The following is a 262,130-nucleotide window of genomic DNA, read 5'->3' as shown; positions in this document are numbered from 1 at the left end:
GTCATGGGTGATTCTGAGACCACCAACAAAGAGCAAACATCCCACCACCAACATAGGCCCTTGCTACAAGGCAGATCCCACGACCTGGTGAGCCTTTTGCCACTCTGCTCCTCCCAGCACCTCTGATGTTACATCTGGGTTCCCCTCACCTTCACAGGAAGCAGGGGGTCAGGCTGTGACTCCAGGAAAACATGACGAGTGGTTGAGTTTGGAGGATCTGCTGGGAGGAGGTGCTTCAATAACCAAGAGCAATGGACACCAGCATCAGTCTATAGGACACTTGCTCAGTGGAGCTTCTTGCTTAATGCACAGGCACCTTCATCACTTGGATCTAGAGCTGTGATCTAGATTTGTGCAACCTCTAGTGTGCCCATTCCGCGATGACAGGGAATTTTACTCACACCCAGTAGCAAGTTGTGCTGTTGATGGTGCTTTTCTGCCTATTAGGACTCCCAACACCCCCAAGCACTCAGCTGACCCACAGAAACCACCTCCTTAGCTAAGCTAGAGTTTCCAGGCATTAAAGGTGCCACAAAGTACAGATATTTTGGCAAGGGCACTACCCGAAGTGCCACGTGTGATTCCTTCACTCCAAGAATCCTCCCCACAACAGGATGCCCTGTTCCCATCACATCCTCTCCCATACGCCAGTTCCGTGCGGCTGCATAACCAGCATCTCTCAGATGGAGCAAAACGTTGGTGGGACACCTGGTTTCCCATCATCTGTGCTCAGATCTGGCCCAGCCTGGAGCTCCCCTGACTCATTGCAGACTTTGGCACTGCTTGGTGTCAGCCTGGCCCCACTGGCTGGATGAGGCCTCTCATCGCAAGCTGGGTTTGCAGTGAGGCTCTGTGGTCTTGGCTTCGGAATAAGACAACCAAGGGGTGCCAGATTCGTGTTTTGATGACATATCCTAGAAATGGCCAAGGAGGGAAATCTCTCATTTCTCTGGGGCTCATGCAGAGCTGATAAAACATTTCTGTCCTGTAACACCAACCTTCAGAGTTTGGGTTTGACCATAACCCAGTCCTCCTCTCCACCTTTGCTCTGGAGCTGATGTGTGATGTACTCAGGGCAATTCTCTAAGCCCAGGTACTGCCCTCAAAGTCCTGCAGGTGACCAATGTCTTCACAGAAAAAAAAAACCAAAAACAAACAAACAAACAAACAAACAAAACCCAGATCATTTCTAACTTACCACTGGCCAATGGCAACAGCTGTGGTCGTGGGGAGCTCAGATGAGATGCCCACGCATCAGGTCCATGATGCCATGAGCAATGCTCCAGGGCAACCCACATGCAGCGCCAGCCAAGCCTTGCAGCCGGGCCAGCAGTGTGAGGCAGAGGTACCTGGAGCATCTCTAGGGCACATCCCTTGTGTGGGCAACCCGCTGCGCTCCAGGCAGGTGCCCGTACGGCACGTGTTTATCGGCTCCAGCACTTTCCATCCAGGAGGATTTGGGCTCAGCAGGTTATCCTGGGGTGCTGGGGAAGGCACAAGCAGCCCTTCTCACCACCTGTGTGAGAAGGGTCGCTTTGCTCTGCTGCCCGCGTTCTGAGCTCCTGTTGCTGTAAAATGCACCCCGAGCTGGGCTGGTTCCCCCTCAGGCAGCCAGGGTGTGAAGGGCACAACTGGTTCGCGTTGTTGTGCTTCGCAAAGTCCCACTCAGCTGCCGCCGCACTGAGATCACCCGTCAACCAAGACAGGAATCCAAGGGTTGCTCTTTTGCTGCCACGTTACACGGAGACAAGTGTACTTGGATGTAAATCACAGCCCGACTCTGTATATACAGCGATTAAATGGACAGACAAGAAAGCTCTGTGGCTCCTATATCGCTCCATGGCATCGGCAGCACCCGCAGGGGTGCTGCTTGGGCGCTGGGTGCTGTGGAGAGTGTGCTCAGCACCCTTGGACCGCTCGCTGCCCCACGGGAAGCGGAGTGGGCACAGCAGCTCCCAGCAGGGCTACCCGCGCTGCACTGAGTCCATCAGGGCCCTTCGTCTTGCTTGGACACTTGCCCTTGTCCTCATCCTCAGCCAGGCCTTCTCGTGACTGAAGATTGCTGGAGTGCAGGCCCGCAGCTGCCTCCCCACGTTTCCAAGGGAGGGAGGAGGCCGTGGATGGGAATGGGGATGGAGCCGGAAGGGGATAAAGAGAGAGTCTTGTGAAGCTGCTTCCCTGGCTCCAGCTGGGAATGTTTGCAGGGCCATGCAGGGCTTCTCTTGCGCTGGTAGGATGGGATAGAGAGCGGGTGGTTTCATCTGAGTTCCTGGGTGAGCCCAGTTGTCCCCGGTGATCCAGACGGGTTAATCACCTCATGCTTTCTGCCTGCGCCAACCAGCTGTGTCCTCCAGCTGTCACCAGGTGTCCAGGGAGAGTCGGGAGCAGCCACTGTTCCCTCGAAGCATCACAGACGCAATTCCCTTTTTTCTTTCTTGGAGAGAAGAGAGTTTATTTATCTGTTTGCATGCTGGGACAGTGTGAGTTGGGCATAAAAAAAAATGTTTATCCTGAAGGCCGGTGTCCTTTGCTAGCTGCCCACCACAGGGCCCTCTCCCCAGACCAGCACCCTCAGCACCCTCTTTCCCAAGGACCCACCTCCTGAGAATGGACACTGCTCCTTGGTCCGGGATGCCGAAGCAGCTCTGCCTGGCTCAGCTCCAAGAAGGCTACTCACAGTGGTCCAGCCTTTGGCACGGGCCCATGTGAGATCTGCCCCCAGGGAAGGGTGCTCGGCAGGTCTGGGACATGGACACACAACGTCCCTTTACGGAGTCTCTGCTCCATAGTGGTGCCAGGCCGTCATTCCACTCATTCCTGCCAAGGCTCCAAAAGCCCAGGGAGGTGCAGACAGCGAGAGCCATCACTTCTGTCCCAGGTGGCCTGGGTACAGGTCCAGCTTGCTCCTGACCTAACCCAACCCTTGGCCTAAGGCATAAAGACCACTCCATAGAGTTACTTCTCCCAAAAATCTTTGCTTTGCTAGAGATATTTGCTGGAGATATTGCTCGTCCTATTGCCCATGTCCTGCCTCTCCTCCACCCCAGTTCTCCAGACTCTCTGGACTCATCTAGATCATCAGTCCCCACTACCCAAGGAGCAGCTGGTGCCTCTCCGAGCTCTCCCAGATATTTCCATGAGGAAGAAGGAGACAAAGCCCAAAGCCCCTGACAGTAGCTTGTCCCAATCTGGCTTCCCAATAGAATGTTCCATGTTGGCAATGGGGCTGATAGCAAAACCAGAGCCGGGGGTCTCTGTCTGCAGGGCAAACCTCCTCCCTGGCTCTCCTGATGAAGGAATCAAGTGAAATCTGGAGATGGGACAAGCGCTGACGGGAAGGGTTATGTTTATTTAAGGCTGCTTTAATGGGACACCAGGCCAGGCCTGGCTCCAAACAACCCCTAGTGGCTTGAGCTTGGCTGTCTCCATTCACCCCAAGAGTCCTGAGCTGCCCATGTCCAGCAGGTGAACCAGGTCCCCAGGGCATGGGACCCTTGGGCACCCATCCCATGGCTGTTACAGGGTCCCTACAAGAGGTCTTCTCCTTTAGCTCCCCAGCACAGGAGGCACGGGGTCCCTAGGGGTATCTGAGCTCGCAGGTCCATGAGCAAGTACCAATGGGAGAGCAAGACTTGGGCACTGCCGTTGGGCCTGGATGCCCTCCCGGAGGAGAAGGTGCCTTTTCCCGCGGCGGTGGCATGCCAAAGGGAATGAGCGCGTGTGGGCAGAGCTCCACCAGCAGCGCAAACATGCTCAGCCAGTGTGTCTATGCAGTCCCTTTGCACGCAGTGGCGTCCTCGCAGAGCTAGGGCTCCTCCAAGGCCTCTTTGTTTGCACTCCCTCGGACCTGGAAAACGCTGTGAGCCGAGAGGCAGCCCACCCGCTGGCCTTCACCTTGCACTGGGCACTATAGTTGTGAGGGTTCTCCTCCTCCTGAACAAATGCACATTGCTTAGTCATCTGTTTCTGCGTCCCCTCTTCAACAAGCGCCCGAAACGCAGCTTCCCAGTGGAGATAATGTTGGGTTGGGGCAGCCGGCGCCCCTCACAAGGCTGTTGTCTGATTTCACCAGCAATAAAAACCCTGTGGAGAAGCAGCCAGGGCCTCGCACGGTTGTTCCAACACTGGGCCAGGCTCTGTGTGCTGGAGACTCCGTGTTAGGCCCTTTCATCCCATGTTTTGGATCTTCCCGCCTGTAAATTCACTCCCAGCCTCGTGCTTTCTCTCCTCTGTTTGTTTCTCGGAGCCGCGGTCTCTCCCTCTGCTCTTACTGTGAATTCAAACCAGAAGTGTTCTGAACTCGACTCTGTTACTGTTTGTTCTGCGTTGACTGTTGCTGGTTCTCCAAACTGCGTTTAAGGAGGTTTTGAAAAAAAAAATCCAAAAAAATATAAATATATATCTATATATATACTTTAAAAATAAAATATTTAAAAAGAAATTACTTCATGATGTTGGGTGTCTCTCCTGTCCACTGCTCACTTCCAGACATGATTGTCTTGACTTTGCTTCTGGTCGGTGTACTGAAAAAAGAGAGGTTGAGAAAAATAAAGGGAAAAAAAAGCAATATTGGGGGATTTTTGCACCACAAAGGTGCAGCCGCTGCGTGTTCTCACCAGGTCACTGTGGCACAAGGAGTTCCTGCCTGTGCAGTTTTCTACAGTGAATATAAATATATATATATATCTGTACAGAGGTATGTGTGTATATGTACATACACATATACATATGTATGCGGGTCTATATGTGTGTGTATCTCGTCTCAGAGCACGGCAGATGCTTATTCCATCTCAATAAAAGGCAGACAAGCCCCGCCAAACCGTGACCATGTGGCTGCCTCGTGGTGTCGCAGCGCGGAGCGGGGCGGGGGGCGGGACGCGGGACCGGCTCCCCGGTGACACCAAGATGGCGGCGCCAAGATGGCGGCGCCAAGATGGCGGCACCAAGATGGCGGCACCAAGATGGCGGCCGCCTTAGGCCGCCATGACGGGGCCGAGGGCCCCGCGTCACGTGACTCCCGCGCAGCACCCCCCCATTACGTCACGCGACGTCACGTGACGCCGGGGCGGATGGGGCGGGCGCGTGGTGCCCTCTGGTGGCGCCGCGCGCGTGCGCGCAGGGCCCCGCGCGGCTCCCGTAGGGCGGAAGCGCGTCGCGGTCAGGCGGGCGGAAGCGGCGGGGGCGGTTGGGCTGCGGCGGCGGCGGAGGGCGCCGGTGAGTGACGGCCCGATACGGGGGAGCCGTTGGGGGGCCCGGCGCATGCGCGGGGTCTCCTCTCCCCCTTCTACTCCCGGGGTTGCGCCCTGTAGCGGCTCTGGGTTGGGTTCATGCGGGGAGGTCCCTATATTTACACTGGGCCCTTTAGTGGCCGCCCGGTTTGAATTACTACTTAAAAGCAGCGCTTTCGCGCTCTGCCGGGGGTTAATCTGGGGTTCGGTGGGGGAAAAGGACGCAAAAAGCCCCTTTCTGTCCCGTTTTGTTCCCTTCTGGTCTGCCGCGGGGTCAGTGCAGGAGCACAGGCAGCCGCAGGGGCTTCATACGCAGCGTTTGGGCCCCTGGAGCCTCTGCTAAATCCACCTGGAGGGGACGCGGCCTCTGAGGGGGCATCCCCTGCAGGAACACGAGCTCTGCCTTCCACACCAGCCGTTCACAGGTCCTGGAGGTTCCCAGGGTGTCGCTGGGGACCCAGACCATGAGGGGCCTCTGCGAGCTGCACCCGCAAGGCCCCAGGTTGCTTCTCGATTGGCTTGGCAAGTGAATCTCCCGGAGAGGCTCACGCGGGGATGGGGAGTTGGGTGGTTGTGGTTAGACACTCAGGGAAGCGCTGGGGAAACATGGATCGTGCTGGTGATACGAGGAGCATTCAGCAGGAGGCAGGTTCTGCTGGGAAGGAAACATGGAAGCAACTTGGAAGATCATAAGGATTCAGGTTGGGGGGTTAAGATGGGATGAAGTGAGGGGCAAAAGGCCTCTTGGACCCCCCTGTTTCTTTCTAGATGCTTCAGGTGTCTTGCCCTGCGCCTGCCTCTGCGTTGCGTGGTCTCCTCTACGGCCATTTTGCTGGGTTTCGAGCAGTGTGGGAGAGAAATGCTCTCGTGGCTGGAGTATGTCCCCAAATGTGTCACCAGGCTCGTTGCTCAGCTGCGCGGAGGGCACAGGGAGCAGCGTGTCCTGGTCACCTTTGGGCCCTTCCCTGTGCAATCCCCTCACTTTGGCTCTCTGCCCGTGGGTGCTTCTGCTAACAGCAGATGGTTCCAAGTTTCATAAGCGGTTTCAGCTCTCAATGGCAAATGGAAGTTACTTTAAATATGTGACATGCATCTTGCTAACGCTTGTCTGCCTCTCAGCCATAGGAAAATGAATATAGGATGTGCCAGATAGGTAAAGCCCAGGTAGGATAAAGCTCCTCTTGCTGGAGATAATTCCTGCAGCTTGGACCACCTGTGAGCGTCCCTGGGTGAAGTTCATCGAGACACCCTCAGAGGGAAGGGTCTCCTTCCTGCGGCCCCGGCGCAGCCCTGACCCACGGACCCTGCAGATCCAGCCTCGAGGAGGTGGCATTGCATCGTTCAGGGCCCCTTCAAGCTGGATATCGTGGCCAGCAGAGGCAGAAATTATCTGTAGGTCAAGTCCTTGGCGTGCAGAAGCGCAGGGCTGTGACACCCAGCTCCTGCATGCTCCTCTGTGGTGTTCCTGTGTGCTGGGCCGGGACCCGAGTATCGTGCCAGGCTCCTAATGAGCTCCTCATAATGCTGACTTGTTCTGTACTAATTACTTTGGCATCTTTCTTGAATCTTCTTCCTTCTCCCAGGAATCTTTCTTTTGGCTTGACCTCCCTCCTCTTTGTCCCCAACCCCCCTGTTCTCCACCCTGGCTGTTTCTCTTGTCTCTCCTCCTGCTTGGGACCCCTGAGACTGTTGCTGCTCCGGCTGTTTCTGCTCACCAGGCAGTGGGTGGTTACTGTCCCCAAGCTGTGACTGTGGAACAGAGACCCTGAGGTGGCCTCAGCTGCCTCCATGCAGTCAAAACAGTTGATTCTTGAGGGGTGAATTAGTCTGATTGATTTGATTTTTCTCCCAGGCATTTCAACTCCATGTTGGGATCCCGGCCTCGGAGAGAAGGAGCTGGGGGTAGAGCAGCCTGCAGGGAGCAGCAGGCAGAGCGCAGAGATGTGTTCCCTGGCTGCCCATTCCCGTTCCAGCTTCCACTGCCAAGGAGGAGTCTGGGGAGCACGAGAAGCAGGATCGGCCCTCCCAGCGCCTCACATCTGGCAGAAACAGGGAGCAAAGATCATCACCCAGGCTCTTTCCTTGTCCTGTCTCCACTTCTTACCCTTCCTTGGTTGAAGCTCATGCTCTGCTGTTATGGTGGAGGAGCAGCTAACAGGGCATGGGGAAAAGTGGGAGTTTTGTACTCAGAAAGGAGGGAGTCCAGCCAGCCAGCCCTGTGTGTAATCCCCCCATCCCGCTGCACCTTTCCTACTCCGTGCTCCTTGCTGCTGCAAGTGGGATTTGCCTGCACTGGTGGGACATCTCAATGGATCCTGGTGAGGAAGCCACGTGCGGAGGCAGAGCTTGGAGCAGTGTCCCTCAAGGATTCATTTGCCCTGTGTTAGGAGCACAGAGGCCAGCACGTGTCGAGGCTGCAGCACCTCTCCCAGCCTCCCTGCTCGCTTCGTGTCCTGGGGCTCTCAGTGTAGCATGAGCGCAGGCGAGTTATAAGAAAGCAGCCGAAGGCCCCCATGGGGTTGGACCCACGTGATGGGAGAAGGACGCATTGCACAGAGTGCTGACCTGGGGCTTTCTTAATCACCACGTGAATTCCTCATCCTCTCTGTCCTTCCCGCCAGCTCCATTCTGGGGCCAGTTTTCTCTTTTCTGCTAGTTTCTTGCTGCAGGTTAAGGGCCGGCTTTCCCTCTGTGGGCTGGTTTGGGGGAGGCGTTTCTCACAGCCATTTCCAGCCACCCTCATGCGAGGAGCCCTGCAGCACCACGGATATTTCCTCAGCTCTTTGGGTGGTGGTTTGTATTTCAGAGCAATGTTGAAGCAGGATGCTCTGTTTGAACACATAAAAAGCTTTTGAAGATACAGCTCCATCAAAAAAATGTTTTCCATATGTTTAAAATGAATGAAAATAGTTTGGGTCTCTGGCAAAATGAAAAAGAAATGTTTTTTTTCCCTTAACTCCTCCAGTTTCTCTCAGATTACGTGTAACTGCCGAGTAGCTAGTAACACCTAAGCCCTCTCTTCGGGTTTGTCTGATCATCAGGGTGTTTTCTTGAGCTGCCGTTGCATGAGATGGTGGTCGATAGTGACTGCGTTACTGCCTCACAGGGAAACGTCTGCCTTCATGCGGGAAACGGTGACATCGTCTTAACTGTTGCTAGCATGAGGATAGATTAAAATATGCCTTTAGACAGATGGAAGCCACTCATTCTTCGTCTGCCCTTTTTTCAGTACCTGGAAGCAGTTCTGACCCCAGTAAGTTGTGACCCATGGCTACAGTGCTAATCCACCGGAGATTCCCAGGACTCGGCAGGGTGGTGGCGGTTGCCACTGCCGCCCGGCGCACGGGCACGAGCGGGAGTAGCCAGCGGAGGCAGAAGAAAGAAGAGACCCCAGAAGCGGCCAGCGCTGAAGCTGAGCGAGCGGCTGTGATCCAACTGCCTTTGGGCTGCAGCGTCTTGTACGATTCCTGTGCTGGGAGCAGAGCTGCCTCCCGGCAGGTGGAGGCTGGAAACCGTGGCCGGGCTCTGGGCAGCAGCGTCTCCAGCACTGGCGCCGTGTGGATTCAGAGGACGGTGAGCACCTCCTCCTCTCAGGCTTTGCCAACTCCCCAAAATGACCCAAAGTTCAAAGCGCTCCTTGAGCAGGATATCGTGGCACAAGCCAAGGAAGAGGCAGAGAAGGAGAGGGCAGAGATGCACGACTCTAAGGAGGACCCTCGCGTGTTCCAGAAGGGCAGGCCTGAATACTGCACTCTCAGTTACAATAAGTTTGAGCTAACGGAAGCCCTCCCTGGAGAGGAAGGGGATGCGATTTTATGCAGGCTATCTGTGCACAAGGACCACGAGAGCCCAGAAACCATCGTGGGGTATTTTCGCCAGCTGAGCTGTTTGCCGGCGGAGCGGCACGCGACGCTGCGGTGCGACCCGCGGTTCAGCAGCCTGTGTGGCGGCGCCGCGCGGAGCGTCGCGGCGTTCAGCACCCCGCAGCTCATCGAGATTCTGAAGGCTTTGGTCCGTGTGGCAGCTCCAGCCGCGCACCCTGCGCTGCGCGCGTTAGAGAGCGAGTTCTGCCGGCGCGCGTGGGACATGGACGTGGAGCAGCTGCTGCTGGTGGCCGATTGCTGGCGCTGCCTGGAGCGCAGCGTGCCCTCCTACCTGAGCATTCTGTTCAGCTTTGCCAACATGCACTGGAAGGACCTCACCTTGCCCCAGGTTGTTCAGCTGATTTATATCATAGGTGAAGGCCGCAGGTCGCCTGCAGACCTGATGCAGAAGCTAGAGAGCTTGGTTTTGAAGTACTTGGATTCCTTCACCTTGGAGGAGGTGGGTGCTGTTTGCTTAGGGCTCTTCAAGTCGGTCAGTGGTATCTCTGACCACCTCATGAAAAAAATTGCTGATAGGGTGGCCCTCCAGATGGAAGACATGAGCAGTTATGCGCTTGTGAATGTGCTCAAAATGCTCCGCTACAGTCGCATGGATCACTTGCCGCTCCTGAAGCAACTCGGAAAAGTTATTCCCCCTCGGATTCCTGCGATAAACATCCAGGGCATCATGCACGTGGCTCTTACCTGCTCCTCCCTACACTACTACAATGAGGACATTTTGACTGCCGTAGCTGTGGCGTTGCCTTCCAAGGTGACTTATTGCCGAAGCAAAGATGCTGCCAAGTTCTTGTGGTCGTTTGGATGCCTGGGCTATGAGCCTCCAAACGAAGAGCAGTTTTATTCCAGTCTCATAGAGCAAATGCACAGAAAGCTCCATGAATTTGAAAAGTTCCCAGAGCACCTTCTGACTGGTTTGCTTGGCCTGGCGTTTGTGCAGCGCTTCCCCGCCAAGCTCATAGACTTCGCTTTGAGCGCCGAGTTCATCCAGAAAACAAAAGCGAGCAAATACGAGCTCGGGAAGGACCTGCTCACCCTCGGCAAGAGCGTCGAAATCGAGTGCCCAGGTTACAGAGGCAGCCGCCTTTCCCCTCAGCTCTCCAAGGAGATTACTGAGATGGTTTTGAATTTTGCCAAGGAGGAAATCTATGTGAGGCCTGAAATCGTGGAGGCTGTTTCCCTGCTGGAGACCATGTTGGGTGGCCCCGAGTACGTGAAAAGCCACATGCTTTTGCCCCACACCAGATCGAGTGATCTGGAGGTCCGTTTGGCTCTGGATGGACATCCCATCCCCTTCAACTTCAAAGGTGCTGCTGCACATAAGCAACTCAGAGACATCGGGGTTGATCTAACAGATGATTTACTGACTCAGCTTATAAAGGGCAGACCTGGGAGCCAGGCTCCTGCAGAAGTGGGAGACAAAGGCAAGGCTGGCAGTCAGGAGAGGGTGGAAGCGGCTCGGGCTCAGAGCTCGATCAGAGCTTCCAACCTGGGTGCTGGGTTGAAAGTTTTGCCTAAATCACAGCGGTCTCTTGAACCCCCCTTTCCTCCTGCATCTGCTGGGCAGCCTCGAGAGGTGAGACTTGCTCTTCAGGTGTCCAACCGCAACCACTACTGCTACTGCTCCAAGCGGCTCCTGGGGCTGCACAGCCTGAAGCGGCGGCAGTTGCGGCAGCTGGGCTACGTGGTGGTCGAGCTGCCCTTCTGGGAGTGGTTTCCCCTGCTCAGGCGCACGCGCTCGGAGAAGCTGAGCTACCTCCACTACAAAGTGTTCAACCCGGCGCTGCTCGGGGCAGCAAATCCATGAGTGGCACCCAGCGTCGCGGCGTTCGGGACACCTCGGGATCTGACACTGGGTTTTAGCCATGTTTCGGGCAGGGTTGTGCGCGCTGAGGCTGCCCTGGCATGTGGGCTAGTTCTCTCCTGCTTTGCTCTTGAGCTCCTGTCTTGTGCTGCCCTTTGTTCCATAGATTCTCAAATGTTTCCATTACAAATAAAACCAACCGACGTGTGTGTTTTTCTCCATAGTTACTGTTTTTCCTTCCCCCTAAATGAAAGCGGGTGCGTTTGGTGGCTCGGTCCTTGGGAACAGAACAGTGTCAGAGCCGCAGTGATAGGTAGGGAGGAATTGGGATGGTTTTTGGCCATGATGAGTGTGCACATTTCTGTTTCCCTAGCGTTGCTGGTTTGGGGTGAGCAGGTGGGGGAACAGTCAAAGTTTCTCTGGATCTGGATATAAACAGGCATGAAAACTGAGCAGCGAGAGGGTTGGGATGCTCTGACCCCGACATGTTCGTTTCATTTTCGGTTCTCAGCAGTGGCTGGCAGTGAAAATTTACCTCCCGTAATGCTCCTGCTGCTGCATCTGTTGCTGGAAAAGATGAATTGGGCCTGCAGATCCAACTGGAGGCGATTCCTCTGCCGGGGTGACGATGCCTGTTGCATTCTCGCTGTGCGGAGCATCTGCTCTGGAGGCTGCGAGCTTCACCTTCTGCCACGTTGCTCATTGTGTTATTTTCTTGCTCAGGAGGTGGCCCGGTGTCTTATTTCTGCATCATGTTCTGAAGACAGAGTTGCTGGCTGCTTCCTGAGCCTCCAGACGGCATCTATCTCTGAGGTGAGGGCGATTCCCAGGGTGCACAGGGAAGTGCATCTGACCAAAGCTGCAAGAATTATTTCATCTGGAGCAGCAGGAGACGCTCCCGCTTCCTCTGCAAAGGCAGCCAGATCTTTCTGACCATTTTGCAGTACGACATTTTGAGGTAGAGGGTGGGAAAGACAAGTGGCTGTAGCCTTGCTGCTGTCCCACACCAGGTTGTGAGCTTATTTGGCTGCCTGATTTAAAATGACCAGAATGTTTTTATTTTATTCCGCTCCCTCAAATACTAGGTAACACCAAGCCTCATATTTCAATGACCGCTGTGCATGCGCTGCACTGCTGGAGCTCCTTGTTTGTCTGCAGGACACCAGGAAGAGGCGCTGAGTGGCTCATTACAGAAAATACTGTTTTAAATGAGATCACAGAGGAGCTTGGGGTGGCAAAAAGGATAGTCCCGCAGGTCTGAATTTGCCTCTCTTAGGTGACAGTCTAATGGTGCTTTGTAATCTTGGCATCCTCATTGTTCTGCTCTAAACTGATCCTTAGTCTGGGCTGGATTGTCATGCAGAGAGTTAGCAAGCCCAGCCCTGGTAAAGGCAGCCCGCACCAACCCAGGATCCCTGCTGGGAAGCAGGAGCGTAGCTGAGCTTCCTGAAAGAAGGGTCACCAGTGACGTGAACGTGCAGAGTAATGCATTTTCTTACTGAAATGCTCGCCCAAAATTGCTGTTAAGATTTATTAAGTTATTTAAATTATCAGGGGTACAAACAGGTCGGAAAGGGTCCTAAAATATATGCATATATGTAGCTGTACATACATAGCTCAATATACATTTGGATAGCTTTGAATATGCATTGAAAGACAACAAATTTAGTAAGGAAATAAGTTCCTGGGTTAACCAAAACTAGTTGCCAGAGGATACTAAGAGCTTGGTAAAACAAGATGGAAATTTAGGACATAAGCTCAGTAACAGCCTGGGGCTAGGAAGAAGCTTTCCTTCCTGACTGGGTCATACAAGGGAAGGGAAGAGCAGTGGTTCCCCATCTTTCACAAAACCAGAGCTCGGAGGACTAAATCCACCAGGCAGCAGGTCCAGAATGATCCAAAAGGAATGTTTTTTGTCATGCAACCTATTATTAATTTGGACATCTTTACCGCCATAAGAAGTGCGTGCCAAAAATTAGACTAGTTCAAGAATCTATTTGAAAAAATCTGCCCTGACAACGCTGCACCAGCAGTTTCTCCTCCTCTTCCTCAGTTGTTCCCCACTCAGGAGTGGGAATTGCTCTTGTTCTCTGTGTTACCAAAAATTGGGCTAGAAGGGGCTGTGCTTTTTGGTCAGGTAAAGCAGGTTTGGCCAAGAGGCCTCACTTCATTGCAGTCTCTGTTCGCACGGCCAAACTGAAGTGTCCCCAAAAGGCCCATTTCATTTCGACTGAACTAACACCCTCAGTAGAAAATCATTCAAAGGGTTACTTGTTCTTGAAAGAAGCAGCAGGTTCCTGATTTGTAAGGCTGCCCAAGGCGATGACGTATCTAAATTAAGGTTAACATAAGGTTAAAATTCTCACCTTGCAGATAATTTCCTTCTTAAAAGGCATCTGTTACAACCAATTTGAGCCACATTCTTTGAATGCAAAAGGCAGTGCGTTCACTTGAGTTTCAGTAATGAACTGTCAGAAGAACCAACTGGGTCCGTGTTCAGACACAGATAAGCTGTCTTAGAGCTATTAAATGCCCTTTGCTCCCTTGGAGCTATTAAATGCTAATCATTGATAATAGTATTTAATCTTAGCTTTCATCCGAGCCTCCCGGAGCCCTTGACTTGCTAAATCTGCGGAGTTAGTGCCGATTCCTCATCCCAGGAGGCCCTGTCCGAGCTCAGCACCCTCGCGCTTGGGTGACGTCCAAGGCCTCCAGCTGCTGAGGGAGCAGATAGACAAGTCTTAATAACTGGCGAATCCATAAGCAAGAAGTTTTTGGCAAAAAGAGTCATTTCCAGACTCTTCTTCTCTGATGTTTCTCCAGGGATTCCCTTGTGAATGCTGCTGTGGGGATTTCTCTTAATCCCATTTCCTCACCATAGGTTTGAGGTTTCTCACGCACTGATTTCACCTCCCAGACTCTGAGCTTAGCTGCATTTTCAGGCCCACCAAACTTGTAGTTCACCCTGGCTCTGTAACACGAGGCCCTTTCAGTGTGTGCTGCTGTTCACTTCTTTTTATTTTGCTCTTTCTTTACAGGCTGAATCCGATGCTCAGAAAGTGAGCTCTCTCCAGCTGCAAAGATGGTAATAAATGTCTGTCTCCCACAGTTCAAGCCACGAATTCACTGCAACAAGGTAAAATAATAACAGGGGATGTTTTGAGAGCTGGAGGGATGGCGGGGTTAGGTGGAGGTGTCGTGCAGGACTCGTCGGGGCTGAGGAGGGCTGGTTTGCTGGATGCAGAGATCCAGTATCTGGGATGTTCAGGATCTGCCTACCACTTGCGTGGAGATAAAATGGAGCTGAAAATATATTGCAAAATCAGTATTCAGTGTTAGAACATTGCAGGTGTTCTAATGTGGAAGGAAAACACCCTGATTTTTCAGGGTCTCATAGCAAGACAAAGCTATGTCCTCCCAGATGTGACTGATTTAGACACCTGCAGAAGTCAGTGCAGGTTTTACTCTCATCACTAAATTGGCCTTGGCTCCAATTGGCCAGGCCTCCCAGTGGCCTGGCTTCTCCCAGTCTCCCTCCTCTCAGTCTCTCTAGTGGTTTCCAAGCTAGTCCTTCCAAGAGGCAGGCTCCAACAGAAGCCCTAAAGGGAAGTTTCAGGTGCATCAGAACTTGCTGGGGAGCAGGGCAGAAAGGGCACAGGGTGGGTGAGCAGGATAAGGCCCTCGCTTCCACCATCCAACCGTGTTGGCATCAGTGTAGGTTCTGCCCCCTGAATTGTGGTGGCACCTGCTTGAGGTGTAAAACAACCAGCTCTTGCTCCTGAAGTCCCTCCAGGCCTTGGTTTAATTCCCTCACATGGTGAAAACCACAAACCATACGTGTTCTTCTGCTCTAGAGGCGGGTTAAATGAGCTCTGCAACTCGCCTGTCAGGTAACAGAGGGGCAGAGCAGAGTGGGTGTCACCACAGGCTGGGAGGAGGGTGGGAATGGATCTGCTCTCCTAAAAAGCTGGGCTCTCCTGTGGTTCTCAGCTGCATACAGAACTGCAGCCTTGGTTCCCGCTGTGTTTCCTCTTGTGGATCTATTTAAATGCTTGTGAAATCAGGTACTTTCTGTTTTCCTGATTCAAATTAAACCCAGTATTTCTTCCAAACCACAGATTTCTGCTGATGGATACGAAGTGGAGAATCTCATCTCTGAAGACCTTGCCAGGAGGAATCGTGGTTTCCGCAGCGAGTACTTTATCAAGCCTCCAGTCCACATCACCATCTCCTTCCCCTTCAACATCGAGATCTGCAGGATCAATATCGACATCTCCTCCGGAGGATACCAAACCTTCACGGGCCTCGAAGTTTGCACCTCTACCTCATGCAACAAAACAACTTGGCCGAGTCCCGAGGGCCAGTCCTCGGCTCTGGCCGGTCAGCCCGTGTTGGACAAAGACGCATTCACGCTGGTGGGCAAAGCTGTCCTAAAAAATCAAAGCAAAGTGACGTTCGGCCACAGAGGCTTCAAGCCAAGGCCTCCCTTCCACCAGATGGAAAACGTCCTCTCCTATCCCGGCTCCGCATCCCAAGACCTGTGGAACAAAGGGCCCGCCTCGCTCAGCAACGTGTCACACTTAAAGCTCTGCATCACGCACGTGGCGGGTGGCGGGCTGCCCTGCGTCAGGCGCCTGGAGGTGTGGGGGCAGCCGGCCAAGTCGTGCCCGCCAGAGGTGGTCGAGGGCGTCTTCCAGGTGGCCTCGCAGTGCTGGGCCCAGGAGGCGGGCGCCCTCAAGCCCGAGCTGTGGGCGCCCATGGAGAGCGACTGCGCGCCCCTCGGCACCAGCGAGAGCGAGCAGCAGGCGCTGCGCAAGCTCGTCGACGTCGTCCAGGACGTCCCCGAGGAATTCCTGGACCCCATCACTCTGGAGATCATGACCTTGCCCATGCTCCTGCCCTCGGGGAAGGTGATCGACCAGAGCACCCTGGAGAAGTGCAACCGCAGCGAGGCCTCCTGGGGCCGGGTCCCCAGCGATCCCTTCACGGGGGTGGCCTTCAGCCAGCACTCGCAGCCCCTACCTCACCCCACGCTCAAGGCCAGGATTGACCATTTCCTACTGCAGCACAGCATCCCAGGCACCAACCTGCTCGGCCGGGCCCGCGCCGCCGACACGCTCGCCCCCTCCTCCCTGACCATGTCTTCTCTGAAGAGGAAGGTGGACTCGATGGATCAAAGCTCTGCGCAGCCGCCCTGTTTTTCTGCTACAAACTTTCTTGTCATGTCTACCTCAGAGAACAGTGCAAAAAAAATGAAAACGGACACTGACTCGCACTTGACCCAAATGGACTGTTCAACAGGTACCTCGGCTCCCACCTTCACTTCTGGTTCTTAACTGTCCTGGTCCAGGTGTTCATGTCAGGAGGCCCCAGCCCAGATTCTCGTGCCACCTCCGAGAAGCTTTCAGGCTGTTGTGTTTGGCTTTAGATGGACATTATGGAAATCAGTTTTTTCTCTTATTCGTGCCCCCTCAGCACAGCCTGCCCTCCAGGGGTGGTATTTGCTTCCATCCGGTGCCGTTATTTTTCTCATCTCTAGGCTCTTTGTTCTCACCTTTTTGGTCCTGTGCAGTCTGTTTCACAGCTCTCTTGATGGGTCAGCTCTCCCTATTTTTTTTTTCATTCGTATTTCCTTTCTGCTTGTTGCTTTCCAGTCACTGGCATGTGGATACAACCTTTTTCTCATAATGTAGTGGGTTGGGGTTTTTTTAATCCGGGGTAATTTATTACTCTGGATACCCACTTAGTGCTAGAGGCTGTTGCAGGAGTGTGGGACACAGTAGGTTTAGCAGCTCCCTCATGACAGGATTTAAGTGCTGGGGCTGACTTCTTAGGAAGTGACAGTCTTTAGAAATCAGGGGTGATTTATGGTTCAAGCCCCAAGGAAATCCACACCTCTCTCCAAAAATCTCTTCCCCCTTGTGGTTTAGCCCCAAGCAACCAGTATTTTCATCACCAGTCTGTGGCGAAGAGCTTGGCTTGTGGGTAATTGCTCCTCCACGCTGGTTCTTTCGGCAGAATTGATATCTGTTTTGCTATGATGGATTTCTGCCTTGTTTACACAGATACCCCTAAAATGTATCAGCATTGCTCTCTTTGCAACTCGTTATTGGATATAGTTCCAATAGTCCTACAGCAAGTTCTCTATTTTTCCATTAAACTGAGCCTTAGGTAACAGTCCCATGGCAAGGAGGAGACTAAACTTCAGCGGGAGCAGCTTTAGCAATCCCATATTTAGCTGAGAGCAAGGAGAGTGTCCCTGTCTCCAAGGCCCTGCGTTGCAGGCAGGTAGGACGGTGTAAACCCCTGGTGTTCACGTGTCTTCTGGGCACAGAAGGGCTCTCTCGGGGCAGGTAAGTGGAGTTTTCTTGTGTGTCTCTAAACTGCTCATCTGAAACATGTCAAAAGGTCCTTGCAACTGCTGTTAGGGCCCACTGCTACCTGGTATCTTCTTCCTCCTCCCCAGAGTGCTAAGCGATATGTTGGAGGGAAAAGCTTTGATTTAAAACACATTCTTTGCTTTAAATCATATTCTTTAAAGACTTACTTAAAAATAACGGGTGTTTTGGCGGTACCAGAAACTGCAGGGAGGAGCTGGACTGGACATTGCTGCTCTGATTTCTCCTCTGGAGTTCATCCCGTATTTTAGGGAGAGTCACTTGTTATTTTTATTGCACGGGGGCCTGCTGGGGTCCTGGAGCTCTTGGCAGAACCGTGCCCAGATGCAAGTGCCTGGCCCAGGGAGCTGATTTCCACATCCTCAGTGGCTCATCAGCCCCAATTGCTGCAGTAAATGTGCGGCGCTCATTCCAAGCTCTTCCTCTGGGAGATTTATTTAACAGAATTAGTGGTGCAGACACCATTTTCTTAACACAGACTTAATCAAAGCCAGGCGCTCAGGAAAGAAACACTACTGTATCCACCAGGAAAAGCTCCGACTCGGTACCTTTGGCTTTATCCCTTGGCTTGGATTTAGGTCCCCTCTTGAAATATTCCAGAGGGAAACGGCACCTGTGTGGGGAGCTGCCATCTCGCTTGTCCCCAGTGGTCCTCAAGCTTGTGCTTCTCTTTGCAGATCTGGTCTCCCACGAGCAAAGACTCTCCGAAAGTTTGGACACAGCCTTGACCTCGGCGCTCAGCTCGATGCCGTCGTTCACGGCGAGGCTGATGCGGGGCCAGCAGCAGAGCGAGGGTGGCTGCAGCAGCTCGTGGGGCAGCGTCCCGGGTAAGCAGCAAGCCCCGCTGCTCGTGCTCGGGAGCCAAGGGCAGAGCCTGTCGCTGCCTCAGCAGGAAGGGATGTGCAGCTGCCCGCCCTCTTTCCATGCCTCTTTGGGCCAAAAAACATCACCAGAGTGTCTCTCTGAGTCTTACCTACTAGTGCTGACCTACTGGTTCTGTATCTTGGAAATTTTAATGGTTCATTCCCCTGGTGAGGCAGGTTAGGCCCTCGGAAATGGAGGTGCGTTGCCCACGTACAGCTGGCAGAGTTAGGGCAGGCATCAGCGCAGTCCCGGCTGCCCCAGAGCAATCCCAGCTGCCCTGGGACACGGAGCTTGGAGCACCTCAGCCCAGGGCTCCTTGGTGCTGGCTGGGGAGCTGCTGCTTGGACAGGGACTGAGTAAATCCAGCAAATGCCACGTAGCGTGGCAAAGCCACAGGCAACTTCTTGGGAAGCCGTGCTGGAGCGGGTTTGAGGGACCCAGGGAGGGTGCACAGCTCCCCGTGACCGTGCCTCTGAATAGCTTCTGCTGTTCCACGGTGACATTAAGCTATTAAGCTTTTTACTGTCCCCCTTTCGAATTGCTGCTGTTTCCGAGTTGTCTGAGTAGCCCTTTGTAGCGCGATGTGACAGGAATACAAAGCGCCACGTAAAGCTTCACAGGCAGGAGCTGGTGGTTAATTCAACTGCTGCGAGAGGACAGGGAGGCTGATTTAGTCTTGGTAAGCTCCAGAAGCCCTTTTATTTTCTGTCATCTGTCCTCAATTAAAACAACCTGATGGTGCAAATGCCACTTCGAGGCAGCCCCAGAGCATAAGAGCGTGGAAGCCGACGGGCTGCGGTGCAGCCCTGGCCCACGTCCAGGTCCCCAGCTTGCAGCGGGGTCGACGCCGCGGTTTGCAGGGCGCTCACCGAGCTCTTTTCTCCCCTCCGCTTTGCAGAGCACGGCAGGAGCGGCCAGGCGCCGGGATGCGCCTCCTGCGGCAAGACTTTCTCCTCGTACTTCAAAGAGGAGCCCGTCTACCAGCTGCCCTGCGGCCACCTCCTGTGCCGGCCCTGCCTGGCCGAGAAGCAGAAGTCCCTCTCCATACTGTGTGGGAATTGCAAGAGGTCAGTGGCCACCCACGACGTGCAGAGGGTTCACTTCTAAGCGAGCTCGGCCACCGGCAGGACGGGACCAGGAGCCGCTGCTGCCGCGCAGGGCCGTCCCGGGCGCGCGAGGACGGAGGCCGGCGCGGAGCCTGCCGGGCCGGCGGAGGAGCTCGGGCGCCTTGTGCTTATGGAGTAGTTGGGGGGTTAGAGCATCACGCCGGAGCAGAGCGGTCCAAGGATAATAAAAGCCATAGCTTCTCCAGTGAGGAATATGTATTTATATGACACCGATTTCTGCCCGTCGCCTCCCGCCCCGTGGTTAGTGTAGGTGCCTTGCGGACCGCGAGTTTAGCTTCCCCGTGAGTTAAAGCCCTTTAAATGTTCAACAAGCAGCCGCGGGGGCGCAGCAGGCACCAGCCTCGTGCTCCACGGCACACGGGGCTCCCCGACTTCTCCCGGTGCCCCCTGCTCCTCCTTGCGGCCACGGAGGGAGGCCGTGGGGCCGGCGTGGCAGCGCTCCCCTCTGCTCGTGCAAAGCTCTGTAGAAAAGCCATCGCCTCGCGCAGCGTGTCACTCCTGGTTTATGTCGTGTGACCGGACCGGCTCCCGTCTGCCTGATAGACATTTAAGCCTTAATAAAATTATGGTTCAAGTCCCCATTCCCTTTCTGCCTCATCAATGGGTCTCACTGTGCAACTTAATGGCTTCGTGGTGTGAGTCGCTGCGCGAGTGGGCTGGGAAAAGCCAAGGCAGGGCAGGACCCATGCGCTCCTGCGGGGTCCTGTGCTCCTGCTGTGGGTCTCCGGTACCCCGAGTCCCATATTTGCATCCCAGGAGATGAGAAGAAGCCCCACGCGAAAGGGCTTGGCCGCGTCCCATCTCTGACGCAGCCTGCTGTGCTGGGGGGAGGTGACAGCCGTGTTTTGTCATCTGCGTGACCCCCCGCTGCTCCCGCTTAATTGGCAATTTCTCTTGGCAGAGCTGACGTTTGGCGCTGGTCTCTCTGGGGTAACGGGTCTCTAAGTGAATCAGCTCCTCCTGCTTCCAATACCTTTTTTTGGAGCCTTTTATGAGGCACCGGCTTGCGGAATAACTCGCGCGGGTCAGCGCGTGAGAACTGCCCTGTGTGTCCGTGCCAGAGCACGGGGATGGCAGACCCCGTCTGGCAAAAAATAACGACCTGGGAAATGTGTTAAGTAATAAAGGGTCAGAAAAGAGGGAGAGCGATCCCGAAAACTCCTGGGGTTTGGAGCAACCCCATGATGTCCATGAGGATGTCGGGCATGATTCTGCACCCATCTTCTCCCATGCACTAGGGAGGCCTGGCAGGAGGCTGCTGAGCCTTCCTCCACCTCTTCCTGCTCCCTGTTCTCCACCTTTGCGCCCAGCCAGGAGTGACTCCAGCTCCCAGGTGAGCCCAGGATGTTCTGCCCAGCCCGGGAGCAGCGCTCGGGCTTTGCTGCCTGAGTCGGAGCACCTTGACCCGGACCGGGCAAGCACTGCGAGGAGAACGCCTCTTTCCCATCTGTTTCCCTCAAAAATGCCCAGTGCGGTTGCACTGGGGAAGAGGGACATCAGCTTGCTCGCTCCTGAGCCGCTGATTACTCGAGGGTTGGAAAAACCCCATCCATGTCCAGGCAACAGAGAGGCTTAAGCACAGCTGCAAAATCTTCCCATGCCCCGGCCTGGATGCTACTGGCACCGGCAAAATCCCGCAGTGGCCTCCAAACTGGCCAGCAGCCTCTTCCCCCCGGCATTTCCATCCCATGCCGGCCGGGAAGCGCCTCTCAGCGCGGCCGTGGCCCTTAGCATTCCCGGCACGCAGGCATTTGCATGGAGCGCCGCCCGCCTTAATGCGGGGCCGCGTCTCGCGTGCGCCCGGCGTCCCGGCCCGCATTAGCCGCGCGCGCTGGGGCGCTTCCCGCCGGGAAAGGCCGGCTGGGAATATTTGGCAAGGAATATTCATGGGCGCCGCCCGCCCCCTCCTTCCTCCGCGGCCACACATGCAACGAGGTCGTTTAGCAAAGCAGGGGGCTTTGCACCCTCCTCCTCCTCTGCCTGCTCCTCTGTTTCCTACCTCGTTTTGGCATCGCTTATGCCTAAGTCACCCTTGCAATGCCATAGGGAACCCCCCCACCACCACCCCCCAAAACCACCACCACCTGTAATGGCTTGGGCAGCCCAGCGGTGCTATGAACATGCCAGGTCTCAGCTCAGTTCATCCAGACAACGGGTCAACACCAGACCCCCCAAAGTGCTTGTTTTTGTTTAATTTTCCCCTCCTGCTGCTGTGTCTCTTCTCCATCCTTATGCTTTCCCTTGGGAGCTGCAACACCACAGCCAACCCTTGGGCCTCTCTTTGCCCACCATGGGCCACCCCACGGTCCCGATACCTGTGTGGGGCCGGGGGTCACTGGCATGGGATCAAACAGTTGCAAAAAATGGGTTGTTTGGCCCCAATTCCTGCACCCAATTCCAAGCCCCTCAGATCGGGCTCATGCTCAGCACGCTGCCCTGCCTCGGCATCCCCAAATCCCTTCCAAACTGCCATCTCTCCCCAAAAAGCAGCATCCTTGCCAAACAAACAAACAGCATCGTGGCAAGCAGCACCCTGCAAAGCAGCACCCCGCAAAGCAGCATCCCCAAGCCCCCAGAATTCAGACGCTGTCCCCATCCATCCCCCCCAGCGTCACCACCATCTCTGCCAGGCCAGTGCCCTGCAGCTCGGGGGACTCGCCAGCCCCGAGCGACTTGCGCGTCCGCACTGAATCACTGCAATTACAGAAGCAATTTGGGAAGGAAGATTATTTAAAAAAAAAAAGAAAAAAGAAAAAAAGAAAACCCATCTCCCTCCTCCTCCTCCTCCCCCGGGAAAGGGGCGCCAGCGGCATAAATAGCAGCGGGAGCAGCCCCGGCGGCAGATGCCAACAGCGGCTCCCAGCTCCGCTCGGCTCCTGGATCCCGCCACGATGGCAGAGCCTTCGCTGCCCCTCTCCTTCCTCTGCCTCCTGGCCCTGGCCTCCGCCTGCTACATCCAGAACTGCCCCCGCGGCGGCAAACGGGCCCTGGCCGACACAGCCATGAGACAGGTACCGGGGGGCAAGGACGGGACGCCCCACAGGCTCTGGTAGTCTGATGGGCTTAGAAAAGGAAGAAAGGGGGCAAAAGGGGCAAAAAAGGGAGAAAGGGGGCAAAAAAAAAGCAGGAAAGAGTGAAGAAAGAGGCGGGGAAGGGTGCAGAAAAGCAGGAGACAAACTGCATTTGGAGGGAGGAGGAGTGCAAAAAAAAAGTAAAAAGGGGTTTAGAAAGAAGGAGAAAGGGTGCAAAAAAGGGGGGGAAGGGTGCAAAAAAGCAGGAGACAAGCTGCGTTTAGTGAGAGAACAGGTGCAAAAAAAGGTCAAAAGGGTACAAAAAGAGAGATTAAAAAGTGGGAAAAGAGAGAGAAAGGCTGCAAAAAGATTGAGAAAGGTACAAAAAGGGGAAAAGGGTACTAAAAGACAGAGAAAGCTGTAAAAAAGGGGAGAAAAGGTGCAAAGAGTAGGAGAAAGGACGCAGAAGTGGGAGAAAAGGCATAAAAAGGGAGACAGGTGCATAAAGAGGGAGAAAGGCTGCAAAAAAAGGTAGAAAGGTTTCAAAAAGATGAGAACGGATGCAAAAAGAGGGGAAAGAGACGCAAAAAAAGTGGGGATTAAAGGGTGCAGCCGGAGCACCCCCTGGCCGGGGCACCCCAGGCAGGTGCAGGGCTTGGTGGGGCAACGTGCCCAAGGCTGCGGTGGCGGAGGATGGAGGTGGCTTTGGAGCCTCCATGCGTGGGTCCCTAACACACCTCCGCCTCCCGCAGTGCATGTCCTGCGGCCCCGGCAACAGGGGCAACTGCTTTGGGCCGAGCATCTGCTGCGGCGCCGAGCTGGGCTGCTTTGTGGGCACGGCGGAGACGCGGCGCTGCGCCGAGGAGACCTACGTGCCCTCGCCATGCCGGGCGGGCGGGCGTCCATGTGGCGCCAACGGCCGCTGCGCCGCCCCTGGCATCTGCTGCAGTGACGGTAAGAACCGGAACAGGCCCTGGAGGAGATGGGGGGCTCAGAAACATGGCACAAGCCGCAGGTTTGGGCCTCCCGGGCGGGAAACTGAGGCATGGCGGCGGGCGCGTCCCTCAAGAAAATGGCCGCCGCCTCACGAGCCCAACTAACCTGCTGCCTCTCTGCTCCTTCCTCCCCGCGCAGAGAGCTGCGGCCTGGAGCCCGCGTGCCTGCAGGAGGAGGCGGCGGGTGTCGAGCGGGATCCCGCGGCCCCCAACGGGACGGTGCTGGACGCCTCGGCCGGAGAGCTGCTCCTCAAGCTCATGCGCCTGGCGAGCCGGCGGCAGCCGGGCTCTGCGGCGCCGCTCTGAGGCGCCCGCCATCCTGTGCTGAGGAGCCCCTCGGCTGGCACCATGTTGCTCTCGTCTCCTGGCAATAGGGAATGGGGGAAATGTTACTTCAAATAAAAAAAAAATCATTAAAAAAGAAATTATCAAGGTTTGGCTTCCTGTCCCCGGCAAGTCGCCCCTTGCAGCATCACATTATCCACCCAGTGCTTCCCGCTCCCTCACCCCGAGTCCCGGAGGTGCTGTGTCCACCCGTGGCCCTTCCCGCTTACCCTCATGGGGTGCCCGTCACCGCCCCTTGGGGCTCGGTGCAGCGCGGGGCTTTATAATGTCCCCAGCGAGGGAGGTGGAGCGGGAGGCCGGTCTGCGGTAGCCACGTCAGCGCCGAAGCTACGAGCTGCCCTGACGCCCAAGCCACTCCATCCGCCCCCAAAATGTCCTTGGCATCTACAGCGCTGGGGCACGTGCACCGAGTGCGCCCGGCCTCGGAGCCGCTGCCGCCACCTCCCTGGGGACGCTTTGGGAAGCGGAGGAAAGGCAGGATGTGCTTGTGGGGGGAGAGCAGCAGGATTTGGTGCCTTGTGAGGGGGTCGCTGAGGAGCCGGGAATCCTGCAGGCAAAGGAGGGGACATAGGGATGGGTGAACAGGGGGCACTGGGATGCGGGCAGCGACACTCACCCAAGACCCCCAAGGGCAGCAAGGCCCCGTAAAACCTATGTGTGATGGGAAGAGCTGAAAATGGAGTGTTTTTTAATGGCTCTTTCGCAAAAAGTTTCCATCCAAACTCCAGAGCAGCCACTGGGCTCAGCTCAGCGTCTCCAGCATCACCACGTCCCCTTGACCCGTCCCAGAGCTGCTCCGTGCCCCGGAGTGCATCAGGATTCGACTCCAGCCAGCAGGGATGGACAGAGGTTACGGCCCCAGAGCCGCCAGGTTGCATATTCCCCAATTAAGCGAGCTGGGACTAATGGCCTCAATAGCTGCGAGGTTTGCGTGCCCTCGTCTGCCGTGCGGGAATTTATGCAAGGCGAGAAGCTCCTAATGACTGCAGGCGAGGGGTCGCGGAGAGCGTGAGGGCACACATCACCCTGCGTCCCACCTGGCATCCACTTCCTCACTGTCCATCACGCCGCTGAGGGACGTGGCCACATGGTTTCTCAGGTGAAAGCAGGCTGGGACACGCTCGGTGTCACCCGTGTACCTCTTCCCACCTGTCTCCAAGGAGGATGTAGATGAGCATCCCCCAACACCAGGCAGAGAAGGGCCCATCACCATCACACATCACCACAGGCTTCACCCTCCAGCGTGGAGCCCTCAAGCCATCGAGGAGAAGAAGATGAGGTCATTTCCCATGTGAAGGGGTTTCAACCCAAAGGAAGCACTTAGCCCCCTCAGAACACAGCCTACCAGGCCTCAGGAGGCATCTTCCAACTCAATCCGTGGTCAACGAGGAAGCACAGATGTTGACCGGCAAGGAGAGCGCAGAGGGACAAGCCATTCATGGCCTGAGAGCTTGGAGAAAGCAACCTGAACCACAAACCTTCCCCATCCCTCCCATCCTATGGGGCCCCCTTTCTCCCCATAGCATCCAGAGCCTCCATGCTTTTCCCCAGCTGCGGCCAGAGCAGGAGCAGGGAGAAAAGAAGCGTCTTGGTGCTGACCTCACGTCCTCGACCTCCGGCTATTAGCCGAGACCTCTGGTGTGGGAAGCAATGCCTTGTATTCTTTAAGGGAAATGAGTGACGACAGTGCTGGCATGTGTAAGCAGCCACAGGTGCTATATAAATGGCTCCCAGGCGCCAGGCCAAGCACCCGCAGGATTCCAGGAACCATGGCCATGCCCTGCAAGGCGCTCGCCCTCTGCCTCCTGGCGCTCCTGGCGCTCTCGTCCGCTTGCTACATCCAGAACTGCCCCATCGGGGGCAAGCGTGCTGCGCTGGACATGGACATCCGGAAGGTAGGTGCTGCTGCCACCCTGGCACGCTCCCCTCTCGTCCGGGATCTCCCTCCTTTCCTCCCAACACTACTGCCAGGTGTGAAATTATATATATATTTTTAAGAGAATAGCGGCAGTGCGGCCGGTTTTTATCTTTCCTTCCTCTCCGCCGTGTCTCTCCCACCCCGAACAGTGCATGCCCTGCGGTCCCAGGAACAAGGGCCACTGCTTTGGTCCCAACATCTGCTGCGGGGAGGAGCTGGGCTGCTACCTCGGCACCTCCGAAACGCTGCGCTGCCAGGAAGAGAATTTCCTGCCGACCCCCTGCGAGTCCGGCCGGAAGGCGTGCGGCAGCAGCGGAGGGAGCTGCGCAGCCCCGGGCATCTGCTGCAGCCACGGTGAGAGCCCCAAAGAGCAGAGCGGGACCAACCTCATCCCGCTCTCCTTCCGCCAAGTCCCAGCCCCTCACCTACTGCTCCCGTTTTCCCTACATGTGTGAGCGATCCAAGACTTCAGCTTGGAAGTGGGGAAGGGGATGTAGCCCAACAGACAGATACAGCCCTTCTTTGTCCTGTACCTACCCCGCTCAAAGACCATCCTGCTCAGAGCAGACTTGACTAGGAAACCCACCACTGTATGTGGGAGGGTGTAGGGCACAGATGGAGAGATCTGGGGGAAAAGCAGAGCGTAGCCCAGCACGGGGGGCCAGAGAGGCACCCCACAGCCCTCCTGCATTAGCTACGTCTTTCCAGAAGATGTCTGGAAAGCCAACGCTCCGGGAGCTCCAGGAGCTGCAAATTACGTTTCTGCTGCAGCGCTCGGGGTGCAGAATTAGCACAATCTCCCTGGATCTGTTATTAAAAACAGCCACGGGTGGTCCCTAATGGCTAACGGCTCGTGCCGTTTCATCCGCGCGGCACTCCCGCTCTCTCCCTGTGCAGAGGGCTGCGTGGTTGACTCATCTTGTGAGCAAGAAGTGATGTTTCCATAGACCAGCCCACCCGGGGGACAGCGGTGGCTTCACAGGATCCGCCAGCCGTCACATCGCCCGAGTCCGACATCAGTCCCACAGATGAAGCCGGTTCTGTGACTCAAATTTAAGTGATGTTCTTAACTAGAAATAAAAACTTGCACCAAAAAAAATAAGTCTGTGTTTTTCATGTGTTTGCCTGGTTCAGTGGCAGACTCCTACTGCTGTCTGCTCAGAAAGACTTGGTGGCTGGCTGGAGGGAAAAGGCCATTTCTGGAGAAAAATGATGGCACAGCTGAAGAGGCAAAAGGGGAAAAAGATGCATAGAAACTAGCTCGCTTCCTTTAGACCTGCACTTTATCATATTCTCACTTCAACCAACATTCAAAGGAGGGTTTAAGGAATAGGCAGGAATGACTAAGGAGGGCCCTTCCACCAGACACCAGAGGAACTAAATTATTCCACCCAACAAAACACAGCCAAGGGGCAGTGTTTATACAAACTACCCAGACCCCGTTTTCCTTCAAAAGCGCCAAGATGGGTTGAAATGCAAACGCCAGGCACACAGGGTCCAGAAAGAGGTGTTTTGGTAGAAGCTGAGATACTCAAGCACAAGGTTCCCAAGAGGAAAAGGTGCCAGATGAGTCAGATAACGTGTTTAACACTTACTGCTTTTCTGTGATGGGAGTAATGTTAAGTGCAGGCCCCATCTCACCTGGAAGTGTGTGTGATTTTGGTTACCCACACTTGAGTTCAGTACAAAGGAGTGAGGACAGGAGAGTGTGGAAGAAAGGGAGAGGCAAGTGGGGATTCCAGTTGCTTTAGCCCAGCAAAGCAGAGAAAGGGATTAGATTCCTCTGGAGGATGAACATCAGGGACCTACAATACAGGATCTCCTTGGGATCACTCTCACTCCACCCCGCAAGGTTAGTCTGAAAGGAGGAGGGAGCCAAAGGTGCGGGATGTGAAACTGCAGAGCAGCCCCTGCGGGCTACAGAACCGGGAGCACCGGGAGCTCCCCGCACAGCTTTCCCGCTGCCAGCCGCTCCGCAGGGATGGACACAGGCTGCTAACACCTCCAGTTCAGCACGCCTGGATTTTATTTCAAATCCATCTCTCTCCCCAACTTTGCAATCGCGGACGTTACTCCTGGAGCACCGGAACTGCAGCTAGACCTGCGGGCTGCCTGTGCAACGACTCCAGAGTTGATCCATGCATTCCAAGGAGCAAACCTCCTTCTGCCAGGCCATAAGCTCAGCCTCCGGACAGAAACCAGGGCCGGGCCAAGCCGCGTCTGCCGGCGGCGCCGCTAGGACAGAACGGTCCGTTTCACTATCCTGCCTTCTTTGTCGACAGCGAAGTTGTAGTTGCGCGGATTGTCCAGACACTCCTCAATCCGCGCGTCCAGGTTCTCGGGGGTGATGAACGTTTTGGCTTCCTCCTGATTGAAAGAGAAGCACTGGCTTTTAGTGCATGTTAACAGACAGATCCCTATGGATATATCAACCTCCAGAAAAGGGAGACCTTTATTCTACCACTCGGGATTAGTCCTCCGCTCCGTTTTCAGAGCTCCCTCACAACCTCTACCCCATCCACAAGCTGCCATGGCTCCTGAAGGAAACCGAGATCTGTGTTCCCAGCTTTTGACACACAGCTCCCTGGAAAAGAAGCCTCCTGCTTTCACGCCACCCCTGCAGGGTCCCCTCAAAGTGCTCACAGGGGCTGGTGACACCGTTTTCCCCAGCAGTCACCAGATGCTCTCACCTGCAGCTGCAGAACCTCTTTCTCCTTCTCCTTCAAGAAGGCCTCCATCAGCCTGGCCTTGTTCTTCTCAGCCTCCAGCTTCCGCTGCTTCTGCTCTTCCTCTTCTTTCCGAAGCCTTTCCTCCCTGCCACACAAAAGGAGAAACCCTGTAGGGTGGCACAAACAACCTTTTTACTATTTTCAGGATTCGGTGCATCAGAGAGGCTCCCGAGTGCCCTTTTATGCATTTATTTATTATTTTATCCACTTCTAGTGTCTGACCAGACGATGGCTCTCTGCGAGCAGCATCTGCCGAGAAACTTAGCTCCGAGCTGCGACTGTTTCTGATTACACCAACCTCTGCTCCAGAGTGAGAGGCTACCAAGTGCTCAGCACTTTACCTGTCAGCAGCAGGAGGAACCTGAAATGCCTCTACCTCTCAAGGGCAGCAAATCCTGAAGGGCCTTAAGGGAACAACCTGTTTCCTCTGAGCTCAGACACAAAGCTGACCCCAGTCACTGCTGAGAGAGGCCAGCAATTGTCAGCCTGTCACTGTTCCCTTCCCCAGTGTCACATCTGAAGGCTGCTCCCCTGGCCAGAGCGCAGCTATCCCTGTCGCATCAATTTTGCAGGTGGTTTGGCAGGTTCCAGCAGTCTACAGGGATTAATCTTTACAGGGGGAAAGCAGGTGCTTCCCATTTCTGGCACCTTAAAAAGCAGATTTAAAGCCAAAATTAAGGTTTGCAAAAAGAAACGTTTTTGCACCACAGCCCAGCTCTGACCTTGCAGGTATTTAGTTTAATTCTGCGCAAGCAGAATGAAACCCACCGAGCCACGCACCCCCAGCTGCTCGTAATGGTCCCATTTCTCACACTACCCATCTCCCCGCAACGAGAAGGGACCCGACGGTCTGCGGCCCCCCGCAGCGCAGCGCAGCCCAGCGCCTCCGCGGGGCCATCCCGGCGGCTCCCGCGGCCTCACCTGCGCGCCCGCTGCCGCGCGTTCTCGGCGTCGTTCCAGGCCATGAGGAGCCGGTGCTCTGCGGCGCGCTCCGCCGTGTCCTCGCCGCCCGCCAGCGCCTCCTGCTTCTTCCGCTTCACCTCGGCGCAGAACTCGGACCTGCCCGCGCAGCGGAGGGCTCCGAGCTCCCGCGGCAGCCCCAGGACACGGCCCAAACCCCCGCCTGCCCCCAGCGACTGCCCCACGTCCTCTCCTGCCCCACACGGGCCCTGGTCCCACCGCCTCTGCACCCCTGCTTGCCCCAGATCCTGGCCCCAGTGCCCCATATTCTCTCCTATCCCACAGGAGCCCCAGCCCCACGGCCTCCCAGGCTTCTGAAGCCCCAAATTCCAGTCCCACTGCCCCAGATCATCTCCTGTTGTACACCAGCCCCGGCCCCACTGTCTCCACAGCCCCTGTGTGCCCCACTCTGCCCCAGATCCTCTCCTATTGCACACAGGCCCCGGCACCTCTGCCTCCACAGCCCCCGCCTGCCCCACACGCCGGCCCCTGTCGCCCACGAGCCCCACGGCCCCCACCAGGGCCCAGCCCAGGGCAGCCCCCGCACGCGGCGCTACCGGAGGGCGCTGAGCACGAGGCGGTGCTGCCGGTAGCGCTCGGTGACCACCAGCAGCTCGGCCGGGTCGACGGGCGGCGGCACCTTGAGGCGCGACGCCTTGGACTTGGCGGGCGGGTCGTGGCGGCTCTTGCGGCCCCGCGCCGGGACGAGCCAGGCGGCGGCCGCGGGGCCGGGGCAGGGCCCGGGGCCGAGCGCGGGGCCCGGAGCGGGGCCGGGGCCGCCCCACGGGCAGCACCGCCGCAGCGCCCGCAACATGGCGCACCCCGCCCGCCCCACGGAACGGAAGTGACGCGCCGCGGCAGCCGCCAATGACAGCGCGGGGCGGGGCCGGGCATTGTGGGAAATGTAGTGCGGGCGGGGCGGGACCACGTGGCCGCGTCCACAACCTGGGGGCGGCGCCTGGGGCGGGGGGCGGAGCTTGGGGCTGGGGCAGGCCGGGTTGTTCCTAACCCTGCAGGGCTCAATACCAACATATGGGGCACAGCGCCCAGCCCTATGGGGCACCCCATCCCACCCTATGGGGCACAGCACCCACGCCTATAGCACGCAGCATCCACCACCTCATGGGACACCCCCATGGGACCCCCGTCCCCGTGGGACCCCGCACAGAGGCCGCGCTGTCCCCACATGGCCACACTCCGTGTTTATTGTGGGGGACCCGGCGCGGTGCCCCTGGCCTCACATCTTCCTCCAAGGGCGCCGCGGCGGCTCCTGCGGGCGACAGGGGCGGGTGAGGGGGGTGGCAGTGGGACCCCCCATGGGGACCCCCGTGTCCCCCCCACTGCCTCCTCTTACCAGCAGCTCCGGCCCTGGCGGTGGGGGCGGCTGGGGGGCGCAGCCGGGGGCCCTGTGTGGCCGTGGTGGGTCCGAGACCTGCGACAGGGGGACAGCGGTCACAGGGGGGCACCCACAAGGGGACCCAATTCAAGTGGGGGCGGGGAGGAACTCCGACCCAATGGAGCAGGACAGGACCCTGGGATGGGCACTGGAATCCTGCGACGGGGGCGTTGAACCCAAGGGCAGGACTATTTGCCCGGGATGGGGTAATTACCCAAAAAGGGGCTGCGATCCCGAGGTGGTGGCTCTTAACCCAGGGCAGGGGTTGTACAGGCCGGAATGGGAGTGTTGCCCAAGGACAGGGAGTACGGCACCCCCAAAAGGGGAGTGTAACCCTGGGATGGGGGCAAAAACCCAAGAATGGGGTGGTTTCACCTAAAGAAGGGGGGAAATGACCCCGGGACAGCTCTATAACCCAAAAAGGGGGAATGTGACCCAAAGAGGGTGGCTCTTACTGCAGGATGGGGCAAACACCCAAAGAAAGGGGGATGCAGCGAGAGATGGGACATATTACCCCAAGAAAGGGGCTACGGCCCCTCAGGAGGGCGGTACGACCCCCAAAAGGAGGGACGCGACCCCGGGACGGGGGCTAAAACCCGAGGAGAGGGGGGCTCCCACCTGCGGGCCGTGGGGACGCGGCAGGTCCCGCTTGCCCCCCGGGTACCAGCCGTGGGACCAGTGCTGGGCCGGGCAGCGCGGCACGGCGGCCGCGAGCAGCAGCAGCAGCGCCAGGAGCAGCGGGGCCCGCGCGGGAGCCATGGAGCGGGCACGGCACGGCACGGCACGGCACGGGCTGCGGGGACGAGCGGCCGGACGCCTGGGCCCCCTCCTGCAGCAGGAGCGGGCGGTGCGGACGCGATCGAGGGACCTTTACGGCACCTCGGTGCCCCTCGCCGGGGCCGGCCCGTTTTCCCCCCAGCCGCAGCCGCCGCCGGGGCGCCCCGGTCCCCCCACGCCGCCCCCGGCCCCGCTCTCACCTGCTGCCGCCGCCGGTGCCGGCGCCGCCGCCGCCGCCGCTATTTGTAGCCCGGGGCCGGGGCCGCGTTGGCGCCGCCCCCGCCGGGCGGGAAACTGAGGCGCGGGGTGGGGCGGGAGGCGCCCAGCGCCGAGGACGGGGGAAAACGCGTTTTTTGGGGGTAAAAACGCCCCCGGGAGGCGCTTTTTGGGTACCAGGGTGCGGACGGGGGCCGGGAGGAGGGCGCGTTTATCACTGGTTTATTGTTTATTACTCCTTCACGCTCAGGGCACTTTTAGAGGCGTCTCCCCTTAGCAAAGTGCCCCAAGTTGCCCAAAAATGCGCTTTATTGCCCCAAAGCGGGGCTGCTGCACGCCCCTGCGGTGCCCACGTTGTCCCGCAGCTTCTCCCGGGTTTTGGGCTGGTGCTGGAGGGGAAAACACCCCGGAGCAGCCAGCGGCACCGGGTCCCCATCCCTCCCGGAGCGTCGGAACCGGGAGAGGACGGGGCTGGACGTTGGCGGCGTCTGCGGTACCTCTTTTCCAGACCAAACTTTGAGGATTTCGAGGTCTTTGTCCCATCGGGCAAGGCCAGCCTGAAATGTGGCCCGCGAACATGGAGTTTCCTTCAGGGAGCAAAAACCCCTTTTATTTTTCCTTTTCTTTATTGACTTCGGGTTGAATTCCCAAGTGCTGCCGCTGTGCTCGGGACCGTCACGGTTTCCAGAGCAGCAGCGCGGGGTATTCTGACCCTGAAGGAGGAAACCTTCGCTTTGTCTTTTTATACAAAAATCAGGATTTATATATATATGTATATACACACACAGAGAATAAGCTTTTTTGGATGTGTTTTTCCCTCTTTTTTTTTTTTTTCCCCCCAAGAGCTTACCAGCAGAAAAATGTGAAACCATTTCCCTGCAGATGTGGAAAAGCTTGTGCTTGTGGGTCTTATATATATATATTTTTAGACGAGATCCAGAATGTCTTTTTCTTTTTTAAAAAAGGCTTTACTCCCTCAAGAAAAAAAAAAAGAGATTTACAAACAAAATAACAGCCTCCGTCAACTCTCCAGAAGAGAGATGGTATGACAATATTAATCCAAACATCACGCTATTTAATTCCCCAATAAAACATTGGAAAAAAAAAAAAGAGCCAACAGTATCTGCACTAACACTTTGCTACATATAAAATCTCCAGCTAATATGAAGCTTATGGTACCAACCTCTAAAACAGTTAGGATATATACACATATTTTCGGGGGGGTATATTAACAAACAGAATATTACAAAATATTAAAGAAGGCAACTCTTCTGACATTTGTTTCTTGGGTTTTCACTTGAAGTTGGCGTAGTCTGAGAAGGCGTCGATATATTCCTGCACCACCTTGTAGCAGAATTCGTACTGTTCCTGCGGGGTTGGAGGGGCACAGCGTTACGTGGAGCGAAAGCGGATGGTTCCCCCTTCCCGCAAAGCTGATTTTATAAAAATAACTTGGTTTTGGTGGCTTAAAAAGAGGCTTACCAGTGTCTGCACCATATGCGGCCTCTGCAACCTCAAGCTCTTCACTGTCTGAAAGACGTCGAGGATCCCTTCTGCCTTCACCCTCTCCAGGACGGTGCTCAGCGCGCAGAACGTGCCCGTCCTTCCCGCCCCAGCACTGGCAAAGGGAAAGCAGAAGGTGAAGGGAAGGGCCCAAACCACCGGGATGGCTGTGCTGGAGACACCAGCCAAGGCGCAAACGCTGAAGGACTGGGAGAGGCGACCGTCCTCCTCCAGCCGCTTGGGCTGTCACTTACGTGTGCTTGGACTTCTGCCCTAGGGTTCAGATATGGTGGTAGGAGGAGGAAAACCTCTTACTGCTTCCACCTACACTCTTGTCGCTCAGCTTGAGCCTTTCAAGGGATATTTTACTGTTTTCGAGGGATGTTTTACCGTTTTCGAGGGATGTTTTACTGTTTTCAAGGGATGTTTTGCCGTTTTCGAGGGATGTTTACTGTTTCGAGGGATATTTTACTGTTTTCGAGGGATATTTTGCTGTTGTGAGGGATGTTTTCCTGTTTCCGAGGGACGTTTTGCTGCCACCCAGGCTCCCTGCGGCGCCTGTGCCCCGCTGTGCCCGCTGTTACCTGCAGTGCACCGTGATGGGGTGGTTGCCAGACTGCTGCTGCTGCTTCTGCACGGCCGCGATGATGTTGATCATCCCTTTCCCATCACTGGGGATCCCAACTTCTGGCCAGCCGTGGAAGTGAAACTGCCGGATCTGCCGGCTCTTGTTTTCCTGGTGGAAGAACACAACAGCCCTCAGCAGCTAATTCATGCCTTGTGCAGCCTACATCATGATGGGGATGAGAACGGATACGTGGATGAAGGATGCACATCTAGGGTTTCCTTGAGGGAAGGTCCGGGAGTAACAGGAGTCTCAAAGCACCACTAGCATCAGCATGGATTAACGACAGCAAAAGCCGGGAGAGCCCTGAGCACCCCCAAGGGAGCAGGACAAACTCTTACCCTGGTGTTGGTCACCAGCAGGTCCCGCACCCTGTAGCTCTCGCACTCCTCCTCCTTCTTCAGCTCCACGGTGATGTCTCCGTAGGACACGGCGCCATCGGAGGGCCAGTACTGGGCACACTTCTCCTGAGAAAGCAGACAGGAGGGGACAGGGTGAAGAGCCTCTCATCGTCCTGCTGCCTTTACAGGAGGGATCTTCTCCTGGGGAAGCCACAGGGAATTACGCAGCCTCGAAGAGGAGCTCGAGGCCCCGTCTTGCTGCAGGAGACGCCTATGGCATCTCCTGTCAGGTGCCACTACCTAGTTCCAGAGCTGCTTTAAGAACTGAGGGTCCAGAGTTGTTTTTTTAATATTTTTTAACTCCTCTCCTCTGGATTTACAAACATCTGGGCTCTCTGTATTAGAATTAGAGGTTGAGAGTCCCTCCCCACGTGTATTTGCCAGGGAAATGCTGGAAGAGCAGCACGGCGTGTGCGGCCCCGGCAGCAGCGCTGGGGCCATCTGGACATTTGCAGGGTTTGCAGCCATCTGCGGCGGTGCCGAAAGGCCTCGCGGGCTGCAGAGACACCGACCTGGCCTCTCTCCTCCAGCTCCGTTAACATCACGATGGAGCAGGATTTCCACTCCCAGATCATCCTCCAGAAGTCCTCTATCGTGTGCTGCAGAGGGCCCTGGCTGGCGATGTAGGAGTCCTTCTGGCGATAGCCCTGCAATTGCAAACGGCCGTTACCGACGCGCACGGCGCAGCAAAGGGCAACCAAACCCCGGGCAGACCGGGGACGCGGCCACACACTCTTGGCCACGGCCACATCAGCGGAGCCGAGTTCGTCCCTGGAGCACAAACCCGCTCAGCCCGGGCACGGACACCCGCCCTGATGCCGTAAGGCGGCATTTTATGAATTTATTTTATATTTAAGAGCTTTACTTCTAAGGAAATGCAGCTCAAATGGGATCGCGTTGCCCCTGTGGCAGGGAAATAGCTGGGCTTCCAGTGCTCCTACTCCTAAGGGAAGTTGGAAGGTTGATTTCTGAAGTGCCAAAGCTTTGGAAACTACAGTTGCAACTTTAAGGAAGATGTGAGCAAAAACGTGCCCTGTAGTAAGAGAGGGTGACTCTGCTCTTCCACCACCCAGAGACATTCCTGTTTCAAGCAATGAAACCTCCAATATTCCCCTGTGCCCCCACAGCAAACGGCGGCTAAAGACACTTCGTCATTTGGAGCTTGTCACTTAAGCAAAGTTCAGCAGAGGCAGGAAATTGAATCTTCAACAGAATTGCTTACGTGACATTTAAGCTTTTGGAGCTAGATTTGGAATAACAAGGCTGCCAGGCTGGAGGGCTGCTCAGATTTGTGGTTTGTCCAAGGCTAAGGCAGCCAACGCGCCCACACGCCATCCCGAGGGGGCCCAGCTGACACGTTTTCAGGGAGCAGCTAATCTGGGATGCTGTGGCTGGGAATACATTGGTTTCACTGGTTCATCCTATGGCAGCGCTGGCCCTTTGGGAAAAATACCTGTCATTAGGAGGTGAAAACTTTACTGATGATATTGGGCTAGAGAAGAGCAGGGTTCGTTGTGACTTCCCCAGCGCTGGCCTCGCCGCACAAAGGTAAATACTGCTCCGAGATGTCCCCTGGAGTCAACAGGATTACTCACGAGCAGAGGATGTGCCACGCAGCGCGAGCCAGCAAAGCACTTAACCTGGCTGCCTCATTTCCTCCAGGCAGCAACACAGGTGTAATAGGATTGACCTGGTTTTTCTCCAGGGTTTTGGGATCCATGTATGGCTCTGTTACTTAATCTAGGGGATGTTTTCTGACCAAATGAACGGCGCTATTAAAGCAATCAGTACTCTGGCTACACGTGTCCTTTTTCTCCAAACCCGTCATTCAAACTCAGGAGCTGCAGCAGTGAGACCAGAGGGCCCTGCTCCAGGCTCCAACTCTCCTCGCCCAGCTCTCTGTGGCTCAGAAGACTGGAGGTTCTTGCTGAAGCTCCTGTCTGCAGGGTTTGTTTGGGACAAGCTGCCACTAGCCATTGGCACGAGCAAGGTGGAAGGAGGCTGATGAAACCCGGGGAGGAAGCGTTTCAGGATGACACAAATCCTTCCCATAGGAAAGAGTGTGAGGTGGAGTGTTTCCAGTGAGAGAGTGTGAGAAGAAGACAAAAAATACTCACATCAATGAAGGAAGCATTTACATAGTCCGTGTTCTCTTCACCTCTCTTCACTGGAATGATCACTCGGTTGAACTCATCTGAAACAGAAGCAAATAGGTGAGCGTTTTGGGTGACACTTTCCAAGCACAGCTCCTTGCAAACGTGGTTGTTAGATGGAAAGTGCCCAGAAGAGAGGCCAGGGTGACCCAGGATGGGGGAACCCTGCGTTTACAGCACTGGTCTGGGATGAGGAGACTCTGCTCCAGCTTGTGCCGAGGCCAGGGCAGGTGAGAGGGGGATGCTGAGGAGAGACTCAGGGAGCAAAAACCTGCTCAACAGAGACACCCCCTTTTCCCTTGAGGTTGAGGGCCTTAGGGAGCGTAAACCCCCAAAGAAGAAAGTCATGACAGGAACAAGGTAAAACAAAACCAAGAGCTGCAATGAAGCCCAAGGGCCGTTTTAAGTTTGTTCACGAAAATCTACCTATCTGGAAAAATCAAGAGGCAGAAAAAGAGAGGAAAAATCGAGGATAAAAGCCCTGTCTCCACACCTACCCTAAAGGTTCGCCCTCACCCATGGAGTTGCTTTTGCTCAGCAAGCAAGCAGCCCTTACATGGAATTATCTGAAGCACCCTGTTCTTCCTCATGTTCGCTGTCAAGTTGCCCGTTCTCATCTTGTCGTTCTGAATTTTGATTGAAGTTAGTTTCTGCAGGGGAAGGAACATAGAGGGAGGAGCCTTCAGGGTCACAGAAAGCAAACGGAGTGTGTGACAGCAGCCCAGCGTGGTCCCAGAAAATCCACCAAAATGTCCTTTATCGAGGGGAAAGGACCATGAGATCTGTTTAAAATCTGCTCTTGGGAGCAGGCTGTGGTGCCATGTGCACTAAGTCTGCTTTAGAAAGCTGCACAAAGCCAGCTTCCCTGCGGCACACGCACCTTGAACTCCTCTTCCAGCCCGTTGCTGCTGGTCCCTGGCACTTTGTTGTAGATTTTCTGGAGGTGGATTTCTAAGGAAGTCACTTCCAGCTCGGTATCACCGTAGAGATAGTGCTCCAGAAGCGCTTGGTATATAAACACATACTGCATCTGAAAGAGGAGCAGGGGGGAACCATGAGCTTCTGCTCCAATAGTTTCTCTGTCAATAATTTCAATAATTTCTCTGCCCCTCCAAATGGATCTTACTTGCCCCATGACCTGGGAGAGCTGGAGGAACTTAACGCAAAGGCGGAGGGGAAAACAATGATTAAAAGGGGCGCGTGAAGGTCTCCCGAGCGTGTGGGAGACTGATGTGCTAGGAAAAATGAAAGCACAGGGAGCAAAGCCCACAGGAACCCGCACTCACATCTGTCTGCACCATCTGGCAGCGCTGCGCGCGGATGCGGCTCACGAAGCCGTACACGTCCACCTTCCTCTCGGCGTGCATCATGTCCAGCATGGCGTCGATGACGATGAAGGTGCCCGTGCGGCCCACGCCGGCGCTGCAACGCCGCGGGGACAACGGTCAGCGCGAGCCCCGCCGGGAGCATCGCCCCGCGCGGGAACGCGGCGCTCCCAGCAGCAACAGCCACCGCGGGGAGCGGGGAGGCTTCTCCGACGCTTGGTTACCCCCAGGCTTTGCAGAGGGGTGCCCAGAACTCTGCGTTCCTGCAGGCACCTTGGTCTGCGGGCAGGAGGGCACAGGACAGGGGGAACTCAACCCAAAACCCTCGCCGGGGGTGGCTTTCGGGAGTCTTAGGGGGCTGCCTGTCTCTGCCTCCTTCCCAGGATGGGGAGCCCAGAGCGGAGCCTTCGCTTCTGTGCTGGCCACTCCACTACTGAGGAGAGAGGAAGAACTAAGGGAGGGGAGGCTGTGGATGCCACTGCAAGATGAGGCTCTGCTGCCGGCTTCGCTCTGAGAAGGAAAACTAAGAAGATGGGAGCTGGGAGGCTCCCGACACGGCTGACATCCCTGCCACGCGCTGGGATTTCCTTTGACTGAAGCTGGGACGGAGCGGGCGCAGCTGCCTCCGGGCGGATGGAGGGAGCAGCCTCCGCAGAGGCCTGGCCTCACCTGCAGTGCACCACGATGGCCCCCGCGTACTGGGGGTTGCAGGTCTTCACCTTCTTCAGGAACTTGAGCATGCCGATGGGGGTGAAGGGCACCCCGAAGTCCGGCCAGCTGGTGAAGTGGAACTGGGTCACCAGGCGCTGCGGCTTCTTGTTGGTGACGTCCCCCACCTGCAAGGCAGGCGCGTGTCCCCATTAATGACAGAAACACAAATTCATCTGCTTTAGCCCAAACCTAGAGACAGAAGGGTGTTATGGCCCAAAAACTGAACTCTTGGGTCCAAGCTGAAGCGTGCAGACCTGGACTCGGGGGCCACGTGAGGCTCCAAAAGCATCACTTTTTACTTGCTTAATAGCACACTCTCAGTGAGAGGTGCCAGACTTGGCCTTGGCTGCGAGGCCTCCAGCCAACTTTGAGCTCCGACCTCTCGGCCACCAAAGCACAGCACGAGGCTCAGCAGATCCCAGCTCAACATCCAGCCCCGTTTCCAACCAAGGCGCTCAGTTGCCTCCGCGTCTGCTCTCTGCTGCCCGCCTCACGGCGCGTTAGGAAAATAAACAGAGTGACTAAAACATCCAGTCTCTGAGGAAGAAAAATGCAGCGACAGATGGGGAAGTAATTAAACCCCAGGCAGACAGCACTCGATCTCGTCGCAGCTCGGGAGATGAGTCTGCCTTGCTGGAGCCAGGCACCGCGTGGCTGGGGCTGAGCAGGACCTGCTGCCCGCGTCCCACACGGGCAGGCACCTTCCTCGCCAGCACCAGCAGCGGCCTGGGGGCTACGGGACCGAATTGCAGAGCAGCTTCCATCAGCTGCGCAGCTTCCAGTGCCGAGGGGCCACTGTTTGATAAGGTAAGGCAAATTTTAAATAGTTCTGGTGAACACGGAGATGCGGGTGCTGGGGCCACTGATCCAAACACAGCAGGGGACAACAGCTCCCACTGCACTTCTTTATTCGTAAGGAACTCTGTTTCCTTCTTATTTCTTCTGCCCTCCACATATTTGAACAGCAAACGAGAGTGTGCTAAGGCAATGTGAGAGTTTGGAGATTCTGGCAGGGCCTCTGGGATGTGAGACGTGAGATCCAAGGGTTGGATCCCAAGAGTCGGGGAGCAGCGTACCTGCTGGATGCAGAACTTGCGCACCGTGTAATCCACCAAGACGGTCACGTCCTCCACGGAAACACGGATGTTCCCGTATGTCCAGCAGCCCTGATCCGGCCAGTACTGCGCACACTTGCACTGGGGAGAGCAAAAACAGGCAGGTGAGGCCTGGCACGCGGATAGTCCCGGATGAGGCTCGTCCCGGGCGCCGTCAGGCTGCACCTGCAGCTGGCAAACCCGGTCCTGCCGCAGCCCTGGTGCTGCCCGGCTGAATGCGCCGGGCAAGCAGCGCTGCGGGAGCGCCCGCTGCACGCTCCGGAATGCAGCACCTGGAGCCCTGGCTGCCTCCTGCCGCTGCTCAACCTGGGGGAAATCAGGCCAAAAGCGCCGCCGGGAGCACCCCGGGGCTGCCCTGTGCTCGGGATTTGTGCCTGCCACTTGCTCTGGGAAGTTTGCACAAATATACATATATATACATTACACACCGAGATATGTAAGATGCAGGTTTCCAGGGCCAAACCTAAAGGACTGGAAATCTCAACACCCCTTTAACCTATTTACGGGTCTTGTTTCTGCAAGCAGGAGCAGCGCTCGTTGCATCTGGGCACAGCCGCTACCCCCGTGCACCCGACGGCCGGGCAGAGAGCAGCCCCCACGCAGCCGTCAGTGTTCCAGAAACGTGGAGCCGGCCCTTCCTTAGGGACATGGTTTATCAGGCACGGCGCTGACTCGATGATCTTGAAGGTCTTTTCCAACTATAACAATTCTGTGATTGTATCGCTGCCTTTTACCGCCTACCTCCTTCCTCTCTTTCAGGTTGGTCACCATGACGATCGTGGCTGTGTTTTGCTCCCAAATCATTCTCCAGAAATCATTCACCGTTTCTTCTTTTGGTCCTACACAGCAGGCAAACAGAAGCGGGATGGGGAAGAAGAGGTCAAGCTGGTAGGATGTGGAGCAGGGGGACCGAAACCCATCCCGATGGCAGAGGTAACGTGTTGCAAGGATGCAAGGATTCCTTTGCCAATAGGTGTCAGCACAAGATGCGCTTTGGTATTTGGGAAGGTTTGGGATCCTGGAGACCAATCGGATCACACAACAGCATTTTTTTTTAAGAGCCTGGATATATTTTTATGATCCGGAAGTCCATTTTTAGCAGCAGAAGGGGAAATCAGACACAGGGAAAGGGGCTTGCCCAAGGTCAGAGGGGAAATTGTCACAAACAGCGCGCGCCAGGCCGGCCCCCAACCCCGTGCTTCAACCACAAGGTCCTATTTAAGTGCAGCACCAGAATAACACGTATTTACTGTGTGCCAGGCAAGGAGCTGACTCAAACTAACCATTCCCTGCCAGGCGTGAGGCTGAGGGTGAGTCAGAAGAAAAGGCAGCGGCAGCTTTAGCCAAGCTGGGATGGGCAGAGGATGAGTCCCAGGCTCCGTTCCGCAGGCAGGGAACGGGGAAGGCCATTTCCAGGCAGGGAGATGCCGGTGGCCTCACATTTGGAGCGCGTGTGGGCAGCAGGGCAAGCAAGTGACCACACTGCTGCACCGGCCATGAGGACCAACTAGTGCAACTAGGAAACTGGTGGGCTCACCTTGTGCAGCAATGAACTTGTTTTTCTCTTGGTACCCCTGCACAGAAAGGAGAGAAGGAGAACGAGGGGTGAGTATCTCTCCGTGACCAGGGCCACGCTGTGTTGCTACATCATTAATAACTTCTTCAGTGCACCCTTCTCAGTGTCATTTCCACTTGCAGCCCTGCCCGGGTAGGTGCTGTGGTACCTGCTGTTGATTATCTCTGTTTTACTCATGGGACACAGAGGCAGAGCGATGCTCAGCGAGCGGCCCCAGGCCCTACGTGAGCCCATGCAGAAGGGTCTCCCCAGCCACCCTCTCTGCCTTATGGGTGGAACCCCCTTCCTAAGGACCAGCACGTTTCATTACTAAAAAACAGGGGTTTGTACCAATACGAGGACTAGAAATTCAAGTTTAATTGAAACAAAGGGCAGAAGTCAAGTCAGAAATCAAATTATCTAGCAAAAATCGTGCTCGTAGGCAGGCAAAACTGCTGACTACTATGAGCAGAGGAGGGCTAGGCTGCTCCTAGGTTTATTTTAGCCGCGTTGCTTGATTTCCTTATTGTGCCCTTCGCACAGCCCTTGGTGGAAGCTGGGGACTTCCAGCGATTCATCGGCCGCACCGTGACTCAGCAGCCTATTTCTGCTCCTCCAGGAAGGGCTCCTGAATCCCTCCCCATCCTGCAGCATCCTGCAAGGAGCACAGGAGCCTTCTCGTTGCTTTAGGAGTGACGAAAAGGGAGGTGTGAAGAGACGTGACCGCAGCAAAGCAGCTGCGCACTGGCCTTGCCGCAATGAGGATTCATTAGCCCTGGCTCTTGGCCTCTTACTGTAATGGCCAGACCTCATTCATTGGGGTTCAGGAGGCTGAGTGGGAAACAGGGCTCTCTGTAGCGACACAAATGCTACAACCTCAAAAAAATATATATATAGCAGGAGCTTTTCCTGCAGAGAGGCTAGGGAGACGTTAACCAAGACAGCAGTTTCTACACGATCCTTTTCCCGGCGAGCTGCAGCTCCTAAAAGCCACAGGCAGAGTGAGCGGCTGAGGGGACCGGCCCTCGCCGGAGCCGAGCGCTTACGTTGATGAAGGAGGCGTTGATGTAGTCCGAGTCGGGGACCCCTTCCACGGGTGTCAGGTGGACCCTGGAATGATCGTCTGGAGCAGGAGGAGAAACGAGCGTCAGGAGTGAAAGCCCGATTTCCAGCTGAAATCCGGTGCCTGAGCAGGAGGGTTGGCTTCCCAAGGCTCCATAGGCCCCCCAAGGATGGGGCTTCACCACACACATGCAGGATTTATGTCCTCAAATTCGTCTGGGCGTGAGAAACCTCACTCGAGAATGAGTTTTGGCATCACCTGCCATAGACTGCCCTTTCCTACACTTTAAGTGGAGCAACTGGTTTTGCCACCCCCAGCTTGGACACAGCACCTGAGAAACCAGCCCAGATTCCCAAACTTTTTTCTCCCCCCGTTTTTTCCTTTCTCTTTTGTGCTCCTCGCACGGGAGAGCAGCAGCACCCGATGCACGGGGACCTACAGGGCAAGATGTTCACGTAGCGGTTCTTCTCCTTGTTCTCCTCCTTGGAAGCAGCTTCGCACGTGGCCTGGATGGGACACGCCGGGAGAGCCTGAAACGACAGAAAAACAGGATCTCCCAAGACGTTCTCATGTCACCGAGATAAAACACAGGTGCTCCGGCACTGAGGAGAAGGGCGGAATGGGAGCACCTGCTCCGAGCTCCCCTTCGCTCGCCTACGCTGCCCCTGGGCCCTGCAGAGCTCAAGGCAAAGGCTTACACTTAAGCATGAGCCCTGGCACGGAGCAAATCCCTCCAGGCAGGACACATGGACCAACAGGACCTACGGACACGAGGTGGCAGCAAAAGCTCCGACACCAAAGCCGTGAGCTCATTTCTAGCCTTGCAGGCTCCCGCTGAGCTTCCCCTCCACTAGGAGCGAAGCCGATGCTGCAGGGAGCCAATTTAATCCCCAGGAAACCCCGTCCTCTCTCCCCGAATACAGACTGTGAATGTGCAGGGCTTGGCAAGGGCAGGAAGAGCCTTTGGACTCCTCAGTGCGATCTGGCACTGTGGGACAAGCACTGAATTACTGCCAGAACCCATCAGTGCTATAGGCCAACTTTGGTCTTGCGGCTCATTCAGTTTCAGAGTTAACAGCTCCTGGAGATAAGTGGGGTCATTTATCTCCCTCCCAGAGCTCTCTTTGAGGCTGTCTGTGCACTTAAGACAACTGCCCGTTTCCACTGAACTCCGCATGGCGCCCGGCACCAGCGGGAGCCCCGCTTGGCATCTCCGGCCGAGCTCCGGAGGCCGAACACGGCGCCTGGTCCTCCTGCCCGCCCCGCGCGCGGCCCGCGGGCCCGGGCGCTCACGTTGAACTCCTCCCGGAAGAGCTTGTTGTCGTCCGCCATGCGCCGGTTGATCTCCTCCTCGAGCTTCTCGACGGGCAGCGGCGGGTACTTGCGGTTGGTGCTGGGCGACCTGGCGAGCAGCGGCATGCTCTGCGGCTCTGCAAGGGCACGCGCGTCAGCAGCGCCCGCGCGGCCCCGCGCGCCCCGCACGCCGCGCCAGGGGATTTGGGAAGGCTCCGGGAAGCGCCTCCGACCGCACGGAGGCCACCAGTTAAGGGCTCGCTCATAGAATCACCCTGGTAGCTCTGAAAATGGATCTGCAATAGGTAGAGCTTCCCTGCCAGTGCTCGCTTGGGCACCAAGGTGCCAACTTTGACTCCAAACATCAGACACAGGTCTGCAAGTGCAGGCTCCAAGTCCTAAAATGCAGCAATGATGGGGAGAGGAGCAGGAGCCAACTGACCTCATTTAATCACCTGTGTCAAAGCAGGCTCATGTAGGACTTCTTTGTTGCACCTCTCATCTTTGCACATCTTTATGAGGTGGATCTGTGTGTCCTTGTGTGTATTTAAGAGGTCCAGAAAGGGTTTTACAAGGGAAAACACAACACACACACTGATTTGTCTTGCAGATGCTAGTTTGGCGCCTACAGTAAGTGTGACGATCTCTGCAAAGATGCCAGAGTTCTATTCTGCTGTCACCTGAATCTGAAGGGCTATGAGGTATTTAACTACTTGCAAGGATGTGTTTTCTCAGGTTCCTCTTCACCGGAGTGACGGGGGTATTGGGTAAACTCCGGAGCAGTCCTCACCCAGTCGCTGGGTTTTGGAAGTGATCGTGCACGTTGGCATGAAACCCTCCGAAGGGAAATGTGTTGTCGCGTGAACACAAGGTGGGAAGAGAATTTCCTTTTGCCAAAATCAGGCAAAAAGGGAGGGAGCTCAGAGCAAGAAATGTATAAAAACATAGAGAAAAACATGTGTTTCTGCCAAAATCTCGTGCGGGAAGGAGAACCTGGCTGTTGTGCCTACCCACTGGCTGCACCGGGCTCAAGCGTGTCTTTTTGAAAGCAAAAACTTCCCAAAACAGGCAGGAAAAAACCCCTGCAACTGAAGCATGCTATTGTCATTTGGAAGAACCTCTTAACTGAGCCGTTATGCAAAGGCCAGGGCTGAACTCCTGCGCTGTGGGGAGGCGAGGGGGTCGTGCCGGCGCCACGAGCAGGGCTCTCACCTGCGTCGTCCGTGCGGCCGTTGGACAAGCGGAAGGAGTTGGAGTGGCTCCCGGCCTGCTTGTACTTCTTGAACCTAGCCAGGGAAAACATAGCAGGGAAATGGAAGAGTTACCCACCCATCGAGCCATGGCTGCATCTGGGTGACAAATCCAAGTGGTTTTTCTCCATTTCTTTGTGACTTTTATTTTTTAAAAAAAATTTTAAATGGCTCCACGCCATTTGCTTATTGCTGTTTACTCAATAATTAATTTCTGCCAAATAAGGGCAGACAGCGTTAAAAAAATACTCCTTACCTTAACATGTACAGCACAATAATAATAAATACTATGACGAGGAGGGAGGACAGGGCCACCATCACAGCAATGATTGGAGTCTCATCTGCAAGAGGAAGAGAGGGGATCTCAATAGCTCCGTTATTTGAGCTAGTAGAGCATTTTAGCATTCCCCACCGTGACCCTTCCCAAAAGCAAGGCTGGAACGGCAGAGTAAACACCGAGCTTTGTAGCCAAGCCGTAGCCCTTACCTTTCCTTGGACACACTTCATGTTTGGGCAGCCGAATGCAAGAAGAGAAAACGGTTATTTTGCAGGGAGAGGAACTGGGAGAGGGGAGAGCTCTTTGCAAGGCAGCGCAGCAGAAGTGCAAGGAGATAACGTGAGTTTTAACCAGCCAACGCTGCTAACAGCCCATTTCCAAGCGGGAACCTGAGGGGACAGTTTACTGAGCCTGCTTGCTCCGAAGTCCCGCTCGATGCCTATCGGACAGATGTGATTAACAGCCCAGGGCTTGGATGGGGGACATCTGGCAGCAGGATGCAGGCAGACAGGGGGTGGTGGGGCTTTTGCAGCACATCTGGTGCAGCAAGTTAGAGGTTTCTGCTGTGGCTCTTAAGTAACCGCCCGGCAAAGCCTGGGCAGGAACAAGCTCAAGAGGCCCCGGCAGGTCCTTCCTGCCCCAGCAGCTGTGGGGAGTCCTGCAAATGCACCTAGAGCAGCATGGCCAAGAGGCTGCTGGAAAAGCAGTTTATTTGGGCTGGAAAAATAAAGCTCTGAGTGCTTTCTACAAACCTAGCTTGGCTTCGTTTGAGAGACAGGTACCTGCATACCTCCATGCAAACTATATTGCATCTCCTTGTAGATGCAATGATTTGTTTCCTTCTCTGCCAAAGATCCTGCTTTGCTGATGGCTGATAGAAACCAGATAGAAAAGAGTCCCAAAGAATCAATAGTCAAAGCGTACTTGCTATTTAAGACATATCACGGTGGATGATTCCCTCCTGACAGTGCAGAGGTGGGAAATAGAATGCAGAACATTCTCATTAGCTCAGAGAAAAAGCAGTTTTCTGCTCCTCACCTTCACAATAACCCTCAACTGGCAATTTGTTGGGAGAGCTTTAATTCTGTAATATCATTAGCGAGGTTATCTATAAAGCTTCCTCGACAGGAAAGCCACCTATTTCTCCTCTGTCCGACAGGAGAGATTCAAAATGGTTTTGCAATTCCCTTTCCTGATGCCAGGGGACATTTATCCCAAGGGCTTTTGCTCCCTCATGAAGTAGCTTTGCTTTTGCTCTAAATACTCCAGCAGGAGCTCAGCGACATTCAGCTCACAGCGGAGCTGATCCCGCACTGATTAGTCCTGCAGAAGTCAACATACCTGGTCTTAATCTGCTGCAGTTTTCCAGGTCTGTTTAACTTACAGGGGCTTAGTGGCAAAGCTCCCTTAATCTAGCAGAGATTCCCCTTTTTAATGGAAAAGCCATATAAGCGATGGATGTTTGCTGCTGCTATAGCCTACATCAATTTTCCCAGGGGTGGTTATAATGGTAAGGATGAGGGGAAGATTTTTGGGAAAAAAAAAAAAAAAAAAAGATGTGCTTATGTCCAAAAACCCTACGTGGAACCTGCATTGAGAGGAAAGAATAAATCACAGCATCCACTTTTGCTCCCAGGGCTGCTTCTTGGTACCAGAGAACCAGGATTTGTGACTGATCCCCCGGAATAATCCTCTAAGCTGCAGGATATGGAAAATATTAACAGCACCAGTGCTAGGAAGTCAGATTTTTGCTTTTTTTTTTTCTTCTGTGCTCTTGGGATTAGGGATTAACAGCACCAGAGAGAGCACTACACAACCCATGAGCCGCGCCAGACCCGCGGGAACGGGCAGAGCCCTCTGTGAGGGGGTGACCACTTCCAAAGATGATTTCTTGGGCTCGGATCCCTTTTGTTTCCACTAGGAAAACTTCAGTCTAAGGCACATTGATAAGAAATATTGCAGAACATCAGGTTCTTTTGCTTAAACCATCCGTATCAGCAGGATAGCAGGACTTAAGCACTCCAAGGAGCGCCTAATGGGATTGTCATGTAGTTTATAAAGCTGAAATACTGATCAGAATAACGATGGAAAACACCCAGACAGCTTGTTTCTAGCTCTGCTTCTGGTCTAATAACTCCTGTATGGCCAAGCGAGGTGTAATTGCCAATATTCTTCTAGTGAGCTCAATTCCCTGAGCAAAGTCATCCAAACAGAGACAGAAAGAAAGGAGCGTAAAAGCTGTTAAATTAAAGAAATGGATTTTTACGATGCCTTGCCAAAAGAATTAAGGAGAATAATAATTGTTCACATCGTCCACAGAACAACTCTCCCAAACTAATATAAGAACGGAATCTTCCCGAAAATGTCTTTGCTTGGGGTCTAAATAAAGAGGAAAGAAAACGAAGACTCTTACCTCTTCTGTCAGAGTTACCTGCATAAAAAAAATAAAAAGAAACTGTCTTAGCAACAATCATGCATTTGAATAAGAAAGGAAAGAACACTGATTGAGACACTAACAAATTTAGTAATTCCCATAACCTTCTTGCAAGTCTTTCTTTTAAAATAAGAGTTACTGCAGGCATGAAGTTAAAATGACTTTCAACCTTTATTTATGAATAAGGAAAAAGGAGCAAAAGCACATTTCTAGCCATCCTGATCAGGGGGAAAAGCCTGAAAGCACCTTATTTTGTTTTTTTATTTGATAACCAGTGGGGAAAGCAAAAAATGCTTCATATTTTCTCTCTTTCCCTCCCCCAATTTAAAGATGCTCTTCCAAATCCACACACAGAGCACACGGAAGCGGCAGTGGCTACGTGGAGCCTTTCTCCAATGGAAAGATGAGCAGATGATTGGAGGCTTACTGCAAAAAATGCCAATTTTAGAAATAAAAATGACTGATACTGGGTTAAAGAGCCCAGGGAATGGCATACGCAGAAACACAAACATCCCGAAGAAATCCTTAAGGAAAACAAACCTCCGCGGCCAAAAGGGGAGCTGAAGCCGACGCATAAACATCTATAAACACACTGCTCTTAATGACATAATCCACTGAAGCCTATAATAAGCAAGCCACTGATGCAGCTCATTAGCACTTTAAGAGATAATGGGCGCGCATTAAAGAGCGACTGAGCCAGGAGGTCAATTAAAAGCGCTTGGGCGCGAGGGCAGGGACAGGAGTGTCCATGGGGAGCCTCCACCCGCCTTCCTGGACATTTTGTGGAGGGGAAAACAGACCAAATTCCTCTTCACCAGCCACCTTCTCTGTTTTAACTGCTCCTTGGTAGGGCAGCGTCTCCTTCCCGACTCCTTCCTACATGCAGGATATGGGAGCTGAAGGGACAGTGCCAAGGCCACCAGGAAGGTCCGTGGTGGAGATGGGAGCAGCCTGTGGCTCTCAGCACGCTTGGCTTCGGACTTCTGTGTCCCACACCCCACTGGACATGGAATGGCAGCCTCATCCTTCCACCCCTGCCTGGCTAATTTGGGGTAATTAGGCAGCTCATCAGCATCCCTTCATGGGCTGGATCCCATCCCTGGTTGGCCTTAAACTGTCAATCCTTTGAGACTGTAAATCCTTTGAGACAAACACTGTCTTCTTTGTGTGAGTGCCAAAATGTGTGGCTGTCACCCATGATTGCTACCAAAACACGTATGCACGGTCTGAAGAGTAACACTCTGGCAGATCAAAGCTCTGCAGCCAAGCACGGGCCCAGGGGGACTTGTTGCTGTTGCACTGACAGACCCACGGAGGCTCAACTTTTTAGCTGTTGTCTTGAAATTTGCCCTAAAGAGTCTTCCCGTTCTTTTTAATTCTCAGGGAAAAGAAACAAGAGGTCGGGAAGGGTCCAGCATAGAGTGACGAGGATGATTAAGGGCCTGGAGTACCTATTGTATGAGAGAAGACTAAGCGAGCTGGGCCTGTTGAGCCTGGAGAAGAGAAGATTGAGAGGAGATCTGATCAACATGTACAACTACCCAAGGGGAGAATGCAGGGAGGATGGGGCCAGGCTCTTCTCTGTGGTGGCCAGTGACAGGACAAGGGGTAACGGGTGCAAGTTGAAACACAGGCAGTTCCACCTCCATGTGAGGAAGAACTTCTTTCCTGTGAGGGTGCCAGAGCCCTGGCACAGGCTGCCCAGAGAGGCTGTGGAGTCTCCTCTGGAGATCTTCAAACCCGCTTGGTTGCTGCCCTGTGCCACGTGCTCTGGGTGTCCCTGCTAGAGCAGGGGGTTGGACTGGGCGATCTCTTAAGGTCCCTTCCAGCCTCAACTGCTCTGTGACTCTGTGACTCTGTGAAGTGCGGAGAGGCAGAGCAGAGGGAAAGCCACCTACCATTGTGAGGAGCAGAAGAGGTCTCTTGAGTTGTCACCGTGATGCTCAAGTTCCTCTCAGTCACCTCCTCCTCCGTGCTCGGCAGGGCGGCGTAGGGGACGGACGGTGACGCGCTGGGGAGAGCGGAGGTGGCCGGGGGTGTGGGCAGGGTGGTCCCGAGGGTGGAGGTGTTGAGGGCCACCGCGGCGGTGGTCGGCGGGGGCCACGTCGCTGCCGTGGGGGGCGGCTGCGACCCCGCAGCGGGGACAGTCGCTGCGGAGCTGGCGTTGGGGCTGGCGGTGCTGGCAGGGCTGCCGCTCTCCGGCCTCGCTGTCGTCGCTGTGACGGGGCTCTCGGGCGACGGGAGAGCGGTCGTGGGCGGCTCTGCAAACAAGGGCACTGCGTGAGACGCGGTTCTGCCACGCTGGAGGATGGGGCTGCTGCAGAAGCGCGTGACCACCAGCACACGGGGGAAAAGGAGGAAAACAACCCAGAAAACCCAAGGCCAAGACAGAGAATGAGTTGCACTGTACGGTGAGGTGAGTCCTATCAAAGAAGGTAGCTCAGCTACATCCATGAGATGGAGAAAGATGAGAGTCACTGCAAGAGGAGATCAATATCACTCCTGGTGAAATCAGCAGGTCCCATGAGAAGCATCCCCAGGCCACCAGGCAGTCTTGGCCCCTTGGGAGCTCCAGGGTGACGGGATAAGCCACGAGGCCATCACACATGTGAGCACTTGCTCCACTGAGCCAAAGGACGGATCAGGGGCAGGGAGAGGAGACCAGCAGCGCGTTTTACCTGTCGTGACATTGTTAGCACCTATGCTCATGAGGCCGCTTCCCAGCAGGAGGACAAGGACCCACAAATCCATGTTGACCTGAGGAAAAGAGCAAAGAAGAGTCACGGAGCAGGTCCCGCAGCAGGTGCCAGGGCGAGCGCCCTGCGGTGCCTCGCGGATTCGTACCCACATTCACACATCCCCAACGGGAGGGCGCGACGGACCGGCCTGCCTGAAGCTGGGAGCAGATTTTGGGAGAGAGCAGAATCCCACACAGAGGAACGAGCCGGGGGAGGCAGCGCCGAAGGTCAAGCACTTGGTTTTTGGGAAGTTTAATACTGTGTGTGCGAATAAGCATCCTGCAAGGAAATCTAGACGTAACGTGTGGGAAGAGCCCAGCACAGGGCTAGGGCCCCGCCGCGAAACCTGCAGCACCGCCTGTGCGCGGGCCGGAGCTGCTCCCCTGCACATTCGTTTTATTGCAAATCGGGTCGTTTTTGGACACCCTGCTCTTCCCGTCGGAGCGGCCTGCAGCTCCCTTCCCCCTCGCTGCCTCCCGGGCGGCTCGGAAGCGGGAGGAAATGCTTGTAATGTTATCAACACAAACACGGCTCCTGGCGGCGGCGACATCCTGCGCGCGCTGCCGCAGAGCAGCCCACGTCACCGCGCCAGGGCAGGCCGGAGCCCGGCGCGCTGCGTGCCCCTCCGCTCCCCTCTGTTTGCTTTTCGGGAGCAAATCCCCCTGGGCTGGGATGCCTGGGGCATCATGTGGGGATGAAACTGGGAGAAAGACGTGTTTTGGAGTGGATGGAGAAGTTCCTTGAGGATGCCAGGATTGGAGCAGGAAGATTCAGGTGGGAGAGTCACAAAGCTGAGAGAAAGGGTGAAATTCCGAGCAAACAATGACAGTGAACTGCTACACTCGCGTATTCAGAAATGATTTTTTTTTAAAAGTTATATTTTTAATACATTTTTAAAACTTCGTGTGTTCTGTTTTCCCTGTCTCTGTTCCTGGCAGAAAAAAAACATGAGTCTAGTCAATACATGAGCTCCAGTGTTCCAAAAGCACCGGTGGCTTTTGGTTTGGGAGCCGTAAGGACGCGTGGCTGTTCCTCATCCCAACAGCATCCCTTCTCAATAATAAAGAAGCATTTTGGAGAGCAAGGATTTCTTCTTTTTATTTAATTACTTTAATGTCATGATCCGTTTGTCAGTTACTCCCTTTTGGAGTAACTCCCTGCAAATCCTTTGCTTACCTGCCTTCTTGCTATATATTTTTCATTTTATTTTTATGTTATTTTAACATGTAGTGGAACAGCATTGCTTCTCATTGCATAAATTTACATTTTTAAAACAAAAATATGGGTGAAGGGTAACAGACAAGTGCAGACAGCCTCATGGAAAGGGTTGGCAACGGTGATCAGAGAACTACTTCCAGCTTGCCTGTCATCCCTCGAGTCGAATTATAGATAAATAGATATATCTCTACAGATATATAGAGATATATCTATAGATAAAGAAACGAAAAGCACAAGTTTTACCACTACTAACTTAAAAACTTTGGGTTATTAGTTGTCATTTTAACTCGCCCAAATGCTGGGTTGCAGATGAGCCCTGCACAGCTATTGGGAATTTCAGAGACACTGAATTTATTTCTCAACATACCATCACTTAACGCATCGACTCCCAAGCTGGGCCGGAGAACCAGGGTTGAAAGCATCTTCCTCTCTCTGTATTTTATTTAACTGCCAGGAGCATCTTGAGACGCAGCTTTCACCGGCGCCTTCAAGCTGAAAAATGTGACCCGGGGCTGCTGCGCTGCCAGATGCCAACGCTTGAACATGACCTACAAACCGGTCACCGGGACACGGCCCAAGGTCAAAGGCAAATGGATTCATGGATATTTCTACGACTGCAAAGCCACAAGGATGCTGCTTAAAAAGCCAGCTCAACAAAATACCCCAATTTTCCCATTTTCATTGGAGGGTAAATTTCTCAAGGGCTGTAGGAACCTCACTGGTACATCTCTGGTCTCAGTGGGAAACTCCAAGTAACCAGCTATGAGCAACCTCAAGATGTCAAGGAAGACTTTGATGTCCTTCCTCTGCTTCCTATAGACCTGTATGAAAAAAGCTTCTATCCATGAATTTTGGTTTTTGTACAATCTGGGCTTATCCCAATAGCTGAGCATAGCAGGGAGAAGGATCTTCAAACTCATCTTTGCTTCTTAGTTTCAGTTCCTGGGTAATCACATCAGACTGCTTCAGGATCCAATTTCAGGGAAAAAAAAAACACACAAGTATTGGACATCTATGAACATCTCATCCCCCTTTTGCCAACCTGAAGGCCACCATGAAAACAACTTACTTGAAGAGAAAGGAAGTCTGCTGAAGGTAGCAAAGAAAAATTGGAAATTCAGAGCAAAATGCAGCACTGTCAGCTGCAATGCATTGCCAGGGGTATTAAAAGCTGGAGCAGATGGATCCTATTTGACCCTCAGAACTGCTTACAGTGGCTTCCAAAATAACCCAGCCCAGGAAAACGCTGCCCACTGGAATCCCATGGAGAAGAGAAGCATCCTGTGCCACAAAGAGGATAAAAACTGATGCCTTCCTATGGTGTAAAGGCAGGCAAGAGCAGCAACTCAAGTTAACAGGGAAGGCCCAATCAATGGGGCTTTCATTGATTACCATCAACCAGCCTAATTAGCACTCATTAACTTCTGTGCCGCCCACAGAGGGTGAATGTTGGCAATTAAGGTGATTGCTCTGCTGCCTAACAGCTCTTCACCCTGCTTGGGAAGGATGCAGTGCTGCTGCTGAGGAACCTTTTACTGCAAAGGACAAAAACAAAGTGCTCTGTGTGGAGGAAAATCTGAGGAACCTTTTTGGGGGGCAGTGAAGCAGGAGGAAAATATGCGGAATTGGTCATTTTTTGTTTGGTTTGCACCCTTGACTCATTTACAGCAATCAGCCTTCTAATGTTGGGTATAAATGTTGGGCATCCATGGGTATAAGCTGTGTGCAGCTCCGGGGGGACTAGGACCAGCACATTTGGTTTTCTGTAACCAACAAATTTACAGAGAATTAAGGGGACTGCAGATAAAAGTGACACAAGCGAGTGGGGAGAAAGTGGGTCCTGAGAGGAAAGATGCCCCCAAATCACCTGCACCAGCTGTTCCGAAGAAGTTACCATGGACTTGCACTAATCACGGATACACTTCTGGAACCACAAGCCTCTCCCATATATTTCTTCCCATCGGCTGCTGAAAAAGGATTGAGCAAACAAACTGACTCTTAAATTTGCTTCCCGTAGCTCTATTTCCAGGTAAATACTTTTCTTTCCATGCTTTGCTCACAATTCTAGGGTGTCCTAGTCCAAGCGGAAGGGGTGCTTCCAGTATGGGCAGTTGAGCCACACCAAGGGGCTGGGAATGGTCTAGCGTTCCAGCATGAGGGAAAACAAATAATTTATGCCAACCTGCTTCCAGCTAGCACAAGGTTAAGCCCCTAAATGGAAGCTAAAACTATCTATATCTTATCCCATTTAAGAATAGGAATCCTTAAGGATAGGGATTAAACAGCAGCGTGACCGCGAAAGGTTGTGAATCTTGGAGCAGGGGGAGCAAAGCGAAGGGGCACAATGGAAACGAAATCCTCGGTGGATTTCCATGGTTACTGGCACGCAGCTCCTTGATCAGGGGAGACGTAATTAGATTCCTGCTCAAACAGAAGACGTTTAGCAAAAATATCTGCAGCTACAGGCATGAGCAAACAGCTTTCTGCAGCTTATTGCACCGGCCAGCCCACATGCAGCACTAAAAACCTCGGGGAGCAATAAATGAGAAGAAAATTCATTTTTTTTCACAAAATTTTTCAATCATGTCTGCTGCTTCCAATGTTTTGGCCGCCTCTACACCAAACCACTCAATGCCTCAAGTTACACACTCAGCACCCATCTGGGCCACGGTCTCTGGTGGGATGAGTACCCACAGGCCCTATGGATCCTACAGCAAAACCAGTGCTGAGAAGCTCTGACAAAAATCTGAAGCTCCGTGAGTCAACAGGACGATTAACTTGTCGCCCTCCCAGGTTACTCACAATCCATTCTCTATTTTAATCTCCCCAACAAAAGGCTCAACCAGAGCATTGTCAGCCAGGGTTTTCATAACCAACCTTCAAAATGTTCAAGGAATGGTAAAGAACAATGACTCCGTAACAGAATAAATACAATCTAAACACAAAAACGCCCGTTGCTAAGGTAAATAAGCAGTGGGTTTTTGGCACAGCTCAGCGCTGTGCATTCCAGTGCTACGGTATATTAAAAACGTGCTAGAACTCGGCTTCGGATGGGGGAGAAGAACCTGGCATTCAATTCTGACACATTTTCCCCTCAAGGATGTTATTTAAAACACCGATATTGTGTAACAGGCGCCGCTATTTAGGGGCCTGGGTGTTGCTTCAACCGTGAATGTTGGCACAGCCAGACTGGGGACCATGTCATGGTCATGGTCTCTCTCTGGAAACGGTCAGCCCTGCAGGAGATGGCAACGTCCTATGGCAAAAGGAACGCTGGAAAAACAACAGATCCAAGGCTATGATCACGGAGGAACTGGGCAGCCACCACCAGCAGCGACTGGGCAGGAGACAGCAGGAACTGGCAGTTCAGAGCCAAGGAAAGCCCCAACCCCTGCCACAACAGTTTGTCTTTTGAACCAGAACCACAAGAAGCCGCAGAGCACGGCGTGGTTTCGACATCCTGAGCTAAGGACACTGCACCTGAGTGCTTGTTTTTGATACAGGAACCCTCTTCTTCAGCTTTGGGATACCCCGGAGCTGGATTTGCTCTTAGTTTTCTCACCGGAGCTGCACCAAGAGGGTTCAGCAGTGGCCACAGGTCACACGTCACCGCTCGCAGCACTCGCAAGGGCTGCTGAGGAAGCGCGGTGTAATGGAAGGGTTATCATCATAGAATCAAGGAATGCTTAAGGCTGGAAGGGACCTCTAGAGGTCATCTAGTCCAATCCCCCTGCACACGCAGGGTCACCTAGAACACGTGGCACAGGACTGCATCCAAGTGGCTTTTGAAGATCTCCAGAGAAGGAGACTCCACAACCTCTCTGGGCAGCCTGTTCCAGTGCTCTGCCACCCTCACTGTGAAGAATTTTTTCCTTAAGTTCCTGTGGAACTTCTGGTGTTTCAGTTTGTGGCCATTACCCCTAGTTGTGTCGGTGGCCACCACTGAAAAGAGGCCAGCACCATCCTCCTCACTCCCTCCCTTGAGGTACTTATAGACACCGGTCAGATCCCCTCTCAGCCTTCTCTTCTCCAGGCTGAACAGGCCCAGCTCCCTCAGCCTCTCCTCATAGGGCAGATGTTCCAGGCCCCTGATCATCCTTGTAGCCCTGCGCTGGACTCTCTCCAGCAGCTCCACATCCCTCTTGTACTGTGGGGCCCAGAACTGGACAGAATACTCCAGATGTGGCCTCACCAGGGCTGAGTAGAGGGGCAGGATCACCTCCCTCGACCTGCTGGAGACGCTCTTCTTAATGCACCCCAGGACCCCATTGGCCTTCTTGGCCACGAGGGCACACTGCTGCCTCATGGTCAGCTTGTCGTCCACCATGACACCCAGATCTTTCTCTGCAGAGCTGCTCTCCAGAAGGTCAGTCCCCAGCCTGTACTGGTGTCTGGGGTTATTCCTCCCCAGGTGCAGGACCTTGCACTTGGCCTTGTTGAATTGCATGAGGTTTTTCACTGCCCAGTTGTCCAGTCTGTCCAGGTCCCTCTGGATGGCAGCGCAGCCCTCTGGGGTATCAGCTGCTCCTCCCAGCTTGGTATCATCAGCAAACTTGCTGAGGGAGCACTCTGCGCTTTCATCCAGGTCATTGATGGTCTCTTGGGTGTCCATCATGGACAGTCACAGCAAGTGATAATGGTGCTGAAGTCCCACCTGAGAGCATCAGGGAACAGAGCGTGTGGGAAACCTCCCGTCCCACTGGTGAGCAGTGAGGAGCTGCAGCAGCGTCCTGGCTAACTCTGATGCAACCAGGCTGATCCCAGATTTCCTGTGTTCCCACATCTTTGGGGGCCTGAGTGAAATATGCCCATGTAGGAGAAGCTGCTGCACCCACACTATCTTTGGCAAGCTCACAAGAGCTGCCCTGTCCATGATGGACACCCAAGAGAGGCCACCAACTCCTGCTGACTCCTGTCTTCAGTGCTTCCAACAAACCCAGCATCCTCCCCTCTAGAGGGAGCTCCAGGAGAAGTGTGAGGCCCTGTGCTAAAGGGAAGGCAGTTGCATCCTCTCATCACCAAAGAGCTCATGACCTCAGGCCTGAATGCCGCAGGCTGCACTAGAAAAAGAGACAGAAGCCCTAAACTCAGTCGAGAATTTAGGAAAAGCCCAGCAGACATCCAGCTGCACTTCCAGAAGTCAGCGAGTCCCAGTTCGTTGGCCTTGACTTGGAATTAAGTTGTCTCCAGCATGGGCCTCACACGCCAGCAAGGATGTTCCACCAGGATGTGGAAGGACTATCATTTTCTTGGTTTCACTCGGTTCGGATTCTTGCTTCATGGACATCCAAGGGATTGAGAGATTAACTGTTCCTGTCTGCAGTACCAGAGCAGGAAGGCTTGAATGCAGCTCCCACCAAAACCCTGAGGTAGAGCGCCCCACGGAATCAGCCTCCCCTCCTCTGCAGGGCTCTTCTCAGTAGGACACTGGGATGCCACCAGCTGCTGCTGTGTTTTGAAGAGGCAGGGCACAACAGCAGCAGCAGTGTGAGAAGGTTTATTTGACATTTTCAGAGATTCAATTTGCACAGGGATCATGACTTGTTTTTATTTTTATTTTTGCATGCACATAAGCGGTTGTTAAATACCCTATGTCAGCCTTTTTGCATGCAAATAAAAAGAACAAGCATTAAGAGGTTGCAACAGAGCTCAAACATGCTAGGCCTTTAGGAGGCAATTCTTGCATAAACGTTTATAAAATGTTACAATTGTAATAAAGCAAAAGTGAAGCAGGAAAGCGGATCCCCAGCGCATGCAGGTACCAACCCCCCAACCCCCTGCAGGGCCCTGGACCCGAGTGATCATGCCTGGTGGCCCTTCAGCCTCTGGAGGACATCACTCCACCAAGAACCACCCACAGATTCAACCTGGCATAGGTGGACACGTGCCCTACGACAGCTACCTCTGAAATGACCAGTGCAAACTGTGAGCGAGCAAAGCTGTTACGGAGAGCACTCGTTCCTCGGAGCTGTGCAGATTTTGCTGCTTTGGTCTGAGATCGGGGAGACGTCGCTCTGGAGAGGGGACAGAGCCTTGGCTTTGCCGTCACGGAGAAGCGCCGCCGCAGCCGGGTGGACACCCGAGACACGAGTTACAACGCACAAAGTTTGGCCACCTCCACCAAGGCCCAAGAGCCATCACAATCCTGCAAATTTAGCTCATTTCAACCCCGTTGGGCTCGACTGAGATCTCCACCCATGTTAAATATTTTAATTTCAACAGAATAGCGATTCACTGGCTGCAAGCAGAGATATCCCCATCTTGGTCTATTTGAAGCCTTGGCCGCCTCAGACTTTTTCAAAAGATGGATGCTTTAAAAGAAGCTTTCCAACAAAAACATCCATTCTTATCACGCCCTTGCTGGGAGTATAATACACAGAGGGCTCTTCAGTATTGCCATTAAATGAGAGACTCCCCTAACCAGGCATTAAATGGTACAGGAGCTTGTACACAGAACAACAGAGCGAGCTTTCTGTGCCTGCTTGTTGCTGCAGAAACACAAGACAAACTCTGTTGCTCAAGCCCAATATTGTATTTGTCGGCGCGGCGGCCAAGCCTAACAAACTAATCGCATTTTGTCGGCGTGAAATCCAGCCTGCCCAAGACCAGGGGCAAACTTGGCTCCTGTTCATCCCACACTTCAGTCCAAATCCAATCCGCCCAAATCAAGAGTCTTGAACGCGCTGCTTGGGTTTCTGCGCCGCAGAATGAGCCCAGGATGAGATGCTCTATTGCAAACACAGGGATGCACCGAAGCAGGATTTCCTTTTTTATTTATTTATTTTACTGCAGTAAGGGTGGAAAACAGTGCTACACAGAGAAAAAGAGGTGACATCCAAGATAAACACAAAGCGGGAAGGATGCTATCAGTAACCGGTGGGTGTCAGGTAATTTTTGCTTTAGTATCTTCTACATTTTTGAGCTTAGGGCACCATCCTCAAAAGCACTGATCTCCAAAAAATGAAAAAATCGGGAATCAAGGTGTCATTTCCAGAAGCAATTTAATGTAAGTGCAACCCCCACAACGGAGTATTTGCCCAGGGTCTCCAAACAAGCTCCACTCCTTCCTTCCTCACATCCTCTACATTCACATCTCCTGCTGCTTGGGCCATAACATTCCCATGAACAGTAAGAGATGTTTGTATGGACAGACTATGTCTGGCTTTGGGGTGATGTTTATTTGTAACCTTCTTCCCCTCTTTGACTCTGTAGTGTAGAGCATGAGCTACCGAGGAGGCAGACCTAGAGGCTTTGGAAATATGGTGCCATCTTAGTTCCCAATGGACTAATTATCCCATGGGCATAACAGAAAAGGGATCTAGCTCTACGTGCACACTTTTTGCTTTGTTGAAGGAACATCTCAGTATCACACATACCACTTTGCAGTAGTAAAACAGATCCGAACAAGCAGGAACTGGAGACCATCACCACGTCTACAGCACGTTGCACTGACCGAGCTCACAGGAGGCCTGAGGTCAAAGGGACCTCTGGAGATCACGGAGCCCCGTCCGCCTGCTCAAGCGGGGTCACCTGGAGCACCTATTGCCCCCAGGGAGATATTTATGAAGAGTCAAACGCCAACATCAGCAGCAGGGGTGACTGGTAATCCTTGCTGACATGGACTGGAATTAAAACCAATGAGTTAGGGAAAAAAAATTTAAAAAAGGCACAAAGAAAGTCAACCATGCTGTGAGCCACCCGCATCCTCACACTTCTGTAATTTCTGACTATGATATTTAGGTGAAGACAGACTTAATCCAGCCCGAGTTTTCCTCGACCTACTTAGGCATGGAGACAAGGCCCATAAAAGCCAGCTCCAATGATCCAACGCTCCGGCCACCCGACCTCCTTCCATCCCCACCCGTTTCTCACCCTGCCGCAGAAGAACCGTGGAGGGATGGTGAAACACACAGGTAGGGGCAGGAGGGGATTATTCCATACTTAAGAGCCTATGGGTCCATGAGAACGTGCCAGGAATGGGGATGGCCTGAGGGAATTGTTTATTCCTCGCCACGCTCTCGCTCTCCGCTAGGCTGCCGGTGGCGGGAATCATCAGCTCTTTAATACAAAGGGAAAGACCCGGCACGCAGAGGCAGGGGAAGGTTTCGGATGACCCAGTTTAGGGATGCAGCCATGGCCGCCTGGCTTTAACTCTTCTTATCCCAGATTAGGCTCTTGGAGGTCACTAAGGCGGCTCACTCCCTAGAAAGGTGCCGCGTTTCCGTGTCAGACTAAACATCTGGGCTTGGAAACGCACGCCGGGTTTAGCCCTGGATTTCCAGATCAGATTCTGCATGTTGGGGGAGGGAAAAGAAAGGGGAAAAAAAGAAAGTCACGAACCGCTTGTTGCAAAGAGCTTTCAGGGAACAGAAAGGTCATTATTCAGCCTTCCCCATCCCCCACGTCTCCTCTGCTCTTCGCTCTCTTCCAGCAAATTCAACAGATTTCAGGAAAAGAGGAAAACGCCGTGTTCAGGATCCGTGCGGTTTCTGCGAGCGGTGCTTGCCAGCTGAGACGGAGGCCCGAAGCACAGACACAGTGTCCAATTCCCAGCTCCCCTCTCGCCTCCCTTCCACGGGGAAGCGGCCCAGCCTGGGAAGAGGCCCTCGAAGGCCGCGCTGGCTTCAGCGAGGCACGGGAACGTCCCGCCGTTCTCGACACAGCCCCGTTGGAGGCCAGGAGCCGTGGCGGGGTGATACCGCCCCGCTGGCACGGCTGGATGTGGGGCAAAACACGGCGCAGCCAGCAGCAACCGCAATGTAAGGCTGTAACCTCCGGGTTCGTGGTGGGCCTGGTGGAGAGTCTCACCCCCACGGAGCTCGCCAGGGTCGTAGCTATGGCCAACCCTTACAATGAATCGGGCTGAGTGCCCAAAGTGCTCAAATTCACTATGCGAAGGGGGCCTTTGAGTGCCAACAAGGGACACGCTCGCTTCAGGAGAGCTGGATGCCTCGCGGGGAGCGTGCGTAGAGAGGCCGAGGAGAGAAAGGTCATTTCTAGCACAGAGCAATGATCCCACAGGCTCTAGTTGTGGCGTTAAGACGCAGCCGTTCGACACGCTGCTCTGTGGCCCAAGAGAATTCCATCTTACAAGCTACGGCTCACTACTTTATCAGCACAAAACTCAAAGTAGCAAATTAGTGCTCAAAATCTGCAAGCATCCTTGTGGGGCCACCACTCTGGTGGTACCGTACAGAGCTCACGCAAACGCTGCTGAAGAAATACAAATATGCAGCTAATTCGGCGTGAGAAAGTGTCCACTGCTCTCCCGAAAGGCTGAGAGGAGCCTCGAGGAGCACGGGAACCCAGGTGGGGAGGAAGGTAAAGATCACATGGATACGAGCTGGTATTTGGGAGAGGAAGAGCAGACAGAGCCTAACTATGATCAGAAACAAAACCCAATGCTGGTTCAGCATTTGTACTCGAGATGTTGCACTTTGTGACAGGGAACAGAAGCTCAAACCCTATAATAGAATAATTTTACATAAGATCTCCAAGGTGGATTCGGTCCGACCAGGGCAGCATTTTTGCATTTCATTTACTGCCCTGGATTAGAGGGTTGCACACTTGGTTCCTGATGCTGCTCCAGCTCATTCCAGCCACCTGGGCCATGAATGAGGAGGGAATTACAGGGAGCTCCCATGGCAGGTCCGGGGATAGGCAGGGTGTTCCCGACTGCCACGTCGCCACCAGGACACCTGCCAGCATCCCTTCTGGCCATGTCAAGCACATGCAACCGTGGCTCTCCTCCATTAGCCACTGGCTCCTGACCGCCCACACAGAATCATTATGGCTGGGAAAGACCTTCAAGATCATCAAGACCAACCATCAACCCATCCCCACCACGCCTGCTAAGCCATGTCCCCAAGTGCCTCGTCTACAAGTTTCTTGAACATGGCCAGGGACGGTGGCTCCACCGCTGCCCTGGGCAGCCTGCTCCGATGCTGGACTGCTCTTTCTGTCTCTTGCACCAGAGATGCTGCATCGAGGTGGAGAAATGGGCACAACGTCTTCTGAGCAAACTTCTGCGGGCTCCAGGGTCTCCAGCGTCCTTCTGCTGTCCTGCACAGATCACCTCATCACTGCTCTCCCACACTGGCAGTCCCTGCAGCTCCGCGTGGCATCCCGGAGATGAATCACGTTCGCTGAAGCCGAGGGCCGCAGCATCGCCACCTCCCGCAGAAGAGGCCATGTGCTGTGCAGGAAAACGAGCGCCTGCCTAACTGGAAAAAGGTGTTTGGGGATCTTGTGACAATCACACGGCCGTGCACTCCTGCATTTGCATCCGAGTGTTTTTACAGCTAGCATGAAGCGCCAGCAGGAGAACCCCCGTGAGGAAGAGCAGCTGGATGCCTCCTGCTTGGCTCTGGGCTCCCATCCGGCTGCACAGGCTCCACATCACCTCCAACACCTCCACTTCTCCATTAGCCTCAGGAGACCTTTGCCCACTACTGCTATTTGGCCCCACCCTCACTACAAACATCAAAGTTAAATATTTATTTCTTTTTTTTAAGAGCCAAATCTCCCATTGTCAGTACAACCACGGAGACCTCAGTGCTGACATCGGCTCGGATCCCCCATCGGGGAGGCTCGAACACGGGGCAGCCTCACGAGGCTCTTCCTGGCTCCGGCTCCAAGCAGCAGCAGCTATTTCGGGGGCCAAGTCAGCACCACCAGCCAGGCAAGGAAACGAAACAAAATCCCTATCCTCATTTCTGGGACAAAACCAGCAGCCAACTTGTCACGAGCTCATATTGGCTGTATCTTGCTGAGGAAGTCACCCACCCCAGGCAGCGCCTGCAGACTCCGTGGTGCTCAGCCTAAAGCTTGCACCGAGCTGCTCCCTTGGTGAATGGACAAGAATAATGTCAGTAGGGTTGTTATTTTTTTAATATTTACCCACTTTCCCTCTCCCATGCCAAGGGATTTGGCCACTCGGCCTCTTTCCACAAGTTGCATTGAGGAAACCTGTGCAAGGATCAGAGGAGGTTCCTGGCTGGAGCGATCAGGGAGCATCCTGTGTGCAAGGGCAGTACCTGGAGAAGCAGTAGGCAATGGATGCAGTTAAAGTGACAAGTATGAGGGCTAAAGAGAGGAACAAGTCAGCTCCAAAATACGCTCCAATAGTCCAACCCGGCAGGAAACTCCCTCCTGGGCCAAGTCTGGACGTGGCCATGGCCCTCTTGGGCCACAACCTCGCGTCAGCACAGTGCAAAGAGCCAAGAACATTGTGTTGAGACCCAAGCTCCAGCCTCCTCCCCTCTCCTTTTGGAGAAAGCATGGAAAAAATCCTCCAAAGTTTGGATTAATTAAAGAATGGAGTGTCCACATAAGAGGATGCTGTCTTCTTCTACGCCACCTAAGTACCATTGCACGGGGCCACCCCCGAGCAACCTTTCGTGTTTTACCGGAAAAGCAAAAGTTGATTTAAATTCTTGCAGTGGTTGCACTAGATGAAAGAAACTACTCTCAGAAAATTAAGCAACTATAACGAGGAGCTAAATCCCACAAGGCCCAAGCCAGCATATTCCTGCAAATCCGACCAAGAAAAGCAGCCGCTTTTCCCTCTAAGTCTGCAAAACACGAAGCACCTCTGGCATTTGGCCACCCCGATGCCCACGGGCAATATCTGTGGTTTGGGTGGAAGAAGAATGGAGGGTTTCCAGTGCATCTCCTGACCCTGCCCACCCATCCACCTCCCGGGTGGCTTTTGGAACGAAACCCAGGTTACGACAGACGGAGGTGGATTTTCCTTTTCACTAGATGACTCTTTTGTAATCCTGAGCCTAAATGGTCCTCAGCAGCCGAAGGAGGACAGGCCTGAGCCTGCTTGTTCAGCTAGAGAGACAAAAACGTTTTGGGGATTTTGCAGCACTAATTCGCGGGTGTTTGAAGCCTTCTGCTAACTCCAGGCCATATCGTTCTAGCTCTTTCTAAGCAGGACTCCCCATGGAATCACGACAGCCTTGAGCCTGCTAAGGGTGCAGCCTGGGCTATGTTTAACTTGGCATCTGATTGCCAGTGCTCTGCCTTCCGTGTCCTCGTGTTTCCTCTCCAACGGACGTAATTAGGATCCCGGCGAGAGGAGAGGAATGAGGAACTTTGTCTTGTGCCACTGGACCCAACCCCTTGCCCACGTGCAACAGCTGCAGTTGGCTGCAGTTATCTGAAAACACAGGAACTGTCAATGAAAACGTAAGTTCTTCAAAAGGCAAAAAAAAAAAAAAAAAAAAAAGGACAGGAAGAGCAGGAAGCTCTTGCAGGCAGTTCTGAGGATAGAGAAGCCGATTTTCCTATTTTTATCCCATTTTCCTCCACTCCATGGTAGTCCTTCCCATGCGCGAGCACTCTGAGCACCCTTACATGCCTTGTGAGGACCCAAACGCAGGATCTCAGCATAGAAAGAATAACTGCTTTAAAGAAAGCTCTTCTTGTTTGCTAAGGGGGCTCTCCTATGGGATGCAGGTCAAGGCAGGACCGCAGACCCCAGCAAACAACCTTGCACAGTTCCTACAATTATCGGTGGTAGATTCAGGAGCGCAAGATAGCCTGAGGATGAACCACTTGGACGATCCCTCCCATTGGATCATGTTTAAAAATAAGGTTAGACCCTTGCTCTGCGTGCTCATCTTTCAAGGCTGAATTTTATAAATATATTTTTGTTCTGATAGCAACATCATTGCAGGAATTAAGCAAATTCAAAAGGCCAAGCCATGGGCACGCAGAAGGACGGGAACCCCTGGACAATCTCACAGGTATTTCATAATCCAACGAGCACAATCTACACGCGCCCAATTAAGGCTCAGAAAGCTGCACTCTTGGCGTTGCTGTTAATCCACAAATGTTCTTATTTGGGGAAAAAAATGGGTCCCTTGTACGGACGAGGAAAGCGTTAACCCGAGGTCCCCGAAGCCTCCTGGCCGCCTGCGGAGCAGGGCACAACCGAGACCCAGCGCCAGCAGCCGCGCAGCACTGAGCCTGTTCAACTGACCCAGTTTTCACCAACTGGGTGAATAAGGGCAAAACCTTCTTTACTGCTTTCTTTGGAAAGAAAACAAGAGAAAAACACACAACAATTCGCACTGCCCAAGGTACATTTTTGCATCTTTTCTTGGCCCCACGGTTGCAGCACGCGCTCCGACGGGGGCAATGGCATTATCGGGTGCAAACCTACAATTACCCTGCCCTGCAAAAGAGCCAGGAGAAATCGGCCCCTCTAAGCAACCCGGCTGCCAAGCTTTTATCTTCTGGACATTGTTAATTTACACCGAAGCGGAATAATGAGACGATACAGGGCTCTACGAGGCACTATTGGAAAAAAGCCCTGCCTTAGCAACTCAATTGTATCTATACTGCCCACGTGGGCTTTTATGTATAGCTACTGATTTGGAATGCTTTTCCAGGACCCACTTCTGATTCCCCACTCCTATATACCTACATTTCCACCATTTTCATCCACTTATTGCTCATTTATGCTAGGACAACGGGAAGGGGAATTTTGGTGAAGGACTGGAAAAGTAGCAGGCGGATGGTCATTCCAGCTGTGATTTCTAGCCCTCTAGGCAGTCTAGACTCCAACGTCTCTGAGCACAGATGATTTCCGTTGTTCTGCAGAGGTTCTGCCAGGGAATCAAAAAAAAAGCGCACTAAAGGGAACAATAAACAGCAAGACAAACCTAAAATTAGCAGTTTACAAAATAATCTGCCTTTATGGCATCCTGAATACAATGAAAGCAAAGAGCAAGTGGGCCGGTTATTTAAAAGCAGAGGGATAAGAGGAAATGTTGTTTTTTTTTTTCTTTTCCAAAACTGTTATCGGGAAATCAACCCGCCTTTAACGCCTTTGAGTTTTGATACTTACTGAAATAACTTCCAGGGCTTTGCTAGTCTGCTGCTAAGGATTAGCTAAATAGAGGCAACGCCAATGCGAACACACCAAGACGTCACCGACTTGGGCAAGCCCTCAAAGGGAGGGCAGCTCACAACTGCTTCACTTCTGGGGCCAAGGTTGAAATTCCAACACATTTGCCAGTGCTTTCCTCTTATGCACCACTTGCACCTCCCAGGAGAACAGAAATCGGATGGGCATTTTCAGTTATTTACATGGGATTTTCAGTTATTTTCACTTTTTGGGTCTTAGTAGAGACACCAGGCTGTAGTGCCAGGACTATGCACAAATTGTTTAGTGAAAATACCATTTCCATTGATTCAGGATTTTTTTTTTAATGTCTTAAACAAGCAGTGAATATACAACAGCAAAATATAGCTCCTTCCACCAGCAAAGACTAACATTTTCTTTAAAATTTGGAGAGAAACAACAAGTAAAAATCACCACTGAGTGAGAATAGGACTGACGACATTGGCAATGGGTTGGAAATGAAGCAGCTTCCAAATTCATCAGCTCCCTGCAGCTGGCAGATCTCAGAAGAAATTACAAAGCTTTTCAGAGGGAGAAAATCACTGTAAAGGGCAACGGACTTTTTTTTTTCCTCGAAAAGCCATCTCTTTTTCCAAGGAGAACAAGCTGATCTGTCCAAAGCCTGCCCTTGTGCTTGTCCCTGCAGAAGGGAGACGGACGCCCCCAAATGCCTCCAGACACGCGCAGACCCCAGGGATCCTCCAGGACTGTTATTCAGGACAGGACACCAGAGCTGGGAGCACCCACTGCCTGTGTTTTGATTTCTTGAAATATGAACCCTACAGTACGGGATCAAAAATGTTTTTTTTAGAGCTTTTATTCTTAAAAATAGCCCTACGCAGGTCATACACTGCATATACTTAAATATATAAGCATATATATGTATCCTGATACTTCTTGTTCCAACAGGCACTTCCCAAGACCATTCTGCACATTTAGCACCAAACAGGACTTTAACCCAACTCTTCAGCCCACCTCCCGTCATCTTCATCCTCCCTGGTCCTGCAGCCATCAAGGACACACACCGCTCCACGTTTGCTCCATCATTAAATTATTTTTGCACAACTTCCTGAGCAAAAAAAGTTCCTCCTGCCTCTCTCCCTGCTTCTCTGGAAACTCCTACTCAGTCCTATCCACCTGCAGGAACAGCAGCAGCCTGTGCAGACAGATAAGCAGGTTTGATGGTCGATCGCTGGTGACCCTCAACCATGACTGTCAAGAGCCACTAACCACATACGCGCAAGTTGAATCTTCACAAAGAGTTTTTTGAAAACACTTGTGCCTCAATCTGTAACCTGTCCTCATAGTTTTACGCTGTGGAGCAAATACGATACAGGATTTCTTAGGTGAAAGATTCATATCTGGGTGGAAAACTGCTCAATCGCTGCCACTGGGCTCTGGAGTTGATGCCCCAGTGTCAACCAGGAGATGCCTGAACTGGCATGAGAGGAAATCTGAAGAGCATTAATTGCTAAAGCAGGAACACCCACTCTGACATCCAGAAATAGAATTTAGCAAGGGCTAAAAAAAAAAAAAAATCCTTTTGAACTTAAAAAGAAACAGAATCACAGCTCAGAAAACACAACGGTGCAGCAAATCACTGCGAGCTCTCCTGTGTTTTAACCCAAGAGTGAAGATCCCTGGTTTCAGCAGTGCACCCAGCAATAGCTCACCCCAACACCACACAGAGCGCGCGACGGGGCAGAGACTGAGCAGGGCAGCTTGTCCGACCCACCGAGCCCACAATATTCCTGCCTGCTTCCCGCTACCCCTTGCAGTCTTGCTTAAGAAATCCCAGCGCATCGGAGCTTCTTCCCTTGGGATATTATCTATCCCGCAGCCCAACGCTCTTCATGGCCAGGCAGCCCTTCCTCTCTGCGCCTGAAAGGGAGGCCTCCACAGCCCCCGGCTCCGGGCATTGCTGAACTACACTAATTAAACACGTTGGTACTAAAAAGGAATTATAATTTATGAATAAATTAATTTGCTGTATTTTCCTTTCATCCCTCTACGAAAGGAAAAAGCCCAACATGTCAGTCTTGAGTCCCACTGAAATTTTCCATTTTTAAATTGGTCCCACTGCTCATAATTACATCCCCCTTCTTCTGGCCATAGAAGTTAATCTGCTTTCCTTCTCCTCAAGCTTTTTTTTTTTTTTTTTTTTTGCAAGGGGGAAGGATGGAGGAAGGAAAGAGGGAAAAAAGGGAGAAAGAGGCTAAGAGGAGAAGGACGCATCCTATTGGAGCAGTCTAATTGGTTACAACACTCACATAGCACATGAGAACACCGGCACGCGGCCTGCTCTGCCTGATGAATATTCCTCATTCTGTTTCAGATGCAGGATCTGGGTTTATCAAATTATTGGCTCCCCTACAGCAGGTGATGGCCTCTTCTCTGCCCCTGCACAGAAATGCACTGAATCTGCAAGGAGGAAGGGACGGGCTGACGACTGGCCAAGCTGGAGGCAGCGCTTTGAAGATGAAGGACCGAGGAGGGAGATGCTGCTCCAATAAATACGTTTCTCTTTTGATAAAAACCTGGAAGAGCTGCACGAGACAGATGAACCCCAAAACACACAAGTTTCTACTGAAAACAACCCAAAAAAGAAAGCCTGGATCAAAAATGTCATCTCTGATCTGCCAATGCCTTTCCAGAACAAATTTAAATAGAGTCACACCATTTTATAGCCCTGTTCACCAGTTTGAGGGCCTACACAAAGCACTCTAGGTACTAGCCATCCTACAAGATAGAATATAGCTGTTTTTGCCTTAGTCATAATGGAAGTTCTCATGCTTTAACAAATAATTATCCATCAATCTAAACACCTTTTTGTTAGGGTCCTTGCTCAGAGTTGTCAACTAACAGAAATAGGAAAGCAAACAAAAAGTAATACAAATCTCAACCTTTTTCATCCTACACCTTTACATTTCCTCCTAATTATTAACATAAAGTCTCCATCCTTCCATAAAAATTCCAGATAAAGCTGGAAAGCATGAAAAAAAAGCAGCTCTGGGGGAAGGAAGACAACAAAACTGGTTGGAAACCCCACCTTAGGCAGTGGTTTGGATCCATCTGCATGGTTTGATTTGCCACTTTTAGAGGATACTGGGTAGAATCCTGTCCTAGAAGTCTGCATTCAGCCCAGCCAAATTATGAGCTATCAAAGGCTGTTCCTGCTGCCCGAGTGTCCCTGTTGCCCACAGGAGCACCGTGACCGGCTTCCACCTCAACTCCAAGTGGAAAAGCACCATGATCATGTTCAAATGCTTTGCTCGCTTGCTATGTCAATTTCTTCTTATTCAAAACCTTTAATGATATATGTAAATCCTTTCAATGTTCTGGCAAATAAAAGCACCTTGCAAGGGCGCTGAAAGCCACTGGAGATGTTTCTGCTTGATGTTTCTGCATGGAAGGTGCTCCGGGTAGGTGCTCCTGCGGAGGAGGAGGGCAGGGAATCTCACACCGTAGAGGGGACCATGTGCTTACGCGGTCAGCAAAGTTCATCTCTCACCCACGATCTCTAGTTTAAAAACTCTCTTCAGCCTAAAAACACCTTCCATGAACCTTATTTCTCTGCTGGCATCTCCTTGAAGGGAATGTTTGATGCGGACATCCAAATCGCAGCAAAGGAACCATGACAAACAGTTGTTGGCCAGGTTTCTCAAGACCAAAACATGCCTTATGGAAAGCTCTAAGAACACATCTGTGCCCTGAATGCCCTAATGCTTGTCAGAAGTCTCAACTATAGCAGGCTGGGAGAAAGGCAACGCCATATCCAGTGGGAAACCCAGACCGTCCCCACACGTGAGCCCTTCCTTCTCCGCACGCCTTGCGCTCACAGCAAGGAAGTGATTATCAAGGATTTATTTGCAAAATCGCAGCCAAGAGAGCCAAGAGCAACACGAGCCTCCCCTGCATCAGCTGGTCCTTGGTGGGGGTGCAGCGAGATGGGCTCTCCTTTCCGAAGCTTTTCATTAGTCTGTGATGGCCTTGCGGGCACCGCGCCGAGGTCGGCCCTTGGCTCCGCACGCTCCATTTCCTGCAAGGGGAAAATAAAAAGCCCTAGGAAGCCTATGAAAGCTGTAAGTGATATGAAAACCCCTGAGAAGGTTAAAAAAAAAAAAAAGAAGAAAGGACTGGACTGTTGGATATGAAAGTGAATAAGGGAGAGCATTAGAGAAAATAAAATGGCCCAGAAAGAGCCATCTAATTCTCCTTTCCTTTCCTTTATAGGGAAATCAATGGGCTATTAAATCACAAGAAAACCAAATTAAACAAAACCTATTACTCTGAAAATCACTGAAGCCAGAAGCATGACAGAAAAGCAAAAAGGATTAAGCATATGGATAACATCACCTACACCCAGCTATAATTCCAAATGTGAGCTCTGCATAGTCGATCCGCGGGGCTCGAGCCGCCGCTCGTGTCAGTGCAGTCAAGGTGCTGGTGGGAGCAGACACCATCCCCACGAGTGCGTCCATCCTTCCCTGGTCACTTTGCCATTTCCAGCCCCGTCCTTGGAAGTGCTGGAGCCAATAAGAAGCCACAGAAGTGAGGTACGGAGACGGGCCATGCAAGGACCTCTTCTCCAGGGGAGCCGAGACGGTCTGAGCACCAACCCGGCTCCTTCCGCAGGTCTGTCCCAACTCACGGGGCAGCCGGCATCATGTCTGGACTCACGGGGTGACAGCACTCACGGTAGGGAGGTAAAAGAGGCAGGGCCACCAGGATTCCCAGCTGGGGGAGATGCCACTTTCAGCATGGGCCACCCAGCCGCTGCCCTCCTTTGCTTCTCCTGTCCACCAGTCAAGCAGCTCCACTGATGTCTCCACACTGGTGCTCTCCTGCTGTTCCCGATAATATTTCCACCTTCTCTGCAAGCTACTTTCTTCCCAGGCAGGTGCAAAACCTCTGTGCACCCCTTTTGTGGAGCGTTTGGCCCATGCACAGCAAGGAGAGAGCCTGCTTCATGCACCGTTGGGATAACTCCTCATGGTGTCCCTCTGGGACCAGATCCGTACTGCAGGTCAAGCACAGCGAGCGTGGAAAACCATTCCTCTCTGAGCAAGCAAAGGCCTAGGACAGCAGCTGCACAGAAGGCAGCATCTAAATTTTGCATTAAACTAGGCTGCAATTAATAATTGCTTAAAAAAAATCAAGGCTACTTTAATATTCAACAGTTTTGAGAAAAGCATAATCAGACTCTGATTTAAAGAAGAAATTCTAATCACCAGCAATTAGGCATACATCTAGCAGAACAATTTAGTGAGTCCTTTGCAATTTAGCAAATCTGCAGTTTTAATTAGATGCCAAATCCTGGGGAAAAAGAAATCAGTTTGGACGTCAGTGGAAGTTTTATGGGTGTCCATCAGCAGGGAGCATCCCCACACAGCGAACGCCAGGTTTGCATTTTCCAGAAGAATCTTTGTTCGGTGTCACGTAGGAAACCCTGCGCCTTGGTGGTTTTTGCTCTAGTTTACACAGAACCTGTTTCTCACTTGGGATGAGCTCAGTGTTACGACAGTATCTGTGCTTAAGGAAAGTATTTTCTCTCTCAATCTGTCAATAACAACAGGTGTGAGGACAAAGTAATTCTAAAGACTGGAAAAAACACAGTAAAGATTTCAGTAAGTACTGAGGCACTTAAACAGACAATGCAGTCCTCATATTGCTATGATGCTTTTTCTGATAAAGTACCTCAATACTTTAGAAACACTTGGCTCGTGGCAAACAGAAGCAGCTCATCGCTTCGCTAACCGTATTCTCTGCGATCGGGCAGAGTAAAAATTCACTAAGATGATCACAGTTGCCTCATAAAGTCATTTCATTCCCATTCTGATCAGCCATGGTTGGAATTTGCACGCTGCTTAACATAAATCTCAAGGAACAACCCGGGAAGTGAGCGAGCAGCAAGCACTGCTTTCCACACAGGGGAAACACGCCGGGTGGACGGCGGATCCCCACTCACATCCCACCTTCCCCAAGTCTGGAGCGCTGCCTCCTGCCCTTGCCAAGGTCTCGGGGTGCAACACATCCTCCCAAAGCCCCATGCTAACTTGGCTGTGAGTTAAAATAGGAGACACTATGATTTAAAGCCAGGTTTTCTACTTAGAATTAGTTACCAACACGCTGCTTCGTAAGCTCTTATTCAAAGTGCTGGGGAAAAGCCTGAAATCTTTTGCTGAAGTGAATCCCTAAAGCACCAAGTTTCTCCTTCCACTAACTATTTTCCACTAACTTTTGCAATATTACAAAGCAGCGATGCACAAACCACCATCCACGGTCCAAAAGTGGTGCCAGATGTCACGGTGAGTGATCCACAACACCTCACTTTAACCGCGGTTTTTAATCGAATGCTTGAAAGAGATTAATCATTGATACCCAGCAAACTGACAACTGTTCAGAAAAACACTGAAACAACCACCTGAAAGAAAAAAAATACATCGAAAACTTAAAACATCTGCCTTGGGGATGAACAAGCTCATGTCTAGTAGATATTATATCGTTTCCTTAAAGGTCAAATCAGATTGAACTGGGGGATGTTTCAAAGCAGCTAACGCAAAAAGGAAAGTGGATTGTCCAGTCGACAGGGCACTAAAACCTCTGCCCAGATGATGCATTTCGGAATGCACATAAAAGTAAAGCACATACAAGTAAAAAAATTCCTTGTGCGTTTTGCATCATGTGGACCTGAGCTTCCATCCAGCGGAGATGAGCTCTGCCACAGCCGTGGTAGGAGACGAGGAGCATCAACACGGGCGCTAAGCTCCTCTCGCAGCTCCGGCACCTGCAGGGGATGCGGCAGAAACAGGGAATGCAGCAGGAGCGGGGGCTGCCGCGGGGCCAGGCCGCTGCCTTTCCCCCCAGCACCAGTGACAACAGCACCGGAGGAGTGTGAAGGGCTCCGTTAACACCCGCGCGAGAAGGCAGCGCCCCGGCACAGTTCTGGTTTCGGAGGGGTTCTCAGCTGTGAGCAAGGGACAGATTTAGCCAACTTCAGGCATGAGCCCGGTCTGTCCGGCGGGGAAAAGCCAGGAAGCAGGAGTGCTCCTGCCCCAAGCTCCAAGCCGGCAGATCCCAAGGCCAACATTCCCGCGCTCTGGAGCCGGCACCTCCACAGGGCTCCCAGGCACCAGGCTCGGCAGGAGCCATTCCCAGGCTTCCTGATTTTCACATCCTGGTTGTAGGAAGCATTTCAGGACAGAGCTCCAGCCCTTGCGTTTCGCTCAAATTTAGCTCTTTCCCTCCAGATCCTTCAAGCTCGCCCTGTTCTTGGTCCTGATGGACTTTTTTGCCTCATTCACATCACATTAGGTTCAACATCGGGTAAAGGAGAGGAGAATCCAAGTGTCCCAAAGAAATGACGCTTCTAGAGAAGGAGATCCCTCTAGCACGTGTCACTTATCTGAGCTTTTCTGAACACACCTTTTGGCTCTTCTGGCACCGACTCAAACACACCCAGAGACCATGGATCCAGACCAACTCCCTTCTTGACCAACTCAACCACATTCCTCTGTTTCAGTTACTAGCACCATCTTTCCTACTTTCGAATCATGACAGGGATTTCCCTTTTCAGCTACAGCGATCCCATGTTCCCTCTCCATTCTTTGTTTTTCCTTTTTTTCTCCCCTTTTTACACTGGAGAAATCAACTTTTTACTTCTCATCTGCTCCTAATTCCCTTAAGTCACCCCCACTTGCAGTAGCTTAGGGATGCCACCTTTCCCAACACCCCTGCAGGGTTTATGCCAGATTACAGCACAGCACAGATATGTAAAGAACTGTGACCACTGCTAAATAACGCCGGGTTCCGCCAGCCTCTCGTGTCTTCCTCACGCTGCACAGCGCCCTGAGCTGCAGGCTGCCATCCCTGAGGTCCACTATCTTTTCCATTTCTTCTCCATTGCTTCCATTTTCAGACCCCATGCTAAGAGCAAAATGTGAAGATGCTTATTGCCAGCTCTGGAAAGAACAGAGTAGTTATACGCGCTTATATAAGTGGTTATAACCTCTTATTTTTGTTTCTCATCCATGCTGAGACCCCATGCTGTGGACACTATTGTAATTCAAATTAGAAAATCTTCTAAGTTAGATGCAACCGAAGCAGTCAGCTGTACCAGTAAGGCACCTTGCGATGAAGACGGGAAAGAGCCAGGCAGGGAAAAGGTCAGGCAGCTTTATTATAGCATATCTATATTTTTAAGCATTTGAAAGAGATTTTTCCCTCTTTCCAGCTCCCCACACCAGCTCTGCAAAGAATTATTATATTTAGATTAAGCTCAGAGCCATTGCCTCAATTTGTAAGATCAAGACGTTTTGTTTGGCTCAGAACCGGAGGATTTCTGCATCAAAAGCCTTCTCTGCCTCTCCACTACAACAGCTCACCCAATACCAGATGTTGCTTCTCATAGAACGTGTTTATCTTGGAGCGTCACAGGTAAAATATCGCAGGGCCTGCAAACGCCCTGCTCTTCTGGAGCATAAACATCCCCAGTCCCACCGCGACGCCACGCACAACGCGCACGCGAAGCCAAGCTGCAGCGTGTCCTCCCAGGGACTCCTAATAATAAAGGAAGGTGCCCGTCACCAAACAGCATGAACCACGAGAGTGCCCAACCACAAGGGTATCACAGAGACAGAAAAATCTAAGAATAGCAAGGGAAAAGTCAACGGATATAGTGGATGGCGTCTTAAATGGGAGCAAAATACCAGCAAGGACGAGAGTCTGGGGCAGAGAGTGTCCAGCTCTGGGAAAGACCCAATAGGTTGATATACTTGTTCTGACTTTCAGGAGTGATCTTTAAGTATGTGGACCATTAAAAAATAAATAAAGGTCATTACAAGAATGTCGTGCTGGAAAACGTGCCTTCAGCCTACACGAGAGAGGAGGTGGTAACTGCAGTCGTTAATAACGATGAACTGGTCTAACCGTGCCGCTGACTTGCAGTGCGTTGACCGAATACTGCTGAAAAGGTTTACCTTCCTTCACGGGACAAATGTGCGGGGCAGGAGCCTCAGTGGGTGCAATGCCATAACTTCCTGGCCTGTGCTTTGCGTAAGATCAGACTAGGGGCTCCTATACAGCCCCACCAGCCTTCGAGTGTCGTCTACACTTGCTTGGGAGGAAAAAGCTGATTTCACAGAAAGGCACCGCGAAATCTGGTGCATAAAATAACTGTGATCTGGCTGCAGAAGCACCGAAACGTGGCCAATTCAACCTCCTCTCCTTGGGTTCCCCGAGTGGTTTGTGCCCTGCAGCCTGGCAGGGCTGTGAAACACGGTGGCGGGGGCTGCTGACGGGTGTCCCGCTGGTTAACGGGAGGCCACCCTGGTGGGAAGGTCAGGCTTCCTGCCCAAGACTGTTCACCTGCTCTGGGGGTGTTTTCTTGCGTGCAACGATCTTCCTTGTTGACCTGCTCTCCTGAAAGAGGAAGACTATGGGGAGCCGAGAAGCCACTGTCAGCATCACGGGGGCTCTGCAAGGAGCAGAAATGGGCACAGTGGAGTTAAAGCTAAGGAAATACGGCCACGCTCCATCCTTCACTGGCTTCCAGCTATGACTAAGGAGGCAAAACGTCTTCTCCTTTGTGTTTTCACTTCCTCAACTTGTCATCTCCTCTTATTGTTTCAGCTAGGATTAGATAAACTCTCTAGTGGCAAGGAATTTGCCTTGGCCTCTGTTATAATCCACTTTTGGGCAAACAGGGCAAGTCAGGCTTCGGTAAAGCTCAGTATTTCCCGTTCGGAAATAAAGATTCATTCTGAGCTGCGAAAACGATCATTTAAACCACCTAGTGGGGCACCAGCAGGATCCACACGTGCAGGAGGAAACCTGCTCTCGGAGCGAGGCGCGGGAGGAGGAGCGAGGCGGCGAGGCGGTGAGGTGGCGAGGCGGTGGTGAGGCGGAGGGCGGACGGGTGTTTGCGCCGCGCGGCTCCCGGCTGCAGCTTCCTGGTGTGGTTTGGGTGAACAGTCGTCCCATTCAAGCCCGCGGTGAACTCCAAAAGTAGAACCCTGGCCGCCTGCTCAGGACCGTTGTGAAACGGTCGATAGGAAACACAACACCCAACTGTTTCTGGTCTGCAAGAAACGGCTAAGGCAGACTGGGCTGGAAGGCCGATTTTGTTGGTGTCATTAAATTTGATTGAGGAACTTGAGGGTTTAAGTGGCGCATGAGCACGAGCAGCAGGAAGGTGAGACTCCCGCTCAAGGGCACCGCCAGGTCTCTGAAGAGCCTCCAGCAGCCAACCTGCACGTAATCAACAGCCAAAACGTCACTCGTTCAGGGCTTGACAAGGACTACAGCTGCCGTTGGCTTTGCCTGAGATTGCAGAAGAAAATCGCTGGGGTGGTGGTGCAGAGACATGACCTAACCTGGTCACCACCTGACACCAGCTGATCCGGGATAAACACCTTCCAGGAAAACGAAGCTGCTCCCAGCCATGGTTGGGCCCGGAGCGACCCGAACGTCCCCTCAAGGAGAGCCCCTGGGTTCCTCGACGACGCGTTTCCTGCTTGGAGAGACGTCCCCCTCGCCACCCCGAGCAGGCAAACAGCAAGTTAAAATCTGAGTTGTGAAGGTAATGCACGCCAGGAAAACAACCCGACCGCAATTAGCAACCCCCGCCTCTCAGGAAAGACCTCACCGTTATTGTGGGCACCAGAGAGCGGCTCCGCCACCGGCCGTGCTGAGAGGAAACCGCACGCGGGGCCGCTGCGCAACCCCCAGTGCCAGCGCCTGCCTCCCTCACAGAATCCCAGGATGGTTGAGGGTGGAAGGGACCGCTCAGGATCATCCGGTCCAACCCCCTGTTCCAGCAGGGACACTCAGAGCACGGGGTACAGGGTGGCATCCAGGCGGGTTTGGAAGATCCTCCCGGCAGAAGTTGGCAATGCGAGGCCCAGGAAAGGATGCGGAGCATCTGAAGGCCGGGAATAGCTTCCGAATGGGTTTCAGGCTCGCGAAACGCGATCCAGGCTCTGGGCACTTACCCTGTCAACAACACATCACACGAGGCGTTTAGCTCGGCACGGAGCTATCGGAGCTATCACTGTCACTTCCATGCCCAAGCAAACGGCCTTCTGCCCCTCCAGGAGCTCAGCCTAAGCTCATTTCTGAGCATGCACATTAATGCAGCCATAAATTCAACAAAACATAAGGCTGCTCCCCTGAAGTGCCTTGTCTAAGGTGTTTATCTAACATCTAGAGTGTTTACCTAAGCTATTTCTACTCCTTAGAAATAGATCGTAATTCTAAGCAAATCATTGAATACTACCAGATTTAGCCAAATTTTAGGCCAAGGACTAAAATGGATTTAATATTCAGGCAGGACCACAGAACTAAGGCCACCTTGCTGTGTGAAACATCGGTTTAAGTCAGCTCGACTTTGAGAGACTCTTTCGGAACCCTCCCCATTCCCACGAGACACCGTGATTTTGCGCGTTGGGTTTTGCATATCACCTCAGAGCGACAGCTTGCGGTAGACGGTCGGATGCCCCTAACTCGTTTGCTTAATTTGCAGTTGAGAGGAAGTTCCCTCTGCAAGAACGCGAGACCCTTCAGAGGAGACGCGACCCCGTGCAACGTGTCCCTGCTAGGGCAGCAGGGTTGGACCAGATGGTTTCTAGAGGCCTCTTCCAACCTCAACCATCCTGTGACTCCCTGAGATACTCTAAGTGCAAAATCAAGAGGCCATCCCTGAGGATGCCCTCATGTTTTCCGCCTTGACGCCAGCTGCCAGGTAGCTTTGTGTCTATGACTTTACCTGCCAGGCGTTCTCCTTCCTCCAACCACCCTTGCTGACCACTGCGCCCAGGTGCACGAGGCCCTCGAGCGGGTGCTCTGCACCACGGAGCGCGGGCTGAACGCTGACGCTCGCGCGCTTTGCCCAAAATAATAACTCATGCAAATCCCTGCTCCGAGCAAATTCCACAGTAGTACATCTTATCGTAAGCCAAACAGAAAGTACAAATACATGCGAGATCCATAAACCTGTATTAAAAGAATTTGCTCTTGTTACAGCTTGAATTTCCCTTTCTCCCTCCAACTGCTCGGCAAACTAACCACCAACTCTAAGTACTAACCAGGCACACATGAAGCATCAAGATCCGTTGCAGAATTTTAGTGGCGTGGGAACAAAAAACCCTGTCCCCAGTGACGCTTCCTTACATGTTCATAGACTGAATAAGCACAAGAATCAAATCCTGCCAGCGGCGCTGGTGCCACCAGGGACAGCTCCAAGTTTTGTTGGACTTTGGGTACAGTGATGGGAGCTCAGATGCTGATCAACCACCATATTAGTAATAATAATAATAAACCCTTAGGCTGTATATAAAGAAAAATGGTTAATGCCGAGAACACGTAGACCACGAACCAGTCAGTAAAGGGAAGAGGTGGAAGGGGTAAAACACGAGAGGCTACACTCTATTCAGCAGCCGGGAGCGGATCTTTTTGCTCCCAATCCTGTCCTAGCATTTGCAGCGTTGGCAACACCTACTGCTTCCCTCCGACAAATGAATGAAAAACACAGCCCTGCCTGCTAAGATTTCCAGCGTGCAATCCTTGCAGAGACTGTCAAGCCAAGGAAGCCCCTTGCTGGGACAAACTCCACCAAAAGGCAGAGGAGCAACGTGTACAGTCTGCAGGAGTGATAATTTCACTGCCCTGACGCTTAATTCTAAGCAAAAAAGTTAAGCTAGAAATAACGAAATCGTGGCAAGAAAAGTATCTAGACATTGTAGAGTAAATATCACAAAAAAAAATCCCAATTTACAGATACATTTAACTCTGCTTACATTATTTTATTTTCCAGTTTTGGCCATTATTTCAGTCTTTTTAAGACTAAGGATTTTTCTGTGTTTAATTAAAAAAACGAGTACTCTCTCTTACCACATTTGGAGACAGACCAGCTTTCCCCAGAAGCTCAAGATGATGAAAATAAACTAATAAAATGTATTTTTAGGGCTTAAAAAAAAAAAAAAGACAAGTCAGATCCTGAATTCCACCGCAACCGCTAAGTTTCAGCAGAACAAAATAATCCCTGTCCTGAGTTCTTTCAAACGAGAGTCAGGCCACCTCCGACTCCAGCCCAACAGAGAGCTCATTCTCCTTTGGGGGAGGAAGTCGGATTTTTTCCACTTAGTTATGTTCCCAGGTAATTCTTAAATAAGCCATCCCTTCCTCCTGCGTTTGGAGGGACGCTTTGCTCCAACAACTCGTTCCTGCCACATCCCGGCGCTGCTCCGTGTTGCCGGCACGGAGCACCAGAGCCTGAAATAGCTGCTGCTCCGCTATTTCGAGGAGAGGGCAAGCTCCGAGGTGCCAAAACGAACCACGCTTCTTCCTACCTTAATTACCGCAAGTAAATCATCCACCTGCAGGTCATTAGGATCCCATAAAGGTTCTTCTGGCAGGGCCCCCTGTGAATAAACCAAAAACAAGCCTTTTAAATCAGCTACGATGCAGCAGCACCACTGGAAAACTGAATGCTTTCCCAGCCCTCCAGCAAATCCATTCCTCTCCGTTTTACCCATGTGCAAAATGCAACTTTTTCTTACGGGTCAAGCCAGAGACTTGCTCCGAGGCAGGAAGAATATATGGAGTTATTCTAAATACCAGAGGAATTATCTTGGGTGTCTCCAGCTATAAAAGAGCTTTTAGGCACAGCCAATGCTCAGGGATTTCTGGGTCAGAAATTGAGGGGAGAGAGTGACATGCAGCATGGCTTGATACGGACGCTGGTACTTGGGGGGATACAAAAGGGCAGTAGTTTAGACAGTCCACAGAGATCATTTTTAATTCAGGGACATCTTAAAAATTCCCTTTGAAGAAGGAAAGATTGAGGCCAAGCCGCTGGAGACAACTCTCCGGCACAGGCAAGGAGCAGCAGCAGGCAGAGGAGCTCCCGGGAAGCCGGAGCCGCTTCCTGCTGTAGCCCTCGGATCATGGGATGAGGGCGGCACAAAGGCCCCGGCGGCGAGCGGGCACCTATGGTGGCCTTTGTGCCGGCATTCGGGGAGCAGCGACGTTGGCCAACACGTGCCGAGCCTCCCTGCTTCGCCTTCTGCAGGGCTCTGAACCCCAGCGTTTCCACCCAGGAATGTGTTTATCCCTCCTCCAGGTTCAAGGGAAGAAAGGTGCTCCACAACTACGCCAAGAAATACAGGCCAGTAAAACTCCTGTCTGCTTTATTTCCCCGGTACCCACCCAACTCGTCTTGAGTTAAGGTCAATACAAAAGACCAGGAGCACGAATTCAACACCAAGCCCCAGCCGCATTTTCCTTCTTGAGATTGCATGGTGAGTCCGTGCTTTGTTTTTCCAACTTCCTAGCTGCTCTAATATCAGAGAATTTGGGCTTAAAAACAGCTTTGATACAAGCTTTGTTGACCCACTGAACGGTGGCAGACGCAGCAATGACACAGACTTGTCCTGAGTCCCGCATGCAGCCGGGGCATGTGAGGCCACATGTCACGCTCTTGGCCTCCCGCTCCTTGCTCTGGCCCCAGCTTTCCAAGATTCCATCTTGGGAATCACAAGTGCTATATTTGCTCCTGGCTCTCAGGAGCGTGTATTTACTTAGAGCAAGCGGTTGAGGTGTTTGAAAAAGCTGTTCCACCTATGTTGATGTTTTCCCACCCAAACTAAAGAGACCAGGAAGACAAACGTGTCTGCCACGAAGGTTCCTGAGGGTCACATACCAGCGAGGCGGCCAGCAGCGCATTTCCCAACCTGTCCAGATAGAGCCTTTGGCTTGAGGGTTCGGTGCAGCCCCACAGGGAACTGGCTGCAGTTCGGCCCTGCGGCTCGGCTCATTGGCCAGGATGTTCTCACACACTTGGACAAAGCAATCTCCTTTCCAAGCAGCTCTGGGATTTTGAGCCCTCAGCTGCAGTGCAAGAGTTGGGTTGTTGGCTTGGGAAGCCAGGGCTGCTCCCAGCTGATTCCAACTACTGCGTGACAGGTCAAGCCGTTTCCACGCTCTGCGCTGCTCATCTCCCTCCTCAAATATCTTTTGCCCTCATCAGCCCTATCTCCTGGTTTGGCAACCACCTCTTTGCAGGAGGTTGCACAACCACCCCTCTTTTTATTAATGTCATGTTCCGATGCTATAAAGCAAGAGATAAGAAACCTGAGGCATCTGGAGATGTTGTACTGAACCCATTTAAATAAATGACTAGTTTCCTCTCTCAGCATCTTCTCTCCCAAGCCCCAGGGCAGGATGCGACCCAGCCACCCGCGCGGCTGGTGCCAAGCCACCGCGGCGCAGACACGACGCTTGGGCGATCTCCTTGCTGCTTTGCATATACTCGGCAGCTCGTTTGAGCCCCTGGTTCATTAGGCAAGTCTCAGCGCTTTGATGGGAGAGGCAGACAAGGCTGATTTGGCAAAGATCTCTGCGAAGAACAAAAAAAAAATGGGCTCAGGCAAGAGGGGGCTTTCAGAGCAATGAGATCTGGAGCTCAGGCCTGCCCTTAAGTCTGCGAGAACAAGGAGTGTGAGCGCACGAGTAGCTATAAGACAGCTCCGTCCTTGCCTCTGGGCTTCAGGTTTAGCCCTTTATATATACATATATATATATATATATATATATATATATATATATATATATGTAAAATCTGGGCAGGCAGGAAAAGAGTAGGGTTATTTTCCCAAGTATTTCCCCTTTAGAGCAACTGGAGAACAGCTAAGGCCTTGGCTTCTTCTTCAAGTGAGCCCCTCAGTGCTGTCCTCCATGTGCCGAGCTTATTGCCCTCCCCAAACTTCCTGCAATTTCCTCCTTACAATCCAGCTTTTCCCAAGTCGCGATGCCTCGTAGGAGTTCTGCTTCCAAGGGACAGAAGAATCTCCTCCCCTCCAGGCCACTATGGAAAGGTAGCCAAGGCTGCAGTCTGTCCTCTTGGCTCTGGAAAATGGGGATGAGGTCCTTCCATCCCCCTGATGAGCTAGTTAACTACATGGCTTTTAAAACAAAGTAGGGAATTTCCAGGCGCATTTTATAAGATGAGATGAGGAAGTTTCCATAAGGAACGATACCATCAATATTTCCCTGGTCTATTTATGTGTTCTCAAAGCTCCTAGTTCAAAATGCAACATCAGACTGCATTGAGAAGTGCAAGAAAATAAAAGTTTCCGGATTTAACATTCACAACCAGCTTGGGAAGGTCTTAAAGGAGCCAAAGATTCTCCTTGGTCCTCCTGCTTGGAGTTGCACTGCAGTCAGCAGCATCCCGATAGCTAAAAGGGAGGCAGGGATAGAGCTGAATTTTCACCAAACTTGGAGCAAGACACACAGTCTCTGCTCACATCTCCTTCCAGGATGAAGCAGACATCACGCTGGTGCAAAAACTTACTTTGGAAAGGTAACTCGGAAAGGAAATACAAAGGAAAGGAAAACAAAGGAGACTGAGGGCCCTGACCCAAAGCAGACACGAGTCAACACAACAGGTCTGAACAGTTGGGAGCAAGAGGTGTGTTTGAATAGTTGTAAAACGTCACCAGTAGGAGAAGAGCAGACTGTCTCCTGAAGCGTGACTCGCAGCGACGCATAAACCTGGTCCCTTCCGACAAGGGAAGCGTGGCTCGGACATGCACCCGAGCTGCTCAAGTGTGGAACAGCTGAAACAGCCCACGTTGAAAACCACTTTCGAGAAAATCTTACGGGCAGATCTGATTAGACCACCTCTGTTATTTACACGGGTTTGGATGAAGATGTATTTATCAGGTAGATCTGCCCGCTATTATACGTCGGGCCCACACGTGTGTCGGGTCCAACCACGCTTACACATCAACAGACAACAGTGGCGGCTTATCTCTCCCTAGAGGTCCCTTCCAACCTCAACCATTCTGTGATTCTGTGATTATCTCCGAGCTCGGTAACCCCGACGCTGCAAGCAGTTTCCATCAAGGGAAACGGCCCGGGCAGCGCTAAGCACATGGCAGCAAACAGCTCCTAATCGCTTCTCACAGAGCCGTGTCCACGTGGTGGCCGGGGACTACCACAAGATAAGGACGAGCAGCACGATGATCTCCCTGAAACAGCAACGACGCTGACGGACGAAGACAGGGATGAACCTGAGAAAGGCCCAGCTCCCCAGCCCTTCCTGAGGAGCAGGCTAAGGACCGTGCCCAACGCAGTGCAATGCAAAACCCTGCTTCACTCGCCGAAGCTGCTGAACCTCTGCAGGCCAGAAGTGCTCAGGGAGCTGTGGCGCTGGATGGGCCTTCAGACCATGACAGCTGCAGACTGGTTTGGTTTGTTAGGGTTAACGGTATAAAACTATACACAGAAACGCTCAAGATCTGCTCCACACGGGGTTCACAAAAGCAGCCTATGGTTAAAGGAATGCTCCCTCTCTTCTTAAAATAATTAAAGGAACGGTAAGCCCGGTATTAGTTGGCTAGACAGAACCAAATCCCACCGCCTGGGTAATCCAGCTGAAAGCCAAGGCTATCAAGGCAAATTAAAGCTGCCTTTAATCCAGACTAATCTCCATACACGAATCCTTTATTCTCCGTTGCCTCCCGCCACCAGCCAGTGCTGCTGCTACCAGAACATTGGGGCAAAGCAGCATGAGGGTTATTGTTGCAAAAACATAAAAAACCCACGATTTTGGAGCACGGTTTCTTGAGACACACACACCCAGTACCCTGTAAGGCTGCACGTAGCATTAATAGTTGCATTAAAGCAGGACTCGGCTCTACGCTTGGCTTAATCTTACATATCCACACACATAAATGAGGACAATTTGTGCATAAATTAGTATCATTATGCTAACTAGGACAGTATGATTGCACAGAGTGCTTGCAAGCCGCCGCGATCCGCCGGGCCCGCGTTGAGGGCGAGCTGCTACGGGCGACAACGGTGACGTTGTGCTGCCAGGTACCGGGCAAGGGGATCATCAGCCCCTGCCCCAGAGCAAAGCCCAGACTGCGGAGGAGAAGGGGTGAGAAGATCTCCTGGGATTATCGTTGTGCCACAGTGACTTCATCCGAAATCCTTTTCCCTTCCTGTTCTCTCCTCTAAACGATCCCACTTCCCAAATGACTCTTCTCTCTAAGCTTCTCACCCTAATGCCCAATGCGATGCACAGGATAGACCGTGGCAGGGAAAGGCTGCTAGAAAAATTGACTGCTGCAGTGCAAACGCACTTGCAAAAAGGAAAAAAAAAAAAAAAAAAAAAAGACCTCAAATTCCCTGCACTTTGGTTTATCCATCCTTAACACGAGGAAATGAAATAATCCTTGCAAAGAAATAAAAAAAATCAACCTTCCTCCTTCCAGTCACCACCAGGATTACAGCAGCGATGGGGATGCTGACCAAGCTGCCGTGTTGAGGATCCCTGACAGCCCTTGCCCTGAGAGAAAAAAACTCTGAATCTCAGCAGCTGAATGAACAAGGACGTAGGAGGAACGAATGAAGCATCAAGCGGCAGCTTATCCTCCTTGTGCTTCATTGACAGCAATGCCCATAAACTACAGGTCTGTGCTACTAATCCACCTTCCTGCTAACCATTTCTTCTCTCACATAGGCCCCTCTTCATGGTCCCTAATGGAATATGGCTCTGCAGAGACCCTAAGGAGCAGCTTCCTGAGCATGGAGGAGCCCTGCACGGCCACCATCCTTCTCCAAGTCCCCACCTGCCTTCGATTCGCCTACCAAAAGCAGGTGCGAATCGATGGGATCCCCATGCTGAAAAAGCCCAGACTCTCTCACTTCAAGGCGGATGCAAGCTCTGTCTGTTCTCCAGGATTCAGCCGGGGTCATCTCCCATGACAGATACTCTGGCGTTTGGCCCGGGAAAAGAACATGCTGCAAAAAAGGACCAAGAACGGACCCGGAGCTACAGGACTTACAATGAGGATGGGGCAGCCACATGGTCATCGTTACCGCGCCGCAGGGAGGCCAAATTCAACACGCCGCACAGCACACGGTGGAAGTGATAAATTTTCACATTAACAGTGGTTAAGTGCCGGGACGTACAAGGAATAGGAGCCCAAGCGAAAGGTCTGCAATGCTCTCTGCCTGAATGGGGCTTGGTTTCCTTGCAGTTTGGACCGTATAGCTACAAAAGGATCCTATTTACTGCAGCCCCGAGCAGCTTTGCCTCTCCAGACCATCACACCCCAGAGACCTCATGGGCTGGAAACGCTATAAGTCCTACCAGGGCGCCGAGGGGCTGGAGGATCTGAGCTGCTACAGGCAGACGCGGCAAACAAAGCGAAGCCACCCCTGGCAAAGTGAACAGAAAGGAAATATCGCCAAAAAAGAGCAAAAATGAGGGGTGAAAACATGAGAGGAGCGGCAGCCTTAGCACACTGAGATCAGGGGATGCTCCGCGAGCAGTAAGTGGAGGGAGGGGAGTTTCTTGCCCAGCAGAAAAGATTTTTTTTAATTTATGTTTTCTCCTGTGGACAGATTCCACCCTGAACTAAAACAACGCGGACACCAGCCCTGGCCAAACACGCTAGGGGAGCCCGGGTGCCCGTTCGGGCCCTGGCAAAAGGGTTTGTTTGAGCGGTTGGGCTCGCCAGGACACACCTGATAAGGGCCAGCAGCAAAGACACACCCGAGATAAACCAGCTGCCCTGGAGCCTCCACAGCTCGCTCCTGCACTCGCACAGGGGCGAAAAATATATAAATATATATGTATACGCGTGAATATATACATAAAGCCCTTCGGCACGCAGCAAGGGCGCTCCCCTCGCCCAGCGTGGCTCCTTCCCACCCCTCGGCTCGCGCAGGTCCTCGCCCCGTTGCAGTGTCCCGCGGCTCTGCCGCTGGAGCGGGAAGCGAGGCCGGGCGCCGCGGGGATGGCCGGGGCCTTCGCGCCACCCCGTGCACGGAGGTCTCCTCGCCCGCCGCTCCCTTCTTTAATGGAATAACTCGGTACCAGGCGGCTCGCGGCCTCGCGCTGCCACTTGGGCTGTGGGAGAGGAGCGAGCACCGAGAAACGAGCGCCGGCCAGATGCCTAAAAATGGTTATAGCTCCGGCCAGCAAGAGGATGTTCTTCATTCCTCCGACCAGATGGATTTTTGCGCTGGAGATATAAATACGACATTGTTGCAGGCTGGATATTGTGCTTTGTTTTTTTCCCTTTTCCTGCGGGTCGCAAGTTCAGATGGAGAGCGGGCACTGCACAGCCACGGTACCACTGTTATTCCGCAAGGCTAATGCTGCACGGAGGAGGAGGGAGCATCCCAGGAGCAATGCGGACAAGGATCCCCACCCCGGAGCCCTGGGACCCGCGCCGCCAGTTAAAACTCAACATTTTAAGCTCAACTTCACTCCCATCCTTCATCCAAGGGAAATAAACCTTCCACGGAGAGTGCCCCCCAAAGCTGCTGCACAGCTGTGGACAGCAGTGCTCGTGGGAGGAGGCTGCACGTTGGTTTAAACTGGTTTAAATTAGCAAGGACTTTTATTAGTATCTTCAAGATTAAGCCTGGGACAGACACGTCGCTATAAAACACTCTTGCTAGCACCTTGCCTGCCTGTTTCTTTCTATAAAGAGGGCACAGCTAACGCACCCTCTAACTTTTTGGCCAACACAGCTTTCCCAACCTCATTTCAAGGGACTGACATGAGAAATAGTCCCTCTATTTGCAAATCACATTGCTGACATGATGACTTTGGGTGACTTTGGGGTGACTTTTTTCCCAGAGCTGAATGAGAAAACCTTTATTTTTCTGGTGCACACTGCATTTTTCAGCGCACACTGCGTTTATTCTGACTGAACACGGGTGAGAAACCCGACACATCAGCTGGCAAAAACCAGATAGCAAGAGGACGGGGAAAAAAGGGTGGCGAGACGTTACAAAAATCACCTAACGCACCCCATTAAACCGGGCTTGAGGAATAAACCCGAGCAGCAGCCGGCAGCGGCCTAACGAAACGGCCCGGGCGAAAAGCCGGGAAAACGGTGCCAAGAGGAGGTAACCAGGAGCAACGGGGCCTCGGGCGGCCGAGCCGGCTCATTGGGAGCCGCATCACGCGCCGGCAGCGCGGCCCGAGCCGCGCGTTGGGGCCGCTTCTGTTTTTGCAAAGAGACGCTTTAAATAATTTTTAACCAAGGCCTCTGTGCAGACTGGGCTTCCCTCTGAGCGAGCGCAAAGGGTTTTTCCCGTAGGTGCTGCCGCGTGTTTCTGTGTTTTCGGATAAGTTACCAAGAAATAAGGTGCTCTGAGCACGCTCTTGTGTTTCCGAATGGGCTATGTGAACAGAAAAATGCTCACAGCGCCCTTGGAAAGGAAAGAATGAAATCGGGTTATCCAGCCCCATTTTCAGGGCCTGGCACTGAAAATAATAATAAAAAAAAACGATGCTAATTGACAAGGGTGGAAACAACATCCAAATAATGCAGATTTTCCACCCAAATTTTGAAGAGTCAAAGCCCTGAAAACACCAGTGACCAAGGTCTCCCCAGCTGCTGATCCAGATTTTTGGTAACTTCAATGGAGATATATATATATATATATATATGTATAAATTGAATTTAATTCTACTTTAGTTGCCTCTGAATAAAATTGACGCCCCAGGACCTCCTTTAACTGCTGACTGCAGCAGAAGAGCAGAGGAGCAGAAGGTTTCAGGGCAGCAGCCCAGGTCCTCCGAGAGCACCAGCTCCTCCCTGCTGTGGAGGGGTGGGAGGCCATGAAATAACGTGTGGAAGAGGGAAAAAGAAGGTGCAAGGTGTGTCCCTACACCGATACGCACAAACCCGGGTGGCAGATTTTCCATGCTTGGGTTTTCCATGGGGTGGGACATTCCTGGGCCAATCTGCATGGTCCGCAGTGCTCCGGACCTGCCCACACAAGTTTCTCCAGCTGCCAAAAAGCAGTTCGGGCAATTTTTGTTGTAATTTGCTGTAAGCCCATGATGCTCAGTGCTCCTGCTCCCAGCACCCTTGGAGCCAGAGTGAATTTTCAACCCCAGAGGAAATTTCCCCACCTCGATTCCTTTAACATCCATCGTATTTTAGGAGTGGATCATCGTTTGTTGCACTTAGCTACATCTCAGTTAGCAACTACTTATATCCCGGAAGGCCTGTGCCAGAGAGGACCCACACATCCCATTCCTGACGTGCTCCTAGGACAGATGCATCACACAGAAGACTTCAGAGCAAAAGAAGATCGAAGGTGTCAGAGATAAAAAGACCTTCAATATCAGCAACTAGAGCGAAGAGCGCTCCACGCGAACCTCACTTTAAAGAAAAGATCTTACAAGACAATCTTGCCTTTTATTCCCAGTTTTAAACAGCAGGGATTGCAGCAGCGGTGACTTCTGGATATCTCTGCCTCTGAAGAAAGGGTCAGCAAGGCCAGAGAAGCAAATAGAAGCGGCTCGGTACCCAAAGGCTGCTCACAGGGCAGAGTAGAGTCTGCACAAAAGGATCCTGATGAGTGAGGAACTGCCAGAGAGAGGAAGTTTGCCCCTTAAGCTGCCACCTACCACTTATTTGGCACTAGGAGACTCCTTTGGCATCGTGACGAGCGTGGGGCAGCGGGGCTGAGCCAGTGAGCTGCTGCCCAGCCCGCATTGCTTCCCCTTCCTGCTCTCGCCAAGGAAAAGGATCCCGGTTTTCCGCTCCGGAGCAGCTTGCCGCGGGGGCACAGGATGAGGAGGATGCCCAGGGGCGGCAGCAGCCGCAGCTGCTCCGTGCAGCCACAGCAGCAATGCAGAATCCAGGCCCGCGCCGGCCGCGCTGCAGCCTTCGCTCCATCCGCGGCTCCTCGGAGGATTCCCGGCTCCTCGGAGGATTCCCGCTTCCTCTCAGGCACTCAGGCTGGAGAAATAACAAGAGTTTCAAGCAGATCCCTGGCTTTTTGCTGGTTCCTCGGGAAATCTCAACAGTTCAGCCTTTGCAATCCAGGCGCTACTTCATCTCCCCCAAACACTCGGAGGTGACACGATAAATGCAGAAAATGCAAGATGTGCAATTGCAAATAAATAATAACAATAAAAATAAATGCAATGTGCCTCTTCGTGGGGATCGTGAAGCTATTTTCCTTCACGTAGGTATTTTTTCTATATAAAATATTATTAGGCTGATTCAACCCTCATCAAGAGAGCATCCTTTTCTCCGCTCCCCCCCTTCCCACTTGCAGGGAGGTTAATGCTGCCAATCTCACACCCACAGAACGTAATTGTAGGAAGGCAATCGGGGGACTTGATTTTGAAAATTGAATGAAATATTCATGAACAATCTCATTTTTTTCACTCCTTTTGGGTCCCATCTGGACCCCAGAGCAGATAATCGCCATCACCCTCTCAAACTGGGACATCCGACCTCCCCCAGATCATCAGCACCTACTGCAACCTTCAGGTGAAGATGGTGATCTTCACAACAACAGGTTTCCACACGAGCAGGCCATTCCCTGCTTTTGCTGGAAGGATTTTATCGCCACAAATCCAAACTGGATTTTAGCGCCATTTCCTCCCCACTCGGTAAGTGAAAGACCAATCTACACAATTCAGCTCAACAAACTCATAAAAAAAACACTGTTAGACGTGCATGCAAATTCTAAGGGAGATGTTTTTAAGCTGTGTTAAATGCTAAACATGCTTTTTTTTTTTTTTTGCAGAATTGAGCTGTGTGCATGTGGTGCTCATCATCATCACCAGACCCAAGCAGTTACCACCACTGCTTCCTGTGTTAAGCACAGCAGGGAACGCCTTTAGTTGCAGATAGCACTTTCTACCTCTCTTTGGAAAGAGAGGCAGAAATTTGGCTCCTGTGGGCTAAGTTGGAAATGAAAAAAGAAAAGCTACAATAATCCTAAAAACTGCCAACCTAGACAATCAACCAGGGTGCCTTCACGCACTGCAGAGCAAGAATGAATTAAAAAGAAATCCAAATAAAGATTTTAAAGTGTAATTTCAAATGACAAACATATCTGTGGTTTAGAGAGGAGGCAACAAATTCAAGCTCTAGTTGCAAACGGGACCAAAAAAAGATAGTTCAGTCGTTTGGGCCCCCAGCCCTCCTCAGCTTTGTGAGCGACTCCGAGCCCCTAATGAAGGAAGAAGCCACTGAGGAGCTCGCGACAAGTCCCAGGATGGTTTCATCTTTAAACTGGCTCAGAAAGATGCATTTCAACCCTTTAATGGAGCTCAGGCCCCCAAACAACTAATTTCCCTTCCAAATGTTACAGCCCCAGAGTCTCGGTAAACCCATGAGGCTGAAGAGAGTCCTGGAGATACTGTGAGTTCAACAACCCTCACCCAATACAGCAGAACAAAAATCTATAATATACAGATAATAGCTTATCTACATCTAGATATTACATATACATATGTGTGCACATACATAATTTTTGTTTTCCTCCAGTTTGGATTGTGCTGGACCCCTCCGGGCTCTGACACGCAGAAAGTGCATTCTTCCCATTTCCCTGACTTTGGAGAACACAACTATTTTAGGAATAGTCACAAAAGGGAATAAAAAATAAAGGAAGTTGAGAAGGGTTTTTTTTTTTTTTTCGGTTTGCTTGTTTTCTTTTGTTTCAAGTTTGACATTTGGCACAAAGGCAGCAGGCAGACCCATCTCCACCCAAAGACGGCAGGGGAGCAAAAAAACCCCAAGAGCAGCACACGTATGGACTTCAAGCTAGTTTTCCACCATATATCCCCCCCAAAAATCCCAAATAATTTGCAATGCAGAGAAGAGCTTTAGAGTGGATGGGAGGAACCATGGCAGAGGCATGTTGTGCCCCACAAATGGTCCTTATGCCTTGGCCAACGGCAAAGTCCGGTTGGCCCCATGTCCACGCACAAAGACCCCTCAAAGAACCACCTAATACAATCCACAGCTTTATGTTAACGTACCAACAAATAAAATAAAAATAATCCAAAAAAGACTTCCTGAGTCAGGGAAGCTGCTATCCTTGCAGCGTGTTGTCCTCATATGGGATTGGGATGGAGAAGTTAACTGGTCTCGCTTGCTCCATTTTCCCATCGGGCTCTTTCGACTCCCCACGTTTTGCACCCTGCAGCTCCGTGGGATTTTCATGTCCTCATCCCAGAGGACAGGGAAGTCAGACGCTTTTCTGTGTGGATGCCCAGCTATTAAAGCAAAACCCGTGTGTTTTGGTTTCAGACACGCTTGCCACAAGTCCGCACGCCCAGCGTAGGAGCAGAAGGTCCTTCATGGGGCAGAGCCAGTTGTCCAGTATTAGGACAACTCAGAGGAAGCTCCTGGCTTCTGTCTGGATTTTGCGACGCTCATGGCCAGACCAAACAAGATAAACAGGATACACATAAGCATCAAGTAGCTTCAGCCACAACTCGAGCATTTCCCGGCTCCGCTCCCGGCCAAGTGGAGGTGCCGATGCCGTCAGCCGCTGGCTTCTCGCCTCTCCATCCCGGAGGGGCACCGCTGGCTTCAGCTCCTGCTCAGCTAGGCCTGCACTTTCTTTGCAGGAAAAGCAATCAGCTCCACATCAGTCGCTCCTTCCTCAATTAAGGTTTTTTATAAATCATATAGGGGATACTATTTACCAGCCCATTGTCCTGGGAGGCATCCAGTTGTGCTTCTGCCCCTGCTCTCCTGGATCTTCTCTTCTGGAAGATCTGCCCCAGCACATCTGCTGGTTGAGAGGGGTGTTGCTTGCTCAGAAACTCACACCAGTAGGTCTGAGACCAAAACCTGGAAGGCTAATACTGACTATCCTCTTAAGGGCTCTAGGTTTTACAATAAATACCTCCGACTGTACCTGTACCTAGCAAGCATTAGCTTGAAGGAGCTCAAAACATGCTCCCCAAGGAACACTGTGGAACTTTGCAGCCCTGATTCCCAGACCAGTGCAAGACCAGCCCAGGCTAGGTCTGCATGTAAAGATTAGTTTAAGCAAAAAAGAGTCTGGGAGAACAAACAGCTCCTAGATACTCCAGCAAAAACTTGCAGTGGGATTCTTCCACGCACAGGTAGCACCAGGGCTTTAGAGGTACGGCACAGATTAACCAAAGAGAATCATTACCCTGTGCTGGAGCGTTGAGCTGGAAGTGAAGAGATCAGTGCTTGGCCCCAGCTATAGAAGATCTCGCCCTTGGGGCAGTCGGATCAGCTCCCGCACCTCGCTTCTCCTTTCCACAGGATCACCCTGAATTACGGCTCGCAGGACCCGAGTGAAGATGCCAGAAGGAAAAACCATGCCAAGCCAGGCTACTACTTTTGTGGGTTTTTTAAAACATTTTCTTGCTTAACATGCACAGTGAGGCACTGTTTTGTATTATTCTCGACTCTTTGAGGAAAGATCTGCAATCTTAAGAGGTAACAACACATGTTCCTGGTGACATACAGGTCTGAATACTCATATGAACATGCTGGGCATGGCCGATTCATCCCATAGAGCATCTGATGGTGCTTCAACCTCAGAGACAACGCAGGGCGCCGACCCAGAGATTTGGCATGAGGCCAAATTCTGGAGTTAATGGGCCATGGCTGGGCCTTGGTTCATGTTATGGCATGAGGACATGACAAGAAACACTGTTGCATTTGGGTTGCTCCACTTCTGCGTGTTGTGGTCCCCTGCAGTCAGATTCCCGAAGACTTGGGTTCTTCTAAGGAGCTTCTTATTTCTCAAGTTCACATAACGAAAAGCAAGACATTTAACCACTAACCATTTAACTGCACATTTCCAATGCACTTACTCCCTACCGCCTCACCAGTCTAACAGGGAGTCTAACAGCACTGACATTCATAAGAATTTTTGTCACATTCCTATTCCTCCATAAAGCAGCAGGACACCTGAGACTCCCTGGAACGTGACTTTATCTGATGGCTTTTGTGAAAGGTGCTTAGGCCACACTAACAATTTTAGCATTGTGCAAAAAGAAAAAAAAAACACAGGTCAAACTTTGGTGAGGATGAAAGGAAATGGGAAAATATGCAAGTAGAATGACAACAAGAAGATTCAGTCACATTTCCCCATTTTTTTCCTTCTTTTTTAATCTAAAGCCCAAACTTCTGTACCAAATCCACACTTGTGCTATACACTTTGCAGAGCAAGGCAAGCCCTCTTCCACCATAAAAAGTTGCATCTAGGCCACAGCCAAGGGAAATGCAAGAGAACATGTATGGAGGGAAGGTAACCGCATTTTGGCAGCGACACCTGTGCCACCCATGACCCCAAAGCTGTCATCACCCGAAACCAGCCGCAGGAGACGGGCACAGGAACTACCCAGCTCTCCTCCCCAAAGTCAGCAGGGAATTGCCCTGGGAGAGCCGCAAGGCAAAACCTCGCCGCAAGGACGGGGAGAAATAATAAATCCCACAAGATTTCAATCCAGCACTTCTCACCAATCTCCGGTTGCCTTGGGAGCACAATTAACTTCACTTGTCGTTTGATTTTATCTTCGTTTTCTCAGGTTGGGAGCTGCTGGGGAGCGCGCGGTGTGTGTGCACGCGTGTGTGGGTAGGCACAGCGGTGCATGCAGGTACTTGTTGTTTGCACTGGGACTGTTTGCTTTTCTCAGGGCCTCCTCGGAGAGGAAGTCTAACTTTGGGGAAGTTTCCTTGTCCTTCACAGGCGTTAAGAGAAAAAGGTTTCTTCTCCCACTACCTCTTGAGGCGAGCTCAAAGGAAGGGACCCACATATAAACGGGCACCGAGAACCCAAGCGCCCCACGGCTCACCATGGAGCCTGCAAGAGCAGGAGGTTTCCTTCCCTTTTCCAAACACATCCTAGAGTTTGCTGCAAACCTGTTAAGACAGGATCCAGAGAAACAATAGGAGACCTATAGGGGAAAAAGAAGCACGAGCAAAGTCTCACCGAGGCTCAAGACCAGGTGCTCCCCCAGGCTGTAGCTGCCTGTCTACGTTCAGTTTATTTTTCTGAAGTTTATTTTCAGTTGAGCTCTCCGAATGCTGCTGCTGTCTGCACAAGCACGTGCCCCAGACGGGAACTCACCTCCCGGGATTTAGGGCATTCCCCCTGCTCCATCCCTGCACGTCGTGGGCCTCTCAATCTCTACGTGATGGCAAACTGAGAAGCATGATGAGAAGTTTAGGGACAAATAAAAATGATTGGCGTTGCTTCCCTTGAAACAGCACTCGCGGATTTCTACTTAAGGAATAGAAAAAGGAAAATCGGTGCTAAGACTAGTTAGAGATTACACTTCTGTTCCCTCCTATCCCCTCCTGCCCAAAACAAGACATTTGATAGAAAAAAAGTTTTATTCAAACTGAGACCTTGGGCATGACTAGAGTTACAGAGAGGCAGGTGACCTCTGCTACCATCCTCTCTTACAGACCTAGCTGAAAAGCAAGTAGTAAAGCAATACATTAGCACTAATATTAAAGAGGAATGCCAGCTTTAAGGCAAATTACGACTCTACAGCACAGGTTCAGCACCAGCCTGATTCAGCAAAATAGCCCAGATTCAGCTAAAAGGTTGGAAAATTCCATTTGAAACAGTGAGAGAGGCTTTAAACCTCAAACAAGCAAAATCCCCAAAGCCCCTTTGCTATTCGGTGGAAAATTAAGCTCGCTAAGAGCCCGGAAGGAAGTTGCCAGCCTGGTCAGGGGCTCACCTACCTACCGAGGAGCCAGGAAGGAGGCTCTCGAACCCGCAGCCCTGCCAGCGCCGCGGTGGTTTCAGCATCTCAGGGTCAAATCAAGCGCTCTGGTTTTGCCGCTCGCGCTCCAGGCGGCAGGAGCTTCCCAGGAACCGCAGCTGGAAGGAGCCCGCGAGCGCGTCGGGATGCAAAAGCTCGGGAGAAGGAGCCTGAAGGAGGGAACGGCCCAGCAGTGAGTGCAGCAACGCTCATTCTCACAGCACGTTTTGGGCATCACCTGGGACCTCTCTCTTAGCTCCTCGTTATGAAGTGTCACCCTCATGGAAATAACCTGGTTGGAAAATCCCAACCACGGCTTGGTGACACCTTCCTACGCAGCAGGCTGAGCCCGGACAGGCAGCAAAGCCCTGCGCACGTCCCCAGCTGCGGTACCCCGAGGTATCAGGGAGCACGACTGATCCCCCCTCATCGGGAAAGGGGAGCCTGAATTCCCATTCCTGCCCTCGGAGAGGCGGCCGCGCTTGCTCGCGGGTCTGTTTCTAACCCTCCCCTCTCTGCTCCAGGAACGCAGTGTTCTTGGTTCAGCTTAAATCAACTTAATTGATTTGTTTGCAAGCAGGAAGCACAGCTCATTTGCAGCCCAGAGAGATCAACGTGGATTCCCCTTGGTTTCTGGGAGGAAGGCTTCGATCCGCGTTTTCAAGAATCTGCAACTGGCCCTGCTCCAGCCAACCTGATTTTGGGAGGATGACGTTTGGTGTTGCATTTCTCACACAGCAGCTGTTAACCCCAACTCCATCCGCTCTGTGCAGTCCCTCGGCTCATGGTGAAATGCACCTCTCTGTGATGGAGGTAACTGAGCAATAAATACGTTGTGACAGGTCACAGCATCTTAGGATGGAAGTTAGGAATAAAATTCCTGATAGACGCTATCCCAGCAAAACCTCCACTCACACGAGATGCTCCCAGACCTTGGGGGGAAGTTCTGCCCGGAACAAGGTTTCCAGTTACATCTACAAGGCCTTTAGGACATTAACTAGGTTTAAAAGCTGAAATATGGAATAAATTTACCTGTATTGGGCAAATGTAACCCCCTAGTCCACCAGCATCATGTCCTGTGGTAGTCTGAGTGAGCGTAAACGTAAGACACTACTGAAACGGTTGACAAAAGAGGGCAGTAACTGGTGAGTGTGAGCGGCGAGGACAGAGCCTAGAAATCTGGGGATGCACCAAAGGGGAAACCTTCCGGTACTAGTTCTCTGCTGCCTAATCCAAACCTGAACACTCTGGACCTGCATCTGACTCAGTAAGTGATGTGTGATTACCCACTTTGAAAGGAACCCAGAAATGCACTAAAAAATACTTGCAAAGCACTTCCAACCAGCAATGGCTGTTTCATAACCCCGGTTTTAGAGAGGCAAAGCTCCAAATTCCTTTAGCAGAGCCCCCCGGGGGCAAAAGGCTCGGGGCATTTGCTAGCCAAGCTGAGGCCCCTGCAGCATCCCAGTCCCCAGGACCATTAGGATGGTCGGCCCTCAGTACCACGGCGAGGAGCACAAGCCTGGCGACCCCATCCCCGTGTCCTGCTCTTTTATCCGGAGGGTTGGAGCACTCATGCTCAACGTCGGATCCGCATCCACCTTTTGCTCCCGGTAAAGGGTTTTCTTATAGAAGCAGAAGATTTAACATCAGATTGCCTTGTAGGCTCTTAAAATTAACAGTACTTCATAGGCAAAATTTTCTCCGCATCTCTCACTCTAGCCAAAATCAAATCAAATTTACTCCTCCCTTGGCATCAGCTATGGAGAAGGTATGTAACAAGGATAAGGCCACTTTTGGGGGATGGTTGGCCACTTCATAGCAAACTATTGAGCTGTTCAGCTACTGATCTCAATGGGAGCTCTTCCATCAAAGCCAAAAAGGGAGTCGGTCACTAGGACAAAAACACATGCAGCAAAAGCCTGGTACCAACCTCAGCTCAGTAAAACACATACATATATATGTATACACAAACTAATGTGTCCGGAACACATTGCTGAGCCTTGCAAATTTGGAAGTGGAAGCAGTTAGTCATGGAAGACGTACATAAAATCACAAGTCCCTGCAGTTTGGGGCGGCGGTACCATCCCGGGCTGGCAAAACAGTTCCAAGTTTTTAAATGAAATCATGGATTGGTCCAAGTCCTGTCAACAGGAACCTAGGCGAGCATTTTAAGGAAATACCAAACCATATGTACACACTTCATCCCCAGGCAGGGTGAATCTGCATACCTGGAAGCCACAGCAAAAAAACGCTTTAAACAAACCCTGCCTGCAAAAATCACCAGGACACACATCCCATTTTGCTTTTGCTAACTCAACATTTCCTTATATCAAACCCACTTTGGTTGGAATCCTTCTTGTAAAATCGCAGAGAAAAAATCTTTCAGGAAAATTATTTTGTTAAAAGCTTTTCCCAGGCCACGGGAAGAACTTAAACAAAAACAAATTCCAGCAAACTCCCTGCTGGATGTTGTTTTTTAGTTCAGTAATACACTAACAACATTACTTCTTACTACACAAGCTTCCTTCTTAATCCACAAGCTTCATGCTACAGATAGTAGTTTTTTTTTCTTTCCCTTTCCTTCATAAACCCAGTAGTTATTACCTTGGCTCAGGTGAGTATATAACAAAGATCAGTGGATTTCTGCGTAAACCAGTTTGTATTAACAGCAAAGTAGAAAAAAAAAAGCTCGATTCAAAATACTGCAAGAGTTAACACCAGAAGTTTGCATGTTTCACACCACATGAATTAAAAATTTCACAGATGACAGAATCGTTTCTGTATGAATTTAAGAAAAGATAAAATTTGTGATTTGTGAAGTTTTGCATCGAAACGTAGGAGCTCTCCCGCAAACTCGAAGCTGACTATGCTCATTGAGACGAAACCCAGGCAAGGACGGAGCACGGGTTTCGTGGTTCACATTCAAGGCTGAGACATGTAAATTAACATGGAAGTTGTAAACTCAGCTGCCACTCTCTTGCACTCGTTTCATCCCCAAAGAGGCTCCATCATGTTTCTACTGTACCTTAAGAGGGACGCTCACGCAACCGTCCACGTCCCCAACACGACGGCTCTTCCAATAGGCCCCAAACGAGGAGGATGGCGATGGGCAGGCCGCAATCAATCCTTATGAGGGCTGATGATTCGTCTCGATGCACCCTGGAAGAGGGGAACGCCCAAGTTAATGGGTTGTGCAGAGATGGACAAGTCATTTTAGACAGAGTGGCCATTTTAAGCAAACAGTCTTTTTATTGTCCCAACTGCATGAGCTTTTCTCAGGGACCGGGACCGTCTCATCTAATAGTCACTGTCCCACTGGCTAACGTGGTCTCCATATCAAATAAAGTGGCCAAGCAAAGTCTCAGCCTACAAGCATCCTTGGGGGCAGGCCAGGCTACAAAACACAGGGAAAGAACAGCAGAAAAAATGAAGACCATGGCTCAGACCGCTTGGAAGTAGCCTAGGGCTGGCTAACCTGTGAATATAGCCCAAAATTAATGAACAAAAGTTGTTCTAAACAAATGTTTTGCAGAGAAGACTATGAGGAACGCAAATTGGTTGGCCTCAGGTTGAGAAGATCTCCAGATCTTACCCTCAAATTCTAGACCGCTGCCTTAAGCACACCTCTGCCGCCTCGTCCCGTTGAGATCAGTCTTGTCGTTACATGCAAATATTACACAAGCACAACAAAATATCCCTTGTTTTTCTAAGGAGAGGGCCAAATCCCATGCTGTTTTACATGGTTCACCACCTCAATGGCTTCACAGCCTTTGAGGCCTTCACGGCCTTTCATGACAGCCCCACATCAATATTAATCCTATTTCCCTTGTCAAAAACCCTATGGCAGCCGAGTCCAAGTATTTGGACCTCCCTGGTCAAGCCTCGGCCTTGCACAAAAGCCGAGCGGCGAGAAAGGGGGAGAAAACTGACAGTAACGTCGACAACAAAAACCTGCCCTCCCAGAAGGACCAGTGAGCAGCGGCCCTGCGGCCGCAGGCCCCGTCTCGCGCTGCCATCACGGCTGCTATTTGCAGGGTTACCAACTCGCTGGGATGGAGCCTAGGAAATGTTCAGTAGCCCAGGAAAATAAATAAATAAAATAAATATACAAAGAGAGGACTTGAAGAGCGCGTTCCAAAGTGGGGGGCGAACGTAATCCGTGGCACTCCTGCATGCCCGCCGGAGCCCGGGAGAGCACCGGGAAGGAGGATGTACAGACAGTTGCTATAGGCTTAGGAAAGCAGCTTAGCTGGGGGTGCTGAGGGGTTTTTCCCCCCATTTTGAGCCAGGATGGGAGGGAAAAGCCCTCACATGGGCCACTGATGGCTGCGGGGCTGGGAAGTCCAGATACCTTTGGAAGCAAGCGGTGTTTAAAACAGGTAGTAGGGAAACGGGATCGCAATGTGAGCAACATATTAATGGCCGGGTTGGCACAGTAAGGCCACTTTTCTCTCCCATCCCAGCGCTTTTCCCAGGCACCAGTCCCGGTTTGCAGCCTCCCAAGGCATCGGGGCGGCGATGACGGAGCTCAAGGCGCAAGGCCAAAGTAAAGGAGTCCTTGGGCAGGTCCGGGAGCGGGGCTGGACCTTCCCGGGCTCTTGGCAGGCTATGGAGCACCAGGCGCTTCCGTTCCCTTCGGAGAACGGTCCTTTTTTTTTTTTTTCTTCAAATTTAGCCTGGCCAGGAGACTCTTACAGAGGATGTTTTAAAACATACGGAGCTGCCAAAAGACGTCAGACGAGAGGCCGGCCAAATCCACCCAAGCGGACTGCAGTGCCGGACGGAGGCTCCTTTTTAAGGTGAAACGAGATCGTAAAAGGCAAAAATCCCCGAGCAATTACAGCCGGCGCTTCCTGCCTCCGCGTTAACCTCCGTTTTGTTGGGGTTTTAGGGGGAGATGGGAGCACGGCTGCAGTTTGGGAAGAGGGATGAGCTGGGGCCATCACCCTGGCCAGTAGGATCCCAGTAAGGGACTTTAGTAACTTGTTTTTAAGAGACACAAAAGGTAAAGGAAAAAACTGCACTGGAATTAGGGTTCCCTCCACCTTTGTTTGAGCTTAATGCTTCAAAATCCAGCACAGGGAGGAAAAAATCATTTCACGGCACTCTAGGAAGCCACAGGTACGGACAGCACATTTTACGTGCTTTTAGGAGGAGAACGAAAACACATAGGACAATGAAAATCAAGGCAGCTCGCACAGAGCTGTAAGATTAACAAAGAAACCAGCTGAATTTGTGTGCACAGTCACACCCCTATGGAAGGCTCAGCCCATTCCCGCAGTTCTCATGGGCCTCAGACTCCCTATCTTCTACCTGCACTTACAATTTTGGCTCAGGACAGGCTGGAAAAGTTTGCACCGACACATTTTTTCGCACTTTGCACTCATTATCGCAGCGGTAGGAGCCGTGGGGAAGCCGCACACTCTCCGTGTGCGCAATACTGCTGCGGGACGCAGACACGCAAGCCCAAGAGTTCACCAAAAAGGGGAAAAAAGGCACGAGGAGGCCGTCGACTATATGCGTGATGAATAAATGCATCTGTGGTTCAACATCTCCAAAGCGAGAAACTGCTGTTTACTGTCATCACAAAGCAGGGAAGGGCAAAAATCAACCCTGGGAGGCCGGCGCATCCCAGGAGATGAGCTCAACCCCACCTCGTTCTGCTGCTGTGTCGCACTCAGGCTTGGGAGCCCGCGTCCTCTTCGACTGCATCCATCTCTGTAATTAGTATTTTAATTTTCAGCTGCTTGGTTGTGGCAGAGAGAGCCTGAAGAGCCCAATCACAAACAATTAAGCGCAGGGATCAAGTGAAACGCGGCGCCAAGCAGGTTTGGGGCCTGTCCCCCTTCCCTTAAGCGGAAGGAGGAACGGAGAGCTCAGCACCCGCAGGAGAGGGAGCCAAAAAGGCCTCTGCTTGACGGGAACTGCCTGCGACCTGCCAGGAGGAGCAGCCTCATCCTGCAGAGCAGCAAAGTGGAGCCTGGCTTCACTTCCCACCTGCTCCGAGGCTTCACATCCCCCTTGCAGGCTCCTGCGGGGACGGAGGCCTCACGGGATGCTGCAAAGGGCAGCTCAGGCCCTACTGCTGGTCGCGCGCCTTGCAAAAAGCCTCTTCCCATCCAGAACTAAAGGTTACAATTACAGTAAGAATGACTCAAGCAGGAAAGACCGATTAAGGAAAAATAAAGGGGGGCGGGGGGGAAGGAAAGGAGTTTTAATGAAAACACACAGGCAATTCTGAAACAGAAGAGACCCATCTTTGCATTGCATCTTATGCTCTGGCTCAGTTGCCAGCCACCAATTAAATACGTTAGCTAAAACCAGACACACACTGCTCATCTTGTACCTTTAATATTTCAGCCACCAAAACGCGAACATCTGTTTTGCTTTGAGGCTGTCAGCAGTGACTCAATGTTATCTGCAGTTTTGGACGGCTGAAGATAAGTATTCCCAAGGCTTTTTTTTTCCCCTCCCCTTAGCAACAGGGTGGCTCGTTTTCAGCCCGGCCTCCGAAGCCGCTTTACAGGCAAGATTATTAAGTGAGTTATTGAGCTCGCTCGATGTGGGATGAGAGCCGTGTTGTTCCCGCTGAATCTAAGTGAAATGTGAAAAAAAAAAAACGGGCAGAGGATGGATAAGGGGAGTTAAGGAGAAGGGATGACTGTGTCACGACGCAGTGACCGTTTGCTGCGTGAGTTGCCATTTACCCTTCGGGGCTCAGCGCAGCTCCGAGGCATCAGCAGTCCGTGCTGGCGGGAGGGTGAAGGGAGGGATGGGGCAGCAGGGAACATCCCTGTGCCGGGGGAGCCGGCTGGCGGAGGGCAGGTGCCAGGGAGAGCCAGGACGCAGCCAGGGACAGGGACAGGCACGGGGAGGGACCTGCGCCTCGAGCGCGGCTCCAAGCAGCTCTCGGCCCTTCTCAGAGGGACTAGCCTGGCCAGGTCCAAGGCAAAGGTCGGGTCTGTGCAACCCAGCAAGGGTTGGACACGCTGGGATGGAGACACTAACCGTGAACACAGAATCCCAGGATGGTTGAGGTTGGAAGGGACCTTTAGAGATCACCTAGTCCAACCCCCTGCTCCAGCAGGGACACCCAGAGCATGGGGCACAGGGTGGCATCCAGGCGGGTTTGGAAGATCTCCAGAGAAGGAGACTCCACAGCCTCTCTGGGCAGCCTGTTCCAATGAACCATGATGGATATGGGTCCAAAGGGAAAGCTTTGAAAACACCAATTCCTGGCTCTTGGAAGAGTACTTTGAACTCCAGAGCGTTCTCCTCCCCACTTCAATAAACTCCAAAAACTTACAGTGCACCTAGTTAAAGCCTACGGCTGATCGTGACGGAGCAGATCCAAGACCATTTTCATGTGGGACCTCCCTAGGTCCCCCAGTTTCAAAACGTGGAAATTCCCAAGATTGAAGTTACCCAGGAATCGCAGCTCTCGGAGCACCCCCAAGCCCTGGGCCCGACGTTAACAGGCACCGACAGCAACGCACGCGCCGCAGAGCTTCCCGCCTCGCTCCTCGCCAGGGCACGGAAGCAGAAGAACTGGTTTGAAAAGAGAAAAAGGAAAAAAAATACAGATGGCTCTCGATAACGCGTCTACCTCGTGAAGCCTGAACTCGACGGGCTGGTTTGGTCTGCGCGCTCCATCTGCTTTGACTTCGCTCAAGACATTTCCCATGTCCACCAGCACCCGCTTCCATACGGATACTCCCACATGCTGACAAGCCAAAGGCTGGGCACGTGGTCACAGACCCTCTCTGACAGCATCGGGGCCCATCCATATGCTCTTCTTGCACGAAGAAGGGGCCAACATCCATAAACATGAATCTTCAGTATGCAAGAACTGGTCCAGGGGCAAAACAAGGCTATATTCCCTCTAAAATATTCCTACTCCTGCACAAGTTTGCCCTAACTCCTGATAATCCACACTTCCCTGCAGCCTCTAGGCAGGTCCCTTGAAAGCCTTAGCCTCAGAAGGTAACGTTTTTGCCAAGTCACTTAAAAGCACAGCAGAATCCATCAGCTTAATTCAAGCACCAGAGTATTGATGTTGCTTTACAGGGGAATATTTGTGGAGCCATTAGGCCCAGCTGCCTCAATTAGTCAGAGCTGCAGTACTAAAAACTGAGGTTTGGTGAAGTCTTTGCACCTTGCTGGTCCTCCTGGACACAGCAGAGAAGCAACAACGGGTGCTGCAGACCCCGGCCGAGCCCAGGAGCAGCCTCAGAAACTCTCACCAGTTCCACAAGCTTGGATAAAAGGAAGGGATGAGCAAAAACGCGGGGCGTCCATCGCTCCCCTTCCCACGTGGCTGAAGGTCTCCAAAACAACAGGAAACCGGCGGTCAAACCGTGCCGATAGCTCCGATGTTCCACGGCCCTAACGCTCAGTTGAGGACAGGCTGACTCATACTGAAACCTGCTCAAAAACCCGATTACCAGCAGAAGCGGTGTCTTTTTGACCTGAAAAAAAGATGAACTGGGTTTCAGCGCTGCAGTGAGAGTTCGCAAAGGGTGAAATCTGTCACTGATGTTAAACCCTTCGGCGTCCGAGAGGGATGATTCCGGATAAGCTCCTGCTGTGCAATGCACGCACAGATCTGCAGTTGGCACCTGCTCGTGCCAGGAAGAAAGGAGGAAAAAAGAGCAAGAAGCAGAAATTTAAACTATGGCATTATCCCTAAAGCATAGAAGAAAGGCAGGAAGAGGATTGGGGCTGAATAAGTAACATCCTATTGGGAAAGCCCGGGCCACACCTAGGATCACATGCAAAAAAAATAACCCAGTGTTCAAGCAAAACAGGGAATGCAGAGAGCTTTAGGAAAGAAAAATCCCTCATTCAGATGCTTATGTCCATCTATCAGGACAAGATCCCTTCCCTCTCTTCTCACTACAAAAGCCATTTATTTTTCCAAGGGTTTCATCTGGGGAGGCCTGTACAAAGGCTGGAGGTAGATCCGGAACATCGGCCGAAGCCCTGGCCCAAAGTCGCAAAATTCCAGCCATGATTTCCCACCGCTCTGGGGATGTCCAACCCCGGCGGCTCCCTCCGGCTCTGCTCCAGGCCCCATCCCGAAGCCTCCGCAGCGCCGAGGGATGCAGAATCGCTCTTCCCCGCCGTGCCCAAAGCAGCTCCCGAGGCCGGGCATGGCAAAATCCTACAGCACAAATCCGCCCTGCAGCCTTCTCCCAGGTGAAGCACTGGCGATAGGGACGTGCAGCTACGAGAAGTACAACCTGCACACAGAGCCGGCTGTGAGAAGAAGGAGGGAATATCTTGGGCAAACCACTTAGAAGCATCGTTTTTCCTTCTTCCCCCTGGAAATGGACTTTAAATAACTCGTCACATTCTGCGAGTCTTTCCTCTGGAAAGGGAAAGGAGGATTTAAACGGAGCCAGCTCCGACGCGGATACAACATAAAAGGCAAAACAGGAGTCTAAGGAGAACTTGCTGCCTAAACCCCGCGGCAGGGCAGGGCAGCAGGACAGTGCTCTGGAAGAAGCACGGCAACAACTTTCCACAGAAACATGTTTCGTTAAAGTCGGAGCTGCATTAGATCATCTTGTCCCCCAGAGTATGTTGTTTCCTAATGTTTTGCCCAGACCGATTTTAAATGTCAAAAGGACTTTTTTTGTTTTGTTTTAATACCTTTGAGTCCCCACAGAGCTGGGCAAGGAAGAGAGTTTTAGACGTGGTGCTGCATTTTGCATTAAAAACGTGGGCACCGCAGAGGCCCAAATGCAGCATCCCCTTGTTCCAACACAGGCACTACTCAACACACCCTTATTCCTCTCACTGTTTAATCCTCTTGTCCCACTAATGAAAGGAAAATAAATCTTTGGATCAGAAGGTCTGGCTCAGCATGAAGCTATGAGAAGCGTGATGGAGCATCCCAATGGAGCGCAGGATGGGAATTAAGGGAGTTGCTTCTCCTCCTTTCAAGCATGAAGGCAACGAGGACCCTGCGAGATCGAGCTCGTGGATAACTGTAAGTGGGAATTAGCGCTACAGGCTGGAAACATCTGGCTGGAGGTAGTTAAAGCAGAGAGCATCCCTGGGCCACATCTGTTTTCCACATTCACACGTCAGCGCAAAGGGGAGTGGATCAGGTGGCTGCATTGCCCGCCCCAGCTCTGCCACGGGATTATTGGGGTCCTTCGTCTGATGTTGCAGGCAAACAGATCCAAGGTGTCTCCTGCCACCAGGAGAGATGTCTCCATCCCCCCAGACTCCAGCACGGGGTTGTTTTCCTCCTTTTCCCCCCCAGGAGGGAAGGCAGCTTGGTAGGACAGGTCAGGAATAGTCCCACCCCTCTCCGGGCACAAAAAGCCAGCAAAAGCAGCAGGATTTGATAAATGAGAGTGGGAGAAGAGAGTTCACGGAACAGAACTCCCAGAAAAGAAAAGGAATATTCAAGAGTTTCAACTCCTCTGTCCGAAGCCAGGAAAGACTTAACAAATAGGCACTTTTGTACTCGAAGCTGCTAAGAAAAACCTTTGCCCAGAGGAAAAAAAACAAACCCTACAAATAGAAGAGCGAAATGGGCAAGTTCTCGCCCTAAGTGTGATTTTGTGAGCAAGACGATTTATGGACTGGGTTCTTAAAGCAAAGGGGGATGAGGAAAGAAAGAAAGGGCAGCGGTGGCTACTGCCAAGGGAAGCGTCAGGCACCTTCCTGCGAGATCCTCTTCTGGCTCCGGGCCCTGGATACGTCACTCGGAGTCCGAGGGGAGGCTGCCTCCAAGAGCACTCCTAGCTGGGACACGGAAACAGCTTCTCAGCATCCCGGCACGGATCCCGCATGAGCTGTTGGGGCAACCCGGTTGTGCCGGGGAGTCCTGGCCACACCAAAGCCCTGCAGCTCCCCTGCACACAGCCGAACATCGCCCGAAGGCTGAGAAAGGCCAACCCTCCGGAGCATCCAAAGCCGTCGCGCTCTCAGGGAAGAAAACCCAGCAGAGACAAGCAACAGAGCGCTCTGAAATAGAACGTTTTAGAAGCCACCGTCCTTGTTGTTTCCAAAATTTATACCTGCACACGCTCAATGTCTCGAGCACTCCCATGCACAGAGCGGGAGCTTGAGGAGATCCCGCGATTTCACCCTCCTGGAGCGGTGGAGAAGGGAGGGTTTGGGAGCCAGTGGGAAAAGGGAGGGAGGAGACAGCAACGAGCTGTGAATTTCCGCGTGAGACCCAGCCTAGGACAGAGCAGCTCAGGGCTGAGCTCAAGCGGCTCCTTCAGCAGAGGGTTTAAGCACTTCCTGTGGATCCAGGCGGTTCCTGTCTCCTACAGCACCAGCAGAGCAAAGTAGAGAAGGTCTGAATGAAGAACACAGGAAAAGCAGCAAAAAAGGAACTCCCAGTGGGTGCTCTGGATCAAAAAGCAAGCGAAAAAAAAATAAAGTAAAACCTCTTAGGGAGCTGCAGTCTAAAACACATATTCTCCATATGGGAGGCTTTGGCAGGCTGCAAATTCTGGCCATGGGAGGTGCTGGAGCAACAGCTGGAAAACCTTCCCACAAAAGCCGGGCCCCGGCAGCCCTGCTCTTCCCGAGGAAGCTCCAGCAACGCTTTGAAACTCCTGCAACTGGCAAAACCAGACAAAACGGGGAAGAAAAAGCTCCTTCCACCAAGGGACATCCCAGGGCCGCGACACAGAGCGCTCGCCACTTCAGCCGGAGCCACCAGCGGTGCTGGAAAAGCCGCTCATTTCCTGGTGCCGGAGCAAGCACCGACCCCGTTGGCCGGAGCACAGGATGCGGCAGGCGGCCCCCAGCAGCGGAGCAGCCGCTTCGCTGCCGCCTCCTCCACTGTTTGTTTTTCTCCTTCGTTTGGCCTCAGGCTTCAGCCACCTGAAATCCCAGGTTGGGGTTTCCCGCCGGGAAGGGTGCTGGATGACGGGGAAGCTCGCGGCATTGCTGGCCAGGCCACGTCTGTCCGTGGCGACTAAACCTACTCACCTCCAAAGCTCCAAAACTCACACGGCTGCAAAACCCACTTTTGGGGGGCAATAAATAAATAAAAGGGCTCCAAATTGTCCATAAGAAACTGAGCGAGCACTGAGCACCTGCAAAACCCTTTGCAGGGAAAGCAGCAAGAGCTGCGCGATCTTGCATTGGTGTTAAAGCTCAAGCTTTAAAGATTTGGAGCCCAAAAAGCTCCAGCTAAATCAGGAGCCCCTGTCGTGGGTGGGCAGAGACCCTGCAGGCTGGCAAACGGCTTCGGAAAAGGGGACAGGGTCCCAAGGGAGTGAAACGCAGAGCCAAACTGGGACAGGGGCACCTCCCAGCACCGCTGCCAGCTCTGGGAAACCACAAAGGCAGGTGAAAGAACAGGAAAGGGGGGGAAAACCCCAAAACAGATGGGTTACTTAAACGGTTTCAGAGTGCTGCGTAAGAGCTTCTTCCTGGGCCTGAAAGGAAGTGCCTATCTGCTCTTATACAACTTTATATTACATAATCACTAACTTACAATACGTATATGTATTATTTTTATGTAATATATATATATATAAAGAATTAATGCAGGGGCGATTCACAGGCCTCAACTTATGCTCCCGAGGTTTGGTAACTAACAGCAGCACCGTTCTCAGAAACAGAGGAGCCCGATGCCCACCCCAAGGGTTAAGCACCAGGGATAACAGCCGTGTCGGCGCCTCTCCTTGCAGGCTTCTCCAGCACAACCGTACGAGCTAAACTGCTGCAATAAAACTGGGATTATCTGTTGGCACAATAAAAAAAAAAAAAAAAAAAGAATAAATACCCAAACTGTAAAGCAGCAGGACAACTTTCGTGTTCTCCTGCACTGATAACATAAGGAAAACGGAATATATGTGTATTTTATATGGCACCTTAAAACCTTCAAGTCCAAGGGCAAAGCTTCGCTGTGCTGTGTGAAGAAAAGCCTTGGACAAAAGGCTGCTCTTTCCCAGAAAACTGCTGGAATCTTTCGAAACCACTAAAATGCCTTTTCTTTCTTTCCTCCTTTTTTTAATTAAGGCAAGTCCCGCTCCCCAGATTTCTGGGCTCCTTCAGCGCGGTTATTCCCTCACGCGGCTCCAGCGCGGCCCCTTCGGAGCTCGCAGCAGCGCCCGGACTTCCCGGACGCTCCAATGGCTGCGGGGGCCTCTCCAGAGCCGGGATGTGCTCGGGGCTCCTCGTGCACCATGCAGGACAAGGCGCTTCTCCCTCGAACCCTGAGGTCTTCTCCCGCCTTTCGCAGGGGAAGGATTTATCCCAAGGATTTGGGGTGGGGAAGCAGAGGAGCCTGCGGGCTTTTTTTTTTTTTTTCCAAAACAAAAAGCCCTTTTTTTTCCCCAAAGCAGGAAACCTTCCCCTGGGTTGCCAAGACCTTCCAGCTCACACCAGGCACCTCCGTTCTTATCCGGAAGATTGTGGAGGCCAAAAGCACCGAGTGGAGGAGCTGGAGAGAGCAACACCGCATGCAGATGCCGGGAAGAGCCCTCGGATGCAGTGCGGCTCCCAGCACGCATCGGGAGCAGCACCCCATGGTCGGCTGCTATTTGCAAGGAAAATCGCCAGAGATTCCCAGCCTGTAAATAAGGGCATTAACTCCGAAAACGCTGGTTTGGAGGCAAGTGGCACCAGCGTTCCTGACAGCAGCAACGCTCCGGAAAAGTCCTGGAGCCACCTGGCCGGTTTGGAAGCTGCCCCCTGGCACCATTTCAGACGCCTGGCGCAAGGACAGAGGGGAGAGCCACCGGCTCCAGATCGTGGGACAAACCCGGGACAGCAGACGGGACGCACGAGGCAGAGGGGAGGCAGGTCCAGCCCCTGAACAATGCGGCGTCTGAGCGGAGCATTCGTGTCCCCGAGTGCTTGACACAGCTCTGCCTCCCCTAAAACACAGGGATTTTGCAGGGAAAAGAGCATGGATCAAGCAGAAGGGGCTCGGAAGGGCGGGTTTGCGCGGAGCGGGGGTGACGCTCGTGTCAGCGTGGCTCCACTTCCACCTCGGGCCCCAATTAGCAGTAATTGCGCCATGCAAAAACGAAACCGCTTCGACGGGAAAGAATGAGGGCAGCACATTATCCTGGAATAAAGAGGAGTCGCTCCCCTGGCAAGGGATCTGTCTGTTTGCAGGCAGGGGAGAAGAGGACCTTCTCCTACATGTAATTTTGAGGGAAAAGTAAAAGAAATCCCTATGTCAGCTTTAAAAGATTACGAAATCTTTCAGCAACCCACGGTATCCGGAGTGGCACGGGAGGCTCAGGAGGAACCGAGCCAGGCGGGATGGAAATGCTGGCCATAGGTGAGAAGAGTTGGTGTTCGGGATGTCCCTGAAATTCCAGGTCTCTCCAGGAAGTCAGCCAGGAAAAAAAATGAAGGATGAAGCTACTGCAAGAGGGCACCCTCGGCTTCGATTACCAACACGCTGCCAGGTGCGACAGCTTCCCATGAAGAGCTGTATCCCAGGAAATGGTTCTGGGCTTTTTTATGGGATTAACGAACAGAAATTGTGTAGGATGAAAGCAGCACTGTGTACTTGCAGAACTAGGGAAATAGGGGCCGCGGTTGGATCCGGGAAACTCCCACAATATCCAGGCCTGGACCACCAGGGATGGGCCAGTTTACTTGTCAGTAAATCTCCTCCCAAAACCCTTCTCGTCGTTATTAAGCACAGCAGTTCGTAGCCCCTATGTTAATAATATTAATATTAAATATTAATTCTTCCTAGCATTGCTGGCAATGTTTCGATATCCCGTCCGGAAAACTTGGAGCAGCGGGTTCGTATGGATCCCCGCACCAGGCAGCACCTAGCGAGGGTGTTAGAGAGGTCTCGGGGCCGGCGAGACTCTCCCTCACTCCCCTTCGCAGTCCACCAGGAAACCCACTGGATTTTCCCGCTGGAAAGAGGCCCAGGATCGGCGTGAAGCGCGCCAAAATGCATCAGCCCGTGGTGATAAACATGGACTTTTCCCACCTCTGAGCTCCCTGCTCTTCCTGCCTGCAGGCTCAAAGATGCCTGTGTGCCTGGTCACATTCCAACGATTCCCACTCCAGCAGGAAAGACTAGGGGGCTGCTTCATTTTAAGAGGAAAACGCAGATTAGGAATGGGAGTGGGAGAAAGGATGCGGCTCCTTGCGGCTGACGGCCTTCCCGCAACACCAGCAGGATCAGCCACGAGCTTATGCAACTGGTTGACAACCTGTGACCTCTCCGAAGCTTCTACCAACATGAGAAACAGGGAAAGGACAACTAATTTTTTAGGTAATTTGCAAGGGAGGACCTTGAAAGCACTCTGGAGGAAAAATAAAATAAAATAAATGAAGTTCATGACTTTCTCAGCATGGGGCCAGCACCCTGCACAAAACTGCCCATCCTGGCAGAAAGCCAGGAGACAGCAGGTCCCAGGGATCCCTTTTATTTAGATTTTCATGTCACTCCATATTTAGCAGGAGGCAGAAATATAACAACAGTAATAATAATAAAAAAAGCTTCCTTTCCTTCCTGTCACGTTTTCCATCCTTGATGACACCAAAGCCTGGGAATATGATTGCAGAGCAAGGAAGGGACACGTGCAGCAGCGCGCGGGAGAGTGGGGCATGCACCTCCAAGGAGCGTAGGGAGACACCAGGATCATGGAAAACCTCCGCTGCCTCACCCAGGGAAACGCCTGGATTGTGCTCCTCAGCCTCAAGCCTGCGGTTTTCCTCCTGATAACGCTCCCGATCCCCGAGATTGCCTTGAGTGCCACCAAGGCGCCCGCTGCCCGCGGGCTTCCGAAGGAAGATCCCGGGACGCAGGGAGCGGAGCAGGAGGCGCGCGCGGCCCCGCGCTGCTCCAAGTGCCTCCGGCCGCCCCGCACACGGCATCGGCATCGCGGGGAGCAAGGAGACACCGGGATCCTCCTCCTCCTCCTCCTCGCAGCGGCCTCTCCACGCGGGGTGGGGAGGGAGGACGATCCCGTGACTCACGGGCGGCAGGACCGCAGCAACGCCCGCCCCTCTTGCGGGAATAAATATATATGTATATTTTTGAAGTGGATAAAGCAGGAGATGCGGAGGATCGCAGCTTGGCAAGGGCGGGGAAGGCCACGGCTTAGGGCAAGGGGCTGGAGCAGGCGGCCCGGCCCCACGCAGCGCCCAGCCGGGACGCCGGGAATGGGAAGCGCTGCTGGGTGGGAAACGGCCCCTCGGCCAAGGGCGAGCTCCTTGTGCCCACATGGACTCGTTCATATGAGGGCCGGGCCCCTACAGACCCTCCTTATACACACACATATATAAAGATACACACACACACACACATATATATATATACACACCTATGAGGCCCCACAGGACCACCCCTGTCAGGCCCCACACATCCCCATTGACACAGACGCCACAGGGCCACACAGACCCCCTCAAGAATTCCAGAGATACCCTCAATAACACCCCCAGCTCCATAAGGCCCCATGGGGGGCAGCCCAGAACCCACAGGGCCCCTATGGATGCCCTGAGCACCCCAGACTACATGAGGATCCTACAGGACCCCCACAGATGCCCCCTAGACACTCCCAAAGCCCCTATAGGGCCCCACAGGTGCCTCCTAGAGCCCCTATAGGGCCCACAGGTGCCCCATAGACTCCTCCACAGCCCCTACAGGGCCCACGGGTGCCCCCCACAGTCCCTATAGGGCCCCGCGGAGGCCCCCCAGAGCCCCTGTAGGGGCCCGCAGAGGCCCCCAGGCCCGCCCGGCGCGGATGGCCCCGGAGGGGTCTCCACACCGACGCCCTCCCCGGGCCGCGCTCACCTGCGGGCGGAGGCGCCGAGGGCCGCGCCGGGCCCCGCGCCGCGGGCTCTGCTCTGCGCTGCGCTCCGCTCCGCCGCGGCCCCGACCATGGGCGCCGGGGCGGGAAAGGCCGCGGGGCGCAGCAGGAGGAGGGCGGTGGGCGGGGGTGCTCAGCGCCCGGCCGCGGCGCTGCCGGCCCTCAGCAGCAGCAGCGGCGCCGCCGCAGCCGCCGCCGCCGCCATGGTGCGGCTCCGAGCAGGGCGCGCGCCGCTGACAGGGCCCGCGCGCAGCGGGGCGGGCCGGGGGCGGGCGCGGGGCGGCTCCGGGGCGGCGGCCCCAACGGCCGCGCCAGCGCCGGCACCTCCGCACTGGCTCGGCCCGCCCCGCCGCCATTACCGAGGCGTCGACCGCCATTACCGAGGCATCTCCCCGCCGCCATTACCGAGGCGTTGCAACGCGGCCGCCCATTGGCCGCTTTGAGACGCCCGCCGGCATTGGCCGCCGCGGGGCGCCCCCTTCCCCGAGCGCTCCCCTCCACTCGCGCAGACGCGACGAGCTGCGGCGCGCCCTAAAACGGCCATTTTTAAAAATTATTTTTCCCCTTTTTATTTTTCTGTTGGCATTTCCATCCTTGCACCGGGCCGGCGCTCCCGAGGACGTTCTGAGCCGCCCTCCTGCCTGCGCCTCTGCCGCCGCCATTGCTGTCGGCAACGCGGTCCCTGGGATTGACAGGCCCGCGGCCCGCGGCCCTTCCCCGCGGGCCTGTCAATCACAGGGACCGACGTTCGCGACAGCCAATGGGCGGCGGCAGAGGCGCGGCAGGGGGCGGGCTCAGAACGTTCCTCGGGAGCGCGCACGGTGCAAGGAGGGAGCGGTGCTCGGGCCCGCGGACCTGTCAATCTCCGTGACGGGCGTGCGCGGCGGCCAATAGGCGGCGGCGGAGGGGGTGGGCTCAGGAGGTGCCCGGGGGCGCGCACGGCGGGAGGGGGCGGCGCTCCCGGCAGCGGCGGCAGCGGCGGTTCCCGGTGCGGGGGGGGCGCGGGGGCGAGGCGGGGCGGGGCGGAGCGGAGCGGAGCGGAGCGGAGCGGCCGCCGCGGCCCCTTCCCCCTCCGCGGGCGCGGGGCCTGCTGGAGTGCGCCGCGTGCCGCCTGGGCATTTCCTGGAAATTCCCGAGTTTGATCGCAGTCCGCGCCGGGACGCGGCTCCCGGCCGCCCCGCCGCCGCCATGGGCTTCGCCGAGGAGCGCGTGTTCGAGCACATCCTGCGCAACCTGGACAGCTTCAGGCACATCCACGTCACGTCGCTGGCGCAGTCGCTGAGCTGCCTCACCGAGGCCGACCGGGTAGGGCCGGGGCGGAGTGGGAGTCGGGGCGGCGCGGAGCGGGGCCGGCGCGGAGCGGGGCCGGGCCAGGCCGGGCCGGGCCGGCGCTCACGGCCGCGCTGCCCCCCGCCAGGACGAGCTGCAGGCGCGCGAGGAGGCGCGCGGCTCCCAGGCCACCGTGTTCAAGTTCTACCAGTTCCTCAAGTGCCACCGCGGCTGGGTGGCCGACCTCATCCGCGCGCTGCACCTCAACAACGCGGGGCACCTGGCCGAGGAGCTGCAGCGCATCTACGACCGCCACCGGCGCCGTGAGTGTCCCGGGAGCCCGCGCCGTGTCCCGGCGGGCGGCCCCCGCGGCTCCCCCATCGCCGCCTCCTTCCCTCCCACAGCCAGCGGCGCTCCCGGCTCCTCCGTGGGCGCCCAGGTGCCGGAGGCCAGCACGGCTCCAGGGGCTCCGGCGGATGAGTGTCCACGCCGGGATGCGACGTCCCTGCCGCGCGGCACCGAGGAGGAGAGCGTGGCTGCTGACAGGGCGGTCTCGGCACCCAGCACGGCCTCCACGGAATCCAGCACGGCCTCGGAATCCAACACAGCTTTGGGCCCCAGCACGGCCTCAGAATCCGACACAGTTTTGGGCCCCAGCACGGCCTTGGAATCCAACACAGCTTTGAGATCCGGTGTGATGTTGGACTCCGGCACGGCGTTGGAATCCAGCATGGCCCTGGACTCCAAGGTCCCAGTGCAGGAATCGGTGAGTCCGCGGCACGTCGGGCACAGCTGCAGGATGAGGCGTTGGGGACGCCCCACGTGGGCAGCAGCTCCAGGCTCCTCCGTGGCTTTGGCTCGAAGGAGCTCCGGGGTCTGGATCCCGCTCGGCACCGGCTCCTTTTCCTCCCCAAGGAGCCAGCACGCCCCGTGCCACCTGGCAGCTCTGCGAGCGCCGGGCTCGGCGCAGAAACAGCCGGGCTGGGCCAGGGCTGGCCGGGCCGCCAGCAGCACCCGGTGTGCGTGGACGGCGGCTACTTCGGCAACGCGCGGCACCTGCACCACGGCAGCGCGGCCGGCTCCCTGCTGCCGGCGCCGAGCGCCGCGCGCCGCAACGAGCCCGAGGAGGTGCATTTCGTGTCTGCCGAGCTGCCCAGCGGCTCCGGCGTGTGCGACCCCCTTCGCGTCCCGCAGCAGCTCGGGGCGGAGCGGGAGCGGCCCGGGACGCTGCGGGAACGTGAGGGAGACGGAGCGCCCAGGAGCAGTCATGGAGGTAACGGCCCCAGCGCTGCTCTCACCCCTCTCCTTGCCTGCCCATCGTGCCTCCTGCTTAACCCATACCATTTCCTCCCTACCAGGTGCTCGGGTGGATCCAGCCCCTCCAGTCTCCAGCCCGGCAGCTGCTTCCATGTCCAGCAGCTCTTCAAAGGCTCAGGTAGCAGAGGCTGAAGCACTGGCCGGGATGAGAGCCGGCAGCACTCCGTTCGTGCCGGCGCGGGGGGAGGTAGGTGGTCTTGGTTTGGCCTGTTCTCTGCCTTTCTGTATCCCAGTTCCTGGGACCCTTCTGCCTTGCTTGCTCAGCCTTGCTGGAGACGAGGCTGAGGGCCCTGGCGCTGCGGCTTCATGTCCCTGCTGAGATGGCCCCTCTCCTTATCTCCAAAGGTGCCTCCGGCCTCCACGGCTGCGTTCCCGGGGAGCCATGCGGTGGATGCAGAGCTCAGCAAGCCAGGCATCCTCCTCTCCGGGGCGGGTGGACACCAGGCCTTCCCGGTGCCCAGTGGTCCCTACTCGGGGGACTCCGGCCGCCTCGAGATCAGCAGCGACCCGCTCCAGCTGAGCTCAGACAGCTCGTCGAGCTCCCTTGGGAGTTCCCCAGCTCCAGCGCCTCTGCCTCGGGAAGAGGACGCGACGGGAGCGAGATCCCGCCTGCCTCCAAGCTGGGACGGTGCTTCCCTGCGCACCCATGAGCTCCGGGTAGAGCATTGCCCCAGCGTCCCCCTGGGGGCAGCCCTGGAGGGGGACGGTCCCCTGGGAGACCCCACCGGCCCCAACTTGGCCCAAAGCAGAGAAGCCCCAGGGGACGTCAGGGGCTTCTCGTCGTACGTCGCACCCGCCGCGGGCGTCGCGCTGATTTCCGCCTTGGCCTTTCTGGTTTACACTCGGCTGCAGAAATAGCCCTGGAGGGAGTGAAAATGGGATGTCACTGCTGTCGCTCAACCCAGGTGATTCCTCTTTGGAGCAGGAATCTGGCCAGAGTGCTTGAAACTTGAGGAGCCTCCCTGGAAGGTTTTGCTGGAAGAGGCCTCGGTTGCCTGATGCTGTTGGGCCTGGTAGGTTCCTGCTTCCCCGTCTTCCTGTCTAGACCGCTCTCCTGTTGCGGTCTCAAGGGGAGCGATCCCCTGAGTCAGAAGCCAGAGCCTTCCTGGTCGTTCCTCAGGTCTCCCTCCTTCTTAAGCCCTAGAAGACCTCGGAGATGTTTCCTGGTGGTCCAAAGAGTGACCTTCCAGGTCCGAGGAAGGATTTTGCCTACATCCTGGAAAGGTGGAACTGATTTTATTGGCTCTGCTCAGCTTGACTTGAGAATGTGCCTAAGGGCCTGGGCAGCAGCCCTCACCAGGTGCCCAACCTCACGTTTGCCTTAAGTTCCCCCCTACCCAAGCCGTAAGTGGCATCTCCTCATTGCTGGGATGATCTAGCGAAGCAAAACTCTTGGAAAGGGGAAGCTCAGCGGCTCCAAGGGGCTTTCCCCAGGATGGGAATGCGACAGGCCAGCCCGCATCCATGTTTTTTTTGCTCGGAGCATCCTGCCCTTCCCTTGTGGCATGGGATTTGTTTAATTTAGGCCGCTCCGCTGTGTCCAGCCCCCCTTGGAGCCCCCTGTAAATGTGACATAAGGTTGTGACAACCAACCATTTCTGTATGAGGAAGAACTTTCCTGTGGGGGGTGCCAGAGCCCTGGCACAAGCTGCCCAGAGAGGCTGTGGGGTCTCCTTCTCTGGAGATCTTCCAAATCCGCCTGGATGTCACCCTGTGTCCCGTGCTCTGGGTGTCCCTGCTGGAGCAGGGGGTTGGACTGGATGATCTCTAGAGGTCCCTTCCAACATCAACCATTCTGGGATTCTGTGATTGACCTTGTGGGGTGTGACGTGACACAGCAGCATCTTCTCCGCTCTGCTCAGCTTTGCCTTATGTGTGTTGGTTTTCTGACCTGGCATCGCCATTAACTTGGGAAGGAGAGATGGGACTTGGAGCCTGTCCTGGCCTCGGGCCTTATTGGACCAAGTGGTTTTAAATGGAGCTTTAAATAGAGCTCCCTTGCAGGGAGAGGTGACACAGGGGCTCTTCTCCTCCAAGCTCTCCATGGAAGCTGCTCTCAGCACTTCCCATTGCTCTGTATGCAAAGGGTAGGGAAATCTCCCCAGATTCTTGCACCTTCTCAAAAGACTACCGTTTATTACTGGGTGTCATACTGAAATGAAGTAGAAATGGAAGCAGAAATTGTTAGAAAATATCCCTACTATAAAGCAGAGAGTATTTGAGCCTGTGTAACCACGTTGCACAATTTGTCACAAATTTTAGCCCTTCAAAGCGAGGGGCTGTGTCTTCTCCATGTGCTGCATGATTCAGAGGATATATGTGAGATCCCAGACTAGCAGTATCTGCACCAAGGCCCTCTTTACTCTTTTTATTTTATTTTTTAAACGTTTCATGGATTTTTTTCCACTCCTTTTTAGCAACGGACACATTGTGCATCTACATTGAATCACTTAAGAAGCACCCGGTTTACCACTGAGCTGGGCTTGATAAATGTGTGTTTGGTTTGCTCTCTATTTAGTGTGAAATGTTGATATTTTTAGAGATGCATCGTGGCATTTTGAAAGTGTAATCAGCAGGAGAACCTGCAGGAGGGAATTGTGTCCCTGCAAATCTTTTTTAAAAGCCTTTTGCAAAATACATAATAAAATTGTTTGTGATTTAACACTCAATTTGTGAGGTTGGCGTGTGTGTGTTTAAGTTTGGGGGGGCAGGAGGAAAGGAAAACTTGGCTTTTCACACCTCCGTGGAGGAAATAAAGGTGTAAAGTAGCTCTCAAGTGGAAGCAGAGTGCAGAATTAGGTCCTAAGTTACATTAAATAACTTAACTATGGTTTTAGAAGCCAGAAGTGCTGCAGAGAAGAGGAGGTCACAGGGGATTAAAAGGCCTGGACTCTCTTTTCTGGGGGGTTTTATTCCAGCTGATGCAACTTGGTTTTCCCTTATTCCGGAGCTTGCTTTGATGGCAAAGAGCTTGGATACGATTATCACGAGGGCTCTGACAGGGGAGCACTGGCCCCTGCTGCAGCGCCTGGCTGAGCTCCGGAGGATCCTTCCCCTCCGGATGCGGTTGCCCAAGAGGAAATGGGTGAGTTCATGCGGGTTCGTGGCCGTGGGAGCAGAGGCGGGAGCTGCAGGGGTGCTGCTGCTTATCCTGCTTCTGTGTTTTGGGGAGAAACTTGCTGCTTTTGGGCCTGCCCTGAGGGCTCTGCTGCCTATTAGCCTCCCGTGGGCTCTCCCCCTCCCCTGCCCTGCAACTCGTGAAATAGGAAACACTTAAGTGATGCCCAAACTTAAATGACATCTGTTTTATAAGGGGGAGGGTCTCTGAGGAGCAAGGCCTCGTCATTTGCATATGCAAATTGTATGCAAAGCGGGCCCTCTCTCCGGCCCTGCCCCAGCGGGCCCACTGCAGTCTTCCCTTCGGCCCGCCTCTGCGTTGCCATAGTGCCCAGGCCTGTCACTCAGCCCACCTTCCCGCGCCCCGCCGTGCGGAGTTGCGCCACCTCATTGGAGGGACGGCGTGTCACTCTTCCGCAAGAGAAGCGATTGGCCGGAGCCGTGGCACAGCGGCCCGCCCCTCGCGCCCCTTAGCCCCCCCCCCCGGGCGCAGCTCGCGCATCCCATTGGTTGGCCGCGCCTGTCAATATCCGCCGCCGAGCGGGAGGGACGGGCGCGGCGCCGCGTCGATGCGCAGTCCCCGCCTCCCATTGGCCGCGCCGCCTGTCGCTCCGCGCGGCGGGGCGCGCGGATTGGTGGTCGCCCAGCGGCCAGCTCCCGCCTCCGCGGGCCGGGGGGCGCGGGCGCGCGCGGGGGGCCGTTTGGCGCAGGCGCGCTAGGGGCGCTGGCTGCGGCGGCGGCCGAGAGGAGCGCGGCGCGGCGCGGGCGGCCCATGGGGCCGGGCCGCGCTGCGGATGGAGCCGCCGCGCAACGGCGGGGCGGCGGCGGAGCAGGACGAGGGGAAGCAGCAGCAGCAGCAGCAGCCGCCGCGGCGGCGGAGCGCGGAGGCGGTGGGGCCGCGGCGGCGGCGGAGCAGCGGCGCGGATGGCGCGGCCGGCCCGCAGCAGCGCGAGCGGCGCGGCTCCCTCGGCCGCCAGCGCCGGGACTCGCTGCGCAAGAGCCGCCCGCGTGAGTGCGGCGGCGGCGGCGGCGGGCGGGGGCCGCGGGGCCGCGGGAGGGGGGCGGGGCCGCGGGGATGGAGGGGTGTGGCTGAAGGGCGGGGCTTGCGGGTGACGGGGTTGATAGGGGCGGGGCTGAGGGAGTGGGCGTGGCGATCCGGGCATTAATTAGGGGGCGGGGCCAGTGCAGGGTGGGTCTGGAGGGGGCGGGGCAATACGGGTGTGGCCGCTGGGGGCGGGGCCAAGGAAGGGGGACGCAGGGGCGGAGCCAGATGGGGCGGAGCTGAAGAGGGGCGGGGCCTGGGCCTGCACATTGGGGAGGGGCCAAAAGGCGGGCGGGGGGAAGATGGGTCAGGAATGGTAGGGAGGTCCCTGCTGGGAATGTGGCGCTAGGACCGAGTGATGGAGAAGGCTGGAAAACCAGTGCGAGGGAGAGGAGAGAACGGAGGGGAAAAAAGGGCGGGGGGGGCAGGAAAGGAGAAATCCCCCAACCGGTGTTTCCTAACGGCCGCGTCGGCAGCGGAGCGCGGTGGGCGCGAGGGGGACAGCAGCGTGTGTGTCCCCGGCCTCCTGTATCCCCATTCCCAGCGGAGCCGCCGGGGATGAAGCGGCGGCAGCGCCCCCGGCCTGTCCGAGGGACGTGGGCGCGCGGCCCTGTATTTAACGGGAATTCTTAAGCCAGATGCCACCTCATTGTGGGCCGACTTGTGAAGTCAGCACTAAAGAGCTCATTGTGGGATTTTCTGTTGGCCGCAGAATTAACAGGGATGGAAGTGAAAATTAGCAGAGGGGCCCGGTGGTGGTTTAGGCGCGGGGAGACCGTCTTGGTAGGTGAAAAGCCCCTCTCGTGGCCGTCCTGGTCTGGGGAAATAGCAGCGAAAGAGGGAAATGGGGCTGCAGGGCCGGGGCGGGTTGAGAGATGCTCGTTGGGAGCCAGCGATCAGCATTGGGAAAAGGCAGATGTCTGGTGTGAGGTTTAGGGGGTGGTTAGGTGAAGCCGTGTGTTAGGTGAGGTGCTCCTGTGGTTCCCGTGATCTTAGTCATCGTTTCCCTAAAAACTGAGGTCCTGGCTTGCTGCAGGAGAGCTAAATGTAACGCGGTGACCTTGAGGCTCGTCCTGCCGCCGTGCCCCGGCACTTGAGCCCAGGAGTGGCAGGATTTGGGCAGCTGCAGTTCAGGCTCATGGTCTTTATCCCTCCTGCGTGCACTCATGGCCTCGTTTCTGCTGTTTCTTGTCCTGCTTCTCCCGGGAAATGTCATGAAGCTGTTTCTAAAGGAGTTGTTTGCACTGGCTTGTTAGGGCGCGAGGAGCTCAGTGCTCCTAGCACCAAAACGCTGGTGTAGAAGGAGGTTTCTCAGCCCCAGCCACAACACAGAAGAGCCTGTTTCTGGCCAGGAATTAGCGGTGCCCAAAATGAAACCTGCAGCTGCGGACCGGGCTCAAAGATCCCGGGTGAAAACGAGGGGGTTCCCAAACAGGGCTCCAGGACAGTGGTGTCAAGGGGCACAGAATCCGAAACGGGAGCTGATCGGACTGCAAAAAATAGATATATATATATTTTTCTGATGAATGCTCTTTCTGGTGGAAAAAATAGGTCAGCGAGGAGGCTCCATCTTGGCACTTCCACTTCATCAGCTCCCCGTGCTCCTCCCCTTCCTTCCTGCCTCTCCCCGTCCCGCTGGTTCTTCCGTGCGGCTGCTCCTGCCCGAAAGCCTTTTTTTTCCTCCGACTTGAGGTCGTGCCCGCAAGTTTCAGATCGTGCTTCTCCTTTCTGCAGACTTAGTTTTCTGTACAAGAAGCTTGGCTGGAGGGTTCTGCTTCACAGCAGCCATAACATTTCACAGCTTGACAATAAGGGAAGGGAAATGAGTTGCATAAGAGATATAGGTTATTTATAAGCTCCAAACCAAAGCCTATACCTAAATAAAATAAAATAAAATGAAATCCATCCCCATCCATTATATGACCTAAATGATTTTTTTAAGTTCCTAAAGTTTTAGTATCTTGTATCAGGTACAAATAAAATGTAGTCCTGGCAGCTTCTTTGCAGTCCCAAATCTAAGCTCTGGCTCGAGTACCTTTTTGTGTTTTGGAATGGTTTGCAAAATGCAAGTTCCTCACAGGGCCTATTTTTAGAGATGGGAGGATAGTGTAGCCTCAGTGTCACTTTTTATTAAACACTAAGGGATATTATTATCTTCTCAGCTCTGGAATTTCCCGAGCAGCATAACAGTATTAAAATACGCTGAATATTTCTCAGGAAGCAGAGATGCTTGCCAGCCTCCCTTGCTCGGCACATTAATCCCTTTAGCTTCTGGATAACTGGCTCATAACTTCAGGATCAGTCTCAAATACGGCTTGAGCCACGTGTCCCAGGAAGGAAATCCACCATGGAGAGCGTTAATTGTGTCAAGGCGAAAAGGGAGATACTTATGGAGCTTCCAAGGTTTGAACCGAGGAGAATGAAATAATAGCTTATTGGGACTTATTAATAATAATAATAATGTTTGAGTTTCTGGGAGGAAGAGAACACCAAGCATTTTTGAGTGGGCACCGGCTCATGCTTGGACAAGAGGATTTCCTGCCTTTCTTCTCAAAAGTCCAAATACCCAACGGAGAGGCCGACCACTTCCGCAAGGTGTCGGCGAAGAGGGACCCTTCCCGTGAGCCGGTTCCCGTGCTCCAGGCAAGACATCCTTCATCTTTCCCACCATCTTCCACCTGGTAAATGCCTGCATAAGAAAAGGAGAAGGCCCCGGCTCTTCCTCCCAGCTCAGAGGGCTCTGTGCTGCTCTGGAGAGAGGCTCTGTCTGAATTTCCCGTCCTGGCTGTTGATGCCCGCCTGGTTTTGTGCTGGTTATTCTGGCACTGCCTCCCGACTGCACAGAAACTCAAAATGGGCATCAGGATGTGGCCGTTCTGCATGCTGCCCTGCACTTCCTGCAGCAGCTCCACTCACGAACGCCGTGGTGGCTGCGCGGGAGAGCTCTCTGCAAAGCCCTCAGGTGCACAGCAGATGTTGGAAAAAATCCATATTTTAAGAGCAAACTCAGTAGCAGATGGTGGTGGCATTGGTCCAGGAGAGCTTCCTTCCTCCTCCCTCGGAGACTTGGATTTTAGTGGTTCTCAGATACGGGGGAGCTGCTGCTGCCAGGCAGGTTCGTGTTCACCGGCTTCCTGCGAGGGAAGAAAAAGCCCAAATCTCCATGTTGTTGAAATGATGTTGTCTGTGTCTCCTCTTCTCCGGGTGCCACCCCCTTGATCGGTACCTCCATTAAAAACGGGGACGTAGAGGAGCTTTTGTCGCTGCTGCACCAAATTACCTGGACCAAGTTGCACTGTAATCTCTCTCTGAAAAAAAAATCCTGTCCTGTGCAGTGAAGAAGTTCTTAACGTTGAACTCAAAACCTTCTTCTGTGGATGCTTTCCTTTGGACCAGCATGTACATAAGGAGAGATACATAATTAAGAATGGTTGGGTATAAATTAATTAACATAAAGGTTTGTCTTCTGGAAGTTGTCCCAGGTGATGCTCTGCGGAGCTTTGGAGAGCTCCTTTGTGGTCCGGTCCTGAGACACTTGGGATTCAGATGCTCCTCCTGGGAAATGAGGAAAGCTGCCTAGCTGATGAACCTCATTGGTGATCCCTGTGCCCTAAAATCTGAAAGATTTGTCCCCAGATTGAGGAGTTTGGTAGGTGAACTGCATAGCTGACTTCAAAATGAGGTTGAGAGGAAGGAATGTGCTCCAGAAGTGAAAGGAGGATCTTGCAGCAGCCGCACAGCAACTTTCTGGAAGGGAATCTCTCCACGAGATGAGAGGTGCCCACAGGAAGGGGCCCACGTGGGACTGGCTGTGAGGAGGGCAGGAGATCTGGGCGAGGAGCCTCTTCCCTGCCTCGGCCCCGTGCAGCCTGTTCCTCTTCTAGCGGTGGATGCAGCAGCATCAAAGAGCAAAATGCACCTGAAAGAATGGATCTTAGTGGTAGTGTCCGTGGATTAAGCATTAAATAAAGTGCTCGTGAGACGTTTGCTTCCAAAAGAGAGGTAGGAATAAGGAGTTGTGGAGCAGGTGCCCCAAGGTGGTGATGGACATGAGGTTCTTGTTCCACTTGGGATCACTGAAGGCAAGTGAGGCATCTCTGCCAGCTGCATCCCTCCCAGCCTCCATGTGGGGAGGGCAGGGTGGGAAGCGGTCCTGGGAACTGGATGGGAGGCCTGGGAATTGCTCCTGCTCTCTCTGCCATGGGTGGTCATCCAGATCTCCCTATTCGGAGTGAATTTTGACATCTGTGTTTAACCCATGTGCGTCACAAATGGAGCAAGGTTAGAATTTGCACGTGCTTCCTGATCAAGAACTTGCACCTTCGTTCTATTTTTCGGTGATGCGTGGAGATGGTCCCTGTGTAAATAGGTAAAAATAACTCCGTGGACTTAAGGACATGACCCAGGGAACCTGGTGGTTTTCGCAGCTCTCTCGGATGCACTGAGAGGTCTGCGTTACCTGTGCAGGACACAGCGGCTGGGGCAGGAGAGCGTTCAGCTCCAGTGTGTGTTTGTGCTGCTGGATCTGGGCACCCTGACGCTGCCGAGACACGAGGGGCACCCAACACGCTCCCGCTATTGAGGTTTATTTTCTCTCCTGCAGCTCCTTGATAGTAATATTAACCTGTTCCAGTTGGCAGCTCTAATCGCAGGCTCCATCTGATCGGGTTTTTCCCTTGATCTCCTCCAAGAAGCTCATTATCTAACACAGCTGTAAACGTTGCTGGGCCTGACACTAATGCATAGTTTGTACCACGGGGGAATTGGACTAATAAAATAATCCAATTAGACATTTGTTTTTGTCTCCCCGGGGCATCTTAGATTACTCAGTGTCTACCTCAGCGTTATGTGTTGTAATTACTTTGTGCATCACTTTGATGTAAAAGCGCCGGTGTTATCCTTGGCTCGGGCTCTGGACCAGAGCTTTGTAAAAGGAATAACTAGGGATTCACATTGCAGCTAGTGTTCAGGTATCGTGCGGCCTGTGCTACGTGTATAGTCAGGGGTACCTTCTGTGGTTGTATTTTTGAGTGTTGCGTGATGTGTTTGGAGCTCGTGAGCATGAGATATCCCCGAGCCAGGAATTGTGCTCGTTTATTCAGAACTCTGGTACTTCAGTGTGGAGGGGACGCTCACAAACTCAGCTGTCATTACTGAAAGAAAGACTAAACTTTTTGCCTCCCCAGTTTTGCGTTTGGAAACGTGTGGATCAAACGGGCCTGCGTTTTGGGTCCCTAGAGAACTGCATGGGTTAACTGTGGGGTAACTCTCTAAGTCCCTTATTGCTGGTGTGACACTGTCATATCCCATTTCTTTCTTTTTTTTTTCTCTCCTCTCTCTTTAGTCTTCCCTTGGTTTGGCCTGGATATCGGAGGCACCTTGGTGAAACTTGTTTATTTTGAACCAAAGGACATCACGGCCGAAGAGGAGGAGGAAGAAGTGGAAAACCTCAAAAGCATCCGGAAATACCTGACGTCCAACATCGCCTACGGATCCGCAGGCATTCGGGATGTGCACCTTGAGCTAAAGGAGCTTACCCTGTGTGCACGCAAAGGCAATCTGCACTTTATACGCTTTCCCACTCATGACATGCCTGCTTTTATTCACATGGGCAGCGAGAAACACTTCTCCAGCCTCCATACTACCTTGTGTGCCACGGGAGGTGGAGCACACAAGTTTGAGCAGGACTTTCGCACAGTAGGCATTTTTGGCTTATATATGATTGGGATCTGGTAGTGAACCCTTGTGTAAATACTTCCAGCCTTTCCCTGCAGACTCCCAAGCTTCTCTAAAGCTTCGCTCGGGAAAAGCGCAACTATTTTAACTTGAACCTAGCACAGGAAACACCTCTCTGTAAATGAAGATAGCTTCTTTCCATGTCACGTTCCTGTAACTCTAAAATTATTGTCTCTGACTTGCATGGCGTGTGCTCTGTATCTCCAGCTGCGTTGATCTGCGTTGTGTTGTTCTTCCTCATTGCTCTCTGTCCACATCTTGCTGTTTGCTTCGTGGTTTATTCACAAGGTCTCATTTCACATGTGCCTGGTAGGGAGCTCATTGAGATTCAGCCAAATTAGGCGGAGAATTAGCTCCCAAGTGGGCGTGTGACATCGTTATGTGGCTTCATTATAGGTTAGATCCCTGTTCAGAGGTGAAATACGTATTTGGTAAATACATTGTTTAACTGGGGCTTGGAAAATGTACCTAGTAACACAGTAAGGCCCTCTGTGCACTTCAGGCACTGACGTGAGGGGAAAACCACCGTACAACTTCCTCCTGGTTTCTGCTGAAAAGTGTTTTTGTTCTTTTTCCCCTTCTCCTTTTTCTTTGCTTGTCTTGCTAGTGCCTCCCAGTGTCGGTCCGAATCCAGCCCTTGGGAGCTGGTGGGATTCCCGTGGCTTCCATGTGTGGATCGAGTTGTTTTTCTGCCCGTTTCAAGGGTGCTCCCCATAAGGCCAGGATAGGGAGCAGGTCGTGTGCTTGGAGGAAGATAGAGCCCCTGTGTGATCCGGGCTCCCTTGTGCAGGGCTCATGGAGATGATAGATGCAATTTAACTGGCAGCAAATGTGTTTTTCTAGGCCGGAGCCTGAGCACTCTGCATCTCCAGCTCCTCCTTAATTTTTCTTCTTTTCTCTGTTTTCTTTCCCTCCAGATGGGTGACCTTCAGCTTTGCAAGCTAGATGAGCTCGACTGCCTCATTAAAGGAGTTTTGTACATTGATTCAGTCGGATTCAATGGCCACTCTGAATGCTACTATTTTGAACACCCGACGGATGCTGAAAGATGCCAGAAGCTGCCGTTCAACTTGGAGAACCCCTATCCCCTGCTGCTGGTGAACATTGGCTCAGGGGTCAGCATTTTGGCCGTGTATTCCAAAGACAACTACAAGCGGGTCACGGGCACCAGGTGAGCACAGCAAAATGCCCTTGAAATTCCAAATTTCAGAGCTCGGAATGTGTTTGTGCAGGTGAGTTGTATGCAGCTTTTCAGCACGAGCTGCACTAAAAGTGCTGGGTTGAATGACCTGAGTTTTCCCTAGGTTTTGACCAGCTGTGCCCTACCACTCCAGTGGCCACACAGGCCTAATATGTATTTTAAGACCAACTTCTATTTTCACTGCCCTGAAGAAGGTGAATATTTCCTTATTTTAGAATTAATTCATCACTTAAAAAGATGCCCTATGTAGGTGGCTTTGAACATAGTGGTGTTACTTGAAGTAATAGATTTAAAGAGAACTGCTGTTCTTTCAAGCTTATTATCAACAAGAGAACAGGCTGAAGGATGGGGACAAACTGACCCAACTCAAAAAAGCAGAACTAGTAATCAGCCTTCTGTGGAGCAAGCCATTTTTTTTCTGTTCCTTTAAAAGCAAGGCAGACAGGTGAATTTCATTTTGTTTTATGTTACAGTCTCGGCGGAGGGACCTTTTTTGGTCTCTGCTGCCTTCTCACTGGTTGCTCCACCTTTGAAGAGGCCCTGGAAATGGCATCCCATGGAGACAGCACTAAAGTGGATAAACTCGTGCGGGACATCTACGGGGGAGACTATGAGCGGTTTGGATTGCCAGGCTGGGCTGTAGCATCCAGGTAAGGAATTTTCGGGGATTTCTTCACAGAAGATGTATTTTGCAAGGATTGAAAAAAAATGCATTTAGATGTCTTAGGAGAGCTACCATTCCTTCTACTGTTCTCTATTGTACCAGATGGAAATTACTGATGGCACAGTTCTTAACGTCTGAAATAAATGCTTAACATGGCCCTAAAATTTCCTTTACAGTTTTGGGAACATGATGAGCAAGGAGAAGCGGGAATCCGTCAGCAAAGAGGACCTCGCAAGGGCTACTTTAGTAACCATCACCAATAACATCGGCTCCATAGCCCGGATGTGTGCACTTAATGAGGTATCTACATGCTCTAGGTGTCCCTGCTTGGACTAGATGGTCTCTAGAGGTCCCTTCCAACCTCAGCCATTCTGGGATTCGGTGATGTTCATTTCTCAGCAGATCAGCAGCTCCTCTGGGGCAGTTTGAGGAACTGGAGGTGTCGAAGCTCCCGGGAGCACAGGGAGGAGGCTGCGAAGTCGCCTCCTGCTCTTTCTCCACCACAGTCTTCTCGGAGACAAGCTTGGCCTCAGTGGCTTTAGCATGAGAAGAAGTGAAGGGGATCAGAGCAGGGAGCCGAGACCCGACGCGTCCCCGGCGTGCGCCGCAGCGGCAGCTCCCGTGTCCCCGGCCCAGCGCCACCAGCCCCGGGCCTCTGCTGGATCTCTGTGCATTCAGCTTCTTTACAGTGCTGCCTTGTTGCATTCATGTCAAGCAGCATTGTACAGGGCTATGAAGGCACAGAGGCAAGTTCTCCACGTTGCTTTTTACTGGCCCTATTGGATGCGCTGACAGGATGAAACACACTCCCACATTTTTTTTGTTAGCAAACACTTAATATTTGCCTTCATTTATCGTTAAAACCATACAAGACATGCTGTAAATAGCCTCTCACACAGTCTGCTGGTTCCTGCCTCCTTTAGTGCAAAGATGGTGCTGAATAGGTGGATAAAGTGTTAATGAATTTGCAGATGGAAGAAAAATCCAGAGCCGAATGTGAGCGAAAGAGCAGGTAGTACTTGGTTTTGGTGCCTCGGTAAGAGGAGAAACTAAAAATCACTTCCTGGCTAGAGAATGTGAAAGCTTCTGTTTTTTCACTGTATTTTGTGAGTGAAAAATGTGGCTAAAAATCTGGCTTAAATTGCAAGTACAGCTGCCTGGGTGATCTGACCCTTCCAGTCAGAATTGGACTGGATACGGGTTTGTGGGTGTCTTTTTCCAGGTTAGTAGTGAAGATCTGCTCAGCTCTTGGATGACAAGACTGAGGCCAGAGCCAGTGACCAAGGTGGCATTTGACAAGCAGTGTCATTTAACATTATTACAGGCCTTGTTCCTGGTCTGCAGATCCTGGCTTTCAGCACAGTCACTTTTTTCCCCCTCTTTCAGCATAATTTCTGGCTCTTCCCAGTGCCCTTTCTGAGCATCTCAGCGTGCCTCTTTCTAATTTTGCCACCCTCTTTTGAAACGCCTCTTGCTGCTGCAAGAACCCGAGTTGATTTGGTGTCGTCTCTTGAAGATTGGCTGTTTTGGGTAGAATTGAAAAAAAAAAACAGCTGCAAATGCATCGTAATCTTCCTCTTTGCTGCCCCCATTCAGCTCATTAAGAGAGTCCTGCTCCTAGGTGTCAGGAACAGGTACTTGGAGTGATGTGAAGTTTCTCTGGATATAACTGCTTTAATGTGGAGTGAGGATTTGACTCTGCTCTCAGCTGGTGGGTCTGTTTAGCAAGTCTTACTGGAAGATATATTTGAAAAGGTGCATATGTCCTTTTAAAAAGGCACTGTAAGTATATGCATATATATATATATATATATATGCACACACACATAGAATTTTTTTTTCTTACTCCAGGGTAAGGTTTTCACAGTTGTAAGCAGAAAATTGAATGATTAATGATTTGATTAATTGTTGGATTTTTTTCCCTTAATAATTACAGAACATTAATCGAGTGGTTTTTGTTGGCAATTTCCTTCGGATCAACACAATCTCCATGAGGCTTCTGGCGTATGCTTTAGACTACTGGTCAAAGGGACAGTTAAAAGCACTTTTCTTGGAACATGAGGTGAAGTAGCTCTTTAAATTTATTTTCCCCTGTCAGAATTGACGTAGGACCCCACATGTGCATGGTTAATAGCTCTTCCCATCTCTCTGCTTTCCAGGGTTATTTTGGTGCAGTTGGTGCCCTCCTGGAACTCCTGGATTCAGCCTGACTCCGCATGGATTCTGTACGTTGCACCTACGGAGCAGGGACAGTTCCCGGGTCACAGCGCCCACGTTTAGATAATTTTGGAGCATCCGTTCAGCGCCTGTACAGTAAATTGTGTGAGACCTAATCAGGAAGGACGAGGAAAGGACTTTGGGCTGCCCTTTGTAAAGGGCTGAAGCTAACGCTCAGTTGCAGCATAGGTTGCTCAGAAGGAGCAGCAACACTGACCCAACAGGGTGTTGCGCTCGCAACCTCTGCAGGGCATCTTGTTACCTACATCAAGCAGCCCTTTTCTGTACCCTTCTCCCCATGTTCAACAGTGGTAACTTGGGAACCTGGCACCGTTTCTGTCCACGGAGACACTCCTCGAGCGCCGAGTGTCTCCCTGGCTTGTGTTTTACACAGTTCAGCAGCAGCATTTCATGTTCTGGGGATGAGCAGCCGTCACGTTTTGGTTATGAATCATCCCCAAAAGGGCACGGGCATCAGCACAGCCCCGGCACGTGTAGGTGCAGGGACCTCCTCCGTCTCCCCCGAGCGCTGCAGAGGCTGCCAGACACCGCTGTGCTGCTGTCAGGAAGGTTATTTCTGCTTGGGGCCCTCTCCTATCTGGGTACAGAGTATTAGGAGGGGAGGCGTGAATCCTGGGGCTTGCTGCCTCTAAGCCTGCTTAGGTCGGTTTTGGTTGCAGCCTTACAACCTTCCACGCTCTCTGCAATCCCCTTGGCACAGGCCGTGATGCAGAGCACTAGGAGAGGGCATCACCCACCACCCTCTAATCCCCTAAAAGCAAATTGCAACGTAACATAGTTTTTTGGTTTTTTTTTCCCTCTATTGTAACAACTGGTTGTATATAACGATACCAAAGAGATTTCCTTTCATTCGTATGCTTGGGCTCTTCTCCATCGTATTATTTTACGGATTTCTTAATCACCGACCGGGTGGCTGCAGGCTGGGACTCCCAAAGGTGCTGCCCGTGCTCTTGAGCCGTGGGTTTGGAAGCAGCTTCCTGCCTACTGAATGAATCCACTTTGGATGCAGTTAACAAAGGGGAGCACGGGGCTTGTAAACCCATTTTCCTTCCTTACTTCACTTCGCTCCCTACATTCTTTTAGAAATTGCTCCTGGAGTTGGATCTTCAGTTCTGAAAATGAACATCCCTAGTGAGAAGGGTGAACGTGTCCCGTGCTGCTCACGTTGGCCGTGTCATGTAACTTTGCTCCAGGCAAGGAAAGTTGGGAAAAAAAACTGCTTTCTCGAAGAGTTGTCCGCATCCTCCCTGGGCAATGGGAGTTACAGGGAGCTGCTCCTTGGAGCTGTTCCCTGCGGCCCAGCCCTGCTCGGAAGGCTGGTCCAACGGGAAGGAAGTGTGAGCAAAGAGCAGCTGGTTTTCCAGGTACGGATCAGGAAGGAAGGTATTTTCCAAACCTTGGCTAATCACAGAGGCAGGAATTTGCTCTAAATTACTCTAGTAAATTGGTCAAAGAAAAACTGATTTTTGGTGTTCATGTAAAAGGAGATTTTTTTTTTCCTGCCTGTGTAATGTAGCCTCCAGGGCTGCATCCAGATTTAATGCATTTACTTTTCGAGGCGCTCAATTAGAGCAGGATAATAGATGGCATCTGAGACACCTCGCTCTCAATTCCTTGGGAAATCCCAGGAAAGGGATCACAAATAGTTACACCAACAACAGCAGCACTTCTAAACCGCAGCTTCAGGCCTCTGTGCGCTCAGCTTGGCTCTCCCCTCACCCTGCAGTGAGAGAGGAGATCCCTGTCCCGTAGAGAAGAGGAGCAAACTCCTCAGCCGCAGCCGCCTCTGGGAGCTGCAGGGCCCTGGAGGGAAGAACTTCCCGTTACCTTTTCCTCTCTGCATTTATTTTACCAGCTCCTGCAGGCTGCTACGTCCAACACTTCCCTTATGTATTGTACGCGTTATTTTGTAAAACTTTTTTTTTTCCTTGGAATAAACTATTGCAGTTATTTTTACATCCTGGCACCTCTCCTCTGCTTCCTTGCTCAAGGGCTGAGCATGGACCTGCATCCCTGGCTGCTGCGGGAAGGAGCTCGGGGCTTGCAGCTGACTTTGGGGTGCAGCAGCACTAGAGGGCAACAGGACAGGACGGGGGACATGGGACAGGGGCCACCAGGGCTGCAGGGAGCCCTGGGCCCTCCCCTTCCCCTCTGCACAAGGCGGATTTGGGGCTGGGGATGCTCCTGGGGAGAAGAAACCGCCTCCCAAGGCCCCGAGGAGGAGGAGGAGGATGGCGCTGGAGGAAGACCTGGCCCCAACCCTCCTCCTGCCTCAGGCTCCTAAAAACTCCCCAAATTCCCCCGCTGCAGCCGGGGATTTCCAGGATGCGTCAGCGCGGGGCCGGGCGCCCACGACGGAAGGACGTGCGGCCGCTTCCAAACCGGCTTCGTCTTTTTATTTACATCTCACGTTGAATCACATGCAAACGCTGTGGGTTTTGCTGTGGTGGTTTTTTTTTTTTTCCCTTGTTGTCGTCGCCCGTTTTCCTTAAGAAGAGTGTGATTAGCAAAAAGACGCATTAGAATTTTTAAAATAGCAATTAAATATACAAAAATATAGCTTACAAAAAGAAAAAAAGAAAAAAAACAGCGAACGTTTCCTTAAAAAATATTCTGCTGCAGAATTTGTAGTGTACAAACACGTCTATGAGGCTCCAAGCTCCATAAACAGTCTCAGGAGTCGCACGGTATTTACAGGAAAAGAGGAGGGAAGAGGGGGGAAACCCCGCGGAGCCTGCGGGACTCCCCAAGGAGGAGGAATCACAGTCCCCTGCGCCGCCGGGATCAGCCTGGCCGCTCTAATACTGAATGACCCCCTTTCCGAAGCACCGCGGGACTGAGGGAGGAGATGCTACGTGGGGGGGCGCGCGGCCTCCGCCTTCTTCGCCGAGCTCGGCGCGGGTTTATTATTAGGAATATTATTATTTTTTGGCAATGCAAAAGCCCCGGGGCGGCGGCGAGCCCCCGTGCACGGAGGAAAGTTGTTTCTTTTCCGTTTTTTTGCGCTCATCGGCCTCCCCAAAGCCCCGCGGCGGCTGCGAGGAGGAGGAGGCCGCGGGGAGGCAGAGAGGCCCTTGCTGAGGTAGCGGCAGAGCCAGCCCGGCGCGGGCTGGAGGATTAACGCACGAGGCCCCACGAAACCACCAGCGCGTCGAGCCCGGCGCCGAATGGAGCCCGCGGAGGCTCCGCAGCGCCGTTTCCAGGGATTCTCCGGCCCCACGCGTGCTGCTCCGCGCGCGGCTCTTCCCCCTCGCGCCGCTCCGCGGGGCGGGAAACGTCCGTGCGGAGCCGGAAGCCTCCGCCAACCTGCCCCGGTCCCGGCGGGGGGACGGAGGGGGCCAGGCCCACCCCGTGCTAAAGTGCTCCGCGGCGGCGGCGCCGCGGCGGGCGGCTATACGGCGTGGGGGGCGCCGGGCAGCGCGTCCTGCTTGCCGTGCAGCTGCGCCAGCTGCAGCACGGGCATGTTGCACAGCGGGCAGACCTTGCGCACCTCCAGCCACTTGATGAGGCACCTGGCGGGGGGAACGGAGAAAGCACAGAGTGAGGAGGGGGGAAACGAAGGCGGCGGCGCCCGCGGTGCGGCGGCGCGGCACTCACTTGCGGTGGAAGGCATGTTTGCACGGGCAGATGCCCAGCTCGTCTTTGGGCTTGAACTCCTCCAAGCAGACGGCGCAGATCTGGAGGCAAAGGGGAAAGCAAGAGCTATTAAGAAAATAGCCCCATAATATACAAATATATAAATAAAGCCCCATCCGAGCTTCATTGGGGCTTTAATTGCTCGGATTCAGCCTTGCAGGGCTGGAATGAGCTTGAGGTCTCCAGGCACTGGGGAAGGCCGGGGTCGCCGCCGGCCGCACTCACCTCATGCAGGTTCAGCTCCTTCACCTTCTCCTTCAGGATAACCTGCAAGGCAGGGACGGCGTCAGGACGGGGCCGGAGCCGCGGGCACTGCCCGGCCAAGGGAAGCGCCTGCTCCGCCAGCACCACGTTACGAGCGGAGGTTCATACACATATAAGGAGCTGCATGTCTTTGCAGGGAGAAGCTCTAACCAAATCTGCGGTTTAAAGATGATTTTGAACTCCCCAAACTACATTAAAAATTCGCCGGGGCTGTGCATTATTAGCACCAGCTGAAAGAAATAAAGACGCCAGTGTGGGTGTCCCCACGGTCTCCTGTTCCCCCTTTCCCAGTTATCCCGGATACGCTCCCGTCGATGGGGCTTCCTGTACCCCAAAGCAGCCAGGAAGGGCCCAGGGAAGGGGCTGGGACTCTGCAGGACGGCGCCGTCTCGGGGACGTTATTACTGCTCCCAAGTGGGAAATGACGGAGGTTTGGGAAGGAGCTGAGGGGCAGCTCCATGCGCAGCCAATGAAGGGAAAAACGTGACTGTTTCAACCACCCCTTTACGTGCATTTGGCTCACAGCAAAAGGGGAGAAAAAGGCAACCTGGGGTTTAGCCCTCACCTGCTTGTAGGCGTAAAGCTCCTTGTGGGCTTGATGTCTGAGCCTGGAATCAAGAGAGAGAAAAGCGTGAAGACAGGAGGATCAGCACAGCGCCCCAGCCAGCCCATTGCATTTCCCGCCCGTCCAGATTTAATCGTGATGCTCTTTTTCTTTTTTGGATTTTTTCCTTTTTCATTTCAAAAATCAGGACGGCCGCATGGAACGCGAGAGGCTGCGGTTAAGAGCTCTGCTCCAGCTCTAGCGGTGACCAGGGTGGAAATCTCCCCGCATAAGGTCTCCTACAGACACCCCCAGCTCCGGCCTTTCCCTGTGCTCCAACCCTGCCTTGGCTTCGGCTCCAGCATCAACAGAGCAGCCACGAGACGGCCCCAGTCCCATGCAGGGGCTTCCAAGGACGAGTCATTCCAAGGAAGCCAAGGGCAACTGTTTCTCCGCAGGAAACGGTCGGGATGCCCCGGGAAAGCAGCACTGCGACACTGTCCTGCTTTGGCTTCCCGTGGCCGAGCGGGGAGGCGGTTAAAACCAGGGAGATAGCGAGGTGCCGAAAAGGGCAGGGAAAGGCAAGTCCCCCTTGGGAATGTGTGGAGCAGAAGCTGCTCTCTGCCTCCCCCGGAGCTTTCCCAGCACCGCATTCCGCCTTTTTTTTCCTTTGTCTTTTTCCAACAGCAGCCACTCTGGAGTCAATGAGGAGCTGGAAACCAAGAGGGTGACTCTGTTTGGGAAGCCTGAACGGTGACGGGAGGCACGAGGAGTCAGTCCCATCTCCTTCTATCTCTGGCTCCCCCGGGCATGGAGCGAACACAACCTCTCCCATCCTTCCCTGTAGGACCCCAACAAATAAAATAATCCTGCTGATATCAAACGCACTTGGCAGCAACCCAGCAAAGGAGGCTGGCAGCAAAGGCAAAGCACCAGACACAGCCCAAAAAGGGGTAACGGGTCAAAAGGAGCCTTGCTGCAGCAGCGAGAGCTTTGATGTACGCGGAGCAGCAGCTCCCTGCAGACGACGGCGAGCAGAAGATGCCCGAACAATAGAGAAAACCAGCATGAAACCAGCCCAATCCGCAGAGATTCCCCACGGTTGGGAAAGCAGTTATGAAAGCCAGATGGGGAAAAGCGACGTGCTCTGCCGGAGACCACATACGAGGGGGAAAAACTCCAAAAGCCTGGGGAAAAAAAAGCCTCTGCCGAGCTTGTCTTTTGCCCAGAATCCCCAAAAACCCAGCGTCCATCCTGGCTTTGCTTGCAAGGACGGAGAGGCAGCGCATCCACGGGGACGGAGCACGGAGGCTCCCGGTGCTTGGGGAGAGCGGAGCCGCTCCGGCCGTTCGGAGCCCACGCGGGGCCGGGGGAGCCTCCCGCGGCCTCCTTTCCCTCCCACGCTGCTGCCCGGGCGCAGAGCCGGGACGGGGCCTCGGCGCGGAGGAGACCCGGCCCAGCCGCCGGGATGCGGTCCCGAATGGCCAGCGCTGTTCCCGGCGGAGCGAGGGGGTCGCCTGCGCCGTGTCAAGCAGCAGGAGGGATTTCTGGCAGACGCTCCTGCACATACGAGACCACCCAGCGGCTGGAAAGGCAGCGCGAGGCCGTGCGCGTACGTGCTCCCCCTCTCCGCCTTCTCCATCTTCTCCACCAGGCTCTGTGCAACTCCCTGGGAAGAGGGAGCATCGCGTTTCCCCCGGGTGCCTTTGAATTTCAACTGCTGCTACGGAAACTTCTGCGCCCAAAAGTGAAGGGGACAAATGGGGGGAAATGGCATTTTGCAGCTTCACCTCCGAGCTCCGGCCCCCGCTCCCTGCTCCATCCCTCCCGGTGCAGGCCCAACAGCATCACTCCACGGATGGAAGTAGTGTTTGGCAGCAAAGTGGTGCTGAAAATGAGACGAGCTTTGGGTTTGACTGGGCTGTGCACTGAGATTATCTTCCCTTGCTATTTCTTTTTTTTTTTCTTTTTTTGGCTAAAATCCATCTCCATACAGAACCTGCCTCACTTACTTAGGAGCTCAATTCCTCTTCCTCCCTCGGAGTCTTGGGAGCCAAGATCCTGCTCCCGCGTGGTGACACGGATGCCAAACACAACCCACTGACATTTTCCCAAGGCAAATCCTTGGTTTCCTACTGTTGGCTCTCGGATGAGGGGTAAATCCGTCGGGTACTGGCTCTCCCATGAGGCAAATCCCTCCCCAGCTGTCCCGTCTCCCACATTACAGACGTTGGAGGAGGAGGATGCTCCGATAAGGAGCAGGCGACGAGGAACGGGGCCCGCAGGGCTGTGTCACAAGCTCCGCTCGGGATCTGCCAAGAATTTGCAGCCGTGCTGGTCACGAGGAGCAGCAGGAGAGCGGGACGAGGGGCCGGACGCCACCTAACCCAGGCTGCTGCTGCCTAAGGAGTAAGTTAACACTTCTCTTTCAGACTCCCTCCAGATGCAGATCCGTATGGGAGCCATGCCCCTCATTTGCAGAAGGGGCCAGGGAAGGATGGGCTGATGCTGCAGCGGGTTTGGCAGGGAGGGACCGAACTCATCTTGCTTTGCCCCAGGTGTGTGAAGCCCTCCTGTCGTGGGGCAGGGGAGTTTCTTGCTGCAGAGCTCGTCCGGGCACCGGCCGTGCTCCTGAGCGAAGCAGAGCTGCAACGACGCGACATCGGGGAGGCTCCTCCGCACCTGCAGCACGTGGTCCTCGTCCCGGACCACCACACACAAGGTCTGGAGTTCTTATATCCCACTCAAGCTGAGGTTTGGCCGCAAATATCCAAGGGGATGGATGCTCCAAGGGCAAATCCTCACAGTAGAAATCGCGGCACAGAGAGGCCCTCCAAAACAGGGGCTGCTTCACAGGAGGACAATTCCTGCTTGGCACCATTTTTCACCGAACCAAGGAGTTTGTGGTGGGTTGAAGAGAAATTCATAGTCTCACTAGAGTTCAGCGCTATAAACGGATCGCGGGATGGTTTAATCCAAGCTCCCCTCTATCGTACTCCTGGGAATGGGAGCCAGCCCGTCTCCAGACAGGCACTGCCTTGATTTGAAGGCATCGGGAGATGGACAACCTGCCACTTCCCTTGCGGGCTCCTTCCTATGGTTCTCACCCTCTCTTGCACGACGTATTTCCAACTTCTAAATTTCACCTGGGTTTGGGCTCACCTGCAAGTTTTCCAGGGCTTTGCTGTGGTCAGAGCTGAAAATCCAAGCCAGCTCCCACGTCCTTGAAGGCAGAGGCAGAATCTGCTCTCCCTGGTCTACAGCAAAGAGGACGGGAACAAGGAGAGACCACGCGGGGGATGAGGGCTGGGGAACCTATGGATACAGGGCTAGCACGGAGCCAGGGCCACCCAAAAAGCAAAAGGGAGGAAGGGGACGTGGCAGGACCTGGGGTGGCAGGGGAGCAGCACGAGGATGGAGGGAGCAGCTTCCCAGCCGGAGGAAGAGCAGAGCCAGCACCAGAAACTGCCGAAAACTCGGCACAGCCTCCTCTCCATCCAGCCCTCCTTTTCCCCCAACCTGCCCCTCATTTCTCCCCCAGGGAGGAAGAGTTTCAGCTCGCCATTAACAGTCAAACTCCCTTCTGGCCCGTAAAATAACTACAGCATCTCCCCCCGCCGCCAGCACCGACCTGGGATAACCTTTAATCCCCCACCCTCCAGACGAACAAATCACCTCTGCATCATTAATCTCCAAACTGCGCTGTTGAACGAGCAATTTGTGTACAATAACAAATGGAGCAGGTATTAAACATTTCTTAAGCACACAACACGCAGGTTACTCATTAATGAGGGAAATGGGCTGAAATGTTAGGCAGAAAGCGGGAGCCACGGCGAGAAACCAAAAATCTATTTCAAGGCTTTTTTAAGGAGACCACTTAAGCAGCCATGTTTTCGTGTATACACATAAATATATGCCCTGGTTTTAAGGAGAATAACATAATTTAAGGAGAATAACATAAATGCTACAGCCAAGGCTCCTTTTGCACTCATAGAGAAGCACAGGACGGGTCTCCTTCTCCAGGCAGCAGCCAGAGCAACCCAATACCGGGTGAAGGGGAGCAGGGGATGCTGAGGGGGAGCAGGGGGTGCTGAGGACCTTGTGGTCCCACTCGGAGCTGGGAAACCTTCTGGAAGCAGCCAGGGCAGCTCGCTCACCTGATCAAGTAGCAACAGAAGAGTAAACTGAGGATGAAGACGAAGATGGCCGTGCCAAAAACCACGATGTATATGTTGAGAGGCAGGTTCTGGAACCCGATGTTCGGCATCCTGAAGCTGTAATGCTGGAAATCTGAGCTCATGGGTAGGCTGCAAAGAAAGGGAGAAAACACAGGGGCGTGAGGCTCCTTCAGAGGGGCGACCAGCACGAGTTCATCTCGGAGGAGAGAAACAACCCCTTGAAACGCAGCCAGGAAGGGCAGCGGGGGGCACCGACGTGCCCGGGGGCACCGAGGCCTCTCGCTCCTCTCCGGGGGAAGACATCGCGCAGTAACAGGCTCCAGGGAGGCGGCTCCTTTACAGGAACCCGGCTCCTGGTGAGGCAATCCTGGAAACAAGGCAGGGCAGGACAAGCTGGAGCTGGGAGCTTTCTCCTCCCGTCCCATCCAGCTCCTTCCCCTCTTCCCTACGTGCGTTTAACGTTGCACCAGGCATGGATTTGTGTCCAAGGAGCCCACGCTCCGGCCAAAGCTCCTCTGTATCTGAAACCCTCATTAATTAGACCAAAATGTTCAAAGCAGCCAGGTGGCCTTGCAATAAGGAAGGTTTATTTCTTTTTCTTCCCTTCTCCTCCTGCAGCTTCCGAGACTGATTCCTCATTCAGTTGAAATTCCCCTCTGCAAACTTCAAGCACGCAGATAATTGACTTCTCTCCAAAAACAAGAGTCCAAATGAGCTTACGGAACATCTCGGCACAGGCAGAAAGAGCCTCCCTGCTCGACGAGGGCAGTTCCCCTCGCTCCGAGCTTTTCCACAGCGGTGCTAAACCCGAGCAGAGCGCGAGGCCTTGGCCAGAGCCACCAAAACAGGACAGGTGCCACAAGAGAGCCTTGTTTAAGTTTCCCCTTGAGATCTGGGCTGGATTTAAGGGTGTTTTTGCAGGCTCCAGCCTTATTTCTCTTTGCAAAGCCACATGGTTTGCAACCCACCCCCTGGCAACCTCTAACAGGCCACAGAAAACCCCAAATTAGCTCCGAGCGGGCAGGACGCAGCGAGGAAGAGGAAGAAGCGGCAACTTTGGCTGTCGAAACACCAGGTTTCAAAAGAGCGACCAAAAAACCGGCCTCCCCCACTGAAGAGAGCCCAAATTAAATCATATGAGCAGCTGCTCGGGATAATGACTTTAACATATGATCTCTCCCATGATTTTACTTTTATGATTCATCACACGGGACGCCGATATTTTACAATTGCTGCAAGAAAGTCTTTCGAGCGGGTTTGTTACACCTAGTAGTCAGGTAAAAATAACAAAACAGATCCATGCTATCAAAACCTCCTAAATAAGTCTGCTCTTAACGCTCGAAATCCTGAAATGAGAAGTGCATATTTGTTATTGCTGCACATTACAGCTTTCTATTTCTGTATGTCTCGGATACTGATGCATTCATCCTTGAATGCTTGCAAACATCTCCGGCCAGGCATAAGGTTAACCCGCCCCCAGCTTAAAAAAGGAGGTTAAAAATATATCTCGTTTTCCTTTCATTAGAATTACTGCCCACAGAAAGGGCTGAATGCAGCTTGCAGTGAAATTGCACCACAAGTAGAGAAAATACCTGAAGCTTTAACCCCGGTTTCGCAAGGGAAGTTACCCAAAGAAGCAGGAAGCTTCCCTAGGGATCTTGACTGCACAGCTCCAAATTTCCGTGCAGAGAGAGAAGATGGGGTGCAAACATGGGACTTGCATACAAGTATTTTGGAAAAAAAGGAGCAATGATAACCCCCTGTTCTGAACGGAAAAGTCACTGCTTTCTGTAAAAGAGGAGAAATCAGCGTGTCCCAAGAGGCTGGAGACTCCCCCCGGCCCGCAGCTATTCCACCAGTTTTGGCTCCCGCGGCTCCATCTGCACGGCAGGCAGTGCTGCAATCCCGGGCAATCCCGAGCAGTTCCCAAATTAAGCGGCGTTTTTCCCCGGGCAGCGCTGGGAACAGGCGCAGAGGAGCGGGAAGCGCCACAGGCGGCGGCGCCCGCGCGCTCCGGCACCGGGACGAGGCCCTGCCGCCTGCTCGGGGGCAGCGGCCGCCCCCGTCGCACCCAACACCGTGGCAGGAGGGAGGGCGTCCGGCGGCACAAACACGCGTAAACCCCGCGGAAAAGCGGAGCGGGAAAAAAGCCACACGCGCTTACAAGAACGTGCTTGCAACAAAGCGATCCTCGCCCCCCACGTTGCCTTTCTGGAGCTTGCCCATAGGGATGTTTTTGCCTGGACCTCAGCAACAGTCCCTCCAAGAGCTGCACGGCTGCTTTATCCGTGAGGAAACACTCACCTTTCAGCTTGGCCGTGTGCTGTGTGCTCCCATCTCTCCTGCAATCTGCCCTGGCTGCAGGCAGCGCCGCTGCTGCTTTTGGTTTCCTCCGCCCGCTGCAAGTTCTGAGGCAATTTCTGGTAAAGCCTGAACCTCATTAAAGCCTCCGGAGACCACAACACATGTTAAGAAAGTCTCGGAGCCAAGTGGAAATACTCCAGCGGCGCCGAGGCTGGAAGGCCGCGCGCACCCTTGCGAGCACTGGTGGGGCCCAGGAGTTACAACACAAGAGCCTGAACTCAAACGAGGTGTTTTGATTTAAAAAAAAAAAGAGAAGAAAAACCAACAAACTGACCCTCAAACCCTTGCTCCCACTCGTGGCCCAGTTAATGCTTAGCAGAGCAGGGATGCTTGCTGTTGCATCTCCGCTCCGGAACCGTGTGCCAGGGGTTTTGCTGGGGCAAAGGGATTTAAGATGCTCCAGGGCCTCTCTGGATGCGGCAGGACTGACTCTGCATCCCTTCCCATCCTCAAACTGGTGGGTGCTGCCCCCCAGAGACATTTCAGGTCACTTTTGTGAAGCAGGGGAGAGGGCTAAACAAAAAAAGACACTACCAGCACCACCACCAAAGGAGGACCCAAGCGCATCAGGAGCAATTCTTCACTCCCGGCTGCTGCTTTGAAACCCGCTGTGGTCAGCGATTGCACAAGGCAAAGCGCATTTGTATAGCTTGGAAGACCATAAACTATCTGCAGGAATTCAGCCTTAAAGCAACAGCCGGCATGACAGAAAGCAGAAAGGTTGATTAAGCCTTGGAGAAACACGAGTGCCTGAGGACCCCCAGCTGCTCCGTAGCGCTGAGGAAGCCGAGTCCGGGGATAGATGCAACACGGTTGGACTCGGTGATCTTGAGGGTCATTTCCAACCACAGTGATTCCAGGGACCCGTCCTGAGGCACCGCAGAGACAGACGCCAAGACGCGATGCACTGAGCCCCCCTCAGCTCCCTCTTGGCCAACCCTTCCGTGACTTCCCACAGAGCCCCAGAGCGCGGAGACGCGGTGCGACGGGCCCGGGCGCGCGCACAACGGGACTGCCAGGTCGCGTTCACCAGGGCAAAACTTCACGTCAACTCTTCAACACCAATGCAAAACGTCTGCGCCTTGAGGTTACAGCGAAATACCCAACGCAACGAGGCTCTCTTGGAGAAACCACCACAGACCTGTCCAAGCAGCCCTGGACCGCGTTGGGCTCTCTCCTTTTGAAGCTTTTCTCCAACTAAGCAGAGGTTGGGGTTCCTGTTCCCTTCACAGAGATGTTCTAGACCTCGGGGAGGGAAGAAGAAGCACCACATGGGATTTAAGGCAATAATGTAGTCTAGCCAGAAGCCCTTCACTGCATCCAAGTATATATCCAGCTGTTCTACCAGCCCGGGCAACCACAACCGCAGTGATAAACCCAACACACCAGCACAGCTGGCCAAAACACCAGGATAAATGAAAGAAAAAAAAAAAACAGTCCCTAGAAGCTGAGCTCCCTTCCAACCACAGCTTCCCATTTTCTTCTTCCAATGGCACCATCCACTCCATATTTTCCTTGTCTGCCGAGGGGGCCATGACCTACCTGCTGGCCATACCGCGGCGTTCGGGTCTCGCGGCTCCGATCCTTCAGGGTGCTAAGGTGCCTCTCCAGGAGTCTTCACGGCACCAGATCCATCCAACCACAACCACATGAAACGACCTCCTCCACGCCAGGGCTACCCTGACCAGGCTGCTCCTCCCTCCCTTCTTCTGCAACAGCTGAGAAATGTCACAGCAAAATAAAAAAAAAAAAAAGAAAAAAAAAAAAAGAGGAGGAGGGGGGAAAAATTGGTTAGCTTGAACGCAGCCTGTGGGAGAGCCAGGAAACTGTTAAAAAACTTCACAGAAATGAGACGGGTTTGGAGGAGCCAAGTTTGGTGTTTTTTTTTTTTTTTTTGGAAGGGGGAAGGGAGGAATTGTGTTTTAATCAGCTTCAGATTGAGGAGAAGGCAGCCAAAAGTAATAAAAAGGCAGCCATGGAGAAGGCTGGAAACCTTCTGAGGGAGACTAAAGCAGTCCCGGCTCTGGGCGACAAGCAGGCGAAGACCCTGGTGGAAGAGGATGAGGATGTTCTCCTCCAGCAGAGGAAGGATGAGCAGGAGAGGTGGGATGGAGGCTGAGCCGTCTTCCAAGGAGAGGTTTCCCATTGCACCCGCGAGGAAGGAACCCTTCGGAGAGGAGGACAGCTGGGAACGGGATGTGAGGAGGCAAGGCCGGCTCCGGCGCGCGAGAAGGCCCGCGGTGACGGGGAGGTGATGGCGGCATCTCGTCCCACGTCGGAAAGAGCAACGTGCCGGCGGACGGAGCGGGGCTTTGTGCTGGGCTTTTCAATGACACTTTGAGCGAAGGATAACGCAACGTGAGGCTGGGAGAGGGCAGGGGTCCCTGCCCACGGCCTCGCTCGCACTTCGGCTCCGAGCCGGGCTCTCCATGGCGAAGCCAAAGGAAGCCCTATCAGGCTAATAGCACACACTTAACGCTCTTAATAACGAGGCCAAGCCTCTGGCAGGGAGCTTTCATCAGGAGAGCTCAAAGGGATTAAAGCAGGGGGCAATTACCTGCCTCCCGCCAGGGAAACAGAGGCAAAGAGCAGGGCAGCGAGGCGGGACGAGGGCGAAGCTGGAGCGCAACGGCGGCGCTTTTCCCTTGGGATGCAGCGGTGAGGCCGGGAAGCCCAGGACACGCCGGGCTCGCTACGGGCAGCGCCAGAAACCCCAGGGGCCAGGGTGCCAAAGCAACCGGCGCGCCGGGGGGAAAATACATACACTTATTTATTTGTATTTACCTTGCACAGGCACGAAGCGAGGCTCGAGTTTCAAAGGGGCTGCGCGAGGCTGCGCGGCCTCTCCTGCGGGTTTGGCTACGTGGTTATGAACTCGGCCCAAAGCGAAGCCGGGAACAGCTCCGAATACAAACGCGCTGGCTCCGGAGCGCCTCCCTCCGCGTCGGAGCGCTCCGGCGCGCCGCGAATTCTGCGAGAAACGGTCCTGAACGCGAGGCCTAACGCACGCGTATCGGGAAAAAGGTTTCCCAGGCACTTAAAAACCAGCAGGAAAAAAATACTGCTAATAACAGACTACGAATTAACAGTCTGTGGGTGGGGGACGCTGAGCCATCAGCCTGAACCGTCACGTCAAGCGGCTTTGCCAAAGAGGTGGTGAAAGTGGTCCGGCTCCCTACGTGCTTTTTGGGGACTGCTCTGTGCCAAGCACCGGGACGGTGCCAAGGAAACGAATCCGAGGACAGTTCACGGCGCCGCTGCAGCCAGTGGCGATGCCCCGGCGATCCCCCCGCCGCCCGCTGTGTGCCAAAAGGGGGAAAAATGACCCGAAAGGAGAAAACTCACTGGCAAAGAGAGCGGCTGCCGGGTCTGACCTCTCCGGACCGTCCTATCGATCTCTCTGGATGGGCCCACAGGAGCAAAGGTACCCGGAGGGGTGACCTCATGGTGGGGAGTCACATAGGGATCCAAAAAGCGCCTGGGCTGATACTGCACTGCTGGATCACGTCCAAGGAGCATCCGTAGGGAATAAAACCCAGCACAAGCCCCTTTACCCGCAAGGAAACCTGGGGAGGAACCTTCGCTGCGGCGCTGCCCGTCCAACCAAAGGGAGCTCATTTCCCACCTTTGCCGCCCGGCTCCCCGAGAGTTAATCGGATGCTTTCCAGCTGGGATCAGGACCAAATTCCCTGGCTCCGTGCCCTGCCTGTGTGACACCGAGCACAAAAATTTAACCCTAGCCGGCGCAGGCAGCGCGACACGAGCCCTTAGGCCGCCTGATGTAAAACTATAAATAAAGCGCAATATAAAAACATGAGGCTTGATGAAGCACAAAGCAACTGGGGGAATAAAAAAGAAAAAATAATAAGAGAAAAAAAAGAGGTTGAAAAAACAGGTCTTTCTAGTAAAATGGGCAATCAGAAAGACTAGACTGCCGCTGCAGTATCTGGCTGGTGTCTTTGATTCCTGTCAGTTTTAACAGGAAAACGATCCGGTGACCTTAATGCTGAAGTGTACCTTTAAATGTGCAAACATTTCTGCTACCGCTGGCAGAGAAACACGCAGGAAAAATAGGTCACGGGCAGCTCCCATCGCCAAGTTTGGAGGCGAGTGACTCCACCAAGCGCTGTGGGGAAGGCAGAGCGGCAGCGTGTGCGGGGCTCAGCTTTGCCAATTCCAGGAAAACAAAAAAAAAGAGTGGGGAAAAAAAAATCAACGCCATTTTTTGTTTTCCGATCCAGCCTAAGCTAGGCAGCTGGACACACTTTGTTGCCTCCCGAAATCCTTTTCTCTATGTTCCTTCAATGCACAGAAATCAGAGCAAGTCACAGGCACCAATGACCTGTGCAGAACACTTAAACCCAGGCAGCCCGTACAGGACCCACAAGGATGCCCCGGGCAGAGGCTTTTGCTTGCTCAGCCTGCAGCACTGGCAATAAATACAGAATAAATTCACGAAGGGGTGAAGCGGGGCCCCAAAAAGCCAGCGAGCGGAAACACCGCTTGCTTTCGGAAGGGGCATTGCGAAAATCGGGCAGTTTCTGCAAGATTTGGGTTTGCTGACGATATTTAAAAAGCCACCAGGAAAACCCAACCGAACCCAAAGCCCAAGTCCAGCCGGATGGGAATTTCCACCACATCACGGCCACCTGATATTTTTCCTCCTACTGACATAAAAATGAACTAAGCAGTTGGCCTGTCCTTCCTCTCATTTGCCCAAAACTACCCGTTTTCCGGAGATGTTATTTTCCCCCTCCTCTACTGCTCGTTGTGGGCAGCTAATGGAGGCCAGGGTGGTTTTGCAACAATTTTGAGACTGTTTGCAAAACCTGCCCTGAGATTTGGGGAAAATGCTGTATTTGCATGACCGAGCTGGGTGCCTGATGGAGAAAAACCTAAATTAATAAAATCGATACCATACACAAGTTGCTTCCCACACGCACATGCACTCACGCTGCCCTCAGACACGGAGCAAAAGCCACAGCCAGGATCACCACCTCTACAAAGCCAGAAATATTTTGCCATGTACCTGGAAAAGTTTGGGAAAGGGCAAGGGCGGCACTTTAGGCTCAACGGAGCAGCGCAAGAGCTGCTGTGTCTCAGATAAAGATGATGCTAAGTGATACAGGCCAAGGCTTTCAGCTCTTTGGACCAAAGAGGAGAAAGGAGACTTGATCTAGAAGACTGAGGACACACTTTTCAACAAGTGAATCCACATTCTCCTCTCTTGCCTGGGGAGCTGTTGGCCAACATTTCCCTTCTACTCTCTTTCGTTCTCAAATCGGAGAGTTCTTAGGTTCACAGGAAGATGTGAATCAGCTCTGTTGCTGGAGATAAATATATAAAGGAAAAAAAAACACTTGGCTTCCTTCCCTGAATTTCTCATAAACCCAACCCTTGATAAGTAAACCCACAAGTTAAGTCTGTTCTGAGGATGCAGGATTACAGAAATAAGGAGTAAAAAAAAAAATGCTTTATAGGTTACCTAAAATTTGGCCTTCTAAAAGCCGGGACGAGAGCTTGGGGCGCATGATCGATGCTGCCTGATCTTTGTAAATCTCTGGATGCTGAATGGTCTCTGAGGAGGCAAAATACACTGCTGGCACTAGCAACTCCGGGCAACAACCAGCTTACAGAGAGCGTTGAGCATCTTTTTAAATGTCAAGAGAGCACGAGGTGCCGGGGGTAATTACTGAGCCTGTACTACAAACTAGGGATGCTCCAAGCAAATCCATTTACCAAATCACGGCCCAGTCAGGATGAGGGAGGGAAACTGATGCTCTTCCTCGTTGCCATCCCGCTCTTCCAAACCCTTCCAGCCTTCCCTGTCTTTAAGAAATACAGCAGACTTGATGGGAGCTGAAATGTAAGGAAGATGCCGCAGGCACTGGGATGCATTTATCACTTAGTTGTGATAACTAGGGATGTGGTTAAGGTGGCCAAGCCCCCGGCATCGAGATTCCGCAGGAGAAGCCGGGTTCCCCCTGCTCCACAGGGGCCGAAATCACACGAAATCACATCCGAGTGAAGAGCAGCGCCTGGCACATCCCCACGGAAGCCCCATGGCCTCGTTAGCAGAGTGGAAATTAGGAGCTTGCCTCCATGCATGTTCAAAGCTCGTCTCAAAGGGCCCTGGGCCGCAGCCAGGAACTCCTGGCTTGGAGCTCCTTGGAGCCTCCCACGCCCAAGTCAAGCAAGAGCTGGGAAGCCCACGAAGAAACCGAGCTGGGAGGGAAAAAGAGTTATTTTTTTAAATTCGCAGGGATTTAAAAGCAGGGCAATATCACAGAGGGTTCCCTAGCAGCGGGCTTTGCACTGAACCTTTTCCAACGGCTTCGTGAGCCGTGCTTTCCCTCACAACCTGACCAAGAGGTAGCAGCCACATCATATATCTCCAGTTTATGTCAGCTCTTGAAATTCAAAAGCTCCCGTCTCTATGAGTAACAGCAAATAGATTCCTTTCTGAAACTCATGTATGGTGATGACGTTTCGCTGCGTGAAAAGAAAGACAAAAAAAAGGGCTCGGCTAATCCCTGCAATTTTATAAGCATCTCAGTCACTAATCCGTTGATCTCATTGAAAAGGATTAGCATTACTCTCTCACCAGTAAATTTAAGAAGTTTTGAGGCAGATGTAAACAAAGCCCCGTGCAGAGGCTCCCGCCGCCCAGCATGCTGAGAAAGCCTCACCTGGCTCTCACTGCAGGCAGAGGGAGAAAAGAGGGATTTTCCTCCAAATCCCACGGAGGGCTGCGTGTCTAGGATGTGGCAGCGCCGATGTCCAGTGTCACTCTGTCCATCTGCGCCCAACTGAAAGGCGAGCGCATATCTGATGTGAATTCCCATCCCGGATGCAGCCACGGGAGCATCCTGATTTTTTGGAGGGGGGTGCGACGGGATTCCGTGGGCTATGCAGGTTTTGGGGGAGGTTTTGCTGCTGGTTTAAGCCTGTGATGAGAGGCGATGGCTTTCCCGTTCCCCTCCTTTTTTCTGACAAAACTGCATGGATTGGAGCTGGGAACGGATTGGGCTGGAAATTACCCTAACGAAAATTGGGAATATATAGCCAGGGAAAAAGACGGAAGCACGGATTTGGACTGGCCATAAATTCGCAGCCTTGAGTTTCAGGAGTCTAAAACTTTATGGGAATGATGCTGCATCTGAAAAATAGACTTGTTCTGCATGGCGTGCAGAAAACGGGCATTGCTTCAACAGTAAGCACAGACAAGCTGAGCTCCCGAGCAGCAAACGGGGTATTTCTCCCCAAACCTTCCTTTTATGCTACTCCACCAGCAACATCAGAGCTTTGCAGCAAGGACCTGCCTTGCTAAGGGGTAAAAACACAGCACCTACCTGTGCAAACAGCCCAGCACCTGCCACGTGCAAACCTGCCTTGCAAAAGACCGTAGCTCGCCTTAAAATCTAAATTCTTTGGTTTAAGAGACGAAGCAGGCAGCATGGAGCCTTTTTTTGATGCAAACTGTAGCTACCTCCTTGAGAAAAGCTGGTTTGTAAGTTGTGCATCTGGGCTCCTAAGGCAAAAAGCAAACTTTTGTCAGCACTTGCTTCTTTCTTCTTCTAATTCCCTTAAAAAAAAAAAAAGAAATCTAAACAGTTTGATGCTCAATTTAGGACAGATCTTGATCATGTCAGGAGTCCTCTTTAACGCACTTATCTGGTGCGGATACAGGAGGATGATAAAATATATATTTATTTCATATATATACACATATATAAAATATATAATTATTTTATATATTATTATATATAATGTATATATATATTTATTATATATAAAAACATATAAAATTATATATATTTTTATTTACACCCAGGAGGCTGAGATGCTCACAGAACAAATATGCCAAAGCGCGTTAAAAGTCACCGGGAGAGGAAACGGAGCCAGGCCTGACCCGGTGGATTTGTCCCACCGGTCCCAAGTGCGATGGAAAAACGAGAGTCTTCAAAGCGACGCCGGAGCTATTTACGGGCTCGCTGAAAAGCCTTGCGTGCAGAGGAGGTTAATTTGATCCTTACGCTCCCTTTTGAGTTTAATCCCATGCAGGCTGCGAGCAAGAAGAGGACGGCCTGGGACAAAGACCCTGAAATCCCTGTGTTTTACCCCAAAGCGGTCAGGCTGCGGAGGCAGGTGGGATAAAGCGCATCTTCCCACCTGGATTTCCTACATACATGTATGTATACCAGCAAGCTCTGGTGTTGTTCAAACGGGATTTAAGAGCCCAAACGTCCCAGCCCCAAGCCCCCATAGCCCAAGACGGTCCCTAAAGCCCAGTTCTCCACAAATGGCATTCCCAAGGACGCAGCACCCCCGGCGCAGGCCGGCTGCGCTGCCCAACCTCCCGGGATGCCACCACGTTTTGTTCCGGCTGCTCTTCCCGGCCAGGGAGCTGGGAAGCGCTGCTATTTCCAGGCAGGGATAGTGAAAGGGCCGCAAGCTCCAAGGCTGTGAAACAGGAGCGCGGGCCTGGGCCAGCCCCATACTTTCAGTTTCTCTCTCGCAAGAGGCTCTCTGGGAACCTGGCGCGGGCTCCTCTAAGGCGCTTTGCAAGCGAAAAGCTGCATTAGCAGCGTGATTCCTGCGAGGCTAATCCGCTGGGTTAATAAAAGGCAGAAAGAGTTATTCTTATTTCCCCTTCAAACTCACAGCCCTCGAGCTGGAGGAGAAAGAGCGGGCGATACATGAGCCCTCTGCTCAGATTTTCCCCCTCGCCTGCAACCCTCAGTGCACAAGCGTCTCCGTAACAAAACCAGCGAGCTCCCAGTGTGAAGTTCATGCATCCAAAACAAACTCCTCGTGCTCCGACAGCGGCCTTTAAACCAGGTAAATGAGCTATAAACGACAGCGGTGAAACCTCCCGAGCTGCCTACCCTCCGCTCCGGCTTCCTCTCCCCTCCCTCCAAACCTCCGCGGAAGCAATTCTGCAAGAGGATCTCAGCCCTCCATCCATCCCACGCATTCCTCCTGCCGCTTCCTCGCTCCCCTCCCCCTTAGCTTTCTCTCCCACTTCTTTTTCCAAAGGCTGATCCAGTTTTAGCCCAGATGGCTCCCCTTGTGTGTGTGTTTTTTTTTTTTTTTTTTTTGCAATTTGAGACCTCTCAGTCTTTCGGCTACGTCAACACAGCTGCTCACAGCTAATTTAGTCCGCACGCGCCTCCCGCTTCCCGCGCAGCGGCCCAGACCTGCTGCACAGAGCGGCTTCGACGCTGCTCCCACCAACTTCAACGCTGTTCCCTTCTCTCACACCGAACCCAGCACGAGGCTCTGCCCCAAGGACACTTCTCCAATCAGGTCTTCTGCCGCAATCAGCTCCAGGCATCCCCCATCCCGTTGCTCTGCTTCCCCCTTGTTACCTGATGCTGTCCCTTCCGACACTGCCCTTGTCATGGCGCTTTGGAGCTGCTACCCCCTCCCGCTGAGGTGTCTCCAGCTTACGGGAAATCAATTAATTACCAAGAGCTTGAGAACAAGCGAGTCCGGGCAGCTGGCACTGATGTGTTTGCAGGCGTGAAGGGCTCCGTATGCACCAGGACACGGGTGTTTGGCCATCTGTGTCATTCCCCCATCCACACGGCACGGAGGGAAGAGGAGTTTGCGAGCGGTTGAACAACGTGGCTCCAACCTCAGGCCAGATCTCGAGCACATCCTAAGAGCCAAGGGGACAAGCAAGGGCCTTCCTAGCCCACCAGTTATCGCCCAGGGACGATGAGGAAGCTTCGGCTTCCTCACATTAAAGGTAATTTAGCTCTGCTGGTCGCTATCAGATGAGCTGGTGCATTTGTCAACTCAACAGCCAATACCACCAGATAAGCAGCCAGCAACTTCCATGTCCTCCCCAGCTCCGCTTCCTTCCCTCGATGACACACGCGTGCTTTTCCCAACAGGTCATCTCCAGCGCCGGATTTCTCACTCCGAGGACAAGCCCAACGACCGAGGGCCACCAGAGTCAGATGACAGCCAAGCTCCCTTGCAGATAAGAAACATCACGGCCGTTTCCAGCGTTGTTTTCAGATGACGTGCGCAAGGACGGCTGCTCCCAATACAAAGTCTGAGTCAACTAAGGCCTTCATGGCAACGCTGCTATAAAGGCGTAAGGGGGAAGAAGTCTATACGAGATATAAGTTATCTAATGTCAACAAAGCCCCAGTTTTATTATGAACGATTGTAGGAAGTAAAAATAAACAGAAACCCAGCGCTGTCGGGAGACGCCGCGGACGTCGGTTACGCGCCAACCACAACACACACCGACACATTCAAACACTAACGGAAATTTCAACCCCCAGAGACACCTCCCTCCCAGCTCTGACACCCGCCGTTTTCCATGCACCCCAGAGTGGCGAAACGGGGCCCAAACCACGTCCCCACATCTGCGGGTCACTTGAAACAGCGGCCTCCCATTCCAGCAGCAAGCGAATAACCCCCAAGTAAAAGCAGCCTGCAAAAACACTTTGGGATCATTTCGGATTAAAGACTTCGCAGAGCACTTGGTATCATCAAGAAGTGTTTGCCAAAGAGACCCCATGCAGCTCCGCGGAGGGATCGCAGCACATCGGAGGGACGAGTGCAGCCAGCCACGTTCACCCCCATCTTCTTGTCATCCAGATGGTGTTTTATGGCTGTGGGCTGATCGCTCACAACACGTCCCCTCCAGCAACACCGCCAGCGAGGAGGCCGAGCCCTGGCTGCGAAGAGGGGCTGGAGACACACGTGCAGAAACGCCGTTTTGACCAGCACGTCCTTCAAGCATCCATGAGAATCAGCTTGAAACGTCCATCCTGCCTCATCGAACCCTCCGAGCTGCTTCAGCTCGGGCTCCTCCAGTCTAGAGATGTCCCAAAGGCAGGGCACAGCCACTTTTCTTACAACAGGGTCTCCAGTTATAAGATGGAGGTTGTAGAGCAGATTTTTTGCTGTGAGTGGGTGCAATAACACCCAAAAGTAGGGGGTCCAGGGAGCTCTTCACCATCTCCACCTCCAGCAGAGAGAACTGAAGAGCTCTGCGATACAAGGGCAGTCACCACCACTTCCCATGAGGTCAAAGGATTCATAGGAGCATGAAAGTTTTCTTTTTCCAAGAGCAATTGGAAGACTTTGGGTTTTTTGTTGCTTCAAGTTTGGAAGTTCCTGGCTCCTTTGATAGTTCCCCAAAGCGGCTTAGACGGACACAGCGTCCGCTGAGCACCATCAGGGCCAGCGCTGCCACTCGTGGGTGTCAGCCCCATGAGTGGATCAGACCATCTCTCCTGGCTGCTTCTGGCACACGCTGTAAGGATTTTTAATTTTTTTTTAAATACATCAATCAGTACATTAGTACTCGTCCATATTGCCCCCGAGCGCTTCGTCTGTCAGGGGCTGCGCTATTCCACTCCGAGTTATCTGAGGCAAGGGCTTATTATTTTTCCGGGCTCTGGGCCAAATTTGTATTTAATTTTTGCCACAGATGGCACAGCACTCTAGATCCATCAACTGGAGTATCCAGCCTTTACAGCTAAAGTAATAGAGCAAATAACTCGATTTACTCAGGGCTGTTCTGTTTAACATGTTCAAGGCAGCTCCATTTACACCTCTCGCAACAGAAGTGTTAACCCGAATCCAGGCTATGTGATTACCATTAAACTGAACATTTGCAGGAAGATGAACATACAGCAACAGCTAAAACTTGTATTGTGTCATACTGCGAGGCAAACACCCACAAAAAAGCCTCATTTCGGTCACCCAAACGATTTTTTTGACCTCAGCAGGACCGACTGAGCTCTGTTGCAATCCCTGCCTGCCCGGTCAGCAGGATTTTAGCGCGTTGCATCGCTCACACCACGCGGCGAGTGCCCAAGCCAGGAGCTATTTCACTGCAATCTAGTAAAATTCTCGAGGAAACTCCGCACACAGGGACTGCCAAAGCTCCTGCACCAGCTACCTGGCTTAAGCGGCAAGCTTGACATGGGTGGTACGTATTCAAACGGCATGTAATAAAGCCAAATAAAACAGGATATTAAAGTTTTCAGCACAGGAGTGACTCTGCGGGACCGGTGAGGTGAGGATGATTTCACACGAAGCGCATGGGTTTGCGTGACAGGTATTTTCCCCGTCTCCTACCCCACGGGCAAAGCTCAGGGAGCTGCAGTGGCAGCTTCTGACCAAAGAGAAGATTTTGTTGAGTCTATTCTACCTCCACCCCATTCTTCTTGCCTGGTGCTGGACAACTACCAGGGAGAGACCATCGAGGAAGGTGCAGGAGAAGCTGGATGTCAGTGTGAGAGCAGAATTTGCCCATTTCATCAATGACGATGACGGTATCGGGAGCAGGTACCAACGCTTCCCTCCACCTGCTTCCCACGAGGATGAGCGGGTCGGAGCCGCGGAGCCAACAGGCGCCGGGGCGGCCTCCAACGCGCCTGGGGCGCAAGGTCACTTCTCAAACCTGAGCTGCCCTGACAAAGTAAATCAAACCCAGCACAGCAGTAATCCAGCCTGAGTTTCACTCACCTTCACCCTTTCTCCCTGCACCCAAACCCTCAGTCAACAAAGCAGCTGTTTCACTCAAAGCCCACGAGCGGGTCATGCCAACTGCGGCTGGATTTCTTCTCTGCTTATTTGCACACCCAAGAGCTTTCAAGGGCCTGAACTTTAGTTTTTATGAATTAAAAGTATGGTGCCCTCCCTGTCCACAAGCATAGAGGTGTTTTACTCGTCCCTCCTCCATCCCTGCCTCTCCTGCTGCAAAGCGTCTCCTCACCTGAGCACCAGGACAGGCAGCACCTACCACGCAGGAGATGCTCCACTTACGCTTATGACTAATTCATCCCTCCTGCGGGAAGCTGCTGCGCCTCTTCGGCACAGCCGGCAGCCCGGAGAGGTTTTCTGCACACCATGTAATCAGGGTAACTAATAAAAACGAGATTTAGGCAGTCAGTTTGTTCCTTTTGGTGCACGCATGGTGAAAAAAACGGGGGAAAAAAACAGCCAAGGATGGTGCGCTCGCAAACAGCCAGAAACAAAGGGGTGATTTGCAGGAACAATAACACAGCAACGTGGCCTGTCTGTCTCCTGCTCGAAATCCCCACCCGCAGACTGCAAATGAGAGCCCTTCTGGCTGGAAAGGGGCCCGCGCGACAGCCAGGGAGACAAAGGAACGCGGGCGAAACGCGACGGCGGCAGGAGCCGAGAAAAATAAATAAATATTAAAGAAGGGGAGAAATCAGGACAATGAGAAACACGCGCGCGCGGCAGCCCTGCGCGCCGGCCGCGCTGCCCAACGCGTTGGACGCGACAGGAAACTCGAGATCAAAGAAAAGGAGCGTGCCAGGGCGGTGCGTAAGCAAAACCTCCTGCCAAAGGCAGAAGGAGGGGGGAAAAAAGGCAATAAAACAGTAAGAACCGCGCAGAGCCCAGCGCGGCGCCCGGAGGGAGCCCTTGGGCGCGGGGAGCCGCCGTCCTTGGCAAGGGCTCGCGGGGGAAGCGCCGTCCCGCCGCGCTGGGGAGGCCGAAAATAAAACAGAATTTAATGGAAAAAAATAAAAAGAGAGAGAGAGAAAGAGAAAGCACAAGGCAAGAGGTGCATTTTTTATCCCCGGTTCTCAATCCTGCGGGATCGGGGCGCGTCCCCTGCCAAAAGCAGCAAACTCTTGGATGCCGGCGCTGCCGCGGTACGTGCCGGCTCCCGCAGCAGCAGCTCCGCGAGCTCGTTATTTTTCTTTCTTTCTTTTTTTTTTTAAGCTGGAGGAACCCGCCGCGTTTTAGTCTCTGCAAAGCGAGAGGACGTGGCCCGCGGGGTGCAGCTGCCCCATAGGGGACTGAGGGGACATGGGGGGACAGCCACACAGCAGAGTATGCAGGACGGTCCCTGCCCCATAGGGGACTGCGTGGGGATGGGGAGGGGGGGACAGCCCTATAGCAGAGCCCATATGGGGTTCCCTGGCCCACAGGGCACTGCACAGGGAAGGGGGTCCCGATCCTATAGCGGAGCCTGGGGGTGGGGAACTGCCCTATAGGGGACTGCACGAGGGACCCGGACTCATACGGGTGTCCCGGGGGCTGTCCCTGCCCCACAGGGGATTGCATGGGGATGGGGGTCCTAGCCTTAGAGCGGAGCCCAGAGAGGAGTCCCTGTCCCATAAGGGACTGCATGGGGAAAGAGCTCCCGCGCCATAGGGGTGCGCTAGGCAGGGGTCCCTGCCCCATAGGGACTGCACGGGGACGAGGGACCCTGCCCCATAGGAGTCCGCACGGAGAAGGGGCGACCCCATAGCGGTGCCCTAGGGGTGCCCCTGCTCCACAGGGCCGTGCTCGGGGGCAGGACGCGGCCCCACAGCGATCCCGGAGGGAGGGGGGTGTCCCGGGGGCGCCGTCCCGCACTCACCCGCCGCCGCCGCCGACCCCGCGCCGCCCGCACTGCCCGCCCGCCCGGCGGGGAGGGACCCGGATGGAGCCGGCCCCGCCCCCGGCCCCGCCCACGCCCGGCTCCGGGCAGCGCGGAGCGGCTTCGCGGCGCGCACTGCGCATGCGCGCTACCCCCGGCCTAGCCCCGTGTGGGGCGGGTGACGTCACGGCGATGGGGGGGAGGAGAGGCCTGAGCCGCCATTGCGGGGGGGGAAGGGGGGTGGCCCTGGGGACAGGGAGGGGACCCTGGGGACAGGGGGGCGGCGCGGGGTGGCCCTGGGGACAGGGACAGGAGGCGGCTGTGGGGATGGGGGAGTATAGAGGAGGGACATGGTGACAAGGTGGCAGTGGGGACAGGGTGGCCCCGTTGGGGTGATCCTGGGGACAAGGTGACACCGAGGTGGGGATGGGAGATGATAGTGCGGGGACATAGTGACGAGGTGGCAGCAAGGACAAGGTAGACAGGGGAAAGGGGTTTCAGGAGCAGACAGGGGCAGCAGGGAAGGACAGGGGTGGCTGTGGAGTTAGGGGTGGCCGTGGGGACAGGGGGTGGCAGGGGACAACAGGGCCCTGCAGGGAGGACAACGACAGCAGCCCAGGGCCTGTCTGTCAGAGATCCCATGGGCTGAGGTGGCATCACGGTCACCTTTGCAGGCCCCAGGGAAGGTTCATGGGGGCGGGAGAAGGGGGGAACGACGAGTGTTCACCCTCGGACCAACGCGTCCCCTCCCGCGTGGGGCCAGGAGCCGGTGCCGCCTCCAGCTTGGCACCCAGAGCGACATGCGGTGGCCCCGGTGGCCGCCCCGCGGGTCCCCAGGGGTTAAATCCGCAGGTGCAGAGGAGGTGGCAGCGGCCCAGGGTCGTTCACCTCCGGGGCGAAGTGCCCAGAGGGCCCGGGCTGAAGGGCACCGGCTTGGAGCACAGTCTGGCCCTCCCGTCCCCTCATCCGTCGCCACTGGGAAAAGCTGAGAGGGGTTTTTGCTGCAGGCGCCGTTTCCTCAGGACTCTACCGCCCGGCGAGCAAAGGAGACTTGCTATAAAAATATGCTCGAGTTCAAGAGCATCTTTAGGAGGGTGGCGCCAGCTTTGAATGCAGCTGATTTCCTTGCAAACGCGGCTCCTTCAGCCATGCCAAGATCCTGCCTTCTTCAGGCTGCCTCCTTGGAATCGGTCAGGAGGTTTTCCTGAAAGGTGCTGAAATGTTCCTTGGCTTCTTTGAAGAGCAGTGAGCCTTCAGCCTCGCTCTTTGCCTCCTCTTTCAAACGCAGGTTTCCAAAGCAGCTGGCTGCGTGTGAAGGTGCACGTGGGACTGCCTGCCTCATTTGCACATGAAAAAATCATGTAGCTTCCATATCCCGGCTCTAGGCTCTCTAGTGCCGGCTTCCCAGCTGTCAGAAAGCACATGCTGAGGAAGGCTGGATTCCCAAGGGATGCTGCAGATGCCCTTTCTTTTTGCAAAAAATGGCATAGACCCCCGGTCACGCTCACTGTTGGGAGGCCAGGGGGAGCAGATGCACAAGCATTGTAGAAGGCAATCACAGGTTTTAAGCAATGGTCTTGCTGCAGATCCCATTGGGAGAGGAAATCCTGGTTTTCCATGGATATGAATTCGCTTGCCGGAGCGGTGACATCACCCCCGCACGCTCTCATTGTCCCCAGGACAGCACATTTCTTAGAGCCTGGGAAAACGTCTTTTCTCTTTCCTCCTGCAATGATTAACCAGGACGAGAGGGGAGCTCTGCCTTCCTGGCGAGCCCGGGGTTTGGATTGCACCCGGGTTAAGGCCAAGGGCGTCACATGGGCTGAGGGTTACGTGCGGAGGGAGTTCGAAACGTCCTCCCGCGGCCGTCGAGTGCAGATTTGTTCTTAATAAATTGGTTTGTTTCTCGATCCTTCTGTGGTAAATGTTGCTAAGTGATGCGTTACGGCGCCGAGTCTGAGCCTTGATTTATGAAAAGGTCCCTGATAACCGCAGGGGAAAACGCCAACGAGGAACTTGGCAGCTGCACTGAGCGCTCCGAAACGGGGCCATGGTCGGAGGTGTCGAAGGAGACAAACCCACCAGCCCACGGAGCATCCCCAAGGCCGCGGAGGCACCTCCGGGTGCCGGAACAGGCTCTCGCAGGCGGCCACATAAAACTTGGATCCTCCCCCAGCTGTGATTTATATGATCTCATCTCCCGGACAAATTAATTTCCTTTCCTGGGAGAGATCAAGGCAGTTGTTGCATAACCTGAAACTCCAGCCCCGCTTGGCGCTCGGGCTCGCGCGTCAGGTCCGATTGCTCCCGCGGGCGCCCTGCCTCCATGGCCGCCCGGCACGCACGCCACGAGCTGCCAACATCCCGGGAAAAAACGCCAGGGTCCTTCTTGCCAGGGTGCATCAGGAGCCGCATGACGTCCTGCGTGGCTGCGAGGTGCATGTTGCAGGCCTTAAACAGCTCTAGGAGCAGTGGTGACTTGTGTACCTGGGGGTCTCAGGTGCATCAGTGACTCATCTGAACCTTATCAGAGCTCCCTGCGTGGTTGGAGGCACCGGGGCTCTTCGGCAGGGTATTATTAACGGGCAAGGAGAGCCTGGTCTTCCTTCCCCTTTCCCGCCTGGGAGAATGGAGCGAGGTGAGCCAGCGTGGGCAGCGGGTGAGGCGAGGAGAGGAGGCAGAGCTCGTGCTAGCTGCAAGCCTGGGGCTCCAAACGTGGCCGTGCTGTCCCTCGTCACTGCGTCGTTCCCATCTCCTGGCCTTGCCTATCAAACTCGACACACTGCACTTAAGGAGGATGCCTAAGCAGCTGCCTCCTCTTTTCCTGCAGAGTTGTGCCAGGATAAAAACTCCTTCCCACCTCCTTGCAGCCCATGGGAGCACAAGGGGAAGGGGGCAAAGCTGCTTTTCCCTTTCCTGCTGGCCTTGGCCAGCGGCATTAGCGTGGAGGCGGCGGATAATTCAAATTCTCCCTTCCTGCCTCTCTTTAGGCTCTGCAAAGCATCAAGAATGGCCAAAACAAGGGCCCCCAGGCACTCTGAGAGCATAAAATCGTGGTAGCGATGACACAGCGAGCTGATTTGCTGCAGGTTTCACCCAAGGAAGCCTCTCCGCTGCGGTGGGAATCCCCGCTCCGCCTGCGCAGGATTTGCCCGGGCTCGCTGGAGCGGCTTTCGACTGGGCCTCCTCATGTCGACCAAGAGCCTGTTAACGCGTGGCCCTGCCGGGACCCACCGCTGCGAGCTGACGGGCTGCTTTGGGAAGCGAATGCACCCAGAGAGCAGGTTGTGCCATTCCTCCCACGCCGGCCGGCCCGCAGCAGCCTTTGGCAAAGCCCCGAGCTGTGGCCGACTGGGAGGAACGGGAACGTTGCTGGCCACACACGGAGTACTTGTCCTTGGCACGTCCTGGGAGAAACGTCTTCCCTCTTTTATGAGACACAAAGCTCTCCATGGCCTGGAAACATCTGCATTTCCAGCTCGAGCAAGTTGCTGGGGTGGTTTTAGGACACGGCAGTACTAATGCATAAAGGCAGCGACACGGTTCCTCCGTTCGTGCTGCAGCCTCTATTATTCATGTTCAAGGAAGAGGCAGCTTGGCCTTGATTAACAAATAGTTTTTCTGGAGCCGGTCGGTAGAGAGGACGTGGAGCTGTACGGATTTATGCTGTGCCCGATGCCTCCCTAGGCTTTGTGCAATGGGCTGGAGAGGGAAAAGGGGCACAGCCCAGGATCACCAGCATGATTTTGGTTCCCGAGCAGCGAAACAGCGTCAAAATGGCGCAGGGATGCAGGTCCCGCTTGTCCCAACATTCCCGGAGCAGGGAGAAGATCCTGGCCTGGAAGGAGGAGGTGAGACCCACGGACGCTGGTCCGTGACACTTGACCATAGGGAGAAATTCCCTGGAAGGAGAGAGAGAAAAAGTCCTGCAATGAGCCCCACAGCAAGGCCCTGCCGTCGCTTGCAGCACGTGGCTCCCCTCTATGTGGTCTCATCCATGACTCAGTTTTCCCCGTGGGAAACAGCAGCTCCACTCACTGCCACCCGGCTGGGATCCCCTGGCCCCAATTCGTTGCCCTCATTGCCCTCAACACAGAGAAAGCCGCAGCTTTTAGCGTGGCCTGGGCGCTCTCCGTGTGCTCCTGCTGATCCCACTCATATTTATGAGCAGATCCGGTTTTTCCGCCGCCATGAGTGAGCGCGGCCCAGAGCGCGCGGCTGCGTGCCCGGAGCTCAGGGCAGAGCCGTGAGCGCATCGGGGTTTGCTCTGCTGGGAACATCCCTGCTCTCCTTCCCCAGGGATGTCTCTGCTTTGGCCTCATCACCCAGAACGAGCGTTTTTCCAGTTTTTCGGCACGGTGCTGGGCTTATCCACTTGAGGAAGTCCTTAAATCTGTAATTTAAGCTTAGGGATCCCCCCTTGCTCTTGCAGTGCCCATCACACCCCTCTGTGTTCACCCGTGCTGCAGGGGAGCCCTTAAGTATCTACTTGGATCTAGGGGAAGAAGCAGAGGCGGCTATTGACCTTGAAGCAGCTGATCTCCGGTTGGAAAGCTCTTGTGGTGCATGTGCTTGGAGGTAACCCAACATGGAGAAGCGAGGTGGACAACTCTAGTGGGGAACCAGCAATTTCAGTGCTCTTGAGCCCGCTGAAAGCAGGTACAGAGGCACAGCTTGTGGAAGAGCCCTCATGTGAGCAGAAAACCCAAGGTTTTATCCAGCAGGCAGGTCAACACCGACCTCAGCAAGTGCCTTGTTGTGTTTGAAGAGGCAGCGGCAGAAAGTCAGGGGTGAAGAAGGGCCACGTGATTTCTGGGACAAGCAGGAGTGGAGGATAGAGAGGTTTGGAGTGATAGACACCATATGATTGCCATCACTGAGGGGAAAACGAGAAGAGCAGATCCGTATTGTCCATATTATTATTGCTACCTGGAGGATGCATGGCTCCATCCCACCATAACTGGGATTTCACAGGGCCCTGACAAAGCCTGACTGGGAGGAGGTTGTTGGCTAAAGCACAAATGAAATGAGGCCAGAGGAAACGTTAGTGGCAGCACAGGAATATTGCTGCTTGCCCTTCCCCTCTTGTCTTGGAGGTTCACCCTTGGGCTTGGAGGAGGTAGCAGGTTCTTTTAGACTTTTTCATCCTCCCAAACCCAGCCAAACTGATAGCACAAGTACTATAGTGAGGAGACCTCATGGAGAGAAGGACTCCTGCAGACCGCTCTCTTCTCCGTTCACTGCTGGTCACAACTCCTACGGCATCCGCTCCATCATTCCTTCGCCATCCCAGCGTTCCACCATGCCAACGTCCTCCTCCAGCGCCTTCCCTTGAGACAGTCACCCTCACCTCACTCCCTTTTCCATTCTTTGTCCGCCATGTGGTTTCCCTACTCCTTGGCTCCTCCCTGTTTTCAGTCAAGGTCCATGTCAAGGCCTTGTTCTGTCCCTGCCAGCAGGTTCAGCAAGCAGCATGGTTGCTGAATGGTGTCCACACCTGCTCCTCAGTGGCCTGTGGTTTCCAGATCCAAAGGGTATCTCCAGAGCATGATGTAGGAAAGCTCCATCCATCCATCCATCCATCCATCCATCCATCCATCCATCCATGCTGCCACAGCTTTGCCCCATGTTTGGGTGGCAGGATTGCTTTCTCACCTGTCTTCTCCACCCCTTTTGGGGTTGCAGCTGCAATGCAGGACTTTGATTTTTCCCTTGCTAAGCTGATGTGGACCAGGGTGGAGCAGGGCAGGCTCTTCCCTGTCACCGGGCACAATTACCCAATTACTGGAGAGCTTTGAGTCATTAATTACCTGCTGAGTCAGGAGACAACGCTGCTTTTGCAGGCTCACCTGGGATGTCCCACCTTCCCTGTTCTGTGTCCACCCACCGCAGTCATCATGAGGAGCAGAGACCGGAGCTGGAGCCAGGAGACACCCAGACCACCCCTCCTAGACTCACTCCTCAGCAGAGAAGGAGGAATTGGAACTGCTCTGCTCCCGTCTCCATCCATGGATGAGGGGAGCAGCTCCAGCTCCCAGGCATGCAGCCCAGCCTGTGGCTTTCCTGCTTTGCAATCGCGTGGACGCTCGACTGCAGCACGGGCTCCCGAGGGGGCCGGTCCAGGTGCAAGAGGAGAACCCATCCAATCTGGGTTGGAATCTGTGCAATTGGGGATTGCGTCCGCGCTGGGAAATAAATCGGGCTGATTTATTGCAGGGAGATGCTCTCGTTCTGCTGTTTGCTGCATTATTTGGGATGCAGCTGGGGCCCTACCTGCTCTGCCAGGTCATTTGCCAGCAGGGACCTCGGTTGAGGATGGCCACGCTCATCACACACAAGGTGCAATTGAAAAAGATGAGACAGGGAAGTGCGCAAGGGGGGCAAATCTACACCAAGGATGTCACCCTAGGGGGTGCAACTGGCCAAACTGGTGTCCCGGGACTTCTTTCATCATCACATCAAGGTGTGATGTGATGACGACATCGCACCTAAAATAGAGCTGATAACCACATCCTGCGCCAAGGACGCTGACATGGGCAGCGGGCTTGGATGTGGCCATGGCTCAGTCCCATCCCAGCCACAGGAACCCGGGAGCCATCCCGCAACGCCACCACCTCCGCTCATCCTGTTGGAATAGGCTGAAATGGGACAATTCGGGCAACGAGGATTCCCGCTGGAGCGGAGCCGCAGTCGTGGTCATCCCCGTGGCGTATCCGCTCCTGGCCGGCGGCGAGAGGAGCTGCTCGGCGAGGAATGCGCCGCGCGGCCAAGCGCGGGTAGCGCTTCCCACATTATGGGCTCCCGGCTTCCGGCAATTCGCTGCTTGGGGACTTCCTGAGCCAGAGGTTGTATCCGCATCTTGCTGTCCAACAGCGCTCGATGGGCTCGTGGAGACCAGCTGATCCCACACACTTCGTTTCCTTTAGAAAAAAAGGAGGAAAAAAAAAAAAAAAGCACTAGAATACAAGAGAGTTGCACAGCAACGGTTCAGCTATAGCGTTTATAAAAATATAATGATATTCCCGTACACGCAGAGGGGTAAAATTGCCCTTGTTCTCCATTCTGGGTGCAGCATCCCGCTGGAGCGCTGGGCCAGCGGGTTTCCACATGAGGCCACGCTACAAACCATCTGGATCACATCAGCCGCAAAGAGCCTGGAATGCGCCAAAAAAACCCCTTAGGAATGCTCCAAAGAAACCCTAGGAATGCTCCAAAAAAATAAGAATGCTCCCCAAAACTGCCCTGGGCAGCCCCAGACGGCCCCGCACATGCATCCTGGCTCACTCCAGTGCTTGCGGACCCAGAGATTTCCAGGCAGTCCCAGGCAGCCTGGGGATTTTCTGGCCCATGGAGCTGTTCTCTTTGAAAAAGGAAACAATTCCCAGCTCACCAGAAGTGGCCGTTTCCCCATAATAGTTTGATTTTGCCGTAACTGGGAGCAACGGGCCAAAATTTATCCCAGCGCCGTTCTTCCAGGCAGCCTTTCCCTATGCCTCTTCCAGCAGGATACGGCCCTGCAGGGCAGAGCAACGAGCCAGGAAACCCCCTGCTCCGTCCTGGGGTTTTTGTAGGAAATTTGGCTTTGGGAAGCCAAGTTGCCTGGAAAACTGTGATGTTGCAGAGAACTCCACTGCATCCCAGGCTCCCTCAAGCGGATATTGCTGGCTCCTGGGAATGCTGATGGAGCTTCTTGGGTGATAATTTGTGCCAACAGAGGGATGGGCTCCAAGAAGGCAGCTGGGGAACGAAGCAAGGTAGGACAAAGGAGCAGCGAGACTGGGATGGGATGAGACCAACTGTTTTTTCATTTCTTTGTTTGTTTTCTGGAAATAAGAGAGTTTCTGCATTTTGAATGCGCTGCCTCCTGCATCTCCCACCTGCTGCCTCAGTTTTCCCATCTTTAAAACAGGCACAGGAGCCTCTGGGGGTGTTTTCCTGGCTGCACGGGAGGTCGTTCCAATGAAAGCTCCATCTCTCCTCCCCAGGAGCACCCGTGGTAATTGGAGTCATTACTGGGTGTAGAGAAACGTGAGGTCCTTCCCGCCCACCGGGGCTCCCTGTGACGTTGGTGCCTGTCATGGGGCTAATTGCTGAGGTGAAGCTGCAGCCCACGTGCGGGGCTCCCTCCTGCCCAGGTGATGTTTATCTACAGGCTCCTGATGTCCTGGAGAAGTAATGATCTTGTTTGGACATGGGGGAACTCAGGTACCATCAGACACCACCACGTGGAGAAAGGAGGTCAGGAGGCCCTAGAGAACGTTAGGGGGGACTGGTGGAGTGTGGGTGGGTATTTCCAACCTGGCCTTGGCTTGAACTTGAGGGGAGTATCGGCTCTTCAGCACCGGGCGCTGGAAGGTCTGTAGCTCAAAGCAAAGGTCCATGACCTTGCGAAAGATTCCTTTAGCTGAGCCAACCCAGAGAACTTGTGATATTCCCTCAGACCTTGAGGCCAGCCCTAGGCATTTGCACTGTACGACTTCATGCAACTTTCATGGCCAAAGACTATGTTAAACCCAAGTGCTTGTGTTGCCTCTGTTCTGGGCAAATCCACCTCCCTTGGAGGGCTCCTTCCTACCCGATGCCTTTGTCCAGGACAGCCATGCCTTCCAGCTCTGGCAGCACCCAGGATGAAGCAGGAAACCCATCACAGCTCTTCTGGGTTGGAAACCCCAGCTTCATCCCCACCACCCTCCTCTTCCTTGCTGGAGAAGATGTTACAGCCCTCTGAGCACTGGCTGCTCCTCACCTGCTGTCCCACCAGCCCCAAGTGGAGGTCTCAGTGCCCATCCAGCTTGTCTTGGCGGGTTTGGTTATTTATAACTGACTGTGGAGGAGGCACCTGCCCCCATTCATAGCTGCTGCCCCGCCTGAGCATCCGTGAGGAGCACTTGACCTGGGCAATGCTTCCTATGCCATCTGGCCAGGAGCCTTTCCCATAAAACTGGGCGCATCACATCCAGCTGGCAAGCGGGCAGGGAGCTTTGAGTCAGCAGGACTTGGCTCCATCTCTGAAACTTCAGCCCGGTCCTACTCATCTCTCTGGAAGGAATTTGCTGGATGAAGCTCAGGTCTCTCGGCCTCTTTTTATAACTCTGTTTGGGTGGAGAAAGCTGAGCCCTGGCACAAATCTCCCCACCATGGAGAAATAATAAAAGGGCCATGGATGGGGCCAGAGTGCTTGGTTAGGCCTCCCATCCCAAGGGGACAGCCATCCCTTCTCCAGAGAGGACCATATTGGGATTCCCCTCCTAAGCCCCATTCCTGGGAGGCTTGTAGACCCAAACTGTGCTGTTTCTGCCCCCAGCACCCATGGCTTTGGAGGGAGAAGGTGCCTTTCTCCAGGCCTTCCAGTTCCCTCCGTCCTTCCCATGCCGGCCAAGGCGGTGGGGCTGGAGGAGCCGAGAGCTGGGATTTGCGGGATCTATTCCCGTCTCTGTCCTTGACGCAGAGCGAGAGCCTGGGTGAGCTCGGGTGTTATGTAACATGAAAACACTGATGTCAGAGGCTTTAATTAGCAGCGGGAAAGTATTCTGGGGATGCACGGATGCCGCGGCACTGCGGCTCCCTCCCCGCCGCCTCCATCCACCTGCTGCCTCCTCTCCGCTGCGGTGCCAACATCTCCTGATGTGGGGATGGAGAGGCTGAGACAAGAGGGCCAAGAGGACCTTCCTCTTCCTAGCACAGCATGTCCCCATGCAACTCTGGGGCCAGGGTCCAATGCCGCTGGGCCACCATGGGCTATGGTGGGGCGCCATGAAGGCAATGGTCTCCTTGAGAGCACCAGTTCTTCCCTGCAGCAGATGTGAGACTATATCTGGACACCTGTTTTGGGGCCAGGCTCTTCTCAGTGCACAGCGAGAGGGTGAAATTTGGAATAAGGTGAAATTTCTTCCCCATGAAGGTGGGTGAACCCTTGAGCAGGGTCTAACGAGTTGGGGACATTGCCATAACTGGAGAAAACTCAGACCTCATGTGGACACTGAGCAACCTGCTCTAGCACTGAAACTGACCTTGTCTCCAAGTGACAAGCTGGACCAGAGACCCTCAGAAAGATCCTTCCCACCTTCATTAGCCTGTGGAATAGGTTTCCACATCACCATTTTGACTCTTGATTAAGTTATGACCATGATTCAAGTTGTGATGGGGCAAGGAGGATCCTCCGCCAAGCTGGGGCTGCCCATCCGAGAGGCCTTTTATCATCAGCAAAAGCACCTCTAGGAGTGGGGAGGGGACGAGGCCGTCATGACCGGGATGTGCGGTGATGTTTTGAACATGTCCATCCTGTAATGACCTCAATGTTATCAGGAATGTCTCCAGTGTAATGCCTGCTGCAAGATGCTCCTGAGGAGTGTTTAGGCCCAGGATGGGATGCCCAAGGTCTGGTCACCCCTTGGGTTCTCATGTCCCACTCAGCCTGTGGCCACTCCAGGTGGTTGGGAAGCCCTGGGCATCCCGATGCTTGCCAATGGAGCCATCTGGGTGTGTTTTTGCTGGTCACACACTGATCCCTGGTGTGTCGGGTTTCCACAGTGGGATTTGCACTGCAGCTGGTGGCTGGGGACATTGCCAGTGGCTCGGGACACTGCTGGTGGCTCAGGACATTGCCATCCTCTAGTGGCTACAGCCAGAAGCACAGCACAGCCCAAGCCGCAGCTGCTGCTGTATGATGTTCCCAGCGTCCCTGACTGTGACAACCCCTGCGGATGCTCCATTTCCTCCTCCCTGCCTCATCATCGAAGGTCAGAAGCCACCTTGGTGTTCATGGCACCACCACGGGGCTTTGCAAAGCCGCATTTAAAAGTTTACCTTGCTGATGCTTTATCTGGAGTCTGTTTAGATCCTAAACTGGCTGAATCACCCTTGGGGTCTGTCTCGGTCCTTGTCCTGGTACATGACCGTGTGTCCATGCAGACACCTGCAGCCAACACTGAGCTCCTCAGTGGACTAAACGTCTAGGGTCCGGCTCACCAAGGAGGGGATTCGGGGACCAGCTAGTGAATCCCTGCAGATAAATTCCTAGGGACTATCTGGAATGAGGACCTGCAATAGGTATATGAGATCCCTGGTTTTGGAAACCTTTAGCCCTTTCATAGGTTGCTGTGGTTTCAGCCCAGTCTTCATGTTGCTCTTGACTTGGCCCTGCAGCCCAGGAGCCATGGGGAGGCCATGCAGGACACAGGCCCTGGGGCAGCTAGGGGTAGGAGACAAACTAAGAAAGAAGAAACAGAGCCAAAATAGGAGCAGGGCTCTGAGCCAAATGTCGTCAAACTCTGGCTCAACAAGCCCGGGAGGGACGCAAGCGTCACGAGGCCTGTGACTCGGCTCACACAGGATATTTGCTTTGATTGCAAACCGACCCGTTTCCCCTGCTTTCCTTCCTCTCTCCAAGAGGTCCCTCTCGGCGCCGGATTTCCTGGAATGCAACTGTCCCGGCCACAGCAGCCACGAGCTCAGTGGCTCGGGAAGGGAGATGGGAATCTGGGAAAGGAGAGTAGGGGGGATGGAAGAGAGACACGATGGAGCGTGGTTGATGCTGTCACATGCCAGGAAGCACCGTGACCCTCTCTGAAGGCCGTGCTGAGCACCGGGGCTCAGTTGCATCTTTCATTTCCATGGAAGGCGATTCCTGTCACCAGATGTCCTCCAGGCCATGCCTTTGGCAGCGTTGCCCCTACATCTCCATCTGCCCCTTGCTCAGGAGTGCAAAGGTGTGACCTCCTTCGAGGTTGGTGCAAGCCCAACAGCATGGTGGAGATCCCGTCTCACTGCACCAGCAGCTGCCTTTGGGTTGCATTGCATCCTGGCCAAAATGGTCCTCGTCCATGAAAGGGTAGATCAGGAATGGAAGTAATAAAATAAATTAATACAAAAAAATAAAAATAATATAGGAGGGATGCAGAAGATGTTGGCTAATTGACCAGGATTTCATGTTCTTTTTATTTATTTATTTTTATTTTTTACATAGTCCACAAATACACAAATACATCTTCATGCAATAAAAATCCCCGGTCCTTTCAGCTGCACATAAGAGGCTGAAAAGAAAGAATTTTATGTTTTGAAAGCAAGAAGATAGCCCAAAAAGTCCAGACAGGATACTTGAACAAATCTAGGAATTCTTGAATCAATGCCCCTGCGGGCTGACCATTCTGACTTGTGTGTTCTGCTGATCCCAAATGGGATGTAAATCTTCCTGGCCAAAGTAGCCACTTTCAGAGTTGTCTTTTTTTTTTTTTTTTTTTCCAGTTTGTGCCGTATCTACATTTCCAAAGTTCTGTGACTATCGTGGAAATCTGCTACCCTCCAGCTGCCTTTCGATGGATTACAGTCTGCATTTCTTGACAGATCAGCTGCTAGATCAGGGCTTGTGAGCCCTTGGCTTTCTTTTCCTAGGGCAAGCAGTGCTGATTTGTGTCAAAAGTCTTTAAATATAATTTCCTGCATTTCAGCTTGTTTTATGGATTCAGTGCTCACCCTCAAGCTCAGCCAATTGCTTAAACATTGAGCTTGCCTAAAAATTGGTTTAGGCAATATTGCTCTCTGCAGTGCCCTAGGGTGGTTAAGACCCTCGGCATGGGGCTGATAGATAGAGAAGATCTATGAGAGATCCAGGATCTCCTCAGGCAGCAGCTGGAGGCCAGGTGGGTTATCCCAATCCCACCTGGGCAGTTCTGCCAAGCCCTGGTGTCCTAGTTTCTTAATGATCTCTGGTGGTGACAGGGGACTGTAATGCTATGCCATGACAAGCAGGGCCTGTGACCTTCACTACAGCAACTGGCTCTTCATTTTGTCTCCTCTTTTGCCCTGTGAAAATACTCTGCTTCTCACCTCATGACTGGTCAGCTGTGCGGTTGCACCTTCAAAACATGTTGAAGCTCTCAAGGTGATCGTCCAGCTTTCTTTTCCTAAGACCTACATCATCCTAAGAACTACATCAACTCATTCAGCACATTAAAAAAAAATAAAAAGCTATTGAGAGATAAGTTTCTTTTGCTGGAGGTGATCCCCAAAGCATGCACCCTTGAAATCCCCTACCTCAATCTGCGGGCACTGGGCAGATGCTGCAAACTGGACTTGCCATCAAGAAATCCTCCAGCCCTCTCATTACCATCGTCCTGGGCTGGGTGGCAGGTGGGGCTCCCTTTAGGCAGGCTCAATTTTAAACTCAGCTTTGGCATTGCTCTGCTGTAGGATGACAGCTCTTCATTACCACGCTCTTTCCCTCAGCATGGGACTATTGTGGGTGCCTTCCCAGAGCCAAAGCTTGGGGCATCCGGGCTCCTGCTCTTGAGCTGCTCTCAAAACTCTCCTGCTCCAGCTTCATCCCTTGTCTCAAGGGATGGTTCACACCAACTAATGTCTTTATTTCTCCAGCTGCAATGCCTGAGGTAAAAACCCAGGGCTTTTCATGCAGTGTCCATCATGCTGGTCATGGGGTGTCAGGACACACCATCCACTTTGCTCCTCGCAGGCGTCTGCAACCAGTCGCAATCCCAGCCTAGAGGCACCGTTAGGCTGGCCTTAGCTGGCTGCTGCGAGGTCCCCCAACACGAAGGCCCCACAGTATGCACCCTGCGATGGGGCCTGCAGGCAGCTGTGCAAATAGCGGAGTGCTGTGTTCGGCAGCCTACGCGGAAAAAGCAGAGGGAATTATAAACAGAAGCAGCCCCTCCATTGAAAACAGAGATTGAAAAGAAAAAAAAAAAAACAGAGGATGAAAACTGACCCAGACAAGAACAGTTCTATTTTTGTTTTTAGCCTTAGCTCTGTTTCGACTTAGAACTGCCAGTGCAAATAAGTTGTGGCAGATGCTGACAATTTTGACCCCTCCCACCCCATTTTTGAGATTTTTTTTTTCACATCTCCCCAGAGTGATTTACCAAATTCAATGAATTCTTCTGGCTCCTTAAATCCACATTTTTCAATGAAAAAAAAAAGAAGTCTGTGCCAGACGTTGTTGTAACAGGGTGCAGTGACTCAAGTGGGGCACTCATGTGAAGAAAGTCCTGTTTTAGCTCTTGGTCTCCAGGTGATGCTCTGGAGTGATGTGGATGTCCCTTGAGTCCTCTGTCACATTAGATAGCCCCTTGTAGATGGTACCTAGGGGCTTTTCAATGGTTCTGGGAGTCCCTGGTTTGCAGCCACATCCCAGCAGCAGAGTCTGAGGCTGAGATTCATTTTCTTTCTCCTCTGGGCCAGAGCTGCAATAAATCTATTTTGGTACCCCATAAGGTGGCATGTGTCGTGGTGCTTAATGGGCTGAACCCACCTTTCTCTTCAGATGGCCTTGATGAAAAAGGTCTTGATAAAAGGCTGAAATGGTGGGCCACAGTGAAATATAAAGACTTTTCTGTGTTGCAAAATAATAAAAATATCCAGGGAGCCTTGTTCATTCATTATAAGGTCTGGAAAAACCCTCATTTTGCAGCTGGCAAGTGGATGAAGGGAGAGGATGTGACAAGAATGTTCTCTCCAAGTCTTGACCATGGCACTTGGCCTAATGCTGTTCTTTTGCCAAGAGGACCATAGTCCTCAAAACAGATCTGAATGAAAAAGTCAGGTCTGGGAATGAACGATTTTGCAGGCCCTTCAAGCTCTTGCTATTCATTGCCTGCCTATCCTTCTTCACTTGCTCCTTTCAGAGCTCCTCGTGAAAGCTGATTCGTTAAGCTTTATAATATTTAGATGTTAATGCAAATGTGACTATTTCTGCTCGGCTACTGAAAGACACCCTGTCAGAGTGGGGACCTCTGACCATGCGGTTGTGCCCGATGCCATAATTCAGGTGGTTGCGCAGCCGTCAGGAGTTGTAGCAGGCTCTGAAGGGGGTAGGATGTGCCGCTGTACTTCGGAAAGATGCCAGAGGCTCAGGAGGAACAGCTTTGCCCTCTCCAAAAATGCTGGAGGGTCATTGATAACGAAGAGGTGATGGATTCTTGGCTTGGATTGCTGTGGAAGGCGAGAGCTCCAGTTCAGCGACTGTGTTTTGCTAATGCGACGGTCCTGCTAGGGAAGACTGAGGGAGCTGAAGGGTTGCTACAAAGATGATGGCTCAGTCCCAACTGCAGCTCATGATAAAGGCAAGAATAAAAGGCCAGAGACCATGTCCCCTCCCAAGGGCTCTTAGCAGAACTGCACAATCCCAGACTCTGGTGGGCCCTTCAGAGTTTGGTGTAGATTCGGATCCAGATGTGGGTCTTCATGACTTTCTCTTGACTTCATCAGTGCAATAATGAGACTGAAATGTGCTTATGACACCAGGAGGTAGGTCTGAGCACTTTCCTTGGGTCAAATTCAGGCACCTGCCTGCTGGCAGCTCTATTTCTAGCTCAGGCATCCGTGCCTTTCAGCTGTCTTCTACACCACGTCACGCCATTGGATCCTGAAATGCCAGTTGGTAGAAGAGAGTAGGAGAAGGTCTTTCCTCCTGCTGTTTCCTGAACCAGCAGAAGAGACAGAAAAAAATCAGCCCTTTATGGTCCCGCTTCTCCAGGTCTGTACAAATGCTGCAGTTCTCTCACTTTGCATTTAACATGTAGGATGCAGATGCTCTGAAATGCTGATATTGCTACTGAAGGATGAAAGGCCAACTGAACGGTACTTCCTCTGCTGCTGGTGAGTGCTCACCATAACCCTTAACGTTTTGGTTTATTGCTAGGTAAGAGCGTTTGGACCAAAAGAGCTGATGGCAGTGGTATTTAGTCTGGTGCCCTGATCCTGCTGAGGGTTCCTCATCCTGCTTGGAGTTTCCCTCTGGGTGTCTTTGAGCTGCGAATGGTGACGACGCTCCAGGGAGTGGAGGGGGAGCAGGTAGAACTTCATCTGCAACAGAAGACGACCCAGAGATGTGGCCAAGACTTTTTCTCTCGTGCAACAAGATCTGAGTATGCCCTCATGGCCTGGCCCAAGAGGAGCCTCTGGGCTCCTCTTCCATGCTGTCGGGTAAACAGGATGTTGATATAATTAGCTTTCCTGTCATCAACCTTATAGGAGCTGTACAGTGGAAAAAACCCTCCTGGCAGCGCTGGGCCTTTTCGTTATGGAAAGATCCAGTGTCTGCTTGCAGCCTGCTGATCCCTTCTGCTTCCAAACTCCCGGTGGGTGGTCCCAGGGTCTCTCTCCCTCTTTGCCTCCCTTCCCATCCCTGCTTGAATCTGAGGAGAGGGGAGGAATAAGCTGGAGTGTGGCCCAGTGACTAGTGCATATTCCACAAGACTCAGTGAAATCTGAAATAAAACAACAAAAACAAGCAAAAAACCTCTCCCCTAACTCCCCCCTGCTGTTTTTTTTTTTTTTTTTTTTTTTTTTGCACTTTAAGAGAAGGCAGAATGAGAGGTTTCCACAACATGAAGTCTTTTGCAACCCCCCTGAGCAGTTTTAACCTGGGAAAGGCAATGAAGCTGAGCATCTCTCCCAGAAATGTTCAGTTTCTACAAATCTGCATGTTCTGTAGTTTTTGGTGGTAGTGCTGGGGAGAAAAGTCTGTCCTGATATTCCTGCTTGCTGGATGTGCAGAAGCTGGGAGGCCATGAGCAGGGTACTGGAGACATGGATAGAGCTTCCCACTTCTGTCTTGTCTTGTGACTAGCACGGAGTGAGCAAGGGACACACACAAGTGGGAGAAGAGATCCTGGATGGCCAGAAAACTCCCTCTGGGCCAGCGAGAAGTGTCCTGATCCTTGACATGAGACTCAGTAGAGGCTGTTTGGCTTTTCAAGCCCCAATCTGAGCAATTAGGTGTCAAAAGGATTTACTGCCCTCAGATCTTCTCTTCCCACAATTTTTCCTCATGGCAGCAATTTTATTCCTTCTTTTCTGCCCTTGTGGGAGCACTTAATATGTGATGAAATCTCTTGCCTGGACAAGGCCATATGCTTTTCAATAAGCACGTTTCTGCTCACCTTCTCGTGCACCTTCTCATAGTCAACCTAGCAGCTCTGGTGCTAAATCCACACAGTGCTCAGCTTGCTTGCACTGTTAGGCAAAAGGGTGTTGCTCAGGCCCACACTTTACTGTCTTCCTCCTTGTGGATGTTTAAATGTGGCCACTGGCCTGGGTGCCTTAACTGGGGTCCAAGATCTTGTTCGCCCGAGTGGGAAGGCGGAGGTTGAAGCTGGGGTGAACAAGTGCCCTCAGGGTTGGTCTGGGCTTTGCAGCACAGTGAAAACAGTGTGGGTTGTGTTTTCGGTATGTGCAAGTCCGCCCTGGGCTTGCAGCTGGGGCAGAGCCCTCCCGAAAGTCCTGTCCTTTCACGAAACACGAGGAGCCGGCTGACCTTGACAGCTCCGTACTCGCTCGCGCCTATTTTCTCTTGCAAAAACAAACCCCAGGGCTTTCCCAAGCTAGATTAAAACCAGAGCGCACTCGGATTACAAAACAGAGCCACAGTCACATCTTTTTCCTATGGTATTTTCCTTCTCCCTCCCCTACTGTCTCTCCCCTGTGGAGGCAGACCAGCTGGAGCCACAGGCACAGGAAAACGCCTCCAGGCCCCACAGCCACTCCTTGGCCCCCATCCTAGCCAAGAAACTTACAGAGGGTCAGGAGATATGGTGGGGAGCAGCGATGGATGCTTTGGATGCTCAAGTAGGGTTGACGAGGAGGACGTGCGAAAAGGATTCAGCTCAGCACACAAGCAAGCCAGACACATGAAGCTGTGGAGAAATGTGCTCATCCCACTCTTGAACTGCAGCAGAAGTCACCATCCCCATGGTAGCAATCTCCAGGGGAAACAGCCATGCTCATGCTTTGACTCGCATCGGGTAAAATCCTGTTCAAGAAGAAAACTCATTAGCATCACAGAGCCTTTATGGAAAGCAAAGAAGTGTTACCAGGTATAATCCAGTCTGGGCTTCTGCCTTGTTTCTGCCTAAAGCACAAGGGCTGCAGAAGTGTGGGTCTTCCGAGGTCATCCCAGTGCCAGCAGGAGCCCATGGCAGACAGGGATCGTTGGGTGGAAGTTGGGTGCAAGGCAGATGGTAGATACAGCCTTCCTTTCCAACAGCCACATCCTTCTCTCTACACAGGCAATGAAAAATATGATGTGGAGGAAGCAAAGTGCTGGCCCACGATCACAGGAGCCTGGGTCAGTTTGGCAGAGGACCGCAAGCGGTGTGGGTGCTGATGAGCTGTGTGAGCTGCCTTGTCAAGCACTGCTTGCATCATCTCCAGAGCTTCTCCATCTGAAGCTGAAATTGCTTGGGGGCTGAATCTTGCTGGGGCAGCTTGTGGTAAACCTGCTCCCAGCTGCCCATGCTTCTCCATAGCTGTCCCCTGACCTGAGTGGGTGGCATGGGACACGTTCCTTCTTCTCTGCCACTTCGGAGCAAACTCTAGAGACATCCCTTAAATTAATGATGAAGATGAGTTAACCCATCATATGAGAGCCAACTGGGATGTGAAAGCAGGTGGATCAGTGTGGATAGACACTGCAAGACATCACACATCATCTGGAGGATCAGACCAACATGATTCATGGGCATTCCAGGCCAAAGGCAAAAGGAACACACGAATCCACCAGTGAGACTCCTGATCCCAGAAGGGTTTGCAGGTGGAGTCTGAGTCTTGCCCCGTCCTATGTGCCCTCCTGGGAGTTAGACCTGAAGAAGACAAGAGAGGAAAGAGCCTTCCTATCCCTGAACTTCCAGGCCCGGCTTGCAGATGTCATCAGAGAGGAGAGACATGATGGATGAAGGGCAACATAAGCATGCAAGAAGGGAAGATTTGCCATGCCCATAGCTGGTCTTGCCTCCCTCTCTCCAAAGTGGCCAGTCTGGAGGCTAGCTAGGATTACACAGCCTCACATCAATGTACATATAGGAGTCTCCTGCTTCGGGAAGCTGGAGGCAGGGGTGGAGACCCTCAGGAAGGAAAGGGATCCAAGAGGAAAGATGGTTTCTCACTGCATTTGGGATGTTGCTGATTTTTGACCGGAGCAGATCAGAGATTTGGGGTACTGGGGGTCTGGCGGACGGACAGATCTGTCCCCAGTCCACTTCATAAATAAAGTCCTTCCTGTGGGACCCCTGCAGGTCCACTTACCTTCCCTTCTCCAGCAGGTCCACATGAGCCAAAACTTTCAATTATCGCCCGATCTGCAGTGCCTGCACCTGCCAAGGGCAATGGTGATGGGCTTCTGGATGCTGGTGCTTCCCTTTGCTTTGGCTGCTGCCAGGCGCTCTGCAAGCTGCAGAGCCAGCTTTGCCCAGGGCTTTTTGCGGCAGGCAAGAGATCTGAAAGGAGAGGGATTCCCCGTTTGGATTACCGTTAGCTGTAGCTGGAGGGGAAGGAGGTTTTGTTTTTATCGCTGCCGTTTAGCCCAGCTCAGTGCGCAGAACAGCAGGATGCGCCTCCGGGCCGGCTCGTGTGGCGGCTGCGTGTGTTTGCGTGCGGTGGGTACTGTGCTTGCCCTTTCCACGTGCTGGCAGATGCAGGACGAGCCTTGGCATATTGGCGCCTTCACCACAGTCTCTCAAAGGAGACACATTGGAAAATGAGTGGAAACCACCAATGGAAACTAGAGTCCTGTGGGCTTCTGTGGGCATCATCTGGCCATCACTTCACATGGGCTAGCAAGAGTGAGGAATAAAGTATTATTTCACATTATTCTACACAAGGAGGGCAGCCTAGACTTGTGTCACACTAATCTTCCTGTCTTGAATAGTACCTTGCTGCTTGAACAGCCTCATCTAATCAGTGAAGCTCCTCCATGGGGTGAAAGCAAAGGAGGTAGTAGAAATCAGCCTGGCAAGAAGTGAGCTGGAACCAGAGGGTCACACACTTTGCTTTATTCCTTTCAAATTCTTTCACTGGTGTCCAAAATCATGTGTCTACTGCCTTGCAAGTCAAGCCAGGGTTAGGGCATGGGGAGTTGGGGCATGGTTCTGCCCTTTCTCAGTGCCTGCTTTCTTGGAGCATGAAATTCTGTTTGCTGTCAGTTTTGAGTGCCATGAAGATTTCTGGACTGTGCCAGAGAGTCATATCATCCCACCCTGGCTGTCCTATGGGACAAGCAGAGGGACATCATAACTGCAGGGTCCTGTCCCCTGCGTCTTTTGACTAATGGCATCCATACCCCCTGTGTTTGGTCAGCTTGAACTGCTTGGGAGCTACCTCTTGATCCAGGCAGAAACTGCTGCAGAAGGAGAGCTTACAGCACCACAGCACTTATTTTCTTAATTGGTAAGTTATCTTTGCTCACTGTAAGGTCTCCATCACTGTCTTGTATGGTCAAGATCTTCTGAAGGACTGACCAATTCCTTTGGTGTAAGATTGCACCCAAGAACCTTCCCATGGACACGGCCGATTTGTGTTGATGTTTGCATGGGAACTGACCTTTCGTAAAGCTGAATTTAGAATCAGTTTTTAATGTAAATCCATAAAAAGAAGGCTGTCTTCCTTCCTTGGGTGGGTCTCTTTCCCCTTCAGATGCATGCCTGTGTTTGCTCATGGGTATTAATGTTCAGGCGAGATATCCCCAAAGCAATCTGTTGGCGTCACAGCAGACCAGCTTCCCTGCTGGGCTGCAGTGAAAATGGGCACTTCTGAACACAAAATGTCAGGGTTTCTAAGCTTCTTAACTTCCAGTTACATTATCCACTAATTAAATGATTTCCACACATCAAAGTATGCTGGAAATATGACGCAGGCTTGGTCTGTACTTGTCCCTAGAGTAACATGGTACCACTTGCTCAAGGTCTTGAACACCCCTGTGCTGCCCTCATGGCTGAATCACCTTTGCTGAAATTTTCTGCTCATGCAGCCACATGAATAGTTTTAATCCCCCAGGAGACAGGCTCTACTCAGCTGCTCATCCACCGATGTCTAATACCACTGGAGACAGCCTTGGGAATCCAAAACATGTCCACAGGGCTGGAAAGTTGGGTGTATGACCAACAGACCAGGCTGGATACCTAAGGCATCTCCAATGGCATTACCTTCAGGTAAGTGAATTGTACACTGTTTCTTGGTGGTTTTCTCTGAAAAAATGGATTTGTTATCTGTACCGAGACTTCAGTTTTAAGGCTCCTTGACATAACTGCTCTGAGATAGGGAGAGCCCTCAAACTCATGCATATCCTGGCCGAAGCACCCGGGCTGATTCCTGCAACATCTCCTGGTCCTTGTCTACCTCCTCAAACCAGTGTTGTACTAACATTTCTGAGCGTTCCTGTGTAGGAACTGGAAACCAAGCGTGAAATTAAGCTCATGGACTGAGATGCTTATGGATGGAAGTGTCAACAGGCAAAGCAAGGGCTGGATTTGAGTGCCTCACTGCAGTGTGCAGCCATTTCAGATGTCCAAGTGTATTCCAGACTTCCTCAGGTTGATAAGAGCGACCAAGTCTCCCTTCTGGACCACCAAAGCAGCTCCAAGGGAATAAGATACCTCTCCCTGAGCAACTGAATAGATCTGTTGCAGCCCACCAGGAACATCTCTACCTGGAATTCCAAACTAGTCCCACAGCAGGGGCTCCTCCAAACTTGCCCATCCTCAGCATCCCTCTCCTCAACTTCTTTTATTTTCTCTGCTCTCACCTCATGGCTTCACTTTGACAGACCTTACATCTTGCGGCTGACACTCAGCCTATCACCCTCTCCAGCCTGGCCGTGTCTGGATCTCACAACTTCCCAAGACCCCGCTGAAGATTTCTTTTTTCTGCTCCAGCCTGACACATGGTGAAATCCAGCTCTAGGTCTGCTCTGTGCTCAGCTAGCAGCTGCATGGCCCGCGGGGGCCCAGAATGAGGCCGAGCCAAGGGAAGCCGGCCAGAAGACGCGCTCCTTGCTCTGCGGGGATGGGATCAGAAGCACTGGCAAGACGCCACCCAAAGCTGAACCAGGGCCATGTTCCTGTCACTATCCAGCCTTGGCACGGCCTGCAGGTGCCCTGGGGTTTTGGAAGACGCTGGTTTCAGTTCAGGGGTTGTAATGTAAGCCTGCCCTGTAACAAAAGCCTGGCCAGCTGAGTTTCCCCCATTTTGGGATTAAATTCCCGGAATTGGCACATGGCTCAGGGTTGGTTATGAGCACTAAGCAGTTAGAGTTGTGTGGCAGAGCAGTCAGAAAATGCAGGAGCTCAAGGGTGATAACTGTCCCTTTTCTGATGGACTGGCCAGTGCCTCAGTGTCTCTGACCACTGCGAGATGCAGTCAGAGCTAGGGATGTGCAAAGGATGGCTCCCCTTGGCCAGACCGTCCCACTTCCAAAAGCTATGAGATTCCTTGCCCACAGAAGAGATTTCTCTCTACCTATGGCTCTAGCTAGTGGTCAGCTCATGCACCGCTCAAGCTTGTGCATTCGCCCACCTTTCTCTTGCCCGGCAGCTCTGCTGATGTTCTCTTTTAGATGCGCTTCAGATGCTCCTGAGGCACTCAGCTAAGCTCTCAAAAGCTGGGGGACATCAGGCATCAGTTTGCCCATGACAACCTTCACATTGTTCTCTCGGAAGCATCATAGTAAGGTGCGAAATAGCACATTTGGACATTATTTTTTCCCACTATAGCTTCTTTGTTTTTTTCTAGTGCATGTGGTGAACAGGGTTCAGCAGGGAGATGCTTTCTCCTTGATGCCCAGACATATTGACCAGGAAATGAAGCACCTTTAGAAGACTTAGCAACCCTTTCCTTCTTTTCTTATTTTTTTTCCTTCTTTCTTCTCTTCATAATGCCACACACCTCATCTAGAGTACTGTTCCCATCCCTGTGGGATGCTGCTTTTCCTTCACATCCTTTTTCCCTAGCACTGAATAAAGATAGGTCCTTTGGGGACAGGCGCTTTACAGCTGCTACAGGCTGTCTCCTGATGCACTAGCATGTGGAGGTGACAACAAAGGGCCCTCCTTAATCAAGACAGTTCCTTTCATTTTAAGGTTTGGCATCAGCATCTTTCTTTTCCGCTTCTTAATGTGTATTTTTCTGGGTGTGAATAATTTCATGAAACTGTTATTTAAGCCTGAAGCAGGCACCCAAGTATGAGGAATTTGACTGATAATATATAGAAGATGGAAAGTAAAAAATCGGAGAGAAGTGCTCGGAATGGCCATACCTCATGCAGAAATCAGATATAAGTGTATACTGCCATCTGATATTTTAAAGGCTTTGGATATACCTTCAGATTAATGGCAGGTTGTAAAGAAAAATAACTATACCTTTCCAATTCACAGGCCTACGAGGAAAAAGGTTTTTAAGTTTGTTTCGAGAAAGACAGAGCTAGCAGTCACCTATATCTTGAATAGCATTTTATTATTTTAATCCCAAATACTTTTTTTTTCCCAATTAAACAAACAAAAGAATCTCTCAAACCTGCTGAGAAAGAGCAGAGACTGCAGTCCTGCGGGAAGGTCACACGTTCAGTTGGGTCTGCATTTTTCCGTGCATGCTTTTGCCTCAGGGCAGATTTTAATTGCATCTTAAAAATGTCACCATGGTCCTTACTGGCACTCGGCTGCCTCACCATGTGGCTTGGGGAGTCTCACTGACATCAAAACATTCATCGGGAGAGGCAGCACACCACAAAAGACAAAGGTTTGGGAGCTCTCGGACTGGAGAAACGATGCAAAAGGTGGTATCTGGAAAATCCTGAATCCTGGCTTTTGAACAGAAAAGTCAATGAGCCCAACTGCTCTACAGAGCGGCCTGCCCTGTGCTCCTCATTACTCCTCCATATCCCAAAAAGGGGCATTTGAATCTAATGGTTGCTTGCTGGACAGATGCTCTCTGTCACTGAGATTATTTCAGCCTGGGGAACAACCACAGTCATCTTCTCGAGGGGGTTTTCCCCCTGTTTACCCTTTTTGCCCCCTCTTTTTGCCCCCATTTTGCCCTTTCTTTAACGACTGCAGCAATCTCCCAGGGGAGTTAGCTGGCATGGAGACAGCAGGCTTGGGAGGAGAGAGCACATGTTGCTGTTCTGTTTTGGAGGGTTAGACCCTTGGCATGTGGAGAGGTTTGGGGAGGTTTGGGTGGCTGATCCCAGCGCTTGGTGCTGGGCTCTGTGCTGGGGCAGCGATGGGCTCCAGCGGTCCTGCTGGTTCCCAGGAGCGGCCGTGCTCAGAGGTGTCTGAGGATGGGAAAGGCAGGGGACAATTCTGAGGATGCTGCTGGCTCTTTGCTGCATGGGCAGGAGGAAATAGCTGTGCTACAGTGTTTTGGCAAATCAGGCACCTGCTGTGACTCCAAATGTCTCCGCAGATTGGAAGCTGTGGTCCTCTGCCCCAGCAACCTCCTGTATGTGGGCAGGGTGGGCAGCTCTTGAATCTTGGAGAGCCCTGTGGAGAGCTCAGAAGCTGTGCACATTTAGCATTTCCTTCTTCCTGCCCTGCCAAATCAGCAGCTCTCACAACTGCTGCAAAACCCAGAAACAACAGAAAATAACACTGCTTTTTCCCTCCCTTGCATGTGACTGGGCAAGTCCAGACTGCAGCAGCCTCAGGAACAGGGCAGGAGGCTCAGCTTGAGCATTGGCCCCAGGGCTCTAAAACAGCAGGGCCCCTGGGGCTAGGAGAACAGTGACACAGAGGATGGTCCTTCCAAGGACAGTGACACATCTGCACTGATCTCACGGGCTGGACCACTAGAGGGCAAGACCAACCGTCCAAGTGCACAGCGGGCGCGGAGCATCGCAAAGAGGATTTGCAAAGCAAACGCCTCCCGGTGACGGGGATTTGCAAGGCAAACGCCTCCCCAGTCTCAGCTGGTGATTCCTGCCCTGAAGCATGAAGTCTGCGAGCAGCCTCTGAGCTGCTCTGGCAGCAGACACTGCTTGTAGAGACGTCGAAACGTTTAATCCTTTGGGGGAAATTATTATCCATGATGTCACTACAAAGCGGGAGGTTAAAAGAGCACCATAAATACATCAAAGCAGAATCAGAGAAGAAGAAAAGTAGCTGGTGAAGGATAATTATCAAATGACGCGTAGGGATCTTTTCATCTCTGGAAGTTCCCTGTGAAGTAAAAAGAAAATTGTAAGGTGGGAGTCGGGGGCCACTGCATTTCTCATGGCCAGAGCCCTGATGATTTCTTCCAGTCAGGGACTGGGGCTCTCCGTGGGAGAGGAAATTGGCTCCCTGCTCCTCTATGTTGCGAAAGCAACGGCAGGTGCTGGAACGTGACCTCGTGTGCATGGATGGTCCTCATGGGATTTTAGTCATGTGTAATGTAGGGCTCCTAAAATTCCCAGTTGCTCCTTTTTCTCATTGATTGCCTTTGTTTTAACTCTATGTTTCCTTACTAGCTTGGAGGTGTCTGCATCTGTAACATCCTGATCAAATGTCATGAAAAAAAACACCATTTTCAGGGATGTGGACTTGGATTTAGCTGCTGCCTTCCTGAATCAGCTCTTTGGATGAAGGCATCTTTCTTAGCCATGATGTTGAGGAGCTATAAGACCATTAAAAAAGCCATGGCAGATTTTGGTGCTGAGAGTTCAATCTGGATCTATCCCTAGATGTCAGGGATCCCAGAGGGAAGAAAACCTTGGAGTCCTCAATCCTGTTTTTGGCTGATTCCTCCCAGGCATTGATAGAGTGGGATGGATATTTCCCAAGGGGATGGAGATCCTCAGAAAATCTTACTCCAGCTGTGGCCCCTAAACTCTTGGAAACCTGATGCTGCACCTTGTAGGAACAGGGTATAAGTCATGAGCTTTTCAACTGTCCTTAGCTCTCCTATGTTGTTGCTAGGATGGAGCCCAGCATCCTCATCAAGCCACAGTTGGGGAATCATCTCTCTTCAGGGCACATTCAATGTTTCCCATATCTTTCCATCGAAATAACGTTTTGTCCCCTTTCCCATGGGATATCGCCATGTGCCTGCCACCTGTTACAGGCAGAAATGCAGAGGGCTGAAATGTTCTGTTTAGGTAACCCAGTCTGAAAAAATACTCAGCAGGATAAACAGCCTCTATCAGACCCGACAGGCATGTTTTGGACAGGAACTGCTCTCTACGCAGGAAACGTGGCTCATGCCATAGCAAAGTCTAAGTCAAGGCAGTAGAGACATGCATGGCTTCTCTGTAGAGGTATCTCCATAGGCTGCCTGGCCCCTGCCACGCTTTGACAGATCGGTGTATGAGGTCTGTCTCCTATCAGGATTCACTACACACCTGTAGCAGTCTGCAAATACCATTTTAAACACGAGCATTTGCTTTCTCTGCAAAACAAACAAGAGAAAGTCCCCTGAATGCAACAGGAGATGTTCATACATCTGGTACAGCATGGAAAGTGTTGATCTTGGACAACTGGTTGTCCAAACAGTTTATGTAAACAAATGAGATGGCTTATACCCAGGATAAGCCTGTGCTGGCATCTGATTTGTGTCAGAGCAGCAGGGCAGGTGGAGATCCTGCTGGATGAAAATAAAGAGGCCTCTCCAGAAGTTGACACCCTGACTTGCACCAGTGGCTTGAAGACAGACAGTTGGTGGCATTCGAGACACCTCAGTTGCCTCCCCACCCATGTGCAACATCAGGACACCTAAATACATGTCTTTGAATCTGCAAGATGAATCCCAGCTCTGAGAAAGAGCCTGCAAGACAGCAAGTGCGAAGCCCAGGAGCCCAGGAGTGAGCAGGGCCTGCCCCTACCGTGTCAGAAGGAGTTGTGTGCAGGGAAGGAAAGGTCCTGCAGGCCTTATAGGAAGGTGTGACCAGAAGCTACAGGACACGCAAGAATAGTGAGCTAGAGAATTGTAGAGTGTTTTCCCACTTTTGTTTAGATCTGGGCGTGTGCTAGATAAAAAGTGATGATTTTTGGAAGCCAAAAATCTGTGCTGTTGTGCTTGTTGGTGTCCTTGGCTTGGGTGAGCTGGCAATGGCGCAAGGGGGTTTGGGCAGTGGGCCCTGGGTGGAGAAGGGTGTTTCAAATGGAGGAAACACAGAGGTCAGATCACAGCTTCCATTTGGGATTGATGGCAGGGGAGATGGTGGAGAATCACGACAGGGATGTAGGGAGGCACTTGGGTTGTGCAGAGGGGACTGCTAGGGAAGGTGGTCCTGGAAAGGACACATTTGGCAGATCTGGCATGAAGGCCAAGGATTAGTAGGCTGGGAGCAAGGTATCCACAATAAGGAAGAGATCAGCTTTGGAAACACTGTCTGGGAGGGAGGCTGGGCAGGGCTTAGCTAAGTTTAGTCATAAACACCACCAGGATCTTTTGATACGTAATCTGCTTTGAGGCTGGGGATTTTGTTCCTCTGGGGTTCTGTTTCTAGTGGATTTAGCTTTGATATTTAATCTTGCTTTCTCCTTTCCTTCAAACACTGTGCCTCCACTTGAGGTTAATTCCTACAAAACCCCAGACGTCACCCCCAGCCACAAGTAAGTGCATGCTCAGGCAGGTCCTGCTGGAAAAAGTACTCAGGTGCTCCATCGGGACCTCTGATTTGGGACTGGGGTGGGATGTGGCAATGCCTGCCTCGTTGCACCCTCATGGCCTGGAGAGGGACCAGCTGACAATGGCACAGAACACATGCTAGCAGAAGACATGCTGGTGGTAGGGGCAGATCCAACCTTTTCCCAACTGTGCTTAGAAATCCTCCTGAGACCCCCATCTGAGGCCCTGATGGGGAATTTTATATTGCAAAATAATAGGGATTAAAGCTCTTGCTCCCTGAAAAAAACGTAGCCTCTGGGTTCAAAGAGAGGGGCTACCTAACTAATTTCTGCCTCTCTCCCATTCTCTGGTAATTCTCTTCTAGAGGAGATCCAGTGCTGAGCGGTGGGGATTCACACATCCAATTAACACTCAGGCTGACAAGCAAGCAGGATATGCAATTACCTGGGGACTTTCAGAGCAGATTGCACCCCCTGGACCCTGTTCCAGGAACACGACCGGCTGTGGGGCCCTTTGCCAGCTCCCTGCTCACACACCTGGATGCTTTCATCTCAGCACTCTCTGGCAGCACGAGCGGGGCTGCCAGGTGCTTTCCCGTGAATCGACAGCTTCGTTCCTGCCTGTCCCGAAGACGAGGCCTTCAGGAGGCTCTGGGAGTTGGGTTCTGGTGCAAATGCAAACGCTTTTGGAAAAGGAGGCCAGGAGTAAGCAAGGCAGTGAGGCTAGACCTGCTGTAATCCTACTTGGTGACAAGTGCCCGAGTTCCTGTTTGCGATGTGTTTGGAGATGCTAAGAGGTAATTCAACATAATTAACATATAAAAATATCCCAAATTGCAAGCATTAAGAAGAAAACCCTGTAATGGCAAAGCAGCCTGCTTGCACAAGAGACATGCCCTCCAACAGGAGGAAACTTGAGGTCATGTCCGACTGGAATAAATGGCAATGCTGGCACTAGACAAGCATTACATAAACATCCAAGGAAGTTATGCTGGGGGCCCATGGCATTGCAGCCATACGCTTCAGTGTGTGAGCTCCTTGTGGAGAGTCTGAGATGAAGAGAAGGACTTTCTGTGTTAAGCCCTTCCCCATCCTCTCCTTGTGCTGAATCCTCATCATACGCTCTCTCCTCTGCACACTGTGCAGCATCTTCTCATGCTTCCAAGAAAGGGGATCCTCAGCTACCCAGAGGGGAATTGGTTAGTGTTGGATCTGTTCTCAGAGATTTGTGTCATGGCCCTGAGGGCACTAATGGGTCTTACTGCTCTTGCCCACTCAGCTGGACCACCCCCAACCCCGCCCAAGATCAAGACTCAATTTCCATCCAGTCCAGAGCCATGAGTTCTGCCCTTCAAGGTCATAGGAGTCTTGGTCTTCAGCTCCACCATGGCTAATATGCTCAAAAAATGATCTAATAACTGTCAAAAAGGGTGTCAAGAAGGGGGTAGGTCTATATGGCTGGGGAGCAATCGAGAAATGAAGAACCAGGGAATGAGGAATACCTGGGGCTCTTGCCTTCTGTAGCCATATTGCTTTAGCTGAATGGACTTCAGCTGCGGAGGTGAGTGAAACAGCTCATGCCATTTCTTGTTTACGCACTGGAAGGAAGCATCAGGAACCAAGCAGGTGGATTTGGTGGCTTGGCTCTCTGCTAATCTTGGCCACTCTTCCTAGCACTGCATCAGGTAGTCGTTCGAAATGCCTTTGAGGCAGCATTGGTGATAAATGTCCTAAACTGCAATGCTGGAAGAACCTGAATGTTACTTCATTGCAAGGTCCCTTTCCCAATAGTGGCCAGAAGTAACAACATTCATAAGCATAATCTTTCTATGATAATAAAAGTCTGGAACATTCACAGCTGAGGACTGTCCTTAGACGGCCTTTGGAGGGCCTCACTAGACGCAGGTGCCAGAGAGAAGTACAGGATGTTTTGTGTACACTCAGCACATTCAACCTCCTTCTGAGGAAAGAGGCAGGCTTGATTTGGAACAAAGACAAGAACCATTTACTCTTTCTTACCTGTGTTTTCTGTTGTACATGTAGCTGGATAAAGCCTCCATGTTTGACCTCACATATTCAGTGTTGCTGTGTAGAGTCACATACAGTCCCAGATGTTGCTGCTTTTTGATGCTGGGGATCATAGTTAGACACACTGTCACCTGTAGCATCTCGGGCATCCTTTAAGCTGATGATGATTCCTTAGAACCATAGAATTTTCATGGTTGGAAAAGACTTTCAAGATCATCAAGATTATCAACCATAGATCATCAACTGTAATTCCATGGGGGCCCTGGCACTCCTGCCCAGCATTGACTTGCACCAATAAACCTGTGACTGGGGCAAGATTTTGCTTTCCAAAGATGGTGGCAGAATGAGATGAGGAATTTTGGAACAGAGTGGGTGGCTGCCTTTTGGTGGCATGGTGAGGAGAAAGCAGAGGCACAACATATAATAAGAGAAAGCACATGAGAGGACATGGTGTCAAACAAATTCAAAGGCCGAAGTGCTATGCAGTGGGTGATAAAGGTGCCTTCAGTGATAAAGGTGAGAAATCTTTACAAGCGGATGGAAGAGGTGATGTTAGGGAGTTGCCTACCTCGGTGCAAAAAGAAAATGGAAAGTGAAAGAGTTAAAGGTAGGAAAACTAGTGCCTTTATAAGCTGGGAGGAGAAGGAACCCCTTGCACAAGTGCTGAGCCAGATGGATGCCAGGGCAAAATCAGCCTGATTTCCCATAGTTTATGGCAGATCTGTCTCCAGCAGCTGGGTCTGTTGGCAGTGAGTTCCACCATCTACTTACAAGTGGTGTGAAAAAGCATTTCCTTTTGTTTGTTCTAAGCTTGCCGCCAAGCTGTCTTGGGGCCTTCCAGTTCCTGCAGAGAGGGAAGGCAGGTTGCTGCTCCCTGACCTCCTTCTCCGTGCCATCCAGAGACACACAGACAGATCTGAATGGCCCCGTTTGGGGGAAGCTGTCACACTGTGGCCATAACAATGGCCTCGTGTCGTCCTGAGGCCTTGAGCTGATGAAGATGGGGCTTCTCTGAGCCTTGTCATGGGCCTTGCTTTGACCTGCCTTGTTTTCAAAGCCTTTTTACCAAAGTGTTGGGATAGGCTGCGTTTCTGGTCTTCTTAGTAGCACTGAAGAGGTGCCAGGGGCAGAAATGACTGCAAGGTTGAGTGTGGGGGAAGCCCACCTGCATCAGTGATCCCCAGCGAGGGCATCCTTCCACCAACCCCATCCCTTGCACCTGGCATCCTAAGGATGGGGGCCCCAGAGGGACGCTCATAGCCAGAGGAAAGGTGCTCAGGGCTGAAAGCAGAACACTTTCCCTGACCTGAGCTTGATAACTGACCGTCCCCTCTTCTCCTGATTAAGGAGAATAAAAGTCAAGCTTCTAGAAGCAGAGCAAAGTTCCCACTGGAAACACAGCCTGATGATGAAGTGGAGCCAATACAAACACCTGGCAAGCTTCCCTGGCCAAGTTTCACACCTAGAATAAATAAAAACATCTTCCTTCCTGCACAGGCAGCCCCAAAGGAGCTTCTTGCTCCTGCCACACACACTTTCGGTCCCTTCCTTTCCAGGAGAAAACTCGCTTCCCTTGGAAAGTTCACACGATGAAAGCTCTTATTTTGGACTCACCTCCTTGACTGCGATTCCGGCCAAGGGCTGGGAGCAGGGAACACTGCTCCTTCTCCTGTACTCACTTCAGGTCCGGAGGTCTGTGCATCTGTCATTAATTAGGGCTTCACAGCAAAACGCTATGGAAAAGACTCACAAACAGCTCAGTGTGAGGAGAAACATCCTCTCACCCAGCCCACTGACAGGTTTTCTTTGTCTTTCTGCAATCTGGTGTTTGTCCAAGCAGCTATGGAGTCAGGTGGGAATGACAAAGTTATCTCAAACTGTTTTACTTTTTTACTAACACCCTATTTTTTACTTTTACTAACACCCTATTTACAAGTTTGCAGGCTTCAGAGAGGTACAAGCACCCTGCTTTGACAGGTTAGGTGATCCTTGGTTTATTTTGGTTTTAAAGAATGACCATTTGCAGGATCAAAATCTGTTGTGACATGGATAGGTGGGTGGGATGGAATGACGGCACTATTTGCATCTTTTCCATGTCATGAGCTAGGGGGGCATCGAACAGAATGAGCAGATGGTGGAGTCAGTGCAAAAGAAGAAAGCAGTTCTCCATGTGATGCTTCTTGCTGCAGGAGGCTGTGGATGCCGAAAGTTTTCATGTTCTCAAAAGAAAATTGGCAACAAATGTAAAAATCAACTCAAATATCACAAAGATACCACCTCTTCCTTGAGACAAGTTTCTGCATCTCAAGCTGTTGGATTCTAGGAAATGCCATGGGAGGTCTTTCTGAATGCTCTCCTTTTTTTTTCTCTTCTCGCTTACCTATCAGCCTCTGGCTGCCAACAGCGATGGGCTACTGAGCTACAGGGACCTTTGGACGGACTCAGTGTGGCCAGCCTCATTCTTGCCTTTCTGAACTGCTGTTTCTTTTCCACCTTCTGTTTTCCTCTTCCATCTCCAACCATAATTTTGTACAAGTCTTAGATTCTCCTTGACACATTTTAAATACAATCTGCCAACAGATTTTTCTTCTTCACTGTGGGCTTGGTGGAAATCCTTTCACCTTCTTCTATCTCCATTCACACCCAAGTGATCCTAAGTGTTTTACTGATGCTAGAAGTAAATACTTCTTTCCTTGTAAATACTGTGGGAAGGAGTTTTACCCCCTTTGCTTGCTTTCTCCTGATTTTACTAGTTGCTTATAATTTTCCCACATATTCACTTGAGGGGTGGTTCTTGGAAGAATTTGTGGCTAGAGGTTTTTTGGGGGGTTCTTGTGTGTCTGCACTGGACAGTTGTGGCTGTGCATTTTGCATGGATGGAGAAGATCATGTGTTGGTGCAACGGCTGAGGAAAACCATCTCTGTGGTTCAATTTTCCAGCACGAGATTTGGTAATGTCCAAAAATGCTGTCTTAAAAACATTCCCAGGCAGCAAACTCTTTGTCATCTCCGTCAAACTTCAAAGCGGAAGGAGGAAGGCATGGCTAATTCAATGAAATTGTTTTGTACAAGTACGTGCTTGGACAAGAAGCTTCCTATTGTATTTCTTCGGAAGAGGGATAACTCCATGCTCCTACAGGAGGGATGGGGCAGCAGGAGGTTCAACATCCTGCTGTATTTACAGCATTTGTATTTACAGCATTTGCATGCCCTCAGGCAAAATTTGATACGAGGTTGCCAAGTGACCTCGTAAGGATGGGGGAACTTCTTTCTCAATCTTGTACGAAGTTTTCCTACTCGATGACTTACTGACATAACATCCTCACTGTGGAACTACCTTAAAGAGTTATTTTGCTCTTCCTGCTGCCTGACCAGAGAGCTCTCTGGAAGGAAAGTAGTGCTTTCTGAGCAAATCTCTTACAGGATTCGCTCTCCTGTGCACAGCCACAGAGGAAAGCAATAAGGAGGAGTGTATTTTTGTCAGTGGTGAATTTTGCCTCATTTTGGAACAATGTATTCCTTGTCTTCTCAGCTAGTAGCTCAAGTGATTAATTTATTGTCAATGATTTATGACTCTTCTGAAGCTACTGCCAGGATTATTGGGCTGACATCATCAAATTGTTCCACTTAAGAGCAAATAAAGCCAGCTGATAAGCAATCCTAGTTATTACCAAACTAGTTATTACCATTCCAGACAGGATTTGCTAAAATGTCAGTGGAATGAAATGCAGCTAGGACTGGATCCAGAAGCAGGAAAAGTTCGAGTTTCTTGCTCCTGCCTTCCTTGTCCTGTGGTGCCTGCTGTGTATCATGAACTTGGGTTTCACAATCATGAAGCTCTGTCAGACTAGTTTCCAGTGGAAACAAAGGTTTTAAAAAAGTAAAAAAAAGAAAAAAAAAAAAAAAAGAAAGAAACCAGTAGTTACATGCTGCAAATAAGATTAGATGCATCCAGCAGCTGACAGGCCTCAGGCTATGAGGGGAAAGTGGAGCAAAGTGAAGCAACATAAACCTAGTTCCTCTGCAGCTGCCGTGACCAGCTGTGGCACAAGCAGGGGAATAGAACTTGCTTTCTGAAGCAGAGGTGGACACTTGTCAGCAGCTCTTCCTGTTCCCTGGTAGCATTTAGGCTCAGGGCTTGTGGCGACGCTATTTCAACACCACGCTGGTCAAATACAACTTGGTGTTAGATGGTTCTCAGATGGGTTTGGGGCTAAACCTTTATAAGATTCATCTTAATTGACATTGGGCACCACATGCCTTAAGAAAAATTACTGTGATCTGAGTCCTGGTGTGACCTTGCCTGGCTCCAGCTGTGGACACATGCAGAACCAGCCTTGCTCCTCTTTCACCATCCTGACTCTGTGTGGTCTTCTGGATCTTCTGCCGCACGCAGGACTGTGAAAATATCACCCAAGCAGACCTGTGGTTGCCCTTGCTCCGAGCATTCCTCTTTTCCCATTTGGTATCCCTGCAGAAATGCTTCCTTCTGAAGGTGGGAAGCCCTCAGAAGCAGGCTTCTGCTCTGCCACCATCAGTGGCCCAATTGGTGACTCTCCAGCTGGGGTTAGAGAGCAAGAGATTGGGCAAATAATTACCCTATTCAGCTGGCCGCAGATAAAAAGAGCCATCCTGGCCAAAGCCATTCCTGCAGCCATGGGCACACGTCCCTTGCACATGCTCCAGACCTCATGAGCCCCAGGGGATTTACATTCATTATCTTGGTGATGGGGAGAGGGCACCCACCACCACCCCATCTGCTCCCATGCACCCTCCCGAGATACTTACGTGGGGCTCCTAAATATGACACAGGACCTACATGGCCTGGAGATACCTGCAGAGGCAGATGACATGGAGTGATGGATTCAAGGATGTGCTTACTACAGTCTTCTCCACCACCCCTGCAACAAGAGCTTTGCTGTTCTGCTCCCCACCACTCTGCTCAGCTCCAAGCAGCACAGCACAGCTCTAAAACAGGATGCCGACTATTTTCCTTGCAGGGTGGACACCCTTATCAAAATACAATGTGCTGAGATAAACTTTGCTGCTGTCCAGCCCTGGGTCACTGCTTCAAACAGTCCGAGGTTATCGGGCCCAACCTGGCTATGGATGAGAGGGGAGCCAACTGTGGTCATATCTGGCACCTGCTGGGTGTCAGAGGGCAAAACCAACTGATGGTTTCTCCACAATTCTGGTAGATGGGCATCCCATGCTCTCCTCTTCCCCTGAGCTGCAGGAATCCCAGGCAGTTGATAACATTTTTGTTGGTCCCCATGGAAAAATTAAGGGCGGCATTGTCAGCACCATGCGTGACTTCCCTGTCCTCCCTCTGAGCTGACGCAAGAGCTGTCACTGCCAAGGCTGTGGCCTTCTGGCATCACCTTGCTCCCTTCTAAAAATATATGAAAACCAGAAATGCTCCTACCGCTCCCTGGAAGCTTCATCCTGAAGGCAGAGCCTGGAGCACATATTTCCAGCAGGCAGGTGGTTTTCTGTGCGACCATAGGAATAGCCCAACCAGAGCATGCCTCAGTTTCCCCATCTGTGAGCTAGAGGAGAAGGCCTATTTCACCTTGTTGCTCTTCAGCCCAGGGTGGGCTGTCCCTGCTGTGTCACACACACCACCGTGTGTGGTGAGGGACTCATGTCTCAAGTGAGGACAAGAGGCAGCTGTAGGATGTAGATGCTGAACAAGTGTTGCCTGGATCAGAGGATGGGCTTCCATTCACACATTAAAATATGTAATTTGGATGGCTCGGTGTAGTTGCTTGCATGAGTACTGATTGTCCAAAGTCCCTTTCAGGCCAACAGGGAGCCAGTTAACATGGAGAGTGGAGCTCAGCACAGTTCAACACCCATGGGTGATGCTTGCCTGTCCTCCAGCTGTAGAGGGTCTCCCTCAGGGTCATATGCAGATGTTTCAGATGTCATAGGGCACTCCAGGCCTTTTATGTAGGCAACCAGATCACCCCTAAAGACCATGCTCTGCCTGCTGGCTCTTGTGCTAAATCCATGAGCTTCTAGTGGTGGCTTTTCCTCATTGAAAATGGTAGTTTGGGTCAAGTTGGAAGAAGCAGCAGCAGCAGAGGGAGCTGGTTGGCTGATAGATGCTTAAAAAGTATGGGTTGAAGGTTGTTCTTGTTTCTTGTTTCCCAAACTGCTTCAGAGACTGTACAGGAGCTGGAAATATCCCAAGGGATAAACCTCATATTATTGCTCTATGACTGGCTGGATTCTCCTGCTCTATGGGACATACCACTGTAGGATCCTTATTTTAAATTGCAAAGCGGAAGGATGTTCCACAGTTTGGGAAGATATTTTTGGCTCAGGAGAAAAATGAATTCAACCCCCTGACTCGGCTGCAAGGTACCTAGTAGGCTGCAATAAAAGAGGCCACGTGCGGTGGGTGCCCCCCTGGTCACCTCTTCTGGTGTGGGGCTGTTCCATGATGTTCCCTCTGGTGGCTCCTCTCCAAGGAGAGTACCTGTGTGGGGTTTAGCCGAGTGGCTAAATCCAGACTGGATTTGCTTTGTTTTGACAGCTCTCGTGAAAACCTCTGGCTTGATCTTGCCTACGGTGCATTTCCTGCACATCTTCTGCTGTCATTTCTACACTTTCAGAGGGGACTCTTCACTTGGTTAATCTTGATTCCCTTTTTGGACCTTAAATAGTGAAAGCAGATCGACATCTTGCCAGGCTCCTCCATAAAGAGTGTGATTTGTTATATCGGGGCTCTGCGCTGGAAGCTTCATCATCCACTCCTCCATCTGCATCTCCCCCTTCCCACCGGGAGCACATTAAGTCATGCCACAGGCAGAGATCCATCAAACACAGTCCTTGTAGCTGCTGTGGATGTTTCCTTAAGTGTCTCATTCAGCAGATGATCAGACTTGAGTGCTCCTCCTAATGTAGTCACAATTTAAAGTTACTGGTGTGCTCTTAACTAATAAACTTGCAATTGCGCCCCAGAATAGAAAGTGCTGTAATCATGTAAAATTGCTTTCTGATAGGTAAAAATGCATGAGCAGCAGATGGAGCGCGGCCTCCCTTCCCCCTTCTCCTTGCTTGTTAAGACAGTAAGTGGAAGACACCTGGGGAGCAGGGAGAGATTTTGTGCGACAGGGCTGCATGGAGGGCGCAAGGGAGGCAGGGAGCACCTTGCTGTAGCAATGCCTCTTTTTGCAGCACTCAGTGTTCAAACTGGATTTGATGCTGGACATGGTTGCCTGGCCATGCTGCAGATTTACACAGCTGAATCAACACTCATCTATCTACAAAGCACACCATGCGCAGCAGGTAGGTGCAGCAGGAGCAGTGCAGATATAAAGCAGCGGGGGAGGATGCTGAGTAGGGCTTGTAACTCTGGAAAAGTCTGATCAAAAGAAAATCTTAGATCCACCTTTCTTTCCCTGAGGTCTGGCCTTAATTGGGACCTCTGTGTTTATTCTGAATTATTCATAAATTACTATTCTTTCATGCAAACTGGCATTTCTTATCCTGCTTGGTGTCTAGTGTCTTACATTTCAGACTGGCTCATCTAATTAATTGACACCCAGGAGAATACCAGGCACAAACCCCCCTCCAGGCCCTTCTAGCTGGTTCATATGCAAATGCACAGACTAACCAAGGACTGAGGTTCTTGATACTGAATATTATTATTCATTAAATAATATTTATAATATTTATCCTTATCCTCTTCCTACCCCACTCTCTTCCTTTCTTCACATTCCTTGCTCTCTACAGATTGTCTTTCAGGGCCTCAAGACCAGGCTATCACATCAATGCCACCCACAATCTTCTTGGATCTCCCCGTTCTGTAGTGCACATGCAGCAAGTCAATAGTTATATTTTAAAGCACTTGAAATATTTATAATAAGAGAAATAAAGATGATCTCTCAGTTAGCTTTTGTGTGGGTACAGGAATGCATGGTCTGGAGCGTGGGTGCTGAGAACAATTGAGAGATGGTTTGGTCAAAACCCATGAGGGTCATGACTCTTGCGCTCTTCGTGCCCTGATGGCCACCTTGCAGGTTCAGCTTTCAGCGGATCCTTTTTAGCTATAAAAAATTATGCATGGTTGAGGTTAGTTCCTCTTGTGTGAATGCCTCATGCCATTGAGTGGTGGCCATGAAAATACAGAGCTGAACTCAACAGGCAGTAGGGGATGCCCTACAGAGCATGGCACCGGGCTGCTGCGGCCATGGCTTCCCATGAGGTTGATTGCCCAAGGGCCTGAATTGGACAGCGTGAGAGTGGTTGCACACGTGTCTTCCTTCCAAAACACAGCAATCCACAACTGTCAAGCCTGGAGATATCAGAACTGTGGGAAACTGTAGCCAGCGCCAAGGATGAGATGATGAGGTGTCAGATTCAGATCTGGGATAGCTGGGAGGGAACTGATCTTTCCCACCATGACTGCCGGATGCTTAGGGGAATTGATGAGGACGGAGGAGCTGTGGAACCACTCGGTGGCTTGAGGGCAGAGGTTTTGGACAAGGGTGAGTTCTCCAGCAGTTACAGCCTCTTCCATACTCTTGTCTGTGCCTCCTGCTGTGCCTCCTCCTATGCATCTTGCATAGCTCTGCTATGGAAGCTTCTGCCTCCGTAGCAGAGCTGCTGCTGCTGGTCCTTCATGCCAGTCTGGAGGCCCATGCCAGGAGAGAGGCTGTGTCGTGGGGCCATTCCCACAGCAATGTCTTGCACAGGGAAGTGTTTGAGTCTTACAGGGAGCAAATGGAGATCTGAGCTCCCTGAGTCTCTGATCTGAAGGACAGATCCCACCTCCATGTGCCGGGGATCAGCAGGAGCCCAGTCCTCTCTTCAAGAGACCTGAGCTTCTTCAGCCCTTCTAGTGGTTAAAGAGCAAAAAATGAAATAAAATAGGCACAAACAAGTACAGAGATCAGAATTCAAGGCTCCCTGGCACTTCTGACCTGAGAGAGCCACAACAAAACCTTTTCTCAGCCGTCTCTGAAAGGGAAACCCACACAAGCTCTTTCTGCTATTCAGCCCAGACACAGGGCTGCTACTTATTCGAGCCCTCTGCGTGTTTTCTTAGCTCCTGGGTTCATCTGGCTGTGCCAAGAGCGCAGCAGTGAGGCCACTGCTCGTAGGTGGGCAGGAAGCAAAAGCAGCGGAGCGAAGCATTTTCCAGGGCATTGTAACCAGGACATGTCCCATTCCTCTCATCTCACTAGGGCTAGCAGTGGATGAGAGGACATCCTGGAGCCTTCTAGCTTCCCTTTGTAATTCCCATCAGGGCTTTGGCTCCATTTGCAGGTTGAAGCCAAGCTGGATTGTCCTCATCCAGCGCTAAAACTCCATGAAGTTTTCAGTTTACCTCCATGCCCTGGGAGGTTTTGCTGCCTGGACTGCCCGTGGAGACAAAGCCATGAGGAGGCATCACCCTGGGACCTTTGCAAGACCCTGAGATTCTTTCTGGTCTGCACTGGCTCCTCCATTCAGAACTAGAAGTTCTGGCAAAGCTTGCAGCCCAGCTTACTCGCAGATTTGGGTCAAATTAAAACTGAGCCACAGCAAAGGAAAGGGATTTTATGCACTGTTGCCTGCATTTTGTTTTCCGCTCAAAAAGAGAAGATTTTGGCCCTTATCCACCTCTTGTAGTGACCTTCAGGAAGTCCTGGATGAACCTCCAAAAATCCCGCTTGAGCACTTTGACTTTTAGCCAAAGAATATCAGCAAGACAAGCAGCTTGTCCTGGCAGCTCGGTCAAGGAGAAAGAGGCAGGTTGTAATCTGTGCTCCTCCTCATGCTTGTCCCCGAAATCTCTGCGCTTCACCTTCTGTTATGAAATGGAGGCTGTAACATTCATTTTTTTGTCATGTTCTCTCAGGTGTTTCCATGTAAAAATGCTACTAGGAACATCCAACGCTCACAACATTTCTGCAATGTTTCTGCCACTTCTGTGGCTTTTCACTAGTACAAAGAAAGCTGCTTGCAGCCCACGAGCACTGTTTTAGTATTTTCAATCCTCTGTTGCTTGGGTTCATCACAAGAAAATTCCTTCAGAAAAAAGCATTCCTCTGAACAGATTTCTGTTTGATCTGCTGCCTTTTCCAGACATCACCACGGTACACCACTGCTTGTTATGAAGGTTAATCAGTGCCGGTGCTGCTTATAGATGGGATTTTAATTCCTGCCTTAGCTAACAATGCAAGGATTTGGATTTCTAGCTTGTGAGCGTGGATCATGCTAGGAGGGCTGGCTATGCCAGGAAATTCCTTGCATTTTCTCAGGCAATTTGCTACTCTGTGCCTCCTTGCTGGCATGGGCTCTGACACGGCTTTTGTTCGGTGCGGCTGCTGGAGAACAGGGCTGCTATCGTTTCTTTCTTTCGTGGGTGAAGCTTGTTATTTTGGGAAGGAAGCTGGCATTTTCAGAAAGCTGCTGACTTCGCATCCTGGATGCTGATGCTCTCTGCGCCCAAAGCTCAGCTTGAACATCTCATCGTCCTAGTATTTTGTTTCGTGATCTCTGGGGGATGGACTCATGTCTGGACCTGCAGAGGCACTCAGGAGATGATTCAGTTGCCTAAATTTAGGCAGAAGAGGTATCCAGGATCTCCCAATTGACCTCCATCTACTGGCTCAACAGGCAGGCATCCAGTGGCCGCATCCCCACCATGATGTCCCAGACACCATAGATGGTGTCTCAGATATCACTAAACATCTACATTTTGGCAACCACATTGAGTATCTTGCCAAAATGCTACAAGCAATAGTGTCTGCAAGGTAATGTCCACACATATTTCAAGGTGAAAGCATCCCAGAAAAGAAAGACTGCTCTGAGCCCAAGGCTTCTTTTTCCCCAGTGTGTGAGCCTGTTGGTTCCATCCAGGTTCATTTTGCTGAAATAGTACGGAGATCTGGCACCATGAGCTGATATAGACACCGTGAGCTGATAGAGACACATGTGCTTTGCACAGTGATGGAGAGACGTGATAAGCAGCAGTGGATACCCCCTCGTAAGACACTTGTGCGTGTGCATGTAGAATGGGTATCTGTAAATACAACTGTACCTAAAAGCTCTCTGTGCCGGGGTGGGGGGAGGTCTCGCTTCATTCTGATTCTCTTTGACAGCCTGGGTAAACTTGGCTGTTGTCAGGGCTAATAAATGTTGCTAAGCAACATGTGATCCCAAATCAGCTCCATTAACCCAACTCTGCAGGAAGGAAAAGCGAGATGACTGAGAACGGGGATCCGGCTGAGCAGAGCAGGGAAGATCAGCAGAAACCCCCCTTGCGAGGCCCTGAGGCAAAGCAAGAGCAGCGGGTCCGGCTCCCACTGCCCTCCTGGAGCCAGGTCTTGCTGCAACATCAGCCATCGGGAAGGGTGGGCAGAGCCAAGGGTCAACTGCGCTTGTAGCAGTGGGACACAACCAGGGCTGCTCTGCATGCGTGGCATCCTGGTGACATTCTGCTGTGGGCACTGTGGGTCTCTGTCTTCCTCACTGGCTTGAGCTTTGGCATTATCATTTATGGCCCATGAGCTGCATGAATCAGTGGGTCACTGGCTTAGGGAGAGAGACAGAGCTTTTAAACACAGAGGCATAAGCAATAGCGCAGATGATGAAGTTACCTGATATTCAGAGGGGTTTTCCAAGGAAGAATATGGCCGGAACTCTCATCTTTTCCGTTCCTCTCAGAAAAGCAAACCACCTCTCCTCATCCTTGTGAGCTTCTCCTAGATGATCACCATGGATCACATAGCTGGTTAGAGGGAAGCGGTCATGCATGAGACTCTTGAGCACCTCTCTGCAGGACCACAAGGTTTCCTGCCCTCCCCTGCTCTGTCAGTTACTCTCTAAGTTTCAAATTTACATCCTTGAGATCCTTTTCTGGGCCTGTCTCATTACATCCAGGAAAACTTAAATGTGCTCACTTACTCACTTCTTCCCATGCAGGTATGGGGACAGGAAGGAAGATGATTTGAGCTTCTCCTTCGCCATCCTCACTACATACCTGTTCCCTCCTGCTGACTGCGCCGAGACCTACAACTGCTCCACTGCCGTTTCTCAACGACTTTCCTGCTCAGATACTTTCACTCTTGGTTTATTGCTCATTTGCACAATGCTGGGGAATGCAAACAGCACGTGCCTCTCTCCCTTCCTTCCACACGTGCATGCACACAGCTGGGATCAGAGGAGGCCAAGTCAACCCCAGCGTCTGTGAGTGCACCTAACTGAACAGACCAGTGCCCACCTCACTTGCCATCCTGGCTCTAGCAGGTTCTCTGGAAGTAGATGCCAAGGGAAGAATGCAAGTCTAGAGCAAACAGGTATCTTCTACTGCCCCAAATACACGTCCCACCTCCTTTGCAAGAGCAGGACCTCCTGATTTCAACTGGTGGTGCCATGTGAGCCAGATCAGTGCTTGGAAGCTGTCTCCAATGCAAATGAGATGGTAGGAACTCTTACGAAGCAACAATGAACACAGGAGAACATCATAGTGGTTCTGCACAGATCCCCAGTTTGGTTGTGCCCTGAAAACTGTGTCCTTCCATTTCAAAGAGGCCAGAGCTGGAAAAGATTGATAGAAGGGCAGTGACGAAGAGCAAAGGTGTGGAGCAGCTTCCACACAAGAAACAGGCACCTCTAGGTACTTGTTGGCTTTGAAAAGAGATGACCATCTCCAGGAGATCCCAAAGAACTCACATAATTAATAATTGCGTGCCAGTAACTCTCTTCTGCCCTTTGTGCTTTGGCTACTTGCTGTGTGATTATTTCTTTGGTCATTGGAGAGCTCTGATTTTGAGACAGTAAAAGACAGGCGCTCTTGTCTCCAAGTAGCTGCATTCTGCCTTCTATCCTGACAATTTTCCTCTGGCTGTTTAAATACACCTGATTTAACATACCATCATATAGATACAGATGGATCGACCTAGTTAGAGTTCTCCAGAACAAGTAAAAATGCTTGAGGATCAGAATATTCCATTTTCTCTGAAATGTTATTTTGTTGTGGACTTTCCTAACAGTTGCTGACACAGTTAGTGTACCCCCCTCTATTTCCACTGCTATTTTGTTTTAAAAAGCCTCAATTGAAACAAAACTCGTTATCCCTTTTTTTTTTCTTTTTTTTTCTTTTTTTTTTTCATTAAAAGCTTTTGACTTCTACCTGGTCTCATTTTGATATTGGTTTTGCATGGACTGACTGGGGTTCTTGTTATGCTGGATGCCCAATCAGAAGGAACTGATGTGATAGTAGAGGGTAGCCTTAGTTTCTATGGTTTCTCCTACGTTTTTAGCATCTAGCAGGTCCAATCTTGCCTCGCTAGCCGCTGCAATTGGTTAGCAGGGTGGAGCAAGATTTTCTGCAATAGTTTCACGTGTGCCTGAGTTAATCTTTATCCATGAGAAGCAAGGGAGGGATCACCACGACAAAAGCGGGGAGTCTTTGTGAGATGAGTGGTGGCCACTAGAGGGTGGCACTGCCCTTGGGGACACTGCTTTTCTGGGGCTGCTGCTCAGGGCAAAATGATTCTTGGATTCAGATATGTGACCTGCCTTGGTATAGTATTAATGAGTTATTTAATTTATGCTGTTATAGCTGATGGACAAGCAAGTGGATTTCACATCCTGTCTCTGAGAAGGAGCAGAGATGCTTGGGCAGCCGTGAGGGAGGAAAAGCCCAAGAGCCCAGAGCACGGGGTGGATATGTAGCCAGAACTGTCACATCACATCTACTCACCATATCCAAGTCTCTTATGTTGGGGGTGTCTAAACAGACAGAAAATGATTTCAGTGGCTCAGAATTGCAAGATCAATTCAATTTTTCATCTGATGCAGTTGTAACCTGGGTTCAAATGTTAAAATGTTCAAAACAGCCAGATGCAAATACTGTTTACTGCTTAAAAGCTGCAATGCTATCAGAGAAAACGAGCTCTTCTCCCTTCGCATCATTGCCTGTACCAGCAGTAGGACTTGCACTACCACCCGGAGAATATTACACAACCTGAAGGACAGAGATCCTCATCTGGAAGCAGCCCTAGGCTAGGACACTGTATGGACCTACCACAAGAGAGGGACAAAATCTCTTAAATGCTTGACTCTCTGCAGAGACCACAGGTCCTCCAGGCCATCTCGCCAGCCTTGGTCCTCTTCCAGCAGCCATTTCCTCTCTTCTGTTCTCAAGCCATTGCAATCTCATGGTAAAGCCAATTTCATCATTCATCCCCTTTGCCTCCCCTTTTTGCTTCTGAAGGGGATCTCACTGATCTCTTCCAATGAGGCTTTGCAAAAAGTGCATTTTTTCCTTTCTCTTTCACAAACCCTTTCCCGCCCCACTACTGTGTGCACTCAGATCTGTCCCTGTGGTCCTCCTTGCCTGATCTCCATCCTGCTTTGGCTCTCTTTGCTTAACTCTCCACTTCTCACAGCCTAACCACTTTTTAATCACTCCCATCAGCTGTAACAGCCCTCCTTCAACTCTGATTTCCTCTCCAGTCTGATCTGACTGCCACTTCTGTGCAATGATATGTCAAGATCTGGCTTATCTTCACTGAAGCCTGTGTAGTCTCTCCTATACTGCCCCTTCAAATATAAGTGGGGAGAATTTATTTTTAAAATCCTTGCTTTATTTTAAAAATCCTTGCTGTTATCAAGTATCTCCTTAAAACCCACAACATTCTAAGAACTGCAAAGTTAAAGGAGCGAGAAACCCCAGAATTATCTTTTTCTCCTTTGTGTGTGCTTTCTTTCATGCTGGTGTCCACTGGTGCTATTTCATCATGTGCTTGAGCCCTACGCTCATGGGCAGAGGTGCACTGCTCCCTGGACGGAGATGGGAGAGAACCTGGAATTGCGGAATCTCCAAGCTAACAGTCACCGTTGCTGGGGTTTCAATATCAACAGAAATGAGTCTGGTTCACAGCGGTGCCCTGGACAGACGAAGCTGCTGGACGCTGCCCAGAAAGGACACATAGGTGCTGGGGTGATGCAGGGATGTGTGTGTGTGCCTGTCTCCTTCCCAGACGGGGATCGATGGGAGCCCATTTGCTCAGCAGTGTGTCCCGGTGCCTCCTGCCCTGGCTGGCGCAGCTGCCTTCTGTTGCAGTGTCTGTAAAACGAGCCTGGCTCTTGAGCGGGTTCCTACCTCTGCTGACTGTGCAGACTTCAGGCAGACACAAGCGTTTGCTTGGCAAAGCCTGCAAGATCTGCTGTGTCCTGCTCCAAGCAACGAACACTCCTCAGCATCCCGGGTGCTTGAAATGGTTTGCCCAGTATCCGTGAACACACAGATGGAAAGGGAACAAGGAGCAGTGCACAGAGGATACTGCTGGTTGGGCCAATGCAGCCGTGACAGAGCAGCCAGATAGGCCAGGGGCTCAACATCCTCCCTCTTTTCACCCGTTCTGTGCTTTAAGCATCCTGATTAAGCACTCTGATTGCCATATAAGCACCAAGCACCTCTCCCTGGAGGTAGGAAGGAAGGTGTTGCTATTTATTTAGCTGGTGTTACCTTGGCATGATGGACTTCCATGTTCATGGGTTCAGTGGCCCCTTTGCTTTGAGCCAGTGGGATGCAAACACCTTCATGGAGGGAAATTCAACTGCTCATGATCTCTTTTAGGGAGCATCTGACAGACACTTCCTCTCTTTCAAAAGGGACATAAGGTAGTTGGAAGAGGCTCAGATGAGGATAATCAAAAGCCTGTAATGACTACCGTATCACTAACTAGATGAGTTTTGCATCAGACTGCAAAAGAGACATAGGAGAAGTGATTTTATAGAGGTTCATAAATCACTGAGTATTATAGGAAGGGTGGCAGATTACGTTCAACATCTTTGCCTGTACAGGAATTAAGGACATTAGATGAAGGCACTAAATTTCAAATACAAAAGAAACACGAGGAGGTGGTTCTTCTCCAACTCTATAATTAAGCTGTGGAACGCCTTGCAACAGGATGTTGCAGATGTTAAAAATCTATGGGGGTTCGTGAAGCAACTAGACAAATTAATGAAAGAAAAATGCACTAAAGATTATTAAACATAAAAACATTTTCATGGCACAGGAAGTCTAGAAGCCACAAGCCACAAATTGTCAGAAGCTGACTGGATATTTTGAGGAAGTATCTCAAACTATTTGTTCTATTCTGACACTCTTGCTCTAGACATCCAGTCTTGGCCATGGTTGAAGGCAAGACACCAGGAAAAATTGACTTTGCTGGTTATTCTTATAGTCCCACATTTTTCTACCTGAATAATTGATTATAGGTTAGGGATGCCAATATTTTTAAGTGACAGTGCTGCAGCAGCCACCTCCTTCCCCAGCCTTGTGGATCAAAAGCATCAGGCAGAACGTGCAGCACCCTTGGGACCTGAATTGCTGGCAATGGTGTCTGCCTAGTCTGTGTGCCATGGTACTAGGAAAACATTTCTATGCCCCTCTTCCCCAGTGCCTGTTCCCAATATTGTCCATGTCCTCTCCTCCATGCCTCCATGTGTCAATTTTATAGTCAGGCAGTTTGGAGAGCTGATCCACCTAAAAAACAGGCAGACAAGAAAAATGAAGTGTCACGGTTTTGAAAGCTGTGCTGGCTGCGGTTGGAAGGACAGGAGAGTTGCATCATGCACTGATGAGTGCAGAAGGATGAAGCAGGCAGCAATATCTTCAGCTGTTTTCTTCTGCAGAGACCTACTGCTGTCAAGCTGCAACCTTCATTCATGTTACAGTTTTCATAACGCTATAGCAAACTTGCAGGTTTCTTAGGCAGGGCGTTGTGATCTGCAGCTCCATTTCCAGCGTCTTTAAATAGAACCTGTGCTTTTATCGTGAAGAATGGAGGCTTGAGGTTTTCCTTTCCTTGTGCTGTCAGGATGTGCAGCTGACGGGCTCCGGAAGGAAAAGTTCTTCAGCAGGGAAGTGGTGCCGTGGCCTGAACGCCGCCGAGCGCGGTGCGCGGCCCTGAGCACGCGCTGCGGTTGTGCCTTGCGCTTCGTGGGGTCTCCTCTCCTGTGGCGGCTGCCTCTGACCCTTGTCACATGCGTGACCCTCCACATGGCTGCTTGTTCAGACCTACTGAGTGACAGCAGCTGGCTTCCGGACAGATCCCGTCCTTGGCAAATGCCGGTGGGAGAGGAGAGAGCAAAAGCTTTTTCACTGGAAATGGAGAAACACAGGTTGTCATGACCTGGTTGCCTGGGGTGCTTCTGTGTGTGGGGGTGGTGACATATCTCGCCCTCAAAGGTGGCTCTTAAAGTTGAGTCTAAAAAAATGCATATCCTCCAGGAGAGAGAAGGGCAAACCCTGACTCCAGCGCTAGGTAGAGTCAATCCTTCTTTCTGGAATGACTTCCTGCCCTGCCCAGCCCCACCTGAAGCAACCCTACCTGCAGTGAGCACACAGAACGCTCACGCTTTCCAGCTTCTGCTGGATGGCAACAGAGCAATGAGGTCCATCACATCCAGCATCTCTCCATGCTGCCTTTCCTCTCACTTCTGCTTTACAGGGTGACTCCTCCAGAGCAAGACAGGAGCAGGGTTTATATACAGGTGTGTAGGAGAACCGGGGGTGATGAAATTGCCAGTCTGGTTTAAAGATGAGACCAAAGCAAGCTGGGCCATGAACTCTGCTTGAGTGCTGTCTGTGGTTGATGCTAAGCCATCCCAACTTAGTGATTTAAAGGATTAATTAATCCTTTGGCTACAGCTAGATATCAAGGCAAAGAAAGAGACACTTGTGCTTGAGAACCTCCAGGCTGCTGAGTGTCCTGATGCTGAGCCTGGATCTTCTCCCCTTTCCCACAGATCACAAGGGAAAAGGGAAGTCACGGTGTTAGCACCTGCTGTTTTGGTGGCTATGAGTTTCTGCTGTGCTGTGCCAATTTGTGCAGACACAAATTAACAGCAGCTTCCCCATCTGACTTGTCTCTACAGGGCCAGGGGGTCGTTTCATGCCAGGACAAACCAAGGTCTGCAGCTGGTGGACAAGTCCCAGCCTGATCAAAGTAAAAGGTGAGAAGTCTCTGTCAGCAAGGTAAGGCTCAAGGCTGGTCATCTGTTCTTCAGGCAGCTCTTGCTGGTTTGCAACTGGAGGGATTAAAGCCTGGAAGTGAAGGTGCAAAATAAGGCTGAAATATGAATCAGGGGAAGAAGATTTTTTTCTGTCCTTGTCCCCAACTCGGGCACTATCATCCCAACAGTCTCTGTGTGGTCTCTGAGGGTCACTGGAGAAGTCACAGCTGGGCAGCCTTGAAGTGCTTCTTCTGTTTAGTGAGCAGTTCCAGGTACTGGGATCCACCAGCTTCAGATCAGTGGAGACCTCTTATCCCTTGGGCAGACAAGAAAACACTCTGATTCAGTGGTTACCTTCATGATTAACTTACCAAGAGCTGAAGGGGAACATTTCTATACTTTCTCTTCCACTGCTCAAATCAGAAACCTGCCTGTATCCAACTCATTAACCTTCTGTCAGAGCTGCTTGCTGCAAAGGCATCATCAATTAGCCTGCTGTGGCCTAAATGACTTTATTAGGATTCAGAGGAATGAAGCTCACAGACAGCATATTTAGCTGTCTAGTAACGGAGGGAAATTTGGAACAGCTGCAGAGTGCAACACATGTGACTATGCAATGTATTTTAAATCTGAGATATCAAGAGTCTTTATAGGATAATGGCTGATCCAGTGTGTGGATTTTTATGTGCCCAGGTACAGTTTTCACTAGGTAGCATGTTAGAGTTTTGTCTACTTTGGAGGAGGGGGACAGAGCACTCACTGTCCAGGATCTAACTCACTGCTCAGCTTCTCTTTTCCTTAGCATATATAGTGTGTCCTGTATTTTTATTCTAAGGATGCACCTGAGCCTGATTTAATATTTTCGCTTATGATGAGTTGGACTGTCCCCTCAGTTCACTTATTCTTTGATGTGTTACTTGGTCATTGCTCAGGTAGGACATCTTGATATGTATGTGTAAAAGAGTTCTACAACCTCTAGTAGGGGCAGATATTCTTATTAGATGTCAAAACAAATATCCAGATTGGTGGCTGAGGTCAATGTTGGGACAGAAGAACTCTGACATGCTCTGAAATCGTTGTCCAAACATTGCTGGGGGTTGTGCAGTTTTCTTGCTTGCTCTACACTCAGCTGAATATCTGACTTCGGTGCCTAAGTAAGATCTGGACTCCTTCGAAGATGTGGACATCTGCCTGTATGTGTCTGAGTGGGGCCAGGGTTGCAAAACTCTTCATTTCCCGCAGTGCAGTTTCAGCTGCACTGAGATAGGGCTGACAGAGTCATTTCCTCTTCTCTTCATCCAAGACACCAGGGAAGGATTTGCTTTTGCATCTTAGCCCGAAGCCAGACTGTCCTGCTAAGTTCTGCCACAGCAGACGGTTCTATTTGGCTTTCTACAGTCTCTTGTATTTTCATCAGTAACCTTATAAATGTCTTTAGTGAGAAGGACATAACCTTGCTTCATTTTATGATGCCTGCCAGGAAAAGCCTCCAGGAGACAGCATAACCTTCTGCACAGCATTTTGTGGCTGCCCTCCTGTCTGTGGTGGGTTGTTCTACTGGAATGAAATGAACTATTACGCTCTTTCTGCTGATCCTCTTTGGCAGCCTTCAGCCTCTACAACTTCTAGCCAAAGTCAGTCCAAACATGGTGTTTTCCCTCCTGACCTTTCCAGCTTTTCCTGAACCTTTATGTTTATGATGCTCTGAAATAAGACTTAATACTCCTACTCTCAAAGGCAGCAGAAAGGCTGCTGTGGCAGAGGAATATGAATAAAATCTTTGGGAGAAATGCTCCATTGTGGTAGCTAAAGTGTCATAGTTATGTATGAAGACCTTCCAACGGGATTAATTGCCCATATTTTTAACCATGTGAAAGCAAAATACTGAAATTAAACCTTGCCTATGCTCTTCAGAGTGCAATTCCTGCGACCAGTCTGAGGGTGGAACAGATTACATCCCAAGAGGTGATGTGATCCCAAAAGGTGATGTGATCCCATCTTTCCATCAGACCCAGAAGGAGCTTAGGGAACCAGCTGATGGTTCACTGCAGTGCTTGAAATGGCCAGTGCTCTTTTCTGTGAAGCTCTTCCTCACGGTGTCAAAGCTTTCTGTTGCACCCACAGCTGGCTCCTTGCTTGAGTCTGAGTCTGTCTGTGAAGCGATGAGGGGGAATAAAAGGGCTTTTCTCTTTCAACCAGTGCACTCCTGGGGTTGCCTGTTGTGTCTTCAGCTTCCAAATCCAAACAGTAGCCAAAGGTCACAGACTCAGTCCTTCAGTGACTCGAAAGAGGAAGTGCTGTACATGCTGAAACCGTCTCCTTGTCAGAAAAGCAAGAAAAACACTAGAGCTGGTGTTTAAATAGCTTGACCCCTAGTAACATTGAGTTTTTAATTTTAAGAGAAAGTTTGGAATGGTTGCCAGAAGGAACCATTTGGCTTGCAGAGGTGCCCTGCACATACATCGTCAGGTCCTCTGAGACAGCCAGGTTGGGTTTGATCTCTCTTAGCAGCTGCTAAGACTGACATGGGGTGTAAGGAATTGGTCCCTTGGGTGATACCAGCAGCCCATACAGCAGTGATGACTGTGAGCGCTAAGGAAGAAGAAGATGTGAAAAAGAGACTGAGAAATGCAGCTCATAACAGGCACTGGTAGAATAACCTGCTCATGGTGAACTGATGTTCTGATCCATGTTTGTCAGCGGTGGGCTCATGTGAGATCCAGGGAACCTGTAGCTGGGGATGGCGTGCAGCCTGCAACTTCATTTCATACACGCAGCATGGTCAGAATGTCACGGGAGGCTCTGGCCAACCATCCTCCAGCACTAGCCCAGCATGTCTCGCACCTTCTGCCATGCCTGTGTATCCTCAGCTTTGTGCAAAGGTGCTCAGCACACACCCTGGACACTTCTCTCACATATCACGACACGGTCCTCATGAGGTCTTGGAACTGAAAAATAATTACAGTTATGCAACAGCAGGGGTCCCAGAAGAGACCTTGTTTGCAGTGTACATGGCTGGTCTATTCCAGAGGAATGGGATTCGGAAGTGGTATAAACAAGAGCTCTGAACATTTAGCCTGGAGGGCAGAAGCTGTTTTCTAGAGAGTGTGTTTGGGAGTAGGCAGACAGGCTGAGTTAATTAGATCATTTGTGTCTTGTTCAAGGGACATGAAGGATCTGTTTGACCTTTTGTGATGAAAAGGTCCCCTCTCTCTTTTACAGTGTAAAACAGGAAGGTCTAAGCCCTTGAGAAAGTACTTTAGCTCAGCAAATGTGATGGACCATACTGATAGCTGACCTGCAAGACCCTCCTTTGCAAAGGAAGGTTAAACCTGTCTCGTTTAGAGGTGGATATAGATGGTATATATAGATTATATACATACATATAAATGTACAGCTAGCTGTGAGCTTTCTGATAGAAAACAACCTTACAGAAAAGTTTCTTGGGATCTTGTTGTACAGCAAGTTGAAGATCAGCCAGCAATGTGCCCCTGCAGAGATGAAGTGCATGCTCTGCTACATTAGCAAGAGCATGGCCAGCAAGTGTATGGAATTGGTTATTCCCCTCTGTTCAACACTTATGAGACAGGTCCAGCTACCATATCCTGTTTTGGGCTCTCCAGTAATAGAGGCATTGACAGACTGGAAAAGTCCAGTGGAGACCATTGAGAAGGTTGGGGATTGGAGTACATGAGGTACAAGATGATGCTGAGTGAGTATTTGTTCTGCCTAGAGAAAAGTGAGATGATATCTTACTGCTGTTTTCTACTGCCTAATGGGAGGTGTGCAGTGAAATACCAAGATGCTACAGGCAGATAAATTTGAAATGGGACATTGTTCTGTCCCTCCTGGGTCCCTTTAATTGGGTAACCAGCCTATCTCGTTCTTACCTGGTGTCCTGGCTAAGGGATGAGAGGGCAGGGTGAGACAATGAAGTGGCCACCATCACTCTGGGCCCCTCTGTCCTTGCAGCAGCAGCAGGGCCTGCCCTCCTGCCCTTTGACTCATCTCCACTCCCATCATCTTCTCTTCTTCTCTGCGGGAAGACACCCTTTAATCTATGGGAGCCAAAATTCCCATTTCGCCTTTGCTGCCAGGAAGGCCCGAGACTCCTCTGACTGCAAGGCAACATGCAGCCATCCCTCCTCCCCCAAAGACCTCCTCTGATTTTTAGACTGCATTTAGGAGACAAACTGAAAAGCCTCCTCCTATTGGAACCAAATATTCTTCAAAGCACATGATAATCCTCTGCCACTTTCCACGCCAGGGTAGGGAGTCATTTTAACTTTGTACAGGGAACTAGGCCCCAACCTCCCTTGGGAAACCACTTTATGGAAAGCCAGTGACAGCAGCTAGAGCCTGGTCCTGGGTGACAGATGGGGTCCCAGGGTTATCAGATGTAACTTGAGGTATCTGTCCATGACTGGCCTGTTGGTTTTTTCCATATGCCTGGCTCAGCTTCCTTGCGGGGTCTGAACACTGCAGGTTACTGCTATCAAGCCTGTTCTCCAAAGGAAGTGATAAGCATGAGAAAAGTGACAAGCCATGATGACATATTATCAGGATTTTTGCTATAATTATGTTGACTATAATGTCATAAAGTCTTTCATCTGTGAGAATAACCTCTGTTTTTTATGCCTTGTTGACTATATCTGCCAACATCTGCAACAAATGGGGAAGGTACCTATAGTTAACCTTTACTATTATTATTATTATTATTATTATTATTATGCCCAGAAGGGCTATCCAGGCTGGTAAAATGGGACAGAATTTTCATAGGAGAGAATCTGTGCATGGAACACTGCAAATGCGCTACTTGGTTCACATAGCTGATGGTTGTGAGTTAGGCTCCTTTCACCCATGACTTACCTGTATCCATGGACTTGTTGGCCAGACTTGTTAGCTAATCCTTGTTCCTGATATCAGGAAAGAGTAGATTCTATCATATTATAAGTGTATCTGGATGAGACCATCTATCTCATTGAACAGCATGGCTAGCAGATGAGTTTGAAGGGTTCTGGGCTGCCAGAGTGAGTGTGGCCAGGATTAGAAATCTCTGGGAAACGATAAATTTCATTTGTGTTCTGCTTGACTGCAAAAATATGTATTTTCCCTTCCAAATGGAAATCTCGTAACTTTTTCAACAGAACCAACGCTATAGCTGAGTGCTTCCACACTAAAACATGAACCCCAGGACTCATCACTGTTGACTGACACTAGTGTCACTCTTGACAATTTTAAGGCTGTTATTCCAAACGTAGAGGAATGGTTCTGGTTTCAGAAGGTGACTGCAAGCGCTTCTACGGGCAAAAGAATGGATCTCTTCTGGCAATCCAGAAATCCAGATGGATTTCGGTCCACCTAAGACATTGGGCTGGATGGTCCCTTGGGCTATTTGATGGAACAGTGAAGCACCCCAAAAGGCAGTCCAATAGTCTTTAGATAACATGAGTTGATATTGCTCCTGTAATGAACTGTCTCAGAAACTCCAAGCTTCTCTCAGTGTTTGACTAGGAACTATCTGAGACTATTTCAAAGAAGTCTTCAGTTCATCGAGTCTTCTGGTTGGTTGAGTTGGCTAATAAAGGATCCTGATTGCAAGTGCACAAGTCAGGCTACCTGGAAGTACGGATAAGTGGGTATCTACAGAGCTCCTCACACCATCACATGAACTGGCTGTTGGGTTTCCAGTGGAGATTTGTTTTGTCGAAAGGAAGTATCTCCCTGCCTGTGCTCCACTGGAGCTTCACTGAATACAATGTGTTTTCCATGAAATGACCAGTTTTCCATGAATCTGCATGTTCTGGTGGGAAAAGATGTTTGTCTGGAAAATTCCCAAGCAGCTTGACAGGGTTTTTGTGGTGGGAAGGCCTGGGAGTCGGGTAATGTTGAGAAACATCACTGCGTCATGCTGTCCATTCTGTCTCCTGGGTGTAACCTCACCTCAGACCTGACAAACCTGTCACTCTTGGCTGAAGGTTCTGGCTTTTTGCCTCTGTTTCCAGCTCTCCATTCTCTTTAGAGTTTGTTTCCAAGGCTATCTGCCATGATAAAGCTATCATGAGTATAGCTTTATCTTGGTGTCCTGGGGAAACAAGACTCACATGAACACACTTTGTACTATGCTTGGAAGAGAGTACTGGCTTTATCTGTGTCCTCCTCTGCTTCAATTCTTTTCAAGTCTTTGACCAATTTCCACCAGATTTTGTGATAGAAGGCTCACAGATATAAAATTCTTACAAGCTCCTTGAATGTAGGCTGCTGAGGAATGGAAAGAAACTCTTACAGTGCCTGGCGCAGGAACCAGCCCTTATGAGACAGAGAGAGTGAAGGGAAGGTGTTTCGTGAAGAAAACTGCAACTGCAGGCCATCTCTTAGCAGATACCAGAGTCCAACTACAAGACATAAACCCACATGGCATCATTAGGTATCATCAACTTTGCTGCATACAAAACTGCTTGTTCTTTCTCTCCCTCTCTTTCTGTCCCTGTAGAATGAGGTTGAGGGTGCTAGAAGGCCCACAGTCTCCACGGTTAGAGAAAGGGTTAGTGTCTGTTTGGCCTCCTATCTGAAGTCCATAGCAGCTCTCCCCTGGCTGTGATTCATGTTAGGTCCCTTCTCTTTCCCCTCTGTTTGCTGCTCATCAGGGAAGAGAAGAAACCTGATGGAAGCTGCCCTGGGATTCTGCTTTGGCCTCCAAAGACATCTGTGGTTCTTCAGTTTACGACAGGAGATGTTAATATTTCATACTAATGAAACACTCCTGGCTTAGCTAACCAGAAGTCTATGCAGTGCAAACAACAAACATTCCTGCCTGAAAATTCATGCTGTCCTCATTCCTCTAGGGACTGAAACCTAACCAACCGGGAGGCTGGCCGGTGCACACATTTGAGAGCCATGAGTCTTTTCACTCCCTCAGTCAGAACATTTAACTGATGTTTTAGGCTCATCTGCCTCCTCACCATGGAGTAACAGACTCTAGGGCTGGAAAATTTGAGGAATTCTGGCGTGTGTGTGTCATATAAAATCTGTGTTTCTCCTCTAAGCCTGCAACGGCAAAGATGGGCTTTCACTGACTTAATGAAGATCTGGAGACTCCTGATGACTTGGTATAGGCTGGCAATGCCCCTTGTTCTAGAAACATCTCAGATGAATAAGAGGCATCACACAGAAATGACATGTTTTCTGGCTTCTGCTAAACACAAAGTCTTTGAATTCTGACACCAGAGTCTGTCTGGGTTGCAACCACAGTTAACCATCAAAGGTAAAGGTCGTACGTTGTCTGCAGCTGCACAGAATATCTGCAACAAGTTTCAAGACTCATCTCCCACATCCCATGCCAAAAGCATATTCAGATGCAGTCTATAAGACGTCTCTTAGTTCTGCTGGAGGCAGGTGATCTGAATGGTGACTCTGCCACCAACTATGTCCCAAGAGTCCTGCAGGAAAGCGATTTTCTTCATAGTGGAGTAGCAAGCTCCTGTGAAGCCAGCCAAGGAAAGCTTTGGAGAACAGCCTGGTGCTGTCAAGCCAGCCCTGCACCTGCTGCTTTCCAGGGCTGGAGGAAGTGGACTTCGGTCCCGTGGGACCATGGCTTTCTTTTGCTTGCTTGTTTTGCTCTGGGGCTCCGCATTGGCTGCTGTGCTAGCAAATTGTACCGCCCTCTGACCCTGCCTTTTTGGAGACACAACACACCTGCTGCTTGCATTCCCCGTTTGGAACTGAAGTCTCCTCCCCAACCATCTACATACACAGCTTCCTGGTGGTGCCAGGGAGGCTTTCACAACCTCCTGCACGACTGCGGTCGAAGTGTGGAAAGAGGATGATGTCAAGAGTGGTTGCTGCAGCAACCAAGCGTCAGGGCGAATGCACCCTTTCCAAGAATTTGGCTGTGGTACAGACCTGATCCGGCGGCAGAGCAGATCCTTCGGATGGAGTTTGATGGGGCCGGGGTGGTAAACATGAGCGTGCTTGTTGTCTCTGGGAACTCGCTCTGGTGCCTTGTTGTGGACATGGGAAACGATCTGAGTGCATGGGAGCCCTCTGATCTCTGCAGTGGCTTGGGCTCACCCGGAAGAATGAAACAAGGGCATCAGCAAGGTCTGAGTATTAGACTAGACAATGCAGGGAGAGGCGCGGAAAGGAGCCAGGAAGGAACTGGAGGCTGGTCACGGCCAGTGCTCACCAGGGCAGTGGTCTGGGGAGCTTAACCTTGGTGCTTCAGGCTCCCATCTCTCTTTTCCTCTGGGCCATATGGCACAATACACTATACATGGCTCCTATACACTAGACATGAGGTCACCTTCATCTCTAGAACTAGCATGGGAGAGAGACAGTGGTGCTGTCACACCGGGATCAGCGAGGGTCCGTGCTCTGGAGAACCCTCCTGGGCAACACATGCTCTTTCCTGTGATGAAGCTGGACATGGTGGGTCCAAAGACGATCTCATCGTATGTCCCAGCATTCAGGGCGCAAGTAGGGATATTACTTTGACTGAGCCACTCAAGCTCAAGGGTCAGCAAGGAGGTTTTTTCAGCCCTGTTCCTCCTCTTCACCCCTTGTCCTGGCTGCGCAGATCCTCAGCCTCTCCCCACAGGAGACTCTTCCTTGAGCAGATCAACTCACTAAGTTGCCAGGATGCTACTGTACCGTTCAGGGCAAGGAGGACAAAGACTTCCCTTGTGTACAGCTGGGAGGAACCAGATGGGTCACTTCTTAGTGAAAAAAATAGCAAGCGTTTCAGGTTACCTGTGACAGCAAGGAGAGGTCTCAGCGCCTCCAGGACTGAGCTCTGTCAAAAAAAGAAGGGTGTAAAGCGAACAACGCAGGAGCACCGAAGGATCAGTCAGCAGGCTTATCAATTGGTTTTGATTTTAAGTGTCCTATTGCATTAGGATCCCAGAGGAAAACCTTCCCAAATAAGTCCCCCAACCTCCAAACACACAAAGGCAGCAGATCAAGTGGGCTTGATTCCTCTAGTCCCATCAATATCAGCTAGACAGTATTCTATATATTTCTTTTTTAATGGAAAAAACACACTATGCAGGCAAGGGATCCAATGTTTCTTGGTGAGTGGGGATAATTAGATCGTTGCAACTGAATGCTGTGAAGTGTTCTTGCTATTATAAATAAAGGTCAAACGCAAGACACTTCCTGCTACTTTTGCTGACACGTGGCTGCCATTTAATGATTCATAATCTCTACACACGGCTTGGCAAACGGAGGGGATTTTTTTAGGAGCTGTTTTCCACTTGTGCAAGCACAACAAAGGATTTAAAGGGGCCCGTTCCCATCCAGCTGCAGGCGCTGCAGGTTTCAGCAAGAGGTAACCGCGGCGAGCAGCACAGGGCCAGGGGGCTGAGCGAGGCACAGCAGAGCTCTCATCCTCTGCTGCAAGATTTTAGGGCTCTTCAGGCTGAGAAAGCTGGAAGCTATGGCTATTTTTGCATTTGCATTGCTTTTGTTTTCCCTCCTGCGATGTGTCACAGTGCCTTGTGCAACAGCATCAACACTCCGCGGCCGAGCCGCAGAGGGGGAAACGGGTGCTGAGATAAAAAAAGCTGCCAGTGTTTGTATAGGATTGCAGCAGGCTTTGGTCTTCTGGGCCACAGGCTGGGCCTTAGGTAGGAGATGGGTGCTGGGGAGCATGATTTCACCATCTCAACAAGAACAGGAAAAATCTGCATGTGAACTAAGAGCTACCGGGACAGTTCCGTGGCTTGCTCAATGCCCAGGTAGCAGGAATCTCGTGGTGGCCTCGCACTACAGTGGCAGCTGTAAGAGGGGAAAAGGACTCTTTAATTTTAGGAACCTTCTTGGGCTTATTGTGCTTGTGAATTCATGAAGATTTTCTTATTCTTGAAGATTTATGTTTAAGTTGCATGGAACTGTGCTTATTTTACTGGAGAAAACCTTTTCTGTTAGGCTTTTTGCGTCAAAAGTATCTGCAGGACCCAGAGGGGAAGCATTGGCTCTTTGAGAGTAGCTGATATCTAGATATTTGGGCTAAATGCAGAAAAGAAGAATGACTTTTTTAATGCTCTATTACCATTTCTGAGATTACATGAGGGATCTGCCTCATTCCGGGTTTTCTTTTAACGACCTGATCAGAAGTTTCTCGCTGATGGAAGTTTCCAGTGAGAGCTGTGCCGGGATGCATGACCTGGGAGGTGTATTTCTGAGCACCTAATTCCATTAAGGATCATCTTTTATCTTTGATGTTTGTCTCATTTCCTTTCCTTTTGGTAACATTCTGGTTTTGATTGTGTTCATGGGAAGCCCTGGGAAGTGGCTGGAATTCTCCTGTGACAGCACTTGGAGCGAATTCGCCATTCAGTCCATTTGCTACTTGCACTGAGAGTTAAAGCTGAGTGAAACGGGACAGAAACGGCTGGCTACGGATGGGAAATGTGGAGGGAGTGGGAGCCCTGCCATCCATGGCCCTGCGGGTGAATCATGCTGCTTGAAGTCATCCATTCAAGGCTGTTTCTTGGTAGGGAAGAGCCTCAGCACCGCACAGGTCACCAGCCACCGCTGGCAACGCTTGGGGTGGTGAATCACCCACGCCGCTTGTCGCAGTGAGTCACCTGCGTGCACAGAGACCTTTTCATACAGAACAGTCCTCAGCCAGAACCAGCAAATCAGTAAAAAAAAAAAAATCCATGTAATATTTTGGTATCCTCTGGTATCCTTGCAGGGAGGTTTGCTCTGTCGTACACGGCCTGCTCCTGAGGATCCTGTCTGTGTTGTGTCCTGGTGCAGAATGACCCGAGGTTTCCAGCTGGCAGGGCAAACCACAGGATCGTGTTTGTGGGTTGTTTGTTCAGTGTCCCGGTAACAGGACGTTGGGCACCTGGAAACTTTGGCACGCAGAACTTCAGTGTTTCATTATCTTTTTCATTTCTTCCAAATCCTAAAGCAAGTGAGGGAAAAAGAAAAAGGTTTAATAATCCTTTTTTTATTTTTTATTTTTTGAAGAAAAGCAAATTGTGTGAGGGGAAAAAAATTAACACCAGGCCAGTTTCTCCCCTGCTCACTTATAAACCACATGAACATGGGCTCGGTGGGGACAAGTGAAAGCAGAACATGGTCCTAGATGCAATGGGAGCACAGGAGAGAGGTCTGGAAAATCCTGAGGGCAAAAGGGACAGGGAGCAGCTGTCCACGCAGTGTGAAAAGTAGGGGCCAGCAAATGAAGTTATCACGAGCTGGGCTCCAAGTGGAGCTGTAAACATCTCGTGAAGGATTTTGTGGATACCAGGAGGCTCAGGAGGTGAATGGGCCAGAGCTCTGCCAGGATTAACTAAACAGACAGATCCTGTCAGGTTCAAGAGATGCCCTGAGCTACAGGGCACCACTGCAAGCCAAGATGTGAACGGGTGCTTTGGTGATGCCCTGATTCCTGCCACCACCTGCCCAACTATCCATAGCATGCCATTCTCCTTCCCTGTTTTAGAGCCACGCAAACCCTTTTGGAACCATATCCTAGGGATGTGAATGTCACAGCAGGCTATGTGGTTTAGCACAGGAAACAGTGCCTGCTATTTGAGAGAAATAAGTTGCTCGTGTTTCCCTGGGAACCAGCCCATCAATGTAGCTCATTTGACTCCTCTGTTATTAAAATAAAATGTGGAAGAGTAAGTGGGTATTTTGCAAGCTGTGGATGGGTAAGATGCCATTTGGATACTATTTGGTATGTAAAGTAGGGCCTACATTCTAGTACTTTTTTTCAGATAATTCCGGTGGATTGTTATTCTTTTGGATTACGTTTGTAGCTCGCAGAGTTGTACCTTCACACACAGAACTTGGGATCTGCCTGTGAAAAACCCTGTGGCTCTTCTTTTGTGACATTATGTCCATGGGTGGATTATACAAGATATTTGCACCCCACACCCCTTGGCAGCAGCTTCCTTATGCAGGCTGCAGTTTCTTCTCTGTGAGAGTCCGATCCTACTTTTTTGGAGCTTTGCTCCTTGTCCCAGGAGTGCCTCTGCTTCTGATTTTGTGCCGGTTTCTCGAGGGCTTATCTTCAAGACTGAAAGGCTGCAGGTTATCTGTGGAACGAGCTATTTTTAGGAAACGCAGTAGCAGGATGGCTCGTTGGGCAGGATATCCGTGCAGAGCAAAAAGCGCCTCTGTGCCGGGTGCCTTGCAAACTCGTCACAGTGAGGAGGACACAACAGGGCTGCCTGGTTGGCTGCAGGCCATGACCATCCGTAGGCCGTGCCCAGAATGATGACAGAGTTGAGAGAGGGGGTTGCCCTCCTGGTCCGGCCTGAGCGCCAAGCTGGAAGAGGTGGTGGAGCAGGAGCGCTCGGAGGACTGTTCGCTGGCCTCTGCAGCCAGCAGCCCTTGTGCTCTCAGAGGGAGAGATGTTTTGGATGACTGGAAGTACTGCAGACACCTGGCCCATGCTGGAGATCAAAAAGGAGAGCGGCAGGTTGACTTGGCATTTTTCCACTGTTCTCACTGCAGTTCTGCCTGCCCTTTCCTCTGTTACCTGCTGTGAGATGCTCCAAGGCAAGCGCCCAGCTGTTATCAGCTAAGCAACCTCCCACATTTCCACATTCAGGCCCGTTCCTTTGGACCTGCCAAATTTTCATTTCCTGAACTCTCTGTGTTCAGAACAGGTTGAGTGATTGCAGTTTCATGCAACCTCTACTGCACTGGCAACAAGGTGAGTTGTTTTGTGAGTGAAGGTTTGTACCTGCTTCCATAAGAAAGCAAACTAGGCAAGCCAGGTCTCCTCTAGGGATGACTTAAGGAGGTCCACAAAATTCTGAGATGTGTGGAAAAAGTGGATTATTACCTGTCTCTTCCAATATGAGAACATAAAATGAAATGAAGATAGCAAGTTCAGAGCAAACCAAAGGAGGTGGTTGTTCATGAGGTGATTTAAATCTGCAGAGAGGGGTTGTCCTGCATGGGTGTCCTGTTTCTGGGAGGAGAGATTGGCCACTAAACCAGCTGGACATCGTGGTGGCTGTTGTCCCCGTTCTCTTCTGTGTTGATCCTCAAGGTGAAGAGGAGAAAGGGCAGAGAATGGGGATAGTGGCAAATACATCCCAGAACATTCAGCACACAGAGATTTGACACCTCATCCAATCCTTGTTCTAGAAGCTCCAAGGTCAGGGCATGGCAGGGAAGTGATGGAAAAAATGGAGGGAATCAAGGAAAAGTAAGGGGAGACCTTGAAGGGACTGAGACACATGGCTTGTAATGAAATGCAGGTGTCAGAGCCAGATGCTGTGTCGGATGAGGCACTGCAGGAGAGCAGGGCTGTGGGAGCGGGACAACCTCTGGCCAGCGCACAGATGTGTGTGTGTGTGCGGGGGGCAGAAAGCAGGCATCTCCTAGATGGGGCTGTGCTTCTGGGAAACCATTTCTAATTCTCCTAATTAATGAGAAAACAAAGGGGGACTTTACCCAGGAGAACCTGCAGAAAACGGATGATAAATGATTTTACAGTTTAGCAGAAAAGAAGGCATGCTGAGAAAAAGTTTTTGGGATGTGACGCTCGATAGGTACAAGCTAGAAACAGGGACATATTCCAAACCTTCAGAGCACATCAATTTGTGGAGGATTGTGGTGGACCTTCCATCCAGAGGCTTTTTTTCCTACTGGAGAGCGTATAATTCTCTCATCAGGCACCTTCTTTCAGGAACCCATAAAAGGAAGTCCCAAAGCCGGTGGCTTTTGGGATTTTGGAAGAGATTATCATTTGGAGAGCTGTGTGATTCTGGAAAGGAAGGGAATGCAGAAGTAAAAAAAAAAAAATTGCAAAGGCAATTTCAAGGCTTTCCTCCACAGCTGGACTTTTTTTTCTAATCATAAGGGTGAGCTGGATGGTCATTTTGTGTAAGGGTTGTTTATGACAGCAGGGAAATACATATGATAGACATCCCTGTCACCTAGACAGCTTGTCAAATGATGACTGAACAGCAAACGTCATAACTACTCATGCCTTTGAATTTGTAGCTCTGCTGAAATAACCAGAAGGTCACAGGGCCTTTGAGAAAAGAGCTGTTGCTCTGAAGGGCTTTTGAAACCTCCTGTAGCTTGAATATACTTTCAAAGGCTCCTGGCCTCTCAGATTCCCTTTGTACTTTTGATAAAACCTTTTATTGACTTATTGTCAGGGGACTGTGAGGAGAAGGGAGGAAAACAATCACAAGAAGTGATATTGTTTGATCTCTGCCCTTCCCCGCCGTGTTTATGATGAGGAGTCTTGCTTTGCATAAACCTTCTAGCAGGTTTTTGTATTTATATTAGATCACTTCTCTCCTGCACTGGACGTGGCTTTGCTTTTCCTCCTGGGAATGTATGTTTTTGTTTGACTGCTCAAGTGTCCCTGAAGTGGGCGAATGAATCATGGAAACACTGTATTACATATGGATGTTAAGATAATAACTCATTACATATAAGCCCGAGTAGTCAATTTGCCTTCTCTGCTTTATGGGGAGCAGGTAGAAGGGATTGCTTTCTCTCTAGTAAACAAAAGCATAAAGGATGGAAAAGTCATCTGGGCTGCTTGGAACATTTTAAGGTCGTTACTTAACACAAGCGCTTTCAAATTGTACATTATGTGCTGCTTGGGGGAACAGGCTGCTCCAAAGCCCATCCCCAAACGCTCAGTGTCACCAGCCAACAGCCGTGCCGCTGTGATAATGACCCCGGCTTCAGGGATCAGCAAAGGCCTGCTGTAGGAAGCACATGTTTTTGGCTCTTAAGTTATATTTTAACGTGACAAACTCCTATTAGATGCAAAGGTGTGAGTGGATTCCCCAAGGAATTGAGCTCGTGCTGAAGTTCTGAGGTGCCATGAGGACTTTTGACTGCAGCCATGCTCTTGGCATCACCTGGGATGGCAGGAATGGACCCTGGTTTGCCAAGCACAGGGTGCCCAGTGGTCTGCATGCCACGGCTGTGCATTGCAAGGACTGCTTGACATCTGGGGGTAGCAGAGTTTTTACCAGCATTTCAAAACCTGTCAATGAGAAATGTTGTGTGAAAAAGGTGGGGAATGTCTCTATACACAGTGTCAGGAATACAGGATTCTGCAACATGCAGTTTTCACCTCCCTTTCTGCTTTCCTACTGGGGTCTTTTACAGGCAGCTGGATCTTGATTTTCCTATAAAAGTGTTTCACATAACGCTTGATGCTCATTTCACCTGACAGTTCATGGAATATGGCGTTAGGTTGGTCAAGAACAACCTACAATCACTTAGTGCCTTTCAATCATCACTTTGCTTCACAAAAAAACGATGCATCCACCCTACAGATGCCCTAGGCATGACTTCAAACACCCATAAATCCAGAAATATGTCCACTCTTGGTCTCCATTCTGAGCCTCGCCAGTTGAAACTTTGTATGTAGAAAGACATGAGATCTGAGCTATTTCTGGAAACCACTAGGATATTTTGGTGAAATGCAAAAACGACCTCAAAGAAGAGACCTTCCAGGCAATATCCCTTTCTTTCTTCACATTTCTGGCTGGTAGCTCCTTGGCTGTCTGCTCAGCTGTGCTGCACAAGAAGGTCTTTCTCCCTAGCTTTTGGGTTGCACTGTCAGGACTTCTTTCTTTCCATCTGCACTTCTCTCATAGCCAGCCTGTGGTTCATAGGCGTCTTTCAAGGAAAGGTATTCTATTTACCTTGTTAGGCCAGATCACAAGCCAAGAAGATAAATGTCAGAGGCACAAAAAGTCCTTATTTTAGCTTTTCCCCAAATTTCACTGGAAATACTGAATATGACGCCAGTGTGAGCCATACCTGTCAATTCTTCATTCTTAATGTATTTAACACTGTATTAAACAGGGGCTTGTAATACAGCACTGCTCTGTTTTCCCACAGGTAATTGCATTTGCATGTACCCTCCAAAAAGCCTGCGTAAGGCTTTTGAGCTGGCTGGGCTCCGTTGCCAAATTTAGGCTGGAGAAAGAGAGAGGAGCCCAGGGGACCCCAGCTACACAGAGCGCTCTAGATTTAGCTCCAATCCTTCAAACTGCAGCCAAGGGAGCTGCGAGCAGAGCAGTCCTGCAGCACGGCTGTTTATTTGCTCCGGAGGAAATAGAAGTGCCATTCAGTAGGAATTGGCTCACCAGCTCTCCCAGCTGCTGGATGACGAGCAGCGCTCATGGGTCAGCTCGGCTGTGGGAACGGGGAGCACCAGCCTGTTCTTCCCTGCGGCGAGGAACAGGCACGGCCTGGATCAGAGACAGCCTCCAGGGGCAGGTAGCTGCACTGTGAGATGTTGAGGACTTCACGCAGGGAATCCCGGCTTACTCTGCTTCCCTCAAGACAGGTAGCTCCGCACCCTACCATCCGCCTGACCCCGCTTCTTCGTCATCCCTGACCCTGCCTACTCCTGTGGGTATGGCTGCTCTTTCCAGCCAGCGCATTCTACCTTGTTGCCAATCCTTCCCAGACGTAGGTGGTTGAAACAGGGAATGTGGCTCATTTTCCTGAAATGCTTTAGTGTACAAAGCTCTGCCTCCATCTGTAGGCTCTGTGGAGCCCCAGTGCTGAGGTCATGGAACATAAGCGTGGCCAGGGTTGCTGCTGCTTTGACAGCAAGATGCTTCTGGGGTGCTTGTTGGCCAACACTACCCAACTTCTGGGTTCCTTAAGGTGCTTTGCAGAAGCCAGGTCTAGCTGTGACAGCACCAATGAAGCAGTCAGCAGACAAAGCCTGGAAGTAAAGGACACAAAAGGGCATTGAAAAAGAGCATATCAGTTCTCACTGTTATGTGTTTGAAGCTGAGAAGTCCAAGGCTCACGCTCTTCTTTCTGTTTTCTTCAGACATTCTCCTGGTTGGGCAACCTATCCCCAGCCTTGAAGGTGTGAACCGCAGTCAGGCAGCTGAAGGAGGATGTTTTTTATTAAAACTTAAAATTCCTGAAGGGGAATTCGCACACAGGAATGTTTTCAGCCAACACTCCACGTTTTCTCAAGTCCGTCTCCGCCAGGGCATCTGAAACCTATTTTTGGCAGCACTTAATGGGGAGACTGGGTGAAACCTGAATGCCTGAGCTCTGCTGGCGGATGTTACACATCCTCACACCACCAGATGGTCCTGGTGTGATCTGTCACCCATACTGCCCTCAAGAAAGCAGCAGAACATAGGGCTTGGCCTTGGCCTTGACTTTCACCTTCGTCTTCTTCTTCACCTTGCCATTTGCAATGTTGGCCTATGCTTTGCAACTGGTAGTTTGAGACCACTGTGGATTTTCCTGCCTTCTGCAATGCTTTTAAGGGAAGAAACACCACATTCTTGCGCATAGGGACAGTATTTTGGGGTCTTCCCATACTACTTTCCTTTTCCATGCTTTTCCTGCGTGTTTTCCAGCATGAAGCTGCCAACAAGGAGGCACGTTTCTGCTGGCGTTGTGGGGTGGCTGGGCCCTCCTGGTGCATGAGCAGCATTCTGGGAGGTGATTTGAGCATTTTGGGGGCAACACCTGCGGTGGGGCCAGCCAAGGAGGCTGGAATTAAGTGACAATGAAGTGTTGGGAGGATATTTTGGGGGCGGATGGGTGGACTTGAGGCCCTCAGAGCAGGCTTTCCTTGCTTTGGGGTGGCCTGGCCGCACACAAGGGGGCCCTTGGCGACCATTTGGCGGGGTTAATCCACCCAAAACGGGATTAACTGGCCCCAGAGGGGCGCTCAGAGGCGGGTGAGGGAGCGGCCGCGCGCACCGCCCCGCAGCGCCCAAGAGGAGGAGAAGGAGGAGGAGGAGGAGGAGGAAGAGGCGGGCGGAGGGGGCTCCTCGAGGCGGGGCCGCGGCGGAGGCGGTGGAAAACAGCGCGGCGCGGCTGGTCGCCTCGCAGTGCCGGGAGGAGCCGCCGCGGGGCCGGGAGCAGCGAGACGCCGAGGCGACTGGGGCGGGCGGCGAGACCGCGGCCCCCTCCGCAGCGCAGCGCAGCGAGAGAGGTAGCGGCGCCGCCGCGGCCCCGCGTCCCGGCCCCTCGGGCCCGGGGGGTCCCCGCCGCCGGGCGGGAGCGGCCGCGGGGGCGGCAGGTGGCGCCGCGGGCGGCGCAGCCCGGGGACGTCGCGGGGCCGCGCGGGGGCTGCGGGGACGGCGGCGCCTCCGCCGCCTACCTGCCGCGGCGGCTCTGCCTGGGGGCTTCTTTTTTTTTTTTTTTTTTCCTATTTTCCTTTTTTTCCTTTCCTTTTTCTTTTTTTTTTCTTCGTGTTTAATTTTTTATATATTTTTTCTTTGTTTCATTTTTCTCCTTTTTTTCTTCTTCTTTCCTTTTCTTTTTTGCTTTCTTTCTTCTTTCCCTTTTTCTTTCTTTCCTTTTTTTCCTCCTTTTCCCTTCTTCCCTCCTTCTTTCTTTCCCTTCTTTCCCCTCTCATTCCCGTTCCCCGCTGGCAGCACGCGGGCCAGCAGGACGACACGGCAGCTGGACACCCCTGGCTCAGGTGCTCTGTGCCTGGCACTTCACACGGGCCCGTGGGGCCATCCCATCTCTTCCCACCTGGACACTGCCGGCAACAGCCCAGGAGGCGGAAGAGCCCTGATGGACCTGCCAGTCTGGGCACGAGCACCGGGTGATGCCAAAGTGAAACCACCCGCTGCCATCCCCGCTGTCCTCAGCTCACCCTGCCCATCCGCTTGTCCCCGGTGCCTCTCCGACATGCCCGGAACATGGTGCCGCCAGACACACGGTGCTCCTGCTGTTCCGTGGCCAGCGAGCTCCCTACCTTTCCCTGTCCCCCTCCCATCCTGCCGTATTGTGGGAAGGGGGAGATGTGGATAACTGCAGAGCTGGCAGCAGAACGGGTCTCAGGTCTTAGGGCCACTTGGCAATGTGCAGCTGTTTTGGGTGGGATTGCTGCTTTGGGCCAAACCACGTGTGGAAGCAGGTGGTAGGATTTGGGGCTGTAAGTGGTGGAAATGCCAGCGGATGCTGAGCACTGTTGTGATTTGTGTCCTTCTTGGTCCCCTAGCCCGCTGGAGCTGGTGTGCCCCCTGCTTGGGTTTTCACTTGGATGGCTGCACTTTTTTTTCTGAAAGATCTCTGGGCTCCTGCCCATCTCTTGTTCTATGGAGTCAGCTTGAGACGTTTGGGATTAATAAAGTAACGCAGCTGATTTATTCCTGTTTATTCCTGCCTGTTGCAAAAGGGGAGCTGCCTGTCCTCTACACCACTGGAACTGGTTTATGCTACTGTTTTGTTTTCTAGCACTGTCTTCCCTCAGAAAAATAGTTCTTTTTAACGAGATCTTAAATAGATCCTCTATTGAATTTCTAGGTGACCCAAATGAGGGCTGAAGGAGAACGACGATGCTGATCTCTGAAGTCTGTGCATCTCCTTGTCCCAGTAACCACATAGCATAATCACGAATCAACCAGTGCAGTCAATTATTTAGACATTATAGAAACACAAGAAATGCACAATTTAGCAAAAGGCGTCACAAAACCTCGTGCCCTTTCCAGGAGATATAGTCAGGCTTGGTTCACTCGGAGCTATTGAGGGAACAGGAAATTTTGGAGCTATTTTCATGACACATTCGGTTTTCATCAGCCCTTACTGGGGTATTGGTTTCAATGTGGTTTCATGCTCTCTGTACAGGACACGTTTGTATAGACACAGTGATAGGACTTGGGTTTATAGCAGTCACTGTGGAAATGCTTTATAAACCTTTGCTTGCTGAAAACTGATGTTTCTGTGGTTTCTTTGAATTTTAAGAGCAAATTCCAGAAATACTGCAGGTGGGGATAAGAACTACTTGGAAAATTAGATCTTCGTGGCTGCTTGACTTAGCATGAGAGCACTCTGTGCATCATGGTACGTGGAGCTCCTGTTGGCTCTGTGCTGGGAAGTGGCTGTGTAAAATCCTGAGTTTGACCCAATCCTGGGTTTGCTCCTGGTATCTTTTCTCGTATTTTCAGTTGTTGGCACTCTGTTGTGAAAATATTTTGGGGAGCACGTGTGGTTCATCTCCTTGCTCTATCTCAAACTTCCAGCTTTGCAAGTCCCAAGGTGATTTTTGAGAGTCCTCTGCCACCTCTAATAAAGGCCCTTGAGATTCCTCCTGACGTGTGCAACTCTCAGTGGTGTTTTGGTTGTCTTACTCTACAGCTGTGCCAGCTGTATGGCTTTTTATGGCGTTCACGACACTTTACCTTGACCTGTCCAGAGGGCATCTGTCATGTCAGCAAAATACACAGCTTGGCCAACACAGTTTCTCCATGTTCTTTGGTTATCTTTAGGGAAGAAAAGGCCTTGGATATCTCAACTGTCATCCGTGGGGATGGTGGGGACAGTGATTGGGCTGCAGCCTGGAGAAACATTTTTTTTTTTATGGCCACTGGAGAACTGGAGCTTCTATATTGTGACATCCTGGAGCCAGAGCCTGGTGGTTGCAAGAACGAGGGTGGTGGGGTCTGGCTTGGGTTCTCATTTTTGCAAATGGGGAAAAAAATAAAAAAGCAAATCCATGGAGGAGGACTGAGGTTCCTGTAAGCCAGACAGACTCTCAGCTGTGTGAAGTTGAGAGAGCTGAGTTCACTGAAATAAAGAGGATTGCGGCTTGTGGAGAATCTTCAATTGCCATTAATTGGTCACTGGCATTTCTTTTATCAAGTAGACCTTCAAAATGTTGCAGAGTCTTTGAAATGGCTTGAAAATTTAAATAAAATCTCGTTTTCTTTTTTTAAAACATTGGGTTCAAAGGCAGGAACTACCTTTTAAGAAGCAAGAAAATATTTGTTTTCCTGGCTGACACAAGTAGAGCGCTGAGCAATGGAGGTAGATGGATAATTGTTTATTATTTCCTTCTTGCTTTACCACTGTTCTACATGATTGCAGACTCCTCTTTTTTTTTTTTTTTTTTTTTTTTTAAGTGTGTCCTCTAGATTTATCTGAATGGCATTTAACAGCGTAGGTTAGTGGCATGCTTGGAATGGCCCAAATATTGGACAGGATATGATGGTGTTTGGAAGTTTGGAGAGAGAAGGAAAAAAACCCCTTTGGTTTGGATCATTTCTGTTGTGAAACACTTACTCAGAGGAAGTTACATTGTAGCCTGGGTGTCTAGAAAAGACCTTGGACTAAAGCTAAAAGGGAACCGTGGACTGTTCCTAAGGCAGCTGCTGATTGGAAAAGGAGCAGTTTCTTTTCCTTTATAAGAGATGCGTTCAGTCTAATTGATTTTGCAGGAAGGTGGGGCACGCTGCAGTACGAGGCTTTTTCTCCAGAGAGGACATACAGGTGCAGGACCCAAGTCCTGCTACCCTAACGTTTCTGTTGGTCGGACAGGCATGTATTTTGAGACTCACTTTAAAATGATTTTGTTCCAGGAGCACGCATGTTCCAGGATGTAGGTGTAACCTCTTGCTTTGATCTCCAATCTTTTTCCAACAGGATTTTCTTTTTTTGGAGTTGCTTGCTGTTGGGGTCCCAGGGGACGCCGCTGGGAAGACGCGCATCATTAACGTGTCTGGTGACGCTCATGTTGAACGCCTAAGAATTGTGGACCTTTTTGGAAGGCCTGGGTTGCTCTGAGGGCTGTTTGGCTTCAGCAGTGGAATTGCATTAAGATCTATTCAGTGTGCTGTCCTGCCTCTGCCTGTTTCCTCCCTTGCATGACTTGCATCTCCATCAAGGCACAGTCCCATGGTTGGCTTATGAGGATTTAGACACTGCTGCTCTCGAGAGGCTTGGTCCCACTTTTACTTGTTAGCTGCTGTGAGAGGCTGTGGAGTCTCCTTCTCTGGAGATCTTCAAACCTGCCTGGATGCCACCCTGTGCCCCGTGCTGTGGGTGTCCCTGCTGGAGGAGGGGTTGGACCAGATGATCTTTAGGGGTCCCTTCCAAAATCAACTGTTCTGTGTTCCGTGTCTGTGACCGTGGACAAGAGGTTGAGGATGCCCATCTGGCATCAGGTTATTGGTTGTTTTTTTAGGGTGGGTTTTCAGTTGGATCCAATCCCTGGCCCATGCCATGACTGCAACTGCTAGTGCTAGTGAGAGGTTGGACTGTCCCCCTTTGAGAGCAGTGCAGAGGTAGATGGGTGGATTGAAGAACTGTGCTGGAATGTAGCACCAAATTAAACATCCCCTTTAAAGTGAGGGGAAGCTCCAGTTATACGATAGCAACTGGTGGCAGACATTGAAAAGAACCCAACAAAGGACTGAATGTCTCAACAGTCTTCAGAGTTAAGCACTGAGTCATTCATCTTTTTGTCCCTTGATTCCCTTGGAATGAGATCCAGAACTGTTGTGGTGGGCTCCCTTAGGAAGGGATCCACAGTTTTGATCAGAGAGCTCCCTAAGGCAGTGTTGAAGGCCAGCCAGTGGGGATTATATCTCTCCACCCGATATAAAAGTAAGACACATGCTCTTCTAGGCCGTCTTTTCTACTGTGATGCACCATGGGGTCTTCACAGGGAGCTTGAGAACAGTGTGGTGATGTGGAAGTCCTTGTCAGCTGCTGTCATCAAGGCTTTCCCCGTGACTAACCGACTTGTAATTAGGGCAGCTGTGACCTCCCCAGCTGACATCCCCACTGTAGCTCACCGGTGACCTCCTCTTTGCCCTCCAAGCAGAGGTTCTACTCGGTGTGTTGGGTTCTGTCTCTTCGCTGCCGTGAAGGATGTCCATGCATTTGCACAACAGGTAGTATGTGGCTGTGCTGATTCCTTTGGGAGGAGGGCTGAGGTTCAAAAGTAAATGTAGCGGATTAATGCTAGAACCATTACTTAGAAGGATAAACCGGTAACATGCCAGCCGGCACGATAAGTAATGATTAGCTGTTTGCTCGAAGGCGATTGCTGTTTGATCATTATAATCTTAGGAAAGTGATTCCAAATGGCTGTTGGCATGATGGAGCCAGATAGCTGAGCTGGATTTGTTCTGCTTCCAAGTGGACAGATGTTCCCATTCCACAGATCATTGCAGTTTGCATCCATCGGCCTCCTTGCGTGCTGGAATCCAGTTTGTGAGGTTTTAGGGGGCCCGTTTTACAAGATAGTTAGAGGAAGGTGGCAGTTTTCTTTGAACTGTGTCTGAGGAAATACGGCTATCTGCTGTTTCCATTTGCAGAGTGAGTCTGGGCCAGGAGTGCCCAGACTTTATTTTTGGAAAAAAAAAAACACTTGCCTGTATCGTTGTGACTATTATCTCCAGCTTTTTATTCCTCTCAGTGGGAGAGAGTAGGAAATACATATGAAAGCTGTGTCTACCTGCAGAGAGTCTTCATCGTGAGGAAGGTGGAGAAGCCAACGTCAGTATGAAGGCTGCTCGAGGCAGGTCTTGCTGTTTGTTGTGGTGGGAAGGGCTGGCTGGGTTGGACAGCCTGAATTTTGTTTGTTTGAGCTCTCAGTACCTGTCTGCTCTGAATTACCCTCAGCTTTCTTTTAGAGCCTTTATTTGATAACTTGTGTAGTGTGAGTCTTCAGTTTCTCTTGCTCTTTCAAAGATCTGGCTGTTTCAAAGGACTATGGAAGTCCTATTTTTTTCCTTCTTCTTTAATTACAGATGAAGGGAACTTTATCACCATGTTTTTTTCTTCTTTAACTACAGATGAAGGGAACTTTATTGTTGTTAACTTATCATGTGGAAAGTGTTCTACTGACAGCTTTTGAGTCCAAAGTTCTTGTTATCTCTGAACAGGTGTATAGTGCTGTCAGCTGCTGTGCAAAATCCCTTGTTCAGTGTTTCTTCTTAAGGATTTTTTAGAATTGCTGGGTGATACACTTTGGAGAGGACATCTGGAGCTCTGTAGTCCACCCCCCTGCTACAAGCAGGGCTGATTTCAGAACTAGGTTGCTCGTGTCCTTGTGTGGCCAAGTTCTGAAAGTCTCCAGGAATGGAGTTTCCACCACCTCTCTGGGCAATCTGGTGCCATGCTTAGCACTCTGTTGGTGAGGAATATTTTCCTTTTATCTAATCAGCATTTCTCTTGCCCATTTCTTCTTGTCTTTTTTTTTTTTTTTTAATGTGTGTGTGCTGTTGAGACGAGTCTAGTTCCATCTTCTCTGAAGCCATCAGTTAGGTAGTTGAAGACAGAAATTATATCTGCTGTTAACATCCATTTTGTCTCCAAGTTAAACAAACCCAGTTCCCTCATTCTCTCCTTGTACGTCATGTGTTCTAGCCTCAGATTATTTTAGCATCTCTCTCTGTGATTGTCGATGTCTTTTTGGCAAGTATGGCTAAATGAGATAGTGCTCAGATGTGGCCTCACTAGTGCCAGGAGGAGAAGAATCACTTTCCCCAAACTGCTGGCTGTTGTCCCTCCCAATAGAGCCCATTTTTGTGGCTTCATTGCTGCAAGAACATGCTGCTAATTCCTCTTTAAGTTATCAACCACCAGGACCCCCAAGTGCTTTTCTGAAGGGCTTCTCCCTAGTTTGTGTTGATGAATACTTCCGTCTCAGGCGCAAGACTTCGTATCTGCATCTCTTACTTCATGAAGTTTCCTCCAGCTCGCTGGGGCAGTTGTTTTTGCCTGCCAGTGTGATGTGGTTGGTGAGCTTGCTGAGAGAATCTCCATGCCATCAACCATGTCGTTAATTAAGGTCTTAAACACTACCTACCCCAGTACTGGTGTTCCCTGGGGAACACCACCTATAACAGCTGCCTGGTAGGACATCAGCACGTTGGCTACTGCCCTTGGAGCTCAGTGATCCAGCCAATTTTAACTAGTGTGTAGTCCAGCTGTCTGATTTGTATCTCCCCATGTGTGGAGACAGGCTGCATGTCCCTATGTCAGCTGGTCTTTTCAAAATTCTCTAACGAGAAAGTTGCTTCTAAACAACAACTGAAAGTTGTGTTTAGACTGACCCTTGTGTAGTTATGAGGGGAGGTGTGCTGGGGTGTGAAATGAAAGCAAACAGGGAGCTATAAGAAATAAAGTTGCTGGTCTCTTTTTCTCTGTAGATAAGCCCATGGACCCTTGTTCTTTCCATCCACATTGCTGGCCAGTAGCCTGCTTTTAGGTGGGGAAATGCCTTTAGAAATAGTTAAACTGGCAATTTTCTCTGCTGGGTGACGGAGGAATGAGGCTTCCTCCAGGCTGTGGTCCTTCTGCTTGCCTGGACTGCTCTGTGCTTAGGAACGTGTCTGGCATGAATGGATCCAGTTTCTTCTCATACCTGGTGTTTTATAATTTTCATGGATTTTTGTGGCTCTTCCCAAGATCCAGGCTGCTTTTTGTAAAAAGTAGCTGCACGGCAGTGAGTGGCCGAGGGCAGAACCATGCAAGGTAGAGCTAACTGCTTTTCGGGGACCATCCCTGCAGGCTGAGGGTGACATTTTTGCTGCCCTGGGTTGTGGTTGAACCTCTCATTTGCACTGCGAGTTTCTGAGCCTGATTGCAGAGCCTTTGCTGTAGCCCTTGCTCCCCATTTTTCCATTTGTGCATGCAGTTTTGCTGTCTTAAATGTTTCCTCCTGCTGATGTTGGACGAGTGTGGCAAGATGATGTGGAAATCAGAACCTGTACCCCAGAATGCTTGTGAATCCTCCCAGCTCTGAATCATCTGTTGGTTTGGTGGGCCTACATTCCAGTCCATCATCCAAGCTGTTATTGAAAATATTGCACAGGTTGGATGCCTGGCTGGACCCGCTTTCCAGCACCATCCCGATTAGATAGCAAACCCTTGCTAATTACACTCTGAGAGTTGTTTTGTCAAGCAGCCGTTTTGTGGTGATTACATCTTGTTCATGTTTTCTTAGCTGGATCTTATGAGAATGTTATGGGGAACAGTGTCAGAACTAACAAAGATTGTTTTGGAATATCCTTATCACTTCTGCATGGGCATACCATTTTTTCCTGATGATGCATGGACCCTTTCATTAAAGGACCTGCCTTCCATAGATTTCTGAAGATAGAACACCTCAAAGGTGTTGAGATCTGCCTGTGTTTACAGTGAAAGTTGATACGTGCAGGGTACAACAGATTTATGAGAACTTTTGCAATGGGACAGTTGCTCTATGACAGCCCTGGGAGATCAAGAGGAAGCAAAAGTGATGTGTTTATGGGTCTCAAATGAAATTAAGCAATTACCTGAACCCAGTCTTCAAAGCGGTCTTTGAACGAATCCCAACCCTCTTTCTGCAAGGGCTGGAAAAATAAAAGTACGTGTCCAATCTGTATCAGCCAACTGTTATCTGTGCCTACGTGCTGTTACTCAGATCTCGTTAGCTGCCTAATTGGATAATAGGCAGTACACTTCACAACTGCATAAGTATATTAAGCTCAATCTGCTTTGGAGCAGGGAGGGGAAGATGTGCTTGGTGACAAATGGCCAGGAGAAGCTGCACGTGGAGCTGCAATATGAATATGGCCCTGCTCCCCCTTGTCTGAATTTCCAGGAACTTTCTGGGGCAGAAACTCAGTGTGTGTATGAGGCACTTGTATTTTGCAGGAGGCTCCTGGTTGGAAAGCTTCTTCCACAGCATGGGGACGACGTGGTGTGAGGAGCACCGGAAAGCTTGAATGGTGGTTGCAGTGAGCGGTTCTGAGCAATTTGACACATAGAAGAGCAAAACTCCTTAATTCTAGAAATTAAGAAGAAGAGAAATTCTAGATTCTTAATTCTAGAAATTAAGAAGAAATTAAGAATTAATTCTTCCCTTTTGGCCTTGTATATGGCATGAACTGCTTAGGGCTTTTCATTTATAGCTTATTTGCCTCACCTAATGACTATCTCCAGCTTTTCATGCTGTCCAACGTGTGTCTGTAGTGGGCAGATAAGAGAAAAGTAGGGCTCTTTTTCTTTAAGTATTTATTTAAAGCAAATGTAAACTAGTTTAAGAGTGTTTATCACTGCGCAGCATGATTAACAGCTGTGCAGAGGGCCTTGCAGCTGGGTGCATGATTTCGTGTATCTGGGAAGTTGGCAGCATTCTCTGTTTTCTGCCTTTATGTTGATGTGGTCAAGAAGGGTTAAGAGTTAGGTCCCCTCGTCCATATGGGGAAGGTATTCCGAAGAGTAGCAAAGAGGGGTGTGAATTTAAAGCATACCAACTCTCCTATGGAAAACCATATTAAATAACAAAATCCCAAACCGATTTTATTGTGGATGAAGGTAAAGGTTTGCAGGGTGGCTGTTTTGGCTCGTTTCTGTGTAGATGAGCCTCCCAACCACCACGCTGCTTTGGGCAAACTAGTGAACAGCTGTGCAATGTGTCTCATGGTACTTATGCCTAATGTAGTGCCTAGATTAAGAGCATGGTCAGCAGGGAAACTGACCTTGTTACAGAGGATAACGGATTGGCAACCTGGATAGGCTCTGGAGAGCGTGTGTGTGTGTTGTTTTGCAGTATATAGAAGACCTAGAGTGCTGTCTGAGGCACTGAAGTTCGGTAGCTGCAGGTAACTGCTGCTGCATGTCTGAGTCTGATCTGAGTTTTCGACATCCAGAAGAAACAAATGTGCAAGGGGAAGGTTGCCTACATCTGTGACAATATACACTGATAATTCCTTTCTCTCCCACCCCAAACTGCTGTATAAACTCCCTGGCTCAGTCCATCATCAACTTGGCGTTGGGCTGCAGTGGAGCAGACGCTTATTAAAGGGTGAAGATTGCTCTGTTGTACACAGCTGATAAGAGAATTCAGAAATGAAATTGGATATTAATTTTCAGTGTTTTTTTTTTCCTTTAGCTTTGCCTGGAAAAAATAGCTGCATAGGCCCTTTTCTTCTGTCTGTGTGGGCAATATCTAGATATCTGAGCTTCCAGAGTTGCTTTTCCAAATCCAGGTAACTGTTAATGGTGGTCCTGCCTGATCACTGCCCATCCAGATCAAACCCACACGCAGTAACCTGTGTGCTTTAAAAGCAGAACGTCTTCCTGGTTGGTTGTTAGTGCGAAACTTGCAAAAATTTTGAAGTCAAACAAACCCAAACCTGCAACACTGGCTGTTTCTACAAGACAACAGGGAGGTTTTTCAAGGTGATGAGATCTGTGGTGCTTCTTGGGGGCCTTCATCTCCCCGTTTTTGTTAAGCAGAGATGAGCTGTCCCCTGTTGTTGAAGGGTCTGTTGTGTTCTCGGAGTAAGTTGATCAGTCTGTGTCTTCATGGGCTTCTTTAAGTAGCGTTTTAAGTTTCCTGAACCTTGATGGCAGAACATTCTATGCCTGGAGTCGAGGCAGTTTGTTCAAAAATGGTGCAAAGATCCTCATGTCTCTCAAAAGCGGCATCCCATGCTTCAGAAAGAGCTCTGTGAACAAGGAGAGCAACTTGGAAATCACGCAGCCCGCTGCGAGTACTTTCCTTTCCATAGGAAGACTTGCCGGGGAATGTTAATTGAGTCCCTTTTTAAATGAAGGAGCTTTTGCTTCCTTCCCAAGTTTTCAAAACAAATTTTCCAAATACAGAGCCCGTGTTTCATTCAAGTGTAAATCCTTTCTCTTTAACCTGGAAGTTATCCCAGAAAAAAAAATCCATTCACTGCAGGACAGACCCTTGCAGTTACAGCAAAAAAAAAAAAAAAAAAAAAAAAAGAAGTGGACCAAATTCTCCAAACAGGAAGGGAATTAAGAAAAGACTTTAGGTGAGCTCTCATTTACGTTTAAATCGCCTTCCTGCAGACCCAGCTCTATTGCTTTTGAAGCATCATGCTATCATTGAAGTGGCTGCTAAATTTAGAAATGACGAATCTTCCTTGCCAACATGCCAGCCTATCTGCAGGCTGGAGCGCTGTGAGCGTGTCGGTACGGGATGGATGCAAGAAGCAATTTGAAATTCACTGGTTTGTTGTCGTCTCTGCTGACTTCCACGTAGCTCGCTGCTCCTCCAGGCTCCCTGAGCTCCGATGCTTTGCACTCCTCTGGTTTCTTTGCTTTTGGGGGCATTAGTGAAAATGCACTTTTGACACGGCCACGTGCTGATGCTGCTTGGCGCACGGTGAAGCTGCAGCCTCGGGAGGGTAAGTGAAGTGAGCTCCCATCTGAGTGCACTGGAATTGTGCTACGTTTTTAGCAATTTATGGGCAGACTTGCTGTTCTGTTATCCCCCATCACACAAGAAGTCTATAGCAGAACAGTTAAAAGACAAGTGGCCCAATCCGCAGCTTCTGCTGCTCCCCCCATGACAAATCTTCCTGCTCGGTGAAAAATCCCTTAGATCTGTGGCGGACGGAGATCTAAAATATTGCCTTTTTTTTTTTTTTTTTCCATAGCATGCACTTCTTAGTGCTTCTCTTCCTGAGCAGTGTTTTATCTTATTCCCGTGAAGTGCTTTGAGACGCAGTTTATTGAAAAGGAGCAATGCACAGTGAATTTCCCTGGGTTTCTGATGGTCACAGGGAAGAAATATCATCTCGCGTTTGGGTGAGTCGGCTGGAATGAAAGGCACCTGGTGGTAACGATGCTCCATCATTCCTGTGCATCCCGATGCACTCCCCAGAGCACAAGAGCTCGACTGCAGGAGGCTGGAGTCTCTCAAGAGGGAATTTCATCCTCCAGATGGGTTTTGATGTTTGCAATAAGGTGGAAATGAAAGTGGAAGGGGTCAGTGCTGTGTTTTTCTCTCTTCACTCTCCCACCCATGTTTCCCTGGAGCTTTCTGCTCTGCTTCCATGTGTCCAGATGCTTACAAGGGAAAAACCCCAGAAGGGTGAATTGCTGCTATTGCATTAGAGTTGGACTGCTTGATTGTGGATGTCCCTAGACAGCCTGAATGCAGGAGATAGATACTCTGTGATTCTGGCAGCAAAACGTATGTAAAATCAGAGAACTGATTTGGAGGACTGGAGAGGTGCCCTAAATACAGTCCCACCTGGAGAGATTTGCTTTTTCCAGATGTCTAAGTTGTTCCCAGTTGAAATCAGCCCAGTTAATGGAGAAGTAAATCAGGGCAGTGTTTGGCTCTAATAATTTTGTTTCTCAGCCCTTGTGTTTCTGTTTCATTTAGTGATTTTCCCTGTGTCTTGGATGGCAAAGACGTGGTAACCGCTCAAGAGTGGCTTAAAATCAAAGGCTGAGCGTGGGCGTTGCTTTCAAATAGAGAATAAATGGTGCTATTTAGAGATCTGTGCTGCTATTTTGGGGCAGTTTGTTAGGTCTGCCTTCTGAGAAGTGGTGAGAAAATGTAATTGCTTTTGGGCTGGTGTTTCTCATGTGGTGTGTCCTGAAATGATCCTCATGTACACATTGAGTTGGAGCCAGTACTGAGCCGTGCTGAATGCAGATCCATTCCCTTCCTCGCCCTCCTATTTTGCAGGATAGGAGAAGGAGGGAAAGATTCCTGTTGAAACCCTACTCCCAAGCTTGCTGCAACGAATTTAAAACCCCAAACCACAAAGAATTCCCAGATGCAATACGGACACCAGTGTTTATTTGCCTGAGACCCCATTGTGCTCTGAGTTGTGCAAACATAGGCATGTTTCCGATTTAATTAAGGCTGTTTTTATCAATTAAGTCTCACAAACAATTGGAGCCAGAAGAGATAAGATCGCACGGTTATGCAGATGGGATAGGGTACAGCTCTCTTTGGCAGTCAGAAGACAAAAAAACTTGGTTGCAACATTGTTCTGGTCTATTATGCCAGCGGTTTTAGTCTGCAACCTTATTTTTTTTTCTTTTTTTTTTTTTTTTGCATTTTCTGTATTTTACTGTCTGCTTCTCCTTCCTTTCACAGTCCCGAAACACTAAGCTTTGCTTCCCGGGAAGCTGAGCAGTGGGAGATGCCTCTGACTAGTTACTGGACGTGATTGTGGAGCTGGAAAGAAAGGGAAGATTCCCAGCACTGGGTCAGCTACTGCTTGGCCAGCTTGTGAGTCAGAATTGATCCACACTCGCGCACGCAGACGGACCAGGCTGAAGCTCTCCGTGGTAACTTGGAACCAGAGCTACGGGAGAGCATGGCACAGGCACACACAGTAAAAAGCAAGCCAGGGTTGGACCGAGTCACAGCACAGATAGGTCCCTGATGGTCTGTAGTATGTGCAAATGTGGTGATTCCTCCAAAGGTTGTTAAAATCAGTGGTTGGAGCATGGTTTCCTCCTCCAGGGTTGAGAATATACCATTCACTGTGGTAGGTTGAGTGGGACCATTTTCCCAGCTATTCCTGATCCAGGAGAAGACTGTTCTGTGCCAGGTGGCCCTGGTGATGGGGCAGGTGTTGCGGCATGTCCTCTGGATAGGTGAGCTGTTGTACCTGACTTCTTTCAACTTCTCAAAAGCCAAGGGAATGCTAAGGTGTGAGCTTCAATTTGTTCTCTCCTTAGGAGATTTGTAGAGCAGAGGATTTACTGGTAGGCTTTGCTCCTCACTTGTGCAAGGACGTGTCACATCCAAAGCTATGCTTTTTGTTGCTGCTGTGGAAACTTCTTTTTACCGTGTCCTGTGAAATATTGTAGCTTCTGGAAACCAGCCACATTAGTGTCCTGATTTTGCTAGCTCTGCAGGCAGGAGAAGCTCTGTAGCCCATAACTCATGGTGCAGGGAAGTCATCTCATCTGCAGGAGAGCAAAACAGAGAAGCTGCAAATGAGGGAGGAGGAGAAAGAGCCTTCTGCCTCCAAGACTGTCACCAGAACTCTGGCCATCACTCACCTTCACATGATGTCCTTGCCGTGTATGCCTAAAATGCCTTTGACTTCCTTCTTAGCCCATTTATCCCTTGGAGGTGATGACCACATCTTAGCATTTTCATGGTGGGGCTTATACAGGTGCAGGAAATCATCTTGTTATTATCTTCATCCCCAGAACAGTAAATCCAGCCTGCTGTCCTGGCTGAGCTGCCTTTTCCTGAGCTTTCAGAGGGGCCTTTGAAGACTCGTTCAAGATGATCTGCTCCCTTGCCTTGCTTTCATGGACAGTGAGTGCCCTTCAGCCAAGGGAACAAGCTTGGGAATCAACCATGGGCTAGACAGTTATTTTGATTTATTTTCTTTTGCTCAGATGTGAAGGGTTTGAAAAACACATAATAGTGCATTTTATCAGCAAGTTTTAAATGCTGTGATTCATCCCCTTGTGCTCTTGGCATGACATTCTTTGGTTTATTTTTTGGATATCCTTGCAGCTCCGTTGGTGCCAAGTGTGATATGGAAGTGCCTTGTGGCAGACAACCTGCTCTGCCCATATGTTAGCTACAAAAGAAATATATATTTATATATAATAGGAAGTCTTTATACTGCATGCCAAGATGCTTGGGGCTTGTTAAATATATTCTACTTGTCAACAACTACCCGATTTAAAAAGCAGCCGTGGTGTGAATCAGCTTTGAACAAGTTCATTTGACTCAAGGGATATTTGCAGGCGTTAAAACAAGTTGGATCACAGTGGTAAAACTCTGCAGTGGTTTCCCAATCAAAAGCACTGTCTGATGGCTTTTTTTTTATTTTTTTCATTTTAATCTTCTCCTCTAAATGATGTCTGTGCAAATAGCACATCGGTATGGAGGGGCTTGGGGGTAACAAGAGAAAGCAGCTGGTTGTTTTTGTGTTTGCCTGAAGTCAGTGTTATTCATCGGGGTCCACTGGCTGCCGCGGCGGATTCCTCGCTGGTGTATAAATCACTGGGACGCTCACGGGCTCTTTAACGGGTTCATTTTTAGAGTCAGAATTGTGGGATCTGTTTACAAAGCGAGCTCTGTGCTCTTGCCTGCTCCGGCTTCGCTGGCTCCTTGCCTGAAATCGCCCGCCCGGCTTCCCTGCCAGCTCCCCCGGGAGGAGGCTGGGCCATGCGGAACACCATGGAGGTGGTGGCCGTCCTGCAGAGCATCCTGCCCTCCTCATTCTGAGGACTGCGTTGTCACCGACGGTGCTCTGTCCACCTTCTCCTCTGTCCGTGTGGGCACGTTAGTCAAAGACTTAGGCTTTAGTTGGTTGTCTCTTCCTGTAATGAAATTGCGAATGAGCTTTGGCTGCTCAGAAAAGCAGCCTGCAGAGCAGGTGCTCCAGTGCCTCTCAGCTGGCCAGACATCTCACCAGAGAGCCTTTTCCACCATCTTTACTAAGGTAATTAAAAAAATGTTGGATTTGATGGCTTCTTCTCTCTGTCTCCTCTGCATTTTTGCTGGATGATAGTGTTGTGGGAAGAGGCAAAGGGAGCAGCTGTCTTGGATTGCACTTGCAAAAAATATTGCTTCTCAGAACATTCTGTTTTTTTTGTTGTTGTTGAAGAATTAAAATATTTCTGCTTAGTTTCCTACACCAGCAGCATGGGACCATAACATGGTGCTTCTAGCCTGTAGCCTGCATGAGGTCTCATGGCCTCAGCTCAACGGTCGAGCACCTTTGGGTTGTTTCTCATTCATCCCTAGCAGAGTAGCTTTACAGAGTTAAGTCAGGGTGAAAGTCTTTTATTTGATAGAGAAGGAAACTGAGGCACATATAGGTGAAATGGCTTCTTTAATGTCCCACAGACCTTCAGTGGTCACTCTGGGAGGAGGATCTGTTATTTGTTATGGGTTTTGAAGGAGGACAGGTTTCCAGCTTGGGAAAAGGAAGGATTTTATCATGGCCCTCACCCTCAGGGAGGTGATATTTGTGGAGGCGAGGAGGAAAATGAAGATACGATTTGCCATGTTCTGTTAAAAGAATACAGGTAGCCAGGCCAGCTAAACTCATTGTCTCAGGCTTGAGGAGACCTGAGTTTGGGAAGGCAGAGGTTAATTCCATGGTTTCCATCTGTCTCTTGGGAGACATCCAGAGGAAGATCAATGCAGAGTCAGCCTAAAGGTCTCTACCACCTTCAGCACCCTGATGCAGTGGAGGTTTTGGGCAGAGGGCCATGGGCTTGGCGTGTAGGTAAAATGGTTTTGTTCATGCTGCCAGTAGGTGCAGGGGCTTGCAGAGGCTCATTAAGATCAGTGCTACTGAGCTGCAGCCTCCTTAGTCCCTCAAGCCACATTTGATGGCTTGGGCTTTTATGCGGGCAAATTTTAGCAGATGGTAGAATTCATCCTCAGTCCAAATTTGCTTTTCTCTAACAGCCAGTCCTAAATTCCAGTGACTCTTTGGAAACCGCTTTGCTTCTCCCTCTTCCCTGCAGATAAATAAGGGAGGACACAGGTCACTTATGCATAGCAGGAGTTTGTCCCTGCAGTGAAAAGCTGTCCATCTCCCTTGTACCATCATGGTGGTGTCTTTCTTGGGAATGTTAATGTCTTCAGAGGTCCCTTCTGAGGGCCCCAGTATGTGCTGGAATGGCTCAAGGCCAGTGTGCTGCACCTGCAGCTATCCTCATATCCTCGGGAAATGAGGTGTGTTTGCTCCCGCTGCAAAATATGCTCCTGCCAACACAATCTGGTCGGGCTGGTGCTTGTGCAACCACCGTACGAAGGCAGTTTGGTACAGGCTGCTTCATTGGCTCGTGTCTGGTTGATGCGAAGGACTTGAGTTCAATTAATGAGTCTGCTGCCTCGTGTTGAAAGGTTGTCCGTGCTTAACCTGAGCAGGGTGCTGAGCGAGCTTGGCAGGCAACTGGCTGCATTGGGCAAGAGTGGAAAGGAGGGGGAAAATAAAAAAGAAAGAGAAGGATGTTCCAGCTTGACATGTTTATGGCCTGGAGAGCATGGAAAGAGCTTGGAAAGAGCATCTTGAAAGTGAGAAAGATGGAGACGTTACAAAATGCTCATCTGCTATGCCAGGAGCCAGAGCTAAAAGAGACGGGAGGCCATGGTGATAGGCAGTGTTGAGGCAAACACAGGAACCTTCTTCCTCTTCAGGCATTTTTGTGCCTACCTGGAGTTATGGCCCTGGTCTGAAGTAGGGAGAGGTGCTAAAGGAGACAGAAGAATAAGCACCACCAGAATAATCCTCCCAAGAACTCCTCCCTCAGCTTAAAAAAATTAAGATGCATTAGAGTCAATAATTGGATATTTGGTTATTGCAGTTAATTGGATAAAGGTCACTCATTACAGCCATGCAGTTGTGTGATGCAAGTAGTGTTAGGCTAATTAGTGAGCTAATGGCCTAACTGCTGGAGTATACTTACATCTGCCAAAGAGGTGGTTGTTGTGTTTCCTGTGTGTGAAGCTTTTGCATGTGGGCTCCCCAATGGAGCTTTTAGATAACCATTTTATTGTATTTAGTTGATGAGAAGACAGAGGGGGTTGTTATTATTGAAAAACAGTCTTTTGGGCTTCCGTCCCCAAAAGTTAGCTGATTTTTTTTGCTTTGCTTTCTGTCTCCTGAGCACCAAGGAAAGCCCTGCCTGGGCAGCCTGTGTGGCTGCTTCGTATTCCTTAACCATTGTTAGGCCATAAGCATAAGCTGATGCCTTTTTCTGTACAACACCGTGCTGAGAATGCTTGTGCTCGCAGACCTACGGCTGCGTGTGAGTGTGGGCTCCCGAGGTACGAAGGCCAGAAGGGATCATCTTGGATCTCTTTTTTGGCCTTCCCCATAGTGCGGGAGCATCTCCAGCACCACAACCCTGTCCTGCAGTGGAATGGATATCTATGGGAGTTCTGATTCTGGTTTAACAGCTAAGTTTTGAGCAATGTCACGTCCTCTCTGTCTTTAGGGGAGAGTCTTCCACCAGCTGATTGCTGTCACTGTTAAAAATAGACTTTTCTGTCTGCATTCGCCCAGCTTCAACTCCTAGTTGCTCAATCCCACTTTGACTAGATTAAATATCCTCTAGTATTCTCTGTTAGCAAATGCTTTCAGGCTATGAGCAATGCACCTGCCTTATAAACACGTGTGTTTGTGCTGCCCTTCATGGGCTGATACCATCTGCAACAGTCGCAGTATAAAAACCCTCTCTTCCTCTGCTTAGCGTGTTTAGTCCTAGTTCGTCCACACGGTTATTCAGTTGAAATCAGGTTTCGTCTGGTTATTTGAGTTCCTTTCAGGCAAACACAGCCCTGTTGTTTAGGTTTCTGGTGAAGGGTGATGTGTAATTCCTGTGGAGGGGAGAAAGCAATTCTAGTGAATTTTAGCCTTTTTACATTGGAATCATGTGGTTGGTGCAGCCAGCAAGGGTTTTGTGTTGATTATGCATTTCTCGCCCTCCCAACGGGCTCTTCCTAAAGTGAAGACTGTCGGTTCAGGACTGCACATTGATGCTATCTGTGCTTCAGTGTGGGCTTGCTCTACTCTGGTCCCATAATGAATGTCCCTTAGTAGTTGGGATGCGTCATGTGCTCTCTTGGGGTGCACGTTCTGGTTTGGTGTCCTTCAAAAAGAGTCCAGTTTGGGACTTCTGAAAGGCTGAGCAAAAGCAAGTTGGGCTCCTGACTGGTGAAGCAGGAAGAGGTGAATTCCACCTTGGAGCAGCTGCTGCTGTGGTCCGTGGGATGCAGGGAGCTCACTTGTGGGTGTCAGACAACCTGCTGTGTGAAACAAAGCAAAGTCTGAAGGGAGAGGAAGACCTTTTCTTTAGATTAACCTATCTAGGTGGAAAAAAAAAAACCTATAAAGAACCAGAGAAGCTTTTAAGCATGCAAGTCTTTCTTTTCTCAGTGCGGTACCTTGCCTAAGTGTTTGGGTCTTTGCAGCTGTGAGGGTGCTACCGCGAGAGTGTTTAGGCGAGCTAAGTATAGCGGATTTCCTTGAGGAAAGTTTATGTTTATTTTGGTTTTGTATTTTTAAATTGTCTGAGCCTTAGTGACCTTTTTTCTTAAGGGTCCGGGAAGAATAGCCTCATCAGAGGATACATTTGTAATAACGATGGCAGCTGTGAACTGCCTTAATTCTCTGGGTTCTTAGTGGTGGCTTCCCAGGCTTTACTGGCAATATGAGTTAAAAATCATGAAATCATGATATGGAAATATCTTTGAATGATGTTGCTGTTGCTGCTGGAGTAGGTGTAGGAAAGGCTAGCTTTTTTTTTTTTTTTTTTTTTTTTTAATTCATGGTTTCTTTGCATGGGCTGAAGGTGGACTTTGTTAAAGAGGATACATAGAGAAAATACCCTTATTAGAAGGAGAGTTCAAAATGATTTCTAGGTTATTGCTAAGGTAGCTCTGGTGTGAAGTCCTAACACAAGCTAACAGCTCCTTGATAAAAGAGAGTTATTTCCCTTGGACTGGTCACTGGACAGCAGAGATGGATGGTTGGACTGGAAGTTTATAGGATTGAAGGGTATGAATGCCAACATGTGATTCTGGGTTGGTAGGATGCTGCCCATCTTAGAAAAAGTATTTTTGCAAAGATGTGACTGCCAGGAAACAGAAATTGAGCTCTTGGATTTTACTTAGTGTTTTTTTAATTTACTTTTTTTGAGTGGAGGAGGACAGTAGTGAGAAGAGATGAATGAAGAAGGATGGTGACACCTAGGAATGAGAAAATAGAGACAGAAAAAAGGGAACAAATGTGGAAAAAGATGCAGTTAAAGTACAATGAGTGACATGCTTAGATAAACAACAGGTAGCAGGATCCAAGCTGTATTTTTAAGGCAGGATGAATTTGTAGCCTATTTGTATTTTTTCTTTATGCTGGGTAACCCATACCTACTAGCTGTCTCACAAAAAAACCAGAACAGACAAGGTGGGAGGATGTTACTCATAGCCAAGCTGTGATTTAGTATTGCCCTTGCTTTTGTTTCCTGCTTTGGTTGGGTGCATGGTAAAATTACAGCCTCAAACAGATTCACAGCGGAGTGTAATTCAAAAACACAGAACCCACAACGACAAAATCCTCCAGCCTTCTGGGAATCAAGTCCAAAAGCCAAACTATCTTTGTGTCAGAGGATCTGGTAGTAGTTACTGGTGCAGGCAGCGATGGGTGGATTGGCAGGATCTGAAGTTAGGACATAGCAGCAAACGGGCTGTTTTATGTACTCATCTCACTCTAACCTGACTGATACTGAAGTAAGTGCAGGCCAGGGGGACCATATATTTATATTGTCTGCTGATTTCACCTGCGATCATGTAACCTGGTTGGGAAGCTCAAGCTCTTGCTAAATTTGAAGGGCCTTCCACTGTTGATCATGCAGTGAAGGTTGTTGGCTATTTAAGGGTAGTTTCTAAATCAGGATTCTGTACACAGAAAAATATATATGTATTTTATATGTGTATGTATATATTTCTTTTTTCTCATCTGACTAGGCAGGTCAGCCAATCCAGTAGTAAAATGCTGAAATGGGAGTGGAGGACACATTCTTGAAGACTTGATGTGAAGAATTCACAAGAATTCGCTGAAACTAGCATTACAAAAACTGTACTTGAACTGAGCTAAAACTTAAATTCTTAGCAGATAGATGGCAGAAAAGGTGTTTCTTTATTGTGTCAAGATATGTACATCAAAGTGAGAAGCAAAATGTTTTATGGAATGTATATGTCCTGTAATAAATCCTAAAGACATTTGCATTGAGAGTCATTTCAGTTCTTCTGAACAGTTTATAATAGCTCAAAAGTAAGGAAGGGGTAGACAGATTAAAACTTATTGCTTCTTGGAGGTGACTAGGATCATGTGTGAAGGTCCTTGGCATGGAAAGGATGCAAACAGGGTATGATTGCTCAGTGTTTCTCGTAATGTAGTTTCAGAGAATGTCAATGGTTGCCATCCAGTAGTGGTTTGAAACCACCAAAGGACATGAATGTTTGCGTAATGTTAGTAGACTGAGGAGCTCCTCACCACAGAACTGCTGTGAAGGCCAGGAGCATTAGAGGGCTTCAAAAGGAGTCAGCGAATTCAGGAGGGAAAAGTCCAGCAACAGTTGTTATGCTGCAAGGCCTTGATAGGAGCTGCACCTTAGGATGTCCCTAAAGGACTTGTTCTGGAGGCTGGTTTTGGCCAGAAGAGGGTCAATCCTGTTTGTGCAGACCCCAGGCTCTTTGACATGACTTGTTATGGGAGCTCTTGTCTACCCTTTGACGTCTGTGCAGGCTTGGAACAATGTAGGGACCAAGAAAAGTTGTGGCTTCACTTTGACCTCGAAGGTGACAGTGGAAGATGGTGAAGAAACAGCTCTTTTTGGGAGGCCGAGGTTCTTCCCTTTGTCCTGTATTGTGAATGAAGTGATGCTTCCTTTTCAGTTATCATATATATGTATATATATATTTAACTAGAATGCTGTCTGCAGTGTGTTTTGTGTGCGCCTCTCTTGACGGGTGGTCTTATCTTTCCTATCAACCCCTGACTAGTAGGGATTTGATCTACACATCACGGAGTAGTTCCTGATTAATTCCCAAGGGAAGCCCTTCTTACTGTGGAATAGGACTGCTGTGTTCCTGTTTATCTGAACACGTTCTGAAAATCCACTTTCAAAGTGAATTAAGATAAACACAGAACCAAACACTTCTGGCCGAGATAAGGAATATCAGCAGGAGGAATGAATCGGAAGTGAAGCAAGCAAAGACTAGTTCTAAGGTGTCTGCAAGAGAAAACTTGACCCATTCCATCAGGAAAGGTGTCTTTGCATCTTCCTCCTCCTTGCCTCTTCCAGAGCTTTACTGTTGCTTTCGGAGGGAAGCAGGGAAGAGAGTGTTCGCTGCTGCTTTTTCAAACTGATTTACTGCTTTTGGATCCTGCTTGCTTGGGAATAAGTCCAGTGCCTGGGTTTGGCTGCTCCTAGCTTTTCCTCTTGTTAAATGACCACGATTTGTGATTCTTGCCATGAACTAGAAAGCACTGCATGCTTGACGTGTTTGACTCCTGCTTGGGAATAACTCTCCAAACCCTCGTGGCTGGCTGCACATGATAGAGAGCTGCTAGCTCAGGTCCATCGGTCAGGAGGTGAAAACAGTGAGATCTGACTGATGTAACCACAGGTGGAGGTCTGTAGTGTGGCTGCAGCCAAAGCTAGCTATGTGTCATCCTTGATGCTGTTCAGCAGCATTTGGAACATGCTACGTTGGCAGAAGCAGAGTTCGTTACAGCACTTTGCTAAAATCTCTTGCAGGCGAGCCCAAATAGAAAGGTTTGGGCTGAAGTTTCAGCGTTTGAAATAAAGCAGTTTCAAAATACTTGTGAAGAGTACAAGCAAGACCATTTTACTCTTTATGTCACTACTTTAATGACTACTGACTTCAATCTAGTGTCCACCCTACTAAGCAGAGCAGGACGCACTTTGTCAAAATATATAAATGCTTTAAGATTGTAGAATAAGAGGTACTCTCCAAATGAAAACACTGTTTTGTCCTTCATTAGTACACACAGTCACATGCTGCAGTAGCCCAGCAGTGTCCTAAGAACAAAGGTCTGATTCTTGTCCTGGAGGTGCAAAGAGAGGAACAGTAGTCTTTGATGTTGGCCAAGTGTTGGGAGTCTGGAAAAGTACAAAGGGGATTTGGGAAGAGCTCAGAAGGAGTATCCTCTGTTGCTGTACTTGTGTGTGTTTTGTTTTGTTTTAACTCACCTTCAGTAGGCGGTGTGTTGGGAGAACAGTAAAAAGGCAGAGAATGTTGTGCTCACTTTGTCTGAATCATTGGGCATCAGCTGATCCAAGGGTTGGTGGATCTTGGACTTTGTGTGTCTCCTTTATAAATCAAGAAGAAGTGTCTTCTTGAATCTGAGTAGAGTGCAGGTCTTCATATCCTGTTCTTGGCACTCTTGAGGACAGCTGTAAAGCTTCCACACTAGACAGTGACGTTTGTGTGTAAAGACGTCCTACACAGGGTCCCTGAAAAAAGGTTAAATCTTTCTTGCAATGAGCCTGGAAACACTGACCATGGCTGATGGTAGCAATGGTGGTGACTTTGGCCTTCTGTCTTTCTGGACAAGGCCTGATGGATGCTCTGCTTCCTGCCAGGTGTTGTGCCTTTTGGGTTTTCTTCGTGAAATAACAAACTTTGTTGGTGTGGATGGGAGCTGTGATCGTCTCTGAGTGGGCATATTTTTCTATCTCATGGCTGCTAAATCAGAGCCTAAAATTTTCAGTGGAGAATGTCCACAATTCCTCCACATTCTCAAGAGCATGGATGCAGACAGAGACAGAGTATGGATTTAGGCCAGGTACTAAAATAAGGCAATAGGATGTGAAAATAAGAGTGTACACCATCATAAAGGCGGCCTCTAGGAGCTGCAAATAAAAAATAGCATGGTCCTTGAAAGACTGGTTGGACATGTTGAGTAGATGGAGGTAATATCAATCCAGTGGGAACTGGTATGGATTCAGACTTCTCTTCATCTGATTATAAGGCTGATCCTGATGTGGCAGGATGGTGTTGGCTTGGGGACTGTATCATGCGACTGAACTATTTTGCTGGCCGTCGTTGGCTTTCATCAGCTGAAGCACTTTGTGTGTCTGTACCATTCCTGTAATGATTGGTTTGACATCCAATCTCCATGCTTCAAGCTAAATTGTCTTTACCGAGTCCTGTAGTTACAGGATGTGAAGCTTATGCTTTGTGGTTGCCACAGAGGCACAGTGAAGCTCCATTACTGTGGTGTGGAGCTCCTTGATGCTGGGGACGTGGTTTTCTTTTTTTCTTCTTCTTTTTTGAAGTCTTTACCACAAAATTGCCACTTCTGGAGGTTATTTAAAGATATGGGAGTTCAAAAATCCTTTGACTTCTCTGGAAATAGCAGCTCTCTATCATGTACATGGTTGCAAGAGGGTGGAGGCTTCTGGATTTCCCAGTATTGGTGCAGCAGACCAAAAAGTTGTTACACCTCCATCTGACCTCAGTTATCCTTACTGCGCATCCCATTTGAAAGGCTGGTCTAGTTCACAAGTTCCCTTTCTTTCCTGCTGGACATTTTTTTACAGGCTTCCATAGGATTTTTAATCACAGAGACTGTTTGCCACGTTCCCTGAACACGCTTGTTTGTTTTTTCCATAGGTTCCTTAGAAAGAGAGCTTGGACGGCATGCAAAGTTGTGAAATATCTGGAGACAGCACGGATGATCCTCTTAGTAGTGGCCTACGGAGAAAACGACAGCCTCGAATAGTAGTTATCGGTGCTGGGCTTGCTGGCCTGTCTGCTGCAAAAGCGCTCTTGGAAAGTGGTTTCACGGATGTAACTATCCTTGAGGCGACTGACCGAATTGGAGGCCGAGTTCAAAGCGTGAAACTTGGTAAGAGCAGTATTTTGGTAGCAGTGCACTGGGTTTTTTTTTTTTTTTTTCTTTCTGAATTCTCCTAGCAAGCCTTTGTGTTGTTATTAAGCTAATTTGGCTTGGAAACCTACTTTTTCAGTCAACATGCACATGCAGAAGAGTCCTTGAGGTACAAGATTATCTGGCATGTGACTCCTTGGGTTTCCTTTAGGGTGGATGGGCAAATCTGGGCTGGTCTGATGATACTTTAAGATCTTTAGATGGAAGACTGCTCCAGAGGGGACCATCTTTCCATAAAATGAAGATCTCGGTGACTGTGTCCTGCCTTTAGAAGAACTCACTGTAAAAATGAGAAGTGCACTGTGGTTGAATAACTGTATCTAGACAGTCTCCACCACAGCTTTTAAGCTTGACTCTTGACGAAGAGCAGTCAGGAAATCTCTGGCTTGAGAACCTCCGTTTCTCTGTGACTTACGTTACTTGCAAAGGGGTGAGCTCAAAGCTATTCTGTTTCACAAATAGCCCCATTCATTTCCCTAGAGCTAATTTACTGTGTAAGCACTACCCACTGTGAATCAGGCTGCTGGAAAAAAAAACTCTTCAATGTTCCTTTTCATCCTGCTTTGCAGATTTCCTACCTCTGTGGCTTCCTTTTCCAGCATGTAAGAGAGGTGCAGGCACTAGATATTTTAATCCTGTGTCAGTTGGATGGACCTGTAAAATTTCTATGTGCGAAGATACTGGAACAAATATTATCCTTTACAGTATGGTACCTAGAAGGGCTTTGCCTGTCTCCTCTCTGCAGGAGGCAGACAGCTCTTCATTTTTACTGAATTTCTTTCCTAATTTCAATTAACTAGTTCTGCATCTAATCACACACTGTGTATTTATTAACTTCAGCCTCTTGCTGGGCTCCTTGCTACCTCCTAGGTCCCTATGTCTTGTACTGCATTTTACTCCACGCACTTACCATAGTAAGTAAACAGTCGTGTCCTATGGATTTTTAGAAGGGAAATGAATGAAAAGGCAGTGGGATGAATCTAATCTCCACGGCCTGCGCAGGGCAGTTTACATTCTGTTGAGACTTGGCATAGAGGTTCGGATAGGAAGTGTGTCCTTTACTCACAATGTGCTGTATTAAAAATATCCTGTGTCATGGCTAGAGGAAGAGGGAAGTGTTAAAAATCTGAACTCTTCAGAGAGCAATAAATATTTTTGTCAGTGCACCTGTGGAATAATTCGATAGTACTAATAGAGAGACCACTGCCCAGAGCACCAAGATTGCACCTGTGGAGGGCTAACTATGCTTATTTCTCACATTTATCTTCCAAAAAACTCTCCAGAAGTGGATCTTCTGAACTGTCAATATACTTTGATCTGCTGGTTGCAAAGGAGTTTAATATTAGACTTTTCTGGCCATGCTCCCCTGATATAAAATGTGATTTAAACCTTCATCAGAGATACGATGGCAACTTCGCAGAGCTATGTCCTGGTACTTCCACTTCCACTGAGCAATGCTGTATCTTGAAGAGGTTAGCATTTTCCCTTACTTCAGCACCAATTTTAAAGTATTCTGCTACTAAGCCTAGAGGAATCGTTTACATTTCCAGAGGTTTGATCCCTCATCTCTAACACAGGTGAGGCAGAGGGTTTATGTGTCTGTGGCTTGTAAGTGTGTTTCTTGTACATGACATATAACATCTGTATCCGCTGCAGATACATCACGACAGGATGCCTGAGGAGTAGTCAGGGATTCAAAGGGAAATGTGAAAGTTCCTGTGCATATTCAGAAGGCTTGATATGAAATTTATGCATTCCTTTGGAAAATTGCTGGTATGGTATATTGTTGTGTATAGGCCTGTTTTCACTGCTGCTTGTGTGTAAATAATTACATTCACAGAGTAGCAGGCAATTTAAAAAAAAAAAAAGTTCTTTTTTTGTGGTTGTTGTGTGATTCATTCAAGGTAGTTTAATATTGCAACTGAAATCTGCTAAAGCCGTTAAAGTTAATGAGTTTTCTCTGTTTAAAAAAAGTTTGATTTTACACTTTCTAATACCTTGTCATGTAATTTACACTAGCTAACAACTGGATTATCTACTTGGGAGGAATGACAGTGAGTTTCTGAGCGTTGCAGGCTAGGTGGGTTTTTGAAGTTTTCTCGGTATTGGAGTACGTTCCACATAGCCTCTGAACATGGGAGACCTTGGACAACATCACTCATGTTACTGAGCACCATTCGAGAGGGACCTGCTGGTGATTTGGGCATTTCTTGGAGACACAGTGCAAAGACTTGCCTGTAAGTCAGAGCGAGGTCCAGGGGGACTGTCAGTGTAGCCAAGGGCCAGCTCCTGACACGAAGCAGCAGTTTTCCTGCTGCAGATCCGCTCTGTGATGCCTCGCGTGGGGATTGTGGTGTGACAGGGTGACTGCCACGTGCAGTATTCATGAGCCTTGTACCTTCAGCTGCCAGCAGTCATTTGCACCAGGCTAGATGGAATTTGTGGTGCCTTAAATACCTGTGCTTTGATGCTGCACACCTTGAAACATGTGCTTTATTTTAGGTATGCATAGAAGTCTCTGCACTCTGGAGGCCTGAAACACGTATTTTGGTCACCGTGCTCCTTAATGATGAGGTGGTTGTCTTTGAAAAGTGAGGCATGTGGGGGTTTCCCTTAGAGGCAACGTCTCAGCTGGAGAGAGGCGTTTCTTGGGGTGTGCTCCCAGTAAACCTGGATGCATGGGTATAATGCTGCAATGTTTTTATTCTACTTGAGCATCTGTTTGCGTGTTAAACAGTGTGATGGCTGGTAGCAGCATGTTCCTTCCTCCATCAAGCAAGATCCTTTTGAGAGTGAAAGCCTTTAGCCTGTTAACTACCCCACTTATTCTTACTCACAATTCACATGCCTCTACAGAACCAGTGACACCCTGTGGTGTCTGGGATGCTGACAAGGAAGACGGCTGATTTGTGAGATCTTTTTTAAAACAGTTAGCTTTAGACTTCTGAATGTGATTTAAATTTTCAAAGGCATAAATAGTAAAATATAACCTAGTTTGTCATTTGGGGAATGGAAGTGTATTTTTTTCTTTTAGATTGCCCGAGGCATTTTTATAAATAACATGCATTTTTAATCACAAGACAGGGTTTAGTATGCAGGCCAGTGTTGCTGTTCCAAGGTAGTCCTCATTTTTCCTGCATCGCACTGCTTTTTTTCCTGCATCTGGGTATCTGTCTCCTCCTGTGCAATACAGTAGATATTTGGAGTCTTCAGGTAACCTATATATGTTCTTTCCCTTCTGTGTTGATATTTGTGTAAGTATTCTCTTATGTTCTGTTCGAAACAGTGCAATGTGGATTCTTACAGCTCTTCTCCTTTACTCCCTCACCCACCTCTCACTAGTGTATAGCTTGCACGAGCAGTACATCCTCTACTCTCCAGTCTTGTTCTTAGGTGCAATTTTATAGAAGATGATATATAAAGGCCAAGTAGCAAGCATAGAGCAGCTGGCAACAACCACGATAAGAACTGGGAACCTAAAAGATTCCACATTTCACTGTAAGTGTCAGAGGTGACACTGGTGTATCTTTACTGGAAACATCTCGTCTAACATTATATCCCAAAGGACTGGTTTGGAGAACACTGATGTTACCTTCATGTAGCAGGGAAAGCTCTACTTAAGTGATGTTCAAACATGTAATGTCCTTAGGCAACTGTTCTGGCTTTGCACATGTGTGTTTAGGATTGATTGTGACACACTTCCACAAAAATGGGTTTCCATAACTCATCTGCTTGATTTATATTCCTGCAGAGCACGCCACTTTTGAACTGGGAGCTACGTGGATCCATGGTTCACATGGAAACCCAGTCTATCATCTAGCAGAAGACAATGGTTTACTTGAGGAGACCACTGATGGCGAGAGAAGCGTTGGCCGGATCAGCCTTTACTCCAAGAATGGGGTGGCTTATCATCTTACCAACAACGGACAAAGGATCCCGAAAGATGTGGTTGAAGAATTCAGTGATTTATACAACGAGGTTGGTACTCAGCTGCTCAGTCAGGTTGTAGATTTGTCTGAAACACAGGGGCTCCAGGTACTGGGCAATAGTAGAAAACTGGTCATGTTTTTTCAACATTACATTTGCTTTCATCTGCTTAACTCTTCCCCATTTAAGCTCCCTGGTGTGGGATGTTGTTAGGATGAACAATCTTTCTGCATTTGTCATCAATTTAATCACTTCCAGCAACTTTTGCTGGGGTGATCCAGTCATTTGCTTTCAAAAGTTGGTACTTAATTAGCAGGATAAAGTAGGGATCAAATTACTAAACAAAGTAGAATGCAAAACCTTAGCAACAAATGGATATTGTAGCTCTGTGGCATTTTATTGATGTTATAAATACCATTGCGTGCTGCGTAGTATGCCAAAGTCAGCGCAGTGTTGCAGGCATTGAAAGATTTCTTGCATCAGAAGGAAATCAACATACTTTCCAGTAGATTCAGACCAATGGGGGCTTTGCTTTCAAGCTGTTTTTGCTTCTGCGTCATGTTCAGTGATGACCCCTTTTGTTGTAGAGCAGGGCCTCACTGTATGACTGCAGAGCAAAATCAAAACAAACTACACACGCAGAATATAAAAGCATTAAAAGGGAAGATTGCAGTGTCGAAATGCATGTTTAGTCTCTGCTAAAGAAGCAATAAGCTGATGGTAGGTTCCTTGACAGGAAGGACCAAATCTGCTTTGATGGAAGCTGGCATTGCTCTTGTGATGCTACTGTATTGCTATCAAAGGGAAAATGCAGTTCCGTGTGTTGACTGATGTGTTGAACTCCTGTGCAATGGAAAGATGGATAATGCTTCCATCTGCTTTCATGAGCTAGATGCAGCTGTAGGTAGAGTGGAGGAGAAGGAGGAGGCTTGCCAAAGTTCAGCTTGGAGCTGGAATCTGGGATGGGGTGGCACAAAATCACTTCAGCTGTAGAGGGGAGTAGTAGGAATTTCAAACAAACCTCCTTAAGGAGAGAGTTTAGCATGAGAAGGAATTATTGGACAAATGAAGGTGGAGATAGTTTGTTTTTATCTTTTTTTCTTATTGATGGATTAAAATCATTACCACAATCAATTGGAAAAAGGGGTTGGATGAGTCTGGAGCACAGTCAACAGCAAATAAGACTAGAAAAGAGAGGGAGTAAGTGAAAACGCTGCAGTGAGCAGCGTTAATGCAAGTAAATGGATGGAACACCACCAAACTGCAGACAGTGCTCGATGATCACCATGTCTCAAAGAAACCAGGAAAATCTCCAGCAAAGGGAGGTTTCCAGGGGCAGAAAGACTCTGAAATAGAAGAAAATACAAAGATGAGAGCTGCTTAGTTTTGAGATAGAGCTGATAAGATAAAGGCTATAACAAGGTGCAGATGTTTTAAAAATGATGAATTGGGGTAAATCTATCCTTTCTTTTAAAAGAAGGGGAAGGGGGCAGCCAGTGACATGAGAGAACAGCACATTAAAAGTTAATCTTCTTTACATAACACCTAATTAGCTTATCGTTGCCACAGGATATCTTTATTGCTAGGAGACAGCAAAGGATTTCACATTTATGGATTGTAAAAATGTCTGCAGCTACTCTCTGCCATAAAAAATGTGTAAGGGACAGCATGAGCCAAGAAGAGGACATCGGCCAACCTCTAATTGCTTTTGATGGAGAGGCACTTTGTGTTCCCTCTTCCTTTGCAGCATGCTGGCCTTTCCGAAGCCTCTTGTCCCAGCTTTGGGGTGCCAGGCTAAATGGTCTTTAGGGATTTAAGAGAGATGAGTGTTTTTTTTTTCCCTTTCTTTTTTGCTGTGCTGTTTTGGGAAAGTGGGAGTTAAGGCAAGTTGTGCAAAGTGCTGAAAAGCCCTGGTTAAGAAAGCCCATGTGAAATACAAGTGTTGTGGCGGCTGTACAGGCGGGAGCGCGTGTGGCCGGCACGTGTGCGTCTTTGGGGACTTTTTCCTTTGGCATAAAATGCTGAGGAGGTTTCTGTTTACGCATGTTGAGTCACTGTGCTGCGTCTCTGCTTTTTTTTTTCCCTCTCCCCTCCAGATTTGTACATTTTCACCAGAGCCTGTTCCATCGTTTTATTTTCTGGTCCGCGTTTCCAGTAATCTTGCTTTAGCTGATGGGGAGGTGGGTGCTGGGGAGAAAAGGTGGGACTTGGGGCTTCAGTTCTGTGCCTCTCCTTTTATTTGGAGGCAGGATTTTAGTAGAAAGAGATGCATTTGTCACATCCTGAGCTTACCACATCAGCAGGGCAAACAGCACTTTTGCAGCTCACACCAAGTGCTGAGGTCAGGTGTGTGTGACAGACTTGGCACCTGGCCTTGTAGGAGCTCCCAGTGCCTTCTCGGGACTCTTTGTCCTCAGCAGTCCTGGCATCGTGTCCCCTCTTGCTGCATTTCCCTTTGCAGAAGACTGCGTGGTAGCAAAGGCTGCAACACTGACCGTCCTGACCCGAAAAGAAAAAAGAAAGGAAGGGGAAAAAAAAAAAAAAAAAGCTGCAACCACGTGATGCAAACCCTAATCAGGACTGGAGTACTGGCATTAACAGTGGAAAATGCAGTCCTGAATGAACGGGGGCTAAATTTGCCACAGTACCCATGCCAGCCTTGCCGCGTGCAGCCTGCTTGCGTCCCACGAGCACTGCCCTTGTTCCTGAGGCTGCTGCTGTGGGCCTGGATCCACCCGGATCCTCCAGCCCTGCTTCTCCACCTGCATCGCCTTACCGCAGCGTTCAGACCCCACATTCTGGTGGATACAGAGGGTCCCCCTCCAGCTGGAGCCTATATGGAGTTCAAAGCACCCCAGTGCCTCCGGAGCCTGGGTCATTTGGAAAGTCCTTACGCTTTTTCCAGGCACTTATCCAATTTTTTGTTTTAATTATTACTTTGGCTTCTTCTGTACCAGTTTTGCTTCATTTTGTTTGCAGTAGCCTGAATTTTTCGATAGCTGCAGGGGTGTCTCGCAGAAGCCTTTAATTGGTCATGAGGAAGCCATGCGATGAGACCACTCATTTCTGCAGCAGAAAAGACAGTCAAAATCTTCCTGGTGACTAGGGTGGCCTGGGTGCTTCTCCATGAGGGCACCAGCAGAGCAGCTCCCTGCATTTCCACCCACACCCTTGCCAAGCAGCGCCTATCACAGAGGGCATCAGGCCTGCAGTCAGCAGGACGGCCACACGGTCATAATCTTCCTAATTTAATGTTCCCAGGTATCTGCGAAGGGTGGAAGGGTTGAGTGAGTTAGTCTGGCGAAACTGATTTAAAAAAATGTGCCTTTTTAGCACTTAGGCTTTTCAGCAAAGACACCATCCCCAAGGGCCTGCTTTCCCAGAGCCCTTCCTCCCTTTAGCATTCAGCTAATTAATAGTTTTCCACCCTTGGCACCCCCACCCTGTGCTGGGCTTGATGCCATCTCCGATTAAACTCCAGCACCTGGTGTCCCCTTATCCCTTAGTCAGCAGGGCTGAAGGGCCACCGAGTGTCACCGTTCCCTCTGTGTCCCTCTATTGCCCTGACAGATGTCTGGCCTAGGAACAGCCTGGTCCTGTCTCCTTCAGGGGTTTTGCTGGCCGGGGATTAAGTCACTTGAGTGACCAAAAGACAATGCTGAATATTGTCAGTGGCTTGGACAGGAAGGAGCGTGGATGGGGATGTGCTTTCCTGCTCTCCTCCAGTGCTGGAAAGCTGCTTTATTTAGATTTGTTCTTGCTCAGAGCCTGCCTCTTCCTGTGGCGGATGAGCAGATATGTATTAAACATGTAGGTGGAAACCTTAGGGCAATAGGGAGGACATCCCTGATAGAGCCCATACTAGAAAGCAGGAAGAACATCTAAGCCAAAGAGGAGGCATTTTAGGATTTAAGACATTCGGTTAACGCTGTCTAAGCTTTACTGTTCAGCCACTTTGCCCCTCAGGATTGTATGCGAACCCTTGGTGTTCAGGATGGCTGTTTGCCTCAGAAAGGCAGGGATTTGAGATGTTCTGCAGCTTTTGGTTCCGTTCATGGTCCTTGTGGATGCGCTTCTGGGTCCGCTTGCTGGGCCCAGTCTGGAGGAGCTGCAGAGCGGGCAGTGAGTGGGTCCTTGCTGGGAGATGTGAGATGCCTGCAGTAGGAGGCAGGAGCATACACGAAGGCAACCTGTCCTTTTTTGTTCTCTCCCTGCTGTGTCAGGTCTGTGGTTAGGAAGAGTCGAGCCTCGGCTGCACATGGTGCAGTTGTCCCTGTTGGTGGGCACGGTGCCCTCAGTTTTGATGCATGGCCATTTTGTAGGGTAAATTATAACATCAGCAGAACATCTCAGGGGCTTCTTGACACTGCCTGTCACCAGCCTTCACTTGGTGTTTACAGCACAGGGAAGTGCTCATCTCTGCTCTTTCCTCCATTGGGCAATGAGGAATACAATGCTTAATAAAAACATGTCCATGACTCACTTGGCCTTTTGGCCAAGTGGTAACTGGGTTTTAATACAGCTTTGCTTGTCTTGTGAATGCGTTATCTGCTTAGAGTGTGCAATCGGCTTAGGAAAGCTGAGCTGCATCATGCTGACGCAAGGTCTATGCAGCTCATGCTGGTTGGAAGTGGTTGGGGCTTTGGAAAGTAGGAGACCTGAGGACCGTGGGATGCTGCGACTACCAAAGAGCTTGTCACATTGGCAGCTATAGAAGAGACTGTTTCTTTTTGTTTGCTGAAGTCTTCATGCCAGTGTAGGGCATTGCTCCCAGCCTTTCTTACCTGGAAATCTTGGAATGGTTCTGGGTCCAGTCAGTTTCTGCAGTTCTCTTCTATCTTCAGTAGTTCCATTCATTTTTTATGATAACTATTTCTCCCTTCTTTATTTATTTTACTTTTCCCCCTGTGTCTTTCTACCTCGGTTTCCTTAGTATCCTTTACTGTTCCCATCCACTCACCAGCTTCCTCCTGCCATGCATTTCCCCTCACCACATCCCCTTGCTCATCTTCCTCCTCATTCTGACTCCTCAAATACACTTTACTTCTAAAACCTGAGAGAAAATCTAAATCATGTCAAGCTTCAGGGGAGCATAGGAGATAACTGGACACTAAAACATGGTGCATTAGCCAAGTCAGTAGCCATTAGGGAAGCTTTGGGAGACTGTGGTGGAGAGGATGGCACAGTTCTGCCAACTTCCTACCAGACATTTGCTTTCCAGTGAACTCACCATTACCGAATACACCCTTATGAACTGTCTCCAAAAAGAACATGAGTTGTAATCAAACTGTCTGTGATGGGAAAAACTCACCAAGCAGGGATCTTGCCATGCTACTTGTAAAAGCTCTGTGCACCCCTGTGGCTTAATATAAAGGAGAAAGTGGCTCATTCTGGGCAAACAAGTTATTAATGGGATGAGTTGCCCTTCTGTGAGGTGCCTTTTCAGAGTTTTCTGGTGTGCTGGTACAAGGTTTCTTAGAGTTTTTCTATGGAAATAAAGGCCATGATTCAACTGCAGTCTGTTCTGAGGATCTTGTGGACAGAAGTACATACTGCTCCAGACAGCCACAAGTGGATGGCCAGGGTAGGTGGTTGTTTTCTTTATTTCTGCAGAAAACTGGTAAAAAAAAATATTGTGAAGATCTTCGAAGAGGAATGATTTGTAAGAAAGGGATCTTTCCTGTGAGACCATCTCAGGCTGACTCCTGGTGGTGGTATATTGAGGAAGTCTTTGTTTTCCATACTTTTTTTTCCACTTTTTATATTTTATCCATACCTTTTTTTTTTTTGTATTCAGCAAGTAAAATGTGTGTGCGCACAAAACTCCTTTGCTAAGCCTATGCTTGTTACTTCCTATTTTTCGGGGGTCCACGGGAAGGTAAATATCAAATCAAATTCTCTAAGTCTGATGGATTCCTGGCCATCATTGCTTAACAGCTAAGATAATGGAGAGGGGAAAGGCGGGTTCCAGGTTAGAGCAGTCCAACATGTGGGCCCTGCTACCTGTGAAAGATTTTAATCTTAGACCAGAAATTGCACCTGACACATTGAGGTTGGAGGGGAGAAGAGCACATGGGTCTTAGTGTGTGTTCAATTCCAGAAGACTTTGGATGGGGAGTGGGGTTGACCCAGGTAATGTAGTGACAATAGAGTCAAAAATCACATGTACCAGAGCCAAGCCTGCCCCATAGAAAAGCTAAAGCAAGAATTTTGATTTCCTCATATCAAAAATCTGCCCTCATTCTCAGCTACCTGATTTAGGAGTCTGGATCTCCGGGTCTGGCTGAAGGAGGTGACCAGCTTTTGGACGGAGGAAGAAGCATGCCACGTGGGGCTTGGGTTCGACTGAGAATCACTTTGTCTTTCTGTCCTGTCTCCGGCAGGTCTATAACTTGACTCAGGAATTCTTCCAACGAGGTAAACCAGTCAATGCTGAGAGCCAGAATAGTGTGGGCGTCTTCACACGGGACGTCGTGCGCAAACGTGTCAAAGCCGATCCGGATGACACGGAGGCTGTCAAGAGGCTGAAACTAGCCATGATCCAGCAGTACCTGAAGGTGCGTGCAAATAAAAACGTAATGGCGCAAATAAAAACGTAATGGTCATTCCTATTTCAATTATAGTGACTTAATGGTTTATGAAATGAGGCAGGGGAGCCAAGTGACACTCTGTGACGCGGGTAAGTTTGTAGCATTCACTAGTCACAGGTGGAAACCTGAAGCAAAGAGAGGTAGAGACTGTTGAGTCTTGTCGGAGGTCTATGCTGAGATGCTCAGATGAGATCCGAGGCATCCTGACCACTGTTCTAATCTATCTCTATGTCCTCACCCAAGACCTTGTGTATTAGGGTACTCCACATTTTTCACATAGTGACAAGTTTATTGCCTTAGCCATGCAGCATTATTGATGATGATGATATTAGTCACCTGCATGGATATATCAGGTTCGCATGTTTTTTCTGGTGATTACTTCTGTGGTTGCTGCAGTTGGAGACTTTTCTGTAATTCTTGCAAATCCCTTCTAATGTGTAATACCTGGGAATTACAAAGCTTCAGATACTTAAGGCTATCAGATCAGAGCAGCTGCTGAGAGAATGTGGATCAGCTGTTGTCTCAGCTGAAGTCCAGTACAACTTGGACCTTTTTTCTAAAAAAAAATTGACTTGTTTGTGTCCCATCCTAGTCCTGGAGGGAGATCCCTGGCCTACACTGCGATGCTCCACAGGGAGAGGACACTGGGCTTTCCAGGCTTCTCAACACAGATATTACAGATTGGAAGGGCCTGGATAGTTGGCCAAAGGGTGAAGCATAGAACTGTAATGTTCCCTCTGCGTAAAATACTTGTCTACAGAATTACAGTGGGGGAATGAATGTGGCTCCAGTGATTTGAAGCCCACACTGTCAAAATCACTATGTTCCATGCATCAGCATTGTCAGTAGAAACTTATCACAAGTCAGGTCAAACATCCTGCTTTTGTTCCAGGGATTGATGCAAGCTACAGCTTTGCCCAGTAGTTCTGCTACTATTAACAAATAGGTTCTGAATCTGAAGCTTTGGTAATCACATCGAGTGAATCAGATGTAATTGTCTCGCATTCTGACACATTTCCCTTTTCTGTGCTTTTGCTTTGTGGCAATGTTGCTTTTGTGTTGCTTTTCCTTAGGTAGAGAGTTGTGAGAGCAGCTCCCACAGTATGGATGAGGTCTCACTCAGTGAATTTGGGGAATGGACCGAGATCCCCGGGGCTCATCACATCATTCCTTGCGGTTTCATTAAAATCGTGGAGATTTTGGCCCGCTCCATTCCCGAGTCTGTCATTCAGCTCCGCAAGCCAGTCAAGTGCATCCACTGGAACCAGTCAATCAGCAAGGAGATTGAGCGGGTAGCTGACCACAACAGTGACCTCCCTGAGGAGGACAAGGGCTCTGATGTCTTCGTGGAGTGCGAGGACTGCGAGTTCATCCCAGCTGACCACGTCATTGTGACTGTGTCTCTGGGAGTCTTGAAGAAACGCCATGAGAGCTTGTTTCATCCTCGCTTGCCCGAGGAGAAAGTGATGGCCATTGAGAAACTAGGAATCAGCACAACCGACAAGATCTTCCTGGAGTTTGAAGAGCCCTTTTGGAGTTCTGAATGCAACAGCATCCAGTTCGTCTGGGAAGATGAGGCTGAGAGTGAGAGCTTGACCTATCCTGAGGAGCTGTGGTACAAGAAGATCTGCAGTTTTGATGTACTCTACCCACCGGAACGGTACGGCTATGTGCTGAGTGGCTGGATCTGTGGAGAAGAAGCTTTGATTATGGAGAAGTGTGATGATGAAACTGTGGCAGAGACCTGCACTGAAATGCTGCGGAAATTTACAGGTCAGCCATGCTCTCTTTTATTTGACAAGTGGAAAAGAGGAGGAGAGTGGGTCTGAGGTTTTGAATTACTACTGGGAAGGAAATACATTAAAATGATCTTTAGTTCCTTGGCATTTATATCCCCTTAGATGGGCTATGAAGGTTCTTCAGGGGCTTAGATGTGCCTGAAAGCTATCTACAGAGAGGCTGATAACCAGGTCGGCAAGTGGTGGGCTGAAGTGCCCAAGGATTCCACATACTCTGATTTATTTAATCGCAGACAACACTTCATCAGCTGGAACTGTCAGAGTTAGGACTCCTGAGGACTGATCTCAACAGTGGAAAGCAGCAGAGCTCTACTAAAACTAATGAGGTTGGATCAAATTAGGTCCTGAGGTGTGGTTATTGAATCACATCCCTGACATCTATTCATCATGAGTCCATATGGAAATCTCATTGACCAAGTGTCCATTGGTTTCCAGAGTTTCCGTTTCTGGGTGCCTGACCTAAACATTGCAAAAACTTCAGAGTGATTTCACAGGTACTGAGTGCACATCACATTAAAGGCAGCAGTTGGAGCAGCACATGTGTGCTGTGTTGAAAAAATGCAAAATGAGAGCACTAAAAGCTTTGGTACTTGAACAAGTCTGCCCTTAATTTGTCTGCAGACACTTCTCTAGAGTTTGCAGAGCTTTCCAGGGCTTTAGGTGTCTATAGAGTTCTTTGTGACCTTCAGGTGGTGGACACTGTACAAGCGTATAGGGGAAGTTCTGAAAGGAATGGTGATTGATTCTTTAGCAGCTTTCCAAAAAGGAAGTTTGATTTATACATAATTGCAAGCCATTACAAAAGCAGTGTGTTTTTACAAGGTTAGATGTATTTTATATTATTATAGAGATGAGTCTCCTGATTATATCAGCAACTTATATCTTCGAGCCTCTACTAGCCAAATGTCATTACCCAGCAAGTCTGCAGCCTTTCCCTCTTTTCCATGGACCTCTAGTTGCCTAGAAAAACTTGCCTTCACACGTTTAACTTGCCCTTACAGACCATTTGCTACAGACAGTTCTGAGGCCTAGAGAAAGAGTCCTGGAAGCTGAGGACCACTTGCATGACTGTCTGCTGCTAAAGGATATATTGTGCCTTCCCAGCCTCTTTAGAAAGTATAGGGTAGAGTTTGGTTTCAGAAACTGTAATGCTAAAACCAAAATTGAATCCTAAGTTAGTGTAAGTAGTGGCCTTATGGTGGAGAATTAACCTCTGCTTCTAATACCTCTGCTGCTGTATCCAGGCAGCTTCTGATTCCCCAGCTGATTTTCTTTCTTTCCTTTTTTTTTTTTCTTTTTTTTCTCCTTTTCTCTTCTTTTTTCCCAGTGGTTTTGGGAAACCTTGTGTTATACTGCACTACCAGTACATACTTGCTTTCTTTCTTCCTGACCTTGGCGGTCCAGCTGCTACCCGATGCAGATGTAGCAGGAGCCTCTTCTGCTCTTTAAGGCCAAGTCGTTCTAGTGATGACATCTCCCAAAGTGTGTAAACAACCTTGTTTGTTGCAGCTCTTCTTGCTTAAAAAAAAAAAAAAGTTTCTTTTTCTAAAATACCTGGATTCATTTTTGAGGATTTGGTTCTTTAGGTCTTTCTCACTGTGGCAAATGGGAGTGTTCTCTACCTCTTCCTTCCTGAGCTCCTTTGCTGTTTTTATAGTTATTGTTATTGTTTGCATGTGTTGGACGTTCCTGTCTTCCTCTCAGGCTAGAAATATGTTGGCACTGTGCGGTCAGTACGTGCTGCAGTTGCTGTTCCAGCTGATACTGCACCTGGTTTCTGTCCATCAGGCTGCATGAGTTCCATCTCAGCCTTCTGCTAATCCTGGATTATCTAAGCCCTGAAGAAATTCAGACTGATTTTTCCCCCTTTCCCTATAATGTACTTTTTTTTTCCGCATAAACTGAGACAGGTCTCCTCTTTAAGCTGCTTGAAACTGCAAGGAGAACATCTGTCCTTGGGGCACCCATTCCATAGCATGGCCCATTCCACGTTTTGCCCCAAAGCTTGTTAGTTCGTAGAAAACCCATGCCTAGTCTTTCAAGATAGCCTTGCTAAGGTAACTTCCTCTTGCTCTTGGGGGCTTCAGGGAGCATTTACTTTTGTATGTTCACATCATTTTTTGTAACATGCATGTTCTGGGTGCAAATCATAGAATCATTAAGGTTAGAAGGGACCTTTGGAGATCATCTAGTCCGACCCTGCTGCACATGTAGGGTCACACAGAGCACGTGGCACAGGGTGGCATCCAGGCAGGTTTTGAAGATCTCGAGAGGAGACTCCACAGCCTCTCTGGGCAGCCTGTTCCAGTGCTCTCTCGCCCTCACTATCAAGAAATTTTTCCTTAAGTTTCTGTGGAACTTTTGGTGTTTCAGTTTGTGGCCGTTTCCTCTAGTCATATCAGTGGCCACCACTGAAAAGAGGCCAGCACCATCCTCCTCACTGCCTCCCTTGAGATATTTATAGACACGGTTAGATCCCCTCTCAGCCTTCTCTCCTCCAGGCTGAACAGGCCCAGCTCCCTCAGCCTCTCCTCATAGGGCAGATGTTCCCAATCATCCTTGTAGCCCTTGAGGCTCCTACTTCCCTAACTCTTAACCCTTTTTTACAGATTTAACGTATTAAACATGTGAGTTTCCACCTTCAGCTGTGTTTTTCTGATCTGTTGCCTTGTCCACTACCTGCCCTGACTTCACAGGGTGCTGGACCAGTCCTACATTAAATTCTTTCTTTTAGGCAGAATGCTACTTTGACCTGGGAATTTCTGTCCATGAGGAGATTATTTGCCTCTGTGACCTTAAAATTCACATGCATGGTTAGTGTAGTGGATTATCTGGCTTTGCTGTGAAAACTCTCAGGATCGTTCTGACTTAAGAACCATTGACAATTACAGCTCTTTAGAACTGGATGGCTGAAAAGCATAGCATCCTCTAAATCTGATTAAATGTTATGCCTTCAAGCAATTAGACTTCTTGTACGAGTTTCTTTGTTGGCTAGGCTGTGAGAATTGGAAGCTAGAGTAATTGCAGGCCTGCTTCCCTCTGAAGTACTCGAATTTGTCAGGCTGAGCCTGGAGGTGTTGTGTGGGGATTCTTGCTGGGAGAGGTGCTTTGTTCTCTCATTTTCCCATGTATTTTCCGGATCTCATAGTGAGTATGAGCTTTTAGCTTTCTCAGTTGTCCCTGTTTTCCATGAGAGTTTCCATACTTCCATCTCCGTGCACAAGGCAGACTCTCTGCGGTGTTGTACAGCAGGATTTCCAAAGATGCTCAGAGTTACATCAGAGCAGATCACATACCCAGGGTGCTTTGAAACCTGGTCAGAATGGCTTCATGGTGCCTAGTTCCCACCTGTTTCTAAATGCTGATCTGATCTGAAAGCTTTGCACAGACTCCAGTGGTCCTCATAGCTTTAGATGAAGACTGCCAGATTTTGGAGAAGCTTAAAACCAAACCTATTTCTATGAGAAACAGATCTAGAGACAGTAAATCAGCTCACTTATCCTACTTCCTATTTAAGTGTCAAAGGTATTTGGCTTTGCAGGTTCTTGTGTGGGTGAAACCATCTACAGGAGAGGATGTCCATGGTGTTATTTGCTTTCTGATTAGTTATCCTCTCTTAGCTTAAGACTTAAATTTAGGTCTTTATGTGTGAATTGGATCTCTGAGTTTCTACTTTAATCCATGATAATCTTTTTGAGGTAGGAACAAAGCAGCCTTCTATCTGTTATCATCATATTACCCACTGACTCCTGTACTAGAAATCTAGGTACTGCGATAGTGAGAACAAGTGCTAGCTACATAAGAGGCATCACCTCTTATGTATTGTGGTCTCCTGTTATTTGAAAATACATAAAGTGCTTGTTTTTGTGTCATGCAATGCAATGGAAGACTTCTTGGGCCCCATTATCTCTTGTGTTGTCTAACAACATTCATGGTATGTTCCCCTGAGCTCTCCCACAACCCTTGAAGAGTAAAAAGTGACAACTGTTCCCTTGACACACCGGAGAGGTGCCTGCTTGCAGATCCCCTTGGGCTTCTCGTTTCCATCCCAGTAATTTCTGCTTAAAAGATTCTTGAAGAGCATATTTTAGATGTTTGGTTAAGTTTATACTCCTGAAGCAACATCCAGTTGCAGTATGTATTTATTGGTAAGGTGAATTTATTTGCTGGTCTGTCCCATGTTCTGATCTGCAGGCTAATGGTTAAAAAGTGTTGGCAATGGATTTGCAGTAACCCAGCAAAACTCGGAAGAGACCTTTTCTGTATGGCTTATATTTCATGGTTCTGTTGGGCACACAATATTTCTAAAAGGGATGTCCAGGGAAATAATAACCTGCTCCTGATTTTAAGGGTTTAAAGACATGACTAATCTAAATTTCTATTTAGTAGAACTAAATAATATAATACCTAGCTAGTCTTTATGATGTATTTCTACCCCTTTCGTAAGTCCTGGTGAAGAAAGTAGGAGAGTTTAGATTATGTTCTCAGTAAGCTAAGCATGCTTAAGCATTGCAGAGTCAGGATCTGTGTAAGACACAGAAATGTTCCAATTATTCCTACTCTTGGTGCTGACGGTCTCCTAGACTCAAACAAAGTACCTGAACCTTGCCTGGATATGTGAAGTCGCTTCAAAGTGGCCTGAAGCGTGAGTCTGGGTTCTCCTCCGGAGAGAATTCTGCTTTGTTATAGTTCTGTGTACCTCATCTCTCCCATTCCCCTCTTGCCAGGTCGGATAGAATCACAGGACTCCAATAAAATCAGAGTCAGTGACACCGACTAGGATGGTTTCAAGTTGTCCTAGCGAGAGGGTCTCCAAAGTATGCCCCTCTGTACTGAGTTCTAGCCAAGTTATGGTGCCAGGAGGCAGGCTGCCTTGGCTACAAGCCCGGGGTCCTGTACTCTCTGGGGTGAGATGATCATGGCACTACCATTGGTTCACTCAAGTGCTCTCTTTGGGTCCGGTGTCCTTGTAGCAGATGAACTTGTGCAGCCACCTAGAAGCCCTGCTTCCAGCTTCATAAACATTCTTTCACTTCCCAGTGTGTCCAACAAAATGGATCTGTTGGATTTTAGATAAACTTTGGGAGGCAATCAGGTAAAAGTTTGAGTAAGGTCTGGAGAACTTTCTGTCAGGTTTTCCCACACTTCTGCAAAATAAGGATTTGCCTTCTCCTTTGTCTTCTTCCATCCTTCTCTCCATTCCCCTCTGGAATGGATTACCTAAACACCTACTTTAGATAAGGCACCCAACTAAATGACTAAAATGAATGATACATGTGATGACTTGATCACCACCATACTCTCTCTGAGGCCAGTGGAACAGGAAATGTCCCATATTTTCAGCCAGACTCTGCCCAGGGTTACCTGGAGCTCCTCAATCTCTTAAGAACATAAGCATCTTAATGGTATTTCCCAAAGTGGAAGGCTACAGGCCAGATGCTTGGCATTAAAAGGGATGCTATTTCTGTTATATAGATATTTAGAACTCAGCAATAAAAGAGATCTGTTTTAGGGCATCTTTCACGCAGTCCACAGGCTCTGCTGGGATGTGTTTTCAGTTAATGGGTCTGCATGCACGCTACCCCACACCTTGCACTGACGTTACTGTGTTTTTTTAATCTGACACTTAGTTTTTTGTCTTCTCTTGGTTGCCACCCAGGGAATCCAAACATTCCGAAACCTCGCCGGATCCTGCGGTCCTCCTGGGGCAGCAATCCCAACTTCCGTGGATCCTACTCTTATACCCAAGTTGGGTCTAGTGGGGCTGATGTAGAGAAACTTGCTAAGCCACTGCCTTATGCTGAGAGCTCCAAAACTACTGTAAGTATGGCCCAAATTTGCCCTAGACTAACAAGAAGACTAACAAGAGATTGGGAGAGTGGTTGAAAGAGATATTCTCTGATGGGCCCTCCCAGGATGTGTTTTCCATTTTTTAATATGTACCTTAGTGGGCAAATGATGCCTGGAGGATTTTAGCTCTTTGATGACTGGAATCCCAACACTTCAGAGAATGCCCTCAGCACTTTCTGAAATTATCAAGAGCTGGGCATCCCTGTGGCTGTTGCCCCTGAGCAATTGTGATCTCTGTTTTGATGACTTTTGTCCCTATGTGCTCAGTTTAAAATTGCTTAGGAAAACTCACGTTATTCTGACACAAAGCGTAGCCTGGATGTGTAGCATTAATTTCATGACCAGTGCTAAAGGGTTAGTGAGGTCCAGGCCTTGGCTGAGGAGTTGTGCATGGGTAGGGGACAGTGAATTTGTTCCTCAGAAACAGCCTTTGCTTTTTGGATATAACATGAGGACTAAGAGCGTGCCGCTGAACTGATGGGCAGTAACGTACTAAGCCAAAGTCACTCCCATCATTTAGGGTAACGAGTCCATATCCAAAGGTGGTGACAGAGTGAATATGTAACCCCCAAGCAACTCTCTGCTTCCTTGACCTGAGTACACCATGTCATTTTGTACATCACAGAAGTCCCTTAAAGATAGCAGAGGTTTTAGGGGTCTTTCTGAGCCTCTTAGCAGATATGCACTTCTTCTGGAAGTGAGGAGTCTGAAATCTGCCTCAAAAGTGAGTCGGCACCAATTACAGCAAACATGGAACTATTGACAGAAGGGACAATGCTTGCTCTTACTGCGTGAATTTTGAGGCAGATCTGTCTTTTCCATCTGAAATTGCAGTTGTGAAAAAGAAACAACAATTCTTCAAGGCTGGAGTGTAATTTTGGGGGAGTGAGGAGCAGAATCAGCAGAGGTACTCTGTGAATTGCATGGATAACTTTGAGGGTATTGGAGCAACCTAACTCCAAGATGGTGCCATGGCCAATGGTACCAAACTAACATATGTGAGCTTGGGATTCCCAGCCATGTGCTGTCCTACCAGGTTGGGAATTTGAGAACTGGCACTCAGAAAACATTGCGATCAACTCACGGCAGGAGGAAGTTCTGTGCTCGTTGTGCCTCCTTCATGCCTGAGTGCTACTGTCGCTGAACTTCTATGTCTGTCCCCCATCTCCAGCCCATGCAGGTGATGTTTTCCGGGGAGGCCACACACAGGAAATACTATTCCACGACCCACGGTGCTGTGCTGTCCGGGCAGAGGGAGGCCGCTCACCTCATTGAGATGTACCAGCATCTCCTCCAGGGCCGGAGCTGAAAGGTCCCGTGCTCAAGACCACCACCAACGCCCGGTTCTCCTGCAGGTGTGTCGAGGGGTTCTTTTGTATTTCAGTTCCCAGTAGAACAACCTTTTATCTTTTTATATTAAAAAAGACCCTAACTGTTTAAAAAATTAGTCACCAGTAGCTTCATTTGCGTGTGCTGTATCGTTAATGGGGAAGGGTGCTTTTTCTGTCCGTAAACTGTTCCTCTGTCTTAACCCTAACTGCACTTTCAGTGCCTGTCAGGTTTTAATTTTCTTTTTTTTTTTTCTGTATTGTAAGTGCCTTCTATACTAAAATAAATGTTGTAATAAAAAAAGTGTGTGTTTTGGTAGTTCCTGGATATTCTTCTCAGTACAGTTGGATTCAATGATCTTGAAGGTCTTTTCCAACTACAGTGATTCTATGACCCTGTTGTTTGTACCTCATTTCTCCTCTTTTCAATTTATTAGGGGATTTTTTTTGTTTTGTCTTTTTGTTTTGTTTCTATTCTACAAAATCTGGAATAGGAGGATCCTGAGGTAAGTCTGGGTATTCAGCATACCTTATTTTGGGGAGCCACCTGTGTCTGGGGAGCCACACTGCAGAGTCACACTCATTTCTGTCGTCCAGTTTAACTCTGAACCTGCTCTGCTGGACTAATTTCAGTCCTTTTGTGGGAAGATGTAAGAGGAGTCGCAGCACATCAGAGTGGGAGGGTGCACAGCCTTAGGGAAAGCAGCATCCGAGACCAGCTCTCCCCATGGTCTGGAGAAGCATCGTCCTTGGGTGAGCTGGACAGCCCATCTCCATCCGAGAAGCACCTCCAGCAGTGACACTTCTTGCGGCAACTCAGTCAAATTGCTACAAAATTCACTCGAGTTTGCTTGAAGACAATGGCTACAAACAGAAGTTGACTAAAAAAAGGGAA

At 50.9% G+C, this 262,130-nt stretch overlaps 10 protein-coding genes across 10 annotated transcripts; 7 read left to right on the top strand and 3 right to left on the bottom strand.

Moving 5' to 3' along the window:
* The first annotated feature begins 8,281 nt into the window (after positions 1-8,281).
* Positions 8,282-10,927, top strand: FASTKD5 (FASTK mitochondrial RNA regulator 5). The gene has a single exon (XM_088524975.1). It carries the CDS (start codon positions 8,496-8,498, stop codon positions 10,914-10,916), a length of 2,421 nt encoding a protein of 806 aa, XP_088381101.1. The 5' UTR covers positions 8,282-8,495; the 3' UTR covers positions 10,917-10,927.
* Positions 10,928-13,868: 2,941 nt separating this feature from the next.
* UBOX5 (U-box domain containing 5) lies at positions 13,869-19,494 on the top strand. Its single transcript, XM_088524974.1, has 4 exons — positions 13,869-14,049; positions 15,032-16,214; positions 17,989-18,138; positions 19,074-19,494. Exons 1-4 carry the CDS (start codon positions 13,996-13,998, stop codon positions 19,280-19,282), a joined length of 1,596 nt encoding a protein of 531 aa, XP_088381100.1. The 5' UTR covers positions 13,869-13,995; the 3' UTR covers positions 19,283-19,494.
* Positions 19,495-22,125: 2,631 nt separating this feature from the next.
* Positions 22,126-23,650, top strand: LOC104572573 (vasotocin-neurophysin VT-like). The gene is made up of 3 exons (XM_088525004.1): positions 22,126-22,313; positions 23,066-23,267; positions 23,448-23,650. The coding sequence occupies exons 1-3, from the start codon at positions 22,146-22,148 to the stop codon at positions 23,612-23,614; spliced, it is 537 nt and encodes a 178-aa protein (XP_088381130.1). The 5' UTR covers positions 22,126-22,145; the 3' UTR covers positions 23,615-23,650.
* A 1,772-nt stretch (positions 23,651-25,422) lies between these two features.
* LOC104572574 (neurophysin 1) lies at positions 25,423-26,518 on the top strand. The gene is made up of 3 exons (XM_088525003.1): positions 25,423-25,548; positions 25,721-25,925; positions 26,469-26,518. Exons 1-3 carry the CDS (start codon positions 25,423-25,425, stop codon positions 26,516-26,518), a joined length of 381 nt encoding a protein of 126 aa, XP_088381129.1.
* Positions 26,519-27,677: 1,159 nt separating this feature from the next.
* MRPS26 (mitochondrial ribosomal protein S26) lies at positions 27,678-30,074 on the bottom strand. The gene is made up of 4 exons (XM_088525002.1): positions 29,818-30,074; positions 29,222-29,359; positions 28,262-28,385; positions 27,678-27,938 (listed from the first exon to the last, which is right to left on the bottom strand). The coding sequence occupies exons 1-4, from the start codon at positions 30,072-30,074 to the stop codon at positions 27,807-27,809; spliced, it is 651 nt and encodes a 216-aa protein (XP_088381128.1). The 3' UTR covers positions 27,678-27,806.
* A 2,521-nt stretch (positions 30,075-32,595) lies between these two features.
* PTPRA (protein tyrosine phosphatase receptor type A) lies at positions 32,596-96,934 on the bottom strand. The gene is made up of 23 exons (XM_088524979.1): positions 96,809-96,934; positions 78,575-78,646; positions 50,033-50,111; positions 49,253-49,615; positions 47,334-47,351; positions 44,900-44,984; positions 44,606-44,679; positions 43,394-43,530; positions 42,540-42,630; positions 42,084-42,160; positions 41,020-41,056; positions 40,224-40,321; positions 39,444-39,563; positions 38,326-38,492; positions 37,618-37,753; positions 37,212-37,361; positions 36,888-36,981; positions 36,296-36,372; positions 34,691-34,825; positions 34,119-34,244; positions 33,737-33,888; positions 33,132-33,267; positions 32,596-33,017 (listed from the first exon to the last, which is right to left on the bottom strand). Exons 3-23 carry the CDS (start codon positions 50,103-50,105, stop codon positions 32,943-32,945), a joined length of 2,421 nt encoding a protein of 806 aa, XP_088381105.1. The 5' UTR covers positions 50,106-50,111; positions 78,575-78,646; positions 96,809-96,934; the 3' UTR covers positions 32,596-32,942.
* A 14,799-nt stretch (positions 96,935-111,733) lies between these two features.
* MAVS (mitochondrial antiviral signaling protein) lies at positions 111,734-114,190 on the top strand. The gene is made up of 6 exons (XM_088524946.1): positions 111,734-111,863; positions 111,976-112,150; positions 112,232-112,593; positions 112,743-113,100; positions 113,186-113,331; positions 113,490-114,190. Exons 1-6 carry the CDS (start codon positions 111,747-111,749, stop codon positions 114,000-114,002), a joined length of 1,671 nt encoding a protein of 556 aa, XP_088381072.1. The 5' UTR covers positions 111,734-111,746; the 3' UTR covers positions 114,003-114,190.
* Positions 114,191-116,986: 2,796 nt separating this feature from the next.
* On the top strand, positions 116,987-127,170 carry PANK2 (pantothenate kinase 2). The gene is made up of 7 exons (XM_088524985.1): positions 116,987-117,269; positions 122,648-123,000; positions 123,957-124,210; positions 124,714-124,890; positions 125,081-125,204; positions 126,841-126,966; positions 127,064-127,170. The coding sequence occupies exons 1-7, from the start codon at positions 117,056-117,058 to the stop codon at positions 127,112-127,114; spliced, it is 1,299 nt and encodes a 432-aa protein (XP_088381111.1). The 5' UTR covers positions 116,987-117,055; the 3' UTR covers positions 127,115-127,170.
* Positions 127,171-130,522: 3,352 nt separating this feature from the next.
* Positions 130,523-135,891, bottom strand: RNF24 (ring finger protein 24). The gene is made up of 5 exons (XM_010219741.2): positions 135,744-135,891; positions 131,608-131,650; positions 131,004-131,045; positions 130,740-130,819; positions 130,523-130,654 (listed from the first exon to the last, which is right to left on the bottom strand). The coding sequence occupies exons 1-5, from the start codon at positions 135,884-135,886 to the stop codon at positions 130,534-130,536; spliced, it is 429 nt and encodes a 142-aa protein (XP_010218043.2). The 5' UTR covers positions 135,887-135,891; the 3' UTR covers positions 130,523-130,533.
* Positions 135,892-217,609: 81,718 nt separating this feature from the next.
* Positions 217,610-261,481, top strand: SMOX (spermine oxidase). The gene is made up of 7 exons (XM_088524983.1): positions 217,610-217,758; positions 241,465-241,699; positions 245,493-245,719; positions 252,052-252,225; positions 253,332-254,031; positions 259,717-259,877; positions 261,079-261,481. Exons 2-7 carry the CDS (start codon positions 241,492-241,494, stop codon positions 261,214-261,216), a joined length of 1,608 nt encoding a protein of 535 aa, XP_088381109.1. The 5' UTR covers positions 217,610-217,758; positions 241,465-241,491; the 3' UTR covers positions 261,217-261,481.
* Positions 261,482-262,130: the final 649 nt, after the last annotated feature.

This window comes from Tinamus guttatus, unplaced genomic scaffold (genome assembly GCF_059628265.1).
Source record: "Tinamus guttatus ecotype Peru unplaced genomic scaffold, ASM5962826v1 Tinamus_guttatus_pri_ptg000218l, whole genome shotgun sequence".
Taxonomy (NCBI): Eukaryota; Metazoa; Chordata; class Aves; order Tinamiformes; family Tinamidae; genus Tinamus; species Tinamus guttatus.
Note: the sequence above shows the minus strand (reverse complement) of the source record. Positions and strands in the feature narration are given on the sequence as shown.

Excerpts from the sequence above, each read along its gene's own strand:
- FASTKD5 (XM_088524975.1), top strand. The coding sequence starts at position 8,496 with ATGGCTACAGTGCTAATCCACCGGAGATTCCCAGGACTCGGCAGGGTG.
- UBOX5 (XM_088524974.1), top strand. The coding sequence starts at position 13,996 with ATGGTAATAAATGTCTGTCTCCCACAGTTCAAGCCACGAATTCACTGC. Across the intron at positions 14,050-15,031 it reads CACGAATTCACTGCAACAAG|ATTTCTGCTGATGGATACGA; the intron begins GTAAAATAATAA and ends TCCAAACCACAG. Across the intron at positions 18,139-19,073 it reads CTCGTGGGGCAGCGTCCCGG|AGCACGGCAGGAGCGGCCAG; the intron begins GTAAGCAGCAAG and ends TCCGCTTTGCAG.
- LOC104572573 (XM_088525004.1), top strand. The coding sequence starts at position 22,146 with ATGCCAACAGCGGCTCCCAGCTCCGCTCGGCTCCTGGATCCCGCCACG. Across the intron at positions 22,314-23,065 it reads CCGACACAGCCATGAGACAG|TGCATGTCCTGCGGCCCCGG; the intron begins GTACCGGGGGGC and ends CGCCTCCCGCAG. Across the intron at positions 23,268-23,447 it reads TGGCATCTGCTGCAGTGACG|AGAGCTGCGGCCTGGAGCCC; the intron begins GTAAGAACCGGA and ends CTCCCCGCGCAG.
- LOC104572574 (XM_088525003.1), top strand. The coding sequence starts at position 25,423 with ATGGCCATGCCCTGCAAGGCGCTCGCCCTCTGCCTCCTGGCGCTCCTG. Across the intron at positions 25,549-25,720 it reads TGGACATGGACATCCGGAAG|TGCATGCCCTGCGGTCCCAG; the intron begins GTAGGTGCTGCT and ends CACCCCGAACAG. Across the intron at positions 25,926-26,468 it reads GGGCATCTGCTGCAGCCACG|AGGGCTGCGTGGTTGACTCA; the intron begins GTGAGAGCCCCA and ends CTCCCTGTGCAG.
- MRPS26 (XM_088525002.1), bottom strand. The coding sequence starts at position 30,074 with ATGTTGCGGGCGCTGCGGCGGTGCTGCCCGTGGGGCGGCCCCGGCCCC. Across the intron at positions 29,360-29,817 it reads CTCGTGCTCAGCGCCCTCCG|GTCCGAGTTCTGCGCCGAGG; the intron begins GTAGCGCCGCGT and ends CTGCGCGGGCAG. Across the intron at positions 27,939-28,261 it reads AAGAGGTTCTGCAGCTGCAG|GAGGAAGCCAAAACGTTCAT; the intron begins GTGAGAGCATCT and ends TCTTTCAATCAG.
- PTPRA (XM_088524979.1), bottom strand. The coding sequence starts at position 50,105 with ATGGATTTGTGGGTCCTTGTCCTCCTGCTGGGAAGCGGCCTCATGAGC. Across the intron at positions 37,754-38,325 it reads GCCATCGTGGTGCACTGCAG|CGCCGGCGTGGGCCGCACGG; the intron begins GTGAGGCCAGGC and ends GCGGCGTTGCAG. Across the intron at positions 33,889-34,118 it reads TGCTGGTGACCAACACCAGG|GAAAACAAGAGCCGGCAGAT; the intron begins GTAAGAGTTTGT and ends TTCTTCCACCAG.
- MAVS (XM_088524946.1), top strand. The coding sequence starts at position 111,747 with ATGGGCTTCGCCGAGGAGCGCGTGTTCGAGCACATCCTGCGCAACCTG. Across the intron at positions 112,594-112,742 it reads AGGTCCCAGTGCAGGAATCG|GAGCCAGCACGCCCCGTGCC; the intron begins GTGAGTCCGCGG and ends TTCCTCCCCAAG. Across the intron at positions 113,332-113,489 it reads TCGTGCCGGCGCGGGGGGAG|GTGCCTCCGGCCTCCACGGC; the intron begins GTAGGTGGTCTT and ends TTATCTCCAAAG.
- PANK2 (XM_088524985.1), top strand. The coding sequence starts at position 117,056 with ATGGAGCCGCCGCGCAACGGCGGGGCGGCGGCGGAGCAGGACGAGGGG. Across the intron at positions 124,211-124,713 it reads AAGCGGGTCACGGGCACCAG|TCTCGGCGGAGGGACCTTTT; the intron begins GTGAGCACAGCA and ends TTTATGTTACAG. Across the intron at positions 126,967-127,063 it reads CACTTTTCTTGGAACATGAG|GGTTATTTTGGTGCAGTTGG; the intron begins GTGAAGTAGCTC and ends TCTGCTTTCCAG.
- RNF24 (XM_010219741.2), bottom strand. The coding sequence starts at position 135,886 with ATGAGCTCAGATTTCCAGCATTACAGCTTCAGGATGCCGAACATCGGG. Across the intron at positions 131,651-135,743 it reads TTCTGTTGCTACTTGATCAG|GCTCAGACATCAAGCCCACA; the intron begins GTGAGCGAGCTG and ends TCTTGATTCCAG. Across the intron at positions 130,655-130,739 it reads AAACATGCCTTCCACCGCAA|GTGCCTCATCAAGTGGCTGG; the intron begins GTGAGTGCCGCG and ends TCCCCCCGCCAG.
- SMOX (XM_088524983.1), top strand. The coding sequence starts at position 241,492 with ATGCAAAGTTGTGAAATATCTGGAGACAGCACGGATGATCCTCTTAGT. Across the intron at positions 241,700-245,492 it reads AGTTCAAAGCGTGAAACTTG|AGCACGCCACTTTTGAACTG; the intron begins GTAAGAGCAGTA and ends ATATTCCTGCAG. Across the intron at positions 252,226-253,331 it reads TGATCCAGCAGTACCTGAAG|GTAGAGAGTTGTGAGAGCAG; the intron begins GTGCGTGCAAAT and ends GCTTTTCCTTAG.